Source organism: Salarias fasciatus, chromosome 19, assembly GCF_902148845.1.
Source record: "Salarias fasciatus chromosome 19, fSalaFa1.1, whole genome shotgun sequence".
NCBI lineage: Eukaryota > Metazoa > Chordata > Actinopteri > Blenniiformes > Blenniidae > Salarias > Salarias fasciatus.
Window position 1 is genome coordinate 23,660,638 of NC_043763.1, and position 286,317 is coordinate 23,946,954.

Consider the following 286,317-nt stretch of genomic DNA (forward strand, 5'->3'; position numbering starts at 1 on the left):
AGTTCCGAAATGAATAAATTTACAATGTTAAACACAAACTATTTATTTAAAAATACACAAAGTCTGTACAAATGTATTTTTATTTTTTAAATAAAAGGAAAACTACGTTTAAATGAATAGATAAATAAATTCTAACTTTATTCTCAGAAGATTTTTTTCTTCTCATGATTCCTTGGAAGCAGATTAGAGGCACCATTTACAAAAAAAAAAAAAAAAAAAAAAAAACATATTTACAGTAACCATAGATAATATTTACTGTTTTTCTTCAAAGTCGTGGTTGAATATATTTACTAATGTTTCTATTAAGATTGAATAATGTATATATCATTCTAATAAGTTGTTTATTTCTGTTTGCATGAAAATACATAATTTTCAGATGGAAGATTTCTGACTTTTCATCTTGCATCTTTAAAAATAATGCATGAGCATATATTGTTCATTGATTCATTGCCTTGTCCCATTTGGTCCTTCTCAGGGTCGCAGGGGCTGGAGCCAATCCCAGCTGCTGTGCGAGAGGGCAGGTTACATGGATAGACAAACAACCATTCACACCTCAGGGAACCTCATGCACACAGGGGGAGAACATGCAAACTCCACACAGAAAGGCCCCAGCCAGTTTTTGAACCCACGATATTCTTGCTGTGAGGCAAGAGCACTAATCACTATGCCACAAGTTTATATCATACACCTGTAATATCACGTTAATCAACTTAAAATGCATTTCTGGAAAAACTTAAAAGTCAGTAAAAATATTTTTCATAAAAATGCACACTTCCATCCAACCATCCATCCATCCATTTTCTACTGCTTATCCGGGACCGGGTTGCGGGGGTAGCAGTCTCAGCAGGGATGCCCAGACTTCCCTGTCCACAGACACTTCCTCCAGCTCCTCTGGGAGGATCCCAAGGCGTTCCCAGGCCAGCCGCGAGACATAGTCTCTCCAGCGTGTCCTGGGTCTTCCCCGGGGTCTCCTCCTGGTGGGTAATGCCCGGAACACCTCCCTAGGGAGGCGTCCAGGAGGCATCCTGAATAGATGCCCAAGCCACCTCAGCTGGCTCCTCTCAATGTGAAGGAGTAGCGGCTCTACTCGGAGCTCCTCCCTGGTGACTGAGCTCCTCACCCTATCTCTAAGGGAGCGCCCAGCCACCCTACGAAGGAAACTCATTTCGGCCACTTGTATCCGGGATCTTGTCCTTTCTGTCATGACCCAAAGCTCATGACCATAGATGAGGGTGGGAACATAGACTGACCGGTAAACCGAGAGCTTCGCCTTTCAGCTCAGCTCCTTCTTCACCACAACAGACCGATACAACGACTGCATCACTGCAGCTGCTGCAGCGATCCGCCTGTCAATCTCAAGCTCCATTTTTCCCCCACTTGTGAACAAGATCCCAACATACTTAAACTCCTCCATTTGAGCCAGAGTCTCTCCACCGACCTGGAGGGGCCAAGCCACCTTCCTCCGGTCGAGGACCATGGCCTCGGATTTGGAGGTGCTGATCATCATCCCTGTCGCTTCACACTCGGCTGCGAACCGCCCCAGTGTATGCTATAGGTCCCGGTTCGATGAAGCCAACAGGACAACATCATCTGCAAAAAGCAGAGATGAAATCCTGTGGTTCCCGAACCGGACCCCCTCCGGCCCCTGGCTGCACCTAGAATTTCTGTCCATGCCTGGAGATCACAGCTCCGAGCAGCTGCTTCGACAATGGAGGTGGAGAACATGGTCCAATCGGACTCAATGTCCCCAGCCTCCCTCGGGACATGAGTGAAGCTCTCCTGGAGGTGGGAGTTGAAAACCACGCTGACAGAGGGTTCAATCAATCAATCAATTTATTTTTGTATAGCCCAGTATCACAACAACAGTTGCCTCAGAGGGCTTCAAGATGTTACATTTGTCGGTAAAAGTAGAAACAGTGAAAACAGTTCCACCAGACATTCCCAGCAGACCCTCACAACGCATTTGGGTCTGCAAAGTCTGTCCGGTTTCCTCCTCCGCCAGCGAATCCAACTCACCACCAGTTGGTGATCGGTCGACAGCTCTGCTCCTCTCTTCACCCGAGTGTCCAAGACACGTGGCCGGAGGTCAGATGACACGACAACAAAGTCGATCATCGACCTCCGACCTAGTGTGTCCTGGTGCCAAGTGCACTTAAGGACACCCCTGTGCTCGAACATGGTGTTTGTTATGGACAAACTGTGACTAGCACAGAAGTTCAAAAACAAAGCACCACTCGGGTTCAGATCAGGGAGGCCGTGCGATCCAATCACCCCCTCCAGGTCTCACTGTCACTGCCCACCTGAGCGTTGAAGTCCCCCAGCAGAAGGTCAGGCCCACGTCGCCCCTTCGGGCTGAGCCCGGCCGGGGCCCGTGGGCAAAGGCCCGGCCACCAGGCGCTCGCTTACGAGCCCCAACCCCAGGCCTGGCTCCAGGGTGGGGCCCCGGCTGCGCCATACCGGGCGACGCAACTACCTTTGTTTTTTTCGATTCATAGGGGCCATTGAACTGCTCTCAGTCTGGCCCGTCACCCAGGACCTGTTTGCCATGGGAGACCCTACTAGGGGGCATAAAGTCCCCTGGCAACATAGCTCCTGGGATCATGCGGGCTCTCAAACTCCCCCACCATGTTAAGGTGGCAGTTCTGGAGGGAGCACATGTACACAAAAATAGTAAAATATTTGCTTTGCTTCACCTTTTTTTTTATTAAGAATACAAACAATCATAATGAAATTTGCTTAATCGGAAATATGTATGTTTTTTTAAATGTTTATGTATGAATTCAAAAGTCGTGTTGTTTTATACACTGGATGTAGAAAATATAATTAACTCACTTAAAATGTTCTCAATTTTATGTTTTTTTTGTAAAAAAAAAAATCGTAAAATATATTTTACATTGTTTTTAATTTCACACTATATCAATGTAATTACATAACTGAAATAATTTTTGAAACTTTTGACAAGATTTTTCTAAATTTTGAAAGAAAGAAGGCATTTTCCCCCTCAAAAGACAGAAGGGTAAAAATATATTTTCAGATTAATAAAGAGGCTGAATTATGTCTCACTTCCGGCTGTCTCTGGAAGCTTCTGCTTTTCTGTTTTGGAGGCTTAAATAAAAATCCAGCAGTTTGCTGCGGCATACAGTACTACAACAACTCTTTAACTCGTCTCTACTCTGCTCTGCTCTGAACTGTGAAACTCAAGGAGTTAGTTCAACTCATACTTTTGAGGACACTGAATCCCTCGAATGATTTAAGTCAACAAACTCAAACAATTGAAGCGAACATGACATTCATTTGGACAGAACATCTGTCCTTCCACAGAGCATGTGTAGAACAACTGTTTATTACGGCCGTGGTGAACATGTGCAGCATTTCAGGAAAGTTGTGTTTTCACATGTTTACACAGGTTTCAAAAAGTTCCAGCTTGGAAGCTGTTTTCAAAACATGATGTGTTTTCATTGCCTCTGAGCACCGTTGTCCTATGAATGGATCCACAAAACACGAAGACATTTCACACGGTTGTGGTGTCAACAGGTCTGACATGAGTTCACGTAACTCCAGGAGAACCACAGTACAGGTGGTTTAGGTTCACCAACAGAGTCGATTGAGTGATACCACACTCAAAACTGGACTTTTTGGCTTAATAATGCATTTTCAGTTTTCTGTAAATTGCTAAATTGATCAAGAAACAACCAGCGTGGTCTGGAAAATGGGTTTATGACTGTACCTGACCACCTTAAGCCTTTAACAGTCAGAAAAATCTTAGTATATCCTCTTTAACTGAACCTAAACGTCTGGACTTCCCACAAAATGTTCTCCCACTTATGAAATATCTTCTGCAGCGGTTCTGATGAACACAAACATCAGTGAACAAAGTCAGACGGGGAAGTTAAATCCGGCTCCGACGGGGAAAAACATCGACGATCCGCAGTGTTTCTGTGACCCACATGCAGCGGCGCCGCTTCATTCATTATATGTACCGTCATATATTTTACATCACAGAGACATAACCTGAAAGCGGCTTGTTTTTTTTTTTGTTTTTTTTTGTTGTGTAACATTTATCCGGTGTGTGTGTGTGTGTGTGTGTGTGTGTGTGTGTGTGTGTGTGTGTTTCCTCTGCGGTGCTTTACAATAATCCTCTTTATTGGCATGAATGTTGGATGAACGGCGTCGCCAAAGCATCAGAGCACAAATTAAAATTTCTCCCTCTCTGATGTAATTACAGATTTTTTTTTTTTTTTTTTTTTGGTTTAATTATGTATGATACGCCTGCAAATTTACCCAACAGGGAATTTGTTCTGTTGGAAGGTGGAGAGGCGTAACCTGAGTCCTGGTGAGACAATCAGTTTGTTTTTTGGTTAAGTTCCTCTTCAGAAAGACTAGCTGCACGTGGATAGTAATGAAACGAAGCGGAGCAGACGTGGCGAGATAATGGCGGGCGCACAAAGGCGTCCGCACAGAGAAAATCCTTCATTTATATTTCAGTTGTTGGGAGCCGGGATCAATACGGGCTGCTGGTTCCACTGTGTTCCCTCGAGTGTAATGTTGTGTTAATGAGCCTCAGAGCTCAGAAATAGTGAACACAGGAGCAGAGGCGGGTCGGAAGATCCTCAGCCAGGAGACATATAGCTACACCTCACACACATCCAGACAAAGACAAATAACAGGAGGAAATGTGTTTTCTTACAACAAAGAAAGTGAGTTATTTCAGTGTTATTTAATTTTGAAACTTCAATCAAACATTGTTGCTTCAAACGTGCAGTAATATTCTGAATTGCTGCAAATAAAAAGTAACTAGTGATCCTTTGTTAATAACGGTCACATATTATTGATGTGTTAGCATTAGCATTAGGAGAGCTGTAAGCATTGTGTGGGTACATCTAATGATTGATTCAGTCATTAATCTGAAATCACATCAGTTGGAGGAGGAAGATGCTCCATAATCTGGATGTCAGCTGAAGCTACATCAGTCAATGGGATGAAGATGTTCTATCATTTATGTTTGAGTGATGTTCACTCTTTTAAAAAAATGAGATAATTCCTTGTGACAGTCTTACAAACAATTCCTATATTGTACAATTTGCATGTGATTTTGTGAACAAAGGATGACCAGATGGACTGTTGAAACTGTAAAATTAGAAAAGAAAGAAAGGAAAATTCATAAAGAACAATTTCACACCAAAAATTTACCAAGTTTTCAATATTTTTCACTCTTCCTCCCACAAAACGTTTCAGTGATCTAAAAGCGTTGCTGCTTTCTGCTCTGGGATTAAAATGAGAGAGCCTTTCGTCTCTGTTCCCCCTCGAGCTGCCATTTTCCTCGGTGATGTAACAATTCCACAGGGACGAATCCGTCAGAGCAGAAACCAATCCAGGAAGCCCCCCCGAGGCTCCACCAGAGGTCAGAGGTCAGCGCAGCTGCCCAGGAACGGACCTGTGCCGAGCGTCCGCCGCTATGATTTCTCCTCTCGAATCATCATGCGGCCGTTATCTGACCCTGGTCACCACGAACGTTGCTGCTTTCCAGGAGAATCAAACCAAAGAACTGCAGCTAGGAGGCGCTGCAGGGACGATGTCCAGGAAACAAACAGCCACGAGATCAGAGACCCGGTTCAGATGAAGACTGATGGGTGTTAAAAACGTCTGAGAAAGAACTGAAAATGCTGACTGGCATCTTCAGTGTGTGTGTGTGTTTGTGTGTGTTACACAGTCACAATTCTTTGGTAGTTTGTATTTGTTCGTTTAGATGACTGAGCTAAGAGTTTATCGTACTAAAGTACATTCAGCTCGTTAGCTAGTTGGCTAGTTAATAAGCTAGTAAGCTATTTAAATCTGTTAATAAGCTAGCTAGTTAATTTAGTAACCATATTTGCATCGCCAAATCTGACATGTGGATTAAATATTGAAAACATACAGTACACAGTACAATATACAGTTATTATCTTTGCTTAAATGTATTATAAATATTTAAAGTCACACTCAGTTAGTTAGCCAGACAGCTAAACAGCTAAACTGAAGGCGGATCAAAACTCATCGATTTTTATTTTTGCTGATCAAGTCGGGGATGAAGAATCCCCGTGAAAGAACAATCCTCTCAACATGAACACGAAGCGTTGGATTCAGTTTGTGCTTTGAATTGAGCAGCAACGCCTCGTTAGAATGCAGATGCAGCCGTTAAAATGCGTTCACAGCAACGTTAACGGGTCGGGGTTGGAGGGGAAACTGGGAAATGTAGTTAATCATTAAGCAAAGCTGGAGCGCCAGCGTGTGTGTGTGTGTGTGTGTGTGTGTGTGTGTGTGTGTGTGTGTGTGTGTGTGTGTGTGTGTGTGCCATGCAGTGGATGACAGGTCCTCCTGCAGGCGCTGCTCCATCAGCACCTCCGACACTCACTCTTTCAGATTTTCCACTCCCTGACAGTCTTTCATGTTCTCACCTTTTGTGAAAACCTGACGGGGCGTTTTCTTTTCCCCTTCTTTAAAATATTTTCTTCTCCCAGCGTGCATCTCTTCCCCGCGAGCTGCCGCCGGAACACGACACACACAGCGTGAGGCGGCGGCTGCCGCAGCACAGGCCCCGATTATCTGAGCCGGCGAAGCGGGAGAGGAAGAGGTGGAGTGTTTCTTCCACCCCTGCTGACGGCGTTCCTCTGAGCAAGGCAGCGTGGAGCGGCATGCAGCGAGCCGCTGGAAGCATCAGAGGAAGGAAGACGCGGAACAACAGGAAACGGATCAGGTTCATGTGAAGTTGAGCGAGCGGAGAACAGCGTGTGCGCTCGTCTGTTTACTGCATCACATCTGAATGTTTGTTTCCAGTCAGGAGCAGAGTTACTCCACATCACCGTTACTATTTCAAAACCAAGTGAAGTTCATCCTGCTCTCATGCCCGATTTATCGAAAATAGGAGAGCAGGAAACTGGAGGCCTGAAGATGCTCTATAATCTGGATGTTAGAGGGGGAAGATGCTCTATAATCTGGATGGTAGTGGGATGAAGTCCTCCAAATAAACTGTAAATGTTTGATCTAATAAATATGTTTTCTCTGACCTTTAAACTCTGAATTTTTCACTTTTGAATGTAAATGTGTAACAATCTGAAGTCATCCAAAGTATTTCACTAGTTTTATATGTTAATGTTTTATATTGAGTGCAGCTGAATAAATTTCCATGTTTTCTGAGTGAGTCAGGCGTCTGAGCGGTGTGTGTTCCGCAGGACGGCCTGCTCCTGTCTCCAGGTAACAGACAGTCTGAGGCAGTCTCTGACTCCATCATCCTGCTATAATTGAGAAGTCGGCGGCGGAGCGGAGCCTCTGCTGACACCAGCTGCTCCTTCAGAAGTGGAGATCCGTCCCCCGAGTGGCTCGGCGAGGCTGAGAGGCGGATTGTTTTGTCCTGGCGTCGGGCGTGGAGCGTCGGCCCTTCATCCGACTGTGACTCAGCCTTGTTAGCGAAGAGCTCCGCCGTGTTGCCGGAGCAGCTTTAATACCACCGAGGCTCTGATGAGCTGCATCCGGGGTCAGCGGGGGGGGGGGGGGGGGGGGGGGGGGGGGGGGTGCACAGTCCTGGGCTCTGTGGGGAGCTCTCAGGTCAGCAAGGTGTGTGGAAGAGCCACTAATCAGTTGTTTTGTCGGCGCTATCCTGCGGTCTTTGGCCTCGTCTCCGGTTGTTTCCTGCATCCTGAAGCTGCACGTCCACCTGAAGCTGGTCTGAGCTCGGAGGTAAATAACAGTGCGATTCGCAGGTGACCTGCAGGAGATGTTTCCACACAGCATCTCAAAACCTCTGAGCTTCTTAATGAGGAATTCTGAAAGTTTATAAACCCGTAAACAAAGAAAAAACTTTATCAAAAACTTGAAACAGATGTAATGTGACTAGTTTTAAATCTTGATCATTATAACTCTTTAAAAAAAAATTCAAACAACAAACAAGAATCCCCCTGGACGAGCAGTCCAACTTTATTATCTTTCTACACAAATGTCCATGTTCTAGCATTATTAATATTTGCTGGTTATTGTTGCCTGTGCACGTGTGCATAGTATTAACAACCAACAGCGCCAACTCATGGCCTTTCATGATAACTGCATCGTTGTTAGCTTTTCTGCTCTTTCTGTGTGAACGATTTCTGTTCCAGTGACTCTCAACATTAAAAACTAGCAGGACCAGGAGAATCTGGACTGGGATGAGGACCAGGACCAGTGGAATATGGACTGGGAGCCATGAAACTCTGGAGGAAGACATTGTTCTTATTGTGCGTCTGCTGTGCAGGTGGTGATGGATTTCAGAAGAGCCAGGCCGCACCCAGAGCCGTGGCTGTCAGAGGGGAGTGTGTGGAGGTGGTACACACCTACAAATATCTGGGAGTGCAGCTGGATGATACACTGGACGGGACTGCCAGCACAGATGCTATCTGTGCAGGAAAGGACAGCGCCATATGTTCTTTCTCAGAAAGCTGGCGTCCTTCAACATCTGCAGGAAGCTGTAAAGATCTTCCACCAGTCTGCGGTAGCGAGTGCTGGAGTGCCTGTTGCACATCTGTATGGTACACACCGTCATCTGAACAACTGCATCCAAGTATCTTATTGTATTGTATTGACTTTATTTTACTAACGTTAAATTTATATTTTATATAGTAGTCTGTTGATCTATGTATAGTTTATAAAGTTTAGCATTAAGTTGCAACTTAGGTATATACTTTAACTTCTTTTTATTATTTTTCTTTGCATGTCTCTTATGTTTCTACTTGATAAAGCTGTTGGAATTTCTCTTGGAGATCAATAAAGTATTTATCATTATCATCATCATCATCATCATCATCATCATCAGAGCAACTATTTAGTCTGACTGTGGCTTGCAGGACCTGTAACAGTGCATCTCCACATGGAATTGAATGCCGAGCATTCTCAAAAAGTTTCCCCACCTCCTGCCCATAGATGAACTTGCAGTGTTTTTAAAAAGTTGCATCTTCTTCAAGTTTTCACATGATCAGACTTTGCAAATTGTCAAAAAGTTGCGTTTTCCCTCATTTCCACGTAGATGGACTTGGAGTGTTTCCAAAAAGTTGCATTTTCTCCTGTGCCCACATAGATCTACTCGGAGCTTTTTCAAAAAGTTGTGTTTTCTCCCATTTCCAAGTAGTCAAACTGAGGAGTGTTTTCAAAAAGTTCCACCTCGGACGCCATTTTCAAAAAGTTGTGCTTTCAGTGACTCTGAGCACCACTGTTGTTAAAACCCACAAAGTTTTACCTTGTCATGTAAAACCATGCCAAGTAAACAGAGTGTGCTGCTAACGGCTAATGGCTAGCAGCTAACAGCGAGCCGCTCTGCTCGGTGTCTTTCTGAGTTAATTAACCAGACGTGGAAAATTACATCATTGATGATTAAAGTTTTCTGCCAGCGAGACAGAAATGATGTTCAAAGCAGCGACAGGAGCAGTGTTGACTGTCAATAAAAGCTGAGTAATAAGTGGAGAAAAAAACCATGTTTGCATCAACTTGATCTTCCTCACATGACTTCCTGCGGACCTGTGTGTGGTGCATGTGTGTGTGTGTGTGTGTGTGTGTGTGTGTGTGTGTGTGTGTGTGTGTGTAACTCTGTCACGCTCTGAATCGGGCTCTGAAAGGCGCTGCCTTGCTAATCCCGCCGCAGCATTGTGTCTGGCTGTGTGCTCAGCTGGGACGCCGCCGCTCTGAAAGCCAGCAGGAGAGGCAGGAAGCCGTCTGAGTATTTATATCGGCCTCCTCTGCAACAATACGGAGCCGCCGAGGAGCGGCGGTCCGGCAGGACTTCACCCCGACTCGCCCGCAGACGCCCCGACGTCTTCGCTTTTCCACTTTATCATGTAACAACGATTCCCATGAAGAAACAGTTCTGAATATAACTTTTGAATTCCTTCAGAGGCAAAAAATCAAAGAATTCGAGCCTTGTCCTTTTTTTTTTTTTTTTTTTTTTTTTTAAATCTGTGTCTATTTTTATTAAAGAAATGTAATTTCTTGTTATATCCCCCAGAAAATGTGGGAGAAATTGTCTTGAAGTCTGAAATTCAGGTCTGGATTAGAGAATATTAGAGAAGTCCTGGTCCTGGTGTGGTCTGAAAAAAACCTTCATTGTACTCGGAGCTCATTTACACAACAATGAGCCACTGAAAACTGCATCTTTGCAGTTTTGTTTGAAAAAAGTTTTTCATTTAGACGGCAACACTTTTTAAAAGCTACAGCTGTGCAACATTCAAACTGTCGCTCTTCACCGATTCGGCCCTCTCAGGATCTGTTTGGAGGAAATGCAGATGATCGTGTAGTAAACACTCAACGTCCTCCACTGCTGAACTATTCACATTTGCACAAGTATTTACTGCTGCCGCAGTGCTCATGTGCAGAACCCGGCGTTTTTGAAAAGTTGTGTTTTCACTGTGTACATGGAGACAGCTTGTTTTAGAAAAAAAAAAACCTTTGAATTTAGCTCATCTGATATAAATTTAGGCTCACAAGGAGAAGCAAGCAGCCATGTTGGGGTCAAGGATTGTGCACAAGTACCTGCTGGGAGTGGGATTCAATCCCCATCAGTAGATCAAAACACAGGCTTTTGACTGATAGGAGTTGATGCTGGTTACTGCAGTGACAACAGTGGACAAACAAAGGAATCGAACCCAAGTGAGAGCGCCGAATCCTCTCCACTACACCACCAGAGCAAGGCCCCCCAAGTCTGGACTCGACCTGGAGATACACTCTCTGTCTTGTGCAAACCAGAGACGTTTCGGGCTCTACACGGGCAGGCACCGGACTACATCAGGGGCCTGATCCAGCCCTATGTTTCCACTCGCTGCTTGAGGTCCTCCAACCAAAACTTGTTAATGGTTCCCCGCACATGTTTCAAAACTCGAGGGGATAGATCATTTAAGGCAGTGGCACCGCGTCTTTGGAATGAGCTTCCCTGCTCGCTCAGGTCTCTGGACAATGTTGATTCTTTTAAAAAGCAGCTAAAGACCTTTTTCTTTGAACAAGCCTTTTAGCCTGTATGGTACTGCTTTTATCTTGTATATCTATTTGTTTTCTGGCCTGCATGGTACTGTTTTACCTTGCATATTTGTTATTTTAGTGATTGTATTTTGTATTTTCTATTTTGTACAGATTATTTTTATGCGAAGCACTTTGTGACCCTGGTCTGGGAAAAGTGCTATACAAATAAAGCTTACTTACTTACTTACTTACTAACCACTGCTCCACCCAATCAAGGTTCTGGGTCATTTAAATCCCAAAAACCTTCCTTTCTTATCCACCTGATTTTAGCGCTATGATTGAAATCCCGAAGTCACCGCTGGTTTGAGGAGTTCGGGTCGGAATCTTTGTCCTTCGGTGTTTGTCTCGTTTGTTTGTTCATTGAGAAAACAGCAGAAACAGAAACAGGGAGACCTGCAGGAACCACAGCTCAGCCACGTCTTCTGTCGTTTCAACACGCTTTCATGGCTTTAAAGAGCCGTTCCTGGAGCTGAAAGGTCACCGGTTGGAGACCCCCCGCCCCACCCCGCCCCGCCCCTCCACCCACTGCTGCACCGAGCCACCGCAGCAGCCGCTGATGCTAGCGCTGCAGGCTGAACGGTGGAAGCTCTCCAGCAGCAGCGTTTCATCAGATGTGGAGTCTCCTTCTCACACGGTGACTTCTCCTCGCTTTGATCCCGAACCCTGCAGTCATATGCAAAGCAGGCTGGGAAGCCGCCGCCGGGTGGGAGGCGGCGGCGGCGAGGCGCGTAGCGGCAGAGTAAAGAGTGGAGTGTTCTGCGTCTCAGCCTCAGAGGCCAAAGTCTGCCGGGAAGCTTCGCTGTGAATTATACAGAAAGAACACCTCCGAAGCGTCTGCTCCGTCCTCCGGCTTCCCTCGTTCACCCGCGGATCGGCGCACAGCGAGACGTCTTCATACGCGCCACGTCTGGAGTCTGGAGGGTTCTGGTCTTTTGTTTTCGCACAGTTCAGCCCGAAACAGAAACAGAGAGTCAGCAGGCGAGAGGAACAGGCACCAACAGCTGATATTAGCCAATTTACCTCAAGAATGAGTCACTTTTTTCACTGGAACTTGACTTCATCGCATTAACTTGTTCCAAAATGTTTGATCCTGCCCAGAATTTCTGCTTAATTTTACTTTTTATGAGTTGAAAATAAAAAAAAAAAAAACATCTCAAAATAAAGCTGGAGAAACAATTTTTTTTTTACTGCAACATACATCACTTTATTAGAATCCACTTTGCTCTGTGCTCACACACACGCGCGCACACACACACACACACACACACACACACACACACCACAAATGGGGGTAAGAAAAAGACATTCTTGGTGACCTATTTGCTTATTTCCATCAGGATATGATGACTTTATCTTCTTAGTGTGAGGGCGGATTCAGCACACACACACACATACACACACGCCACACACAGCGGTTTAATAAGCCTCCACAGGGGGTCTGCAGCAGCTGAGAGCAGCTGGTTGGCCCGGATACCGTGAGCAGAAATGTGTGTGTTTGTATTGTATTTCTGGCGACGACGTTCAGATGTGTTCTTGTGAGTTTGGAGCAGAATGAATCTGAGTTTATGTGACGACGAAGACAGGAGCTAACGGCTGCTCAGTTTATTTCCTCAGTAAATCCTTTCACATTTCAAATATAGCCTGAAATAAATATGCAGTTTGTCTATTTTAGAGTCTAAACTCAAGCGACTGTAAAGTAGCTGTTTAATAAATTAATCAAAAGAAAAAACTGTCACAAATGACAATTTTTAAACAAGAAAGGAACTAGAAAATCCAAAAACAATTCAAAACTTTTGTTCTTAGTTTATGCTTCTCAGATTCCCAGATGAGTGTTTGAATGCCACCAGGTTCCAGATGACTAATTCCAAAGCAGGGAGATTTATCACAGCTCCCATCAGAGCTGGGATGAATCGTCCTCATGCTAAATATTTGCCCTGCAGCGTTTTTCCTGTTTGTGTTGTTTGTTCAGAGATGAAACGCTGAGCGCAAACAGACACGTTAAAAAAGACGCCGAAGGAGCTGAACCTTTCTCACTTCTGCCCCATAAATCATCCAGCTTTTATTCACTAAACTGAGTCAAACCCAACGAAAAAGCAAGAGGGCGGAGAGAGAAGAGAAGCTGAAGGTGAGGAGGAGGAGGAGGAGGCGTGAGGAGGCATAAAGAGGGGGGGTGGGGGGTGACATTTGAAAATGGAGGACGGAGAAGAAGAAGAACGAAGGACGAAGAGAAACAGCAACCGCTTTACTGAATATTAAAGACCCGTGTGTGTGTGTGTGTGTGTGTGCTGACAGACCGATACCTGCTGTGGATGATCAGGTCAATCTGCAGGAGCGAAGCCTCAGAACCATAAAGCGGAGGAACGATCGCTCTGACAGAAACATTAAGAGACTCAAAGTGAGACGAACAGGAGCTCAGTGACACGAAGCAGATGGAAAAAAACAACCATAAACACACACAACCTGATCATAAAACACACTTAACGACCACACAGAGATTTAAATCCATCCCAGAAATGCACCACATTCCTGTGAAGTCACACTAATATCAGCAAAGAGACACAAAACCAGATTAAAAATAAGATAAATATCCACATACATTACAAACTGGTACTGAATGTGCTCAATTACCACAAATACATGTTCTAAAGAGAAGCAAAAAAAAACACTAAAAAATGAACAAAGCTCCAAAAAACAGAAGTAACATTATTAAAGAGACACAAAATGAGCTCAAAATATGCAAAGTTTTCCCAATCAGATGTCAGGGTACTGATAACCGTCATGAAACAGACTTGAAAATTCTACAAACAGTAAAAAGTGACCTTAAGGAAACACAACAGTCTGAAAAACACATAATGTGGCCATAAGGATTTAAAACAACACAAAGATATTTTTAACAAATGACCACAAAGTCATATAAAACCACCTGAGACAGGATAAATAACATACCCGAAGGAAAATCAATGAAACAAAGACACAAAATGACATAAAAAAAAAAAAAAAAAAAAAAAATATATATATATATATATATATATATATATATATATATATATGTATATAAACACAGTAAAATGACAAAAACACAACGACCAAAAGATCTCAAAATCAACTTGATTTCATCAAAAATGTGACTGAGTTTTAGCTTTTTAGTGGGCAAGGAGAGTTTCAAGAAGAATTTACAAGGACAACATGAGTTATTGTGTGTGTGTGTGTTTCCTGTAAAGTCTGACAAACAGACACACGCACACACACACACACACACACACACACACACACACACACACACACACGCACACAGTGAGAAGCAAAGGTGATTCATTACAGGTCTTTGTTTACATTGTAAACCTGTTTCCTCCTCACGCTTCACACTTCACACACTGTGTGTGTGTGTGTGTGTGTGTGTGTGTGTGTGTGTGTGTGTGTGTGTGTGTGTGTGTGTCAGTAAAAGGCGTCTTTATCAGTGTTTCCGGGTGATCTGAGTCTGATCGGACTCATCAGGCTGACTTCACTCCGTCTTTTAAAAGAAACAAAGATTGAATCTGTTCTCATTGAAACAGCCTCTGATGAAAACACCCGGTGTTCCTGATGGGTCTGAAGTCAAACCAGCAACTCATTTATTTCTTTTTTTCCCAGATTTACTTTTTTTTCTCATTTCTGTGCTGTGATTGGTTCAGGTGGATAGATTAATCGATGTTATTTTACACCCTGTTGACAATCTTTCAAAGCGAAAACAGGAATGTTACGTGTTGTACTGGCCGTTCATTTAGAACGACGGCGGCGTTTGGTGTCACTGAAAATGAAAAACCTCCATAGAAATGGGAGGAAACGCAACTTTTCGAAAACGTTCTGACTTTCTTTCCATGGAAACGGGGGAAATGTAACTTTTCGAAAACACTCTGTCACCGTAGAAATGGAGGAAACGCCACTCTGAGTCCGTCTCCATGGAAAGGAAGTGAAATGCTACATTTTTTAAAGACTCTGGCTCCGTCGCCGTGGAAACAGGGGGTAAAGCAACTTTTTGAAAACACTCTGTCGCTGTCTCCATAGTAACGGGGGAAAGGCTACAAACAGACATTGTTGTCAAACCATTGCAGTATAGACGGCAAACTGTGAAACGAAACGAAAACAGAAAAACGACATGTTTTCACTGAAACATTGTGGAAACTGATGGATTCTCCCTTATTATCATTACCGTTGGGTTTTTTTTAGGGATGTCCTGAAAACAGATTAAAGTCACAGTCTTTTTCCTGCATAACTGAATGTGATGTTCTGCCTGTCACCGTTGCTGCTGTCATTGTTATGTTGACCACCAGAGGGCGCCATAGAAACTGACTGTACACTGAGTGCGGTTGTGATGCATTTTCCAGTATCTACTGACCGGAAAACCAACAGTTACCCTCAATTTAACCACAGGAGTGTTGATGCTGCAAATGTGACTTCAGAATAACCCAAAAAACTAGCTGAGAGACAGATTTTTCTCGTGAGGGTCATCTGGTTGTGCCGACTGCATATCCACGTTTTTAATAATACATTGAAGGATTCCTGTTTCTCAGCTGTGAATCCAGGTTTCTTCCAGGAACATTCAGTTTGGGGATTAAATTTATTTTTTTAAAGAACAGAAGCAGATTCAACGAAACAAAAGAGTTTTGGGTAGATCAGGGAAGTGAAAGCAGAAGAGATCAGATGGAAAAAGAAAACAATGAGTGAGTCCAACTTTTCATCTCTGATCGAGAGAAAACCAAGAGAGACAGAAAATCTGAAAAGTGAAGCTTCTCCTGCAGAGAGAAAAGCTAACAAAAACATGTAATGCAGTTCCAGATTCTACAAACTACAAATGTTTTCTGGTGAATTGTAAATGAATTTAATTCTTCATTTAAATTAAAAGCTATAGTGTGATAATAATTCACTGTATTTCACTTAATTTGAATTTAAAAAAAATACTATTTTATTTAACAAATATTTGACATTTAATCAACATTATTTTAATGATCACATACTTTTAAAATATTCTGGTTTGATTTTAAGACATTGAATTTAATTTTAAATGTAATAATATCAAGTCTTTATTGTGTAAATATATAAATTAGATTTTAAAGATAGAACTAACACTTTCCTTAAAAACGTTCTTAAGAAAAAAAAACTGAAAATCTCAAATTATTCTTCTTTGCTTTCAGACTTTATTCCTCTCATATCAAATCAACATATTCATTTTAATTGTGGGATTTGTTTTTAAATGCTGTGATCTAAAGATCAGAATTCTACACAAACAGACATTTGAATAAAATAACTGCAATACTTGATAAACTGTGTGTGTATGTGTCTGTGTATGTGCATGTGTGTTTGTACGTGTGTGTGTGTGTGTGTGTGTGTGTGTGTGTTTCATGTTTGTTCTCTGCAGGAAGTGTCAAACAATCGCTAATATTTCATCACATCCTCCGCTTCACCTGTGCGTCGCCATGGCAACCTGCCTGTATTTAATTGCAGCTCGAGGCCAGACTGTATCTCTTTCATCTTATACACACGTGCACGCATATGTAGGCTTACATGCACAGATTTGCACGTATGCATGAGCACATGCGCGCTTATGTGTGCATGTGAGTATATGTGTGCACATGTTTGTGTGTGTGCGGTGCATTTGTGGTAGTGTGTGTCACTCGTGAGTGACACACACTAGCACAAATGCACACACACACACACACACACACACACACACACACACACACACACACACACACACAAGGATTTTTTCAGCAGGATTTCTTCTTCTCTGGTTGTGACGTTGCAGCAACTCGCTGCTCCACCTTGTGGCAGAGAGCGGTAACACCACTGAGCAGGAAGGACGAACTCTTTGAGCTGTTTCACAGAACAATCCTACATGTTGTACCTTTGAAGAACAATGTGACGAGGAAGAACAACCCGCCGGGGTGAGAGCCCTGGAGGATTTGCCCCCCTCTGAGCCGCTTTGGGGTGGAGGAGGTAGTCGAGGAGGGAAAGAAAAAAAAAAACGGGGTGAAGGAGTTTGTTTTTTTTTACCTTCTCGTAGAAGAAGACAGATGAGTGGAGGAGTGTGGGGGTGCTGCCTTAATGAGAGATCACACACACACACACACACACACACACACACACACACACACACACACACAAGGTGACACAGCACAATTGGAACCAGCTGCTGCTGTTTATCTTCTGACCACAAGCGAGTCATGCAGCTGCAGCGCCACGCTCAGAGGGGGGAGGAGGGGAGGGAGGAGAGGGGCGAAGCGAGTGATGGAGAGGTCAACCGGGGGCGCGTCCACGGAGAGCGAGGGGGAGAGGCCCGACGGAGAAAAGGAGGAGACCTTGACCTCCCTCGCGACACGCCCAATCAGGGAAAGTCCGGTTTTAAAACGCACCGAGTCACTGAAGGCATCACAACATGGACGAGGAAGAGGAGGAAGAGGAGGAGGAGAAGGAGGAGAAGATGGGTGTGGATTTGGAAGAGAAGGTGGAGGTTGAAATGGATGTCAAGAAGCAGGAGGGCATTGAGGTGGAGGAGAAGGAGGAGGAGTTGGAGGAAGATGAGGAGGGGGAGGAGGAGGTGGTTGTGGAGCCTCTTTAAGTCCAGAGCAGCCGAAAACCACAGGGGTCGTTGAAGCTGGTCTCTAAATTCAGCAGGAAAACTAGTGGAGTCATAAAAAACCTGTCAGGGTGAGATTTTATAATATCTGTGTTCTTAAAGATTCACAGTCGACTCTGAGCTGATAAAATTATGAGAAGACAGACTGAAAGGACGTCAGTCAGAGGGAGGAAGATGCTCTATAGTTTGTTTTCTTTATAGATTATTATTGGGGAGAGTTCTGAACCTTTTCATACCGTGAACTGAGTGGAATTATTTTAATGTTTCTAAATCATGAGAAACTCTGAGAATCTCAGTCTTTGGTTTTATGATGAAACTTTCTCCTCATTCAGACGAGAAACACTTTGAACAGATTAAGAGGAGGAGAAGATGGCGGATGTTATTCGGGGTTATTTTGTTGCTGCGTGGTGAGAAGTTGGGAAAGTTGCAGCAACCTGAATCAATAAGTCATTTGTGTGTGTTGTATAATTGATGCCAGTCGCACGCTGGAGGAATAAATAAATCAACACTCTTTAAGCAGCTTTCAGTTTTGTTTTTTGGGACAACGTGACATTTCCATTTTTAAGTGGATTTAAAGTCTGTCGGTAGAAATCTCACTTCTCATCTTCCTCCCCTCCTCTGTCCTTCCCCCTCTCCTCCTCCTCCTCCCGGTGTGTCTGCTTCATTTCCTGAGCTGAAATAGAATTGACTCCTTGATTGGAGGTTAAATGAGTTTGATGTCAATCCTCAGTCGAGGCTCTCAGAGAGCAGACAGACGGAGGGATGGATGGATGGCTGGATGGAGGGATGGATGCTTCACCAGTGAGCAGCTGAAATAAACATGTTGTCTGTCAGGTGGACTTCATGAGTGTGTTCAGCATCCCAGATTTCTGTCTCCAGAACTTCCTCCAGAAGAGCATTTAGCTGCTTCTAGATCCAGACAGCTGCTGATAATAATGGATCCTAAAGAGAAAAACCATCAGGATGTTTGACAGTGAATCACTGCTCAGAGTGAGACGAAGTATGAGAGAGAGTTTAGTGGGCCGATGTGGTTCCAGAGATCTAAACCAGACGAAAACCACAATAACAAAGCAACCGCAGCGACACAAAACAAGGTCAGACTGCTGGAGGAAGGAGGAAAAAACTAATAGAAAGACACAATAAAGGCAAACTCTCACAAATAAACTACAGAGGGAAACCCGAACTCACTGAAAATACAGATGATACAACCGTAGAGGCAGACAAGTCAGCCAGAAGCAGGGAAAATGGTACAAAACAGACACAAAGTCAAGAGAAATGCAGACGAAATGGCTAAAAATAGACACAAAACTGAAAAATAGACTATGAAAATCTGCCTGACAAAGGGAAAAAAAAGATTAAAATGGGAAAAACAACATAATATTGTGGGAAAAAGACACAAACTAACCACAAAGCGACTCGTAAAAGTGTCTACATACATAAAAAAATGAGCAGGAACAGGAAAAAGATCCAGAAAAAAAACCCCAAACTATACGAATCGGCCACAAACATGGTCAAAAAACGAAGAGGACTGAGGAACAGACACAAAATAACCAGACACACAAAAATGAACTGAAAGAGACACAAAAAGGCCAAAAATAGGGAAAACAACCAAAATGTCAGGAAAATGGAAAATAGCTTAAAAGGCACATTTAGTAGAAACAGATACAAAATATCTATAAAAAAACACTGACACACAATAACCACAAAGACACACAAAATGAGCAGAAACACTCAGAAATACAGACGAACTGAGCAGAAGCAGAATAAAAAAAGTCACTAATAAACCAGAGAAAAACTAAAAATGACCACCATTAAAAATGGTTAATTCTTGTGTTTTTCTTGTAAATTTTAAAAACACACAAACTTTTCACACAGAAACACACCAAGCATCAGTTGAAGCCGTGACTTTATTCAACAGGAACTCAGCGCCCCCTGCTGGACGTTCACTGAACTGCCTCAGTCACACTTAAAACATTCAGCTTCTTCACTTCAGTTTTAAATAAGAGGCTCCTAGGCTTAAAAAAAATCATCACACACACACACACACACACACACACACGCACACACACTAAACTATACACTGTACAGGTAGAAGCTCTGCATCCTTTAAAACTGGATTTTGAAGACAGAGCAGGAGGAGAAACTCCACCAAACCAAATCTCTCGATGCTCAGTCTTTTAACGCGTTGTGCGTTTTTCACAGCAGTGACGTTTGTGCGTTTCTCTTCATTCCGCTGAACCCCGGTGGGGGTTGGGGGGGTATTGGGGGGGTTAACGGCTTTCTGTGCCGTCGGCCTGCGAGGAGTCCACTTCCTGTAACCTCTGAACCACGGCGGACGCCACACGTCTGTACGCAGCCGCCTGCAGGAGAAAATCAACCAGTCAGCTGATCGATGGTAAAGTAGCGATCAGGAAGAGATATTCTCGGTCCGATTCATGCATTCTGAAGCACTCTGACCTCGGGGCTGTCTGGAGAGGACACCACCACCGGCTGTCCTCTGTCCGACGTCTCCCTGATGTTCAGGTGCAGCGGGACGTCGCCTGGACGGAAACACAGAAAACAGAAACCATTAAAACTCCAGCTGAGTGTTTTTAGCCAGTCAGCAGCCGGGAAGCCGCCCGTACCAAGGAAGGAGACGCCCAGCGTGTCGGCGAGCTGCCGGGCGCCGTCCGAGCCGAAGATGTGCGTCTGGTGGTTGCAGTTGGGACAGTGGAAGACGCTCATGTTCTGCACCAGGCCGAGGACCTGCAGCGCCGCCAGAAAACCAGAGTTTAAGAACGAGAAGAAGAAGAAGAAGAAGAAGAAGCAGTAGCAGGTCGGGTCCGACGAGGAAGTTTGGTTTTACCGGCACGTTGACTTTCTTGAACATCTCGGCTCCTCGGCGAGCGTCCAGCAGAGCGATGTCCTGCGGCGTGGACACGATGACCGCACCTGGAGTCACATATATTACAAATACAAATTTAAAATACTAATTAAAATGCTTTTTAGAGAGCCCTGGAGTACAAGGACCCTACTGTAACTGTATTCTTTGTTTCTGAATTTATTGACGCCCAAATAAACCCAAATTTGACCCCTAAATATGGAGCAAAACTTGCCAAATGTGGCACGCACTGTATGACTGGCAAAAGATTTCATAAAATGGAAATATCAACCCCATCACTGCCAAAATGAGCTCTCTAGCGCCACCTAGATACACTAAAATTGCAGCCAGGGTCAGTAGGAATGTCGTAGAGAGATCAAACCAACGCTCACTCATTCCTCTCATCAAGACCTGAAAATCACATGCTGGCGCCCCTGGCCGTGGATTTTATTACTTGTCAAAGTTTGAAGTCTGAAATCCAGAATGTTTCACATGAAGTGAAAAAAATCTTTTTTTTTTTTCTTTTTTTTGAAGGAAGATTTTGAGTTGAGGACATCTTTCTTTAAGGCAGAGATATTTCACATGAAGTAAAGACCCTTCAAAGGTGCATTAAGGAGTTTTTGCAAGTTTCATGCAAAACAACGGCCCCTGCAGGCCTTGGGCGTAACTGCAGCTTAGTGAAACGCTCGTGCCTGTGGCTTGCGTCCATGTACGTGCACGGAAGAGGGGATCTCCTTCCTCGGTTCTTTAGTAGCACTCGAGTAACCTTTAAGTTTCTTTTGCGTGGTGGAGTCTGTGCTGGAGTTGTGGCAGCGCTAGAAGCCAGTCTTTTCTTACTTTCTGGAAGCTCCATCCTCAATACTGCTCAGCTGTTGCTCGCTAAGCATCTGGCGAAGTAATGGCGGACAAAACAAAAACTAAGGAAGTCAGGCCAGCGGGAGCGTGCATTACATCACATCCGCTCAAATTCTACCCAAGAAATACAAATTGCCAGACCGGCACTGCAACTTTCAAGTGACAATTTAGCGCTGTTAGCGGTACGTACAATGAATATGTAGATATGCGCATTCTACACATCATGAAAGGCTCCTTAGGGTCGCTTTAAAGAGATGGTAATGAGAACGTCTTCCTGAGTGACTACATGAAGGGAAGACAGTGTTGTGGACAGTTTGGCATCATGTGAGATCAGTTTTATGTACAGTTAGAACTTTTAGTGGTAAAAACTGAGGACAGGATCAAGAGATCAGCAGTCGGTGAAGCGGGGCGTCAGACCTGCGATGGGGATGTTCTGGGTGATGGACAGCTGGACGTCTCCGGTGCCTGGAGGCATGTCCACCACCAGGTAGTCCAGCCCCCTCCACTCCACCTGCAAACACACGGCCTCTGCTTCACCTGCTGCAGCTCATCCAGACAGGTTCAGAGCGGTGTGTGTGTGTGTGTGTCCTCCCCCCACCTGCCTGAGCAGCTTCTCGATGGCCGACATCACCATGAGCCCCCGCCACACGATGGGCGCCACGTCCTCCACCAGGAAGCCGATGGACATGCTGAGGGAGAGAGACGGAGCAGTGAGGGGGCGGGGCGTCTCACACAGCTGGGATCAGACAGGAGGAGTGTGATTGGTCTCACCAGGGAACGCCGTAGTTCATCAGCGGGATCATCAGGTTATCTGTGGGACAAAGCGACAGGAGTCAGCTGAGCGTCAACGCACAAGGTTTAAATAAAGTCTGATACAAAGAGGCGCTACTGTGGCTGAGCTCCGGGTTTCCCCTCAGGTTCATCATTTTAGGGATGGACGGGCCGAAGACGTCGGCGTCCAGCAGCCCCACCGACTTCGACTGAGCACAAAATCAGACAAACAAAACACGGCTTTAAATGACTGGAACACTTCTCTCATCTCTTTATTCATATTGCATTTGAAATTTTCTGGAATGAAATTTGAAGAAATCTGAGTTTTAGTTTCTGGATATTCAGATTCATTTTGGACTCCTGGCTGATTTCAGATCAGTTGTCCTCAGACGTATTTCAAGCTAATCAGAGAGCATCATGGGAAACACCTGATGATCAGTGCTTTATAAAATAATAAAAGATGTGTTCATCATCAAATCAGTGCAGTTAGATATGAGATTTATATCTATATTTATATGACTAAATAATAAAAAAGACAAGCAGAAGTTTCCTCACCGGGTCGTTGGCCATCAGTCCAAGAGCCAAATTCACTGCAGACACGAGACAAGAAGAGATTAATCAACCTCACGTCTCATTCTTTTAAAGACAGATTAATACAACAAGAACAAACTTGTTCGATAATGAGACATTCGATCTAGAGGTTGTTTTTTTCAGGCAACATTTTAAATGAAAATGCTCTGTCTTTGAGTTTTGTTTCAGAAAAGTCACATGTACATTGTAGTTTCGAAAACTGTCGTTTTCATACAGAGACACTAGTGGGTGCTGTTGTTTGTTGTTTTCTAGAAACCACAGAGCATGAAAGGATGTAAACAAGAAAATAGTCTTCTCACTATCATGAAGCTGTAATAAAGACATTCCCTCTGCATTTCAGTTCAGAAAATGGCACTTTTAAACTTCCAACATAAGAATGTTTATTTCAATTCTGAAATTTCGGAAATTTTATATCATTTCTATGCACGAATGCAAAAGTCACACTTTTTAGGACATTTTTTAAATGACATTTTTATTCTAAGTGGCATAATAATCCTTAATAGAAGAGTTAATACTCAATGAAATCTCCAACTCCATCAAACACAGTTTAAAAGAACAAATTTCAGAGGAAATCCTTCAGGAATTCCAGGATTGTGTGAACCGTGTGTGTTTACCTGCGGTGGTGGATTTGCCCACGCCGCCTTTCCCAGAAGCCACCACGATGACCTGCTTGACCCCGGCGATGGGCTTCTGTTTGGGGAGACCCCGAGCCATGTGCTGCTTCTGCCGCTCCTTCAACGCTTTACTGTCCACCGACTTCACAGACGGCGAGGACAGAAGCACAGACTCAGGAAATGTTTCAACACCAGGAAGAACACTCCCAATGAATATTGAGTAGCTCTCTCAACACGAATGAGGAAGACTCAAGCTTAGAAGGACAAAAGCTGCCTTCAAAATCAGATTTTTAATTCACTTTTTCAAAAATTAATTCAAAAATGTTTTCTTATTAGGTCAACATTCTGGATTATTCCAGTTACATAAATAAAACCTCTCAGGACAGACTGAAAATGAAATGCTGAGAAAAATCTTTAAACATTGTCTGGAAAATATTATTTGTTCATATTAAACACCATATCTTCTCCTGAAACCAAGATGTATATTTCTATTTATTTTGTGCATCTGTAAACAAAGAAGTTTGTTTATAACTGAAATATCATTTGTCAGATTTTTGTATAAGCTGAACCTAAACACAACGCTTCAAATCGGGCATTATGAGTGAACTCACATCGTTTTCAATGAGTTCTTTCAATTTAAAAGAACTTTAGATTTGTAATCTAATTTAGATTTTTTTTATTATTATTATTTTTTTGATATACCTTATGTCTTGTTTCCTGGTAGTTTTTTTTCCTGGCAATAGTGAATATTTCTACAAACTTACCTTAATATTTGCTCGGAGGCTGCTACAGACATGATCCATACAATAATTTTAATACAATTTTGCTTCAGTGAACTGAACATGTTGTGGAGTAAATAATCAAAGAATTGATCAAAGGGGCTCACAAATCTACACATTGAAACAACCATTTTGTCAGAGGGTCTAAATTGTTGGTAACAAATCCAATATTTTCGCAGTGTAACGCTTTAGTTTAGACGTTTAGACAAAATCACAAATAAATTTAGGCTGTGGAAAGGAGTTCCGCTTACACGCTTCAAAATAAAATTTAATTCACGTAAACATGTTTCCCGTTAAGAGAAAAAGTAGTACTACATCGTAACGAATTGCTTTAAACCAAACAAACACTATCAATTTTAAGTAATTTAACTTCAATCCTGTTCCAGAATACATTTTTGCTTTCAATTATGAGTTAATTAAGCACTTGCAAAATTCATTCTGAAGGGACTACGTTCACTTCCGGAGTTGATCTCTGTATTTAGGAGCAAACATGGAGCTATTTTAAACGACTGGCTAGAATTCTGGAGGTAAATCTCACCTGGCAGCGTTTTGACAGCAGACAACAGGCCGCTCCTTGTCTCAGCTCCGCGCCAGCTCGTAAAAACAAGGCTTTATTCGCTGATATTCCCGTGAAACGGGACAGAGAGAAAGTGAACTGCGCCATGTTTGGGTGAGCGTCAGAGCGCGTCAAAGCTGCGCAAACTGCGCATGCGTATAGGCGGCTCTACGGTATGGTTTTAAAAATACACATGAAAATATCGACAATCACTTAGTGCTGCCCGTTTTACTCACGCAAATAATAAACATCAATTTAATGCATTTTACTGTGTTATGTACAAATGTTAGCCATAAAGAACATTTTTTTCTGTTTTCACAAAATAATTTGGGGAAAGTAAACAACAGCTGAAATGTTTAAACAGACTGAGTTGCAAGACTTTCCAATACATCAGCAGCGGGTAACTAATTTTACCAAATAGCGACATGAAAAATGTTGGGACTTGAGTTTTGCTCACTAAGAATTATCTGTTGACAAAAGCTCATAAAAGAAGTTTTTTTTTTCCACTGTAAAATATCAAATTTGTGAGATAACAGACGTTTGCAGGCTAAATAGGGTGTCTTCATAGAGAAAGCAATGTACTAAATGGATCTGTGATCATATTATTCTTATCATTATCATAATCATTATTATTGTTGTCATTGGGCTGGCAGAGCTTTAAAAGAAACTTTCATTTCCAACTCTGTGTCCCCAAAAAGTTTAGAAGTTTATTGCATACCTCTTACCTCTAAGTCGAGCCGTTGCGGTTTCCATTGATACGTGCTTTTATTTTTGAAAGTGTGGATAGAACTTCTGGATGATCGTAAATAGCAGTAAGAGGCAAATCAAAGAGAAATTATCACAAAGAGCAATTAAAACAACGTGTGAGCATGGTATGAAGAGAGATGGAGCAGTACTACTGATTCTTTGGCACATAATTGTCATATGGCGCTACACAGTGTGATAAAGGACAACAGTAGAAAAACTAGGCATTTCAAACAATGGACTTGTTTATTTTGTTATATTAGTTATGTACAACAAAATCAAACAGCACAGGAAAACGGTAACAATCACTACAGCCACAGCTGTGGAGCTGAAGGACTACAAATGGCCCCCAGGCCATGTCTGTATGCAGTGCATGTTCTGCAACTTGACGAGCAAAATTAAGAAAAAAATTGTCAGAACAATTTATGTGAACATTATTAAAAATAATATAATATTTGTAATTTATTTTTCCTCCCCCCGAAATTTGGAGAAATATTAGACTTTTTGAGCAAAAAGCATGAAAAAATGATCATATTGACGCAAGTGTGTTGAAAACCTATCTATCTATCTATCTATCTATCTATCTATCTATCTATCTATCTATCTATCTATCTATCTATCATAATCACTCAGTGCGGCAATGAGATGCGCACTTCTTGCGCAGTGTTGATCCTCTCGGAGCGGATCGCCGTGCGGAAGCGCTCCAGGAGTTTCGTCCGTGTTCCTCTTCGTTCCAGCAGGTTTTTCTTTTGGTGTTTTCCTCTCCGAGCCGCCGGCCTGTCCCCGGTGGATCAGCAGCAGCCGGATGTCGGAGGGAAGCGGCGCTCCGGCGGCTCGGGTCGTCCTGCAGCAGTGCCTCCGGGCCCGGCTGCAGGTTCGACCCCCGGGCCCGGAGGAAGAGGAGGGGCAGTTTGTCCAGGTGAGCCCTTCATCACATCATCCCGCTGACAATAACAGAGCTTTGCTGACCATAACTACACATTTCTGACTGTATTTTTAAAAAAAAACTTTTATAGTGACAAACACCTGCTAACATCTGCAGTGCTGCAGAATGATGAGAAACTGGAGTAAATGTTCTTCGTGCTGGATCAGAGTCCAGGGGCCTCACCTATAAAACCCTGCGGGAAAATCTGACAATAATGGTGCGTGGGAACGCAACGCAAACTTCTGTCCGCAAAAAAAATTCGGGAGCCAAAAAAAAGTGCGCCGCACAGCTGTTCGCAATTTCCAAGTCAAGGTTTCAAATCCTGCGGAGAACGTGTCGGTGGCCGATCACACCCACAATCCTGCCCCAACTCCACCCCTTGGCACCATATATGGGTATGCAAATTAACTCATGAATGAAATTTGGGTATATTAGACGGTGAGGCGCACGCGCGGAGCCTGCAGATAACCGCGGATCAGGCGGATGAAGTGTCGAAAAATTAAGATTTTAATGACATTCGGGCGGGTTGTGTTGAAGCATTCAAATAAAAAAAAAGCAACATTTTAAATCTTATTCCAAACATAAAAAAACGAACGAAAACGATAGAAAACACTTTATGATCAGCCAAATGAGCAAAAGTGTGCATAATCATGGCATTTACAATTTAATCGCACATTCAGCAGAGGACACCGCAGCTTTTCCTTTTCAAGGTGATCAGCGTCTCGCTGCAGAACACAAGTGTCGGCCGGCAGGTGAGGCGCGCCGCATGCAGGCGGTGGATCTGCTGCTGTGGAGGGCTGAGGTGATGCTGCTGCCGTTATTGGTGAGGTGGAGAGCCGGTCTGCTGTCCTCTCTGGAGGACACAGCAGTGGAGGGACAGAGTGGGAGCAGGTGACCACAACGTGGTCAGAGCCATCGGGCCACTACTGCTGAAGTGAAAGAAGTGGTCCGACTTGAAGGTGAGTTGTCATAATTCAGAGTCTCAACATTGCGGAAACACCTTTAAAAAAAGGAAAAAAAAAAAACTTAACATAAAAATGTAGTGGAAATGGTTGCACAATATGATTGTGCGTCCAGGCATTATCTAGATTGTTTTGCCTCTGGAGTCAGCAGGATTTAATGCGCTGCAGCATAGAGGCTGTGAACCCGGGATGATTCGGGGTTCGGACGTCAGATATGGCCATGGCAAAATAGCAAACATTTTTTGTGTCAATTTGCCATTTAATTGTGAACACTTTGAAGTGTGTATCATGAGAAAAATTGTCATACAAGGGACAGTCGGTATTTGTAAGTGCAGAGACAAAGACATTGTACATGTTTATATGTGATGTGTCTGATTGCTCCCTGTGAACTATTTATTTTGTGTTTATTTTAGAAGATGCAGAAAGGAGATGGAACAGGATGGAAACATTCCAAAGCCACTGAACATGACTTCCTCAAAGTGTCTCCCCTCATGTGCTCATCACCACTCACTGTCTGTCTTAAATGTATATTTAAATTATATCGAACTTATGTCTGTTATTTATTTCGTTATATCTGTCTTGGATCTTGGTGTAAATTATGTTTGATTTATATCTGTCGGCTTCTATCTATTATTTAATTAAATGTGTCTTCCGATTTATTTCCGTTATATTTAATTCAACTTAAATAATTAGTTGTGTCGGTCAGTATATTCCTGTTATGCAATTATATCTAGTTTTACATACAAACTAGATTTAACTTTTCCTTGTATGGTTGGGCTTTGTATTTTTCTACTTTTCTTTCTACGTCTCTTGCCGCTGCAGCCCTGCAGTTTCCCCATGCGGGACAAATAAAGGCTTTTCAATTCCGTTTCCTTCTGCTTAGTCGTCTCCACGTAGTTTTTCTGAATTGTGCGGTCCCGTACGGCACCTATTTTGTTGGCGGTGAGGACCGCAAAGTCACGCGCATTTTTTCCCTTCGCAAAATGTATATAGGTACCTGCTTTGGCGCAGAGGGGTGGCACCGCAAGGTTTGGGGCTCGTTTTGTGCGCCGCAAGCTTTATAGGTAAGGCCCCAGGTGATGAGAGGAAGTGTTTCTGTCTGTGACTCTCAGATCGACAGAGGAATGGTGATCTACGTCTGTTTCTTCAAAGGAGCCACAGAGGACATCCTGCCAAAGATGGGTCAGTGACCTTTTTTAACCTCTGACCTCCTTTCTTTAACCCCTTCCCAGGTTCTGGTGTGGTTTGCAGGCTGTGTGTGTATATCTATGATTAATTACGATTCTTTGTGTATATATCTATATTTAATCCGGGCTCTGGGTTTATCTAAAGTCAATGAAGATTCTGTGAGCACAAACAAGGTCGCAGAAGAAATCTCAAAATTATGAATGAACTGGGAGCGAGGAGAAACTTAAGAAATGGATTAAGTTCTGGAGACTCTGATTTGACTCCGTCACCCAGTCAGAATGAGACAAACTGACAACTTGACTGTGGCTGGTGAACCGGAGCAGGAGCTGAAGGCCGTGTTTTGTCGACACATCCCAGCCGCTTCAACAGGCTCCTCCAGCAGGCTGCTGGGACATGGAGATATTGAAGGACATTCCAGCAGTAGGATGAAGTTCACTGACAACTTCAACATGTTTTGGAACCTTGAGAACAGCTTCAAACTAGATGGAGACTGCTTGGTGCCAGCATCGTGTCCTCGGAATAACTCACTCATGCAGGCGCCAAGGACGACGGAGCACAGAGGGAAAATTCATTTAAACATAGCTCCTCATAGAATAGAACACACAGATTAAATAGAAAATCAAGTAAAATATCATCTAAGACAGGATGAAAGTTAAATCATTTGAAATGTGTGTGTGTGTGTGTGTGTGTGTGTGTGTGTGTCCAGTGTCATCCCTGCTGAGCGTGCGGCTGTGTGAGGCCGACTCGGGGAAGCTGCAGTCCGTGACGGAGCTGCCGGGCAGCGTGCTGATCGTCCCTCAGGCCACGCTGGGCGGGAAGGTCAAAGGTCGCTCTATGCAGTACCACAACAACATCGGGAAGGAGGACGGGCTGCGGCTGTACTCCGCCTTCGTGTCTCTGTGCGAGGAGCAGCTGGCGACGGCCGGGGCGGCGGTGACGGTGAAACACGGCACGTACGGGAACCGGCAGGTTCTGAAACTCGACACCAATGGACCGTACACACACCTGATGGAGTTCTGATTTCCTGTGATTCATCCGTCTTTGGTACAAACAAGAACACACACATCAATAAGTTCCATCATCACCATGAAATGTTGACCAGACTACTAAAAACACATTTTCTGCAAGTCTAATTCCAGAAAATGTCAGTTTTCATGCAAAATGTTAATGAAACTTAAATTCCATGATCTCCAAAGCCTTGAATCCAGTGGATTCTAACATTTCCAGCTCTGTAGCATCTCTTTTTTGCCTCTAAAAAGGCTGTGGACCCTCTCTGACAATGTCCACTCTTACTGTACCTTCAAAATAAAGCATTAGGCAGTTTCCAGGTCTGTTCAGGGTTCTACAAACGAACATATTCTGATTTTTTGTTCCAATTCATCCACTCAGTTGTTCTACATTTTTAGGTGTTCCTTCTTTTCTTTCATTCGCAGGCGGTTTATTTGGCCTCCTTTCCCACTCATAAACAGTTGTTGTTCCTCACTGCCGGTTTATTGTGTTTTTATTTGTTGATTTTTTTTGTGTTGTGAAATTGTGCATCATCTCTAGAAGATATAGTCTACAGCATATGATTGCCTTTGCTACATGTGAGAATTGTCACTGGTCAAATTTAGATTTGCACATGACAAAGAAAAATGGCTTTGTGAATTGTTGTACAATTTTACTGCACAAGTACTGCATTCCGGATGCATAAACGAAAGAAATATGACACATCTGCACCTTATTGGACCTTTGAAAAACGTTAATGTCCTGAAATTGTTTACATTCCTTACAATTTACTTGGAAACACTGTCGCAGCTGATGGCCATGTCACTGAATGTTTCCATGTGTCCTCCCCGCCTCCAGGAGGCGCTGTGGGTGACGAGCGCAACTTCCGTTTACAGACTTCCTGAGAAAAATAAAAGTACAGAAAAAAAACTTGTCAAAATGATTTATGTCATTTTAAATATTCTTCTTTAATAAGTTTTATGTATGTTTAATTAATTACACTGTTCATAATTATATATTTTCGAAAAAACAAACACTACATTTGCTATCAAAGACAAAACAAAACTTCTTTTAATGCAAATAACTATAAATTACCGCAACACTTTTTTCTATTAAAAATCAAAGCATTTTGCCTCTTGAAAGGACATTTAATGCAAACCTAAAATATTTTATTATAATATGATGCAGATTATGTGTGTGCAAATTTGATGTAGATTGTCTGTATATTGCAATAGTTTTTTCAACTACTGTGTGTATATAAAATCTACATTTAATGTAGATTCAGTGCTTATTTTAAAATAATGCATCTTGTGTGAGTGTGTATAGTATCTATAGTTAATGTCGAATTCATGTCTCTGTAGTGTGTATCTTCTGGAATGTAAATATTGTGTATATCTGAATCAGAAACATAATGTATTCACAATTTATTTGTAGCAATACATTGTTCTTTATTGTAACTTTGTTTATTGCGCAACTAATTTGCATTAATTTGGGCTATTTTGAATTTTATTTCACTTCATGCCAACCAAATGTCCCCTTTAATTCTGAAAGTCCGCCCACCGGAAATCATCCGGTTGCTATTGCTAACGTAAATCTGCAGCGAACCAAACGCCACATTTAGCTTCAAATTCGACCCGAAACGTGTAATTTTTGGAGAAAAGCCGCCTGGATTCGTGTGGATCGAGCGGGTCGGCTTCGTGTTTGCGGTCGGTGTTTTTAAAAATCGACGCAGCGAGGCCGCGGTTGGACTTGGAAGTTGTTGGCGGTGTAACGAGGATTTGTGTTGACCCGTGGAAAGATGTGCTAAAAGGAGGGAGAGGTTTGTACCAAGTCCAGCTCACTTACACACATTTTAGTGCCTATTTTACTACTAAACACGTTTTATAACGTGTTTGTGGGATTAAATGTGTAGATGTGTGCTTTGCACAACCCAGTAAGGCAACAAAATATTTCTGTAATAATTCCATAGTTTATAACCATTATCAACCAACATATTTGATTTAATATGACCACGTGACGAGTTCAAATTGACTGAATTTGTCCAAGGTCACATTTAGTCAGTAAATAATTAAATATTTTTCTGCTTTTTGGGGATTAGAAAAACATTTGACATTTTCCTTGTTCTGTCATTTTCATATCCTATTTTAATGACAAAGGTTGAAAAGTTTTTTCCACCCACAGAACCATCTGCAGATTTTATTGCATTATTATTAATTGGGTAAGAACGTGGCAGAGTGTATTATAGAATGGAATATATTTTTGTACATATAATAGTTGAAGCAGAGCCAAGCAGTTGCCACTTGTTTCATTCAGTGGATTCACTGTTTTCTTCATTTTCATCCGTGTTGGAGGAATACGTGCCCCACACGAGCTGAGGAGTGAGTTTGTAATGAAGTTGATTTTTCATGAGAAACAGCTGTGCTTTATCTGTTCAAAGTTAATCCCAGAGGGAAATTCGTTTAAGATGCTAACAAATATAATGAAAATATAATGATATAATAAATGAAAATATAATGAAATTATGTAATTTATAGTGCTGTCAATTTTAGTCGCGATTAATCCATTGAGGTCTGCCAATTGGGTCAAAGAAAAGAACTAGAGGATAATAGTGTTTTTTCCTGACATTGGGACTGATTTATGAGGATTAGATTCTTCATTGCAATTAATCTCAACTTTAAAAAAGTTAATTGTTGGCAGTTCTCCATGAATTAATCACGATTAATTGCGATCAATGTGATTAAAACTGACAGCACTAGTAATTTATTAATAATCTAATTTATGTTTATGTTGGCTTCAAACTCATTTCAAAGTAAATCATGATTTTTTTTGTTATTGCTTTGACAGCAAAATAAGATGTTCTATCAAAACAAAACTTAAGAAATGTGGTGGCATGATGTCATAAATACTTTTAAGTGATAATTTGTGTAGCTGATATGATAGTGATCATGGTTATAATGTACATGTAACGTACACCATTATACATGCCTTAACGTTAACATCCTTACAGATTTCATGTACGATTTTACCGGAATCCCAACGTCTGTAATGTATATTCATTCGTACCACATTGATGAATTATGTGTATTTAATGCTAGATGCTTGTATAACTTTCTGTACTGTTCTTGAATCCTCTCCAGTCTGTCTGATCCTGTTTTCCCCTCTTTTCCAGATGCCGTCTTTTAACTTTCTGGATAATTTGGAGAATTATCTGCTGACAGGAAAATATCCTCCAAATGCTACTAAAAGTGTGAGAAAGGTTACCCGAGCTGCCAGTAAGAACTTCATCCACAAAGGTGATTTTACAACAAACAGCCAAACTGCACTAAAGAAACAGAAAATCAAATCTTGTCATCGTCTTATCTTATCATTTTTTATTGAAATTATATAAACCTGATTGATTCTGTTGATTAGGATACAACAGTTAAATCAGGAAGAAACCTGAAAACTGATGTAACTTCAGCCAACATCCAGTTTATTGAGCATCTTCCTAGTAAACATATAGTAAACACATTATATGCAACTCTAAAAAAGTATTTACTTAGTTTTTAATTGTTGTACCTAGTAAAACAAATTCACTGTCTAATCTCTTTAATCTGTCACAAATGTTCAGAATTCCGCAGCACAAGCTGTAGATGAGAATATATAACTAGTAACTGTGTCGCGCCACACTGCTGGTCCCTGACTGTGCTTCCCACTGGGTCCTCCAGGAGGCGTCCTCTGGCGGAGCTATCGAGGGCGTCTCCTCCGTGTCGTCAGGAGCGATGAAGAAATCCGCGAGGTCCTGACGCGTTACCATGACGAAAACAACCATGCCGGCCGGGTTCGGGCGGTGAAGGAGATCATGGTGAGTCCGACGGCCATCACCCGATTGGCCGATGGGTTTGTTGGCACCAGAAACGAACACCCTTCTCTTTGCGTTCCCCCTGCAGCTCATGTATTACTGGGTGGGAGTGACGGAGGCTGTGAAGAACTGGATCCAGGCCTGCGAGGTATGTCGGAACCGGGCGCCCATGGAGCCGCCCGCCCAGCCCGTCCTGTACTGCCTGGTTTACGGCTGCGACGCGTCCAGCTACTCCTGCCCCGAGCTCACCTTCCACAGGTAATCACTTCGACGAGAGTGACATCATTACAACAAATAAACTTCTCGTCTTCATAAGGTTTCCTCCTGTTGTAGTCTTCAGGAATGAAAATAACTTCAAAAAAATTCAGATTGGATCTTTCATGTTGTCACAATATGCAAATGAGTGCTTGTTATCTTGTCTTCAATTTTTTTTTACATTCTAAGTAAATGTGTTTGAGCTAAAATAGTCATGAAACTTGATAAATAAGAACATTAGTTTTTGTATGTAGTATTAAAAATCATATGTGACCAATTACGATATCTCAATACGCTGATGACGATGTCTTTGTTCGTCTAATATTTCACAGCAATTGCAGTTAAGTAACTGAATTGTTAATGAATTATCAGTATTTTTTTTTCCATTGTAAACTGAAAAAAATCCCATTTTTAAAGAAGGAACGAACAAATTGTCCAGATATTCCGAAAACGAAGTAAACTGACCGGACCTGTTTTAAAGGTTTCCAAGCCGCCGTCCCAACGGGCTCCTTCTTCTCGGCAGGTTTCCCAAGGACCTGGAGCGGCGTGCAAAGTGGTTGGCTCTGGCTCAGAGGGACGAGGGCTCGCTGCGCCTCAACTCCTACATCTGCTCCCGACACTTCGAGCCGTACTGCTTCACGCTGGGCGACGGCGACCGGCTGGTGCTGACCAAGGATGCAGTGCCGACCGTGCTGCCCGTCACCGTGAGGGACGAGGAGGTGACGGAAACACCACTGACTTTAGATGCAGAAGTTAGACTCAAATCGTGTCGCCTTGCCTGGGAATTGGAATTGTTTTATTTCAGTGTGAATGCTCTGAAGAGTTTGGGGCTTCGTGTTCAGTGTTGCCGGATTGGGCGAGTTTCTGCCCAGTAGGGCTTCTTTTGAGCCCCTTGGGCTGGAAAAATAGCTTTGGGTGGGTTGATAAAATTTGGGCTGGTTTTCACAAGATGTGGCGGGTTTTTAGAAACTATTCACACCCATTTCCAAACCCTCGATGTGCTACTCAGCGTGATATGTGAGCCATATTGACCATATGATAACTCCATGAGCCGCCCTCCTCTGTCTCTGATTGGCTAGAATTCACAACATGCAGTGATTTGACTGGTTAGTGTCTGTGTGTGTGCGTGCGTGCGTGCGTGCGTGCGTGTGGGCCAGCGAGAAAGAAAAGTTCTTACCAAGCAGCCTACATAGTTTTAATTATTAATTTAACTACTGTAAGTTGGATTTAAGTGTTTGGTTGCTCATGTTTCGTGTTAGTATTCGATCACTTTTTTGCACTGTTATCTGATTGCACTGTTTTTTGGGGAGCCTGTTTTACTGCCTGTGGTTTTCTTTATTCACTGCAGCCATGTGCTGAGGATGTGGTCTTCATTATGCAAATAAGAATATTACGGTTTTAAAGGTGCTGTAGGCAAGATTTTGCTAGTCAATGCTAATTTCTCTGTGTTTTCTTTGGATTAAATGTTAGATAATCCTTTAGGAGTGTAGCATAATTGCACTACCGCGAGGGCGCAGCGTTTCCATCTGTCTCTGTTCTGAGCTGAAAAGGAATCTCGACAGCTCCAGGTATCTTTGACCAATCAGAAGAGCCCATGAGGCTCTAACCGTGATTGGTCGAGGGGCGTTCATCGCACGTTCTTGTGGGAGGGGCTTAACTTGCGTAAGGGCGTGATGTCAGAGAAAACAGGACAGGATTGGCTGTGCTGGGTTTCAAATCGCCATCTTAGATGGGTCAAATCGCCATCTTGCTTAGGTTACCCTAAGCAAGATGGCGGAGATGCTGAATCCTGCCTACAGCACCTTTAACGTGAGTTTCTACAGCAATTGAGATTTGGGCTGGTTTTTGTTGCGTTGGCCGGGTTTCACCTCATGTTTGGGCTGAGAACAGTGAGTCCGATCTGGCAACCCGGTTCATGTCGTGATTCTGAGGGTTCTCGGTTCCTTCCGGGACCTTTCCCCGGTTCCAGCTGCCCGTCCCGTCAGAGGAGGACTTCCTGCAGTCCACCACTCTGGACGACCTCCTCTCCACGGCTGCCGCCGCCGCGGAAACCATCAGCTCGTCCGACCTGCCCTTCGATTCCACCGACGCCCCCGCGGGGCTGCACGAGCACCAGTACTCCCTCCCCGAGTCCGGCGAGGTGGAGGACGTGAGCCTGAGGAAGAGGAAGACCACCATCGAGCCCACCTTCACTGTCTACAACCAAATCGCCAGGTACACACCCCCCCCACACACACACACACACACACACACACACACACACACACACACACACACACACACACACACCTGGTCTGTGGAGGGTTGTTTCAGGGTTCCTTCAGCCTGTGGCGTTTCCACCTGTGCAGGTACCTGAGCCACAGAGTTTTACCTGTCCACGGCAAGAAGAGCAGCGGCGCCTTCAAGAGGATGGCCAAACGCTTCGGCCTTGTCGGTGAGTTCACGCCGACTGGTGGCAGGCTGAAGCGTAGCAGTTAAATTAGATGGATTTTCAACACTCCCGGTGGCCGTGCATGTCCAAACAGCAGGTTCATAAAGTCCTCTACGTTGTGTTTCAGATGGAGTCCTGATGTACACTCGAGTCACTCCTGCACTCAGAGTGCCGCGCAGCAAAGAGGAGGTAAGCAGAGGCTAAAACAGAATTCACCATCACATATTCCTCATTTTAAAGAGTTGTGGGAACGAATCAGCGATGCTGGAAGTTTCTCTGATCTAAACCTGTAGCAGCTTCAATTTAAAAATGGTCCAGGGCAAACAGAACCAGCTCCAACTGTAGCCGTCTGAAGTCTGTCCTTAGATGTAGAGAAACTCCTCATGTTTGGTGAAACTGAAGCGTCCAGATCTAACGTGACTCCCCAGGTGAACTCGATCCTGCAGCAGTTCCACAACAACCAGGGCCACAACGGGCAGAGCATGTGCCAGAGGGAGATCAGCAAGCACTTCTACTGGGGCAGCATGACCCGCGACCTGTCCCGCTGGATCTCCAGCTGCCACACCTGCGTCCACCGCACCAAGAGGAAGTGGCTGCGCTGCAGCGTCTACAACTGCACCAACTGCTGCGGCCCGGTGGAGCGAGGCCTCGGCCTCACCTTCCACAAGTGAGTCTCCGTCAGGTTCCACACTGTTAACGTTGCAAACACCCTCTTTATTTTAAAAATCTGAACCTCCCCGCTTCCAGTTTCCCGCTGAACAACACCGCCCTGCTGGCCCAGTGGCTGAAGGCCGTCGGCCGCTCCCACTGGCACCCCCGCCTCCGCTCGTCCATCTGCTCCACCCACTTCACCGATGACTGCTTCGACCGCAGCGGGGACAAGGTGGTGCTCCGCCCGGACGCCGTGCCCACGCTGGTCGTCCACACCGAGTCGTCCACGGTGAGCCGCAGCACCGAGCCCGGTTCCCTGGTTCGAGCCTCCAGAAGCCGCTTTTCCCACTCTCTGTCTCTCCTCCGCAGGTGCAGTCGGTCCAGCCTCCACCCGGGGAAGAGGTGAGCGATCAGGAAACGGCTCAGAGCTCTCAGAAAGCCTCAAAAACACTGTGTTTGGACGATTTTGTCTTGTTTTAACAGGTTTATTTTGCCAAGTACGACGCGGTGGAGCTTTACCTGACCAGCCGAACGTATCCTCCAGGCCTGAGCTACGTGGAGAAAAACACCTTCAGGAGGTTCTGCAAGAAATTTGCCATCAAAGGTGCCAATTTTCATCAAATTACACTTATTTTATGTATAAAAAAAACATCAACACATCATATTTCTCGTACTTTTTTGTTCCAAAAGTCTCCCCGCCGTTTGAAACGAACCCAGCTTTAGCAACAGTCCTTAAGATCCGGTGTTCTTGCGTGTGCCGGCCTGCAGACGGCGTGCTCCACATGGTGAGGGGCGACCGGCTGCGTCTGGTGCTGAGGAGCCGGCAGCAGGTGGAGTCGGCGCTGACGGATTACCACGACGAGCTCAACCACCTCGACGTCAACAAGTGCCTGCGGCTGCTCAACGAGAGGTTCTCCCTCCTCCCCGCTCCGCCCCCGTCCCTCACCGCCCGCCGGGTTTCAGACCGGCGACCCTGTGACCTCCCGCCGCTCTCGCAGGTACTTCTGGAAGACCATGAGGCCCGACGTGGCGCAGTGGATCAACAACTGCTCGCACTGCAGCATGAAGAAGGGCAAGAAGCCGGAGAAGCGGGCGGAGGCGGGCGAGTGCGAGGCGGCGCTGCAGACGCTGATGTCTCCGCTCCACGACTCCGACAGGTGATCCAGCAGATCCCTTCTCACCTGGTGGCAGTCTGGAGGTGCTCGCCTCGCGTGAAGGGAATGAAAGAAGCTCATACTGTGTGAAGATTGTTTTTAACTAATTAATCGCAGCTCTGACCACGATTCATCGCATCATTTGTGAACTTTTAATCAACACTCAAAATCACCAATTTAATGCGCAAATAATCACTTTATCTGAATCTTTTAACTTCAGTGGAGCAGTTTCACATCACAAAACACTCAAAAATGTGAAATTTGAAACGTCCAACATTTTAAAGTTGAGATGCTCGAGGGAAGGCCAGTCCCAGTTTCTCTTTCGGTGTTGAACAGTCGAAAACAGAGACGCTACAGGAGGCTGTTTGGAACATTTTCAAACTTCAAATGAAGAATCTAATCCTCAGGATTCACTTGGACTGAACAGGGATAAAAAAAAAAATGAAGTCCCAATGACAGTAAAATGAGTTTTCTCTCCTATTTCTTTGAGCCTCACCCTCGCCCTAATTCTGTGATTAATCGCAACTTAATAACAAATTAATCATTGCCTGCCTTCCATTAATTAATCGCAATTAATGTGATTATAACCTGACAACCCAAGCTGAATTGTCATTATTGCAAGTGAAGCAAACTGGGAAACATTAAAATTGATCTCAAATTTCACTTTACGGGCTAAGTTAAGACATAAACGTACAAAATGACAACTTTGAGATGATTAATGATCTAAAAAAAAACAACAACAACAAAGTTGTTAGTTTTCAAATTAATTCCTGCAACCCATTTTTAAATATTAACCATGCAGGAGATAACACAATCAACCCTCATAGGAATACTTAAAAATTACTTCATAGTGTCAGAGATATAAAAATGTACTTACAGTAGTTTAAAACTAAGTATTTGATAAATTTTTCCTTCTTAATAATAATAAATGGAGAGGTCTGTATTTTTTTAACGTCGACCCTGAAAATGACATGATTTTCTTCTTCTTTATTTAATCTTCCATGTGTAAAGGAAGGTCTGATCTGGTCTGGTCTTCTCTGTTTCTGCTCCGCAGCCTCCAGGACGACTCTGACGACTGTTACGCCGACGACGGAGACGCTGCCGAGCGCCCGGCTGCCAACCTGTTCAAAACGGTGGTGAGTTTGTGTCTCGGTGTGTTTCACACAGAGCGAAGCGCGAAACACTCCGAGCTGACGGGTCTCTTGCCGTCTCCGTCTCAGGTCAAACACTCGACGCCGTTTCCTTCCAAGGCGGCCTCCTCCCACGCGGCGCGGCCTCCGTTCCCCATCGTCCTGCGCCTGACGGCGCCCGTCGTCGCTCAGCCCAACGCCTCCGTGGTTCTCCAGCAGCAGCCCTCCAACAGCCCGCCCGCCGCCAGGGCCCGGGCCAACAGGACCAGGCCCGGGACCGGGACCAGGACGGCCACGCCTCAGCAGACCGGCGGTGGACCGGCGGAGGAGGCGGAGCCTCAGCTGGAGGAGGGGCCGGCGCCGCCCGCCAGTCAGACTGAGTCGAGCGGCTGTGAGAGCAGCGCCGGAACCGACGGTGGGAAAACCCCTCCGACGGAGCCGCCGCCGTCTCAGCCCGCCAGTCCCAGCGGCGAGCCGAGGAGCCAGAGGACCAAAGTCTGTCCGGCCAAGAGGACGAAGGATCCAGACGCCGGTCCTGCCGCCAAGAGGAGCGCCAGCGGCGGTCTGGAGCCCGTGGTGGCCCCCAGCACCAAACCCTGGCCCGTCTTCACCATCGCCGGCCCCGCACAGGTGCAGATCGTCAAACAGTCTCCTGAGGCCGACAGGTGAGGAAGAAGGGTTTCAGAGAAGTTTTGCATTTGCAAGATTTGAAAACGGTTTCCAATAGCAACAGAAACGCTGAAGATGATGTAGTGAGCAGGTCAGGCCACGAGTTGGTGCTGTTGGTTGGGGAGTTGGTTGTTGGGCCTCATCCTGGTCCTGGGACAACAGGCCCCGCCTAGCCCATACGTGATCGACTCACTGCTGCCACCTGGTGTGTGGACATTGCATTACATGAATCTCACACATTGTCCCGTGTGTGTGTGTGCGCGTGTGTGTGCGTGTGCGCCAGCAGCCTGGCTGTGTCCCGGAGGTCCAGGAAGCTCCAGGCCCGGGTCGTGGTCCAGCAGTGCAGTCAAGCCAAGGTGAAGACCAGACCGGGTCTGGACGGAGCCGAGGCCCAGTGGGCCCAGGTGGGCGGGGCTTCTTCTCTCCTGACAGCTAATTGATCGAGAACTCGGTAAATGATGAATGTTTGTTTGTTCTTTTTCTCTGAATCGTCCTGATGGCGTCCAGATCGAGGACGGGATGGTCGTCTACGTTTGCTTCTTTCACGGAGCTGCTGAAAACGTTGTTTATGAAATCGGTGAGTTACTCTGTTTCTCATTTCTGTCTTTTAAATCTTCATTTTTTATAGCCGTTGTAGAGAAGATCAAACCAGTTGTTTATGTTATCGAGCTGCACCAATTATTTTGACAGTAAATAAAGGTTTGGTTAATCAGGTCAATAACTGTCAGTTTTAGTGTATTTTTGTGTTTCTTGAAGCGGTAGTGACAAAGAAAAGCTGATTTTCCCCCTGATTCATGAAAACGGCCATTTTTATTGAGTAAAATGTAAAAAACCAATTGAAACTATAACAGAAAAAAAGTGACGGAGGTTTGACATGAAAGAGGATCGTTTCCTTTTAAGTTTTCATGTTTCTGTTTTACATTATTATTCTTTATTTCATTTTTTTGGCTCAATTTTTCTACATCTTTTTACGATACTACCACTAGTATCTTTAATATGGATTACTATTACTACTTATTTTTTCCTCCTTAACATTATGTGAATTTAACTGAATTTATTTTGTTCTGTTATTCTCTTTTCTGATTAAATCAGTGTTGTCTTTGTTCTCTGTTTTCTGGTTCCTTTTGATCGTGTTCTTTATCATCATTAGTTTTACTCTCTCCTCCCACAGCCAACAGTCTGATGACCACCAAGCTGTTCCGTCGAGACTCGCGCCACCTGGTGTCGGTTCTGGACCGGCCCGGCAGCGTCCTGCTGGTCCCCCAGGACTCTCTGATCGGGGAGGCGCTGCCGGGCCGCCGGCTGCGCTTCAGGGACAGCTGCGAGCTGTGGTGGGGCGCCCAGCTCTTCTCCGGCCTGGCGTCCGCCTGCAGGGAGCTCATGGCCGGGTCGGCCCGGTGCGCCAAGGGCGGCGTGAGGGTGGAGCAGGGCGTGTACGGCCAGAAGCAGGAGATCGTCCTGAGCTCCGCCGAGCCACAGACGCTGCTGCTGGAGTTCTGAGATTCTCTGGGCTTCGGACTCAGATTTCACCACAGATTCTAGCAGGTATATTAAAGATAACCGATAGACACACACCGAAGACCAGGAAATGTAGACACAGATCGGGGCTGCAGGTTTTATGTTCCTTTAATCACTTCTGCCAAACGTCTTTATTATGGCTGCAATACCATCACTGACCACCAGGGGGACGGGACTCCTTATCGGCTGAGGTGAATTTGGAGATGGTGTTGAGATTTTACTTACACTCGATCACTGGAAGACTGTTCAGTCCCTTTGTTTATTTTTTCGCGGACGTTCTGGGTAATGCCACTCTTGTGCTCTAGGTGGCAGCAGTGAGTCGGTGCAGTTTGTGTTTCTTTGTCTTGAAGTTCCTCTCTCTGGTCGGTTGGTAGAGCTGCAGCCTCGGTTGTGTTAACGATTCAGTCTGCAGGTCAGATGAGGCGCTGCGGTTAAACACACACGGCGGGCTGTGGCTAGCTGTTAGCACTCTAGCTGTTAGCACTTTCGCTTTCACACAGTTACAGGACAACGCAAAGAAACCAACACAATCAGAATGTGAATGTTGTTTCCTCCAACTTAGTTTTGAAAGTATAAAATAAAAAAACTACAAACTGCACCTTTCAAAAGAATTCTGTTTCTCTATTTAAAGTTGGAAATGTTCCTTCATGGAAATAATTTGGCGTCAGCACAGAGAATGTCTTCATGGAACAGCTTCGTTTTAATGTCTGAACTTCTCTTTAAAATCTCTTCTTGTTTGCAAGGTTGTACAGCTGTCCTGCAGGTGAGAGGAGTGTAACAAGAGACAAAACACGTTCAATCCCAAAAGAGAAAACGCAGAACAACGATGAGACATGATGGATTTTAATCAGGATTCATTTCACCTTCCAATTTCTTACTTCAACTCCAGAAACACCATGTAAATTTGTCTCTGATAAAGGAATCAGATCCAGCCGTGACCTTCCTGATAAAATTCACAGGACTTCATTGATTTCATTGATAAAGTTCATGAGAACAGTGACGACACGTCGGCGGAAAACTGAAGACTTTAAAAGGTTTGATTCATTAAAAACACTTTCCTGGAGTTTCTCTACTTCTGAGGACTTTAGCCTCTCAGCCAATCAGGACCATATGGGGGCGGGACTAAGGCTGCTGTGGAGAAGCACATTTACAAGGCTAATAATGAGAAACGTTTTTTTCTGACCAAATCTTTTTTTTTTCTTCCTTTTAATGAAGACACTGATCAGTTATTCTAAAAACAGCTGTTGACGTTTAGAAAAACATGAATCCAAACATGCTGGATTCTCAGATTTTCCCTCAATCGGCTGGTTAAAGACCCACAGCTTCCCGCCTCCCTGATATGAAGTCATGACTGATGGACATTACAACATTTTAAAAGTCAGACCGCCACATCTTTACAGACCTTTTCTGAAAAATGTCCGGTCTTAAGTCTGAAGCAGGGATGATGGCAGTATTTATGACGGCGGTTCAATAAGATAAACCATTTTTAAAATTCTTTAAAACGTTAACTGCCAAAGCATAATTGAACATTGCTGTTTCAAACATATTTTTTTCCTTTTGCTTTAATTGTAACATAACATCCTTAGTTATTAACAGAGCATCGAGTCGAGCAGTTCATTCATTGCTCAGTGCAGAACCCAACACCCTGTAATCCACATTATTTTTCAACAGTTTCCTCTTTTTCCTCAAAAACCAGTGAGCCATGTGGCTTTTCAATATAATACAATCTGCTTCGCTGCCTGATAAAGGATGAAAATCAGACAAATATCATGATCGAAATGTAAAACTATCCTAATTTTACAGATCAATTCATCCTAAATAAACTGTACCTGCATTTACTTTATTATTGTCAGACGTAAACAAGAGGAGCGCTCGGACAGTGAAGGGTTAAAAGGTCATTTTGTACTTGAGTATTTTCCCAATAAAGTACCTAAACAAAAGTTAATTGTTGTATTTCTACTTCAGTCAGAAATGTTGACCGTTTGGCACCGCCATTGATCAAGACAAACAGATCAGCCAATACATTATGACCACTGATCACTGCAGTGTTTTCTTGATTTTTTTTTCAAACTTGTAGAATGAATATAACTTGATGAGAATCATCCAGAACTCGGCGATAAACGTGAGGTAGGCGCTGCTGCTTTTTCCTTCCAGTCACCCGACTGATCGACGGCGACGTGAAAATAGTCAAACTACCAAGTCGGCTCGGGGGAAACGTTAGGCCTACGTCTGGATTTCAGCGCCTCCAGCAAGTTATTTAAAAGACATTTTGTTGCAAATCATACAATAGAGAACAGGACAGAGGTGCTCTGCTATGGAAGCAAATATGGAGCAAAAATCTTATTTCTGTTTACAGCAGAAATGCTTTTTTATTTTAGGGTTGTAGTCATTTTAATGAAGTCAGAATATGCAGTCTAGATGATTCATTTTATTTATGAGTCAAAAGAATGCAGCTTCATCCTGAAAATTTAAAAAAAGCATTTAATACATCTAAATTTGATTTTTGTTCCATATTGACTTCTATACTCTAGAACTTGTGTCCAGTCCAGGAAAAAATAGTGAAATATATACAGATTTTTTCCCACATGTTTCATTCTCACATAACACTCTTGGTAATTCAATAAACACCCTTTAAAGGGTTGAATTAAACTCTGCCCTCTCACACCAGAACTTCTCAAAACGCTAAGTTCATCAACAAAACGGAGGATTTCCCAATCGACGCTCTTCGTTGAAAATAAAGACGGAGGATTCGAACAGAGCCCCGTTGACTTTCTCAGTGAAGACGCAGTTCAGAAAAGTTTCGTGTTCATGAGGGTTTTACCCAAACATCCTGTCGCTACAGTGACTCTGGATGTTAATTTCAAGATATTAAGATTTGTGCCCCTCCCACCGCCGCCGCGATGCAACGCCGTTCACTTGTGGCTCTGTTCTCTCATATCAATTGCTCCCATATTCTTGTTCACATTTGTTTTATAGAAGTGTCCATCACTGTAAACACGGCATTTACACGTTTTGAAATCCATTTCCATGGAAACAGGAGAAACGTAGTAGTTTTCATATTGAAAATCAGGTGTCCGCAGAGAGCAATACACTCTAAACATTAACAATGGGAGAACACAGACATTCATGTAGACAGAACAGCAAGTTGGAGTGTTGTTACGGTGACTGTGAACTCGCAAACTGCCAGGACCAGGAGAATCTGGACTGGGAGTCCTGACACTCTGGAGGAAAACATGGTTCTTGTTGTCGTCTACTGAGAATGTGCAGAACTGCTGTACATGCGCAGTAGCAGATTCTGCCGTCGACACGAGCGTTTTCCGTCTTTCGCATTTTCACTTGGAAACGTCAAACGGGGCCTTCCATGTGTCAAGTTTCCATTCTTATAGAAATGAGTCACACAGAGCACGCACGCCATCGTTTCTCACTTGGATGTAAGAAACGATATGAAGCAGAAAAGCTTTCGTTCTTTCTGATCTGAAATGTCGGTTTTGAACCAAGTGAGATGCCAGGTGTGCTTCACCTCCGCTCGCCTCTCTCCACTCTCTCCCTGGCGCTCCACCCCTCAGTCGCCCTCCCACATGCAGTCGCAGTCCCTCAGCGGGTTCCTCTGCCGCATGGCGGTGATGACGTTGATCCTGTTGTCGGACAGCTGGCGCACCTCGTCGATCAGCGCCTGCACGCTGGGGCTGGGCCACGGGTGTCCGTTGAGGTAATCTCTGAGGATGTAGGAGCGCTCCACCAGCAGCTCCAGCTGCACCAGGTGCCGCAGCCGGTGGAGGCTCAGCAGGTCCTTCTCCGGTTCCCGCCGGAAAAACCTGAAACAGAAAAGAGAAGCTGTTTAACTGGAACGGCTCCATCTGACTGTGAAACCTGTGGACCTACTGCCAAGCTTCAGAAGTGTGCTGTCTTTTTTTGACACATGATCTTCCGGTGGAGGTGCGGTGGAGGTGCGGTGGAGGTGCGGCGGCGATGCTCACCGGATCCTGAGCGTCCTGAGTTTGGGGAACAGCATGGGGATGCGTCGGCAGAGGCTGCCGCTGGAGCGGTTCTGCTCGATGTCCAGGTGCTTCAGGCCCGGCACCTTGGGCGCGATGGAGTCCATGTCCTTCAGGGTGATGGCCACCCGCAGCGTCAGGCGGGACACGCTGCGCGGGATGGTCGTGGTGTAGGTGGCCAGGGAGTTCCCACCTGGACAGAAAGAGACGGAGACGTGTTCGTTTTGAAGGTTCCGTTCCGCTCGGCGTGTGAAAATGTGGCGTTAGAACAATGTGGCGCCTTACCGATGATGGTGAGAGTTTTGAGCTGCTGCAGAGGACTCAGCCAGGACCGCAGGCGGCACTCGATGCCCTCCTTGATGTACCGGTACCGGACGGTGAGCGACGTCAGCGAGGTCAGGCTCCGCAGGGCGTTCTCGGGCAAGATGGTTTCTGGGTAATCCACCAGCTCCAGACTGCTCAGCTCGGGGCCGCCGTAGCGAAACGCACCTTTGAGACACAAATGGGACATTTTTATTATTATTTTATATTAAAAAAAAAAAAAAAAAAAACTCAAGAAAACAATCTCTAATGTTTGTGAAATGACTATGAAAATAAAAAACTAATCGAATGTGTTTATTTTGTGAGGATGTTTTGGGCTGCAGTGTAAGCTGAGTCGCGGGGGGCTCGCCTGGATGGTTGGGGTCGGCCGGGCTGAAGTAGTCGTCGGGCAGCGGCTCGGGCGGCTCGCCCTTCATCCCCCACGAGAGGTGCTTGAGCTTCTTGAGGCTCAGCAGCAGGTTGTGGAAGACGGCGCAGGGCACCGGCCTCACCGTGTCCAGCCCGTAACCCTCTCCCTGCTGGTGGAAGAGCAGGTACCGCAGGTTGCCCATGCGGGACACGCCGTTGATGAAGTCCTCGGTGCACGGCAGCCGCACGTTGCACACGCTCAGGTGCGTGAGGCGCTCCCGCAGCTGCACGCTCACGCTCTCGCCGAGCATGGGCTCCTCGAACGTGGCGTTGCGCACCACCAGGTCCCGCAGGTCGGGGAACTGGGACAGGTTCTCCAGGTACTTCTCCTTGTAGATCCGGCCTCCGTCCACCAACACGATGGCGGTGAGCGACGGCAGCAGCTTGACGAGGCGCCGCCACTCTTTGCGCCGCAGATGACGCACCGCGATGCGGGTGAGCCTGCGGCGCCTCAGGGTGTCCCAGAAGCCGCAGCTGTAGCGGCGGAGGTCGGACAGGGTGGCGGTGTAGTCCCTCCAGAGGGACGGGTGGTCGACGAGCCTCCTCAGGTAGTGGCTGCAGAGGCGGACGGTGTGTTTCTCCTCCGTGCTCAGGAAGCTGAACACGTAGACCCAGAGCTCCGGAGGCAGCTGCAGACACTGGTCCTCCATCCTCACAGCACCGCGAGCGGGCAGAGAACCGGCAGGGCGCCGCTGTAGGGGCGGAAACTTTAAAATTAATAACCAGAACCTGCAGTTGTTTTTCTTCTGCGTCTTACTGTAAGCTCTTATTGACCCCGGAAGCGCTTTACCGTCGCATGGTTGTGACGTCATCCAAACTTTCTCTTCCTGCCGCCATATCAGTACTGTAATCAAATCTACTAAAACAACAACAAAAAAACAATTCTTTATCATAAATCTCATTATATATTTAGTCAAAAGGCATGTCCACAAATATCGATATACGAAATCAAAACCACTCTTTTCCACCTTTGATAATGAGGTCAACCAATATATTTAAACCATTAAACTTTCCATGAACATGAAAGCCATTAAAACTTTTATCTTTTGTACTCTTTTCAATGTATTTATGTAATGTGATAGTTTTATATGCTGCTTATGAATGTTGTAGCCCCCTGGCCAAATTCATTGTTTTGTAATGTATTGCACTGTTTTGCATCATATGTTGCCTGCTATATATTTATATATATATATTTCCTGCTCTTTTTCGTGTGTTTTAATTGTTTATTTTTTCAGATTGTAATTCATACAATTTTCAGGAACTGCCTTTTCTAGTAGATATATTTATATCACTTTACTGCGTTGTAAACACTTGTTCATTTCCCCCAAAAAAGATCTTTGTGAAGAATGGATTTCAGAATGCTTTGTAATTAAAGTTAAAAAAAAAAAAAAAGCATGTGTGAAGGAAAGCACGGGGCCTGCAAAACGTAACTAATAAAGGTGAAGTGATACCAGGAGTGTAAAGATGGTCTGGATAATTTCAACATCTGCAGTTTATTCTGTACCCGAGACAGAATCTCCAGGTGTGTGTAAAGATCGAGAACCAATGATTTCATTGGAGAGAATGACATCAAGGCATTCTGGGAATCTGTTCATCTGGACGTGATCAGCCCAGGATTTTTTGAGGGTGAGTGTTTAAAGTCACACACTCTAATATTTCGTTGGACTATAGCTTTGATTACGGCAAACATTCGCTGTGGCGTTGTTTTGAGAAGCTTCTGCAGTGTTGTCACAAGAATTATTTCCATCCAGTGTTGAGATAATTTTTCACCAAGATCTTGCTTGCACTGATGATGGTAGAGTAGAACCACTGCAAGAACCACTGTCTTCTCCAGCAGATTTACTACGGGGTTAAGGTCTGGATTCTGTGGTGGCCAATCCATGTGTGAAAATGATGTCTCATGCTCCCTGAACCACTGTTTGTCTCTGGCATTGTCTGCTTGGAATATGGCCATGCCATCAGGGAAGAAAAAAAATCTATCGATGGACGAACCTGGTCATTTAGTATATTCAGGTAGTCAGCTGACCTCATTCTTTGAGCACAGACCATTGCTGAATCGAGACCTGCCCAACTTTTTTGTATTCTGTGATTCGCTTCATGGTCCCGCACCATGAGGGCCAAACTTTTGGAGTTTGTTTTGGTCCATCTTTTACTTTTTTCATTGTTTTTCACCACGTCGAGTCTGTGCAGAGCTCTATTGTTTAACATCGGGATCAGCTGATGGCGCGCCATAACACAGCGGTGATCAACCTGGATAGACCCAATGTCCTCCGCAAGCTTCGGGGGGGGGGGGGGGGGGGGGGGGGGTTGACTTGCCAAAAACTGATTCATGCATGCCTCTGGTACTGTATGTAGATGGATATTTTGCCCCAAAATTACTTAAAATAACCCAGCAGAGTGAGCTTTACAACATTTGAACCCAACCACTGCTTTATATCACTTATAAAATGAGTAATGGGGCATTACAATGTAAAATCAGGTTTTTTGCTTGCTGGTATTGTATGGAGATGGATATTTTGCCCCAAAATAACTTTGGTCTGATCTAAACCTTTTGTTCAACAGGGTTGATCAGGCTCCTGTCCCTCCCCCAATGCAGCCAACCCGACTGCAACCTGCACTGTATGCACTGCTTGGTTACTGCCCCCCTCCCCCATCAACACCTCTCCTTTCTCTACCTCCAGCACACAAAAAGACTCCCCACTGCTTCTCCTGACAAATGTCCACCTCCCCGACTCAGTCCCCCGTTCACACCACTCATCCTCAACATGAGGCTGAAGCTGGGAAGAGTATAGCTGATGCCGTCGTCTTCCCCCTGGACAGAGCTCTGTCCCACCTGGAGCAGCCTGAAAGCACTGTGAGGATCATGTTCTTGGATTTCTCCAGCGCTTTCATCACAATCCGACCGGCTCTCCTGAGGGATAAGCTGGAACTCACAGGGGTGGGTCACCACCTCTCGCTGGATCCTGGACTACCCACGAACGCTTGGCCGCCACAAGCCAGTCATCCCTGTGGTGACTTTTCTGACACCTCCTGCTTAAAACCCAAAAAGTCAGAAGGATCAACTAACCGGCTTGGTCCTTCTCTGGGTCACGGAGGGCTGGAGCCAATCAGCTGCTGCGGCCGAGGGCAGGCCGGACCAGTGCTGTTAAATGAGTATCTGTATGTATTCCAGTCACTAGTGATCCACGCTCCTTCAACCTTCTTCTCTTCCCTTAACAAGTTAACTAGACAGTTTATTCGGCATAATAAGACCACACACACAAAACTATATGGATTTAGTCAAAAAAAAACAAACAAAAAAAACATTCCAAATGAAGAACTGCGGAGACTTCAGAAGAGCCACCCTGTCAGGACCGGAGTGAGGCGGCTTCTAAAGCTGCTTCATAAATACAAACATTGTATAATGTTTTTTTTTTTTTTTTTGAGAAGTGACAAAAGGAATGTTATTGTCAGATTTGAGAACAGACTGTGTGTTTTATGCAGAGGCTTTGTCCAACATGTGAACAGTGTGTCTGAGCTGTTCGCTGCTTGTTTTAACTTCTTATCAGGATACAAGCTGTCAACAGGTAACAGAGAACACCTGGCCAGTAAAACAAGATTCTTCTTCTCTCCTCATTCATTCAAATTAACCTATATTTTGTCTGTCTTTTTATTTTATGTTTTTAGAAATTAAATAAGAAGGAAAAAAATGAAGACGTCATATGTGTTGTGGTGGAAGCGGTGTCTGAAGATCACTACATCCCCAAAAAGGACTCATCACGTAGAACATCACGGCTGTTCGACGATCAGTGTCACAACAAAATGTCAGCTGACTCTTCATCTTGCTGGGTGATTCCAGGTCGTCAGTTTGGACATGAACCAAAGTCTTCTTTTCACAACTCATTTTAATCTGTTGAGGGAGCACATCAAGACGAATGAAACTGAAACTGTCATAGGAGTTCACTGCTCTCCTGCTGAAGAAAATACGGCTCTCTGCTTTAGTCAGATGTTTTTGCTTTGAGCACACACACACACACACACTGAACATCTTGATCAGCTGAACTCATGAGGCTCACTTAGCTTGTCTTATTTTTTTGATCTGTCATCTTCTGTTTGTACTTTAGTCTTTTCACCTTGTTTTTCCTTTTCTATGTGTATGTATTGTTATGCTTTTTTTTCCATTTGAAGAGAATTGTTCTTCTTATCTTTGTGTCTTATTGGCCTCTTTGTATGATTTTCTGTCTGCTTTTTATAAAGGATGCACAACATATTGGTGCTTGTCAGTGTTGGTCCAATAAGTAAAACTTGTCTGAGATTAAAAGCCGATGTTTATTTCCGTCTAGTTGCCGTTGCGTTCGTGGGTTATGGTTGCTTTAAGTTGGGGAATATCCACAAACAAGTTGTAGTTCATATTTCTGATATTTTTAATTTAGCAACTTCACAGATGTGAGTTGACATGACTTGTACTGGTTTGCACTTCGTATAAAAAAAAAGTTAATTTTTTTTAAATAGTTGGTTTGGTTCTTCAAAACATTTTTTCAGTGTTTGGACATTTATTGTACACTGACAACTGTCTCTGTGGTCAAAATGTTCATGTCAGAGCATCCCTAGTTTTTGTGTGGTTCTGTTTCCACCTCTTTCTGTTGTTATCAACCTAGGTGTGTGTCTTTGTTCCTTTTTGTGCTCGAAACGTGTGCTGTGATTGTTCCCGTCTCTCTGTGTGAATCTGACGCAGGCTGTGAAACGTTTCACCCTCAGTGCCGTGAAGACAGTTCGAGACTTTATTTGCACCCAAAAGAGATCAGGAGGGAGAAAAATCACAGTATCCCGCCAGCTCACACACTCATCCAGTATCCCTCTGCACGAGCTTATAGACCGTAAACATAAAAAATTAGAACATCAGCATCCATCATGTCCACATCTGAATCCTGAAAACTCTGGAAAGTCTGAATACTTTTCCCCCGGCGACCCGGAGAGCTCGTCGCCGCCTCAGTAGTCGCCCACCCAAAAGGCAGATTTCGGTGTCCGTTTCCCGAGCTCTTCCCGTTTCACTGCGGCAGCGAGAAGGTCAAGACCATCCAGCCGATGACGAAGTAGAAGAGGAACACCGGGTACACCACCAGCGCCTTGCGGTTGGGCGGCTGGCTGTCGGCGAGGAAGGCGGTGGAGGCGAAGGTGGACCAGCCGAAGGACGCCGTCACCAGCGCCAGCCGCACGGCGAAACTGACGGTGCCCGAGATGCTCAGCAGCACCAGGCGGCACACGGCCATGGCCACCGTCAGCGGCATGATGCAGTAGCCCAGCACGCACAGGCTCTGGAAGAAGGAGATGGTTCCGCCCAGCAGCTTGGAGTTCAGCGTGATGATGATGGAGCCGAACCACACGATGACGAACACCTGCAGGGGGCGACGCAAACACACGCACAAATCAGACCTTTAAAGAGACAGTGGTCAGATTTGTGTAATGCAACGTCTGCACACTGGGTGGCAGCAGTGAGTCAGTGCTCTGATTTTTTTTATATCCATTTTTTTTTAAATAAAATAATTGAAGTTTGACAATTATTTTAACATTTGTTGTGCTAAGATTAAGAGTCCATTCTACAGCACATCTCTCTTCACCATTATGTTAATATGATGCATTTCTCTGATGTCTTTTTTTTGCCATTTTTAAGATGAGGATGTGAATTGATGGCTCGTTTTAGTAAAATATTTGTATCCATTGAGTCACTTGTATTTAACTGTGTCTTTTGTGATGTTAGGCATCTGTCTGTAATTGTATTTTGGCCTAATTTATTGAGTCTATTAGTTGCAGTTTGTCTTCCACACAGCTGTAACTGTATTCATCACCATAATTTGAATAAATGTGCTAATATTTACTTCAGAGAAGTCCCGGGTTGTTGTTTTACTCACATGTGTGTGTTCACAGGTTATTTAAATCCACATTTCCACACTCAGCCCTACGTGTAATGTTTTAGTACGCATCATGTCATCAGGGGGGGGGGGGGGGGGGGGGGGGGGGGGTTTGAGCGTGTCTGTGTGGTGTTTCGGATTAACTGGTTCCCTTTATAACTGATGACAGACTTCCACGAGGGTCCTTCCGCTGTTACTCGCAATAAACCGACATAAATCCACAGCCGTCCTGGTGAATACCGTTTATTCGCATTCATAATAAAATCTCAGCGTGTGGGACCTTTTATGAGTCTATTTTAATGTTTTCTGTAACTATTAACAGCGACGCTTGCTGGAGGTACTCTGTCACTAGTTAACATGGAAACCAGCTAATCCGAAACACCAGAAGGGTGGTCGGGGGTCCGTACCTCTGCGAACTGCGGGCCCCCCTGATCGTCTTTGTCGGCCGCGCCGCCCTGCAGCAACAGAGCCAGGGTAACGCAGAGCAGCAGCGGGCCCCACAGGTCCCAGTCCCGGAGCAGGGCGGAGCTCCGCTTCGGGTACAGGACGTGCACGAACTTTGTGCCCACCGCCCGCAGGTCCCGCAGGATGGTCTCCTTCACCGGCTCGTCCAGCGTGGAGAAGTGGTCGTCGTCGCTCCGAGAGGAGCCCATTGGCACGGAGATGTCCCCCTCCACCGGGATGTCCTCGGAGATGGAGACGTCGGACAGGCCGGCGAACGGCCTGCTGGCCTCATCCGCCGCCGCCGCCATGATCCTGTTTGGGAGGTTGAAGGGAGCTCGCTCTGCGAGTTTCACTCTTTAAGATCGCAAACTGTCCTGGAAGCTCCGAGATGTCCCTCTGATGTGGGGTTTAGTCCGGATTTAACAGACAGGTTAACTGTAACCCAGGAGCAGCTCCACGTCAGCCGGGGATTGTTTACTTCCGGACCACGTCTCTGACGCAACAAAAATCCTTCTGGTGCGTTCAGGCGTGACTAGGAAATCTTAAAGATACTCGTCTCCACCAGTGAGAACGTTTCACTTCAGCACCAGCTAAAAAGTTTATCTTTTTTTTTCAATATTTTCAGTGTCCTGCATTGAAAAGTCTGTAAAACTTTGCAGTATCGTAGAGGACTTTGACCTCATAAGGAAACCTGAACCTTTTTGCACATAACGTATTCATTTGCCTGATAGCCTCTTCCTTGTCTATCTTTTTATCTTAGACTTATTGTATGCATATTATCTTCTATCATGTGACGCTTGTCAGGCAGTAAATCAAAGACCACTTTACGTTGCTCTACATATTTTGTATTTTGCAATTTCAATTTAAAAAAAAGTGATGAGAGATATTGTCCTACGGTGATGAACGCATCATCACTGTCGCGTATTGTTGACGTCTTGCTCTCGCGTTTGTGTCGTCTACGACAAGAGAAGCCTTTTCCTCATGAACACGCCGCCTGTTTGTTTGTGTGTTTGTTTTTTTGTTTGTTAGTTTTAAAAGCCGTGGATGGAGGACCTCCAGGCCCAGGCGAAGGCGGACTGTGAGGAGCTGCTGAGGCGTTTCCAGGAGACTCAGTCTGTTCGCTACGAGATTTTCAGCAAAATCTGGAGGGAGATGAAGTTCTCGGACATCTTCAGGTAGGTTTACTCCATATGAAGTTCTCACACACCTTATTTCACTCCTCAACCTCTCTGTTATTAACGCATTATTAACCAGTCTTTTGTGGTGCTTTATTCTGTTCTCAACTGTGTGTCTTTTAAGATGTTTCGGTTGTGTAATTCTTGTGTTTTGAGTAATCACTTTCTCCGTCTTTGTGCTGATGTTATATGTGAGTGATTGTGGTTTATGTTTCAGCTTTTCTGTTGTCTTGTGGTACAATCATGTTAGATTTATGTTATGTCTGTTTGTGAGGGATCTGTACTGCAATGGGGCAGTTTGAATCATCTCTCACCTCTATGATCAGTTTTTAGGTTCCAGTTGGTGTTTTGTGTCTCTCGTTGTCATTTTGCAACTTGTTTTAATGGTTTTTATCTATTAGGTTTGGTGTTTTGTTTCCTTTGTGTCACTTTCTCTCTTTTGTTCCCCTTTTTCAATGAATGAACTAAATTTACGCTCCTTTTATGTTTATTTGTGTGTTATTTCTGTTCTTATTTCTGCCTTTGTGAAGTCAAAGACACAAGTGTTTCTAGTGTTCCTGTTGTGTTCTGAGTGATGAGCACATCTAATGTGTCCTGTGTTTGATTCCCGGCACAGCGGCATCACCGCCCGTCACGAAAAGCGAGCGTTCAGCCGTACGATTCTGGATTCGGCCTACCCCTTCTTCCTGCCCCCGTTCAGCTTCCAGATCCGAGTGGGCGGCCTGTACCTGCTGTTCGGCCTGTACCAGACCCAGAGGGTCTCGCCTCCGGAGCAGGTGGGGACCACCGGCGCCCGGTCCCGGTGGTACCGGACGTCCGGCTGGAATGTCACGAGGCTCCAGCCTGACTCCGCCCCTCTGGTTGCAGGTCCGCTTGGCGCTGAAGGACTGGGACGAGGTGAAGAAGCTGGAGAAGGACGCCGTGGACGCGCAGCACTACGATGTCGTCTACGTCCTCCGGAAGCTGGAGGCCTGCGGCGCCTTCAGCTACACCGCCATGCCCCAGCTGGTCAGCCGCCGCCGGCAGCACCGCTCACTGAGCACAGAGCCGCTTTAAACCGCTTCAGATGGTTCTTTAAGGTCCATGAGATGGAGGGAGGAATCCCTTTTCAGTGTGGAAAAACAGTCCGGAACTTTTCACACCAGCTGGACCGATGAGCGTAAATTAAATGCTAAAAGTGCCAAAAGCGCCAAAAGCTCCAATAACATGATATTTTGAAAAAAGTGGGAACAAAAGCCATTAAAAAAAATAGTAAAAATTGAACAAAGTAAATATTCTGAATATAGAACTGCATTTGAATATTTAAAACTAAATGTGAGGGTTTGAAAGTTTTTACTGTTGAAAGAAAATATTTTTTTTAAACATTTAAAGGTGTGTATATGTAGTTTAAAAAAGAGTCTGAAATTCTTTAATTTCTTAAAAAAAAACATTTGCACTGATTGAAATCATGAACGGATTCTCTCCTCCTCCTCCCTCTCCTCTTCCTCCTCTTCCTCCTCCTCCTCTCAGCTTGCATTCCGGAAGAAGAGGAAGGCCGAGCCGTTAAGTTCAAGTTTGCGTGAGGAGTTCATGGAGCGAACGTCTCGTCCTCAGGAGCTGATCAACATCGAGCTGCTGGAGGTGAGCAGAGGGGAACTCCTCTTCCTCCTCCTCCTCCTCTTCCTCCTCCTCAAACTTCAACTGCAGCTGATCTTTGGTCTTTGACAGGAGTTGTCCAACGTTCACAAGCTGTACGATAATTTGAAGAAGTCGGTGTTTTCTCCAGCCTTGCGGGCCGGCGGGGCTCCGGGGGCTCCGGGGGATCGGGGGGATCGGGGTGTAGACCTGGTCCGAGCAGACCTGGTCCCTCAGCTCCGCGGCACCGTGTTGGATTTCTACAAGTGGCAGCTGACGCAGGTAACGTCAGAAACCATTTCTCTCTTCGAGTTCAGTCCTGATCAGGTGTAGATTAAAATCAGCACAGATCTATGAAGTCTTTGAGATATAAAGTTACAGTAGATACATAAAGAACAGATCAATCATCAGAATTGAAACTGATCGTCTCACTTCAGGACAGGTCTCTGAAAGATGAAGACAGCGGTGAAGGAACGTCTTCGTCTCAGCAGGTGCAGATTCCTTCTGCTTTAAAGTTGCAGTGCTAAGTGTGACCAGCGTGTGGCGCTGTTTCAGACTCCCTCTGCTCCTCTGCTTCTGTCCTCAGTCCTCCAGAAGAGCCGAGCTTCTGGCCGCCATCAAATCCAAGGCGTACGGAGAAGCAGCCGAGGTCTGGCTCTTTGGACTTATTTTATTTACAATGTACTTTTTTATTTTGCTGATTAAATCATTTTATTGATTCTATTCACTTTTCCTATACTTTTTTCTAATTATTTTTGGTTTCTAGATTACAAAAAGTGTCATATTGGTTATATTGAGTTAAAAAAGTAATTCTTGTATATTTGATACATTTTTAATGTATTTCCAAAAAATTTTTTTAAATCAGATCATTTGAATGAAATGTTAATTTGTTGATGAATCAATTATATTAAGTTGAAATTTAACTTTTTAATTTCAAAATAAGTGTCTCCTATTTGATATATTCTGTTATAAATATTATCTTAGATTTCTGTTGCTGTTTTGATTTTTTTATACATTTTTTGATAGTTTAAATGATATTTTCTCAATCAAAATTAATTGAAAATCTGATCATTTCTCTCACATTTTGAGCAGTCATTTGAATAAAGTGTTAAATTGCTCAAATCTTTTTTTTTAACTAAAAATATATTTAATTTTTTGGTGATTTTGTTTTCAAGAGATTTTTAATTTTGAAAATAATTATGTATATTATGTCATTATTGAATTATAACTACTTTTTAAATTTGTCCAATTTTTTTATTTTCCTTTTTAAAAGTCACATTTTGTCTCTCGTGTGTCTTTGAATTCATGTTTTAACTGTAGATCTGTCTCCCAACAGGCCACTAAGTCCCGGCGCCACCGTCAGGTAGAGCTGGACACCAAGAGTCCAGAGTCCAGACCGTCCTCTTCCTCCCGGAAACCGTCACTCAAAGCCAGAACCAGGGAGAGTCTCCACAGGCCGGGTGAGTCCCGGGGACTCAAACCAGGGATCCTCCTTCGGTGAGGCCACAGCTGGACTGAAATGGTCTTTCAGTCTTTTTTTAAAGTGATGTGGTGTTTTTCAGGAAGCGTCTGGGCAGAAGATTCCTCCACGACTCACATCAGCCGCCTGACTTCACTCCAGCCTGAAAGTAAACGTCTTCAATCTCGACTTTGATCAGAAATAAGTCCAGTTTTTACTCTGTTACCTGAGAAATGTTCCTGCTGCTCTAGGAAAGTTCCTATGATGGTTCCTGGTACTTGGAAAGTTGTTGTTGTGGCTCCTGGTACTTGAAGAAAGTTGGCATGGTTCCTGGTTCTTGATATTTGAAGGAAATTCTTGTGATGGCTCCTGGTGCTTGAGGAAAGTTTTTGTTTATGGTTCCTGATACTTGGAGAAAATTGCTCTGATGGTTCCGGGTACTTTGGAAGGTGCCAGGAGGTACCGTATTGGCCCGAATATAAGACGACTCCGATTATAACACGACCCCTATTTTTCAAAGATCATTTTGTGAAAAAAAAAAAAAAAAATGCTGAAGACAATATGGTCACTCATAAAACAACTTTTTACAATACAATTATTATAAACTCAAAAACTCACAACTGAGATAACATTTCACGAGATATAAAATGAAAAATTATTACTACAGTATTGAATAAAAAATATATTCTCTTTCTCAAAATAATAAGCAACAAATAAGGTGGCTCAAGGGGTCCAAACTGCATAAATGATGTAAATAACTTTCCAGTGCCTTTAGCTGAATCAGGCTCTGGTGGTGTGCATTCCGTCTTTCTGTTTTTCAGAGACGTATTCACTCACCCTTCTATCAGTCTCTCTGAAGCGTCACTCTTGGGACCACGGAAAGCTTTTCTCATAGTGTTCTCACATCTGTAGGTGTTTTTTCTCTGCTCTCCAATATCGGACGAGGCACTCTGCTGCACCACATCTCTTAGCAGCTTGGCAGTAGTTTGATTACTCTGCTGCGTTGATCACCATCAGTTTAAAGTTGGTATCATAACTTCGCCTTTGTTGTTTGCTCAGTTGTCCAGCATTCGAGCCCCTTTGTTCCAGATGATCCGCCATTTTTCCTCAGATCATTTGATCTCGTTTCATCGCTCCACTCGCTCTCTGGTCAGTGATACTTTGGCTCCATCTAGCGGCGCGGATGCGTATTGACCATCTACCGTAAGTCCGCGATTATAACACGACCCCACTTTTTAGGATGCAATCTCTGGAAAAAAACATCGTCTTATATTCGGGCCAATACGGTACTTGGGAATAATCAGTGTGATGGCTCTTGGTACTTGGAGAAAGTTGTTATGGTTCCTGGTACTTTGCGAAAGTTCCTGTGATGATTCCTGGTACTTGAAGCATTCTTTGAATGGTTCCTGGTACTTGAGGAAAGTTTTTTTTTTTTTTAATGCTTCCTGGTATTTAGAGAAAATTGACGTGGTGGTTCCAGGTACTTTGGAAGGTTTCAGGTATTTGGAGATATTAATATAATGGTTCCAGGTACTAGGTGAAAGTTCTCATGGTTCCTGGTTCTTTGTGAAAGCTCCTGTGACGTTTCCTGGTACTTGAGGATATGTTTTTTAATGGTTCCTGGTAGTTGGAGAACACTTCTGTGATGGTTCCAGGTACTTTGGAAGGTGCCAGCTACTTGGGGATGATCAATGAAATGGTTCCAGGAGGTTCTTCTGGTCCAAATGAAGCTGAAAGAGCAGAGTACAGACTGACTGACTGTTCTGTGTGAACCTCAGCATAAATGTTTTTATTCACCAGATTCTGTTTTTCATTCCAGAACACTGAAGAACCGGGCAGAACATCGTCTGGCTTCTCATTCCACTTTATTTTAATGCGATCCTGTGAATGTTTTAAAGATGTTAACTTAGATTTTAAATTTTATTGTTCATTCTGTGAATATGACGTCTTGCTCTGACTGAATTCATGTAAATATCAGTGAAGGAAGCATTTTTTTAAATCTACCTCCTGTTTGTTCTGCAGCTGTTCCAGCTGCTGTGTCTGAAGATTTAATGTAGTTTTCTATAAAAACTCATTTCTGAATCATTTTCTGTGTGATTTTAAATGTTTGAAAATGTGCATTTACAGTGTTTGGACACTCATCATTCAAGGTTTTTCTATTTTCTAACTATTTACATTGTAGATTCTCACTGAATGCATCAAAACTATGAATGAACACATGGAATTATGTTGGGAAAAATGCGTGAAATAGCAGAAAACATGTTTCACGTTTTAGATTCCTCAAGCTTTTGCTTTGCTTCGATTACGGCTTTTCACGCTGTTGGCTTCTCTCCATGAGCTTCATGAGGTCGTCGCCTGAAAAGACGCTTCGAATGTTCCATGTTTGAGTTAAACGGCTGTTCCTGTTCAAGCCTCAGACACAGCTGGTTCACTCAGAACCTGCAGTGTTTTACTGAAAGTCCTTCAGATTGCTCAACAACAAACACTCTAGGTGAAAATTACAGCTTGAAAAACAGAACCCTACGGGGATGGAAGGTGACGAGACGAAGGGAGACGAGGACTGTTTGTACATGAGGCGGAGGAGAACAGGTGAAAACAATCAGGGGTGGAGGTGAGGGGAGGAAGTCAGAGGGAAAAGGTGAGGACAAGGGACTGCAAAACAATATAAGACCTGAGTGAGTTTACCTCATCATAAAGCGATGCCAAAAGACTGAACATGACCAAAAATAACACAGCTTACGAGACAAAATGATTAAGCTAACCAATTCTTCATGAGTTTTACTTGATTGAAATATTTTGGAAAACATGAATGTTGCTATAAAAATGATTGGTGTTGGGATTTAGAGGCATTTTTAAGGTTTAACAATAATCAATATATACAGTCATAGTTGGAAATACTACACACGTGTAATATAAAATGCAGGAGACATCACTGAGAAGAATGATCCCTGAAATTCGTGCATGGTGGCAACGACGCGTTGGTGGGTGCTGGAAGCTCCGAGCGGTCCGTGAAGGCGTCGCGGCGCTCCGCGGTGAGGATGCGGCTCTGCGGCTCCGGAGGATGAAGCGCGGCGGGGATGCTGCTGCCTCCTCTCCGCCCGTCACACACTCGCTCCTGCGCTCAGCGTGAAGGGAACCGGCCGCCGCCATGGCCTCGGACAGTAAGTCGACCCTCCTGCTCTCCTCTAAACGCCGCGTCTCCTCCCTGCGTGGAGCGGATTGTTGAATCTGGCTGTCTGGGCTGAGGAGGACCAGTAGGCCACTTCTCCCCCTCATCATCCAATCCTCATGTTTTACTCATGTTCACACACCATTCCCACTCCGGACTCCTCCGTACGCTCCGAATTAGGATTAATTTTGATATTTCGGGAAGGTTTTCTGGGATTATCGGTGGAGTTAATAGTTGCCTCATCATGGCTACTTCAGGGACGCAGTTTTTTTTTTCCTTTATTCTCCTACACAACATCACTCCTTAGGAGTCCAACTGCAACTGTGGTTAACATGCACTGCAATTATTATATGTAGGTGCGTTTATTATGCTGCAGGTTTGTGAGTCTATTTTCAACTAACTGGACATTATTTTCTTTGTAGTCATTATTCCAAGGCTATTTTTGGCATATTCTACTACTGTATCATATATCATCATATATCATATCATATATCTATCTATCTATCTATCTATCTATCTATCTATCTAGTTCATAGTGTGACTTTCATGCATTAATTGGCCTTATAAAGACAGAAATGAACAACTTAAGCATAAATAAACTGTTGTAATTTGAAATAAAATATTGAACAGTGTAATGTTATGTAATAATATAGATGCAATTAATGGAGTGTAAGAATATAGATAAGTCTTGTATATATAATGTCGGATGAGGTTTGAAGTGTGGTTTCTTTGACGTTTACTAATTTTATGCAGCAGCATTTGCCTCTTTTGACTCGAAGTATGTTTTTTTTTCAAAGTCTTGAGTTTGTCAACCATGTTTCATTTATTATGCATACAGTAAAAACAGTGGAGACAAGATCCAACAGGATACGTGCAGCAGCGTGACGTCAGGCTGCTCCAGATAATGTTTAACAAACCTGTTAATCCTCATCAGACTCTGAAGCTTGAGGTGGTTTCTGTCTTCGTTCATCTGCAGCTTCTCAGATGTTTTCTTGCTCCTTTTGGTACTTTTCATTATTTCATAGATCTGGTTCTTTCAAGAAGAGTTGGCGTCCAACCATAGAGCATCTTCCTCCTCTCACATCCAGATTATAGAGCATCTTCCTCCACTAACACCCAGATTACAGAGCATATTTCTTGCTTTTTATCTTTTGGAGATGTTAGTATTCATTATTACGAGGACCTGAAAGTTGTCATTTGCTAGTTGTTGCCTTATATTTTGACTGGAATTACATAAATTCTGCAATACTACTGCTTAATACTGCTTGTGTGTATGCCATATACATCAGCGTCACGTTTCCACACAAGCCGTTAAAAAGTAAACACGAGGATGTTTGAATAGTCAGAGAAGTGCCAGCAGGCAGAGTGCGGGTCAAAGGTCACATCGGGTCCTGTTTGTGTCACACTGAGCTTCGGCAGTGTTTCATAATCCTCCCACAACCGGCTCAGAGGGAGGGAAGCACACCAGAGAGACGTGGTGCGTTATCTGACAGGCATGAGCTGAGAGCTCACGGAAAAATGGCTTTTCTGTTTGGTTGATCCAGAATAATGAAGTAGAACTGAATAATCAGGAGAAAATATCAGTCATCTCTTATGAAATTGTGGCATTAAAATATTGACATATTGATTTAAATGACGTCATGATTATGAGGGAAATACTATTTTAATATATTATTATTATTATTATTATCCAAAGTTACTTCTCAATTTGTTCGAAATCCATCCTAAATCTGCCCAGACCTCAACCTAGAAACAGTCAAAAACCAAACAACAAAGACAACATAAAAAAAGACCCAACCCATGACCAACATAGACCCAAACCGGGCCCATTTTAGGCCCAAACCAGACTCATCTTAGTCCCAACATAAACCAAGACCAGGTCCACCATAGGCCCAAACCAAGCCCCACATAGATCCCAACCAGACCCAACATAGACCCAAACCAGGCCCAACATCAACCAAAAACAGATCTTACACAGACCAAAACCAGGCCTGCAAAAGTAAAACTCCAGTCCCAAAAACCCGAATCAGTCCTTCATTAATGAAGCCTGTTTTGTCACCCTTCACTCTCTGAACGTCGTCTTATTGGCTTCAAACTGGGAGGCGTGGAGTTTGCTTCTGTGGCATTTAGCTTTCGCTCCAGACGCTCTCCATCTTGACAGAACTTGTTATTCCCTCAAACATCTTGTGACAAACCTTGTTTGACAGAGCACGTGTTTACAAAGCATCCCAGCCCGCCTCTGAGTCCGGGACGCGACGAGTGATGTACGAGACGTAGAACAACATCAAACGGCTTCGCTCGTCAACGCCAAGCTTGCAGCCGCCTGCCAGTTCTGGTTATTGTGGCCTACTTACAGCTCACTCCGATGTCTAATTCATGGCTCTGTCTGCCATGAGGGAAGCTCACTGAGAGCACGTTTTAGAGTGTGTGTGTGTGTGTGTGTGTGTGTGTGTGTGTGTGTGTGTGTGTGTGTGTGTGTGTGTGTGTGTGTGTGTGAGTATAGTTCTATCAGGAAATTGAAACCGCCTTGAAATCTGTGTTTGTTCCTGTTCATTTGAGCTCTTCATCCTAACGAGTTTAACAGTCTAAAACTGGGCTTGAAAGAGTCTAAAAGTAGTTGTACAGTGATTCAAAACCAGAGATGAAAAAGTGAAAAAAAAAAAAATATATATATATACACACACACACACACACACATATATATGTATGTATATATATATATATATATATATATATATATATATATATATATATATATATATATATATATATATATATATATATATATATATATATATATGTGTGTGTGTATGTATGTATATCTTGGATCCTCTAAACCAGGCACTAAACAAGACTCTTTGAAAACTAGACCTGAATTCATTTGACACGGGTCTTAAAATGATCTGAATACAGTTATAAAGTGAAACCAAATCTAAAGGGAAAATAATCCTAAACCAGATTCAAAGAAGTTCAAAATAAGACGCAAAGAAATCCAAAACTGGACCAAAAGAAGTCTAAAGCCAGGCCTAAAGTAGTCTAAAACCGGGCCTAGTGAAGCCTGATATTGGACTGAAAGCGTTCCAGAACCATATATAACAACATCTAAACCAGGTCTAACGTAGTTCAGTACTGGACTGAACAGTTGAGAACCAGGCGAAGAGAAGTCGAAAACCAGACTGAAAGAAGTTCCAAAGTAGATCACAAAATGTTAACAGCCCTAAAACAGTTAGCCAAGTCTCGGTCCAGGTAACCAGACCAGTAGTCCATGAAAAGACTTGGAGAAGTAAAAAAGTATATTAAAACCAGACTTAAGAGAGCCTAAAAGGACGGAGGGTAACTCAAACTTGACCTTTGATTGTAATTTACATGACTTAATCTCAGTCAGATCACATTCAAACCAAAGAGCTCCATGTCCTGAACCGTCAGACCAGCAGAAGTCACGGTGGACGGTGTGAGTCCTGAACCGTCATTGTATGGTGGACTGTGTGAGTCCTCCAGAGTGCCGGATGTCGAGTCTTGGTTCAGGAAGAGGTCCGCCTGCCTCGCCCTCTGCAGAAGGAAACCTCTGCTGAGTGATGACTCACAGACGACGGGAAGCTGAGAAACAAGGAGGCGTCTCAGGAGGAGAGTTCACAGAATTTTCCCTCTGGAGTTTAGTAAAGTGGACAGGAGAAGAAGGAAGGCCAGTGGACTGGGATTACGCTGATTTCGTAAAAATGCTCAGCTATTCTGAATTACCGGCACAAGTTTTTAATGAAAAGCTGTTTTTCTGAACAGAGAAACTTTTTCTTTTTTTTGCGTCAGAGGCTCAGTCTAACTTGGAGACGTTCCTGCTGCTGATCCTGTTCAGGTGACTTATGGGATTTCACACAGTCAGTTGTTATCTAAAAAAATGTTTTCGTTTTGCATATTTGTGAAAGGTGATATGATTTGTTAAAATGAATTTTGGAAAACAGCATTGTGAGATCGAAATGTAAAATGAATGTATAAATAAATATCACAAAGGCAATTGTCTCAATTGAGGGGGTGACAAAAAAATGTGAAATTGAGAAAAAAATAATTGAATCTTTTTTCTGTAAATTCTTCTGCTAAGTTAAAAAATAGACCAACTTTCATTAAAATATTTATTTTGTTTAGTAAAACACATCTTTTTCATTAAAATGCATGTTATTATTTAAGAGACTAAAATGGTATTAATCATAACAATGAATATCTGTGATAATTCTACTAATCTCAAGATAAAATGTTTCATTATTTTGGATTTATGTGTTTTTTAATGACATTTAATTGTGTTAATTGTGGAGACAAATTGGGAAAAAAACGGAAAAACCTTCTCTGTATTTGAGAAAAACAACAGAAGGTTTTTAGATGGTTCAAATTCATCTTGTTATTTCAGAAAAACTGAGCAAAATAGTTAATTTTCCTCCATAAACAGGGCTGAGGAAGAAAAGGAGCATGGCCAGTGAAGCCGGACATCATCAGGCTCGGCCAGCAGACGCAGAAAGTAGGTGGAGGGATGGAAACGTTTGCATTTTACTCCTTAAACATAGGAAACAAATTCTGACCATGTTTTTTTATGTGAAAATTTATTTTCCTGCAATGCTGAGTTAATTCTGTGACGTTTTAAAATAACTTTTCCTTCAGAAACATTAATTTTGAGCCATTATATCAAAATTTCTGTCAGATTTCTGTAACTGTCAATTCAGTGACAACTTATCTGGGGCATAAAGAATAAAATCATCCGCATAGAAAGTAAACGATAGAATTCACAAGTAACTGTGATACAGAAACCTTCCAGCAGGGGGCAAGAGAGGCAACATGAGAGGAAAGAAGAAGAAAACAGAACAGTAGACATTTTATTTTGTGGGAAATTAATACATTTAATTGAAGTTTTTGTCATTTTCACAGTTTTTCATCGGTTTGAGGGAATACTGCAGCTTTCTGTGGTGATTTCGCTCATTTTGCACCACCTCGGGCTATTTCAGAGTTTATTGTCATTTTTCTGTCGTGGTCATTTTCTCTCTTCAGTCTCAGTTTGTGCTCACTGTGTAACTTCATGGTCATTTTGAGCCTCGTTCTGGTGTTTTATGTCTGTCTTTCTTCTAACTTTCTCTTAATGTTGCAACACTTTCTGGTCTTTTTCCACAGTTTTCTGCCTCTTCGTGATCTTTTTTGTCACTGACTATTTTCAAATTTTGGTGTTTTGTGTTCCTATCAGGTCTTTTCCTTCTTCTGTTAATTTTGTATCCTTTTCATTTGTGTTGATTTTCAGCCCATTTAATGTGCAGCTTAGATCTGATTATTTTCTGTACTTTTCTGTCTCTGTTTGTTCATTTTGTCATTTTGTCATTTTCATGACTTGATTTTTTTTCTTGCTTCTTGTTCCATGCTGTGGTAATTTTCCTGTCACTTTGTGGATATGCTGCACTCACTGTCTGGATATTTTGTGTCTCTCTGTATTCTTAGTTACGTTTTGGTCATTTTTGTCCCTTTTTTCTGTTTTTCCTCAATTTTTTTTTTTTTTACCCTTTTTGCCTTGTCATGCAGTCGTTCCATTTCTGCGTTGTCATTTTATGACGCTTGCTGATCATTTTTCGTGTTTGTGGTCCCAGTTTGTCACCTCGTTGTTGTTGGTTTTTTTCACTCTACTTTTATATTTGCTGTTTTTCCTTTTTTTTATTTCACATAAATCAATCCTCACAGTCATTCAGCCTCATTGATTTGATTTCAGCTGCATTCTTGTACCTTCATGTTGTTGTAATACTACTGTTGACCAGCAGGCGGCGACTCGACACCAGCTTTGTAAACCTGCTCGTTTGGACTTGGTTTAATTCATAAAGTTTCTTTCAGCTGCTTCAGACTTCTCACCTGTCTGTGGTTAATTTAAGTGAACAGCAGCTCATTTTAGGAGAATGTCTGGTTGATTTCTGACAGTTAAATTCATACATTTTCTGAGATTAAAAAAGTTTTCTTTATTCTATAACAAAAATTCACTGAACATTTATCAATAGCAGTTAAATAATCTGACACGAGAAATGTATTTGCATTATTTCATCTTTTCCTCTGTCTTTGTGTGAATTCAGCATTGTTTGGGTCGTTTTGTTCATTTTTGTGAATATTTTCTGGCAGTTTTTTTTTGTGGTGATGTTGTGTCATTTTGTGGTTATTGTACATCTCTTCAGTGGCTTTTTCCAGCTTTGTGATCACTTTGCAGCTTTACAGCATAGAATAGAGATACTTTATTAATCCCAGATGTTGACACTTTGCATATCTGTTTAATTTGCAGCTTTGTTTCAATTCCATGTCTATTTTTTGCTTCTCTGTGGTAATTTAAAGTAGCTTTTAAGCACTTTTATCCTGCTTTGCATCTTTCCCCCCACATTTTCTTGTAATATATGTCCTGTCATTAGTGTGTTCATGGTAATTTTTCAGCTGTTTGTCGAAAATGTGTTTAATCTTATCTTCATTTTCAGTCTCTTTGTGGCTCTTCTTGTCTCTCAGTGCTCATTTTGCATCTGTTTGCATTTTTTGGATGTGCTTGAACATATTCTTTGCATATATTCTCGTTTCTCTGCTGTTTGTGCAGAGATTGACCGTAGTTATTATTGATTGGTGGGCTCTGGCTCGTGCAGCGCTCCCTTCTGAGCTCTCACAGCTCGTGTTCGAGGCCTCGGGGGTTAAAAGTTGCAGTGTTGAGCGGCGCTGCGTCCTCGGTCAGCTGTTAGATTCGGTTTACATGCTTTTCCTGGAGCTTCTCTGGCGAATGGAACTAATTCAGTATTCAATTTATTTCTCATTCATGATCTCTTCATCTCTAACCCTGAGATGCTCTCCTCCTCCTCCTCCTCCTCCTCTTCCTCCTCCTCCTCCCGGCCAATCGGGACAAACTGACAGGCGGCGCCATGGTAACACGAGACCTTCTCATATGTGGGCGGTGGTAAAAAAGCGGCACTTTTATTAGAGCTTAATGGAGCCGCTGGACTGTTTCCAGGGAGACTCTGGTTTTCAGGTGTGTCTGAAGACTCGGCGAGCTGATGTGTGTGTGTTCAGGGCAGAGCGGGCAGCGAACGCCACACGTGGGGTTTTTCACAGAAACCGTAGGGGAGGAAGCAGGTGTTCACCCTCCCACCATGTTTTTTATTCAGTCTACTGTAATCTGATTACACGACACGACGCAGGACGTCGTTAGTAAAAACAGGGCCTTAGTGAAACAACGTGATGAAGACAATCATCCAGATGTTCTGTCGATGGGACTGATGATCATGTGGAAGATAGTTTTCAAGAAGACCTTGACGAGGATAAACATTTTCTCTTTTTTTTCAGTTGTTTGGCTCCTCATGAAGCTTTTATTGAAGACACATTCGATGATTCTTCGCCTATTTCGTACAACATGGCCGATTTGCCATTTTGGAGCACTGCGCATGCGCGGCTCCCTCCGCATGAGGACTGTGGGAGCGTGCACATCAGCCGCATGTCAGTTTGTTTACATCCGCACAGCTGGAGCATCGTCTTTCCGCATAGGATTAAAACACATTTGTAATCATTTCGAACTCTTCTTCCAATCATACATAAGAATACGATCCGTAAAGTCGTGTCTTACGTGTTCATGCAACGGAAACACATTTGAATGGGATAATCAGCAGGTTACCTGTCCAGCAGAAACTTCGCCACGTCGTGATCAGTCGTCAATCCCTTTTGTGCTTTGAATGTCCGCCACCTCGTAAAGGAATTTCCGAGTAAAACACGCGTTTTGCTCTTCTTTTCTATGGCCTTTCTTCTATCCTCTGCCATCTCGAACAATGTTCTTTTTTTGTGGCTAGCCATCTTTGGAGGCGTTCGCGGGAGGAGCAAGCCGCTTCTCAATGAGGTGCGATGGTCGCTCCCACTGCATGTCACTTCCTGAACAATGCTCTGCGCATGCGCAGCTCGAAACCAGAGCGCGCACAGAGGCGGCGACTCGACATGAGATGTCATCACGCAAACGCGTTCCCACATTGATTGGCGTTATGACTGACCAATTACGATTTGGAACCATACAACACTGATTGGTTCTGAGGATCCTCCAGTATGTCTTTAAGAAATGACTTCTATAGAAAAACCGGTCGTTACCACCTGTGGCCACGAGATGCCACTGATTGACAGAAGAAAGCTGCTGCGGCACCACAGAAAGTTCTCCGTTCCTCTTTTATTTCACTGACTGGTGATTATCTTTCCATCTGCGATATCAGCGGTGACTGATATTGATCACAACACTCCTGGCGATATTGATGAAGATTTTGACGACGGCGGCAATATTACAGAAAAACGATATTGACGATGACATTGAAGTTGATATTTACAATATGATGTCGATGACAGTCACGATATTGGAAAAGATTATATCGACAGCGCTGATGTTCTTACAAAGTTCAGACTGATGGCAACGATATTGACAATCTGAACAATAAATTTATTGATGATGATTTTCCAAAGCTATGTTGATTACAAAAAAACCAAAAAACAAAAAACAGGGCCAAAAAAATTCAACAGCTTTCAATAAAATGCCAGAATAAAGAATCAGATCAATAGAAACAGGACATGAAATTAAAGGTAACACAGGTTCACACTCAGGGCGAAACTCTGAGCTAAGTTTCTGTCTTTGCTTCAATGAGACCGAGGAGGAGGCAGACAGATGTGTGTGAGAGCAATAATCTTTAGACACGCACACACACACACACACACACACACACACACACACACACACACACACACACACACACACACACACACACACACACACACACACACACACACAAGCCGGCGGAGCTGAAACTAATTAGCCACATTAATGAGTGACCTTACACTGAACTGAGATAAGCAGCAGACGGCCCTTTTTATTCAGTAGAAGAAGAAAGGGAAGGGGCACAAAGCGGCGTGTTGCTGCTCTTCAGGACCACTCGTATCTGCCTTTAATGAACCCTAACAACATGGCCGCCGCCTCGCCGTGACTTCCTCCCCTTCTCCTGGTCTTTTCTTCCTTAAGCCCTGATCTAACACTCACATCAAAGCCTCGCCTCTCGTCCTCTGGAGCTCCGCACTTCAAAGGCTGCGCTGCTAAAAGTCTGCAGCTGCATCATAATGAGGGGATGAAGGGTTTTTAGTATTCACACACAAACAAGCCTCTCACCAGCGGCTCGCACACATTACTCATTGTTACGAGGGTTTTTTCCTCCAATCAGCATCTCATTAGTCTGATCTGTTGCCTCCTCATTGACTTGTGAGCCGTGTCGCCTCCCTGATCCCCGTCTGTACAATAATTCATCAGCTTCCTCCTGTTTCCACGCGTCTGTGTTTCATCTGCTTCCTTCTGTGCAGCTGCAGGTGTCCGCTCTGTCCTCGACCAGCTGATCACAACCGATCATTACTGATCATCACTGATCACAACTGATCATTACAGATCACAACTGATCATTTCAGATCATTCCAGATCACAAATGATCATTACAGACCAAAACCGTTCATTACAGATCATCAGTGATCATTACAGACCCTAACCGATCGTTACAGATCATCCCCCATCGTTACAGATCACAACTGATCATTACAGATCACAGCCAATCATTACAGACCATAGCCGATCATTACAGATCATCACCGATCACAACCGATCATAGCTGATCATTGCAGATCATCACCAATCACAACCGATCATTACAAATCATAACTAATCATAACTAATCATTACAGATCACAATTGATCATTGCAGATCGTCACCGATCATCACAGATCGTCACACACCCTCCTCTGACCAGGCTTTCGTCCTGTCCATCTGTCTGCAGACAGTCGGAATCTCAGTGTCGCCTCTCAGCAGCTCCGCTTTACAGCAGCACCTGAACGCACCACGCGGATATCGGCAGGGGAATTGATCAGCTGGAAATCAATTTAATTGACACCCATTGATCATTAAGGAAAGTTTTCCAGGCTGAAGTGGAGCCTCGTGTGGGCCGATTTTGGCCCACGGGCCTCATGTTTGACAGCATCTGTGTGCATTAATGGCACATTTTGGAACAGAGAGGAGAACACGCGAAAACAGGAAGCAGTGAATCGTAAACGTCCTCCTGACATGTGTTCATGGAGGTTTGAACTCATCCTCTGAGTCCTGCACAGCAGAGAGAATCATCTTGTCCAAAGTGTCGGCGAGGCGGCAGCTTCCACTCCGTCACACCATCACCAGTGTGTAGGTGGTGACGGTGGTGTGTGTGTGTGTGTGTGTGTGTTTGTGTGTGTGTGCGGATGGGGCTATAAGAAGTGCATCTGTTCTGTGGTTGGCTTGTGCCGCGCTGCTCTCTGGCTCTGGGAGCGAACAGCAGCCCAGCAGGCAGGAAGTGGGTCGCCTGGCAGAGGGAAGAGATGGCGGCGGCGGCGGCGGCGTTTGACGTTTTAATACGAGAATAGAATCAATTATTGTTGTTGTCTGTTCAGCAGACAGAGGCACAACTTCATCTGGTGCAAAATTCACACAGACAACGAGTAAAAACATGATCTATTGGTGAAAAAGTCTGACAGTTTGAATTATCCTTTTTAATATGTTGAAAAAATCTTCTCCTCGTAAAATTTAGTTTTAAAAGATGTTTTTAAGTCCAGGTGTTTCCATTGTTCCTAACCTAATTAACTACATTATCTATGAACTTGTAAAAAACACAAAAAGTCACCAATTTAATGCTGAAAACGGGTTTATTCTGGATGTGTTAACTCAAGTCGAGCAAGTTTTTTAAGTGCAAACAGTTAAATGTGGAATTTGATCCATCCCATGGTGTCAAAAGTTGAGATGGTCGAGGAGAGGCCCGGCTGTTCGTCTGTTATGGTCAAAAAACAAAAATAAAATATCTTAAATAACTTTAAAGCAACAAAAGGGAAACAGCAACACCTCTGTCTGAGTTCTAAGATTTCCGTATTTGTTTTCTTTGAGCCAGTTGTGAACCCTTATCCTATTTCTGCGATTAATTGCAATTGAAAAAATTAATCTTTTGACAACTATACACTAGGTAATCATGATAAATGCGATTAAAACTGACAGCCCTATAAATAACTGATCTAAATATTCAGTTTCTCAACATCTCTCAGGTTCAGCTTTCGCTCCGTTTCTTTCTTTCAGTGTCTGTTTTGTTTGTCTGGTTTCTGTTTCCTGAGTCCGTTATTTGGCAGAGAGACACGTTTGACACATATTGTGTTAAAAATCCATATTTTTCCTGATGTGTTCAGTCTCACTTCCTGTCTCTGGGCCCAGTTGGATCTTTCTCTTCTTCGTCTCTGTCTGTTCGTCTCTCTTCTCACTTCTTCAAGTCTTGCCGTCTCTTGTCGTTCTCGGCTGGCAGCTCTGACTCTCTAAAGCGTTTGAATCCTGATGCTCTTGGCGTTATTTTTTGCCGCCGCCGAGCGACGTGACGATGTTTCCGCAGCAGATTAACGAGCGCACATCTGTCAGCATCTGCAAGGCGTGGGAGCTGCCGTTCTCCAGAGAGACGGCGAACAAAAAGCAGAGCAGTCACAGAAATAAAGACGAGGACGCCGTACATCCTCACAAGCCCACGCTGCTCTGCGCGCGTTTGTGTGTGTGTGTGTTTGCTCTCTGCTGCCTGAAACGTTACCATGGTAACAGGAAGAAGCATCACTCTCTCATCCCCTCTTCACATCCACTCACCTCTCCCATCCATTTGTTCTTTATTTTGCTCTCATTGTCACATTAGTGCGATTTTCTGACTTTCTGATAAAACAGATATGAACGTGTTGACTGATGCTGATAGCCGATGTCAGTGTTGCGGTTAACGCCGATATTTGCCGATATTGGTGTGAAAAGAAGTTTCTGAAAACCATGTGAACACTGAATACAAGAAAGTAATAAATGTCTTTATTTTCCAAATCTTCGAACACAAAATACATGGGGAAGTTTTCTGTTTTCACTTGAAGATGCTGTGATGTGAACAGGGCCTGATGCAGTGTCTGGGTTTCGAACCGTCCACCGGACGCCTTCCGACACCCAGCAGCCAGCGGAGCCGAAGCTCTGAATGTCTCTTTATGATGATCTGATGTGATGCATGCACGACAATCTGGACACTGTGTGTTTAGACAGAGAAGAGAAGCTGAGTGCTCTTGAGCCAGGCAGACCAGGATGTGTGTTTGTGCACTGACTCTGCTCTTGAGCAAGGCACTGAGGGTGACTCACATACTAAAGTCTCACTCGTTCTGTCTGTGTGTATCACTCGTGCCATGCGTACCGTGTGTGTGTGTGTGTGTGTGTGTGTGTGTGTGTGTGTGTGTGTGTGTGTGTGTGTGTGTGCGTGCAGGCTGCCTGTTGGTGTGGGCTGATCAGTGTGTCATTGTGTGTCCCCTCTCCCTCTCCCTCCTCCTGCCAGTCACCCCGGAGGCCATCGGCTTCCTGTCGGCGGTGGGGGTCTTCATCGTGGCGTTGGCCGTCCTCTTCCTCTTCATCAACAAGAAGCTGTGCTTCTCGCGCGTCGGCGGCCTGCCCTGCCTGGAGCAACATGGCCGCCGCAAGAAGGGACGCGTGGGGATTCGCCAGGGGCTCGGTGAGTGACCGCAGAGGGAATTATACCAGCAACCATCCAGAAGAGGGGGGGCCACTGGAGACGAGCGTGTTGAGGGAACCCATAGATGAACTGTTTAATCCAGATTATAGAGCATCTTCCTCCTACCAACGTCCAGATTATAGAGCATCTTCCTCTCAAGAACATCCAGATTATAGAGCATCTCCCTCCTACCAACGTCCAGATTATAGAGCATCTTCCTCTCAAGAACATCCAGATTATAGAGCATCTCCCTCCTACCAACGTCCAGATTATAGAGCATCTTCCTCTCAAGAACATCCAGATTATAGGGCATCTCCCTCCTACCAACGTCCAGATTATAGAGCATCTTCCTCTCAAGAACATCCAGATTATAGAGCATCTCCCTCCTACCAACGTCCAGATTATAGAGCATCTTCCTCTCAAGAACATCCAGATTATAGAGCATCTCCCTCCTACCAACGTCCAGATTATAGAGCATCTTCCTCTCAAGAACATCCAGATTATAGAGCATCTCCCTCCTACCAACGTCCAGATTATAGAGCATCTTCCTCTCAAGAACATCCAGATTATAGAGCATCTTCCTCCTACTAACATCGAGGTTATAGGGCATCTTCCTCTCAAGAACATCCAGAGCATCTTCCTCTACTAACATCCAGATTATAGAGCATCTTCCTCCCACTAATATCCAGATGATAGAGTATCTTCCTCTCAACAACATCCAGAGCATCTTTCTCCTACAAACGTCCAGATTATAGAGCGTCTTCCTCAGTAGAATATGATTATACAACCAATGTAATTCTCACACTCCAATAACACAGTTGCAGTGTTAATTGCAGTATCTAGTAAAATGACTCCTCTCTGAAGAGCCTGAATCAGAGGAATTTGATTGTTTTTTACCGTTTTACCATGTGAGCCATGTCATCTGCTCAACAAGCCGAAGCCTCTCAGAGGGCGCTGCAGGCATTACCACTCCAATTAAACTGTTGAGTAACACGGGAGGAGTGAGCAAGTGTGTGTGTGTGTGTGTGTGTGTCTGTCTGTGTGTGTGGGTGGGTGGCTTGTGTTTGTATGAGTGAAAGAGTTCGGTGAGTCAGCCACACACTGCCACAAAGCTGCGAGCAGGAGTCTTCTCGCCCGGAGACCTTGAAGGAGAAGGAAGGCCCAGCGAGCGGCGGGGGAAGGCGGGACTCAGAAACGCTTTCTTTACACTTTACGTCATTCAGAGCAACTTTTTCTTTCCTCCCACTTGTCAAATAAAACAAGTTTGCCAAAAGGTCAAAAAAATATTTCACACTGTGAACTTTACACTCATGAAAACATTGGATACTATTGATTACTGGCTCACATGTAAGAAAAATTACCTCGAGTTCCGAACTGAAAAAAACAAAAACAAAAACAAAAAACCCCCCAGCAGATTAATATTCTGCAAATACATGAAAGATACTGTTTTTCTTTTGATAAACACAATTTTAAACTCACTGAAAACACTGGAAACTGTTTACGCGACATAGTTTTTCAAGTGAAAATGTGTCGTTTTTGTAAAGTTTCCCATCTACACAGCAACATTTTGAAAATGGTGTAGCTAGCATGTCGGGCCACGAGATGGTGTTGTGGGTTGTTTTTATATTGAAACCACAGACACGCTGCAGAGGACATGCTGCACCAACAGCAGCGTTTAGAAAACACTGTGTTTTCTCCTGTTTCCATGGAGACGGACTCGGAGCATTTTCAAAAAATTGCATTTTCTCCTGTTTCCATGGAGACGGAGTGGGAGCATTTTAAAAAAGTTGCATTTTCTCCTGTTTCCACAGAAATGGAGTTGAAGCATTTACAAAAAGTTGCATTTTCTCCAGATTCCATGCAGACCGAGTGGGAACGTTTTTTTTAAAACCTTGCGTTTTCTCCTGTTTTCCATGTAGACTCAGTCAGAACATTTTCAGAAAGTTGCATTTTCTCCTGTTTCCACAGACAGAAGTCAAAGCGTTTTCAGAAGGTTGAGTGACTCCGAGCTCCGTTGTCATGGAAACAGATTCCCAAAATGCCACACAGTGTTTTGTTTTTACTTGAAAATATCGTCGTCTAAACCAGACCTCGGTCACAGCTGGAATCAGCTCAGTGTGACTCTGGAGCCTCCAGATGTCTCAAGGAACAAATACGTTTTTGAAATTTATTGAGTTTTTCTTTAACATCCCCAATTTAACATCAAACATTTTTTAAAAAACTCTCCGACTCCATCTCCATAGAAACGGGGAAAAAGACGTAATTTTTCTGAAACGCTGCTCTTGCTCATGGGCACTTTGGTCGTAGTGGCTGGTTCGTCTGCTTATGCTCAGTAGATGGACAGGAAGAACAGCTGCTGGAGGATCTGAGGTGTTTTCAGCTGGAAGCTGCGCGTCAAACAGAGCAAACAGTGATCCGGCTGGTCTGGGCCTCCTGGCCTGCAGCAGGCGGAGCCTCAGCTCAGGTATTTCCAGGTGTGTTTCCTGAACAAACGGCACATCCAGTCGGGAGTTTCTCCTTCACAGTGCTGCGGAGCTCCGCCGGGTGAGGTGGGAGGTTCAGGCGAGAAGGGGGCAGAAAATGTGGATTTAAACCTGGAAACAGCTGGAGACTTGGAGTGAAAACTAAAAATAACCTTCAGCTTCAATCTTTCATCTATTTTGGACATTAAACTCCATAATTTCACGTTCAGAGGTGAACTTTGCTCTTTTTTTTTCCCCTTTCTGACTCATTGTTTTGTAGGTTTGCATGAATTGTTCGGTATTGTCTGGCTTTCTGCTGAATTTAGCATCTTTCTGCTCACATTGTGTAACATTCTGTCTCTGTTTCATCGGTTTTTGGTCTTCTTATGTTTTACTTTTGTGTTGTTTTTTGCATCAATATTGCGTACTGGTTATCTTCTGTTCCTGTTTGCAATCTTCACATTTTGTAGTTGTTTGTATTAAATGATCATTAATGATCCTATGAATCCAAACGTCATGCAGCTTTTTGTATTAAAGGTGCGTTAAGGAGTTTTTCAACTTTAAAAATATTTATTTTCCACCATAAATATGTTACAAATATTCAATGATGTGTAGAATGTGCCCTGACATATTAATTGCAAGTACCTCTAACAGCGCTAAATTGTCACCTGAAAGTTGCAGTGCCGGTCCGGCACCAGAATTTTTTGGGGGGAGAATTTGAGATGATGTGACGTAATGCACGCTGCGGCTGGCCTGATTTAGTTAGCTTTCGTTTTTTCCGCCATTACTCCGCCAGATGCTTAGCGAGCAACAACTGAAAAGTACTGAGGATGGATCTTCCAGAAAGTAAGAAAAGACCGGCTTCGAGCACTGCCACAACTCCAACACAGACCCCACAGGCAAAAGAAACTTAAATGTTACTCGAGCGCTACTAAAAGAGCGAGGAAGGAGTTCCCTTCTTCCGTGCACGTACATGGACGCAAGCCACAGGCACGAGTGTTTCACTAAGCTGCAGTTACGCCCAAGGCCTGCAGGGGGCGCTGTTTCACATAAAATGTTTAAACTCCCTAATGCACCTTCAAAATGAGGATAATGTCATCCTCGGAGGTGACATACTTTTCTTTTCAAGAGTTTTTCTGTTTCTGTTCTAACATTCTTTACACATTGAAAACAAACATGATATTTTTTCACCAGTTGGATCGTTTTTTTTCCCTTTAATTTTTGCTCCTACTTTCGCCACTGTAGCAATTTTTTCTACCTTTGTGATAATTTTGTTCAAATTTCTCAACATTTTATCCCTGAATTAATTTTTTTTCTACTTTTTGCATTTTTGTAATTTTTTTTTTTTTTTTTTTGTGTTATTTCCTTCTTTTTGTTTGTGTATCCATTTGTGTTTCGGCTCATTCTTGCTTCTTAAAGTTGTAGAAAAAAATAACTGATGCATGTTTTATGCCTCCACACTGATCTGTAGTATTTTTTTTAGATTCTCAGGGTTCTTTTATTTATTTATTTATTTGACAGTTTTTGGGACATTTCTTCATTATTGGATGTTCGATTTACACTGTTTTCTTTTTTGGATGAATTTGTGGTTATTTTGAATCTCTCCCTCTTTTTTATTTCTTTCGCAACAAATTCGATTTTTTTCTGACTCATTTTGAGAATTTTCCTTTGATCTGTTGCTATTTTGAATCTTTGACGCCGTCTTGGTTTGCATTTTCATTTTTTCATCCACATTCAGTCATTTTATGCTCTAACATCAATTGCATCTATAGTTTTTAGTGCATCTGTGCTCTTTTTGGTCTGCCACAGTTTTTTTGTGGCTTTTTTTGTGTTATTAATGTTTGAGTGTTGTCTTTGTTTTATTGTGTTATAGTTGTGCATGTCTGTGTGTGTCACATTTTCAGTCATTTCGTGTTCTTTGCAACTGTTTTGTTTTCAGATTTTTTTTGTCACTTTAATTTTTCATCTTTTCATCTCATTTTTCAGTCGGGTTCTAGTTTTGGGTTCTGTTTGTGTAACTCTGATGTCTCATGTTTTTGCCTCTTTGCGGCAGTCTTGCTGTAATGGGATTGGTTGTGGTTGTTGGAGAGTTTGAGGCTGTTGTTTGCTTCGTCGGGGAGCCGTGCACGCTGATGAGTTGCTGAGCGGGTTGTTGGTTGTTGTGTCAACATTCAGTATCGTTGTGTTGACTCTGGGCTTCATCCTGCAGCCGCCTCGCCTCTTTAACAAATCAGCACCACTAGTCTTTATTTCACCTCCAAATCCACCAAAGATGCCATCAGATGTTAGGATAGAAATATGGATAGTAAAAATGCAATCATGCTCCTGATGACTAAAAATTACATAAATAAATGTTTTTTTTGTTTATTTTTACTTTTTCAAACATCATAAATTAATTAATGAAGTAGAAAAATCAATTTAAAAAACAAATAAGTACAAAAAAATTGGAAAATTGGAAAAAAAATGTGCTCAATTGTAAAATTTCTAAGTAGAACATAAGAAATGGAAACAACAGATAAAAATACATTCTTAAATGTATTTCAATCTCAGATCAGTTAAATAATTAAATTCTGTTATGTCAAAAAAAGTGGCTGAATAAATGACAGAAAAATAAACATCAATACGAAATAAATGTCATAAATTCATATTTAACATTTGATAAATGAAAGAAAAAAACATTAAAACATGATTATTCTTGAATTGAAGTCCAATGCATGTCAATTCTGAAATATGTATAAATATAAATTACATATGCAGACATGAATAAATATGGATTAAATGAAAACAGAAAAATGTTATTAAAAGCTGATATAAATAACAAAATATTTCTTCATTTGTATAGCTATTATTTTTGCAGGCTTGTATTATTTTTTTTGTGATATTTCGATTGAAGTTATTTTTGAAACTCTCCCCCAATAAAAATGGTCACGATAAATCAAGGAAGCAAACTTCAATTCTCAGTAATTCTGACATGCACTCTGTATATAAAACCTTTTAGGGATTGTTTTACTGAAAATCTTTCACAAAGCTCAAAGATTGATTTGAACATATTGTGAGTCACTGGACTGAAACAGAACATTACATTTTATTCTGGAAGAGATGGGTTGAAGAATAAGAGCAGATTGGCAGTGAATGCGTGATGCCAGCAGGTCAATGTTGGATTAAATCTCTGAGGAGTGTTTTCAACACCGTGTTGAATTTTTGACACACAGACTGAGGCGGATCTGGTGATAAAAGAAGAACCGACCTGCCTTTAATAGGGCGTACTTAATGTTTTGGCCGGTGTGTATCGATGTGTGTGACTCAGCAGCTCGCTGGTGCCCCCACACACTCTGAGTCCCGTTCATCTGCTGTGAAAATCCTTGAAAACATGCGAGTTAATGGACCAATCGGCCGCCGCCGCTTGCTCGCTCGCCCACTCAGCCCTCTTCCTGCTCTCCAGGTAACCATGGCGACAGCTCATACAGGTACGCTGACCTGCACTTTGCTGGAGAGCCGGCGCCGCGTCACTTATTCAGCTGTTGCTATCCAATTATGTGGAAGTGATGAAGCGACCCTCCGGCCCAAAGCTCTCCAGCAGGAGAGCAGCTCTGGAGGGTCCAACATGGCCGCAGACAGTCTCCTCTGACTCTGGTTCTGCAGAAAGTCTCTTCATCCGAGTCTGGTTCTGCACAAAGTTTCCTCTTCTGAGTCTGGTTCTGCAGGTTTCCTCCTGTTAACAGAGAGTTTTTCATTTCTGTCTTGGCCTCTGATGACTAATATGAAATTATTGAGCGTTTCTGAAAGTATTTGGCTTTCAGAAAAAAAACCCCAGAATAGATTGATGCTTTTAAAGAGTTTCAGAAATGAAGTTGCTTTTCAATCGAATTGAACTGAGTAGTTTGCAATAAGTCATTTGTATTTGATGCATTCTTTTTAATACATAGTTCGCCCTGAAGCGAGTGATAGCGATCAAAGTACAGCAGTGTGTCGTCTGCATAGTGATGATTTTACTTTGGTTTTACAGTAAATTTCAGCGTTTTCTTTTAGTTTTGGAGGAATTTTGTTTCAATCTCATCCTGATGCAGATTAAGTGATGACCCTGATCAAATTTGATCCAGAAGAGATGAAGTTCTCCACATTTAAACACCTGATGAAGGATTCTCCTCCTCCTCCTCCTCTTCCTCCTGAACTCTCCCAGCTCTTCCCGCTTGTCACTCCCTCTTCTTCCCTGTGTTTCCCTCTTTTCAGTGAACAGTTACGGCGACGAGGACGACGACCCCACGAGCTCGTCTGACAGCGAAGACGAGGTCCTGAAGCAGTTCGAGATCTCCGTGTCGCGTTCGCAGAGCTTCCGCATGGCGGCGGCAGCGGCGCCGTCGGTGGCGGGCTCCGGCGGCGAGCAGCACTCTCTGCACAGCCAGCTGTCGTTGGGCCGACGCCACAAATTCACCCGCCTGTCGGACCAGGAGGAAGGCAGCACGGAGCCGTCGGACTGCGAAGGTACAGAACCCAGATGACGTTGACATGAGTGATTCCACGCTGATATAAATCGTGGTCATGTCCCGTCTGAGTCGTGCTGCGTTCCCTAAGGAACATGCATTTGCGGGATGAGCAGCAGAGCTGAGTATGTGGGTCACAATGAGCAAGTTTTTCTATTCACGACACTTATTTTCTTAACGTTTCTCATCCACACACACTCACACACACACACACAGGCAGAAGCGGGTGACTCACCCCGTTGCTATGGCTAAGCCGCCTCCATTGATATGAGAGTCGGAGCGACCTTAATGACGGAGGATTGGAGATAATTGCCATTGATTGGTCTGAGGTACGGCCTGTTCTCAGAAAAACGGATGAGCTTTGACAGATTACACAACCTCACGTCTGCGAACACGCGGCGCTGCCGAACGAGGCCCACAGACGCTGCTTTTAGATCCCCGAGACTAAATTAAACGTTTCACCCGGGAAATCATGGAGCAGACAACCTTAGTAAGCATCACGTTTAATGGCTTTGTTTACATCTGCAGATCTGTGGTGCACTACTAACTGTTTAGAACATCCACATTGCAGAGCATCTTCCTCCCACTAACATGCAGATTACAGAGCATCTTCCTTCAACTAATTGATGTAACTTAGACAACATTCAGATCTCTCCAAGAACTAATTCATAATGAAGATGTGACGTTGTGAGTGAAAGGATTTTAATGAATCAACGAATTGCATCAATGCAGAGGAAGCGACTTCTCAGAGACCTTCTGTCTCTTGTTCTTCTTCTCTGCAGCAGAGATGGAGGCTCCCAGTCGGACAGGTTTCCAGGACCCCCTGTCGGCAGCGGTGGAGGAGATCGAGCGGGCGTCTGTCAGTCTCTCCATGGACAAACCGATCGGAGCAGAGGCGTTGGCCTCCAGAGACACGCCCACCCCGAGCATGAGCCGACAGGCCGCCGACGGCAGCGAAGACACGGAGAAAACTGCAGATCAGGACAAAAATGAAGCCACGGACAGCTCCTCCACCTTCACCCCCGAGGTACCTCAGCAGTGGTGTTGGAGTCTGAGATGAAAAACTGAGCACACTCCCGTCAGGATCAAACTCAGCCCTTCTCATCCTAGATCCCAGTCTAAATTTGTTGTTAACCAAGTCTAATATCCAGTCTTAGCCCAACCTAAAATCCAGACCTCAACCAGTGTAAATCCAGTCTGTCCATTCTACCAATAAGTTTACATCCATCCTAAAATCCAGCCAAAAGACAGTCCAAAACTAGTCTACAATCCAGTTTAAAATCGCCAACTCTTCCACTGCCTCACAGTCGCAAGGATACGTTCAGGTACTGAACCATGGGACTGTTTGATTTGACGTAAATTGGTACTCGGTTGTACTGACAGAATTCAGTCAGTACCTATAAAAAGTACAGAATTTAGTCCCCATGCTTACCTTCAACCGTTCTAATACAAGTGTAAAACCCACTTCATAATCCGGTTTACCCCTCAGTCTAAAATGCAGTTGAACCCAGTCTATAATCCATTCTATAATCCAGTAAAACCATCGTCTGAAATGCATTCTAAACCATCTAAAATGAAGTTGACAGTCTGTAATTCTGTTTAAAATCATTACAGAAATCTGAAACAACACAGAAAAACCTAGTCTGAGATTTTTTTTCACTGAAAGGTGCATTTATCAGATTTGACACAACGGTTCCTTCAGAAGCGCTGAATTCATGTGTGTAAAAACGAGTGAGTTTTAAATGTCTGCACACTCAGACAAATTTAACAACATTTCACGGAACCAAGAATAAGACATCTGTCAATAAAAACATGTGTGTGACTGACTGCAGTCCTGCTGTTTGTTACCCATCATGCTTTGCAAAGGTGCATCTGTCGCTGGGCTGTTAGCATTAGCGCTCAGCTGCTGTGAATCAAATCAAACAGTTCCGTTCTCCACAGCGAACAAACAGCAGCTCATGAATAATAGTCAGTGTGTGTGTGTGTGTGTGTGTGTGTGTGCGCGTGTGTGCGTGTGCGCGCGCGTGTGGGAACATCTACTTGAGGTGCATTTGTGTGTTTTCATGTGTTTGTGCTCGTAGGAGAGTCGATGATGTCGAATTTAACAACCTCTCAGTCACCGAATCACACTTTGAAATTGGGCGCAATCTGTGCAGTAAACACCTCCCACACACACACACACACACACACACACACACGCACACACACACACACACACACACACACACACTCACACACACCTACACACACACGCACACGAGCCAAGCGAGGTGGCTGGATCAGCGGAGTCGTGTTTATTTATACGGTTATATAACAGAGCTGTGGTTGCTCCCGTTAATTCTACTACTGCAGCTAATAATAAAACCACCCGGTTCCTCCATAATTACTGCAATTGAATTGAATTGAACATAAATCATAATGAATATGCAGAGCTCGACACGACAATCATGGAAAACAAGTTCACGTCATGACAACTCGAAGCTAATTGTGTTAAAAAAAAAAAGGTTTATCTGATAACTGTAAGCCAAGTAATTTTTGGTTTACATCCAATTTTCTCTGAAATGAGAATGAAAATTGGGTTTTCTGTTGTTGATTTCGAGGAATTGTGGAAAGTGAAACAGACTTAAATGACATCTTTCAGTTCTTTTCACCCAGCCAGACTCAAACCAGGACTTTTTTTCTGTTCTGCACAGTGCGAACCACTTCACCAGACTTACAGGTGTCAGGCATGGGAAGAACATACAAACAAGCCTCACAAAGACTCAAACAAGGGCTTCATTTATTGTGAGAAAATTAGCTTAATATGGCTGCAACTAATGGTTATTTTAGTTGTTGACTTAACTATTTATTATTTTTTTCAATTAGTCGATTAGGTACATTTATTGTCATTATTTTTAAGCACCTGTTCTGGACTCCTGTTTAACCTTGCTTCAATCTTCACACCTGTGAAGGTTCCCCCACAGGCAAGAAAGGCTACGTCATTTCTCAATGCATTGTGGGCCGCAAACGCCATTTTTACAGGCATCGGCTTTTGTTTGCATTGTGTAGCTAAACACGCTGTGCGACCAGAGACGCTCAAACGTTACGGAAAAATGGATGGCAGAGAAGAAAAAAATGGCTGCTTCCATGGAATGACAGCTGAGCTGCACGCAGTTTAACATTTTACGCGTTTTACTGGTTTATTTTCAGTGAAATGTTCCCAGACTATGGAAACTTTGGGTTTTAGAGCTTCTTCGTCTCTTCCACCATAATTAAAGTGTTCTTCACTTCGTTCTTCTTCTGTGTTTCTGCCTGGAATGTGGACGGATCAGCAGGAAGCGGCCAGTGTGTGATTTCATCATACAGCAACTTACAACAACATGACGTGTTGACGTGAAAATGTGCGCCGATTTTTGTCCGGATGTAATTGATTACTAATCGTTGCAGCCCTAACGCTGAACCACTTCACCAAATACGGCCCCATGTTCAAGTTACGCCTAACTTCAGAAAAGTGCAGAATAGTTGGTCATTTCGTAACCCGACCACTCCGCAGAGAGATAACAGAAGTCAGACTCCAGCTGGATCTATTTCTCTGACCCAACACAGCCTGATGCTGCTGCTGCTTTGTCCCCGTTTCCATGGAGACGGAGTCCTAGCATTTCTGGAAAATTGTATCTCCAGTGGCTCCAAGCACCGCTGTCATTTAAACGCCCAACAGAACTCTTCCTTCTTTCTGCTGAATTTGACTCCGCTTCCTGACTTCTCTCCACGCTTCCAGCAGGAGCAGCCGCCGGCAGACGAGGCCTCCTCCCAGCAGGCCGTGTGCTCCTCCCCCCGGACCCCCATCTCCCGGTGCGGGGACCTGGTCCTGAGCCTGGAGTACCAGCCGCACGCCGAGAAGCTGCAGGTGTCGGTGGTGGCGGCGCGCGACGTGCCGGACAAGGCGCGCAGCGGCATGGACTCGTGGCAGGTGCACATGGTCCTGCTGCCCGCCAAGAAGCAGCGGCACAAGACGTCGGTGCAGCGCGGCTCGCTGCCCAGCTTCAACGAGACCTTCCGCTTCTCGCGCCTGGAGCCCGCCGACCTGCACGTGTCGGCCGTGCGCTTCCGGCTCTACGCGCTGGGGGGCCGCATGTCCCGCGAGCGCATGATGGGGGAGAAGGTGCTGCGCCTGGGGGGGCTGGACCCGGACGGGGGAACCATGGAGACCACGCTGGTCCTGGAGCCCAGGAGTAATCTCAAGGTCAGTGTGAAGGTCATTCAGGCAATGGAAAAAGGGAGAAAGTGTAACAGTCGTAAGGAAGTATTCAACGCATTTAGTGATATTTCAGTTAAGAAACAAAGAAAACATAAATAACTCAATCAGTAGATGTAATTAAAGGTGCTGTAGGCAGGATTCAGCATCTCCGCCATCTTGCTTAGGTTTACCTAAGCAAGATGGCCCATCTAAGATGGCGATTTGAAACCCAGCACAGCCAATCTTGTCCTGTTTTCTCTGAAATCACGCCCTTATGCAAGTTAAGCCCCTCCCACAAGAACGTGTGACGAATGCCCCTCGACCAATCATGGTTAGAGCCTCATGGGCTCTTCTGATTGGTCAAAGATACCTGGAGCTGTCGAGATTCCTTTTCAGCTCAGAACAGAGACAGATGGAAACGCTGCGCCCTCGCGGTAGTGCAATTATGCTACACTCCTAAAGGATTATCAATGCATACTCTAACATTTAATCCAAAGAAAACACAGAAAAATTAGCACTGACTAGCAAAATCCTGCCTACAGCACCTTTAACTAAGTATGTCATAAGTGGAAAAAGTAAATAATAATGATTTGGGAATAAATGAGTTGACTAAATTTTAAAAGATAACAAAGAAATAACAGAGTAACGAATGAGAAAAACTGCGTGAATAAATGAGCAAAAAGTAGATCACAGTGAGCAAAATATAGAAAGTACTATTTGATTAACTCCATAACTATGAAAGTGTTACATTAAGTCATTAGATCAGTGAAAAACTTGCGTAAATGGAAAAATAAAAAGTCATGAACTAATTTGGTGAATATGTAGATAAGTAATGAGGAAGCAATTAAGAGAGTCAGTTAAGTATATGGTAATAAAATAATATAATAAGCATAGATGTTCATATTTATTTGAGATTATAAAACTAGTTAAAATATTTTAGGATGAAATAATGAGACAAGCAGAAATGTTTTAAATAAAATGAATGCATACATGAAAACTGAAAATAAAAATGACACTTTTGTTAAATTTCAGATTCTATTTCATTCTTTCAGCAGTTTTTGTGTTTCTCTTCTGAAATCCGTTTTATCTGATATTCAGCCCCCTTTACTTTTTTGTCTTCATTCTGATGTGATTTAATCTTTTATTCATGAATTTTTATTTGGTCTTCTGAAAAGTGTGAGGATTGTGTGGAGGCGGAATTTTCAGGACTTTCACAGAGTTAGTAGAAACTACTGCTAAAAGATAAACAAGGTTTTTTTATGCAAATTCTCAAGATGTTAGAAAGTTTGCAGATATAGTGTGTCAAACATTTTTATTAAAATGAGTCAGCCCAATCAAATAGAATAAAAAGAAATAATGCAAGAAAAATACAATAAACTCTACTTAAAAATCCCCAAATTGGCAAATAACTAAAATGCCCTTTTCATAAGGAAAACAGAACGAGGACTTATGTGCATTCAGATGTTTTAAAATTCTGAAGCGTTTTTGTTTCCTTTGCTAGTTATTTTCTGGTTCACCTGCTCCCAGCAGGTTTGTTTTAAAGACATCTCCTCCCCGTTCAGAGCCTGGACTCCCAGCTGAGCCTGTCGGCCGTCTCCCAGAGCGACAGCGCCTCGTCCACGCAGTCTCTGACCCACGGCGGCGTCCCCGAGCTGCTGGTGGGCCTCACCTACAACGCCACCACGGGACGCATGTCGGTGGAGCTGATCAAGGGGAGCCACTTCAGGAACCTGGCTCTCAACCGGCCTCCAGGTACATCAGGACACTCACTGTCACTGCAGACACACCAGACAAACCTCCAGGAAAAATGACTGTTTTATATGTATTAGGAACAAACAAAACTCTTTTTTTATGACACCTTTTCAACTAAGATTTTCAATTTTTTCACAATTTACTCATTAATTTCCTCAAAAATAGAATTTACTTCGCTAGTTGCTTCAAGTAAGGACTTTTTGCTCTGAGCTTTGGCTGAGCTGTCAGGACTGGGCGAGATTAATATTTCCAATGGTCAGTAAAACAGATTGCAGCACACGTGAATAAGTGAGTGTCATCAGCATAGAGGAGTATTTGTGCTTTATTGTTTCCTGCCTAATTTATTAGATGGGAAATATGAGACTGACACGACAAAACTCTTCTTCTCATCTTCTTCTTCTCATCTTCATCCCCTCTGCCGTAGACACCTATGGGCGTCTGAGCCTGCTGAATTCGGTGGGTCAGGAGATCTCCCGGTGCAAGACGTCGGTGCGCCGCGGCCAGCCCAACCCCGTCTACAAGGAGACCTTCGTCTTCCAGGTGGCGCTGTTCCAGCTGTCGGACGTCACGCTGCTGGTGTCCATCTACAACCGGCGCAGCATGAAGCGCAAAGAGATGGTGGGATGGATCGCTCTGGGCCAGAACAGCAGCGGCGAGGAGGAGCAGCTCCACTGGCAGGACATGAAGGAGAGCCGAGGGCAGCAGGTGTGCCGCTGGCACGTCCTGTTGGAGGCGTAATCTCCACGCCCTTTCACTGAGAAATCCAGACCAGACGTGAGCCTCCAAGAGTCCAGGACTCTCCTGGAAGAAAACATGCCGCTGGTCAGAACAAACTCATCAACACCTCGAGGCCGAAAGAGTCGGAAGGAAAACTACAAATTTAGAGTTTTCAGTGTTTCTCAAAAACTGTAGAGAAGTTTCTGAAGTTTTTCTTCCCCCAAAAAAGTCTCGATAGTCATGGCAGGTGTTGCAGATGTGTCTGGAGCATGTCAGCTTGCTCTTCGTCCTGCAATTCCTGACTGAAGGTCAAAGAAACGTCTAACTTTAGACACTCAACAAATCTCAGTCATGTCGTGTAACCGTTACATAATATTTTCACATCTGTTGCAAGACAATTGCAAGAGTCAGAAATGTGCGATTTTTATCCGACAAGTGAAGTCTTGAGCCAAGATCGAGTGAAAATCAAGTGAAAATCTTGTGAATGTTGAGTGAAGAGCGAATGACATGAGTGTCACACAGATATGCAAATGTTGAACAATCATCTCGTAGACTTTGACCCCGCATCGGCCAATCGTTAAGGCGAATGTCTGGTAAATTCATATCCACATGAGAGAAACCCATCTGAGAAGTGTTCCAAGAAATCCCCGGAGGTCTCCAGAGCTTTAAATGTCAAAAGAAAACCCCGAAAAGACACCTTCAACCCGAACTCGACCCAAACATCACGGTGAAGCTAAACTCTGATCAAGTTCTGATTGACTCCAGCGTCCGGGCTTCTCAATTCACATGAAAGAAGGAATGAAAGATGAATGGATGGAATCAAAAATACTTGAACGGACCCCAAAAAAAGACTCCTTGCATCTTTGTCAGGGGCTCATGATGAATAGAAAAGGCTTTTCAGTCGTTCCTGTGTTTAATTTCAAGAGGATAAAAACGTCTCTCGGCCTCGAGGACAAACTGAGTTTGTTCTTCCTGCTGATGGTTTGTTTTTCCAGTGAAATTTGGTTTTAGAAGTTCACAAATTAGAGATGTGTGTGTGTGAGCGTATGTGTGTGTGTGTGTGTGTATGGCTTGTTATTTCTAACTCTTGATGTTAGTTTACTGGTGAAGGAAGTCAGTGGGAATGCTACAGAGGAGGAGACGAGGCAGGACGAAGCAACAGCTTTTTCTCCAGATGAAGATGTTCGGATGTTTGCTACGAGGTGAAACGAACGGAGACGTTTCTTCAATCTGTTTACAAAAGACTCAAGAGAACACGGGAAGGTGGCAGTGGCGCTGGAACTGTTTTCTTCATGCGACATGTTACCCAAGAGAGGGAATGGAAACTCTTCCTCTCCAGTTTACAGCCTGCAGGAGATCCACAGGCGACGGCCCAAACGTGAATCAGTGGAGTCGTCGGTCTTCCTCCGGGGTTAAAGTGATCTGTCAGGAGGTAAAAAGTGCACATCCGCAGGCACAGACACAGTCGTTTCTTACTTTTCCACATTTTGATGTTTACCATGGAGTGCTGGAGGGGCGACGTCACAGTAGGCTGGCCAATATAAACACAATGTCAGAGTATTTACCTGAGACTCCAATATCAGTGACTACTCGTCTACAGAAGTTGAAAGCAAAGATTAATTTGATCTTTTCTTTCAAATTTATTGAGATCTGTTAGGAACAACTTTTCCATGATCGTTTAACTAATTTCAAGACTATTAGACTGATGAATCTGACTAAATTAATGTTAATGCTAATGCTGCTTAATTAACACAAACAGGTGCATCGTGATAAATTCAACCAAACAGTTTCTTGTACCTCTAAGAGCTAACAGCAATCCGTCCTGTTCTGAAAAATTAGATATCAGAAAAGAAAATATGCACACATAATTTTTGCAGCGATTGAAATTACACCCGCAGATGCTCTGAGGACTGGGTTTAATGCCACTTTCCGACTAAAGTCGGGGGTTCAAAACACTGAAAAACAGCTGGTTGCTGTCACTGCAGTATGCTTTAGAGGGCGGGAGTGGAGCTGAGGAAGAGTGAAAAGCAACTGCAGCTCCGATCTGGTTAAGCCGCTTCGTGCCACCAGGTGGTGTCGTGAGTCACATAGAAGCTCACTGTAAATCCAACAAAAAAAGAAGAAACGTGTTTTCAACACGGGACGTCGCACTTCATTGTTAGACATGTTTCATAAAGCATAACATATCTGTTCAAGACACTTTACAAAGATTTCTTAATAACCGCCAAAAAATAGATCTTTACGCAAAACAGCATCTGTTCGAAAAAGTTTCCTACTTGGTGTAAAATTTAGTTTAACTTCTGCTGCTTAGCTTTTGGTTACTCTTTCATTAAAACGCAGTATTAACATAAAGCGACATCTAGTGGTGAAAGGAAAGTATGCTTTGATGTACAGGCGATATCCTATAATGATCGGTCAAACAACTGGAAAGCCGACTCATCATCTGGATAATACGATGCATGTTTTTACACATCTGCGCTGTGAGTTTTACTCTTTAGAAAACAGTTAAAACTGTTTAACATAATAGCTCAGTGCGTTCACATGTTACTTCAAACAACTCAAAAAAACGCAGTGTGACTCATAGCGTAGAAAATACGGTAGTTGGTAGTTTTCTGTCAGATAAACACAAAATGACGAGTAAACTGCTCAAAGCTCCGAGATCTGGGCAGACAAGTGGCGTTATTGACTTTCTACAACTCTTCCACTCAGACATGGAATCAGTAATTAGCAGCGAAGATGTGAATGACAGCAGAAAGGCTGAGAGGAAGTGGTTTCATTCACATTCAGCGCTCATTCAGCTCCTGACGCTGGAGCAGCTGGAGCCTCTTCACCTCGCAGGGACGAGCCTCCTCGTCGACACTTTGGCCCGCTCCGTCGAGCTCAGAAGAGCCGTTAAATATCGTTAATGACGCACAGCCAAGTGCTTCTTCTGTCTCCCGGTGGCAATTGGCGCTTCCAGCTGCAGGAGGGTACAGTGTGCCGACGCTTCCTGTCTGAGGGCCTCTGAGATACTGTAGCTTGAAACACACACGCGAGTGGCGGATTCTCTTTTTCTCTGGCAGATGACGAGAAAAAAGCCAGAAATGACTCAGAATGCTCAGTTAGAATTTTATTAGATCAACAAAAATGGACACTAATGTTCAGATGACTCTGAAACTAAAACTTTTGGATTTTGGACTAAAAGCAAATAAGATTTTTGAAGAAATTAATTTCAGCTTGTTGCTCTGCTAAAGCGAAATATCATTTCTTTTAAACCATATACAATTTTCAGAAATAAAATGCTAATACTATAATGTCACTGTGGCTGAATTCTCAACTTGTAATGTATTTTTTTATTGAAATTTAACCTCGTTTGAAGTTCTTTGTTGGGTCGCTCCTGCAGCACTCTGTCTCCTTTCCAAAAGCATTCAAGTGGTTGCAAAGCGACATAAAGACGACTTCTGACTGGGAAAATGTACAATTATACTGAGCTGATGGCAAGATCGGAGTCGATCGAACTCCTATGTGAATCCAATTCCAAATCCTCACACCAAGCGCACTAAATTTCGACCAAATAGGTCGAGTTGGATGATTTTTATCGAAGCTGTGGGTGTAAAGACGTCTCCTCTGCAGCCCTGCAGTGTGGCTGTCTGGAGATAAATGTGTGTGTGGAGAGGTGTGTTTGTGTGTATGTGTGTGTACACAGTTTGTGCACGTGTTTTATTATTGCACAAGGATTTTTTCTCACCTCTACCTTTCCTCAGTTTAGAGAAAAATGTTTGTTTTGTCCTCGGTGTGGACTTGCAGGCTCACCCTCATTGGACAAGATCATGTCCAGTTCCTTTCACATCATGACTGAAATCTCAACACAGGAAAACACACTCATGAAGTCTCACGAAGGCCGCATTTCTATCTGAAGAATTGTGTAAGGAACATGAGCCTGCCAGTCATTACTGAGGGCACAACATCAACAACACAGGTTGACTTTACCCATCAGGAGCGCAAAATCCACAGAGGTGGAGATAAAAAAAGACATTTACAAGTCCTTGTGTACGTACGCATACACACACAAACACACACACACACACACACACACACACACACTTGCCCCACATGCAGCGCTTATGGCCCTGTGGGACACTCCTTTGTAATCTAAAACATTTGTTTTTCACCAGCCTGGTTGAAAGTTTGAAGGTTAAAAAGCTTTTGTGTTTGGCTTCCAGCTGTTACAAAAACATTTCTCTTTTGTTTGAAAATGAAAGAAAACGCACACACAAAAGACTTTTACATTTTTTTTTTAAATTGGAGTTGTGGAACTGGATATACCATAATTCCTGGACTATCAGTTGAAACTTTTGTTGTTTTGCTGCTCATGTAACTTATGACAAGAAGCGACTATGAAAGACACTGTAGATACCATCACTGACCACTAGATGTCACTGTATGACAACAGAAGACTGCTACAGTACCACAGAGAAAAAACATCAATCATGATGGAATGTTCAATTCAATTCAAATATGGATCAGGAAATGGAACGAGAGCGGCAGAAAGAGTTCAGAGTGTGTGAGAAGCATAAGGGAGAAAAACCGTTACCGTGATGAAGAAAACAAAGCAGGGGGTTGAAAACAAGGTGGAACAAATTCACACAATGTTCTGGAAGACTGGGACAATCAGTGCTACAGACACACCTGGACATGGAAACTCAAATGTGACATTTATAATTTTTTATTTTTTTTTTAACGATTCTTTTTTTCCCTTCTAGTCCAGAAAATACGGTAATGTGAGCTCGACTCTAATCTCACAGATGGTAAAACCAGTTTAAATCAGGTTAAATCATCCAAAAGCTCCAGATGTTTACAGGTGTTGAAAATACGTGACTTCTTGCTTCTGTATGCACCACAACTATAAATTCCATCACACGTGATTCAGGGAAGCAGAAAGTTGAGTTTCCTATTTTTTCATATAAAGTTGAATCTATATCTGGAAGGCACAACTTGAAGGACTTGTTTTGTATGTGTTCGAGGCAGAAAGCAGTGTGTGAAAAGCTGTTTAACCTGCAGATTTCAGGAGAGGGTGAAGCATGCAGGAGGAAGAGGAGTGCTGCAGGGAGCACCAGTGGGCCCACAGGAGTTTTCACTCAACGCTTTATGAAATGTGATTTAGGAGAAAAATGATGACTAAAAAGATAAAAAGATATGAGCAGACGCCAGAGCTTAAGCTTCTTTTTAATAATTTCATTTAATAAGATTTTTATTAGTTTGGAGGAAATGTTTTTTTGGAATTAAAAAGTTTAGGTATAACTAAAACCAAATAACAATTCTGAAAAATTTTCAGGGATTCTGTTACATGCTGTAATATCTATTTTAGATTTTACTGAGACTAGTTGTTGTCATAAGTGCACTAACCAATGTTAGCCTCATGACTCGGTTGAATAAAACTGTTTTTTAACATGAGTAAAGATGAAGAATCTGCAGCGTCTTCACAGGAAGTGAAAATATTGACTGTTTACATGACGGAACGAGATCTGATGCGAACACCGATAAATGATTTAAGTTTATTTGAAAGCGGTAAAAAGCGTTTCAATTAGCTTGTTTGCTGAGATGTATTAGAAAACATCAAAAACGTTAAATATTTAACGTCAACTGAATTTATTGTCCCTAATCTTTTTTTAAACGCTATAAAGAATTCTTTGTTGAGACTGCTAACAGTATGACTGAGCTAGTTTGGCTATCATCAAATCTAAAAATAATCTGAAATTGGAATTGTTAAAACCCTTCAAAATCACTGAACGTTTTTAATATAATTATGTGACTTTTTAATTCCCTGTTTTACCCAACAATTAGTTTGAACATCGATCTGATTTGTGTTGGCGTCATGATGTGACTTCATGATCAGTTTTTAAATTTAAGAGTGAAAAACTGAATTTCAGCAGCTCTGTTCGCAGCACTCCTCTTCTCCTGGCTTCACACTTGGAGGACGTGTTAATAATGACATGAAGTATATTTCCTGCACAGACTGATATATTTTATGCATGTTGTACATAATCTATCACATCTATTCTATTTTTGAAGATAGTAAATGTTTAATGTTGATGACTATTTCCATGCCTGCATGCCTGGTCCAGGTTGTGTTACACATCCAGATGTGATTCTGACAAAGTGCCTGTAACATTTGAAACATATCCATCGCCACAGAGAGGTGATTACAAATTTGCATGAAGCCTTTTATTGTTGTTCCCTGTGAATGCTGCTGTAAGGACTGCATGTGTGGAGGGTTCATTTGTCACGGCCGCGATCGGAGCTGCTCCTAAAGTTCACAAAAAAAGAAACAATTAAATACAAATGAATACAGCTGGTACCGTGCGCTAATTTCAGCCATGACAGTTTTGTTCCTTCAGATTCCATAAGGCTGTTGGCTCAGTAGGGTTTTCTCAAAATCCGTATTTAGAAATGCTGTCTGAATTCACTCAGGTTTGGAAAATAATCAACATTTGGCTTAATGTATGAGCGTTAAATACTTGTTGCCTTGATGTTCAACCTTCTGTCTTCATTATGTCCTTGTTCCTTTGTCACCATCAAATCGATGATTATTGGTTGATTTTTAGTCACTAAACGGATATAAGTTTTCCAGCCATTAGAAGTCACTTTAAAGCAGCAATATGGAACTTTAAGTTTTCGTTGATTGTGGTGGCGCCAGTGGACAAAAGCGGTAGTGTTTTGCCTGAACGAATACTACAGTTCCCATGAGGACTAGCGCGTGGCGTCTTAAGATTCTGCTCCTGGTGGCGTGCTGTCGGACTGAACTCGCCTACATTTGTTTCCAGTGGCTGTGTGAAGGACGGATAGCGACGAGGTAATGAATCTAATCATGGCTAAACAATGTTCTATCATGATGTGACGCATGCCATAAAGCAGTTCGCACATGTGGAGTTTTTTAGTGTGCAGGGTTCCTACCACCCTCCTCACAGCTGCTTAGTCCAAGTGAAAGCAATACTGACGCCTTCAAGACGTGACAGAGGGGTCATCCAACTAGTTGTAAGTCGATGTATCATCACAAAAGATATTAAAATGTTTTATTAAGGTTGAAAAGTTCCTTAGTGTCGCTTTAAGTCTTCATTCAGTTCAGTTGGGCCGATTCGATGGACTCAAAACCTCATTGAACCCATTTGTCTTCCTTCTGCTTTCCTGCTGTGCTGCTGTCATGATTTCTACGGCCACTAGAGGTCACTCTAAATCCAAATTTTAAGGCTGTTTTGAAGCGAATGCAGACTTCTCTGTGGCCGTCCTCACTTATTCCCCGTTAAATTAAATGTGGAGCTCCTGACCCTGCAGCTACGGTCCGAGCCGTGCACGCTGAGCCCCCCCGCCGCACCCAGAGAGCACTTTTTGTACCAAGTTCTGTGGTTGCCAATAAAGAGCCGAAGCCCCCCGTGGTGGTCACGTCTGCCCGCCATCTGCTTCTTCTTCTTTGGGCCGTCGGATGACTTCATCCTGAAAACGAGGATTTCACGGCTAAAAACAAAAACACAGGGAGGAAAATCCCTCCGAGTGGGTCAGAGATCAGAGTGAGTTCAGTTTAATCTTTGGTAGCAGATGTCTTTGATTTAACCTACAAACACAGTTCTCATCTATTAGCTTTTATCCTCTTGTTTACTGCAAATTCTGAATTTAAAATAATGTGTAATGACATCCCCCACACTCAATTATTCATTAATATTGACATTATTTGAGCTTTACCTTGTTTTAATTAAAATATCGTATTTTGCACTTCAAATCTAACCATTTTTCCAACAACCTTAAAGTGATACTTCAACATTTTGGCAAATTGGCCCGTTTAGCGCAATTCATTAGTCATTTCGAACAGTATACTTACTTTTTTGTGAGGGCGAGCTGTTGTTTATTCAGAGTTGAGTCGGGGAAGGTTTTCAGGACGGACACAATGGAAGTGGATGGTATTTTGGTTCCCCCTCGTCAAACTCATCAAATACACAATATAACAACCCCAAAACACTTTGGTGGGCAAATTATAATCCGCACATTCACTACGCTGTGAAGTATTAATGCAAAATTACGAGATTGAGTTGTTTATGCGAAGATTGCTAAGACGGAACTACTTGTCTGGGCGTAGTGATCTCAAAAGAAAAAGTAGTTCCCAGTATTTGCTTCAGTGTCGTAACGCTACAATAGTATTTGTTGGTGTTCCACAGCGTAGTGAATGTGCGGATTATAATTTGCCCACCAAAGTGTTTTGGGGTTGTTGGATTGTGTATTTGATGAGTTTGACGAGGGGGAACCAAAATACCATCCACTTCCATTGTGTCCGTCCCGAAAACCTTCCCCGACTCACCTCTGAATAAACAACAGCTCGCCCTCACAAAAAAAGTAAGTATACTGTTTGAAATGACTAAATAATTGCGCTAAATGGGCCAATTTGCCAAAATGTTGAAGTATCGCTTTAACTATTTAAGATTAGACCTTCAAGAAATGTGGACAAATTGCTCATTTATGGGTGGACATTTGAATTCAGACACACTTTCATTTTACAATTCAGTTCAGTTCGGCATCATTTCTATAGCTTCAATTACGACACTCATTTCAAGACATTTGTATACATTTCTTATGCAATATTCTTTTAACATAAATATCCTCAGATGTCCAAACTGAAACAAAAACAAAATACAAAAATGGCAAGCAAACGTAAAAAAACGAGCACAAAGACAGTAATTAATCACAAGAAACTGGATATAATACACAAGAAAGGGATTATAGAAACTATAAAATCTGCAAGGTGACAAAAAGATTCTGAAAAAGAGACAAAAACGTTAAAAATGTGAATAATATCTCACTATTTTCACATTTTCTGACGCTCCGACGTCACCGTCGCGCGCTCTCTGTCTCCTAGCAACACGTAACATCTGCCTTCGCGAGGACCGATGAGCGTGCGCGTGTGCGCGCGGTTCTGTGCACGCGGAGGTTTCCTCATCAGGTCTCGCGCTCAGAGCAGCACGAGCCGCATCGCGCAGGGAGCCACCGACACTTCCGCCCACCCCAGGCCGAGCGGCAGCGTCTCCGGGACGGCGTGAGGGCGCTGCATGAGCCGCTGCGGAGGAGAGGAGCTCCGGGGAGGAGTCGCGGCAGTTTATCCACCGGTAAGAAGCTTCACGGGGGGTTTCCATTGATAACAACTGGTGCTCGTTTCACACCGAGTATTGGAACCATTTAAAAACAGGGCTTTGTTATTCGATACAAATATATATATAAAAAAAACAGAATTTGTGTAAGTAATAAATGTGAAGCAGCACAGTAATGATGTAGACTGTAAAAAAAGCTCTTATGAGTAAATTTCCAAAATGTTGTGAGCTGTTTCAACCTTAAAATGATTTAATTCCATATTATGACTGTATTTGATTGAAGACCAGTATAAATTTGCTTGTACGTTCATTGATGCTGCTTCCTTTGGGGAATTTAAATTACTATCTGATTGCATATCAAGTTATTTTGGGCTTTTTTTTTTAAATCAGCGTTTTCATCTACTTAGTTCAATGACAACTGCTGCTTGTATCATTTTAAAATAAAACTCAAACTGAGCTGTTAAAAAACAGATTGAAATGTTGTTCAAAGTTAATTGAAGTTTATTTTATGTATTTGAATGCAAAGCCATGCAATATTTGATACCTGTAGTCTCATTATTGCTGTTTCCACATAGTTTTATACATTGATCTGTGTTAAAACTGAAATTCGAATGCAGGTATATACAATTATTTTGATTTGAACACATTTTTACTCCCTTTTATCATTCAGTGCTTTTTGCTGGCTTTGTTTCCTCAAAATATAACTTAAGGTAGGCTGTTTCTGATAGTTTTAGTAGAAAATGTACATTAAAATCAGCTTCCTGAATTTTTATTTGAGTCATATTGGACATAAGTGTGTTGTTTTTGATCACATCAAGTGATTTTTGTCATTTTTAGTGGAATTCCCAACCTTTCTAAGTGGATTTGACGTGCTGATATTGGATTCCTGTGCTGTTGTTGATTCATAGAAGTGATTACAGCAGTTGTTTTAACCTTCACATCCTTATTTTCTAGCTTGTATTTGAATGCAAAGCAATGCTGTGCTGTGGAGGAGAAGCCATCCTCTTCCTGTTATACTGCCACCTGTCTGTGTTCAGCATGCAAATTGTTGACTATAATTAGATATTAAGAGGTCACATTCACTGGGATTTATGTAAGTCTCCTTGTTTTGATGCAAACTAAAACAAGTAGCTCAGTGGAGAGGATACATTTCTCTTTATCTCTGCACTTTTATCTGGAAATAACCACAGAGAATTGTGAGCTTTTAAACCCACGACCTCTTGTGTTTGCTCCGAGTTAATATATTTGCTGCAAAATGAAATATAGGATGCACACACACACACACACACACACACACACACACACACACACACACACACACACACACACACACACACACACTTCCCACGCAGCCTCTCATGCATCCTTGGCCCTACGTTGTCGTTCTGCTGGATGTTAAACACAGTGTGAGTCAACCAGCCAGCTTCCCACTCTGTGTTTGTGATGGATTTATGGCACTTTTAAATAACAACACACACACACACACACACACACACACACACACACACACACACACACACACACACACACACACACACACACACACACACAGAGCTCCTCCTCCTCCTCCTCCTACGGTCTCTTACATTCATGTCTGTAAATACAAAGCATCATGTAACAGTTGGGATCAAACGAGGACGTGAGGCGTTTACAGAGCGAAACACACATTTTCACACATTATTCATTATTTATGGTTCCATTAGTCTTTAATGTCATCTTCACCTTTTCACTCACTCATCAATTTAATAGTTTTTGTTTTACATTAAAACACATTTTTATTACATAATTTTAACACCCCCTCATATCAGCTTTAATTAGTTTTATTGCTCATTTTTTAATATATTTGCCTCAAAATGAGCCATTTTTTTTAAAATAGTTTGTTTTTTTCCCATTTCTTTATGTATTTAATTAGATATTGCTGTTTGTTTTATGTGATTTTTTTTAATTTTTCAAATGATTGAAGTTTTTTTTTCCATTTGAATTTTTGATCATATTTTGAAATAAATATTTACATTCAAACTTTTTTTTTAATTTCTATGACATTTTTGCATTTTTTTCTCGGTTTTGGATTCTTTGAATATTACTTTGTCTTTTGTTAAAATGCCAAGTCTGCATTGTACGTTATTAATAAGTATATTTTCATGATCGTCATATAATGACAGAGAATTAAAACAAAATACATTTTCACATATTTTCTTTTTTTCCCCCAAGATATTCTCTTATTTTGTATGTTCTTTTGTTTATTCCAGTGCCATTTAAGCCTTGTCAAAACATTTTTTCCAGCATATTTTTATTTGTGTGTGTTTTCTGGTCATTTGGCGTCCAGATGCAGACGTCCTGCTGTGTTTGTCCCTCTGAAGCCTTCCTCCTCCTCCTCCTCCTCCTCCTCACAGCTCTGTTCCACTCCTCTTCAGGACTCTGAGTGCCATGTGGACCTCCAGGTGGGTTCTGGTTTAAACTCAGAGGCTCTGAGAGTCCCACAGCTCCATCGGGGGACCGCCAGCGTTAACGGCAGGTGACTCAAACCGAATCAAGCTCTCACTCTTATTCATGTTTTCACACCTGGCGAAGCTCAATTTAACTCCAACAACACCAAGCTGAAGAAAAAAACCAAAAAAACATCGTGTTGACGTTTATATGAGGAAGCCCTCTAGTGGCCGCACAGAGCATCACGCCTCACCTGTCTGTGTTTTTTAGATTATTTTTAGATGTCAAGCACTGAATATAGAGCGTAAAAACTCAAATAATGTATAATAAGTAATAAGTATAATAAAATAATAAGTAAATAATTAGATTTTTATATTTTCACTTTTTCATCTTCCTCCCCACATACATCCAGATGATAGAGCATCTTCCTCCCACTAGCTGCTGTGGATGTGTTGAACTATTGATGAGTGATTGCCGCTGTGTTGCCTCCCGCAGCCTCGTTCCCTCCGAGAGAGACCAAACCATCCAACGACGTCGAAAGTTGCCTACTTCAAGAGGAAATATGCGGAGGAGGAGGATTTACACGCAGGCCTACGTGGATATTTTCAAAAAGTATGAACCGCTTCTCCTCCTCTCCCTTTCTCCTGGATGAACTGAGGAGGATGGAGGCTGAAGCCTTGCTATTCTTCTTCTTCTTTCTCTCCGTTCTGCTCTCCACCTCCTCTCACGATTCTCACTCTATCAGGTCTCGTCCTTCAGCTCCTCGCTCTTTCTCTGCATGTTGACTCTCAGTTAAAGGTTCAGTCGCATGGTTTTTTTCATCAGTTTTTCCACTGAAATGCTTGAAAATACCTTTGAAAGCTTTTAGTTTTAATGATTATTAAAGGTCTGGTTGCATTTGGTAGTTTGATGGCAGCAGAGGGAATAATCTCTGATTTTCTAGACTCTTGGAAGAGCACATGGTGGCCATGAAAAATCTTTAAAAAGCTAGTTTAACATGATTATCTCAATTTTTATAGAACTCTAATGACAAATTAATTACAGTTAGAGTCATTTTTAGGTCATACATACTAGAATTTGTCTGGATTTGGTCTGTTTCATATATGAAATTGATTAAAATGTATTTTCAAATTTAAAAAAATTCATCCCCAATATTTTATTGGAAGGTTAAATGTTTTGGTAAAGTACTATAAAAGCCCCTTCACAAAGATGAAGACTGGAAGTTTATAGAATAGTGAAGCCTGGCTTCATTAGTTTCCTCCAGCTTCCCGAACGTCGCAGATCAGATCCGACGCTCTTTAGAGCAACGTCAGCTCAAAGCGAGCGTCTGTCCTTGTTTCCCTGCAGCACCTGAGACTGCAGGAGGACCGCAGCTGCATCCTGAAGCTGTCTCTGGAGAAGCTGCGCTTCCTGGAGGACCCCGAGGCGTACCTGCGGCGCTCCGTCCTCATCAACAACCTGCTGAGGAAGATCCACCATGAGGAGGAGGAGGAGGAGGAGGAGGAGGATGTAGAGGAGGAGGAAGAGGAGGAGGAGGAGGAGGAGGAGGAGGCGGCTGTCGAAGAGGCGGGGCAGCAGGCGCTGGCGTACCCGGACAGGAAGCGGCTGAAGGTGCTGGTGACGGACTGCAGCCTGCAGGAGCTGCAGCGGTACCGCCTGGCGCCCTGCTGCCCCGCCCCCTCCTGCCTGTACGGGCTGGGCGGCGCCGCCCTCCAGCCCCGCCTGCTCCTCTACGACCTGGACGATCACGGGTGATCCCTCGGACCTCGCCGCCTCTTTGGGACGTCCGGCAGAACGTGAGCGAGCGCTCGCGCAGGGAGGAGGAGGTGGGAGGGGGAATCTAACCCTCAACCTTCTGAAGAACCATCAAGAGGACGACGCCTCCTGGTGGCGGATCCACGACCCTGACGGCTTCTCCTTCTTCTCCTTCCCTCTCAGGACCGACAGAGTCTGAGCTGGTGGAGTGATCCTGGGGGTGCGTTTGTTTTCTGTACGTCAGCAGGAAGTCTCCCCCTCCTGGAGGACTGGAGGTGCTGAGCGCATCCACTTCTTCTTTCTTCTTCTTCTTCTTCTTGCTCAGGATCAGTCTGTTGATGTCAAACTTCTGGAGCGTCTCAGCTTTTTACAGTTTGTGCAGATGTGAGCGAGTTTGTGCTTCTTTGTTTTGACTGTGTTGTTCTTTTTCCGTGCTCCTGTGAGCGTCTTCAGGGATTTTGGAACTGCACCTTTTGACTCCTGTTGGCTTTTCTTCTTCTTCTTCTTTTCTTTTTTCTTGGTGCTCCCGTGGCCGCTCTGATGTGTTCGATGTGAACTCTCCCTGGAAAGTGTGAATTTGTCCAGTTCCAGCCCCCCCCCCCCCCACCCCCCAGACCAAAAGCTTGTGGGAAAATCCATTCTCCAGCTCTTTGCTTCCCCCTGCTGGTGAATCAGTTCCGTTATTTAAACAGGAAGTTTAAAAAAAAGTACCTGAAAGAGAAATTAACTTTAAACCTTATTGATACCAATGAATTCACTGACGCATACTGAACCTTACTTTTGGTTTCGCTGGCGGGGTTTTATTTTTGTGTGTGTGTGTGTGTGTGTGTGTGTGTGTGTGTGTGTGTGGGGGGGGGGGGGTTACTGAAGAATGTACACACACATTACAACTATTGTTATTGTGATACTCTACGGTGGATACGGCAGCTTCATCATCAGGAGGATTTAATTTATTTTTTGAATCTGAAACTTAATTATTTTTCAAAAAATGTATTATTTTTGTGTTTGTTGCTAAAATCAGTCTTTCTTTCCCAGTGTAAAAAAATAAGTTAGATGTTCATCATTTAAATCTAATTTTTGCAGCTTTTTATAACTTCTGTAAGTTTTTTATCTAAATTATGAAAAAAAAACATGTTTAACCTCATTTCATATACAGCATCAAGCATTGTAATTTGACACCAGCCTCATCTATTTGACCATGAATAACTCTCATAATAAGGTGAAATTAACATTCAATTACACAGCATAATTTTAAATCGAGTAGAAAAAATGATCAGTCTTTAATTTGATTTGAGATTCTAAAAAAAGAGATTGTGGAGGTTTAATCATTCACAGCATGAAAATTTAAATTCTTTTCCAGACGTGCGGTCTGAAACATTTTAGCTCCACTCATGCAGTGTCAAGCATTGTGATTTGACACCAGCCTCACCGTGACAGATGACGTGACGAGCTGCACGGGCGTTGTAACATGAGATCTTTTTGGGTGAAAACAATGAAAAAACACCATAATGATCCGTTTTTTTTTTTTCCTTTGCAAAGTAAAAGAGGCGTCACATTTCAGTCGTTCAGACCATTTCACTCGTTACCTGGCCTGTTCTGTTATTTTCCTTCTCTGGTCTTTCATGCGGCCTCAGTTCATGAGTTTGAGCTCTGTCTCCACCCGCTTGAGGACTGACATATGCAGCATCAAGTGCTGTAATTTGACTGTGAGGTGACTTTTAAATTTAAACTGGAATTTGACACCAGCCATATGACTTGAGCCACAGTGAACCTGATCAGGTTTATTCATTGCCAGTGATGTACCGCTAGATATGTTACTAAAACTTAAAAAAAAACAAACCCTGATGCTTTTCAGTCTTGAGGAGACATATTAATCTGATTTTCTGCAATTGTTTAAACAAAACAAAGTTTTTTTAATCATTGATTGCTTGAAAATATTACAATTTCCTCGTCCTGGTCATTTTTGCTAAATTAACTCGAGCTTTGTTTTCATCCATTTTCACTCATTTTCTCATGCTCATGTCATTTGACACCAGCCTCATCTCTGAGGTCATAATGAATTCGGAGGTTCTATCTGTGCAAATATTGCAACGTTACCCACATGGCTGATATTTCTGTGTTAACAAATTAAACAGTGTTAATAAGTCCTGTTTTTCTGCTAATCCCTGGAGAGAAATAAGAGCTTTTGTCAGTCAGTTTCAGCTTCTTGGTCTTTCGAAGCTGAATTTCAGGCAGCTGAAAGCCTTTGAACTGAGTCCTGGTCTGGTTTAACGTGGTTTTCTTATAGTGATGAACCTGCTGTATGCTGACAGTGAACTCTGGTATTGATGATTTGTCCTTTCCCTCGTCTCCGTCTGTGTTTGGAGTGATCCATCTCTGTTCATCTGATAACAATCACGACAATGGAAAACAGCAACCAACATCTATAAAGGGAATCTTGATATTTTAAACCAAGAATTTATATTTTGATGAAAATGAATATTCCATATTTAAGATAAAGTATTTTGAAAAAGAGCCATCAAACTTTTTTCAGGTGATTGATTATCAAATAAACGATGTAATGTGACAGTGTGTCATCTCATCTATCTATTGATCTATCTATCTATAAATTTAACATAGATCCTCATTCAGAGCTGCTTTTCAGTTAAACATGCAGTATGTTCAATAGAGCCAAATGGAAACTGAGGTGATGTTAATGCATGAAATACACTACAAAGCAGGATTAACAGCAACTGGAAATACCAAAAACAGAATATAATCAACGCACCAAACAACATTAGTGTTAAAGGTATACTGGAGGATCCTTGGAACCAATCAGAATTGTGTGGTTTCAACTCGTGATTGGGCAGTCATAATGCCAATCAATGTGGGAACGCGTTTGCGCGATGACATATCATGTCGAGTCGCCGCCTCTGTGTGCGCGCTTGTTTCGAGCCGCGCGTGCGCAGAGCATTGTTTAGGAAGTGACATGCAGTGGGAGCGACCATCGCAGAAGCAGAAGCCGCAGGAGCGGCTTGTTCCTCCCGCGAACACCTCCGAACAGGGGCGGGGTGCTTTGGGAGGTTTGGGAGGTTTCCCGAACGGCCGGTGTGTTCCGGGCCAGTGGGCTCTATTCCGGGCCGGCGGCCACAAGACCCCCCTTGAAACAGAGGAAATGAAGTTTAGCTGTTTGAAATAGAATTTCACACAATCTCTGAATTCAACTGCAATTATGAACAACTTCATGGTTTCATTTTAAGGTCATGGGTCCAGTTATTGGCCAGGCCTTTCTGTGTGCAGTTTGCATGTTCTCTCTCGTTGTGTGTGATTTTCTCAGGGTAATCTGATTTCCTCCCACAGCCCAAAAACATGCAGCTGAGGTTAACTGGTGGTTCTAAACTAATCCTGGGTGTGAGTGTGAGGTTGTCTCTCTGTGATGGACTGGAGATCTCGTCAGGCTGGAGTTTGCCTTTGCCCATAGTGAGCTGGGATTGGATTTGGCTCCAGCACCTGCGACCCTGCACAGGATTAAACAGTTTAGAGGAGGGATGGAATTGATAAATAAAATCTGTTGATTGTTTTTAAAGCCTGAGCAGATGATGTTTTAAGACCAGATTTAAGAGAAGTGTGTCAGCAGTCCTCAGGCGATGAAGGGATTTTATTTGATTTATATCGATTGATTATTTTAAGGCTCTTTCAATTTTCAAAGGAATAAAGGAATATAACGTATATTTTTGAGGTAATCAGAACCACGATATGTGACATAATTTCCGACAGCACGTGAATGCGTCGGGAGAGGCGCGCTCCCGTGACCTGTCAGCGGCAGATAGCGGGACCGCGAACGCGCCCGGACTCCGACGACAGGGAGCCCTCCTCCTCCGCCCCGCTTCACGCGCAAACCTGACACCGAGCAACGGCCGCGCCACTTCCCCAGCTCCGCGCCGACCTCCCGGGCAAGTTACGGGGACTTTCCGAACGGTTTTCGGAGTTTCGGAGTGGCGCCATGGCGCCACGTTAGCCGGGTGGAAGCTAGCAGCGGCAGCGGCGTCCGCCAGCCTCCGGGCGGCTGCGTGGGAGACGTTAACCCGGGAGCAAACATGGAGAAAGTTCGGGAGCTGCTCCGCCACCTGCAGGACCCGCACCTCGTGGCCCGCTTCCAGCACGTCTGCGGGGTCCGGTCCGGCGCAGCGGACCGGGCTCACTCGCTCAACAACGGGGCATGCATGCAGCGAGTCTCCGACAGCGGCGATAGCGACGCTCCAGCCGTTACCGGATCCGGGGAGGGGCAGAAAGTGCCGGCGGGGGTCCGGAGGAAGGTCGCGGAGCCGAGGGGGGCGAGCGAAGACCCGAGGCAGAACGGGGCAGCCGTGTCAGAGGTGATCTCCGCGGGGGAGCCGCTCCACGGAGCTCCGGCGGCGGGGCGCAGCAGCACGGTGAAGCCGCTCCGCAAGAACTCTCTGACGGGGGACGCCGGCCAGGAGTTCCTCATCCAGAACCGGTTCCTGTACTACCTGTTCACGTTCGGCACCGAGCTGGGAAACGAGTCCTTCTACATCACCTTCTTCCCGTTCATCATGTGGAACGTGGACGCCTTCGTGAGCCGCCGGCTCATCATGGTCTGGGTGTGGGTCATGTTTCTGGGCCAGTGCACCAAGGACCTGCTCGGCTGGTCCCGGCCCGCCTCGCCCCCGGTGGTCAAGGTCGAGATGTTTTACAACTCCGAGTACAGCATGCCGTCCACACACGCCATGTCCGGCACCGCCATCCCCTTCTCGCTCTTCTTCATGACCTACGGCCGCTGGGAGGTAAGAATCTTCACCTGAACTGATCAATATCTGGATCAGACCGGGTTGTGCTTGAACCACAGTCTCAAAACGTGCACCATGGCATCCACCAACCCAACCAAGCTGGTGGAATTAAGGATAATAAGCAAATAAGCAAATAGAGCAATTCTTGCACGATTGGCCAATGTGTGCACAAAATAAAGATCGAAAGAGCAGAGTCCATCATCCAACAGTTTCCCCGCGAGAAGTTCCTCTTTTTTCACCACGTGAAGAAGTTCCTCTACTTCCCAGCCAGAAAACTGAGGAACTTCCCCCTTTTCTCAACTTTCTCACGAAAGTGCAATTTCCCGTTTTTTCACGGGATCACTTAAGAAGAAAATGTCTTCATTTAAACTAGGAAGTCATTACCATTACAGTTTGCATTAAAAAAAAATTAAGGTTATGAATGTGGGACAAAAAAATAACCGGACAAAATCAACAACTACTTGATAAAATTACATCAAGAGAGCTCAATCCATCAACTTTTTGATTGGGAAATTCTCAAAAAAATGCCCTTAATCAAACTTATTTAACCAAACTTCTAATCCGGTAACATTTTAGATCAGCAGTGTAATTAAGCAAGGGATGATCCGTTTTTATAAGTGCATCATTGTCTTGCTTGTTATAAAAAATAGTCTTATTGATCTCATATCAGTTTTATTGTAGTATTACAACACTGTAGTGTGACGCTTTACCTGAGCTGTCAGCAGTAAGATAAGACAGACTTCAGTTGTCCCATGATGGGAAAATGCCAGTGCTGCAGCACTGATAGACAGTAGACCGATAACGGATAAGGAGGTGGAAAGGAGGAACAGGAGCAGTAATATGTAATACTGCACATATGAGGCGCTATCTACACAACACTGTGGGTCAATCCAATGACAGGTTCACTGATTAAATTCAGCTGAAGTTGATGGGAGGAAGTTGCTCTATAATCTGGATGTTAGAGGGAGGAAGTTGCTCTATAATCTGGATGTTAGAGGGAGGAAGATGCTCTATAATCTGGATGTTAGAGGGAGGAAGATGCTGTATAATCTGGATGTTAACTGAGATTTCTTGGGTTTCCTCAACACTCATGCTAACGACACCGTCTTCAGCGATTCTGCTGTTTGGTCTAAAGAGACATCGTTCAAACACAAAACTTTTCTGAAACGACACAAAAACGATGAGTTTTCAGTTGGGGTGTAAATGGGGCCAGACCAGCGGTCTGGACTCTGGCCCCGGTGGCGGCCTGGTTAACTGTTAATGAGCCGAGTGGATCCGATGACGGCTCCTCAGCTGTGTGAGCACGCCAGGCCCCTCCTCACCACTCAGGTGTTGTTCAGGGACACCGAGCCAAAAGGCTCCGCTCCGTCAACGATTGATCCAGAAGCTTTCAAAGCTTCACGGTGATGTGGTTTAAACTGCTCTCTGGGAATGCTGGTATTTGAGATGTGATGGTATCAGCAGGGGAAACGCCAGACCACCCTGGGACCCGGATCTTTCACAGCGCTGCTAAAAGCCAGACTGACCAACAGAAACACAGAGTACAGACTGACTGCTCTCTCTCTTCACCCATAAATCCATTTTCATAATCCAGGTAGTGACGGCCTGAACCTTTAATCCCTGTCTAGTCGAATGTGAACAGAAGATAACTTGTGTAATCTCAGACAGACGAATTATTTGAGCGATTCGGCAGCAGTTGGCGTAAGGCTGGGACGACTTTACGAACATCGCTTGTGCTTGAATTCAGCGGCGGCTGAAGCTTCTCTCCATGTGTCCCTCGATCGAAGCTCTTTTCCAGCTTTCCTCCTGCTTCCCCTCAGCTCAACTCCATGAAAAGTTTGGAAGTGTCTCAATTCACCGTGTGATAACATTCATGCAGGAATCTGGTCTGAACAAACCGCTCTGTGTTTTTTCTCGTCTTCATCTCCTTCCATTCACTCGGCATTAACAACACCGCATTGTGTTCATTCAGCACAAAGCCTCAGAGTCTGTCGTTCTCTCTGCTCCATTGTTTCCATGCGAGTCCTCGCAGTCAGAGAGGCGCTCGACACGCTGCAGGATGTCCTCTGGATCCGTGAAAACACCCCTGCATCCACTGCCGGCAGCTCGTTGGTCTGTGGCGCCGGGCTGCTCTCCTCTCCCGGGGGACGGTGCGGCAGGGTTTGAAATGCCGGGTTCTCCAGTCCGGAGGTCTGAATCACAGCGGACGTGGGATTGATTTACGACACTGTGTCTCCCCGTGTATCCGAGCCAGAGCCGGAGATAAAGGGACCTCTGACCTCTGAGTGTGGGGCGCTGAGATAAGTTTCCCAGCCTCAGCCCTGTTTCTGTGGGTCGTCCTGAATCTGAAGTGGAACAGTCACACATTCAACGCTCTTCAGAGGCTAAAAATACAGCCGGATCACACGCTAACCTCTGCCTCACTTTCTCATCCCGCTTATTTGTTTATTCAGCGTTTAAATGTCACCCTTCAACTTTGCCTTTAAAAAAAAAAAAAAAGAAAACTGATGGAACATTAACACCTGATTTTCTGCAGACCTGAATCCAGATTTTAACAAAACACATTAAAAAAAAAAAAAATCAAATTTTTACTGAACTGTTATACGGATGGACATTTCAAAAAGGTTCTTTGGATATTGTATAATAAAAATTCAATTGTATCGTGTAAAGTACCCCAAATCTAATCAACATATTTGAAATATAGAACAGATTTACAAGTTCTTGTTCCAACTGAAAGATTCATTCAGGTCTATTTGTTCTTTTAAGAATCCTCTAGTTCAGCAGTTAATGTAAATAATGTATTACAAATGTTAGGTTCAAGTTTTCCTTTTTTAAAAGTTTGGGAGTGAAAATATGAGTTCAGAAATGGTTTTGGGAGATCATTTTCCAAAAATTAGTACTTTATAATTCCCAAAGTTTAGTTTGTGACTTCTAGTTTGATGCGACTCCAAACGAAACACCAACAGGATCTGAACAAAAGTTTCATACTGCATTTAATTTACAGGCAACTTAAATATATAACGATGCCACAAGAAATCTCTTGATATCCCTGAAAAGACGTGAAAGATGATGAGAAAGTTGAATGTGAGCCTGATGAGTGGCAAGTCTTTTTCTCCTTTCCCTCGCCCTGTATGGTGCTGAGAGAGACCAGTCAGGCCCACTAATCTGAGCAGGGCAGGGATGTGTCTCCTCCTCCTCCTCCTCCTCCTCCTCCTCCTCCTGTCACTGCTCCTCTCAGCTCAGACAGTAACTGTAACCAGATGTCGCTCAGTGGAGGCCGAGGGAGGAGAGCGAGCGGCACGAGGAGGGGAGCAGGAAAGACTAGACCCCAGATTAGATGAGATAAGATGGAAAAGTGAGGAAGAAAACTGGAAACTTTTGTTGTTGTTGTTGTTGTTGTTGACGTGACTTCTGGCCATGCAGTTCATCCAGAACAGAAAAATAAGCCAGGATCCGCTTTGTGTGAGACTTCCTCCTTCCAGCAGGAACTTCCTGAAGGCATAAATGAGTGTAACAGTGTTCACTTCCAGCCCTCACACAGCTGCAGCTGATCCGGGTTCCCTCTGCAGAGACGGACTTCAAGCAGAGAACAGGGACCCAGTTATTTAGATTCCTGAGCGCCGAGGAAGTGTCTGCAGACTGCAGCAGCATCACAGTTCGTAGTAATTAGTTGTTCTGCACGTGCTCAGTGGATGGACAGTAAGAACTCCCAGTCTGGACAGTCACCATGGCAACAATCCAACTTGTCCATCTGTCTGCACGACTGTCCGTGTTCCCACCATCGTGAGTGTTCAGAGTGTATCGTGTGGTTACATCATAGAACGACCAGCCCCCTCTAGTGGCCCTACATGGAAACTACATTGTTTTCAGCGTTTCTGCCGTTAGCATTTAAAAGGACTTCATTTTCAGAACGTTTCCATGTAAACACAATTTTTTTCTGAAATGAAAACACATAAATGTTGCATTCTGCCTGGAATGTTGTCACATGACCGAATCCTTGTTCTGGTTAGTAGTTGAGCTTCTTCTTGTTATTTAGTTATTCACATTCGTTTAGTTTTCTGTCGATAAATAATGCAAAAAACAGCTTAAGATTTTCTCCAAAGACCTATGACATAATTTTATGACTCAACTTTATTTGCTTTGATTTGGTTTTGGTAATATTTGCTGTCTGGAGACATGAGTTTCTTCTGTCACTGCAGGTATGGGAGGTACAAAAGGAAGTGTTTTTTTAAAAAGAGGAAAAACATGAGGAACCATCATCTCCACACACACACTACACACACATATCATCAGTATTTTAGATGAAGTGTTTTTTTTTTCTTTTTTAAATCAAATCCCTCACCGAAATCATTGAGTCGTTGCATAATACGATTATACATGAAGTATTACCTGAAGTGTCTGTAAAACTATCATTTGAATGTGTTTAAATGATGATTCTAGGTTTTGTTGATAGGGTCAATTTGTGCCTTTTATTCAGTTTCATTTAATTTGAAGAACTATAACTCGAATTTACTCAAAATTGGCAATTGACAGAAACAAAAGTGGTTAATGAGATGAAGTCTTAAACCAAATTCAGCCAAAACTTGTCTTTTGTGCAGTTTCAGGTTTCGTAGGCCATATTTTAAATCCCTTTCTGTGTTTTAACTGAGAAAAAAATAAATAAAACTGACCAGTGACAGAAACAGATTTGAAGGTAATTTTCTCACAGTGATTTTTTTTTGGTGGGATTATGGACAAACTTTCACAACTTAGGTTTTTTCAGAGCCTGAGAGCCATCCGGCCTCCAGCTTGGCAGCGCTGCAAGTCAAACACAGCGCAGTCCAGGCTCTCTGTGGTTTGGGTGTGTATGTGTGTGTGTGTGAGGATGTATGTAGCGAGAGTACATGCTAAGCACAGGCTGAGGCTAACGTTCGACGGTCGGCGAGCTGAGAACCACAAACCACACCAAAAACACAACATGTATGTGAAGCCGTGCACGAGGCGGCGGGCTGCGGCGCCGCCGCGGTCGAGCGGCTGAACACGGCCTGATGACTGACGGAGGACGGTGTCCAGATGACGTCTCAGCTCCTCCATCACAATCTGAGAGGTCTCTCCAGATGCAGTGCTGAGCTCGTCTGTATGGCCTGGCCTCACTAAAACACACACACACACCCCTCCATTAATCATGTGGATGCACACATTGAATTTTCCAGCTTCCAAATATTTCTCATAAAAAGTCAATTTTCAGTGATGTCTTTTTGGCTGGATTGTCAAGTACTGAAGTCCATCATGTGAATGTATCATCTGCATAAAGTGATATACTTTACAAGTGTGACTTTTATTTTAAGTGCTTGATGCACATGATCAAATTTAACCATTTTTAGAGCAAGTCAGAAATGTGCAGTTTATAGCAGAAGAGCTTTAATTTGTCATCATTTCCATGTGTTTTTTTTTTAAACCCCGGTTTAGAAGAGCTGTGAAGGAAATGCATTGGGTTAAGTCACCAAACATGGTTAACAAGTCACAAAAGAGGGAAATACATTAAATTCTCCCCTCAGAAAGTTCTTGTAACTGTTCCTACAAAGGGTTAATGTCATGCTAGGATTACAACTGAGCAGCTGTGCCACTTTTCTCAGTTCATAGAATAATCTGAGTCACATGTTTTGTGCCCTTTTTCACAAGGTTTTAGTGACTTTCTTTGTCTGACTATTCAGATCTCCCCGACTGTTTTTGTCCTTTAATTTCCCAAAACCCATTGCATCCCGGCCTTGCTTCGTGCCTCCCGCTCGTCCGTTCTGTCTTTGTGTGGCCTTGTTGTAGCCCAGATGGAGCCGCCTCGCTCGCTCACGTCTTTGTTACCGGCAGAGTTCATCTGATAAGCAAATGTCGGCTTGGCTGAAAGTTTTATGAGCTCGTCTGAGCTCCGAGCAGATAATCGTATCCAACACATCTCATCGATCTTTGCAGCGGTGCCAGCGCACACACACACACACACAGACACACACACACACAGACACACACACACACACACACACACACACACACACACACACACACACTTTGTTGTCTCTGTAATCTGCCGTGCAGCCGGAAACGTGCAGTGATCTGACAGGTCGACTGTGACGGAGCGTAAAGTATGGGTCACTGAGTGCAGGGAAAACTGATACCTGCACTCATATGGATGGAAAGATGTCGCCGATTCAGATCAAATTTTTCTCCTGAAAACACAACGGAAACTAATCAGTCAATGTAGTTTCACTCATGATCTCTTCGATCAGACTGTAGCTTTCCACAGTTTCACATGTTTGAGCAGTGAACTTGAAACTTTTTTCTCGAGCGCTCAGGCCGTGACGGTTGAGGCTGTACTTGTTTTCTCAGAAAGAGTTTTTCCTGGTTTCTGGCTCTTTGACGTCTCTACTGAGGAGAGTTTAATGTTGATCCCAGATTCCAGATCTGCGTCCTGTTTTTATTCACCTTGTTAGCACAGGAGCTGTTCCTTCCTGTGATCCCATTACGCTACACGCTGGCGGGTTTGTTTTTGTGCCCGGCATTAAAATTGGGACCGGCGTGTTCTGCTGTGTGTGTTTATGGCGCTGAGAGCGTGAGCTGATGACTTTCTCCTTCCTCCTCCACAGTACCCGTCCACGCTGGGCTTCTGCCTGGCGCTGTGCTGGTGTCTGCTGGTCTGCTCCAGCCGCATCTACATGGGAATGCACTCAGTGCTGGTGAGTGGGACACACACACACACACACACACACACACACACACACACACACACACTCGCTGGCGTGTAAACTCTTGAGAACATTGGTAGTGAAATGTTTGAGCGTGTTTTTTCCTCCCGTGCGGTGGAGAGTGGTGCGGTGCAGTGGATCTCCGGGCGTGGCACCGTGCACCCAGCTGCACGGTGATGTTCTGGTGCCACGCTCAGATTTCACCTCATTCTGCCTCAGCTTCTGAAAACAGACTCGGCTCTGACGTCAGACGCGCCACAATAACCAAAAACATGTTTTCCCGACGCACGGCAGAGCGTCCAGGCCAGGTGTGTAACCAGAAACCTGCTTTAAGGCGGAGGTATAATCTGAACTCCAGCCTGTGTTTGAACCACTGTGGGGAACAACACTCCATGTCTGAGCTCCTCTTCATTCCACTTTCCAGCTGTTTCCACATTTTTGGCCTCTTCTGTTCATCTGGGCTGATCTGACTTGGCATGTCACCGGTGTGCTGGGGCCTGTGTCCCTCTGATCCGGGGCCTGTGTCCCTCTGATCCGGGGCCTGTTTCCCTCTGATCCGGGGCCTGTTTCCCTCTGATCCGGGGCCTGTTTCTCTCTGATCCGGGGCCTGTTTCCCTCTGATCCGGGGCCTTTTTCCCTGGCAGGAGCTTACGGAGCTGACATTCAGTGGAAACTATCGAGTCAAAATCATACCTGCAGAAACTTGCCTCTTTAATCTGCTGCTCTCACGTCATCATGAGTGTTTCAGAGTCCTCTGGGAACTCAGCTGCCACACACGCATTTTTCTAACTCCATGTTCATCCATCTTTGTTTAATTTTTTTTTCATTTGTCTGTCTATTACTGATCTGTCTTGACCAATCTCTCTCTCTCTATCCGCTCCATCTTGATTGTTGTCCCTCTAACTTGAGTCGTGCTGTGGTTTCTTCTGCTGCACGTCGGCCATATTTACCCCACGGTGGGGGCAGTTAGTCTCAGTGGAACATGATGTAAGACCTGGTGGTTCAGGCGGGGCGGCAAAACCTCAGGATGTCATCACGGACCTTCATTAAGGGCTTTCCACACACACGTGCGCGCGCCTGCTCGCCGTGCTTCATGTCTCATTACGGCACTAATTCGTCTTTCCAGGCCTGACCTACAAACACATGTCAGATGATTAATTTACCGTCTGCAGCTAATCAGGTTTGCAGCTCATTGAGTCATCCTGATCCGTCCTGATTTCTAATCGGTTGTAACAGTTTCCACCAGACCGTGGATCTAAATGGAAGCTGTTCCTGTGTGCAGAGCACAGATGTTCCTGATCACCTGCGACTCTTTGGCCCCGTTGACACGAATCATATTTAGGTGAAGTCCTGTCTTCAGACTGGCTGATGTGAGACGCTGGACTCTGAGGAGGAGCCCCGGCCGGTGCAGTCATGTGAGGTTAATGATGTGTTGGTGTTCGGCTCCTCTCCTCCTGCTGTGCTTCTCCTGTTGTGTTTGAGGGAGTGGATTCTGCACACACACACACTGAGAACCTCCCAACATGTTCTGGAAGTCATCACGTCCAATCAGACGGCTTCCTCAGGCTTTGTTCTGCAGGAACAACTCCCAGCCTGAAATCTGATTTCACTGTTTTCACATCGTTTACGTCCAGATCGCACTCCTTCCACAGCTTCAGCTTCCTCTTTCCAGGCTTGATGGATCAGCTCAACGCCTGCTGGGTGATTACATAACCCTGAGGAGAATTTATAGTTGTGACTGCGGCCAAAGGAAATCAGCGTTTCAACATTCAATTCATAATTTGTCGTCTCTGAGAAATCATGAAAGTGAAAATTTAAGTAAATATTATTTGGAAAATGCTTCTAAACTCTTCGGTCTCATTTTGTCAGATGAGAGGGTGAACTGGTTTTCTGCTCCACTCGCTGCCTGAGTGAAGTCGGCTTGAAGGGAAGTTAGAGTGTCATTTAAATGTGTTTGTTTATCTGTGTCTGTCCTCTACCCTCCAACCAGATGTTTCTCTTTCCACAGTCCTCTGGGCTTCCTCATGTGGAATATTTGGGCTTTTCTCTGTGAAACTGCCTCAAGTTGACTCTGTGGCTCTTGGCACTGCAGATATAATGTTATTGAAAAGCTCCCTTGGATAACAGTATGTATGGGAGCAGCAGGAATGCAGCATAACAGTGAACTATAACAACACGAGTTAATGCAGGATATCAGCAGTTACCATGATGCAACTTAACCTCATGTAAACTAGCTAGTTTAGGACTTTGAAATTTTAGTTTCTATTATTACTAACTGAAAAATGTAAAGTGCTAAGATTTTCCCCTTGTTTCATTCTGGATTTAAAGAAAATGTGGAAATCAGGGAAATGTGGAAAATATGAAATACTTGTAAGTGTGAAAGTTCCTTTCAGTTCCTGAGAAAACGGAACCTTCCATAATTACATGTTAATATTATATTTATTTAAATGTGATCCAGCGTGACATGACAGGACACAGTGGTCTTTACATGATGTAATTCTGTGTTTCAACATAACAGATATGTCAACAGATTGTGTTCTATATAAATATAAGTAGCCAAACTTCAGTAAACCTTGATTCGATTCTGCTGCATATTGGAAATGAAGCGTCAATTTAGCCGCCATCTTGGATGGGGACCCATCTTTGTTATCAGCGCATCAACTTGATTTGAGGTTTTTTAGACAGTAGAAATTCTCGTCAGTCACTGAATTTTCAACCCGTTTTCTCATGTTTGAAGTTGAGGGAAGCTGAGACGGCTGCAGCAGTGACTGAGGCGTTTCACCGGTACGACTGAACCTCATGGAGTTGCTCTGAGCGACTCTTCACAGCAGTTTGCAGCTCGCTGACTCATTACAGCCTCTGAAAATCTTCCCGTCTCTTATCTTCCTGCTGACTGAACTTGTCCTGCGGGGACGGTGAAACGTGGACGAGCCGCCGTCTGGGCGGGTTAATGACTGACGGGAGGCTGCGGCGCTCCGTCTGCCTCCGTGTTTAAAGTCAAACAGATGCCGGCCGCTCTGCACTCACTGCAGCCTGCATCGATTAATGACGGGGGAGAGCAGACGGCGATTACACAAGTCAACACACACACACACACACACACACACACACACACACACACACACACACACACACACACACACACACACACACACACACACACACACACACACACACACACACACACACACGAGGGGCCATTACGTGTTGGATGAGAGCTTCATTTGCTCTGCACACACACTTAGAGACCACAGAAACACACACCAGGCAGTTCACCCTCTGAGAAAACAAACAGAAGTTCTGGAAATGTGTCACGTCTTCCTCACAAATCTGAACCTGAAGCACATTGTTAATCAAGTTCAAGAAATTGTTAGTTTTACTACACACCATGTTATTTAAGAGCAGATTTCAGATAACATGCATAAAAACTATCAAAATACTTCCACTACATGAACATTTTTTAAGTGGAAATAGAAAACGCTTGCTTCCCTTTGGGGCTTCGTTTACAGAACAGCGCATCACGGAACTAAAATTAAGCTTTTTGAAAACGCTCCGACTCTGCAGAAACACTGAACGCCATAGCACCATGGAAATGCGATATTTTTAATGACCTGTAGGTTTTCATTATTTTAGTTAGTTTGTTTTTTCTTGTTTGCAGCTTTTCTAGAGAAAAGCCCAACTCGGGACGGGAGTTGTAAATTAGCTTTGGCTATAAACTCTTATGCACCACATCAGCTGCAAACATTGCTTTGCAACTATGTCTGTCTGCAGTTGTCCCTATCAAATAAATAAATAAATAAATAAATAAATGTGAAGATGTGAAGTGTGCCTTGAGGCTCATCCTGAGAGCTTTTCCACACAGTGCTCTTCCTTAGCGTTGTTCCTCTTAGCATTGCGGTTTTCCGTAACGCACAGACTCGTCTTTCTCAGCAGGAGTTCACTCGTCTGGAGTTAAAAAAAAATTGCATTTCACCCATTTTCAAATCCACAGGAAACCTGTGTGGTCAGTGAATGACCTCTGGGTTCAAGGTCACGTGGCGTTCGCTGCTTCCTGCTTCCGCTGCCTTCACAAGAAAAGACTTTATTCAGGGCATTTGCGAAAAACAAAAACAAAAAAAAAAGATTTGAACTCACACAGTCTGCTGGTGGTGTGTTCAGGGTCCACCATTTCGTGGAATTTCTGTCTTTATTGTGGCTGAGGTGAAAGTTTGATTCAGAATCTGATCATGGTGAGTATTATCTTATCACAGCGATCAATCAAAAGACACAGACTTTATTACAAACGACATAAACCAGCGAGTGACTGAGCAGATGTGTTATCAGGTTAGAACTCAAGACTGTTCATCATCTGCTCATTTATCGAAGCCTCCATCACATTTTAACAACAGTGTTACAACAAAGGCAAGGTCAACTCTGTTCTAACACCAAAACATGCACAGCTGGCGTGATGGAGCCCCCTGGTGGACAGGCAGGCGTCAATGCGTCATGTGCACAAACTGGGAATAAAAGCCGTCTCGCAGTACGACTTAAAACCAGCTCAGATTAAATCTGTAAGCAATTAAAAAATGTCTCCTCCCTCCAGGACGTGATCGCCGGCTTCCTGTACAGCGTCCTCATCCTGCTGCTCTTCCTGCCGGCGCTGGACACGCTGGACGGCTTCAACCTGACGTCCCGCCTGGCGCCGCCGGTCATCGTGGCGCTGCACCTGGGCCTGGGCGCCTTCTCCTTCACCCTGGACGCCTGGAGCACCTCGCGGGGCGACACGGCCCAGATCCTGGGCTCCGGCGCCGGCGTGGCGCTGGCCTCGCACGTCAACCACCGCCTGGGCCTGATGGCCGACCACCCGGCGGAGCGGCTGCCGCTGGCCGTGCCCGCCCTGAGCGCCGGCCTGGTGGGCGGCGCCCTGCTGCGCCTGGCGCTGGGCGTGCTGGTGCTGGTGGCCACGCGGGCGCTCATGAAGGCCGTCACCATCCCGCTGGCGTGCCGCGCCTTCGGCGTGCCGGGCGGCGACGTGAGGAAGGCCCGGCAGCACGTGGAGGTGGAGCTGCCGTACCGGTACCTGGTCTACGGCACGATGGGCTTCAACGTGCTCTTCCTGGTGCCGCTGCTCTTCAGGTACCTGCAGCTGTCCTGAGCCCGCCGGGGTCAGAGGTCAGCCGCTCCTCCGCTCAGGGCAGCGACCGGCGGCGGAGAGACGGTTCTCCCTCTTCTCTTCCTCCAGATGTGTTTGAAGCGAGAGTCTCGCGCCGTAAAGCAGGAAAACAAAACAAACTGCTGAGCGCGCCGCGAGCGACGCCGGAGAAAACACCTGCGATCAGTCCTCTGCTTCCAGTCAGGAGTCCAGACACAGAACCAGCCAGCGCCTTCACGAGGAGCTTCTCCCACTTTCAGCAAGACGTTACCACTTCAGAGGGGGCGGGGCTTCAAATTCAAGTCTTTCTCAGGATCAGGACGCACCTAGTCCCCCCCCCCAAAAAAAAACAACAAAAAAAGCATGAGTCATCAGATATTTTTGTTGTTTCACAGAAAAAGGAGAGAAAAATAATTTATTTTACTTCTTCAATATAATTCCTAAAAGTGGTTAAGTAATTTTTTTTTTTTTTTTTGTCCCTGGACTCTTTCATGGAACAACGACCCTTGTGTGCATCTTTACGTCTTCGGCTCAAAAAAATTGAAGCAGGTTTTATTGTGTTCAGTTTGCCACAGGTTTCTGTGTATTTAGGTGGAAACAAACTTTCACCTGTCAGCGCTGGACCAAACACATGACCACTGATTTGCGTTTGCACTCCTACATGAAAAACAATTTGATGAAATAGACTATTCAACAACAACAACAAAAAAAACAACCAACAAAACAATTTTTTGAAATTTTGGGGAAAATGCAATAATTTTTTCCAGTATTGGAGAAAAACAACAGAACGTGTCTGAAAAAGTCGATTTTATATGTCTACCGACAGAGTTTAAATATATAATCTGAAGACTTGAATTAGAGAATCAGACTCCTCTGAACAATTCAAGAAATTAGCATTTGGTTGTATTTGGTCGAACTTGACTAAATTGTTTTAATTTTAACTTGGAAATTTGAATAATTTAAAAGTCATAAAGTTGTAAATTGATGGATGAAACCCCTGAGACTCTGCTGGATCTCAGCTCTTCAACCAGTAAAGCTTAAAGTTTGAAAGTTTCAACAGCCATAATGTGGAAGTGAGGATTCCAGGCCGCTAGCAGCTCTCATGCTAGCGCGCGGAAGTGAAGCTAGCCGCTCCAACGCTAACCCTGGAATTTCAAGAGCACATTTAGCGATCTAATAAACAGAAGCTTAGCTTTGAAGCTGCTAACTCATTAAAGTGAGTCTGGAGCTTGTCATGCTAACTTATCACAGTAAGTTAGCTCCTGTGATGCTAACTCATTTTAAAACTAAAAGTTACATTTTCCATTTAAATTTTTGAAACCTGACACACCTGATGAGCTGTCAGGTGTGTCTTTTACATTTTGAAGCGTCCTGCTCGGATTTGTTGGCGAAAGTGGGCGTGTTCACCAGCTTCCCTTGGAGTTCCTCAGGGATCAATTTGTGGCTCCAAACATGAGGTCCGGGACCCCTTCAGGGACCTCCAGCGCTCACAGGACAGGTCCAGAGGTCAGACGGAGGACCTGAGAAGGGCTGTGAACCTTGGGTTTCGTGATCTCCGTTGCTCCTCTGCGGTTCTTTGTCTGGACTGATCGTCGACGCCTCCTGAACCTTCACAGCAATAAGATTCGTCTCATTCCTCTGATTCCTGTTTTGTTTTTCCTGTGTTGGAGTCCCTGTGGAACTCGCCTCTCGCTCTCTCCTGTCTGCTCTGACATCGACTCTTCTTCCTGCGAGTCGTGGGAGGAGTGGGGGCGGGGCAGCACTGTGTTCAGGAGTTCAACAGTTTGAACTCTTTCTATTCCACTTCTTTCTCTGAGCACTTTAAGAACCACTCTGGCTTCACTTCCTGCTCAGAAACATTTCACAGACCTGTGATGCCTTCACTGTCTGCTCCGGATCTTCCGGCGCCGCCACCTGTCTGCAGGTAAAAACCTTCTTTTCCTCTGAGCCTTAAGGATCACAGATCCATGATGCCTTCACTTCCTGCTGGAGTTTTCAGCTCCTGAACAGAGAAGGGGTTTTTCACGGTTGTTAAAAGTTTAAATTCTAAGTTTCTGTTCAGAATCTGTTGGTGGGAAACCGTCTTCACTGTGAGATGTATTCACTGTCCTCTTTCATCCAGGAAATTCTGCCGCTTTTATTGTGAATTCTTTTTGTCATTGGTTTCGTCATTAAAGACACTTCTCAGTTCAGTTTCTGTTCTCAGATCTCAAATCAAATTCACATTATTGAGACTGAAATCAGAAGTTTAAGATGCCTTCACTGCCTCCTCTGGAGTTTTCAGCGACTCCGTCTGGTTAAAGTTTATGATCTTCATTAATTCTCGTGAATTTCATGACTTTTGTTAACGTTCAGAGTATTCAGTTCCTGTTTCACGGGGACCACACCGTGTCCCATTTCTGCAGGGACAATTTGTTCAGAGAAATGGAAAATTTCAGATTTTTATTTTGAATCTTTCAGTGGAAGCACGCACTTACTTCTTAAAACAGAAGTTGAGATTAAGAGACTGTTTTTGGAAATGGAAACAGAGACTCCTCCTGTCTGTCCTTTAGTTTGAAACATTCCACTGATAGTTAACTTTTTGAGGAATTCAGATGTGATTCTGAAGCTGAAACATTAAACACAAGTGATTACTTAAAATCTTTTCTTTCAGTAATTTTTGCAATCCAAATATCCAAGCGGTCAAATTTTCTACAATTTTTAGCTGAAATATGAATTTTTCTTCTGTTTTTGTTTGGTGAATTTTTAATAGAAATGTTGTTAAAATTGGCTACTATTTCAAATGTAGTGATTATATGTTCGTATAAAATTACAAAACATTCTTCTTGTGCCTCTTCTGGAACTTTTTATGACACTCTTGGATTTCTTTCTATCAGGGTTTGTTTGTTTTTTTTTTAACTTTAACCTGAAGTTGATTTAATTTGGGGTTTTTTTCTTTGTTTTCTTGAACTCAACATGAATCAAAACTCTTTTTTTTTTCCTGAATCTGAATGAAACTCTTAGATTATTTTTTTTTCTGTGTTTTCACTATAAAAACTCATTTTTGTCTTGAAATGGACGAAAAAGCGAAGTTCAGATTTCCCACTGTGACGGGTGTCAGTGAAGGCCACTCAGTGTTTGATTCCTGCCCGGTGTGCAGTGGAACAGCCTCCACATGTTGGTGCGTTCAGGTTCCTCTCTCGTCTTAATTGGTTTATCGGTACTGTCCTGATAGAAATGCACTGTTCCCAGAATGCACTGCTTCCCCTCCCGAAATTAACATCTATTTTCAGAATTTTACTTGGAAAAAAAAAACTTGTAAGTTCTCAAATTAAATTGAAATTGACTGAAACGTTTGAAGCATTTAGCGAGTATGGAAGGTGAATCATTTATATTTATGAGTTTATGGCACATATACGGTTTGTAATTCACTTTACAGTGTTTAGTTTCTTTTCCTTGTTAGCCTGATCGTATTGATTCATTAGTTCGATATTCTCCGTTTATGAAATTAATCACCAAGAAAATGAGTGAATTTTCACGAGAGTTCGAGAGAGATTCCTGTTTTTGATGTTGAATAGTTTTTTTTTTTAAATGTGGTTCTATGTTTCTGTTGGAGCTTCTTTATTTTACTTTTTTAAATGTCTTTTTCTGTTTTTCTTTGTTTTCTCAGAGAAAAATTAGTTTTTTGACCAAATCTGCAGCCTGTCAGTGCCTTTGTGTTTGTGTGTGTGTGTGTGTGTGTGTGTGTGTGTGTGTGTGTGTGTGTGGCCTTTTGCACTTTGTAGCTGCTTTCTGTTTTCACGGGTTTTAGCTTCACTTCTTTCATTTTTTCCACTTTTATAATCAAATTTTTCTTAAAGTTTCCTCAGTATTTTTTTTTCAAATATTCAGATTTTATTAGTTTTGATTTAAAATGAAACTCTGATTTGTTTGTGTGAAATAAAAACTGATGATTGAACTCAACATTTTGTTTTTATTCACTTAGAAGTCATTCAACTGTTTCAGGAAACGAAACATTTTTTTTAAAAGATGAACAATTGATAAAAATGTTTCAATAATGAAATTTAATTGAAATGTTTCAAAGCTAAAACAATGACTATATTCTAAAAGTATGATTTGAAACATGAAAAAGAAAAGGTACAAAATGGAAACATCAGAGAAAATTGAGACTACGATATAAAATAATGTTGGATCCCTGAAACTGACTGTAACGGTAAAACCTGAAAGTAATGAAACTTTACCACACAAAGGACAAAAAGTATAGTGGTCTGAAAAATATAAATAAAACACAATGTGAAATCAGTTGTTCACAAAATCATGTGGACAACAAGAAAAATTATGTTCACAAGCCACAAGATGACAGAAAATATTTTTAAAAATGCAGGAAAATTGAAAAAAATCTGAAAAAAAGGTATAATAAATTATGATTTAGTTTGAACATTATCCACGGAAGAAGAAAAATCACAAAAAGTATCCACATAGGATTAATTTGGTGAAAAAAATGTGTTAAAATGATGTAAAAGACAATAAAAGCTGACATTAAAACCTTCAGTCGACTGTTTCTCAGCCTCACGGCTGCTGCCATCTGCTGGACAAACGAGGAATTACATGTGAACAACAGCAATACCACTGGAGGATTTTTACTGGTTTAACTCCAATAAAAACTGAAGGAAAACAGTTTGATCTGCAGTTTTCAGGCCTGGAAGAGATTAATCTTACTTCCTGTCACACAACAGAGGCCACAACATGAAGTAAAAACCAAAGATAAATCCACACACAGGCTTGAAATTCAGACACTTTCAGTTTTTTTACAGAAACTACATCAAATAATCAGAAAATGAGCACAAACAAACAAACAAAAACAGTGTAAAATGCAGGGAACAGAATAAAAAAAAAAACAATTTAATCCTGAGGAGACATAAAGGAATTCCTGAGAGACAGGGAAATAAAATAAAGATATTCATACAAGTGAATATAAATAATCAAAAAGGACACAAAAGGATCAAAGAGGAAATGAGAACAGATTTATCAGAAATCAAAGAAAAAAGGCAGAAAATATGACAAAAACTTCAAGATTTTAAACAATTCCCAAAAAATAAAGTGACAATAAAACTCACAAGAAAGAAATGGTTGCAAATCAAGCTTTTAAACTAAATACTGAACAAAATGTGGAGCGAAAGGAAAAACAAACAAAAAAAAACCTACAGTCGACAGAAACTGAGCAGCGGGATGAGATCAACTCAAGATATCAACAGCATGATTAAATTTCTTTGAAAAATAATTATGAAAGAGAAAACGACCAAACTTACCCTGAATGAACAGAAACTGACACAAAATATATCACAATGTGACATATTAAAAGAAATAGAATTAAATACTAGACAAAAGTACAGTGAACACAAAAGTTGATTTGTTTCATAGTCTTAAAAAAAAAGCATATAAAACGTTTAAAAAGTATGATTAACAGAAAAAAAAAAAAAACCTTCCACTTTCACTGTATCCAAGGTTGAGCGGAACTATGTGAAGAATCAAAGGTTCCGTACGGACTATACACAAAGTGACACAGGTCCGTCCTCCATGTGTAGGTGAGTGAAAATGTGATCACGTTACTGTTTTTCTCGGGATATTTAGACATTTGTTGTGAATAAATGAAATAAATTTGATCGGACTGGGTTTACGACACGTTTACAGACACAGGAGACGTTCAGGAGCTTAAAAAACAACGGAAAAGCTGATTTTTGCTCGTGAATCAAACTCAACAGACTCCTTTAAAAAAACCTGATAATGTTCATGTATTTCGATGAGCTGCGGATGTTGTCATAAACGTCATTTGCGCAAACAACGATCCATTATTTGCCCGGCGCAATCGGAAGATATTGCGAACGGAACCACCGACAAGCGGTAGTACTTATTTTGTTTAGATATCTCACACGCCGAACTGTCTCCAATGGATCAGTAAAGTATGATTAGTGTTGTTTAGAAAATATTATTTGTACATCCAAATTAGATGCTGATATTTCTTTAAAATAAGACGTTTTATGAAGTTGTGGCGCTATTATTCTCAGCAGGAACAAGTCAGTCACTGGAATTAGTAACATTATACGGTTATTATATTATATTGTGTTGTATTATTACTTTACGTATATTTAAGGTTATGTCTGCCTGAAAATGACAGTATTGTTACAGGTGCTTTATAAATAAAGTTGAATTGAATTGAAATGATTGATTACTCATTATGGTCAGATATTAAAATATTAAACACTGACCTTTTGTTAATTTCGCATGTTACTACTTACATTTCATTTGCAGTAATTATTTTATTACTTAAAGTTGATTGCAGTAATTAGTTTCATTTCTTTTTTTGAAGAAGTAACAAGGGAGAAGTAAAATAGTAATGAGTTTCAGCAACTTGCACCACAACTTCAATTATATTACAAGTAAACATTTGTCTTGATGGTGTTAATGTAATAGTTTTTCTTACATATATACTGATGTAAAGAGTAGAATTAATATAGAATTTGAATAATATATAATTATTCCAAGATTACTTTGATGTCTCCTTCAGACGTGGAGAAAAATCCCCTCTCTGTCTTTCACTGTAGGCTGTTTTTTTTTAAGATGTAAACATGAAGCAGGGCTTTTCCAGACTTTTCCAGACTTTTCCATTTGAGAACGGAAAAGTCTGATAAAGTCAAACTTCACGACAGAAAACCGGCTGTAAAAATATCCAAACTTCTTCTAAATGCAGGTTGGAGAGGACAAACTCTTCACCATCTCAAAGGAAACATAAAAAAGTGTTTCGGGGTTGAAATGTTTCTGTTTGAATGTGAAACTATCTTGAATGTCCACCTCTGACCTGGTTCAGCAGTTTTTCCTCTCCAGTCTCTGACACTTGCTCGTGTAAAAGTGGCTCAAAAAGGCTGTGTTGTTCCCGACGCTGTATAAATAAAGCTGAATTATATTGAATTAAAAGGAGACATTTCCCATTGAGAGATCTTCCCTCCAGTGGCGGCGGCAGATCACATGTCTACTGGTGTGACAGACGCAGGTTGAGTGTTGTGCTGTTTGTGATGTTTGTGTTTGTGGTCGCCACATCAGATTTCTGCCTCTTGGCTTCACTCAGCTTCTATTTGCCTCCTTTGCGTCTCCCCAGGCGCGGCGTCCATGGAGGGCCTGGAGAAGAAGCTGGCCGGTCTGTCTCTCGCCCGCCGCTCCCGCCCGGAGGACCCCACCTACCTGCTGGACGCGGCGCTGCAGCCGGACGCCGGCGGCCTGCTGGCGGTGTCCTGCTCTGACTTCACCCTCCGCCTGCACGACAAGGACACGCTGGGCCGGGTGGGGGAGTTCAAAGGTCACCGGAAGCCGCTGTGCGGGCTCACCTTCGCCCGCGGCTCGCCGGACCTCCTGTTCTCCGGCTCGGCGGACGGCACGGTGCGGGCGTGGGACGTGCGGCGCCCCGGCTCGGCGGCGGCGCAGACGTTCAGCAGCGACCCGGCGCACGCCTACTGCAGCTTCGACGTGAGCTGCGGCGACGCGCTGCTGACCGCCGGCACGGAGCAGCTGCAGGACGACAGCTTCCTGGTGTTCTGGGACCGCAGGAAGCCCGGCACCGTGCTGCTGGGCGCCTACTCCGAGTCGCACTCTGATGACATCACCCAGGTGCGCTTCCACCCGCGGGACAAGGACCGCCTGGCGTCCGGCTCCACGGACGGCCTGGTGAACGTGTTCGACCTGAGCCGCGGCGCCGAGGACGAGGCGCTGCTCGCCACCTGTAACAGCGGCTCGTCGGCGGGCGCCGTGTGCTGGTCCGGCCCCGCCTACCAGCAGCTGCTCTGCCTGAGCCACGACGAGGGGCTGCACCTGTGGGACCTGAGCCGGCTGCACACCGACCAGCCGCTCGCCGTCTTCGCCGCCGCCGACGCCCGCGGCCTGGCGCCGCTGCCCGGCGGCAGGGGCGTGGACTACCTGGTGGGGGGGCGGTGGCTGGAGGGCGCCGGCCGGCTGCTGGTGGTGGGCGGGACGGGCGGGGGCGACCTCCACCTGATGGAGTGCGACGGCGACGGCCTTCGGCTGCTGCGCAGCCTGGAGGGCGGGCACGCCGCCACCGTGCGCTGCTTCGTGTGGGACGAGGCGACCGACGCCCTCATCACCGGGGGTGAGGACGCCCAGCTGTTGCTATGGAAACCGGGAGGGGAGGAGCTGACTGCGGGGAGCAGGGAGTCCATGAAGAGCCAATCAGCTCTGAGAGTCAAATCAAGACCGCATAAGAAGGTCAGTTATCAGAGAGAGAAGAAGACGACGACGTGAAGAGGAAGCCAGACTGCTTTCTGTTTCTTTAGCTTCATTCTATTTTATTAGGGACCGAGCCCGAGGGCGAGGTGGCCTCAACTGAGGCCACCTTGCCCGGAGGGCAAGGACTCTATTGTTCTTCGTTCGTTTCTTATTATTATTATTATTATTATTATTATTCCTACGCCACTTCGACGCCAAATTTGACCCCCTAAACATGCATGAAAACTCAGCAAATTTGGCAGGCACATCCGGACCGGCGAAACATTTGATAAAATAAAAAAAACCTCCCAATTTGCTCTCTAGCGCCACCTACAGACCAAAAAAACCTAAAAACAGTAAAATCTACGCCACGGCTCGCCACGAGTGTTGTAGACAAATAAAAAATACATTGCTGCGTTCGTCTGCTCGAGATCTACATATCACCACAGATAAACCTTGCTCTAAAACCAACAGGAAGTCCGTCATTTCCCGTTCCACGTGATAGCCGAAAGTTGCTCTTTTAAACACCAAATATGACCCCTTAAACATGCACAAAAACTCACCAAATTTGACAGGCACATGCGCAAAGGAGAAAAATTTTATAAAGTGGAAAAATTAACACTATAACCCCATCTGCTCTCTAGCGCCACCTAGAAACAGTAAAATAGCCGCCACGGCCCGTAGGAATGTTGTACAGAGATCAAACCAATGCTCAGGCGTTCGTCTCACCGAGATCCAAAAATGCCCAAGAGGAATACCTATACCTAAATCTAACAGGAAGTCCGCTATTTCCCTTTCAAGATAAACATTTTCAGAAAATCACTCCTCATTTAAAAATTATCTGCTCTGAGACCACTTGTCGTAAAGATGTCAGAGTGGCCTGAAATCGTAGAGGACAAGTTCCTCTTCCAAAGTTGTTAAAAACTTTGTCAAAAGTCTCAGGGTGTGGATTTTATTAACCCTTAAAGTTTGAGTCTGAAAACCCACTTGAAGCACTAAAATGGACGTTGCTACCCGCACGAATGTCGTAGAGAGATCAAATTGACGTGGATGCATTCGTCTCATCGTGATCTAAAAATCTCTCATTGACAAAAATGTCCTAAATTGCACAGGAAGTCTGATATTTTCCTTTCAGTGCAAAATTTGGTAAAAAAAAAAAAATCCTATGCAACGGCCCGTGGGAATGTCGTAGACAGATCAAACCAATTGCTCACGCGCTCGTCTCATCGAGGTCTAAAAATCTCTCATTGACAATAATAACCTAAATCCAACAGGAAGTCCGCTATTTCCCTTTCAAAGTAAAAATCACTCCTCATTTAAAAATTATCTTGTCCAAGACCGTTTGTCGTACAGACATCAAAGTAATGCGGCCTGAAAGAGGAGAAGCTTCTCTACAAACGATGTTTCAAACTTTGTCAAAAGTCACACGGTGTGGATTTTATCAGCCCTTCAAAATAAAACTCACATTTTTGGAAAAAATGGCCACTGCAGTCCCTAGGAATGTCGTAGAGAGATAAAACCAATTGCTCATGTGTTCATCTAATCGAGATCTAAAAATCACCCATTGACACCAATAACCTAAATCCAACAGGAAGTCCACTACTGACCATATATGGGCATGCAGTGCAGTCGACAGCAGCTGTCATTAAAGGGTGCATATGATGCTATTTTTCAGTCATGTCATATAGGTCTCTGAAGGCCAAAAACATAGTATTCAACCTTCTTTACAACAAATTCATCCTTCTTTCAGAGTTTCAGTGATGTAAAAAGTCACTCTTTGAGTCCTTCAGAAGTTATTCAGATCCAACCGATTCAGTGGGGGCCACGGCAATGGAGCTGCAGTGCGGGAAGCTCCATTGCCGTGGCCCCTGCTGAATCGGTTGGATCTAAATAACTTCTGAAGGACTCCGAGCTGCACGATGTCTGTCTGAGTGAATAAATGAGCATGTACACACCTATAAATAATGTCCAGGTCTCCAAAAATCGGAGTTGCATGTACTATCTTTCCAAAATAAAAGCAAAGAATTCATTCAAAACAAAGGCCCGTTCACAACAGAAAATGAGGTAGAGTCATGAAAATGTATGTTTATGGAGTACCAAGGAGTTAGCCGGTGATTATGACAGCGTGTACTGCCTTTCCAAAATAAAAGCCTAAAATTCCTTCAAATTAAAAGCCCAATTACAACAGAAAATGAGGTCAAGTCATGAAAATGAATGTTTATGTACTGGCAACATTCCCAATGACTGAGACATCAGTGCTAACAGCTAAATGTTAGTGTATGAGAGATGCTAACAGCTACATGTCAGCGGATGAGAGATGCTAACACCTTCATGTTAGTGTATGACAGATGCTAATATCTACATGTTAATGGATTGGAGATGCTAATAACTCCATGTTAGTGGATGACAGATGCTAACAGCTACATGTTAGTGGATGGGACATGCTAACAACTCCATGTTAGTGGATATGAGATGTTAACTGCTGCATGTTAGTGAAAAAGTCATGCTAACAGCTACATGTTAGTGGATGGGAGATGCTAACAACTCCATGTTCGGTGACAGGGTGCTGGAAGTCTATGGAGGAGCAAGGTTCCCAGTGACCTGGACTTCGGTCATCAATGTACAAGGACGACCTCAGTCAGGCCACCTTGCCAGAGGGCGAGGTCCCGTCCAATGCCGCTTGCGGCTTTAATTTAGTTTTTTATTTTACTTTTATTAATTTTAACAGAATGTTACTTTCTGTTAACTTCATTTTTTGTTTTTATTTGATTCTATTTTTATTTTATTTTCATGTCACTTTTGTTTAGTTTTATTGAATGTTTTTAGTGGATTTTTTGTTGATTTATTTTCCATATTTTCACATTTCTTTTCCATTTTATCCTATTTCAGCTTTCATACCGTATTCTGCATAACGCCACGTTTTGATTTTTTTTCTTTTCCATTAGTTTAAATAGGTTTAGTTTTGTTTCTTCCTTGCCTTTCTAATTTTATTTGATCCCATTTGATTTTTTTTCCCATCATTTGAAGCTCGACTGTCAGGCTGTAAAACTTTCACTGCTTGGACTCATTTCATGCTATTTATATCACATATGAACATTTTAACATCAGTAATATGAATTATCTGATTCGACTGTAAAATATTAAAGAAGTGAAAATGCATTGAGAAACTGCAATTAAATGTTTTGTTTTTTTTTTACTTATTTGAGAAATTTCAGTCTAAAATGTGAAGTTGACATGTTTCCTCACACTTTCACGATAATAAAGTCTGCAATGAAATCTCCTTGGAGTTGTTTCTTTCCTCACATCCAGCTCAGTTTGTTTCTTGTGTTTGTATTTATCAATGGTCATTTCGGTTCAAATGCATCACACTCAACAACAGCACAAACGGCTGCAAAATAATCCCGAACCTCTTCAAAATAAAAGCCCGTGGAGACTGAAGAATTCCAAATGATCATGAATATTGTCAGAGACACGTGATGCACTCATCTGAGGGATGCAAAGTGAGTCTGGGATGCAAAACTGCTCCAAGCCAACGAAACATGCAAATTTAACTGAGGCCCGTTGATACATTTCAGGTGAAAACAAAACTATTTAAATCCATTTGTGTGACAATGGGGCTCAGAGAGACTGAAAACAACTTTGTGAAGATGCTCCAAATTCTGTTATCGTGTGAAAGCAAGAAAATGCAACTTTTCTGAAATACATGCACACTGTACAGTGTCAAGAGTTGTGCGCTGCTCAGTAGATGCATGATAACAGTGTTTTCCTCCAGTGTCACGACTCCCGGGTTCTCCTGGGCTGTTCTCAGCCTTTCGTTCCTTGTGAACTAGTTTTGGTTGTTGTTATTGTCCATGTGCAGAACAACGTTCTTACTACAGTGGAGGTGTGCATGTGGATTTGCAGGGTTTCAGGAAAGTTTTCCGCTGTTCCCATGGAGATGGAATTAGAAGTTAATTCCATTTTTGGAGCAGTTTTCAAAAAAGTTGTTTTCAGTGAACCATTGTTGGGTAAATGAGAGTTTTACGTTTTCACAACAAAATGTTAAAACGGCGTCTCAGTCTTGAGTTGTGCTGACTATTCCTAAGGTATTTTTAAAATTTTCTTTTGCGTTTTTTAACCATTTGCTTGGTGGTTTGGCAGTCCCATTGGAGCCTGACAAGGGCCAGTTTTGGCCCACGGGTTTTATGTTTTGACCGCCTGTTCTAGTCTGAAACTAAAAGATGAGTAGAATCACTCCACGTGCGGAGTGTAAAGGGTGTAAAGAACAGATCTTTTCGACGCGAACTTGTTGGATTCCAGTTGCGTTTCGCTGTAAGATGTAGCAGTTATGTAACTCCGGCCGCTGTTTTCCGCCCTCCTCTCCGCTCCGCTCCCCCCGGTCGTCCCGCCGCGGACCGTCTCTCTGCGGGGCCGCCTCCCCTCGGCTCGGCGTGCGCAGCCCGGTCGGCGGGGAGCGTCTCGGACAGGTTTATCCTCATTCCTGCGTGCTGTGTGGCGGAGGAGACGTGCACTGTGCCGCGACGCGCACGCCGCTTTCCGCCCGGACCGACATACACACACGCAGCACGCGCGCTGATAGACAGCGCGCCCCGTCCAATCAGAAGCGCGGACTCCGCTCCCGGCAGCCAATCCGGTGTCCGCTCTGGCTGTCTGTGTTATGTGTGCCGTGGTCTCTCCCAGCAGTGTTGACAATAGAAGAGAAACAGCCCCGACCCAACGACGAACCGCGGAAAGCAGCCCAATCCAGCGGTCCGGGGAGGACGAGCCACTCGATCCGCCACAGGAATGACCAGAGCCGCGATCTGCGCTTAATGGAAGTCTGAGGATTATTCCTTTTGGAAGGAGAAGGCACTCGTGGGTTTGGCTGTTTTCAGGCCGAGATTTTCCTGCCGCTCCGCCGCCGCTGTGGGGAGAAAAAAAAAGGCTGGAGGTAGCCTCACGCTTAGCCCCGTAGCTTCCCGAACATAGGATAACTCCTCCTCCGCCGCCGTCTCCGTCGCGAACCGCAGAGGATCCAGGTAAAGTACCACGCTCGGAGAGCTCAGAGCCAGCGGGTCGGCTGCGGCTCTGGTCGGGACTCGGGACGGTTTCTCCCCCCCGGTCTGTGAGCGCTAGGCTAACGGTAGCAGCATTAGCACTGCCCCTGTATTTACATCTGGGACGATGGGTGACCGCCCAAACCCGCCCAGGTAAAGTCCTCTCACCGAGCACACATGAAAACCATCTTTTAGATTCTCTGCTTTTTCAATCGGCTTCTGATTTGATTTGCACAGAAAGCTAGCTGGTGTCGGCTGCTAAGCTAAGCTAAAGGCTACATGTTCAACTTGAGCTAACCCGCGATAGCCGGGGCGCTAATGCTAACAAGCTAGCACAAATAATACCTTTTATTGAAGCGGAGCTCCACAGCTTTGGTCAAACTACTGGATTGTCTTGACATTCATAATATTTACGGCCTCTGTGTAGCATGAGGGCATAACTAGCTACCCATATATGTTGATTTCTGACGTTAAATCGTGGAGCTAACATTGCGAGTTGTTGCTAGTTTTGAATCTTCCTGCCAGGCCCGACATGGCCAAGCTAACACCAGCTCCCCTCAACCTGTCATTTATCACTTTTTACAACTCCCAATCAGCCGCTTTACCCCACCCTAAAAGATCAGATCAATCATACATGATTCTCTGCTGTTTAATATCATATTTCTCATTGTGATGTTTGAGTTGAGCCCAGTGGATGATGATACAAGAGCATTCAGTCTTCTTAGATACATTTTATTTACTTCTATAGATTTTGACACAGTAGTGGGCATTTTTATTCATTAATATGACCTCAGACCAGTGTACCTTTTACTGTAAATTGAAGCCAAAATATCTCTTTTGATCTAACATTATTTATTCTGAAAGTTTGTGTATTCTGTCATATTGCAAAAGTTTTGTGTGTTTATAGGTTGTCAGACGAAAATCCCAATAATGATCACATGTAGACAGTGGGAACTTTAATTAATACATTTTTTGGTTTTATGATTGAAGTCGGTCTAGTATGTGGTGACCATAGAACAATCAGACATGGGAAGCCTTCTTCAGCACATATTGCTCACTTTATTTGTGTCTTGGGAAAAAAAGGTGCAACTCATTTTTATTGTTGTATATTCTGGTATAATGTTAGATAGTTTGAACATTTTAGTGTGTATACAGGTTATCAGGAAGGATTCAATCTCTATTTTCATTCATATACACATTTGCGACTCGAATTGATATGATTTTGGGTGTGTTGTTGAAGTTAACCTTAGTATGTGGTGATCGGAGAATAATAACACCTTTAAAAACAGATGGTGTGGTTTTACTGTATGGGAGTAATCATTAACAAAGAAACCTGTGTCTGATCACATTCCACCGGCTGACAAGTGAAGCGATATGTCATTCGTGTGGTCATTCATGTGATGTGGCACTCTGACAATGTCAAAAATGTTTTGTGGTCCGAGCCAACATATTGTGAACATATCTGGGTGTATACAGAGAGAAGGCGTCTCCAATAATGAAAGTAGAATATAATAAAGGTGGTTATGAATGAGATTATTCTGTGGGTTTTTCAGAGTTTTTTTTTTTTTTTCGGTGTGGTCATTACAGAAACTTTAAATCTGTCAGTCTGATCCCAGAATAGTGGAGTTTTCTGATAATTTTGTGTTTGAACATGGACTTTTGACTGGTTTTTATGAGAGTCGAACTGAAACATGCCTCGTGTTTGATGTGATTATCGGCCTCAGCTAAAGTAACTAAAATGTGTGTCCAACATTTTTTGATCAATTATGGGACCGTAGAAGCACCTATATTTTCCAGTCGTATAATTTTGAAGTGTCGTTTGGATTAACTTCAGTAGCTTGGATCAGTGAAATGTTGAATTAGTGACATACAGGTGTTTAATTTTAGGACTATTTGTAAACATTGGTGACACATTTTATGATGCATGTAAGTAGTCTGAGACCCTTCTCCACCAAGAAAATCCATGTGTGAGAGCTGGGTGCTTGTTTTTTTCTTTTATTTCCCCCCGCCTAACTCCATGATCTTTTCCTCTCTGGTCTTTTTTGAACGTGTTAATTTAGTGGAGGAGCTGGTGGAGGCTCCACTGCTGTCCTGCTGCATCCACCCCCTGCTGGTTTCCTCCAGCTCATGCTGGGTCATGGAGGCTCCTCCAGAGCCAGGAAGACCTGGGTCTCCGCCTCACTCCACTGCACTCGTTGCAAATTTAAAAAAAAAAAAATGAAGTTGCTCGACTGTAGTTTTGGCTGCTGTTCGTTTCCAAACGGTCTCCATAGCCTCGCCCCCAGCTGACCAGTTACCTGTGCATGGCTGTGGACCAGCAAGAGTTGGTGCTCGATAAGCCCGTGTTGAGATCCTGGAGGTGGAAATACAAAGAAATGGTGCGATGCCTACATCTGGAACCAGCTGGGTGGAAAAGACCTGAGAGAAATTCTGACCTGTAGTTAAACTGGACAGATGATAACACTGCAATACTGATTGTAATCTCAGTCACTGTCATCAGAAGTTTCTCGAGGAACAGAGTTTAAAGTTTGATTCTCCCTAAACTCCTCATCTGAAATTGGCCTCTGGTTTGTGGTAGAAGTTGAATTAGTTTGAACATTTCCGTCTCCAAATAGTGATTCTGAAAACCTGGCTGCTCAATGAAACTACAGCTCGGGGGTGTTAAAATACATTTTAGCTGGGCCAGATGGTAAAATAAAGGTGAAATTTAAACTTTCAAGTTTTGCTTTGTTGTCACATGGAGTATAAGTTTAGAAAAATAATGTTTTTCCAAAAAATGTTTTGAAATTAGGCCAGACATTCCTACAAGCTCAACATTAAAGCTGCAAGGATTGCTCGAAGGAATCCAGTTATTTTTTTTGCAAAAAATAGTGGAAGTAATTTCTTTTTCTTCGAGTATTCCTTTCAGTAATCATTTGTGTTCTGCCTTGGGGTTCGTGTTCTACACGGACTGTAAAAAGCGATGCATGCTGGCGCTATGGCTGAGAGCAGAGGGACAGTCTGCAAAAAGCATTAAAATGTTTAAAAGTTTGTTACTTCCAACTGAAAAGAGAGAGAATGTGGTGCTTTATGTATTAACTGATGACTGGATTAATCACTGAAATGTTCAGTACTAGAATACTGAATTTAATGAGCAATTCAACGGCTGCAGCTCCACTCAACATGATGCCAATATTAATTACTTACTGGTGAATATTTTTGCAGAAAATCCAAAAAAAACCCTCGTATAACTGATTGAGCATGGTAATTTTTGCCAGTGCTTAGCGTGCTAGCAGAGACGGAGGCAGCTGGTGATGTGTTCACTACTGCTGAGAAATCAGTTCAAGTCTATGGAGTTTTTGCAGTTCTTACCATGTGCTTGGTGGTTTGTTGGTCCAAATTAGAGCCTGTTGTGGGCCCGTTTTGGCCCATGGGCCTTATGTTTGACACCCATAGAGACGTGAATGAATGAGATTTTACTGCGATTCACAGTTAACTTCAGTCTTTCTCTGTTGTGTTGTCATTTCTAATAGGGACTGTTGTTTTGTGAATTATTTAAATTGAGGTGTTTGGATGAATCTTCATGTCTGGTGCCAAGAAAACATGGGTCTTGATAGTGAGATTGTTGAAAGGAGCACGTTGGAAATAAATATTTGAAGGAATAGTACCCTTTTTAAAGTTTTCTGCTGTAAGACAGCAGCATTTGAACATGTGTGTGTTTGGAATAATCCATGGAAATCACTTTGTAGAGACACCTGTGTTCATTTGAGCTCGAGTTGCCTGAGTTGATCGGTTTTATTGGAACGTGTAACGTAAATGAACTTTTTAACTTCTCTTTATTTTATTTACACACCAGTCATTTTCAAAATGACTTTAAAAACAAGCAAATTTGCTCTGCAAAGGAATAAAATGGCTTTAATGTTCTTCCTTCCTGCGGCCATTAGACTCTGGTGTTTTCTGTGTTTTGGTTCGTTTCATCCTTTCTGTACTGATATTAGTTAAAGTTAAGACTTGTATCTATTGATATTTGAGCGGATGCTGAGTAGTAAACACACTATAATGATTCTGTTTGGTTCTAAAATGTCCAAATTGTCTGAAATATGCTGGAAAAGAAGAATGAAGCTGCCAAAAACAGCTGGAATGCCATGAAAGGTTAAGTAATTGAACCTTGATAAATGCACATGGGATCCAGCTTTTGTTTGTCTTTCTAAAGCTGCTGTATTAAAGTTTCACAGTTCTCTCAGCCTCATTTTAAAGGTAAAACATGGATTTGATTTGGTGGAAAATAGTGAAAACGGCAGTTTTGGTCAAGAAGACCTGTGTCAAAGGCGAGTCAGGAGTTCGTCCATCCCAGCGGTCTTTATTTGGATTTAACGTCACTGTTGATTGGATTTACACCAGTTAATGAAGTCTGTCTCCACTGAGACGCTCCGGCATTGTCCGGCTCCGTCTGATCGCCGCAGATATGGAGCATAAATCAAAGACACGGCTTGTCTTCCAGCTTCCCGTCTCGTCCTGGGTAGAGACGGAACCAGAGCCTGGCATGGCGGCCTTCACCGCGAGCAGGCATGCGTGTGTGTGAGAGGGGTTGTAGTAAATACATCTGACAGATGTTAAATCTATTCAGACAATAGAAACACACCAATCACGAGTTTTTTCCCCAGTTTTGTTCTTGAAGATTCAAGTATTTCTTGATAGATTTTGTTAAAAAAAAAAAAAAAAAGTTGATCAAATGTCAGCAGTTTGAGAAAATTCTCATTTCATGTTAAGATTGAGGTCAAAAAAATGTATAACGGGTGTCTGCAACCTTTATGACTAGAAAAGCTATTTTATTAAGGATGAACCAATTATCAGCCTGGCCGATAATATCGGCCGATATTGGGCATTTTTCTAATCATCGGTATCAACCTTTTTTTCCCACCAATAGCTGATAAATAAATTTATTTTAAAACGTGCTCTTTGGATCACATATACAGCCGTCTCTCTCTCTGCCTGAAGTCACTACTCTGGGCTGTGTAACGATGTTCCACCCACGGCTACATTTTGACGCCAAAATGTTCATTTTTACTGCAAATGAATATCGGTTCGACATATTGGTTCCATAAGTTCCAATAAGCCCTGAAAAAGCCGTATCGGTCGATCCTTAATTTTTATCACTTTGAACCAAATAAAGTTCTTCTGAACCACAAAACACATTTAAAACCCACAGCTGTAAAACTTACTCATGTACTTTACATATTCATGATATTTGCTTTTTCATCTTTTGGAGCAGTTTCAACCTTTTTAGCCTCGTTGACTTGAACCCATTTTTTTAAAATTCACATTTGACATTGCCACTTTAACCATTTGACCAGTTTTTTCTCCATTCTTGACAGTTTCAAACATTTTTAAAAGGGATATTGTCATTTGACCGTCGCATCAAAATATATCTTTGGTGCAGTGACTCAGTACAGCAGGGATACTGCCAGAAACGGTCAATGGAGAAGTAGAATAATATACATCGTTTAGCACCAGTTTGGCATTTTTTCCTCCAGACACCTTTTTTTTCTGGAATTTAGCAGTTTCAGCCTTTTTAACTGTCATTTTGAAAATCATCCAGGTGTGGCAATAAATAATACAAAGAAGAAATAGAATGGAAATTGTTGGACATGCAATTTCGATAAAGCTTCAACAACCAATCCAGAGGACCTTTGGGGCCTGATGTGGGTCTGGAGCCGCAGTTTGAGCAGCCCTGATCGGCAGGTTGGCGTGTTGTCATTCCATCCCAGCTGAGCTCAGGTGTGTGTGAACGAACGCCTCCGCCGCGGTGATGTTTGTGACGAGAGCTGGAAACATTGGGATGAATAAGTGTTGGAGTGAGTGGCGGCCGGGGAGGGGCGGGGCCTGTTGCGTCACCCGGGGCGTTTCTGTCCGCCACCTGCCCGGGAACGACGGCAGCATGCCGCAGTCCAGGCGTGGCATCACGTCTCACAGGCGTTGGAATGCGAGCGGCCCGTGAGCGTGAGCGCTCCTGCCTCCAGGTGTTTGAGGTGAAGGCTGCTGGACGAGCCGCTTCCTCCTCCTGCCTCATCGTGTCGTTTAGAAGCCGTCCGTCACACTTGGCTTTGTTCTGTGCATCTTCCTGGATGTACGGAGAGGTAATGACTCGTGATTGTAGCTGTTGGCCGTCAGGTGAGGCGGGTTCACTGGAGCAACACGGCTGAACAGACGGTTTACAGGAGCTGCTGTCTCTCTCCTGCTGCTTCAGCTCATTCTTCACGTTCACCTGAGCTTTTCTTCTAACTAGTAAGAATTAGCATTAGAGCCGCAGTAGCTGTGTGTTTTTAACGTTATTAGCTATTAGCTTTGACGTGCTTGAATAGTCAGCTTCTGCTTGTCGGGAGTTTAAAATGGCTTTATTTTTTTTTGCTGCGTCTCATTGTCAGTAGTTCATAAGACGAGCCAACGTCAGGATCATAGAACATCTTCCTCTCACTGTCACTTTCCCACAGTAACCGTTCAGCTTTTATCATTGCTATCGAGTAAACTAAGGCCCCATTTAAACTGCATTCTATAACAGGAATGTTTGGTTGCCTTTTCATGGTCCGTTCACGTGACAGCGTTTCTTAGAGACACTGAAAATTGAATTTTTTGAAAACTGCCTCTAAGGTGCAGATTTTCCAAAATACAATATCTTCATGCAAACAAGGGAAAAATGCAACTTTTCGAAAATGCCGCGACTCTGGAAATGCAGTAAACAGAACTTTTCTGAAACGTTGCTTTAGGTCCTGTGCACCATAGTGGTAGTAAATATTTCTTCTGCTCAGCAGATTTAAACAGTGGTGGCCTGTTTTCTCCCGTGGTTGTTGATGGTTTATTATGTGTGTCTGGTTTTTTGTTTTTTTTTTTAACAAAATTTTAACAGCAACACTTCGACTCCTGTCATGTTCACTACAGTATTTTACGTGTTGCTGCTGTCTTCATGGAAACAAGCATCGTTTTCAAAATGCTGGCGTATGAACTTGAGAATTCCTGGAACTCAGAAACGATGCATTTTGAGTGGAGATGTTTGTGTAAACGGGGCCAAAGAAAACGTTCAGTGACTGTTGTTGAGTTTTATTTCATTGTAACTCGCATGACTCCAGGAAATTATGCTAATTTGTTTCACGGCGTAATATAATTTGTTTATTCCCTTTTATTGTCGTCATGTATTTCTCCTGTTATATCTTCACATAGACTTTATTTGTTTTAGAATACTGTACTGGAGAATAAAAAAAAAATGTCATTTTTAAAAACCCATGCTACTTGTTCTTTTTAATGTTTTTTTTTATCACATTTATTATTCAGAAATGCTGAAAGTTCAAATATCTGAACAAAAACAGTCATTTATATGCACACAGAAAGGAAACCAACTGGTCTACACTTTAATCTGTTAATGGAGAGAATCTCCCTCTTTCCCCTGAGTTCAGGACATGTGTTTGACTCTTGTGTGCTAAGTCACGGCGAGCGCCGCGCCGCACTCTGCCTCTGTAAAGACAAAAGGCAAACTGCATGATGTGAGCGCAGATGTTGGAGATAAATCTGTAAACACAGAAATAACGGCGTGCGGCGCAGAACTGGAGCAGCCATTCAACGAGGAAAACAAATTAACTGCAGCCCAAATAAAAAGGAACACAAAGGTCTGGTTGTTGATATGAATGAAGGCCTTTCAACAGGACAATTGGTTTATTCCCCGGCTTTGATAATAAAAGTTACATTCCTCCGAAAGTCAATAGATAACATCTTTTACCCACAAGTGACTCCTGCTGTCCTGGACCAGTTAGAGATGTGGTGTTGTTGAGTTCAGAAACTTCCTTTAACAAGACTTGATATTCAGATTATAGAGCATCTTCCTCCACCAACATCCAGATTGTAGAGCATCTCCTCCCACTTGCTATGTTCCTTTTCTATTATATTCATTGTTAGAAAGTTTTCCTTCTAGCTCCATTTTCTTTCAGATTGATCTATTTTAATTTGTTTCAACAGCAGCTTCAAATTACATTAGAGTCTTCAGAGATTAAAATGTGTTTTTGGATCATTTCTGACTTTAAATAAGCAGATTTCTTCTCTTCAGTAGAGTTTTTATCGGCGGGCCATCATCCCAGAGTTTTCCTCCTTTGTGTCTGCTCCCTGTGTTCCTGAACATGTTTGTATTTTCCTCCTCCTCCTCGCCGGCCTTGCATATTTGCCGACTTCCCGTTGAACGGCGGCTCTCTCCCCTCCTCTTCCTCCCTTTCTGCTGCTCCCCCCTCCCTCGTCCTTCCTCCTTGTTCTTTAATCCCCCCTCCTCCTCCTCCTCCTCCTCCTCTCCGAGGCTGTTTGGATGTCATCTGCTCTGTTATGTAAGAGGCATGGGGAGGGGATCGGCTCCGGTGCCTGGCTGTACGTCCTCCCCGGCCGGCCGCCACACTCCCGCTCTGCCTGCTGTGCGGCGCCGGCTCCGCAGCAGCATCGTCGTCGTCCTCGTCGCCATTAGCCGCGTTAGCCGCAGAGATTGAAAGCGAGGCACTGATGGTGGTACACGGGGACTCCAGTGCCCCTTTGCACAGGTAGGAGAAGCTCATCGGAGGCGGCGGCTGCAGCCGCTGGTCATGTTGTTGTAGCCGCTGGTCGGCTCGTTATGCAGCAGATGGCAGGTTAGATGGAAGCTAAGTGAAGCTCGATTTTATCACAGGGAGTAGAACTGGCTCTGATAGATCAAAGCTCCAAGCTGATGGGCTTTGTCGTCTGTAAAGCTTCAGAATCGATCAGTTATTCACTTGAACAGATTTGCACTACTTTGGTGTGTTTGTGAGAGTGAGGTTTTCTGCCAGTGTTTGTCTTCACTGAATATCTGCAACAATCCCAAAATACAGCCTGAGGGCTTCAAGGAAACGATGGCTGAGAAACCTTCTCCTGGGAAAAGTCATCCTCCACTAACCGAACCCTTTCATGCTTCAAATTTGTTTTGTATTTATGTTTTAATTCAGGTTTAGCTGTTTGTGGATCAAACATGAGAAATGCAGTCTGCAGAATAATCTTCTCTTCACCTGCTGAACTCTTCTGACTTTAAATATCAGAATATCTGTGATGTTGAACGATTGAAGACTTCAGGATGTTGAAAGTTGACCTGAATGTCTGCATCGGAGACTTCTCCACACGGACGACGGCGGTCTTCGCGGTTGCAGTGTGGATGGTTTTTGCCCGGCCGTGAGAAAAGGTGTCGGTTTGTACGTCAGAGCTGCTCCTCTGTAAGCCGCTCGTTGCAGATAATCTGAGGGTGGAGTGATCCCGGGGGATTGCGGCCTCTGCAGCTGAGGACCGCTGCTCAGGTGTCGCGCTGCACTGCTGTGTCTCGTTTGAATAGTTTGAATTTCCAAACCTTCATCCCTGTTGTTGTTTTACATTTCAGGAAGTGTTGCAAAAAACCTGTGTGCTTGGATCAGGCTTGTTTTTCTTTTGACATGTTGCTCCATGCAGTTGTGGCACGAGCAGCAGAGCTCAGTATTTGGGTCACACTCATGAGAATTGTGCCAAATCTGTTTCCACAATACTAAACAAACTTCCTCTGCTGTTGACTCTTACGCAGTGAGGTTTCCTTAGCTGCAGCCCAGATTCTTACTGCGACTTCTCATCCCACAAATGCAGGGTGTCACCATTTAAAGTGCAGTAAAGATGAATTAAAAAATTAGGAGTTGAGGGTTTTAAGCCTGGTAAAGTTTTCCAGAGTTTGTTGCTAGAAGTTTAAAACCCTCGCCAGCTTGAAATTCAGTTCTAACTTTTCCAAATGTCTTCAGCAGCAGAGTGAAATGTTGTTTTGCTGCTCGTCCCTCAAATGCAGCATCATTTGTAAAGGAACCCGACAGACCTTCCAGCAATTTTCAGCCAAGAATCTTTGTTCCAAACACAGAAGTGGTTGTTTCTCTGTGCTCGGCGGATGTATTTGCTCTATTAGCTTCCACGCCGGCTGCAGTGGAGCTGAAACCCAGCGGCCGGCTGACAGCTCACACACATCTCTCGGGGTATTTTCCCACCGCGGTGCCAAACAGAAGGCTTTCACACAGCTGGATCATTAACCGGCGGGTGGTTATAAAACAGCAGTCAGTGACGGATGGAGCTATTGTCATGTAGCTGGTCTGTCGTGTGTGTGTGTGTGTGTGTGTGTGTGTTCATGATAATCTCAATTCACATGGTTGACTTGGAGACGATTGTATGTATCAAATAATTTCATTTGGTTTGAACTCTGTGTTAATAGAGGATTAGATATTGGCTGTCATGAGGCATTCTTGCATTTTTTGTTTCCTTGGCCCAAGTTTGGAGGATTTGAAATAGGAAGATGACGAGTGTCTCAGCTGTTCGTTTCTCTTTCTCCTGTTTTGAATTCGCACCAAGAATTAACACTGAGGAACTTTTAGATCTCCTGCTCGTTACTGTTTAAAAAAAAAAAAAAAAAAAAACTCTGAAGAGTCTTCTGTCGGTTTTTGCTGGAGCCTGATTCAGATTATCTTCATCGTTGACCTTTACTTGTGATGAAATAAATGTTTTTGTCAAGAGATGAACACGCCACAGTTGGCCGTTATTGACGGAGAAGAAAATCATCCTGGGTTTTTCCATGCAGCGTTTACTGCATTTATATTGTGACAGTTTTCTCTTTTTGATCTGGTGACTTGCAATGAAATTAAATCCAAAACAGTACGACGATTGATCCCTCCGGAGGAAGTTCTTCCTCTTAGCGTTCCTTCTTAGTAAAAAAATAAATAAATAACTGGCTCAGCATTTGATTTGCAAGAATATCGTAACTTTTCCAATGTTCACCAGCGTGTTACCTCCTGATGGGTTGAAGCTCTGAATTGGGGGAACTGGTTAACTGGTTCGTATCTGCTGGTAACAAGCTGTCCGGGGTTGGACATAAGACTCCGCTTATCGGATGATCAGTCAACTCCAAAACAGTTTATATCGCATAAACATCACAACCTCCATCAATTACGCTCCATTACCCATCATGCATTGTCATTTTAAAGCGACAGGCCAAGCCTGTGGGACTTGTAGCGCTTCTGCCTCACCGCATGAAAATCTTCTGGACTCCCTCTCCCAATGTGCAAAGGAGTTGAGAGTTTGGAGATCGTTTTGAACCGGCCTCGTCTTTAGCGGCCCCTGAAGGGCCCAGACGGCTCCAGGTTAACTGCTGAGCAGCGCGTCGCACTAGAAACTCAAAATAGGTGTGAAACACTGTTTATGCCAACGCAGGACCTCGTGCATGTCTGTCGTGAAATATAAACTCCAAATTGTCGATCTTGCATTGAGTTTTAAAGCTTCAGCGGACGGAGTGTGACGGTGGAGCACGAGCTGCGATGGACTCTGAGCTTGTAAACTTCTTTGATAGTGCTGCTGTTGATGCCCTGCGGCTGCAGACTCGCGCGCGTGCGTGCGTGTGTGTGTTTTGTATCTGCAGCCTGGTGGACATACTGCACGGTGGCTGCCTGTGTGACTCTGACAGAGCATTAGGGATGCAGCCAGCACACAGCACAGCCTGCAGCGGCTCATTCACATCTCATTACGTAAGCGCCTGAGCCGGCCGAGGCTCTAATTCATTTCTTCTCTGGCCGTCTTGTCCAGGACGCCTGTGCTCCTCGTGTCATGCTGAATGTTACACATGGATGAAAAGAAAATGGGCAAATGTTTAAAAATGACTTCTGAGTCACTGAAACATCACATCAGCTTTTTCTCTACAAGTCATTTTTTCTGTTTAAGGAGTATTAGTGAGTAGAAAATAACAACGGAGCCTTCTTCTGATCAGTGAAGATCCCAGAGGAGTTTATTCTAAAGGACGGAAGTGTGAGGCTCATCCTGCTTTTAATCACACTCAGGATATGTTTTCATATAAAAGCCGTCACAGGTTTATCAGCTCACTGCTTCCCATGTTTGCGTGTGTGAAAAACAACGGGATGCTTCAAGGCTGCTGGCAGACGGTCCGCTGCAAATGTACATTCATGTTCCCTGCTAATGCTGAAGGCCCGTTGTTTTCAACACACACACACTTCAGGAGCTTCTCACGGCGCAAATTAAATCTTCCCTCAAGGCTGTGTATCAGAAAAGTTGAAATTCTTGTGTGTCTGTGTGAGTGAATGACGTAACGGCCCATAAAAGCACATTCGTTGAGGCTTTTTTTTTTTCTCCCTCTTTCTTTAAGTGGTGTGTAATCAGTAGCGAACACACAGCTGTGGACGTTTCCTCCGTTTCCTCCCACTGTTTCGGCTCCAGAACCATTGTTGTGGGCGATGCTGGGTTTTGGTGTGTGTGTGTATGTGGCAGACACATTGTGACGGTGCATCTGCAGGTAGGCAGGCCTCGGCTGAGGATTAAATTGTGTCCCATGCTGGGAAGCGGCCGGTCTTGGTTTGTTGTGAGGCCAGTAAAACACCAGAGGACCTCCGAGTGATAGAAATAAACAGAAGATGTTTTTTTTTTTTTTTCCCCTTTTTGGTTTTCATCAGCTGCATGCGCTCCCTCACAAATAAACCAGAAATAATGTGCTGCATGACTTTCTAATTATGCTGCTTTCTGTGCTTTAAATCTGGCATATTACCAATCAAAACCAAATGTTGAATCAAACACGTGGTTTTTCTGATAGAAGCTTTTAATTATCTGCAAATGTGCATTCATCCTGAGTGAACCTGAACCTCCTTAACCTCCTGCCCCTCTCCCTCCCCCCCAGCAGGGCTATGTCCTCGGCAGCCACCACGTCTCCATCTGTGGACAAAGTGGACGGATTTTCCCGGAAGTCTGTCAGGAAGGCCAAGCAGAAGCGGTCGCAGAGTTCGTCCCAGTTCCGCTCTCAGGGCAAACCCATCGAGCTCACGCCCTTGCCACTGCTCAAGGGTAAGAAGGAAGTGTGTGTGTGTGTGAGGGTGTGAGGGTGTGTGTGGACGGCTGATTACGGCCTAATGCAAACACGAAGTCCCCCTGCAGCGCCGGCTCTCATTGTGTCGGCGTCACAATGAGCAGAGGTCTCCTTATCCAGGGAAGATAAACAGGAGCCGAGCCGCGGCTCGTAAATTTGGAGTCCAATGTGTGTCGTGGTCATTTATTAATGATATGTTGTAAAGTGTCAAATACCACAAGGCACCTTTTAAAGCAGGGGTGTTAAACATAAGGCCTGTGGGCCAAAACCGACCTGCAGGAGGCTCCAATCCGGTCCATCAAACCACCAGGCAAACTCTAAAAATTCAAGGAAATCAAGCAGCAGCAGATTTCTTCAGAGTAGCAAACACATGCTGCCATGGGCTAGCATTACCCTCAAACCCATGCTCTCAAGGGGAGTCTGATAAAACACCCACAATGCAACAGTTTTTTTTTTTTTTTTTGACAATTCACTGTATTTTGCACCAGAAAATTTAATTAAATTTGGCTTCATGTTGGGATTGTAGTCACTTTCAGTCCCAGTTGTTTGGTTTTGTGAAAATATTGACATTTTCATCGCCTCTGCTAACATTAAAAGTTGAAATTTAAAGCTTATGGAGTATTTTACCGGCCTGACCCGTTCCAGATGAAATTGAGCTGTATGAGGCCTCTTCAGTGGTTTCTTTCAGTACCGTCTCTCTCATGATGTCGTGGCGCTACAGTGGTTGCTATAAAGTGATCATGATAACAAGTTATGGCTGAAAATGGCTTACATACATGTTCTTCATTGACAGTTTGCAGTTTTCTCTTGTGCTTAAATCATTAAAAAAATAAAGATTGCAAAAGTTCTCTTTCAAAATCGAAACTGAATGTATGCCTTCCACATTGATGGAAACTCAAATAGGTTTTTTATTGCTGAAAATTATCAAAAAAAACATACCGAAATTTCAATTTTGCCTAAATGTAAGGAGAAGCTTGAGTTACTGCTGGTCCAAGTTTTCAAGATTAGAAAGACATTAAAACCCAACAAGAAAATTTCATTTTTTTAGTTTTCAGCCTTCAGGTGAGTTTGAAGCCTTGTTGAGTGTAAAGTTGAGCGTGGTAATCCTTCGCGAGGCGGCGCTTCACGCTTCACCTGCATCAATGCTGCTGTGGTTCGATGGTGGCTGCAGGAATGCTGCCAGACAGAAACCTGGAGAACTCCTCCTCCTCCTCCTCCTCCACCTGTCTGCCACAACAAAACAACCCCGAACGACACCTGTGCCCCCCCCCCCCCCCCCCCCCCAGCCCTCAGCCCAGAGGTTCCAGTCACGAATATCCAACGGTCAGAGGAGTTCGGTCCATCCTGCACGGTTCAGCATGTCCATGAGGGCAGCGCTGCAGAAACACTGATCCGTGAAACATGTAGAGCAGCAGCAGCACTCGGGGTCCCTGTCTGAAACAAAAATATTGATTTATTTTTTAAATATTTGTGATGCTGCCATAGAAGCCACGTGTCGATGCTCTCAAACGAGACTCGAAGCCATGCTGTCAGGGGGAGGTTTTAAAAACATGCAGAGTGCAACAGTTACAGAGGGTTTTTTTACATTTCACTCTATTTTGCGCCAAAGGTTTCATGAAAATTAGCCTGATGTGGAGACATTTATAGTAATAGTTATTGTGTTTTTTGAAACATCGTTTTTGTCACACATGCTCTGCACCACATCAAAGAAAATGTTTAAATTTAAATGTTACTGCTGTACAATTCTAAACACATGATCAAATCTAATTTAGTGATCTAAGCAAAAAAAAATACTGATGCAAATCAATGTACTGCGTTCTCCTTTAATACCTGGAGAAAAACTGCGAACGCTCAGATTCCTGAGCTTGTGGACTCTCAGTGTTTACTAAACTGAGTGAGGAACTTTTATATTTTCATTGTTCGGTCAAAATACATTACAAATACAATGCAGTGACAAGGTTCATGACTGGCAGGTATCGGGAGGAAGGATGGAGGGGGACAGTGGCTTCATGGTGTAGAGAGGAAACGTTAAACTGCATCTGCACTTTGTTCTTCTTTGTGATGAAACAAACCCAGATCCTACGTATCTCTCCTGGCCTCATTCTTTCCTTTGTGATGAAAACAATGAGAGAAATGTACATAACGCTGGAGCCAGGCTCATCCAGTCCCTCCCTCTTCCTTCAAACTCAGCTGATTTCCTTCTGACTGAAAGTTTCATTGTAGCCTTTTTTTGTGTTTTTCCTTCATTGATTTCAAGTTTTGTAACAGATCTCAGGAGAGAAAGTGTCTTCGCTGTGTGAAAGAGTCGATCAACAGCTGCTTTTGTACAGATTTGCATGGAAACACACTAGAATGAGACTGTTGTGGAACATTTAGCCTTTTTGGTAGATTTGTACACTGTAGCTTAAACTCACTTTCTTTTCCATGTCTTGCGTCTCACTTTGGTCTTCGCTGATCCGTCGCTGCTCCTCACACTGCAGCAGCTGCTCACTCACCTGATCTTCTGTCTCAGGACCCAGTCCCACAACGTTTCACGCAAAGGGGGTTGTTTCAGGGAAGTTTTGCATTTACACGGTGAGATTGTAGAGAACGATGTCCGTTTCCATGGAGATGGCAGAAACGCTGAAAAACCACCAAGTCCCAGAAGAATGTGGAGCGGCAGTCATGACATTGGAGGAAAACGTTCTTATTGTCCGTCTACTGAGCATGTGCAAGAACGGCTGTTTAGTGAAGTGGCTCGCAGTATTTCTCGCTGTGTGTGGTCCATGTTTATTTCGGTGTATCTTTCACACCCGTCACTTGTGGCTCGGAGACGGGAGCCGTGTCGGTGCTTCACGTTGGCACGTCTCCTCGCTCGCTCGCAGTCTGCGGCTCGGCCGGGGCTCCGGCTCTCGGCGGGGGCCGTCCGCTCCTCAATTAGAAGCTCGCTCGGCGAGAACAGACTTCACCGCCAGCTGCTACCTGCTGCCGTCTGCGCCGTGATTCAACAGGGACACGCCGCGGCGCTGCTTTACCCCGGACCCCCGGATCAGCCCCCAGAGGGGCTGAACAGACACTCTGACTGTCTCAGAGCTGATCAGGCCCCGTCTACACCGCAGCCCTTTCAAGTGAAAACAGAGATGCTTAGTTTTGGGAAAGGATGCAACCTTATGAACACTTAAACCGATACAGCATTCCTGAAGTTTCCTGACTACAGTTTAGAATTAATTCAGCTGTTTCACCTCTTGTAGCCAACCTTAACTGATTCTGCTGATTTTGTTTCTGACATTTTGGGAGCTTAGTTTTTTCTTTTTGCCTTTATTTATTCGAAGTTTTTAGCTTTTTTTTTAAACCATTTTATCCAGGAGTGTCTTATTGAGAATAAAGCCGGTACGCTTGTTTGTTTGTTTGTTTTTTTAGATGATAATAAAAGGGTGAAAATTGTTCTGTATATAATTTTCAGAAACCTTCAGAGAGCTGAGGAAGTAAAGAGCCCTCATCTGGTCTGTCTTCCAGATTAAATTGTCAACATAACAAAGGCTGGAGATCTTGGTATTTCATCTCCAGAGAAATGTAAACTGGCCTGAATTGAACAGCTGGATTTCTATTGGGATGGCGTTGCTTAAATGCTGCGAACGGCGTGAAGTGTTTTGATCAACTTCTGCATTAATGGAAGTGAACATACCATTCATTTGATTGAAAACAAAATGCTTCAGTTTGTGTTTTTCACATTTCTTTGGGACGAGGTGAATTCGAGGATTCCAGCTCTGAGACGTGGGATTCACCATGACGAGCTGAAAGGTTGCAGAGGTCACTGAAGGTCACGTGTGTATGATTCTCCATGAGCTGTGTGTGTGTTTGTGTGTAGCGCTGTAGTAAAAACTAGTGTGTAAGAAGGGAACGAAGCGCCGCCCCGCCTGGAGAGCCTCGTTCATTTCCCAGGATTTGGACCGAGCGGCGCTTACGGCCGGTCACAAGACTCCCAGACTCCCCGCGCTCCCATATATGTCCACACAAACGGCGCCGCAGAAAGTGAAGGATCACGCCGCGCTCTTGCACTGGTTTGCTGTGAACTTTAAGCCGGGGGCTCGGCGTGGAGCGCGTGCTGAACCACACACACACACACACACACACCGCCTCTCCGGGTGGAAGAAGAGAAAACAGAAACCCCGAGAGAGGCATGTGTGGCCTTCAGCTCGGCTGCACAATCGCAGCCTTCAGCCGACAGGCGTCTCCCTCTGACCTGGCCGTTACGTAACGGCGATGTGGCGGTCTCTGAGGAGACCCCGGGGCCCGGGCCTTCTGGGAGGGCTTTTCACACAGCGTTCACAGAACCAGGTCAGAGATTTGTGCGCTGTGTGTTTACGGGATTAAGACTCCGCAGCGACTGTAGTTGACCGTTCTTGCTTTGTTTTGATGCTCATTCTGCGAGTTTATCAGATGTTTCCTGTGGAGGTCTTTACAGGCAGGATTCTGTCTTTCTCCACACAATCCAGGTCCTTTCAGTACAGTTATTCTAGATTTTTGCATTGTTCGGGGATGGTATTTGTCCTTGGGCATGCCTGCGTTTGATTTGGAATTATATTTCCTGTTATCCTGCTGTGCATAATGCACTATGTGTTGTTTTTAAAAGGATTATGTAACAGACAGAGACAGAGAGGAAAACCTCCAGTGCCTTTTTTCTTTTATAGAAATAGTTTAGACACAGCCACAAGGTTTCGTTTTCTCTTTCCTGTTCTGTTTATTAGTGTTTAATTGTTGAATCTATTTTTTTCTCATTATTTTTAACTGAGCAATGTTTTGTCTTGGATTTCCATAACTTCGTGCCCCGAGGTGCACAGCAGCGGCAGCAGCAGGGGAGGTGGGCGTTCATCTGGACGGCTGTATTCTTTGGCAGGCTGCAAAAGCACATCATTAGGATGCACAAATCGCCTCTTCCTCCTCCTCCTCCTCGCGGGTTAGTCACAGTCGCAGGTCAGACCTCAGCCGCAGATGACGAGCAGGGCCTGTCGCTAAGGCGCGCTGGATTACATAAATCCAGAGGCTGCTGTGCAGCTCCCTCCTCGACGTTTAGAGGAAGACGAGGAAACAGGTGGCACATGCTGCGAGGAGTTCCCACGATCAACCTGCTCGGATAAAAACCAGGCTCCTGCTGTCATCAGATCCGAACACATCTACGGGGGATACACCAGCATGAGGGGCTGGGGTTAAAGGTGACTCAATGTGGGCAGTTTGATCCTGCCTGCTGCGACGACCACGCGGGAGATCTGCTTCCACTTGTTGAAGCTCTGAGCTTCAGGAATTCAAAGGAAGAGTCTGAACACTGTTGTTCCACAGATTGACAGAACTTTGACTTTTTCCTGAGAATAATCAACCAGTTGCTTCAGGCGTCACTGTGCTTGATACACTCATTCAGTTCAGCTTTGATCCATTGACAACCAAAGAGCTGCATGCTGTGTGCAAACTGCAATTTCCATATCGAGCTGGGAGCTGTTGGTGAAGGAAGATGCTCCATATCTGGATGTTAGCTGATTTGTTGCAGCTTCTTGTCTAAATTTTTCATAAATCCATTTCTTAGTGTTAATCTTGTGATGATTTTAATGTAATTCCTGTTTGATATTTTCTGGCAGGACTTCTTTCATGTTTTTTCAGACTGATCTCGATAAACTGTAACTGTGTTCCTCATTTAAAGATTAATTGGCCCCGAGAGTCACGGTGTTCCAGTAATGTGTGAGGTTGAAGGTTTGAATCCTGCAGCTGTCAGGTGTGGCTCCTGCAGATGCAGCCCGATGCTGAATGAACATGTTTGATTGTCAGGAGGACTGAGTTGATTCAGGATCAATAGTGAAACTTCAGCAGGTAAGACTACAGCTTTGGGTGGTGCTAATGCTAACAGGGTGAGCAGGAGGAGGGTGTGTGGAGGTGTTCTCTTCAGGCAGCCCCCTCCTGCTGCACAAGCTGGAGCAGAAATGTAGACAAACGCGTGGACAGGCTCGTGTGCGTGGAAGAAGCGGCGTCCCGGGCTCTGTGGCGGCTGTCTGACCTCCCCGGGCAGCCGCTCGCTTTAAAAAGAGAGTGACGGGAGCAGAAAATAGAAAGAAAGAAGGTACAATGCTGCGCGGCCCGCCCCTGGCTCCCTGTGCGGCTTCCTCCGCTCCGTTTGGCCAATGAAGCCCCCCCGACACGCCGCCTCGTCTTCCCTCCCCTCAGGAGAAACCCGATCCTCGAGGTGTCTCTTTACATGTTTCCAGCCTCACTCGCTAGAAACAGGCCACGAGACGAGCGTGGGTCCGCCGAGCCGCTCCGTCCGCGTCCACATGTCCGTCCCATCGGCCCGCACGGCCACCGCGTCCAGCTCCCCCGCTCCTGCTGTCGGGCCCACAGGCACAGGAAACCCCATTAAGTGAGTGACTGCCTGTGTGTGTGTGTGTGTGTGTGAACTGCTGTGTGGTAGTGAGGAGGAGGAGCGTGGTGTGTTAAAGTTAGCCCGTGCTGTCAGGGCCCGTGGCTGCCGCCAGCTCGTGTGTATGTGTGTGGGTGTGTGTGTGTATGTGGCAGGCAGATGCGGCGGTGGACCTAAAATGGACTGGGAACGGTAACAGAAGACGAGTGTTTTCACGGGTCGACGGGAGAATGGAAAGTTCTCCGCCGGGTGAAGGAGAACATTTTCTTCTCATGATTCCTGCCGGACGGGCGCGTCGCTTCATAGCACAACAGGTGTGAGCGGCGAATAGTTTGGACCTTCTCAGCTTCCATTTACTCCTGTTGTGTGGTCTGCAAACAAACGCACTCCGAATACAGCGTTTTGATTTTCCATTAGCGGCTCAGCGATATTTTCCTGTGGTTGTTGAGTTTAATCTTGGATCCTGTCATCCAGGAGTGGGATTATCATGAAAACAGTTCATGACTGTAGCTGCCTCTGGGCTGGAAGAGGTTGAGACAGATCTGATGGTTTTACGCAGTAATGAGTTACTCAAAATTCACTGGTCTTGTTTTAATGGCATTCTGAATTTAGTAACTCAGTTGACTGTTGACTTTTCTTGTAGACTGGACGGTTTTGGTCTCTTTCCTGCTCACTGTTAGCATTTCACTGTTAATCCTGAGTATTAGCAGTAGCTGCGATGAGGTTTAGCATGCTTGAATAGTGGTAGTTTGTGTTGTTTTTCTTGTCACGGGTTTATCAATCTGTTTGTTTTTTTTTTTTTTGTTTTTAAAGCGCCATCACAGAGCATCTTCCTCCTGCGCTGTTGGGATGAAACTGCAGGGGCTGCTGGGTAAAGCGGCAGCACAGGACAGGTCGCGGCTGTGTTTTGTTGGTCCGACAGCTGCAGGAATTCCTGCTATGCGTCCCGGGACGCTCACCTGTGCTGCTGAACGCCGTCTTTGTGTGGAATCGTCCCCTCTGAGAGGTCTGAACCTCTCCGAGCCGATCGCCCCGTCTCTAACCGACACCTGTTTAGCGCGACGAAACACAAGAGTCTGCAGGATCAACAGTCATGATAACGAAATTAGAGTCTCTTAGTTTAATTTCATGTCTGAATAATCAGTCAGTGGAAGCTACTGCTCCTGTTTTCAAGATAATCATTGAAGCAACGACATTGATTAGTTTCCCAGCTCTCGTAATAACAGCACTGATAAATATTATGATTGTTTTTTCAGTGTTCTTTTGCACTATTGTAAAAATTACCATTTGAGCCGCAAAATTTGTAGAGACAAGGACTTAGCACAAAAACCGAGTGTCTTATGCATTAAATAATGCCTAACCAGTCCGTGATGATCATCCATTTCATTTCCTCCTTGAAGAAGTCGCCTGTTGTTGCCGTCCAGGCCGAGGTGAGGCTTCACAGAGCAGCGCTGACGTGTGTTTGTTGTAGATTAACTCGCACTCGGTGCTGTATTTACTATCGCTGCAGCGTCTATTTCCTCCCTTCATGTCACGCTCTGTTGTGCAGTTATAAATAAAAGTGGTTTATGTTGCTCGGGTGCAGAGTTAGCGGCTGTTGTCTGTTCATCGCTCACCTAAAGCAGAACTATCAGGATTAGGAACCTTGTCTTTCAGCGTCTTTCTGTTTGCATGTACACCAGAAACGAGTCGATCCTGAGCCGCTGATCAGAGGAAGTATTGAATTGAATGCGAGAAACGAGCTTGTGGAGGGGAATCCCTCCGTGTCTGAGCTGCTGCTGGGACGCCTTGCTTGCTGAACAGCGGAGTGAAAGTGTGGAGGCCTCCGGAGCAAAGTTTACCCAGAACCGCTGCCGCTGGGTGTGAATGATTGACAGCAGCCTGGCGCCTTGCAGGGACGCTTACATGAGACCCGAGAACACGGAGGTCGTATCTGGGTCATGAATATATTTATATGTTGGAGTTTTTCCGTTGCACAACTGCTGCTGGGCGCTACCTGCGCCGGGAGGATATCGCCGCGTACGGCGAGCGTTGATCCCGGACCCAGTGTCCACGTGACGGCGTCAGTCTGCAGGAGCGTCCAGTCCCGACGCACAGACATGTTCATGTGCAGCGAGGCACAAATGCACTAAATGAAATGTACTGAACAAACTAAATGCAGCTGTTTGTGAACGACTGAGCAGTAAGCAGCTCGAAGGAGAATTAAACAAGTTTCAGGCATAACCCAATTTTCATTTAGTTATTTCTGTTTTTAATAAAGTAGGTTGGAAGTAACTGTTCCTGTAAATAGTCTGTTACTGAGTACAGTAATGAGTAACTTGGCTATAGTTACCAAAATGATTAGTCATTGTTTATTTTTCTGCCAAGAAGAGGTAAGATCTATATTATCGAGCATGTTCCTCCTCTGAAATCCAGGCTGTAGAGCATCTTCCTCCACTCCCTGCTGTGGCGCTACGGTAATCCAGCCATGTGACCATGATTAACACAGGACACACCGAGGGGAAAAGATCACAGTGAATTTTACCAACTAGTTCGTTTTACCTTTATACCTCATGAAAATATCGATCCTACTTTATAAAGAAGTCATTGGTCGTGTAAACAAAGCCGGGAACCAGTCAGGATCTATACGTAGTGGCGACGGGAAGTCCTATTGTGGAATGTGGGTGTTCTGTTTGTTCTGCACAGCCTGATTTCCTGACCTCTGTGCCTTTGTAATCTCACAGTAATACCAGAACACCACAGCAGAATGTGTGCATTAAAGTAAGAGAACAGTTGATTTTATAATCTGTGCTGATCGATATGAAACCGTCATTCCGTGTTGCCCGTGAGCCTGTGTCGCTGGCCGTTCAGCCGGCAGATCAACACGTGTCCGGCTGAGGACGGCCGCCGCCTCCCGGTCCGAGGGCCGAGCGCAGAGCGGCAGATGTTCCAACAGTCAGCGTTTATCATCTGCCCCGTCACTGTAATCCTTTACGTAACCTCTGCCCCGACGGGGCCCGCCGTTTACAGCAGGGGCTGCTGGGTAACTCACGGCCCACAGGAAGCTTCCAGGCGCTGCGTTTAAACCTTCTCAGCCGCCCGTCTGTCTGACGCAGAAGTCGGGTCCAGTGAGGAACTGAATCCTCAAAGCAGTCTGGAACTTGACTGCAGGTGAAGCTGTGCTTCGTTTGAGAGTCTGAACGTTCTCCTGTCTGCTTAAGTTCATGCTGTAGTATCCAGTACCTGGTGATGGTAATCTGAAGGCGACATGCAGCGTCTTCTCTCACTGATTGGTTCTCCAGTGTGGCTCAAACAGGAAGTGGAGCCTTGATCAACCTGAACAGTGTTAATGTAGAGATCAAAGGTCGCAGGTCACATCGATCACCCGTCTGTACATCCACCTGACTGCTCTGTGCAACACACACACACACACAACACACACACACACACGGTATCCTCCAAATTAACCTTCAGTCACCTGCTGATTCCATCTGTCCAACCTGCTCCCTCTCCTGCTGTAATTGAAGCTCTCTCGCCCCGTCACACACATTCACACGCATTTCAAGGCTGAGGGGCTTTCCCCTTCTGACTGAGTGTGTGTGTGTGTGTTTTGGCCTCTTCTTAAAGAGTGTGTCGCCTGCTCTTCTTACACCTTCCTCGAGCTGTGTTCCCACTTTAACCTGCGCTTCACTCAAGACGACTCGGTTTAAGAATAGTGAGACACGCCGGGGAACAAAACCGGTTTTCAATTAAACTGGCAGCTTTCATTCACACTCTGGGATACTATTGCTACAGTTCTTTAAGGAAGTTCAGATTTTTGTGAGCTGCGGCTCTTTTTTTGCATTATTGTAGATTTAGTTAGCCCAAAACCCCAGAATAAGCTGTGATCGTTGTGTGAATGTATCTCTGTTTCCCGATGATTCCTCTGCAGGAGGCTTTAAACTCCTTCACTCCCGCTCCGGTTCTCAGTATCCAAAGCCGCGGCTGTTCTGAAATAACAGTTTTTTCCCATATAAATTCATGTCACGCCTCGGCGCCCTACTTTGTCGGTCCGCAGCGTGGACGCGGGGAGCCGCTGGGTTCATCCACAGGCCATGCCGGAGCTGTTTGGCCTCCACTGGGCTCACTGCAAGGACACACTCACATATTCAGGGCTGTGAGCCTGGAACAGTCACTCCCCTTTGGTTTCATTAAGCTCCAGTTTCTCTCATGTTATCGATCAGTGCGAAAAGCAAGCGCTTCGCTCTGAAAGAACCTTTTGTTTTGCCCGTAAATTCAACCAGCGTGTGTCCCGCGGTGACTGTTTACTCTGAGTTTGGATTCGTCTTAATGAGCTTAAACCTGATTTAGCTGTTTTCCTCTTTTTGCATTGAGCGCACTGGAAAAAAAAAAATATTCACATGAATGATTAAAGATCCAGATCTTGCAAGCTGCTCTCTGAAATGTGTTGTGGACGTACATAATCTGCTTGATTTTGACCCGATGGGCTGATGCCGTTATGTAATTAGCTTAACTTATAGGAGCTCCTGCGGTGAGACATCCGACCGTGCGGGCTCTCGTGCTGCGAATCGTTAAGCTATTTTCCACCATTAATTAAGCAGCCGTGGCTTCTCTCTTCCTCTGCCAAGGGAGTCCAGATCAGGCTCCTCCAAATCTGAGAAGCAGGACAGGAGGAGGAGGAGGAGGAGGGGGTGAAAATCAGGGTGAGGCTGCCGAAGCATCAGTGTTTCCACCGATCGGAGCTGCACTCGTAAAGGGTCTCAGAATAGTCACGTTGATATGAAGAGAGTTTGTAAACAGCAGTGCTTTTATAGTGCCGCCGCCCGGTCTGCCTCCGCTGCTCTCATTCATTCATTCATTCATTTATTTATTTACCAGAAGACAGGTCAAAGGCCGCCGTGGGTTTTAAAACAGGAGCAGACAAGTTTCTCCACTACTGTGGAGGATTGTAACTGTCAAGTAAGGATGAGAATTGCAAAAAATATCAGTGGAAACCCTGCTTAACGAATAAAAAATAGAAGCTTTTACAGATGTGTTGAGGTTTTTACAGGCTGTTGGGGCTTCTGCTGTCATATTGTACCTTTTCCTGGTGTGTAGCAGCTGCGGTCGTGTTGCTGTGTTGTTCATTTTGCAGTTTCTCGATTCACATTGTAGTTTTCAAAACCAGTAAAAAGTTAACAATGATCATAGTGACTAATTGATTCACAGAGCCGTCTTCCACCTTCCTGTAAGCCCGTCGGTTTCCCTCTCCGTCACCCTTTCATGCCTCCATCATGCAAAGTGTCATTTGCTGGTTAATCCGGATAACAACAAAAGAGCAGACCTGCCTGCCGCTGTTTTCCCGGTGAACTCTGCGTTTCCCCCGGCTGCTGCCGCTGTCATATCGTCGCCATAATCCTCCAAATCGAGGCCGACTGAGTGGATCAGCGAGCAGCGAACCGCTCCTGAATTTCACCCAGCGTCCGCAGAGGCTGGCGGATTAAAGAAAGATCACATTAGCAGCAGCTAAATGGATTTCTGCATAAAGATGGATGGTGGGAGTCAGAAAAGCCCTCAGTGATACGGCTACTAAGAGAGACGGCGTCGACTTTCAAAAGAGATTCAGCTTTTCTGGACGCTTTCTGTTTACATTGAGAGCTTTGAAATGTCCTCTGCAGTTGGACAGAGGAACTGTTTCTCATGATTTGGATGACACTGTTGCCTGTGAAACTTTTAAATCTTTCAGTTTTCACCCCCGAAGTGGTTTTCAATCATTTTTATTCGGGTCAAACTGTTGATGATTGTCAGGCATCCATTTTTAAAATGCTAATTAGTAGGGGTGGGACGAGACACAAATTTCACGGGACGAGATGTCTCGCGAGATTGAGTCCACGAGATCGAGACGACACGAGACAAGGGGGGGGGGGGGGGGGGGGGGGGGGGGGGGTGGGGGGGGGGGGGGGGGGGGGGGGGGGGGGGGGGGGGGGTGGGGTTCGGGGTGCGGTGTCGGGGGCAGCGCGGTACTCACATGCAGCGTCGGAGCATGGAGTGTCGGTCGGAGTGCCCCTTGTCGGCCACGGCGCCCTCCTCTACACTGCGCCCTCGGCAGCCGCCTCGTTTCCCCTATTCCCATTCAAACCGCGGCGTACAGACGACGCCATGACTGCATTTGCACTTCATGCCACCAGGTGTGCTGTTTGCATGTTCAACCTTATTTTACACAGACACCACAGAGGAAGAAGGGCTGCAGCCGCTGCAGGCTCTCTCTGCATGTTGTTAGAAAAAGAGTGTGAGCCGGTAAGACGAGTAAAATGTGTATTGATGCGATGCACCGTTTTTTCAATAAAGAGAAGAATTGAACGACCGTTTCCGCACATTTTCTTTACGTCGTATCAATTAAACTGTATCACAAGTAGTTTTGTGTACTCAAAGACCAAGATTCCTTGCAGATAGAACATGCGCAGAACATATTTCATGTCCTTTTCGCCGGATTTTTAAATATGAATATGAGCATATTCAGGGTTTTGCACGTGTTTATGTGGCTGTGCGCCATGTAATGTATCCGTCAATATTCCAGTTAATAAAGAGTTTTTGCCTTATATAACGTACTTAATCTCGCGGCATTCGATCTCGCGAGATCTCGCGGCATTGCGATCTCGCGAGATCTCGTGACACGAGATCTCTCCCTCCCTACTAATTAGAAAATATTACAAATGTGGTTCAAGAAAGGTCCCCAGAAACTTGGAGCCTGTTTTTTTCTGTCTTAAAAAGCTTTTATGTCCTTTTTCTTATTTTGAATTTGTGGGCCTAAATTAACTTAAATTGTTGTTGAAATGTTGTGAAATCTTTTCCCAACCAGAGATCATCAGATGATCAGAACTGGCTATAAGCTGATCTTTAAATGCTCATTGTCCATAAACACCTGTTAAATCAGGTATTACCAATGCTGAGAACGCCAGTGAACGCCTCGCCAATTACCAATAAACCAAACTAAAACAGACTCGCCGACTCTTAGAAATCAGCTTTGACTGACACTCTCACCTGTCCTTGAACGCCTCTTGAAATCATGCTGCATTCAGAGGTTCCTCACACCTGTCTGTAAACTGGAACATCGGTGAAAATGTGGACTATTTCCTCTCTTTCATTGTCATTTTGTATCAGGATTATTGATTGGTTGATTTGCCTGCATGTCTTAAGCACTTTAAGGTAGTTTTCTCGAGGTTTTTTCCTGTGGTGGTTTAATATTCACTTTACTAAAGATCAAAAAGTGCTCCCTTAGTGTCATCATATACATTTTATTGGATACAAGCAAAACTCTTTCTCCAGCTTGAGTTCTTCCTGTGAGGATGGCCTCCTCTGGGAGTCTCTACGACTGATGTTTGGGTCAAATTCAGGACGTTTGTGGGATTTTTCAGCGATTCTTGGGTTGTTCGCGGTCGTCTCTGAGAGACACTCATTCACAGTCTGGTTAACTCTCTCTTTCTCTGGAGGGATTACTGTGTCCTGTGTGATTACCTGTCTATTAATAGCTTCCTTTAAGGCTGCTCACATGCTCCTATAGACACTGGAGCTGGGACGATATGCTCCTTTCTCAGTCCAAGTTTTTTTTTTTTTTTTTTAATAGGTTTAATTCGATTTAATTGCGATTCTTCAATTCTGATGATTTTGTGTTTTTGTTTTTCGATCAATCAGTTTAATTTCTTCTTGATTTAACTTCCCTCCCTTAAAACATGTGTTTTCTGTATTTATTACAGGTGATAAATTGGTTGTCAGCCACAAAAATGGAAAAAGTACAATAAAATCTTTATTGCATATTTCCTGTGGGTTTCTCTGAACCTCTACAAGATTTTACTTCTCAATAATGACAGAATGACCAGCGATGAGAATAATCATCATAATGATGATTGATTAATAATTGACAATTAAAGGAGCAATAAGATGAAATTGACCAGGTAAAAAAAAATTAAATTTAAATACAGATTTCCAGACAACTGTGGCTGAAATCATTAGAAATTAAGTGAAGAATGTTTTCTTCTTCCTGCCTGATGTTGTCTTATTCATTTGTTTTGTTTTTTTTTTTTTTGTTTTTTTTTTTTGCAGCTTTGGGTTTGATCTCTGACACTTTCTGTTGTTTATCAATGCGGGCCGGTGTTAGAGGGTTATAGCTTTAAACTGAATTCTGCAGCAAATCAGGAGTTTGTGAAGTTGTCTGAAGTGGTGGTTGCAAATTGGTGTGTGTAGGTTTGTGCATGTTTCACCACACACTGCTGTACCTGTGGCAAATAAAACCTCTGTCTTCATAAAGCCACACCTTTTTTTTTTTTAATGCCCCTTATAAGACCAGCATGCCTGTTCAAGGAGTGTCTCCACACCCACCCACACACCACACACCCACACACACACACAACACACACACACCTTGTACTTCATGCGGTCAGAATAAGACATTTAATTAATCTTTAACAGAAACGAAATCCATTCTGGAGCATTTCTCCAGCTGAACCTGGTGAAATCATTTCTCCTGGCCGGAGATTTGATCGTATGATTGGTGTTTAATCGGAAAACTGGCTTTAAAGTCTTGACTCAGTCACATGGACAGAGAGTCACACTTTAGTGTTGTTAGTTAAGAGGGTTATAATTGATGATTTTTGTGATTCAAGCAGCAAAAAGAAGTAAATTCAAAGAGCAGAAAGACTTCAGTGTTTGATCATTGTCTGAATATCCAGTGAAAACGGATGAAGGTCATTCGTGTGCAAATATCCCAAGATGCTCGTTCTGTTTCAGAACATTATTTTTTTTCTGCCTCATGCTGGTTAGTTAGTGTGAAATAGAGAATGAATTGAAAAGTCTCTTCACTCTCCATCCAGAAAGTTCCTTCCTGGTTCTGGTGGAGTCAGTTTAACCGGATGAGGATTGAAAATCTGACCCATTGAGACGATGGAGCTCGACCCGCAGCGGCTTATCTGTTAGGTAATGGCGGCGGCGCGGCGAGCGGGACCATCAGGAGGTCGCTCTCTCTCTATTTCAAGAGCTGCGGTTCACACTCCACTCATACCCCGGAGTTTAACATCACGTAGCATCGTCGAACAGCGGCGTTTTATAGTTTGACTTTTAATTCCAGCAGTGAAAAAGTTCAACTTCGTGCGAAGAAAAATTGTTTAAAGTTTTTTTGGATGCAGATTGACTTCTGCACTTTCCTTCCGAATCCTTAACTCGACGTTTACATTAAATTCTTTGTAGCTCAGGAGCTAAATTTGAGATCGACTGGTGAATTGAGCCATAATGACCTTTAATTTGAAGCTTTCAAGCTTATGTCTGTCGTGGTTCGGTGAAGTGTCCTTGAGGAAATTCTATTTTCACAAAACCAAACATTTCTGACTGAAAATGACGACATTTCAAAAGAGTCAATTTAAATGAAACATCGTGGTGGAAAAAAACAAAAAAAAAAAAAACACCTCCTGTTGCATTATGGGTGTTTTTCAGAACTCCTTGTACAGATATCCTGATAAAACGTGATGGTTTGATCCGGTCCTTGTTGACGCTAACGTTTCTGTGTGCGCTTGTTTCTCCCGCCCAGACGTGCCGGCGCCGGAGCAGCCGGAGCTGTTTCCTGAAGAAGCTGCAGCAGTGCTGTACTGTCTTTGACTTCATGGACACTCTGTCGGACCTCAAGATGAAGGAGTACAAGCGCTCCACGCTCAACGAGCTGGTGGACTACGTGACGGTCAGCCGGGGCTACCTGACGGAGCAGGCCTACCCCGAGGTCGTCAAAATGGTGAGCACGGGCTTCTGAAATCCTCCCCGTGACTTCTGTCACAGGCAGAAAGCTGAATAACAGAAAAGTTCCAGGTCAATGCAGCTTTTCCAAAGCTCAGTGAGACGTGTCATTGAATGTCTCTCAGCTGCTGATGCTGATAAACTCAAGTTTAGTCCAATAATCATTATTAATAAAACAAATCAGGGTATTTAAATATCCCAACAAACGCACAACACTTTTCATATTGCATATTGTGCCTTTTTAGTCTAAATTTGACCTTGAGCTTTACATTTTTCAAGGTTCTTTAAATAAGCGTTGGTGTTCTTCACTGTTTACTTGCAGAATTGAAATGCATGTGCACTGACCTGGAGCTTTTCTTCAAACGTCTTCATGAGTTTATCTGCGTTGTTTTGTCTTTGTTTTAACCTTCCAGGTTCTCACAACATATTCCGGACCCTTCCGCCCAGCGACAGTAATGAGTTTGACCCCCGAGGAAGACGAGCCTACGCTGGAGGCCTCCTGGCCGCACCTACAGTAAACACAGTAAACACAGTGATCGCAGGTAAACGCTGCATCACAGGTAAACAAAGTAAACACAGCGATCGCAGGTAACGCAGCGATCGCAGGTAAACGCAGCGATCGCAGGTAAACGCAGCGATCGCCACAGCGATTGCAGGTAAACAGCGATCGCAGTTAAACACAATAAACAACAATTGCAGGTAACACAGTGATCACATTTAAAACACAGCCATCGCAGGTAAACACAGTAAACGGCGATCGCAGGGTAACACAGCGATCACAGATAAACAGTAAATTGATTAATTGAGGAAACCTGGACCCAGTGGGTGTAAGCGTTTACTTAACCCCGGGCTCCTGCCATGTGGAACCGGCTCCAGTTCTGGTCCCTTCTCTCGTTTCATGTAATTTCATTCTGTTACTACATGTCATTGATGAGTGTTCCTCTTGTAGCCTATGTACTCTGTTTATGTATGAAATGTATGGACGTAGATACAAGAAACTGTCCTATCTCCTTCTCTTTGTCCCCTCACCCCAACCGGAATAGCAGAAAGCCGCCACCTCTGAGCCTGGTTCTGCAAAGGCTTCTTCCTGTTAAAAGGAGTTTTTCCTTTCCACGGTCCGCTTCCACTTGCTCATGTGGATCTGTTTGGGTCTGCTCTGTAAAAGTGTCCCAGAAACGACAATGTTGTAATTGGCACTTGATAAATAAAGCTGAATTGAATTGAATTGAACACAGCGATCTCAGACAAGCAAACAGGAAATCTTTTCAGTTGGATCATTTAGGTGTGAGTCTGTTTTGGCAGTAGCTGATAAGACTTTGTTATAAGACGGACATCCGTCCTTCTCTGCAGGCGAGCTGCTTGTAGCGAGATGGTCTGTTTCTAGAACTTAACGAGTCAAACATTGTTGTTGTCGTCCATCTACTGAGCATGTGCAGAGCAGCCACTTCTCCAGCAGTGTTGTGCACGTGCAGAAACAGTTTCAGGGAAGTTGCACTTTCTCCCGTGGCTCTATACAGTCAGAACAGCCACCTTAAATAAGACCAAGGTATCCATTTAATATCGGTGTGAATCAGAAACTGTTTGAGGGAATTAAAGCAGTTTAAGTGTCACGAGGTCATGATGTGTGAAGTTCAGTTTCACCCCCAGCTGACAGTAGATTTCACCCTTGCCTGCTGCCAGGACTCCTTTAGAAATGAGATGCAAATCTCAAGGAGAAGCTTCCTGGTAAAACCCTTTTCTTTTTTTTATTTAACCTGAATCAATTGAACCGGGTTCCACCCCTCCTACCCCACCCCCTGCTGTGTCTGCCTTGTGTGACCTTTGACCCTCCGCCCAGCCCAGTTCCAGTGTCCTCAGGGTTAACCATCTCTTTTTTTCTTTATTTTTGATCAGCTTGTTGTCTTGCATTCAAATGAACTGTGTGTTTAAGTGAGTGGTGTCCAACCTGAGGTGTAGGGCCCTGTTGGAGTCCTGCCAGAGACCGCTTGAGGTCCAGAACTTTTCCTTCTCTGATGTTTTTAAAATTGGACGTTAAAAACCGCATTAAATACTTTCTGGGTTCTGGAAAATAAATGAGAAGTACGTTTGAAAAAGCTGTATTTTTTCCATTCTGAGAATGAATTCATGAATATCTTTAGACTGAATTCAGTTTTTGTAAATGGCGCCCCCTGGATGTCACAGAGAGGAATTTCAGGCATAATTCAGATTGACAGACCAAATGAATGTGTTGTGGCCGCTGGTTCAAATCACCTCCTCAGGACTGGGCTGATCAAAGAAGCTCCTGTTGAATCGTGGCTCGGCGGCGTCTCCTGTTTCTCACCGGGCGTCCGTCCCTCTTCTGCTTCCCCCCCTCTGCAGTTGGTATACGAGTTCTTCATTCGCTTCCTGGAGAGCCAGGAATTCCAGCCCAGCATTGCCAAAAAGTACATAGACCAGAAGTTTGTGCTACAGGTGAGTGTGTGTCGGCGGGTGTGAGGGAGACCGTGGACTCTGTCCCCCCCCCCCCCGACCTGACCCCCCTGTTCTCCCCCTGCAGCTCCTGGAGTTGTTCGACAGCGAGGACCCTCGGGAGAGAGACTACCTGAAGACAGTCTTGCATAGAATCTACGGCAAATTCCTGGGGCTGAGGGCTTTTATACGAAAACAGATCAATAATATTTTCTACGGTGAGTCTGTGTGTGAGTGTGTGTGTGTGTGTGTGTGTGTGTGTGGCTGGTTTTAGCCAGAGCTTTCTACTCTGATCCAAGCAGACTCACGTCGTACGAAAACTTTAGATCAAAAACAAACATCAGCTGAAGGGGGGGACGTGACTGAAGACGAACAGAAAGGCTCTGCTGCACCCAGACTGGACCACAGGTTAAACTGGACTGAACCTCAACTTAGACTGGACTGAAACATTAAATCAGATCAGATCACGGCAGATTCAGAATCAGTGAAGCCCAGATTAAACTCTGTTCTGCTTTCTTCTTGGCGCAGTTTGCTCACTTATTCTTCTGTCTCAGAAGAAAAGCAGTTTTCCTTTTCCTCGTCTCATTTTGAGCTTGATCAGATCAATAGAATAGTGTGTTGTGTGTGTGAGTGGATCCAGGTTCCCAGCTCCAGCAGTGTGTGTGACTCCTGCTCGCTTCTCTTCTCTCCTCGCTGCAGTTTTGTTTATGAGACGGAGCACTTCAACGGGGTGGCTGAGTTGCTGGAGATCCTGGGGAGGTATGTGGACCTTCACTCTCTCTGTAGAGACGCTTTTAATCCCGGACTGAGCAGGAATTCATCCAGAAGTGAGAGCCTCAGGGTCGTTTGGGAGGCGGCGGACCAGGAGCAGACATTTCTACTCACTTTAATTCACTTGAGTGAAACTCCTTGAACATGCGATATTCAGTGAAACCAGCCAGACGTCCTGAGACCCTCCTGATTGGACGTCGCCTCCGTTCTCTCTGCCGTGTCTGATCTGTGCCCGTCTCTCGTCTCTCCTGCAGTATAATCAATGGTTTCGCTCTGCCCCTGAAAGCGGAGCATAAACAGTTTCTGGTCAAAGTGTTGATCCCCCTCCACACCGTCAGGAGTCTGTCCCTCTTCCATGCACAGGTGACGCTCGCTCTGCTCAATGGCACGTTTCCCGCTCCCGCCTTCAGCTGCTTGATCACTGCTGTCCTGCTCTCTCCTCACAGTTGGCGTATTGCATTGTACAGTTCTTAGAGAAAGACCCAACATTAACAGAACCAGTGAGTATCAGCTGGAGCTCGTCTCTCTCGTCCTGAGGAGAAGCTTTCAGCGACTGAAACTGAAGGTTTCCTCTTCCTTCCTCCTCAGGTCATCAGAGGCTTACTGAAGTTCTGGCCAAAAACCTGCAGTCAAAAAGAGGTGAGGCTTCCGTCTGGGTCTGCGGGCTGTGTGCGTGGCGGAGGCGTGCTCTGACCTCTGACCCCTGGCTGCTCTGCAGGTGATGTTTCTGGGCGAGCTGGAGGAGATCCTGGACGTGATCGAACCCACGCAGTTCGTGAAGATCCAGGAGCCGCTCTTCAAACAGATCTCCAGATGCGTCTCCAGCCCGCATTTCCAGGTGAGAGCCTCACTTCCTGTTTGCAGCCCCAGGAGTCTGGAGGCAGCACCGACCACAACTCTGTGTGCGTGCGTGTGTGTGTGTTAGGTGGCAGAGCGAGCTCTGTACTACTGGAACAACGAGTACATCATGAGTCTGATCGAGGAGAACTCCAGCGTCATCCTGCCCATCATGTTCGCCAACCTCTACAGAATTTCTAAGGAGCACTGGAACCCGTGAGTCACTCCACAAACACTCCTCCTCCTCCATTTCCTCCTGTTCTTCCTCTCCCTCCTCCTCTTCCTCTTTCCTCAATCCTCCTGATGCTTCGAAGACCCACAGATTGATAAAAGTATGATCAAAACTGAAAAGTCGGCAAAAAAAATAAATAACCGAGCCAGCAGACAGATGTAGTGTGTCATCTGGATTTGTGTGTTTTTGTTCAAACGTATTGATAACGTGTTAAAATAGAGAGTGAGGGAGGAGTCATGGATGGAAAGAATACAAAGTGAACCAAGTGAAGCCTCTTTGGGATGAATGGAAACTCGAGTGTGTTCGTATCAGTGAGACCCTGAGAGAGTGGAGCGCTCCCGTCGGAGTGTGTGCAGATGTTTTCCAGCTGTGTGAGCCACTCCTCTCCTCCTGTCAGGGCCATCGTGGCGCTGGTGTACAACGTGCTGAAGGCCTTCATGGAGATGAACAGTACCTTATTCGACGAGCTCACAGCCACCTACAAGTCAGACCGCCAGCGGTGAGAGAGACACACACACACACACACACACACACACACACACACACACACACACACACACACACACAAGTCTGTTTTAGCCTCATGAAAAGCTGTGCGGTGACCTCAGACTGTGGAAGATGCTAACAGGTGAAGCTAGCTTGGGTGCTCACTGTTCTGGGTGCGTTTGTTTTGTGTGTCAGTGAGAAGAAGAAGGAGAAGGAGCGGGAGGAGCTGTGGAAGAAGCTGGAGGACCTGGAGCTGAAGCGGGGCCTTAGGAGCGACGGGATCATTCCCACTTAACGAAGACAGCGCCGCGCTCCCCTCCCGACCCCGCCCCCTCCTCCACCCGCCCCCGCCCCCTCCTGACCCCGCCCACATCAGCCATGTCTGCCCGGAGCTCCTGAAGCAGGCCGTCGTCTGTGGATGGACTCGGAGCGCCCGCTGGTTTCTTCACTGTTTTTCTTTTTGTTTCTTTCTTATGTTTCTTTTTCTTTTTTTTTTCTCCTGTGTTTGTGCGACTTACTTTACAGTAGATTCATCACGTCTGTTTTCATTATTTCAACAGCACTGTAAATAATAATTTTTTTCTTTTTTTTCCCCTTAAACTGATATTATTGCAAACAGAAAAAAAAACAACAAAATGATGATAATAATAAAAAAAAAGGAAGAAAAAAATAGAAAATGAGAAAATGACTTGCGTGGGAGGGGGATTTAAACAAAAAAAAGTTTGGACTGTAGGACATGAAATGAACTCTCAGAAAAGAAAAAAAAATACAAAAAAAAAAAGAGGATAGATTGATTTTAACTCTTCATCCCACTCAGTACAGCCCCACGTGTAATTTTAAGTTTTCTGGTTCTCCTCTTTGCTTTTCGTCTCGCTGCCTCCATCTTTCCTGCCAGGACGGATTATAATCCCCCCTCCCTCCCCGTGGTCACCTCCAGGACGCCCCGCCTCCACCCGCCCTCCCCCGCCTCGCCATCACCCTTCTCTTCCTCCTCCTCCTCCGTGTTTACATGCGTCTTCATAGAGAGGAGCTCAAACTAGCATGTTAGCTTCAGGCGTCTTTCGTTTCCCGCCATTTTTTTTTTTTTTTTTTTTTTAATGCTAAAGAAATGAACAAACAGCTGCATGAATTACTCATGGGTTGTTTGAATTAAAAAAAAAATAAGGTTTTAAAGATTTAACCCTCACTGAACTCAAACAATTAATGTTAGCAACAGCTAAGCTAGTTAGCTAACTAACTCTAGAAAAGGGATTCCAATTAACCTCCAAGTATTGCATTGGTGAGTAGGAAAGACTTGAGTTTTAGGAATTATAATTAGCATCAGCAGCTGGCTGAAAGTCAGCATTGACTGCTAAGCTAGCCGAGAAGGCTAATTGTAAGTTCGTATGTCCACATGGTGAAGTTTGAGTAATATAAGACTAAAGAGTTTTCCCTGAAACATGCTTCATGCGCTGAAGGCGGCGCTGTAGCTGCTAGCTTTAATCCTCGTCAGTCTGTCGGTTCATGTTTGAGTTTACAGACATGTTTTGGGGTTTTTTTGGACCTTGTGAGCTGGAGTGAGGTTTCAAGCACTAAATGTCACCAACGCGTCACACTTTGCTGTAAGTTTTTTGAGGCTGTTCCGCAGTGAAATCCAAGTGTTGAATCGTTTTTCTCACCTTTTTAAAGTCTCTGTTTGTGACTGCATTGAAGCCTCGAATATATTCTGAATCTGAAATCTTCTACGAAGTATTAATTATTTAATTCACAATTGAATAAAAGTTCAAGCCTACCAGCATCTGGAAAAATTCTTGTTAGCATGCACATGCCGAGCTAGTTGTTGCTGCGTCTGTCCTGCAATCCTGCACTGCTCCACTAGGGGGAGTCATGGCGTCTGGCCTGCAGTCCCATTCTGCTCCACTAGAGGGAGTTGTGGTGACTGGCCTGCAGTCCCACGCTTCACCACGAGAGGGAGTCGTGAGCTCCAATCCAGCCTTCATCAGTTGATTCTCCGACTGTTGTCAGGGTGGATGAGGTTCTGGAAGCTTCTGGTTTTGAATCCGCATGTAGACACGGGCCTCCCCACCCCACCCCAACCCCCCCACACCCCGCCCCGCCCCACCCAGCAGACCCGTGGTATCTGTGGTACCAGTCTGGTACTGGTACCGTCCGGCGGACTCACACACATACACAGAATTAAAAAAAGAAATGGATTGAGAGGAGCAACACGACTCGTCCTGTCGTGGAAAGACGAGCGCCCCCTCCTGCTGCTGCTCCTCCTCCTCTCCAGCCGGGGGCGCTGTGTGGACTTCACAGTGTTACCACGGCGACAGAGAGACAGACCTGTACATTGTTGAATGCAGTACACTGATGATAATCTTGTATCTCGTAGTAATTTAGCCTTTGTTTTGATGCTTAGGAAGCCGTGGAGGAGTATCCAGTATATAAAGAGGTGTTATGGAACAAGACTTCCTGGTATTTATGATAGTGTTCCTCTTGAACCCCCCTGCCCCCCCCCACCCCTTCCTCCTCCTCCTCCTCCTCCTCTTCTCTTGGTTTTTATCTCATTTTGGATATTTTTGATGAGGTTTTTTTTTTTTGACCATTGGATATATATTTTTGTTTTTTTTTAGTCGGGGGAGGGGGTGAGGGTGGAGGGGCGCGGGGTTGGGGGGGTGGAGGTGAAGGCATGATGGAGCAGACCACTCGGGAGTCGTCTTTTTTTCTTTTTCTTTTTTTTTTTTTTTTTTTTTTCATCTAGTTTTGGTTCAGGACAGCGAACCTCCCCCCTCCTCCCTCGCAGAATTAATGTGTGCTTTAGAACGGCCCGGATATAATATGATTTAAAAGCTGAGAAAAAAAAAAGATGAAAAAAAGGGTTGGAGAAATACAAATGTTTAATTATTTTAAAAAATAAAGAGATATTAAATTAAACCTGTTTTGTGATAAAGCCCAGATGCTGAATTTGATTTATTTTAATTTTTTTTATTTTATATTTTATTATAGACCGAATGAATGAGTGGAATTCACGTTTTGGAAGATCCGTAACCCGCTTTATCCCACCATGAAAATTTAGAAAAAATTTCAAATGACAGAGTTACTAAACTTTTAACTTCTACTGAGTTTTGACTGTATAATGTATTTCATCAGCAATTTTTTAATTGACATTTTTCTAGTTTCATAATTATAGCTTCTTTGTTTTTAAGAATGAAGATACATTTTGAGTTTTTTCTGTACTAAAAATGCACATAGGTTAAGATCTGCATTAAAAGTATTTCACCACTTTTTCAAATTTTAGATTATATTCTTAATTTTTTTTTTTTATTTAGCACAAAAAAAACACGAGTATTAGGAAATATATAAAAACACAAATCGTGCCACTGAAAGTGGCTTAGGGCGGTATTACAAATGGGGTGATTAAGGTGGTATTACAGTTGGGGTCGTGTTAAGGTGGTATTGCAGCCTCTTGAGCTGCGGTAAAGTTCAGGAAATGCTCGTCGTGCTGCTGCGACGCTTCTCGTCCTCCATCGCCTTCTGTCTGGCATCGAACCGTGAACCTCTGGACTGGAAGACGACCCGACGCGCCTGTTATTCCACTGTTGGCCGGAGCTGCGCGTCGGGACAAGTTTTACTTTCTGCACTGTGAAGTCCTCACCTGGAGATTACCCACAATGCACTGGGGTGGCATCCTTCGCACCAAACCTGAGAATACAGCGTCCAAACAATTCAGTTTTCGTGGACGAAAACTTCAGTTTCTATTTTTCTGAATTGTGTGACTATTTTCTTTTAGAATTTATTCTTTAATGTGGAATAAAAGATAAAACAAGGCGATGAACCATCAAGACTAACTTTGACCTAAAAACAATTTTGTTGTACGAAATAATTTCTGTGGATAAAATCTGACTTCAGGAAGAGACAATAATTACTCTTAATTTATCTGAAAAAAATCATTTACATTTCACAAGAAATCTAAATTGGACACATTTTAACAATCTTCTTTTGAATTAAGGGAAATTTCAATGTCTGAAAATATTTTAATTTAGTATTTTGTTTGTTCATGTTGAAATATTTGAAAAAAATCTAGAAAGATTCTAATAACCCTTTTCCTCGAAAATAAAAGCATCAATCTTTTATGTAAAAAAAACTTGGTTTAAAAGTCCCTTCATTTGAATATTTCCCTCTATTTGTTTCATATATTTTGAATTTGGTGCATTTCCACATTTCAGTTTCTGAATTTTTCATGTGAATTTTATTTTAATTTTCCAAATTTTTCAAACATCTCAAACATGCAATTGAGAAAGTAACCAAAAAAGACACATTTGAAGAAATAAGCAAAATATTCTTTTTTAAAGATTAATTTTCAGCCTCCAAAAAAAAATTCACGAAAAAATGTTTTATTTCTTCTTCTAATCTTTTAATTTATTGAAATATTAAAATTTGATTTCACAAAAATCTTTGAGCCTGAATTTATAAAAAAAAAAATCTCCTAAATTATCACTTTGAACATTTGTATTTATTATGATCTCCATTGGATTTGAGGAAAAATCTTTTAATCTTAGAAAAGTAATTGTTTAACCTCTTATCTTAAGTCAGTCTTAAATCAGAGCTCTAAACTCTATTTTCTTTTTCTTTGGTTTAAAACGTTTTCACCTTAATATATCTTCAGCTTTTTTACTTGTTAATACAACAAACTCAGAAACCTGTCAAATTTCTTCAAGTTCCGAATAAACAGAAAGAAGATTCTGGTTTTACATTGAGCTGGATGGAAAGATGAAAGTAAGTAAACTTCTTCGCAAACTTTTTAAACATTTATTATGGAACTTTGTTTTTTGTCATTCATTGTAAAACGTGTAGAAACGTGATCTGAGGAAGAAGAATCTAAAAAGTACAGAAACGTTTCCTGAGCAGTTTCACTGCAGAGAAAGACATTTTTAATTTAAAAAGTCGCTTTTGTCAGCCAGTTCAAAAACAAAACGACGTCTTAGTCCGATTCAAGCTAATCCATAAACCATAAACCATAAAAACAAATCAAAAATTTCAAACCTCAAAGAGCGAAGTGAACAACTGAGCGCCACCGGGTGCAGTTCTACCTGCTGCCACTAGAGGGCAGCACACGCCCTCAGTTAAAAAAAACTGAACGCTGAAATCACCTTCATTGATTCTCTGGGGCCAGCTGTTCAGAGGTAATATGAGCGGATTGGTTTTCAGATCGGATCAAATCTACCAATTAATCCTTTCAATAAAATAAAATAAAAATGATCTCTCTGGATGAAATAAACCCCAAACAGCAAACCCTCTAAGGAGGGTGAAAAGACGGGCGTGGTTGTGGACATGACTGGAGGAGAGAACTCTGCAGCTCTGGGTTCCAGGTGTTGTTGGGGACCGAGAGGAAAGTGATCCAGTTCCTCCTGATGCAGAGGAAACCCTGACTCTGGATCTCAGGCTGGAAGCAGAAATAATGAAGCCTCTGAATGACTCCTTAAAGGAGAAACTGGAAGAAGAGAAGCTCAGATCTTCCTAGAGGAACAAATCCAGCTGGACAAACTGGATCAAACCAGAGAGAACGTCACGCCTGCCTCCTGAAGCAGAGTGGAACATCCTGAAGAACCCTGAACATTCTGTACTGGGCTAACTGTTGGACATTCAGTCTGTTTTTGTTTTAATTCAAGCTTTTTTCAAAATATCCACAATTAATTTGTTTATTCATCAGGGTGATCCAATCCAACTGGCATAAAAGATAGACGGATTACCTGGATTTCTAAATCCAGATCATTTTGATCTAGATTTTTTTTTTTTAAACTGGCCCTTCTCAGTGCCTCTTGGAGATTTTCAGGAACTTCTTTATATTGAGAGAGAAAAAACAAGATTTTCATTGATTAAACTAACACAGTGAATGTTTTTTTTATTCCTACGACAAAGTTTTAAATTTACATTCAAATCAGAAAGTAAATAAACACTTCTCAGGCACATTTAGCGATTCAATGTGAAATGGAATCTTATTATTTAAAAGTTATCACGTCACATAACGTACTGAAATAATTACAGGAAACGAATAAAAACAGTAAGGTGGCAGTGAAAGTGAAAGTTACGAAATATCTGGAAACAAGCAAATTCGTTCAAAGAAAAACTGGAAAAAAATGGACTTTAATGATACTCTGGTTCAAATCTCCTGAATTCCCACCAGCTGTGAATTCAGGAACCATGGGAGCCTTACTTCATGACCACCACACTGAAGAAACTTACTTCAGGACGACGACGACACTGGAGAACCTTACTTCATGACCAACACACAGAAGAACCTTACTTCATCACGATGACTTCACAGGAGAACAGCTCAGAGCGACACAGAGGAACCTAACATCACGAACACTGGCGAGGACTACACAGCAGAACGTGACTTCATGAGGACTACACAGGAAAACACGACTTCATGAGGAAAATGGAGGAGAATTTTGCTCCATGAAGCCAATAGGACTACACAGAAGAACCGTACTTCATGGGGACAGGTGATAATGATCCTGAAGAACGTCACTTCACTCTGACCACAGAGTTCCCGCTCTGAGTTCTGTTTGTTTCATTTCCCTCCTGTGAAAATCCAGAGTTTCAAATCCTCCCTTCAACTTTTAAAGGCTTCATCATATCTGGGAACGGGGTCAGAGGTCGGAGGTCGGCTGGAGGCGGTTGACGTGTGGACGTCCTTTCTGTTTGAAGCTGGATTAATGAGTCTTGCGGTCGATGTGGAGGCGTGCGGCTCGGCTGCAGCTCCACATCGACCGCCCGGTTCGATCCCCCCGTCCCCGGTTTCCCGCGCCCCCGTCTCCTCCTGGCTTCACCTCGTGCGGCGTCACTGACGCTCGTGTTCCAGCCCTCCTCTCCGGCCCGCTGACCCCCCTCCCTCCGCCGGGGTCAGTCCACCCTCCACTGATCGGAGTGATCAGATCCCTGCAGAGTCGCTTCACACTCTGAGATGTGTGCAGCGTGTCGCTGAGCGCCCCGATGCAATGGACCCTGCTCATGAACTCTGATGGCACTTCACAGTCAAGACTGTGTGTGTGTGTGTGTGTGTGTGTGTGTGGTGTGTGTGTGTGTGTGTGTGTGTCCCGCCTGCAGTCCTCAGTCTGTCTCAGCAGCTGTCCGACCTGCACTGTCACATATGTTTGAGTCCTCGTGATGCAAGTGGGCCAATTAAAGGGCGTCTCATGGGAGCATTTGGCAACACACACACACACACACACACACACACACACACACACACACTCACGCTGTAACACCAGAGGAAGTGTTACGGAGTCGGTGATTGACAGTTCAGGTTTGTGTGTCACTGACTGAGACTCCATGAAAGGGAAATAAACGCTTCCGTTCAGACCATGAAAAGTATTTATTTATTTAGAAATTTAACTAGTTACTTAGAAAAGTAACTAGTTACTTTACTTTGTAATATTTTGATGTTGTGGCTCAGAAGTAGAACTTGAACTTAGATGCCGTTAAACTTTGATTTTCAGACCTTCAGAAGAAGTCAGAGGCTGCTGGACCCAAACAGCTGTTGGATCTGGATCTGTTTCCATGACGACGTTTCAAGACAAAATATGTATTTTATAACAGAAACCGAGTTGGATTTATGAAGGTAACTGTTAACCACCAAGTCCAGGAGAATATGGACCAGGACCAGGACAATCTGGACTGGGAGTCATGACACTCTTGAGGAAAACACTGTTCTTATTTTCCAACTGCTGAACATGTGCAGAATTACTAGAGCCATGGAGCACAGGGCCAGGACCAAGACCAGATCCAGGACCAAGGTCAGGGCCAGGACCAGGGCCACCACCAGAACCAGGATCAGAACCTGTGTTTCAGAAAAGTTGTGTTTTCTGGATCAGGTCCCAATTAACCCCTTGGAGACAGATCAGGCCTTGATTAACTCCTCTGAGGAGGTCTTGATCGAGTCTTTATTGGGTCCTGATCCGGTCCTGACTAACCCTTGAGGGAGTCCTGATCAGGTCTTGATTGGCACTGAATAATCCCTCTGAGTTGGTCTTGATCAGGTCCTGTTCGGATAATGATCGGGTCTTGATTGGGTACTGATTAATCACTCCAAGTGGTTCCTGATCAGATCCTGACTCACCCTATGAGGGGGTCCAGATCAGGACCTGAACAGGTCAGATCACCAGGTCAGATCAGGACCTGAGCAGGACCTGAACAAGTTCTGATCTGGTCAGTGTTTTCACTGCTGTTCTTCGTCTTTGGTCTCTTCATTGAACTTTGACCTCAGTTGATCAGCAGCTCTCTGATTTTTGACGTTTAAAGCTCATTTACATTCTGAGGGTCAAACAGCTGCAGATCAGATGAGTTTAAATTCCATTTAAAGACAGAAACTCGAGCTTCCCCATCAAAAACAGCAATTTACAATAAATCCCATTGAGAGGAATCGTCACACTTTGTCTTCATGTTTCACTTTTCCTGATTTTCACAGTGATAAAAGTGGAGCTGCCTCATAAGGGGGCTTCATAGAAATAAAATTAATGACTTTAAAAGCTTTATTTTCAATCATCAGTTGTTTTTCTTCTTCTTTTTTTTTTTTTTTTGCACGTGTTAAAAATGCACTTTTTTCAGAATAATGTCTTTTGAAGTCAAACAAAAGGGAACACTTTTGTGTTTCCATGATCCATCCATCAGGGTCACATGGACACTGACACAAACCGGATGCTCAGGAAGAACATGCAGCTCCAGGTCCTCGAACCGGGGATTCCATCCTGCGAGGTGAGAAGGCAGCCCGCTGCTCCACAGCTTCCCGTGAAGACTTTATGCAGAATAAAAAACAGTTCGAGGATTAAAACCATGAACACCCAGCTCGCCACAGCGGGAAGGGGCGAGGTGCGCATGCGCGGCGCGGCGGCGGCGGCACGCGGCTCCGCGTCCCTCCGCTCTCGAGGCTTTCAGTGCGCCGCGAGCAGCCAGAGCGCGCGGTTACCATGAGCTGCTCCACCGGGCCGACTGAGAGCCAGAGCCAGCGTCCGAGCCAGCAGCAGGATGCCCGGGGGAAAGAGAGGGCTGGTGGCACCGCAGAACACCTTCCTGGAGAACATCGTCCGCCGCTCGAGTGGTGAGTCCGAGTCCCGGTCCGGGTCCGGGTCCGGGTTCGGGTTCGAGTCCGAGGAGGGAGCCGCTCACACCGGGTCCGGAATCTGCTGGAATACTCCGCTTTTTAACACTCTGGAGCTCTAAAAAACTCATTTATCTGGAGTTTTCTCTGCTTTTTCTCTTTCTGCTCGACGGTTTATTCCTTTATCCATCATAAGAAGTTGGCGTGAGTCACTAAAACAAGGGACCGCTTCCTCCAGGAGAAATGGGAATTATTTTATTTATTTTGTTTTAGCCTTTTTATTCACGGAGATGCTGCGTTGACGCACCTTTTGCCTGCGTTTTCACGTTTTTCTCCAAGGAATTGAGCAAATTAACTCCCTTTTAAAACACCACACATATAGCAGAGCTTAAAAGTTAATTTTCATTATTAACTCACTGTTTTTTTGTTGTTGTTGTATTTGTTTTTGTTTCTGAAATACCTTACAATGCGCACGAAATCGAATTAATTCCCCACCTCCCTTCCCGAGCCTCCGAGTCTGAAATAATCGTCGTTTTTTCCACGAGAGGCTTGTTTTCTTGGGTTAAAGGTGATGAGTCTTGTAGCAGTTGCTTTAATTGTCTTGTCATTGTGTAACACTGATGTTTGGCAGAGGAGGAGGTGAAGGAACCCTCCAACCCTATAATAAGCTCAATTATAAAATATCTGCTTTTGGCTTCACGAGGAGGTCTTCAGTCACGTGACTCAGCTGGATTATTGACTGCTTCATTTAATTCAATCAGGCTTTGCTGCGTTTTCTCTCCAGTCTGTCCTCAAACTGCGCTCGACTTGGCAGGACCGTGAACGCACCCCCCCCCCATCTCTCTCTCTCTCTCTCTCTCTCTCTCTCTCTCTCTCTCTCTCTCTCTCTCTCTCTCTCTCTCTCTCACTCTCTCTCTCTCTCATTAGATTGATTAGTTTTCTTTATCTTCCCAGAAAAGTGCAGCTATTGGCCGGAATGAAGGTCAGAGTTGTGTCTGACCGGAGGACAGAGGAATCACTTTCACCAGGGGTGTCAAACATGAGGCCCGTGGACCAAAACTGGCCCACTAGAGGCTCCAATCTAACCAAACAACCAAGAAAATGTTCAAAAATGTCAAAGATTTGTTTTTAATAAGTTATTGAAGAGCTGCAGACACGACACTGAGACCTGAGCTGAGTTTCAAACTTTCCTCAAAGCCTTGCTGCCAGTGACAGTTTATAAAATACCCATAATGCAACAGCTGCGGGAGAGGTGTTTTATACATCACTGTATTTTGTACCAGAAGGTTTCCTAAAAATGGGCTTTGTGCTGAAATTGTAATTTTTAGTGGAAACTGTTTGGTTTTGGGGAAACAGACTTGTTTTAATCATGAGTACTCGGCAACAAAACAAAGAAAAACTTTAAAGGAAGTTGAAAATTCTCAAAAAATAGTGTCTATTTTAACGTTGTCAGTTTTAATGATGCCTCCTGCTGCAAAAATACAAGAAAACCCTCCAAAACAATTTAAATGATCTGTGGCTGTCATATTTTTCAATACAAAAAATCATCAGATGACTGAAATTCAAGATTTATTTGTCTTTTAGAAGAAAACATGTTAACTCAGTCTCAGTCGCTTTCTCTCGGCCCTGGTTCACATCATCTGCAGGCATCAGGCGCTGATAGATGTGTTGCGTTTCAGAACATGAACAGATGTTCTACAACAGCATCTGGGAATGGTGTGTAATATCTGCTGCAGCTCCAATATAAATCTGCCTGAAGACGGACCAGAACCGGCCCGCAGACCTTATGCTTGACACCTGGGAGAAATCACCCTCTCTGAGCTCCGTGTAGCTTTTCAGTGAAAACTGAAAACTTTTGTTTCATTTTAGGGATTTGTTTACACGACAACGGTGCTCAGAGGCACTGGAAACAATACTCAGTCCAGATTCTCCTGGTCCTGGTCTGGGCCCAGGTTCTCCTGGTCCAGATTCTCCTGGACTTGGTTTTCTGGTGGTCTGTCCAATTGAATGTTTTCCCATCGTTAACGTAAACAAATACTAAATTATTTTTAGTGTTTCCATGGAAACGAACATCATTTCTCTTGAAATGTGTAGAGTTCACCTTTTGCACCTTTTTTCTTTTTTAACTTTAGATGAGATTTTTGGGCAGAATGAATCTTATTTTGACACAAAAGTGTGATTTCTAGTGTTTAAATAACTCTCACGGTGGTGTGTTTGAACCGATGTGTTAAAACCTGTTTTCTTCAAATAGAATTGAATAAAAGAGAAAATCTTCAGGTGAAGCTGTTTCCTCAGACGGGCTCAGATTCACTGGCAGGCGGGCTGCTTTGACGTCTCCATTTAATTCTCTTCTCTGGTGATTCAGTCCCAACAAATGTGCAATTAATGGCGTTTCGGTGAAGCGGCTGGGAGCAGAATGAAGTCGGGGCCTCTGCGACCTCTGAGTTAAACACCGAGGGCGAGTTCAGCCGCCGTCACCGGGAACAAGAGCCAGGAGACTCGACGGGGGATAAAAATAGCCGTGACGCGAGACGACGCTCGCGCGCAGGGATCGTTTTAAAAAAAGCTGAATATCGGGAGAGTCGGCGTTGCTTCAGGCTGAATGTTAGCACCGTTCAGCTAACGAGGTGAAGTGAGCTGGTGGAGCTCCGGGAGGAGTCGGAGGCTCCTCCGCCCTACAAAACCCCAATTAAAAAACTTCACACCAGATTGAAAAGTTTTTTTTTTTTTTTTTTTCTCATGAAAATGTTTCAGGTCAGTAGATGTTGATTTGGGCTTGATGGGAGCAAAATTCCCAGTGCTGCTAGAGTTGCTCTGAAATCACGTTTCCCCTCTTCACTGCATTAACAGGGACCTTCGTACGGGCGGTGCAGGAGCAGCGTTTACAGAAGTTTTAGTCCCCCGTTTCCATGGAGATTTCAGATTATCAGTGACTCCGAGCTCGATTGTTGGAAACGATTTTTCATTTTCACCTGAAAACAGAAAAAGCCTCGATGTTGGAATCAGACCTGGTGTTTTCCGCTGCACCACCACTAAAATGCTGATTCCTTTGAACGAGTTTGTTCGGGTGTGGTGACCAGACGGCCCCTGCAGGGGGCGCTCACCTCGCTCCCTGCATCAGCATGTGTTGATTTTCCTGATGAGGCTTTAATCTGTTTGCTTTAACAGAGTCTTCCAGCGAGTTTCTGCCCTGAACCGGCTCTTGACTCTGGGTGAAAATCCATCGCGTGGGCCTCTGCTGACCCTCGGAATAATGCAGTAATTTTTTTTTTTTTCTTTCTTTTCAATCATTGCCCCCGGGGCCACAGAAGCCGAGCAGAGACTCCGGAGCTGAAACTGTTCGTCATCAGAAAATAAATTGAACGGTCTCGGTTCCTCGCCGCGGCTCCTCAAAACGTGATCTGAGATCTGAACCTCGGCGTCTCGGGCTCTCTGAGGCACGCGGAGCTCCTGGACTCTGATCCGACTGGAGTTTCCAGCACTTTGATCTGATTCTACAAAACTTCACAACAAATCGCTGCTTCATGAATAAAACAGATCTGAGAGTTCAGCCAGAGGTTCGAGACTCCACTTTGTTTGACCCGGTTGGAGTTGGGGAGGGGGGGAGACCTGTTTTGCCTGGTTTGTGGTAAGTGTCTGTTTTGCCCGGTCGGGCCGGTAGGGGGTCTGTTTTGCCCGGTTGGGCCGGTAGGGGGTCTGTTTTGCCCGGTTGATAATCCATCACTGCCCTCGTAGCTCTGATGGTTTTCTCACCCTGATTAGTGTTTTTGCAGCAGCAGTTCTCAGCCTGCGGGGAGTCTTTCTTTTCCTGCTTCCTCTCCTCATTCGCCTCGTTTGTTGAAGCCGTAAATTAGACGGGAAGGTAAAAGGTCTCCGGCAGCCCATCGCAGAATTCCCTGACAGTGGAATCGGAGCTGTTAACGCTGGAATAATCTCATTAGCGGCTCCGAGTGGAGACCTGCGAGGCCCCACAACGGCTTTACAGCGTCTCTTCTGGCAGCTTCCTGCAGGTATCTGCCCTCTGACGGCCATCTTGGTCCAACCCGGGTTCGGCTAAGTAATTGGCTTCCATGAAAGACGAGGGGGGAAAAGGTCTAGAATGATTCCGGGCTTTTCTTCCCCTTTTCTGTGTTTGCATTACATCTTCGTCAGCTCTTTAATTTCAAAGGGCAAGCCGGTGCAAGACAGAGATGAATCCTCGCCTCTTCAGTGAAAGAGAAACCGAGAACAGATGAAGCTCACTCTGGACTGTTCTGCACTGCCGCCTTACCCACAATGCCCTTCTGTTCTTTTGGTGTTCACAATGTAAACCATTGAGTCTTTATTTCCCGTCATGAGGTTTGCTTTTGTTTGTACCGTCATCTCTCCAACAGTTCATGTAAAAGGAAAAGATTTTTTCCACCATCAGTATCTCAGATACCAACAGAAATCCTTTTACCAAAAAACAAAAAAAAAACACTTAAATACATCCTCAACTAAGGTTTTTTTTTAAAATCTTTCAGTAATTGAAACAAATTTGAGAACTTCTTTTTAGTAACAGTACAAGGAATCATTACAAAAATTGTGGTGTCTCAGCAGACACCACAAATTATTTGTAAATTAATTTTTTTTATTGATATGTTGTTTTCTTGCAACACCTGTAGTTCTCCACAGCACCAGTAGGGGTGCTAGCAAACATTCGTTTGGATATTTTCACTGTGGAATTCAAAATCGATACATTTTCTCATAGTTTGATTGCTGGATTTGTCTGTTTAGGTAAATGTTTTCTGATTTACTGCTCTTTAGTTTTGTGCTAATTCTGTTGGCATGTTTCGGCTAGGCGTCTCACCTCGCTAACATTGTCTCTGTAAGACAAGCTGAAGATCTCACAGATTATTAGTCAGACATGGATGTCATTTTTTGAACGTAAAGTGCTTTGAAAACTGAACTTTGTCCAGTCTTCGTGCAGCTTTTAGCAAACCACCATATTTTACTGTGCTACTTTAGTAAATAATCATAAAATACAGTGTCTAATACTGATATAGTTTCTCGTCTGTAACATAAAACAAGACTGTAATTGGTGTTTATGCTATTTTCTTCTCTGCCTTGCAATACTTTTACTGCCTTTCAGGTACAATGTGGAAAATAGTCATTATGTAGCATAGAAATGCTTAAAGAGCGGCACTACTGGCCTTGTAGGATCACCGTTGACCACAAGATGGAGTCGTGAGTCACTAGGATGTTTTTCGTAACCTTTAGGACTGACTCATTAAATTCTACATGATGTCTATAAATCCCTTCTCCTTCACTCAAACAGAAACTGGACTGAAAGTTGACCTAAAACTCAAAAAACGGGGCTAAGGCGCTGATTTGCCAGGTTTGGTTGGACTCTGGGAAGAACTCTGGTTTTCTCTCCTTGTGATCCGCCGTGAAGCCTCAAGTGTTACTTTTCTGTGAAAAGCTTGTGCACCTGTTACTCCTCCGCAGATGCCACTTTAATTGGCTTCTCCACTGTGTGGAGGAAAGGTTGAGTGAAGCCCGTGGTTTAACCTGTGCTTTAAGCGTGTTGAGCTTTTTAAATGTCACCGTCCTGCTTCCACCACAAACAGCATTCTTACTAAGCAGCTCGTCTTTTTTTCTTTTTTTTTCCCCCCCTTTTTAGTTCTCTGGTTTTTCCTGCACTTGAAGTACTTTGTGAGGCCTGGTGAAATAACCCGTCAGCCTGATGTTACACCTCCGTACAGATAATTAACACTGCAGAAAGGTCAGCGTGCGCATGCCGCTACCGACTTGCTTGCAGTAAAATGCCATCTGTGTCTTTTTCTTCTTCTGATTATTGGACAACTTTCCACTGACGCATAGTGTTTTATTAATAATCACAGATCGCCGCTCGCTCTGTTCTTATCATGCAGGTTTTCCCCTGACTGCAGCAAGAACGTTTTTATTACGGTTACTACTTACTTTCTTCTTTCTTTTCCTTGCGTGTGCGTCATTGGCTTGCTGACTGGTGGAGTCAATCGAGGATGAAGCTGCTGACTTATCTCCAACTGCTGAAGCCACTGAGGGAGTTTAAGTCTCTTTAAACATTGAATGCTGCATGGTTGTAATGTTTTGGAGTGTTTTTGATGGAATGATTTCATTTGTTTTCATCTCATTTGCTAAGTAATTATCTGCCAGATTTAAACCCGGGACTGTTTCTGGCTGCTGATGAAGGTTTTCTCAACAGTTTTGTTCATTTCAGCTCATTAAAAGTGACATAGAGGCCAAATGAAACAGAAATATCAGCTTGTCTGTAGCAGTTTCTGGGCATTGCAGTCAAAAGTAGTGGCAGTGTAGCAGCATTGTGTTGTCATACAGTGACATCTGCTGGTCATTGATTCTCTGCTATATTTCGACAGAAATGAGCCGCTTCTTAGTGGGACAGACTGGTAAAATAGTGCTGTGAAAACCTTGAAGTTTAAACTTTAAAGGATTTTTTTGGTTTTGGAGCAGAATGATGAAAATACCTGCATTTTAAAAAAACAAATAATGACAAAGAATGACTCCAAAATGTCAACCTAAAGCCAATTTTAATGGAAACTTCTTGTGCAAAATATAGTGAAATGTCCCTGAAACCTCTCCTATTGCTGTTGGATTCTGGGTGTTAATCCTGACAGCATGACATGAGGCTAATACTAGTTAGCTAGCGCTCATGACAGCAGCACCAATATCTTGGTTTTGGGCTGCTTGTTAGAAATTTACTAAAAAAACAACATATCTTCTTGAAATTGTAGCTGTTAGCTTGGTGTTTTGTGGGGTCGCATTGCAGCCTTTTGCGGGCCGATTTCGACACATGGGCCTTATGTTTGACACCCTTGCTCTGCAGCATCATCTTCACTTTAATGAAGATCGGAGATCGGCGAGAACATCGTTCATGCTCTTTCGAGGAAGAACCTTGGAACGAGTTGGGATTCAGTGAACCATTTTCAGATGCTTAGATAAAGAAATAAGTGTGAATTTTGTGCCGTTTCACATCAGAACTGCCAGTTTTCCCCCCTGGGAATCTTCCTCGTGTCTTGTTTTCATCTCTAGTCAGGTGATCACGTGTTTTCAGGTGGAGTAATCTCCCGTCCGCAGCTCTGAAGCTAATAGCTCAGCTGATAATTAACCGTCAGCGGCTGGAAAAACAAACCCGGGTGATGAAGTCCTCCCCGTCTCCGTCTGTACGGCGAAACTTGAAGTGCCTGTCGGCTGATTTCCATTTGAAGTAAGACTGCTGTTGTTCGGCGGCTGGCTGACAGTGCCGTGACGTCCAAGAGACTCGCAGCTAATTGTTAAACTGTCGAAACCTCCAGCAGCGTTCTCCCTGGCGACCGAGCTATCAGCGTGCAGAATATATCAACTGAATAATTAATAAGTGTGGTTATGACGAGCACGAAGCTGCTGGTGCTTTTTCCTCCTCCTGTGAGGAAGCCTTCTGTATCTGCTGGGAAACTAATGCAGACTTAACAATTCAGGTAAAGCAGGAAGATTGTCCCTCTGGTTTCTGACACTGATCCTTTTCTTTTCACTAACACTGTGATGTCCGCTGTCCGCCCGATCCACTCACAAACGAGCTGCTGGGCCGACGCCTGCAGGTCTTTCCTGTTCCGTTTGGTCGGCTTCGCTCGGTTTGTTGATTTATTCAATCAACTACAGGTCGGATCAGTGCCGATCAAACGGCCCAATTTCGGGGCCGAAAAGTTAATTGAAATATGTTTATACAAAGTTTGGCATTTATGAAATTTCAATTTAAAAGTTGTATAAATAACAGTTTTTATCTGACTGATATTTGACCATGTTTTTTTTCCCTCTTAAAGTTGGTTTTCCATTGGGAGGTTTTCTGGCTTCACCTTGTACCAATGTGAAACCAAGTTTAAACTCTTTGAACATTCAGCTGTGATGAACAGAATAATGATTATATTCAATAATATTCAAAATACTGTTTTGTGCTTCTGTTAATCTGCACATTTTTGCAAATGGAACTTTGAATTATTCTTCTTAATATTGTATGTTCTTTCCAGTAAATTTCAGGCTTTTCATGGTGCTGATGAGTTTTAGTGGGTTCTGGAATCTTTCCAGTAAATTTCAGGCTTTTCATGGTGCTGATGAGTTTTAGTGGGTTCTGGAATTTTTTTGCTTCACAGAATCTTTACATTGTTCTTGATATTGTTTGATTTTAATGAAAAGTAAAAGAAATCAATTTTCAAATATTGATTCAATTATAGTAAAAGTAGAAGCCATCAGCCAGTGCACATCTGGTACATTTGTTTTATTTACTATTGATCCAGGAAGTTCAGCGGTTCTCCATCAACCTGTAGTTTTTTTTTCTTCTCCAATCAGCATTCATTTGGTTTTTGTCCTATGGAAACGTGTGCATCATCTGCATAGAGATAAATATAAAAACGTTTGAACTGCGGATCACTTCCTGGATGGAAGCAGAACCGCCGGAGTGTGTGTCGGCCGAGCAGAGCGTCTCGTACCGACCCGGTCCGGCGGAGCGTGTCGTGATTCATTCATCTCCAGAGGCCGGGGAGCTTTGCAGGCTTTTATGCACTTTTCATATTTGATGCGGCGACTTGTCCTGACGCTGCGTCTCCTCTGTCTGCCAGAGACCAGCTTCCTCCTGGGGAACGCCCAGATCGTGGAGTGGCCCGTGGTTTACAGCAATGACGGATTCTGCAAGCTGTCTGGCTTCCACAGAGCCGAAGTCATGCAGAAGAGCAGCACCTGCAGGTGAGAGCTTATCTCCGAGAGCGCGCACGTCGCTAGGCCCAATAATAAACATCTGCCATTTGCATCCCGGTTCCACCGCCGCCGTGTGTCTTTATCTCCTGCAGCCATGCATTTTTAAAAGTTTAAAAGCTCCAGTGAAAGCTCATAAACCTGAACACTTCAGTCAAGTCACCATTACTCAAACCTCCATTTATGACAAACCGCTTTGTTTATCTCGGGGAATTCACAGAATCTGTCTTTTTATTGGTCGGTTTCATTCAAGATTTAGACACAGTGAGCGAAGCGAGGGAGGATTTATGAAATAAAGTCAGTCAGACACCTGAATGTGCCGCTGCTGCTCACACATATGTCCGAGCGGCTTTATTTTCTGCCAGAAATAAGAAAATGTGCTGGTACTTCCAGAGCTGGCAGGTAATAAAGTGTTGAATCCTTCAGGCACTTCAGTGTTTTTGAAATGTCCTCGTTCCTCGTTTTACCCTCTATAAAGATGAAAACATCACCGAAGCTACATCAGTAACATCTCAATCCCATCACTTCCTGTTTCATGCATAAATCTTCCCAAAAATTTTAAATTAAGTTTTTTTTCCACCTTTAATGAATAATAAATGACATAATGGTGCTAGTTTTTTTACATTGGCGACTTCAAAAGGTTTTGAGCAGCGACTCTGTTCATGTGCGTCCCTGAGGTGGAGATTTTCCACTTTCATGTGTTTTAGAGTCTGTGAAGGGTTAAGTGTATAATGTCAATGCTTTTGGCAACTTTGGGTATTTCCACTTACTTTGAATGAGGAGGAGGAGGAGGAGGACGAGGGGCGACAGCCACAGTCTGAAATGAATCCAATTTGGAGCTGGCAGGGGAGCCGGGCGCCGTCCGGCTGCAGGCCGCCGCTGTCTCTGCTCGCCTGCCACTCAAGATATTTAAAAATGTGACTCAGAAGGAGGATTTCTCTCCTGCAGCAGCTCAGATCAGACCGGAGGGAGAAGGACTCGCCGGCCAGCAGCTAAAAAAGGCTGAGAGAGAGAGAGAGAGAGACGGAGAGAGTCGTCTCCTCCCTCCTCGCTGCTCTGAAACTCAGCGAACTCTGGATACACGGTCAGACGAGAACCTGAGAGGAACAACCAGCAGAGAGTAACTGGGTCAGTTAACCTGCTGGATAACCTGCTGGTTAGGGCCTTCAACACAGCACAACCACCTTCCTCTGTGTGTGTGTGTGTGTGTGTGTGTGTGTTTTGTGCTTTGTGTGTGTTCTTGTGTATCTGTCCATTTGGTTGTGTGTGTGTTGTACTTTGTGTGTTTCTTTGTCACCTTTTCGTGTGTGTGTGTTGCGCAGCACCATGTTCATCCGTCCTGAGAGACGGTGTTGTCGGGGAGAGCGTTCACTCTGTTTAAAATGTGACTACAGTCGCTTCAGGAAACTCTCTAAATGCTTCAGCTGCTGACCGAGGACAGCGGATCCACCGCACCTGTGATGTACTGTGACGGGGGGGGGGTCAAAGGTCAAAGAGGCCTCTCACTCCCGTTTCTCTGAATTCTTGCAGTTTCATGTACGGAGAGCTGACGGACAAGAAGACCATCGACAAGGTCAGACAGACGTTCGACAACTATGAGTCCAACTGCTTTGAGATCCTCCTCTACAGGAAGAACAGTGAGTGGCGACTCAGAGCCGTTCAGCACGGCGCCATCATGAATGGCATTCGCACCATCGACACCATCATCAACAAGATCAACACCTTCATCATCAACATCATCAACACCTTCACCATCAAGATCAACCACACCTTCATCAACAACATCCACACCTTCATCATACATCAATACCTTCATCCTCAACTTTATCATCATCACCATCAACACATTGTCAGCATAATTTGATCTTTCTCTGATCATTCTTTCATTCATTCCTCATGGTTCTCATGTCCTCCCTCCAGGTCTTCCTGAATCCTGCATCATTACATGATTAATGTCTGTGTTTGTGTCGGTATTGTTGAATTAAGGTTTGAAGGTACAGTAAGTGACACTGCATCACATGACGTAGCCCCCCCCCCCCCCCCCCATGCACGCACATGCACGCTAAGGGTGTGAAAAATAATCGATATTAATAGATGCATCGATGCGCACGTGCGCGACGCGAGTGCATCGGCTCATTCACTGAGTATCGATGCAATTGACGGGCGAAATCTAGATTCATCTTGATGCGTTGGCGGGTATCGGTAAAATCCGATGCAAGCGCCGTTTTGTTCATTGTAAACTTCACCCAATCTGGTGTTCCCCAGGTGCAGTGAATGCACCATCATTATATACGACGGAAGCCGTGAGGCACATACAATGGATGTTCGCTCGAGCAGCAGCGAGGAAGATTTTGTATTTAATGCACCCGCAACGTTTAAATCATATGTTTGGAAACACTACGGATTCACAAAGAAAGACGGAAAGCTTAACAAAACATCTGTCATTTGCAAAGAATGCCGCGTTAAGAAGCCGCACGACAAACATGCAGACCAATTAACCACATCGCCAACAAGTGTACCGCCGCCTCCCCGTCTAGTTCCTCGTCGAACACCGGAGATCTTCAACTAATCACCAACTGATCTTCCTGAAGAAAAAACCTGAAGCAGCGCCATCTGAAATGCATCACAAAGTGAGGTGTGGTATTTGCAGAAAGATCTGTTTTCTTGTTCTTTTCTTTTTTAATTACGGATATTTCACACTCGGTGAGGGTCGTCTGTGTTTACACTACAGCAGCAGCTGTGAGTCTCAGATGCCAAATTGTTTACATTTTCTTTGCACAAAACCCAAGTTGGTTTACACTTTCTGCTCCTCACTACTGTATTAGCCTCCCTCCTAGTGAGTTCATATTAGCAGTACGTTTTGGAGACAGGAATATGAACAAACATTGATTGCACTGCTAAAAGTGTCATTTTAAGTGATTAATTGAGTGTTTTTTAAGATGGCCAAAACCCCACTTTTGTTGAATTTACTGCCAAGTGTCTATGAGGAATAAAGCCAAGCCAAATCCTTTTTGCAATACCATACTGAATTCCATCTTTTTTTAAACTTTTTTTTTCTCTTTGCTTATTTGCATTATGTTGAATCGCATCATATCGCAACAAATTGCATCATATCATATCGGATCACATTGATTTCAACTAAATGATTATCGCATCGCATTGTGAAGAGGGTGAATCGTATCGCACCATATCGCCAGAAAATTCCATGTATCGTTAAAGTATTGTATCGCTGGCAGTGAATCCAGACGCGTATCGAATAGTCCTCAGTGCTGAGATTCACACCCCTAATGCACGCATGTGCGCAGCCGACAGCATGCTGCTTATTTGACAACCTTGGGAACTCACATTTGATTGGCTCTGGAACCAGGAAGTGTGACAGTCTAGCCCCGCCCACCAAAGTTGTTTTGTCCCAGAACAACTTTTGAAAGAAAAAGAACTTGACCAAGAGATTGTTGATGGAGAGGACAGGTTGTTTAAAGGGAATATTTCCTCAATGAAAGGTGAACAATGGGGATGATTTTAACCCTCTTAAAAGTAAATTTCTGAATTATTGCACCTTTGAAATGTCAGCTATGACAATTCATAAACATCAATATGCAATAATCGAAGCCATAAAACATGTTGACAGAAATAATTTAAGGTATTAAACATTACTTTCACACATTTTGTGCCTTACATTTCTGAATTTATTGTGATGTTAGAATAAGTTGTAACGTTTATATCTATTTTTTGTATTACTTGGTTTCTCATGAAAAACTCATTCTCATTAGATTCATATAAATTTGACATATTTCATAGAATATATGTTCAATATAATGTGATCTTTATGTTATTTATAACTGTTTTAATGTTAATTGTAGTATTATTTTACCTTTCCTCCTTTTCCACCTACAGCAAGAACTTTGTTTCCCACGTTCATATTATTATTGCATTGGGATTTAAGCCTGTTTTCTTATGAGTGTCAAAGAAAAATTGTTTTACTTTAACAAATAAATTGAACAAATTTTTGACAAATTTCATCATTTCAGTTTTCTGATAATTTTTGGAATTATTCATCAAACACTTCCTGTATTTTCAAGAATTTATTCATGACATAATTTGAAAATATCCTCTTATTGGAACTGTTCTTGTATTTATCAGCAAGAGCTTTATTACTGAAATTAAAATTACTCCTAAAATATGTCGGATTTAAAGGTGGAACTCTAAATCAATATTAAATGTCAACTTGCTGGAAAATCCTTCTTTTATTTTCACAACAGAATATTTGTAATGATATGTTCTTAAATTTAGATTTGTAATTAAATTCAGTTCATTTAATTTAATTCTCTGTTCCTCCTTGTTCGTCCTCCAGCAAGGACTTTCTGTCCCATGTTTTTATGATCGTTATTGGATTGGAGATTAAAAGCACTTCTGTTATTTACCAGATCATGAATGCTAATGACGCCTCGGAGGGAAAATTATTCAACGTAAGACGACAAAGTCAAACAAGTGGAGTTCATCTGCTTTGTGATCCCACCGTTCGGAAATGTGATTTCATTCGGTTGTATTTCTAAAAATAACTTTGTTTTAATCTAAAACATAAATGACACAAGAAAAAAAATTGACAGTAAAACCATCACAGGGAGGAAGAGAAATCAAAGTACAATTATTTTTCTATATTTTAAGTGGTGCAATAACAATAATTTGAAATGAGGAATCCATTAAAATAGCAGTTTATATTGATCAGAACTAACCCCTCTTCTCTCACACACACTCACAATAATTACCGTTTCTAATACTAATATTTATGCATAAAAAATGTACTATTCTGATTTTCTTCTCACATTTTTCAAAAAGGACTTTGTATAATTTATTGTTCGTTTTTCTTCTTATAATTTAACATTTTATTATTCAGGTCTTTTTCTTCTCATGTTTTTCAGCCAGGACTCTGTGTACTTTTCTTTTTTTAGTTTTATCACGGCACAAGAGATGAAATCCACTCCTAATTAATCTGAAATAAAAGATGAAGGTCAATCAACCCTTGAAGGAAAACTCATTACATGTATTAAATTATGTGAACTGAAGCAAATAAGTGTGTGTGGTGTGTGTGTGTGTGTGTGTGTCCGTCCACTTGCACTCCAAGATGCTTTGAGTGTTGCTAAGATTCAATAATATATGAATTATCTGCATGTTAATCTCAATGGACGTCAAAAACTGACAACTTCTGTGTGCATCACAGCGAGACGGTGTTCTGCTCTGAAATGTCACAGAGTGGAGGAAAGAAAGCAAAACAAGGGTTTGATTCCCATCCAGCTGGAAGAAATGAACGTTGACATGCTAACAGGAAGTCCAGTCCAGGAGCATCTGTACCAATCAGTCACCAGTTAGACTGAAACCAGAGACACATGGAGAACATGCAATCTCCAGCTCAGATTGACTGGATGTTTAATGTTTGAGCCGTGCGGCGGCAGAGCAAACCACTGTGTGACCGTGCCAGCAGCAGTGCTGTGAGCAGATCAGGGTAATCGCCACCGGCAGCAGTTTCCAAAGTTTTTTCTTGGCAGGTTTGTGGTTTGCTCCCCGCTGCTGCTGAGTGGATCGAGTCTGTCTCTGCATGTCGTCGCACTGAGCTGGATTCAGACCATCTGGTGCTGGACTCGCTGTCAGGAAGCGCTCAGCGACTCCGGCTGAACGTCCGGACCGCCTGCAGAACCAGTCAGAGCCTCGTTCACAGCTGTCAACCAGCCGCTGACAAGATTACAGCCAAAAGACACGAGACAGTTTGAAGCGACTGTAGATTCTGATAAATGAAGTTTCTTTGAAGCATTAAAAGTCATGAATGAAGTCTCCACCAACTGTGACAACATAGAGTTACTGAAAATAAAAAAAAAACAAATGTACTGATTAATTTCATCTGATTTATCAGTTAGTTGGAGGAAGATGCTCTATAATCTGTTTTGTTGAAAAGCACAAATTTCTGAACGAACGACGAGAAGAATCGGCAGAAGAAACAAACGCAGCAGAGCTGAACTACCAACATGCAGACAGCCCAGAGAGGCTAACAGCATGCTAATGCTAATCACAGCTGCTGTAAATAATGACGATATCTTTACAGTGGAATATGTTTAATGTTCTGTCTGTTCAGCATTAATGAGTCTTCTCCTCCCTGAACATTGAAAACAAATGCTTCAGAAAACATCTGAGGATCAATAAATCGGCAGTGAGGAAGATGGAGACGGGTGATCGTTCTGCAGCTTTTCGGTAGTTTCTTCCCAACACGCAGACCGAAGCAGACGTTTTTCTTTTATGATCATGTAGAACTGCTGATGCTACTCAGAGCTCCTGTGGACCGATGCTGATGTTCCGACAGCGGGACTCGAGCTGTCCAGACCCCTTCAAGTTCGCCCTGCGTTCCATTTCATTCTGGGTTGATGTGTTTGGGCTGAACTCGGTTCTCCTCCTGGTTCCTTGCAGGAAGTCCCGTCTGGTTCTACATGCAAGTGGCTCCCATCAGGAACGAGAACGACAAAGTGGTTCTGTTCCTCTGCACCTTTAAGGACATCACCCTCTTCAAGCAGCCCATCGAGGACGAGACCACCAAAGGTGAGTCGCGCCGCCGGGGGTCAGCTCCACTGAAGGTCACCCGGTTCGATACCTTCACTTAGTGAAGGGTTTAAATCTGTGTGTCTTCTGCATCGTGGTGATGACTAAAAAGTTTTATCAGAGCCAGTAGTTTTCTGGATGGCCAACAGAAGCGGGCCCAGGATAGAGCCTTGAGGAACTCCACATGGAATCACCACGTCACACAGAGGGATTTAAACCGCTTGAGAGTTGCTTCAGAGATCTCCACCTCATATTTTAGTTTTCCTCGCCTCATCAACAGTTTGAAAGCAGCTCTACAATGAAATAAACCAAACCTGAGACTCTCCTCGACTGAAATGCACCGAAAAAGCTGTAAAAGGCAAAAAAAAAAAAACACGTACAGACAGTTTTTTCAACAATCTCAGAGTTAAAAGCCAGAAACTGTGGTCGTCTTCACTTGTTTGCAACGTCACAGTGGAGTTTTATTCTGCACTTACAGCAGGAAGGCCCTGATACAGGATCTGACATGTGACGAAAATCTGCGAGCTGGAACCAAATTAAAAGATGAACTGGACGCCCCGGAGTGTAGCCGGATGGCAGGACGCTCTGATTGGATGTATAATTACATTTCTTCACCCTCCTCCTCACTCGACGTTTTTTTTTTCTTTCTCTTGTCATCTTCTTAGATACCTTCATCTTTTCATCTCTGGCTTTCATATTCACCTAATTTATCATGTTCTTTTAAGACCCAGTTTTATCTCCTCGTTTACTTATCAATATAATGATGCAGTTTTTGTCTTTTTGCGCTTCTTTGTTCTTCGCTCTTATTTGCAATACTTCTCCGTTCATCAGTCAGTCCGTCCGTCCGTCCGTCCGTCTTCTGAAGTGATCCCGTCTGACTCTTTGAAGGCGGCTTCTAACCTGGACAAGTCATCTGTCCATCACAGAGCAGACACACACACACCGACCTACGAGTTAGACTGAAGGAAGAAAAAAAATCTGTTCTGTCGTGGAGAGGAACCCCACAGAGCTGATTGGTGGCTGTGACGTCATTACTTGTAAAAATGATTTCTGCATGTGGACGTGTGGAAGCTGATCCACTGAAAGGTCACACTCTGTATGGACTAATTTTATGGAATTAGTCAGATCAGGACTGGGACCGGGACCAGGAGAATCTGGACTGGGAGTCATGACACTTTGTGTGAAAACATTGATCTGATTGTCGTCTACTGAGCGTGTGCAGAACGACTGCGGCTGTTTCCAGTCACTCTGAGCGCCGCTGTCATGTAAGCGACCGCCCAAATCGCGGTGAAGGTTTTCTGTTTTCTGTTGAAAACATGGTGCGAATGAGGAATGATCACATTAGCATTTATTAATATCAACATCAGGAGTTCATGCTTCTTTCATTTCTAGCACACACTGAGTGTGGTCACAGGATGTTTTTAGTTCAGAACTGGTTTATTCTGAGTTAAATAATTCTGAATTCTGTTCCTGAGGTTGGTGTTGACATGGGAAAAATGAAGGATTAAATCCTCTTTAACGCCAGGGGCTGTGAAGCGTTCTGGTTGGACAGGCAGCGTCCATGACGCAGTGACGTCTGCCGGAAGTAAACAAAGTGTTTCGGCGGCGAATTTTCTCTTTTTCTTTCTCAATTAACTTTGATGCTGCAGCGTCGAAAATGTCTGCCCTGTTCTGCTCCCGTCCATCTGCTCTATTCAGAAAATCCATTTCTTCTGAGGCTCCCGTTAAATAAATCATCTCCGTACAAGTCAAACCGCCGGCTTCCATCTGGGAATATCACGCCATGGCGACGGACGAGCAGAACAGAGCCACCGGAATAAAGTCGCCTAATTTCCATATAATTCTCTGAAGGAGAATAAACCGATCGATTTATTTGGATTTAAATTACATTCTGAACGTTTTCAGCTGCTTTCATGGTCATTTTAGAGCAGAATTAAACTGGAATAGAAAGTCCCACGAAAACACACCAGCTGTGATTCATAACAACGGAACTCTTGATCTGGCTCCCCACAGCTGTTACACCGTCTCTCTATTCCTAATCTCTGAATCTCTTGTGTTGCTCTTTTTTTTTTTTTTTTTTTTTTTTTTTGCTGAGCTTTGACTTTGTGACAGATCATCTCGGACGTTGTACCTTTCTTTTTTTCCTGTCCTCTTGTCTTTTAACGCCGTGCTCTGGGTGTGAAAAGGCAGAACTTTGCTTGCTGGGTGCGAAGCGGTGAGTGGAGTTGGGTTTTCCCGCTCTGTGGGAGCGTCTCCGGCTGTCGGCTCGTGTTGGAGGAAGTGGTGATGCTGTCGGGAGACGTGGGCGGCGGCAGTGGCGGCGGCGTCCTCTGCTCGCTGACTGATGCACAGTGTCAGCTGGTTTCCTCGGGAGTCGATCCCGGCGCCGCTCAGCGGGTGTGTTTGCCCTTTTGACAAGGATGGAGCCCGCTCCACCTTCCTCCCCCTTTAATGTACACGCTCATGTAAACACGTGCCGCCATGTTTCCCCGTCTGCTCCGAGCTGTCGTGTGATGGGTGTGTGTTGGTTGCGTGTTGCGCCGCACGTGAACGACACGGCTCGGCTCCAGAACCCTCCTGAAGCGACGCGCTCCGCAGCCTCGCCTGCACTTCGGGTTTGGCTGTTCACTGGATCGTCACGAGGGCTCGTCTCCATGGTGACAAGAGGTCCAGGTCAGAGGTCACAGAGAGAAAAGACTGACCCTGCAGAGACCTGTTCATGTTCTGATTGATCTGAGGGTCAAACATCTCACACTTCTCCTTCCTTCCTCCCATTCAGTCTCATTTCTTCTTTTACTGCTTCCTCACTTTGTTTCTTCATCCTTGTTTTATTTTGTTCATTCCTCTAGGGCTGGGCGATATGGCCTAAAATTTATATCACGTTATAATTTGAAACTTACACGGTAGACGGTATATGTCACTGTATAATTTGATATATAAATTTCAGCATACCAGTCTTTTAATGGTTACCATAGCACATGGTGAAAGCATGGGAGCAGGAAGTAGTTTTTAAACTATTAAATGACATAAGTCAAGGTACTTTGAATCCAAACCAAGGCACGATTATAGATCAGGGGTCGGCAACTTGATTTGGCATCGTGCCAATTTCTTTTTTTGAGTGATCCCCGTTTGTCGGTGGCTAACAGCTAAGCTAACAGCTGACTGAGGCACCACTATCAGCAGCTACTCTTACGAAGTGTCCCTGAAGGCAGCAGGAGCTGCAGGGCTCAGGTTGTTCACTGACGCAGAGGATTTCAGGTGTTTCACAGGTAAAGAGGGCGGTTCAGGAGGAGCTGGATGCTGACAGGTTGATGGACGGTGTTACTGCCTGAGCGAAGCAGCGATCGCTGTTGTTGTTGTGTACTTCTTCTTCAGGGAACCGGGCATGTAAAAAGTTGCATTACTGCCACCCAGACGACGTAATGTGCTATCGCGGTTGGGCGGTATGACCAAAATCCCTACCTTGGGCCAAATTTATATCACATACGGTTTATATCGCCCACCCCTACATTCCTCCCTTTGCTGCTTCGATCGTTCATCCACTGCTTAATTTTTTTCCTTCCTTTTTTCTGTTTTCTTTCCATCCTTATTTCTTATCTTTGACTGCTCCCTTCCTCTCTTCACCCTTCCATCCATCCATCCTTCTGTCCGTCTTTTCTTCCTTCCTTTCTGAAAGTTTCTGTCTGAATCAGGTCTGATTGTTTTGCACTCAGCAGTTTTCTGGTCTGCCGGAGGAGACGATTAAAAAAACAAACAAAAAAAAAAAAATCCAGCATGGAGAATAAATCATTGAAGTGTTAAAACTCGATCAGTGAACAGATTCTTTCCACTGTGTTATAAGCTGACGACGAGCCTCTGTGAGGAACCGCGCCACAAACAAACCGTCCATTAGCCGGATGGCGTTCAAATCAGTGCTCAGTGAGTCACAGATGCCCTGAAGCAGAATCCTGCTGGAAACCAGCCTCAGCTGGATGCTTGAGAGACTGACGGTCCGGGTCGGTCCGGCCCGGTCAGGTCCGGGTCGGCTGCAGCCCGGATCGAACCCGCTCTGTGGCGAGGCCCAGCGGGAGAGGCGGTTGGTCGTGAAGGGAGACCGGCCGCCGCCGGCGTTCGTGCTGCGGAGCGGAGCTGGCTCCGGGCTCGGTCTGGAGCCGCTCCCACGGCTCGCCACGCCACAGCTCGTCAGCGTCAGACCCGGTCTGCTCCCCGTGCCCACCCTGCACCAGCAAGCAGTACAGTACATCTAAAATGCATTATCTGTCCTCCTCCTGCCTCAGAACACGCTCCAGTTCCTCTGGTTCCATTCAGCGTTTCTCCAAACCAGACGCAGCACAATGTTCATGGGACGAGCAGCTCCAGGTTTAATCAGAAGACAAAAAATGAAAGAAACAGCCTTCATGAAAAGAATACGGCACTGTGCGAATGATGAGAGCATCACAGGTTGAACATGAAAAAAATCAAATCCATCTGTCATGATTCTGCAGCAAACAGGAGTTTAGAGAGATCATAACTGAAGACAAAGCTTGTGAATTGTGTGAATAAATCTTAATATCCTGGAAAGTAAAAATCTGTCTCCTCTGCTTCACCTCTTTCCATCTCATAACACAGGGATTAGAGCAACAACATATCTGTGAGCCTGAAAAGTTCTGCAGGGTTAGAGACTGACCTGAACACCTTGTCTCAACATTATCCAACTTCAACTCAGTCACAGTTGGCAAATAACTCGTACACTATTGGATCATTTTTCAGCTGATGATATTCCCTATAGGAAGCATGTTTAATGTGAAAAGTATAGGTCCTAAATCAGAACTCTGTGGAACTCCATGTTTAATAGTAACCTGAGCTGAAGATCCATTGTTAACATTAACGTGGTGGAACCTGTCTGCTAAATATGATTGAAATGAGTTTAATGCTGAACCTTTAATCCCAGTAATATATTCTAGTCTCTGTAGTAGGACGTCATGATCTACAGTATCAAATGAGGCACTGAGATCTAACAGGACCAGAACAGTGACGATCATGAGTAACTTTTACCAGAGCTGTCTCTGTGCTGTGTTGAGCTCTGGAACCTGACTGACAAGACTCCCATACGTCGTGATATAAATGGTCACAAAGCTGACTTGCAACAACTTTCTCTGGGATTTTAGAAATTAAAGGAAGATTGGACATTGGCCTGTAGCTTGTCAGAACACCTGGATCAAGGGTGGGCTTTTCGAGGAGAGGTTTAATAACGGCAACCTTAAAGGCCTGTGGAACATAACCTAATGATACGTTGATCTGATCTAGTATTGATGTACTGATCAGGGGGGAAATGTGTTTTAACAGTCTAGTTGGGATTGGATCCAATGTAGAAGAAGATGTTTGCAGTTCAGAGATCTTCTTCTTCTTCTTTGGAGCAGTTGGCGATCAACAACTTAGGTGCACAGCGCCACCTACTGTGTCTCTTGGTGAATGTACTTCAGTTTACATCCTAATCACCGTATTCACTTCAGAGATCTGTAAAACCGCAACAGCATGCATTTTGCGACACCGGGCTGTGGTGGAGGAGTGGCGTGAGCGGACCATGAGGAAATATTGGTGAAACGAATGAGTTTTTGGACGATTAAAGCCGTTTTGGGAACCGGCGCCACACATGCCCCATTAGCTAACAGTAAACGGATGTCTGCAGCTCGATTTTGGATCTGAATTTCTCCCGGACCTCTTTAGTTTTTGCACCAATTATTTTAATGTTTGCAGTTGTTTGTGATACCATGCAGCTATCCACCATTTCAAGGAACTTTAACAAGCAACTAGTTATTTATTTATTTTATTTTTTTCAGTTTCATATTAAAACTGCATCTCTAAAGAATGTTTGGTACAAAATTTCAGTAACTTCTACCTGAAGGTCGTCAACCCTAACCTGACTTTTCCTCTAGTCATCTAAAAACAGGCTCGTTAAATTAAGTGGTGAAATTTTGCGTCTCACTCCGTTCACCCTGTTTTTTTCCCTGCTCTGCTGATCGACTCCACCGGCTTTGTGTGAATGATTGTGGACGCCCCACGAGGCGTGCATGTGAAAGGAAGAGAGATTAGCGTTCGCTCTGTCCTCGTCGCACTGGAGCGGCGTGCGGCGTTTTGTTCACTGGAGCATTTCGGATTGAATGCTGCGTGCACGACTGATTGTTATCAAACTGAGAGCAGCGACAGTAGATCGGGCTCGGTTTGTCCGTGACGTGGAATAAAACCAAGGGAAGTGAAGCATGTGGTGGAGACGAAGTAGTGGAGTGTGGATGTTGTTGTTTGGCAGAGTGGCTGTGTGGAGTTTTTGCTTCATCAGCACCTGTTAAGGCTTCACAGATGGCTGCTGCCTCCAGCCGCAGGCGAGACAGCGTTCCGGGTGGAGATCAGATCAGAATGAGTGACGAGTACACGACTGCCCGGGGCGCTAAACTCAACTTTTAGGATTGGATCGTTTCATTCGGCACAGTTTGAGCTGGTGCCGTCGCTGTTAATCTCACCGTCATCCAGAGTGTTTTTAACACTTCTCTTTCCATTGTCATTCGTCTTTTTGGAGAAACTAATGAGCTTCTGTTGGATTTGGATGCTTTTTTTCAGTCCAGAAATAAAACCCAGCATTCGAGCAGGAGGCTTGATTAACTGTCTGTGTTGGGAAACTCTACATGTAAAACAAAGTCGTGCTTTAGTGTGTTTGTGCAGCTTTGAGCCAAGACGTCTTCAAATCATTCCGTCCACTAATGAGACGGGAGGGTTTTTAACATTCGCTGCAGCACTTCTAAGTAATGTTCTATTTAAGGACATGGAGCCATCTGTGAGGAAGTTTTTCTTTCCATTATCATAAACATACGGTCTTCCAGGGTACTGTGTTTGGCACCGACGCCTCACTGCTATTATAGTATTGAAAAGAGTATTTTATGTTCTGGAAACAGCTTTTGTTGATGATTTGCTTTCATTTATCTCGGAGTGACTGGATGGAGGGCTGAGTGTCTCACTCGGTACCGAGTGAGACACTCAGCCCTCCATCCAGTCACACTCGTTCAGTGCTGGTTGCTTAAAGAATGTTTAGCTCGTTGTTGTAAGACTGTCTGTGATGTTGTGGTTCCTGCGAGAGCGGCCGGCTGAGTGCCAGAAGAGCGTCTCGTAGCTGCTGTGACAGCGTTTTCAACAAGGGTGTTTAAACATGAGGCACATGGACCGAAACCAGCCTACAAGAGCCTCCAATCCGGCCAAACCACCAAGAAAATGGTAAAAATTTACCACAGAACATTGATTTAAAAACAATAAATTTCTAAAGCGTAGCAGCCTCAATACAACACTGAGACTCGAGGTGAGATATCAGAAGAGATGCTGCCATTAAAGCTAGCAAACTAGCATTAGCCTCAAAGCCATGCTTTTAAAGTAAAAAAACACCCATAATGCAAGGTGAGGTTCCTCAGGAGTGTGTGTGTTGGGCTTGGTGCATAGTGCAGCTCTTCAGGAGTGCGCGTCCTGGTGTGTGATGCTGTTCTTCAGGAGTGTGCTGCAGTGTTCTGACACTGTCTTCCTTCATGCTTCCAGTGTTTTCCTGCTGATGGCAGGATGTGGAGCTGCAGCGTTGGGAACTCTCACAGGATAAACTCTCGTTTGCCCCCGACTGCGTGCGTCTCCGTGGCGATGCCAGACGTCCGGCGTGGCCTTTCTCTGACGATATGAAAAGCTGTTTTTAAGAGCGTTTGAGGTGTTTCCAGCTGGCTTCGTGAGTACACATCCAATCAGGAGTGCGTGACGGGGGTGGGGGGGGGGGGTTCCTCTGCGACGCGGTGCGTCTGCCGGGAGATAAATGGCTGACTCGGCTATAAATGGGCTGCGTTTCATGAGCTGCAGTTAGTTTTGAAGCCGTCCTCTGTGTGGAGCTGATCAGAATCGCGTGCCACTTCTGCCGCCGTGTTATTTTTATCCACCGCCGTTTACTTCCTCCCGTTTTTATCCCACTTCCTTTGTGCTCCGGTCTGATAAACGTGTTGCGTCTCTGAGGCGAACAGGAGCTGGAGCTCGACAATTAGCGGAGGAGAGGAGCGTTTATTTAGGTGTCCTGCAGAGGTTGGCGTTGCAAGGCCCTTTGTCCCGCTGTGGCAGGAGGTGCAGAGGACGTCTGCAGCTTGTCAGTGTTTACATTAATGCCGCCCGGACAAACTCCTCCGGCTGGCTCTGTGATGAAAGTCGGCCCGCTCGTGAAAGGAGCGTGTCGGCTTCTTTCTCTGCCGACGGTCGGCTTTTATTCTGCAACACTTTAATGTGAGGCTCCGCTCTGCGGAGCGGCACGCCGTGAATTATGTAGCCGCTGTACGACGAGCAGCAGAAGCACTTAAGACATTCACTGAAAAGAAGTAAACAAGGCTGCTGCATCCATCCATCCATCCATCTTTGTCTTTTGTTCTTCATCTTAATTCCTCCCTGTCACTCTGGATCTCTTGTTCTGTATCCTTCTCTCTGTTTCATGTCAGGCAAACTCGGGCCTTGCACACCATAGTAGATGGTTCTTCTGCACATGCTCAGTAGATGGGGACAGTGTTAAGGTTTGGAGTGTGTTGTTCTCTTCAGCCGGTATGTGTGTGTGTGGTTTCGTTACAGAACAAACAGCACCAACTCATAGCCTGTCATGCTAACTCACTGACACCTGAACGTTGTGCAAACCAGGCCACAGCTTCATTCTGGGTTCCAGATCCTTTTCAACAGCCAACAATTTGCTGAAGCATCGTCTGCATGGTCGCTCCTGTGACGAAGTCGCCTCGGAAAAATGTGTCCATCGAGCTCTGTCATCAGTGCAGACCTCAGAAGTATCGGCTTGTAGAAAGTCACATGAAAGAATCCAGTGAAGCTCCAGAGCAGCGGTTTTCCCTCCAGGGAGAAGTGATTGGCTTTCAGTGCTGAGAATAAACCGGCCGCTGCCTTGTTCTCCGTCCCGTTATGGGCTGTTTTCACAGGGCTGCGCCGGGAAATGAGGGCTGAATTATCATTCATTCAAACAGCGGGGATGTGAGGGGGGGGGGGGCAGGATCACATGGCTGCGGGCCGCCGGGTTAAAAGCTCTTTCAAAGTCCACTTTTTATTGGTAATGGTCCCCCTCAAAGGGCCGGGTCGATGGCGATGAGCGCCGTGCCTCTGCTGCGCCGCTCGCCGCTCTTTGAAGCATTTGATTTTATTTTTAGAGCCGTGCGGCCGGAGCTCCCGGCCCCCCCAGACCGGGGACGGGCCGGCGTTATCGACCTCAGGAGGCCGCCACGAGAACACCAGCAGGAATTCTGTAGATGTGATCAGTAACAGGACACGACGGCGTTTCAGTGAGTTTCACAACGAAGCATTAGTCTTCAGAGACACACGTCAAACATTTATTCTTAATTCCAATTAGCTTATTTAAGTGTCATGGTAAAGACTTGCTCTCACTTTTTACAGTTAATTATAATACTTTTTCAAAAAAGCTCCACATTTGGACCTCAGTCATATTTAAATTTTTTACCTTCATTTTGCTTTTTTGCCCTTCTCTCTTTTCCATTCCTCTTTCCTACGTTTTTTCCCCCACATTGTTTCTGTTTGATAAAACACAAAACTTTTAACTTTACTGCTGTGTTGCAGTTTTACTCGCGTCCGTTTCATATTTTATGGAACTTTTTAATTTAGTTTCGCCTTTTTATGTGTTTTGATACAGAAATCCTAACTCTGCTCTATAATTAAACTTATAATTACCTCATTATTATTTTGGTTTTTGACCTTTTGAAAGCATTCGTGCATGTGTGCACGCGCGTGTGTGTAAATGTCTTCTATGTTTTTGTGTTGGATGTTCTCCTGTTTTATTATGTGCTGCTCATGAGCCGTTCAGATCTCCAACAGTTTGCACTCATTACAAAGTAACCCAGTGCTACAGGAGGCGTAAGAGCGATGAACGTCCAGGGAGAACATGCAGACTGCGCACAGAGCTGTGTGAAGGCGGGACGCTCCGAGGCCTTTGTGGCTCCGGGTTCCGGTTTCGGCGCCTCCTGACGGCGGGCACGTGCAGCATGTTGCGCTCTGCTGCTCTGTTTGGAGGTCACAGGACACTGGACACCCTCAGAGGGAGAAACCCTGCAGCCGCACGCATTCAGGCACATTCAAGGACACCTTCTGCAGAGCGGCTCTGGAAGCTCTCCGGCCCACCAGCGCCTCGCACTCCTCCTTCCTCCTGGATTGTTTTTCACTCCTCGGCTTGGAGGAATCCGGAGGAAATGTGGATTGTCACGCTTTGAAGCACCTAAATTAAGATAAATGTGAAATAAAATAAAATAGTAATAATGTTCGTCTCTTCTTTGCAGGTTGGACGAAGTTTGCGCGGCTCACTCGAGCGCTCACCAACAACCGCAACACACTCCAGCAGCTGGCACCCATCGGAAAGCATGAAGTCAGCCACAAGCAGTCCAGACTGGCAGAGGTGAGCGCGCGCGCACACACACACACACACACACACAGTGAACTCTTCGTTGGTGAATGAGCAAACAGCAGTGATATCTCTATCATACCTGGAAGGTGTATCTGGAAGCTGCTGCTGCTGCTGCTGCAGGCTCACACTCCTCCAAACACTCCTGGAAGCCGCTGCAGGCTCACACTCCTCCAAACGCTCCACCACAGCAGCTCTTTGCATTATTTCTGCACAAATAAACCCTCGTATGAAATATTAACGGCCACATTCAGACCATTTTCCTAAAGTGGAAGCCACTCTCCTGTGCCTGCAGTAGCGCACAGGACCACGCCCTGAGCCTGAGCATCGGGCTCCTCCTCCTCCTCCTCCTCCTCCTCCTCCTCCATCCCTCGCCTCCTTCCACTTCCACTCACATGCCAGCTTCCTCTCCCCCTGGCTGTGCTTGCTGGGCACGGCGAGCTGCGTTGCTGCTGCTGTCATTAATATTTCATGCCCGGTGCAGAGACAGGAGCCGGGCGGCGTGGCCACTCTCCATGATTGTGATTTGCTGCTAGAAAATTTAGAAAATGGATTTTGGGATGGAGGAAGGAGGGAAAAACAAGGTTGCTCGTGTCTTATTTTGTCGAAGTTCACCCGCCTCTTTTATTCTTTGGGGGTTGGCGTAATCAGAGTTTGTTTGAGATTCCTGCCTGCTTTTAGTGCACGAGGAGAGAAGATGTGGAGGGTTTTGGTTTTAGTGTTTCCTCCGGGGTGCCTCAGAGGTGAAGGACGGTGAGCAGGGGGCAAACGGGGGACGAAAGGAGCAGTGAACGCATGAAAGTGAAGTATGATCAAGATCAGCAGTTGGAGGAAACATTCAGAAGGAGTGTGAGAGGCGAGTGCTCCTCCTTCCTATTTTCTGGGCACGCGCCCCCATAAAGTCCTGAGCTCTATAGAAACTGCAGGTGAAGCATCTGCAGCGCAGCCTGGAAGACACGGCTGGTGTGTTGGGCTCGCAGGAACACGTGTTTTTAGCTTTCTGAACAGGTTTGATTTGCAGCTCGGATGGAAAAGGACTCGTGAATGTGGCTGATCGCCGCCTCGAGCTGCTGGAACGATGCTGAAGGCTCCTCGTATCTCCGCCTCACTGTTTGTAGCGTCAGCTGGTGCAGTTGTAGCTTCCGCGGGGGTGCAGATTGTCTTCCAGTCCCACTCCTGGTGATTCCGTCTCCCTGTCAGTGTGCTGAAGTGTCGTCTGGTCAAGAAGCTGAACCACGAGCTGCAGCCGCTTGCTTTGGTGTGCATCAGTGAGTGCTTCACCACTGCACGACTGAGTGAATATGACTATCAGTCAGTTAGAAATGGTGGTGATGTAAACATGGTGGTGGTACAGTGAGGGAAATTCCACATGCATGGGTAGAACATGCAGCTATGAAGAAAGAAAGCCTACACACCTGTGTTCAGCTGTGAAAGGGAAACTAGCCGCTAATGCTAATCATAGTTACAGTGGATATAAGCTAATGCTACTAACAGTGTGCTGCTGTTCAGGACTAATGAGGCGCTCGTCGTCCAGTAAACAGGAGTTCAGTTCGATAGTAACCTTATGAACGCTCTTGCCATGGCTAACAGGAGGCTTGTGAGAGAGACAGCAGCTCTGCAGTGCGACAGCTGTTTTAAAAAGTTACAGATTTCTAAGCGGTAATCACTGACTAGCACACAGTGCTAGTTCAAGCTTCATGTTTCTTAACAGTCCAGGTGAAAAATCAGATTTTATTTATGCTTTCGGTTCAGTAAAGTTTTGCATTTCCTCATTAATGTTTTGACAGTGACAAAGATCGTTCAGCAGCTTTCCGATTATCTGTAAATCTTACCATTTATTACAGTTATCAGCGCCGTAGCGTCAGTATTCATGCATGCATTAATGCATTATGAGCGTTAGCATAAACAGAACGAGTCACATTTACAACAGCAGTCATACTAACAGAAGCATTAGCAGCGGACGTGTGTGTGTGTGTGTGTTTGTTGAGGGGTGTATGTGTATTTATTTGGCGTTTTTTTTTTTTTGAAGATGAATAATTATTCACGCATTATGTCTGCGGCTGTCGAGCGTATTACAGTTTATCGCTGCGGCAGATACAAACAGAATAATGTGTTGTATAAATAATGGGTTGAATGGTTAATGTGTGATCTGTGTGTGGCCTGCAGAGGAAATCAAACCGCTGCCTGCTGGATTTAATGCAGCGTCTGTTCTGCAGAGGAGGCTCGGCTCAGCGGGGGGGGGGGTGAACATTATCACTCCGCTCAATATGCTGATGCTTTTTTTCTTCTTCTTTGCCTTTATTTGGTCTCTTTCTCCCTCTCTCCCTCTCTTCTGAAGATTTTCTCATTTTGGATGCTTTTTGTCTCATTTCAGGCTAAATGTATTTATAATGTGATTTGGCTTTACAGAGGAGGTGAACACAGATGGGAAACTTCCCTTCATATCACATAGCACCACGTTGTGAATAAATGTAATCTAAAACTAATTCAAACCAAGTCGAAAAGTAGCTTTAAACTGTAGTGACGGCAAGAAACTGCAAAGGAAAGAAGTACTAATGAAGCACTTGGTTTAAAACTTTCCCAGAACAAGCCAGAAAGCATCAAAAACTGTATCCAAACAATGAAAAATGAGTCCAAAAAACATCTAAAATCAATTTTAAACTCATCCAGAACAAGGCTTATGGGTATTTAAGCCTAAACTCAGGCTAAAACCAGTTCAAGGCAAGTCCAGAACTTCTCTAAATTGTCTTGGTAACCAAGTCCTGACCGTATTCATCTAAAACCAGTTCACAAAGAAGTCTAAAACCAGTTTGACCCAATCTGAACATAGTGTTAGTGTAGTAGAACAAACCGTTCAAACCAAGTGTTGACCAAGTCTTTGAATCTGCTCCAAAACCAAATCCAAAAGTGAATCGAATCCAAAGCCATGTTAAACCAAGCGAAGTCCAGACCGAATCCCAAACTGCTCTCACTTTAGTCTGAAAGCATCTTAAACTCCATCCAGATCAGGTTTTAATGTCCTCTAAACCTGCTCCAGAACAAATGTTTCCTTCTTGAGCTTTGGTTCAAACATGAGCGATCATCTTAAGTTGAACTCAGAGATTGACTCAAATTTCCCTCATTTCATCAGCAAGTAGGTTTTTAGTTGGAATCAGAACTAGGATGGAACATTTTCCTGCTCAACATGTCAGCATAACATGCAGATCTATCTGCAGGGAATCTGAATGCATGCAGAAAATTAGCATTTAAAAGTAAAAAGTGAGCACATATATACACATAATTCAGGTTTTCAACTGATTACAGTGAGATACTCATGGGGCTGGAATATTCCCAGGAGACATGGAGATTTGATGCATTTCTTTTGAAAAATCTCTTTCTTTGCTTTGTTTGGTCTCCAGGTTCTGCAGCTCAACTCCGACATCCTCCCACAGTACAAGCAGGAGGCGCCCAAGACCCCCCCTCACATAATCCTTCACTACTGCACCTTCAAGACCACCTGGGACTGGGTCATCCTCATCCTCACCTTCTACACGGCCATCATGGTGCCCTACAACGTCTCCTTCAAGACCAAGCAGAACAACATCGTGTGGCTGGTGCTGGACAGCGTGGTGGACGTCATCTTCCTGGTGGACATCGTGCTCAACTTCCACACCACCTTCGTGGGGCCGGGCGGAGAGGTGATCTCCGACCCCAAGCTCATCCGCATGAACTACCTGAAGACGTGGTTCGTCATCGACCTGCTGTCCTGTCTGCCCTACGACATCATCAACGCCTTCGAGAACGTGGACGAGGTACGAGCGCCGGCTTTTCGAGTCTTTCTTGGTCGTGTGGAGAGTTTGTTGTTGGAGCAGAGATAAAGGCTGCTCATGAGGTCTCAACTTGTCTAGTAAGAATGAACATTTTCAAAATCTTGGTGTTGTCATTGACTCTCTCTGACTCTTCAGGTCTTGGTTTTGCCTTGGGCTTGGGATGCTGTGGTCTTGGACTTGACTTGGTCTCGGCCCATCAATATTTGGGTGTTGCCTTGGCCTCAGCCCCTTAATGTCTTTGTCTTGGTCTAGACTTGGTTTCAGCTCATTGAACTCTTGGTCTTGGGATACTCTGGTCATTGTCTTGTCTTGGCCTCAACCTTTTAATGTCTTGTCTTGGTCTTTGGAACCTCTGGTCTTTGTCTAGACTTGGCCTTGGCTCTTTCAAGTCTTGATCTTTTCCTGGTCTTGGGATAATCTGGTCTTTGTATTTACTGGGCCTCTTAAAATCTTGATCTTGGGATGCTCTGATCTTGGTCTAGACTTGGTTTTGGGTTCACCGTCTTTGAGTACACCACCTTTAGAATTAGCTGAATCATCAACACTTCAGTGGACTTGTTACCTCGAACGAGCTAAACTGCATATCCGAATATTTGGTCGCCATGATGGCATTCGGTGAATAATTTTGCGATCCGGATCCCCCCCCCCCCCCCCCCCCCCCCCCCCCCCACACACACACACACACACGCACACGGTGCGCGTTCCATACATGCACCGAATCATGCACGAAGCATTTCCGTTGCTCCAGACAGTTTATCTACCCCTTCATTACAAATTATTTACAGCAAGTGTGCCACATGCATTATTAGTCTGTTATCGTTTAGTATCAAAGTTTATTTAGCCTTTTCTTTTCTGTTTTCTGAATCGTGGGGCGGCGCCCGAGCGACTAGTTACTTTTGCTTAGTGCTGCGCGGTTATCGCAATCGCAATGTCAGCATGTGCAATTACGAATTACGTAATCGCAAAAGGGGTGCGATTGTGCAATTTTTAAAAAAAGTGTAAAAAAAAAAAACCCCTAACCCTGAGAGAGAGCAGATGTCTGCACTCGCTAACAGGGCAGCTGGAGCACAATTGTTTGGGTGTGTTTGTGCATTTTCACAGCGTGTCCCGACGTCGTGCGGGGTTTGTTCGCTGCGTTTCATTGGTCAGGTCGGCACAGGGTGCGCTCGCGAACAACACCAGCGTATTCAGGAGAGGTGGGAGCCGTAATGGCGGACGCAGAGCCTAGCGGCTCCGGGAGTGACGCTAAAAACTCAGGAGCTTTTTTTCTTTCATGTTGTGATTTTTTTTTAATAATTGAAGTTATATAAACCGGAGTTTAAAAAATAAAACGGGACAATGAGCAAATTTGACAGTTTGGTTATTTTTAAGCAATTATTTGAATTTACAGGGGAAAAATACATACCATGATATATACCGTTACCGTGATATGAAATTTCTGATACCGTGATATAAGATTTTGTTCATAGCGCCCAACCCTCTCTGTGGTAAAGTTTTGTGTTGTCATTCCAGTGTATGTATCACACAGAAGATACTTCACACTGTTTTCAGTTTATAGAGATGTGCCTTTTTAGTTTGTACAATGCATAATTGTGCTATTTTGAATAAAAAAAAAGGAAACAGTACTGTTGTGCTGGACACTGTTGTTTGTATACAGTAAGTTTGGATGTTTTGAGAATTATTTCACAATTAAAATCCTCAGTAATCCATCCCTGCTTTCTCTTTGATTTGTTCCCCGTGATAACCAAGCGAGTCTTGTAGACTCATGATGAACCAACTTGTTTTATTTAATCGCAAGCACAATCGCAATCGCAATATTGTCCACCTTTTCCCCAAATCGTGCAGCACTGCTTTCACTTCTGTCGGAAGACCTTGTCATCCCTCCAGACAGAGTCTGCTCTCTCTGTTCACCAGTTTTTCACTCTCTGGAAGTCTTTGTAGACGGAGTTTCAGCCTGGTAGCTTCACAGACTCATTTTTCAAAGTAGCGTCTGTTGTGTTTTGTTTGCTGCGGCACTCTGGCGCATGCACATACCGGTGACTCCCCGGCGCGGCTCGCATGCCGAATATTTGGATAATCGTCATTACTTGGGCCCAAATATTCAGAGGGCAAAAACAGCTATTCGGACCAGCCCTAGAGCAAACATTTAGCTTTCATAGCCAAAGCTGTCCCTTTGTTTACTATTTCACTCAACTGCTGTTGACTGGATTAGAAATGAAGAGACTACTCTGGACTGACTCGGTCCTCCTGCTGTGGTTCTATAACTCCACAGTGAACATTATGAACAGAGACTCGGTTCAAAGGGAACCAGCAGTTACTTTCCACATTCATTTGCATTTCTGTTCAGCTGCTGTCACAGGAACAAATGCTCTGTCACTTTCAGCGACGTTTCTTATGACTGTCGTCTTTTGAGCACATTTCAGAGCCCGTGCCTTTTTCTTTTACAGCAATAAAAAAAGTCAAATCAATGCCTCTGGTTCTTTAGCTTTTCCACTGCTCTGTTCACTTCTGCTGAAGTGAAGTGTTTGTGACTGTGGCCACCTCTCACTGTCGCTGGGCCTGAAGGAAGCGTCTCGTCGCAGTCATTAGGACACCTCGTCTGACAGCTGGGACTGTCTCAGTGTCTGACTTGATAGAGTGTAGAGACGTCTGCCTCTGGAATGACAGACACAGAAAAACTGTGTCTGAGTGACACAACACGTCCAATTCAAACGCTGTCGCTCCACTTAGATTAGACTTACTCCGTTTTTGCAATCTGACACAATCTCTGTTTTCCTGTCAACTAAAATAAGTTTATTTTCTTTATTTCTTGAGGTCTCAGGCGTCGGATTTGCTTCATGCGTGTCTCAGACAGTTCCCGAACTGACCTGATCAGGAGATCTTCTTTTGCTAATGACTTTCAGACTTTATATCAGAAACTGTTTATCCGTCTCGTCTCGGTGACTTTTCAGGAAGTTGACTTGACATTTTTCCTGGTTTTAAAGAGTCGCCCCACTGGGTGGAAGTCATTTCCATCTCCGGCAGCCTCCAGATGAGCTCCGGCCAATCTCATCTCATTCTGCAGGCAGCCACGCTTACATTTCACTCATTTGCTCTTATCTGAGTGAGACATCCTGATGGAGGCTGCATGTTGATAACGGCTGTAAATCATGTCAGGCGAGTCGTGCTGTTTTGGGCATGCCTCATTTTTTGGCCTGTTTTTTTTTTTTTTTTTTTTCCTCATCTCTTCGAAGTGTTTTAATTTTTCTCTTTTGAGTTTTCCTCAACATTAAAGTCCTCCGTGACTAAATCTTCAGGGCTTCTAAGTTTCTAACTGTGAGTTTTTGCTGCACAAAGTCACAAAAGTTACGTCTGGAACAGTGTAAAAATAACAGTAATTTAAGAAACTAAACTAATTTCGAATAAAAAAAAATACGCGAAGGAAAAGAACACCCAAATACGTGATGAGTATTCTTGTTAAACTCGTCTGAAAGTGAGTAGTAAGAAGGCAAAAGCTTATTGAATCCTCCCCCATTCCATCTTTGTCAGTTCGATAATTTTGGTGGCTCAATGAGCGGAAAGTCTCCAGTTAAACCACACCCATCACTCAGTGACACGCCATAAACTAAACTAAACACCCCTCTCATCACAGAATCCTGGATCTGGCCAAGATCAGTTCCTTTGAATTCAGTTGCGTTTGAGATTTGTTTGGTCTCCGCAGATAATTTGTTCCATAATTTTACTCCACTTATTGTGACACAGAAACCCCTCAGGGTGGTTCGGACTTCATGAACTTTAAACTGGAGCTCTCCACTCTGATGATAACTTTTTTTCTTTCACAGAACGTTTTTTGAATATTTATGTGGTAATAAATGATTCTTTGCTTCGTTTATTATTTGAATTGTTTTATACTCAACAAGATCCATCACTTTCACAGATTTTGAATGTAGGGGTAATGGATTAGTGTGTTCATGGAAGCCGACCTTGTGAACAATTCTTATTACGTTTTTCTGCAGGATAACAAGTCTTTAATGAATTCACATAATGCTTTTCCCAAATTTCCTCACAGTTTTTTAAATATGGCAAAGTCAGCGCGTTTTATAGAATAAAGAGAGATTTATGGTCCAGTATATCACAAGCTTCGTCCAAGACTGAGATGCTTCTTGATAGTTTGCTCTGAATTTGTTTTATGTGAGATTTCCAGCAAATTTTGTCATCGGTTATTACTCCCAGAAATTTTGTTTTGATTCACGCTCTCTGTTTACTCCCTCTATCTGCAATTTTAAAGGATTATTTATGATATTTTCCAAAAATCATAAATTGTGTTTTTACTTAGATTTAAAGGTAAATTGTTTTTATCAAACCATAATTTAATTTTTTTGAATCTCCACATGAAGCTAACAAAGAATAGAAACTGTGGAATTTTACAGAGAAACCTTGATAAGAACCAACAATTTAAAGCTCCCTTATTATGCTATTTTTCAGTCACGTCATATAGGTCACAGAAGCCCAAAAACATAGTATATAAGTTTGTTTTCCCCAAATTCATCCTCTGTTCGGAGTTTGAGCGGTCTAAAAAGTGGCTCTGAGGAGCCCTGATCAGAACAGCCTGTTTTTCACAGCCTACTTTCCGGGATGCACTTGAACGCATCTGGCCACGCCCACTCTCTCACACACGGTGGGGGCACAGTCAGAGGCACATCCCCTCGACCGTTTCAGTTTCATTTTCAAAAATGTGGTGTAGCAAGACAAGGAGGAAAAAGACAGTTTTCAAATTTGAACGTCTTACTGAGGCTACGGCAACACATACTACTATCAGAAACTCAAGGCATCATATGTCCCTTAATCAGAGCAGCGTTTGTCAATCAGAAACACACAGGGCATTAAAGGACTTTTCCGGGGGCTGAACAAACACTTGTCTGGGGCGGTGTCACCAAGCCGGAGGAGGAGTGATTTTGGTTAATGACGTCAAAAACCAGAGAATTTGCAAACCGCCCGTTTGAGCACAAATTTGCTGAAAGGTGGAGAAAGCAAGAGAAGGAGAGAATAGACTTTTCTTATTTTGGCGGGGTTTGTGGACAGGCTCAGGACGCATATTATTGTTACTAAACCATTGTAAAGTGAATTTTGCATAATATGGGACCTTTAACTAGTTGAGATTCCCCTGGTGGTGTAAGGAGGTATTGCAGGTTGGCCATGTTCAGTTACCTACAGTAATTATTATACAAAAAGTTTTTGAGGTTATTTTAGTATCCATCCATCCATCCATCCATTTTCTACCGCTTATCCGGGGCCGGGTCGCGGGGGCAGCAGTCTCAGCAGGGATGCCCAGACTTCCCTGTCCCCAGACACTTCCTCCAGCTCCTCTGGGAGGATCCCGAGGCGTTCCCAGGCCAGCCGAGAGACATAGTCTCTCCAGCGTGTCCTGGGTCTTCCCCGGGGTCTCCTCCCAGTGGGACATGCCCGGAACACCTCCCGAGGGAGGCGTCCAGGAGGCATCCTAAACAGATGTCCGAGCCACCTCAGCTGGTTCCTCTCGATGTGGAGGAGTAGCGGCTCTACTCCGAGCTCCTCCCTGGTGACTGAGCTCCTCACCCTATCTCTAAGGGAGCGCCCAGCCACCCTACGGAGGAAGCTCATTTCGGCCGCTTGTATCCGGGATCTTGTCCTTTCGGTCATGACCCAAAGCTCATGACCATAGGTGAGGGTGGGAACGTAGATTGACCGGTAAATCGAGAGCTTCGCCTTTCGGCTCAGCTCCTTCTTCACCACGACGGACCGATACAACGACCGCATCACTGCAGCCGCTGCACCGATCCGCCTGTCAATCTCACGCTCCATCCGTCCCCCACTCGTGAACAAGACCCCAAGATACTTGAACTCCTCCACTTGGGCTAGGGTCTCTCCACCAACCTGGAGGGGGCAAGCCACCTTCCTCCGGTCGAGGACCATGGCCTCGGATTTGGAGGTGCTAATCCTCATCCCTGCCGCTTCACACTCGGCTGCGAACCGCCCCAGTGCATGCTGTAGGTCCGGGTTCGATGAAGCCAACAGGACAACATCATCTGCAAAAAGCAGAGATGAAATCCTGTGGTTCCCGAACCGGAACCCCTCCGGCCCCTGGCTGCACCTAGAAATTCTGTCCATGAAGATTATGAACAGAACCGGTGACAAAGGGCAGCCCTGCCGGAGTCCAACATGCACCGGGAACAGGTCCGACTTACTGCCGGCAATGCGGACCAGACTCCTACTCCGGTCATACAAAGACCGGACGGCCCTTAACAAGGGGCCCCGGACTCCGTATTCCCGGAGCACCCCCCACAAGACACCACGAGGGACACGGTCGAATGCCTTCTCCAAATCCACAAAACACATGTGGACTGGTTGGGCAAACTCCCACGAACCCTCGAGCACCCTATGGAGGGTATAGAGCTGGTCCACTGTTCCACGGCCAGGACGAAAACCGCATTGTTCCTCCTGGATCCGAGGTTCGACTATCGGTCGGATCCTCCTCTCCAGTACCCTGGAATAGACTTTCCCGGGGAGGCTGAGGAGTGTAATCCCCCTATAGTTGGAGCACACCCTCCGGTCCCCCTTTTTAAACAGGGGGACCACCACCCCGGTCTGCCAATCCAGAGGCACCGTCCCCGACAGCCACGCGATGTTGCAGAGACGTGTCAACCAAGACAGTCCCTGCACATCCAGAGACTTAAGGTACTCAGGCCGAATCTCGTCCACCCCCGGTGCCTTGCCACCGAGGAGCTTGCCAACCACCTCAGTGACTTCAGCTTGGGTGATGGACGAGTCCACCTCTGAGACCTCAGCCTCTGCTTCCTCCACGGAAGACGTGGCGACGGGATTGAGGAGGTCCTCGAAGTATTCCTTCCACCGTCCAACAATATCCCCAGTTGAGGTCAGCAGCTCCCCACCTCCACTGTAAACAGTGTTGGCGGAGACCTGCTTTCCCCTCCTGAGGCGCCGGACGGTTTGCCAGAATTTCTTCGAGGCCGACCGATAGTCCTCCTCCATGGCCTCCCCGAACTCCTCCCAGACCCGAGTTTTTGCCTCCACAACTGCTCGGGCTGCAGTTCGCTTGGCCTGCCGGTACCCGTCAGCTGCTTCGGGAGTCCCATGAGCCAGCAAGGCTCGATAGGACTCCTTCTTCAGCTTGACGGCAGCCCTTACTTCCGGTGTCCACCACCGGGTTCGGGGGTTGCCGCCACGACAGGCACCGGAGACCTTACGACCACAGCTCCGAGCAGCTGCTTCGACAATGGAGGTGGAGAACATGGTCCACTCGGACTCAATGTCCCCAGCCTCCCTCGGGACATGAGAGAAGCTCTCCCGGAGGTGGGAGTTGAAAGCCATGCTGACAGAGGGTTCCGCCAGACGTTCCCAGCAGACCCTCACAACACGTTTGGGTCTGCCAAGTCTGTCCGGTTTCCTCTTCCGCCAGCGAATCCAACTCACCACCAGGTGGTGATCGGTCGACAGCTCTGCCCCTCTCTTCACCCGAGTGTCCAAAACACGCGGCCGGAGGTCAGATGACACGACAACAAAGTCGATCATCGACCTCCGACCTAGGGTGTCCTGGTGCCAAGTGCACTTATGGACACCCCTGTGCTCGAACATGGTGTTCGTTATGGACAAACTGTGACTAGCACAGAAGTCCAATAACAGAACACCACTCGGGTTCAGATCGGGGAGGCCGTGCGATCCAATCACCCCCTTCCAGGTCTCACTGTCGCTGCCCACGTGGGCGTTGAAGTCCCCCAGTAGAACAATGGAGTCCCCAGTCGGAGCACTGTCCAGCACCCCTCCCAGGGACTCCAAGAAGGCCGGGTACTCTGCACTGCTGTTCGGCCCGTAAGCCGAGACAACAGTGAGGCACCTATCCCCGACCCGAAGGCGCAGGGATGCAACCCTCTCGTTCACTGGGGTGAACTCCAACACATGGCGGCTGAGCTGTGGGGCTACAAGCAAACCCACACCAGCCCGCCGCCTCTCACTGCGGGCAACGCCAGAGAAGTGGAGAGTCCAGCCCTTCTCGAGAGGTTGGGTTCCAGAGCCCAGGCTATGTGTGGAGGTGAGCCCGACTATATCTAGCCGGTACCTCTCAACCTCCCTCACAAGCTCGGGCTCCTTCCCCGCCAACGAGGTGACATTCCATGTCCCTAGAGCCAGTCTCTGTGTCCGGGGATCGGGTCGCCGGGCACCCTGCCGTCGGCTGCCACCCAATCCACACTGCACCCGGCCCCTACGGTTCCCTCGGTGGGTGGTGAGCCCACCGGAGGTCAGGCCCACGTCGTCCCTTCGGGCTGAGCCCGGCCGGGCCCCGTGGGCAAAGACCCGGCCACCAGGCGCTCGCTTACGAGCCCCAACCCCAGGCCTGGCTCCAGGGTGGGGCCCCGGCTGCGCCATACCGGGCGACGTAACGACCTTTGTTCTTTTTCTTCTCATAGGGGGTTTTGAACTGCTCTCAGTCTGGCCCGTCACCCAGGACCTGTTTGCCATGGGAGACCCTACTAGGGGGCATAAAGCCCCCCGGCAACATAGCTCCTGGGATCATGCGGGCTCTCAAACTCCCCCACCACGTTAAGGTGGCAGTTCTAGGGGGAGGGTTATTTTAGTATTGACACAGAAATATATACAGATGCATATTTTGATCGAAAGTTCTTTGTTTATCTGACTGATATTCACAACGGTTTGGTCCTAAAGTTGAGTTTATCATATGCTGCCTTGAGTGTAGAAGATGTTGACGACCTTGGAAGATTTTTAGGATTTTTAAGTGGGCTGAGGCATTCCTGAGTTTCTGAATGTCTGTGCTCGCTGTTGTTCAGGTGCAGTGTTGTCTCTTTCCTCGCGTTGATCTGTTTTTTGTTTTTTTTTTGTTTGTTTTTTTGTTTTTCATTGATTGCAAGCAAAACACACAAATAGCCTTTACATGAGCGTGGAGTTCAGCAGCTTCTCACAGTAGAAGACTGTCTCGGCAGAGTGAGGACGTCCGCTGACCTGCCGTCGATCTGGAGCGTCTTCATCTGGACGTTATGTGACAAACTCCGCGGCGTTGCAGCTCGGCCTCGGGACTCCATGGCTTCCACCTCCTTGTGTGTGTTGGTTTGACTTCTGGGTGACGTTTTCTAATAAGATCAGCATTTTTTTCACGGCCGTTTACCCTTCATCACTTATCGTGACGTTATATCGATATGGCCGTGAGTCCATTTAAAGAGATTTTCCACTTGATTTCCCACTGAATTAAACCTCAGCCTGAGTGGAAGCTGTAATCAATTGGATGTTCAATGAGAAAAAGATCTTCTGGTGCGTGTTTACACGCAGCCTTCTTAACATTGAGCTGCCGTTAAGTGTGTGCATGTGCTCAGCAGCCATTTAGCAGGTGCACGGATGCAATAATAAAGCTATGAACAGATGAAGCTCTTTAAATATTTATGCCAAGAACTTAATTCGCACCTCCTCAGTCAGCAGTTAATTCTTGTCAGTGTTTTGGGCCAACTGGACTCACTGAAACTCTTTTACACAATCTGATGACTGTTTTTCTTCTGGAAATAGATCTTCACAGCTTTTAAACGTCCAATAAGTAAAGTTTTCTGAAAGGACATGATGGAACTGGTTTGTCGGTTAAAGAAGCCTCACTGCTCAAACGTGGAGGCACTCGTTAGATTTTTATCTAGAAACAGAGGATCACCTCGGATATTAGGTTCTGTATCTCTGTGGTTTAATGAAATAAATGTTATTGGTCATGATATCTGTAATATAGATTTGAGAAAAGTGTCGGGTTGAGGGAGAACAGCGGTTCTCACGCTGCACTGAGGCTGTTTCTGCTCTGAGTTTGTTGGATTATTTTCATACACATCAGTTAAACGGATTAAGATCCTTTCTGAACTCCAGAGCAGACCAGGGATCTGCCCAGTGTGTTTATTTTGAAGACTCTTTGATGTTTGTTTATTTATTTATTTATTTATTTATATCAGGGACAGCGCATATTGATCAACACTTATTTTCCAATAAGAGTGTAACTATGCCAGAATTAGCCATAGGCTATGTAACCATAGGCTATGTGTTGGTGACATTGGGTGTGACTATTCAGCTTCCTCTGGAGTCCCTCAGGGATCATCTGTTTTTTTTTTTTGTTTTTTTTTTTTGTGTATAATTTCCATAATTCAAGGTTATTGGGGCAGAAATGCCCCTTACAAAGTTGACGTTGTGATCATAATTCCTCTTCGGGGTGCAACAGCTCAAGAAGCTCAACAGTTTGGATCGAATCACGGTTTTAAGTCACGGGTTGGATTATTTTTCGGATCAGCAAAAAAATACAGATATATCTTTATCCTCCATTTGTTTTTCCCATTAAATCAATGAAAAATTCAACTGAAAATGTCCAATGGGGGGGGGGGTGTTTGTCTGCAGCACAGAGCTTCTCGTCTCCAGTCTGCTGTGATGTTCTAAGCTGTTCTGGTTCCACGGCTTTCACTGGAAGTTCTCCTTCTGTAGTCAGAGCAGCACAGGGTACCTGGGAGAATTCAGTCAGTTTTTGCCTGAAGTCTCGGTACGATGGCGTCACTGCAGTGGGTGCTCAGCGGGACTTCATAGCGAGGCTCAGTCTCAATCAGCAGGTGTTCAAGCCCTGTTTTTTACACAGTGGAGTCCGGCATCATGCCTGCAGCAATAAACACCCCGATGGCTTTGGAACAGATTTATCCGGGCCGGATTATAAAGTGAAGTGCTGCTTAAACGCCGCGGTAATAAGCAGCTGTTGAACAACACCGTGGTGACGTGGTTGTAAGTAGGTGACCATGTTAGTTATATTTCCTTTCTCGTGCCACAATGCCGACACACCGTAATGATTTTTTCCATAAACCTTCTTCTGTCGTCTCTGTATTTCACAGGAAACCCACAGTGCTCCCATACATGCGATTTAAATGATGTTGGAGTTTTTTCATATGCCTCTGCTCTTCCGCCAGCCACACCCGCTGCGCTTGATTGTTGATTGAACACGCCGCCGTCACATGAACTGGCAGAACTTTATTTCGTTCATCAATCAGCGGACCACGTTCGTGCCGATTTGTGGAGAGGAATCCGGATGGATCCTTTGCACCACTAATTCCTCTTATAGCGATCTGAGTAATTGTGTGTCGGGTTGGAACTCTGGATCCTTTGTGTGCCGAGGCTTTGTTTCCTCTGAAGCCGTCTGAGTTATTTTCATATGTCAAAGAAAAACCAGAATGAGATCCTTCCTGAACTCCAGATCAGACCTGGAAAACTGCCCGTTTTGAACCCTCCTGGGTTTTCTGCTGGGTTGTGAGAGCGTGTGCCGGAATCCATTTCAGTTCCTCGTGTTTTCAACAAAATTAAACATCAGTAAACCCTCCAAAGAACATTCCTTTCACTGTAATAAGAGGTAGCAGAGCCCAGCTGTGCCCACAGCCTCCAGTAAACACTTCTGATCTGCGAAGGCGTCACTTTATACTGTCGCCCAATATTTCGGTAAAATATGAGATTTGTAGCTTCAGTAACCTGCTTTTAACTCACCTTGTTCAAAGATACAGAGCAGCAGTTAAACTGTCTCGTCCTTTTATGTGTCCTCGTGTACTTTCAAACAGCCTCCCAGACACTCAAACAAATATTCCCCTCGGCTCACGAGTCGAGTTAAATCCCAGTAAACTGTGTCCTGGAACGGCGTGGAGGGCTGGGAGGCGTAGCGGGTCTCCGGGGACTCGGGACTTCGTTTAAGTTACAGAGAACATCACACAGCGAATAAACAGGAGAGCTGGTTTGCGCTGCAGTCCTGAGGTTTAAATCACAGGAGCTGTTCACTGATCAGCCGTAACATTATTACCGCTGTCGGATGAAGTGAAGAGATTCATCAGGCAGGTAAAAACGGATCCTTTAAGGTCGATGTTAGAAACATGAAGTGTGGATGAGCTGATGCTTATGAACGGCTCAGCTGGGAAACACTCAGGGTAGTAGTGGGATGTTCGGACTGGTTTTGCTCAGGTTTTTTTTTTTTTTTTTTTTTTTTTTTTTTAAATGGTTTGAGGTGAATTTTAAATGAGTTCTATATTTATGAAATCTTTTGGGCTGGTTTTGAGTATATATCACATTCATTTTTTTTGCCATTTTTAAGGCTTGACCTCCAAATTTCCCCATTTATTTGAAGTTTCTGATTCACTCCTAGGGTAATTTGACTACTGTTAAAATGTTTGTTACAGATTGTCGTTATGGACGTCCTGTATTTGACAGTATTTTGGAAGATTGTTGGGACTCATTCTGAGACCAGTTGTGGATGGATTTAAGACCAGTGTTTGCAGAACTGAGACTCATTTTTGGCCATATTTAATATGAACAATTTAGGAGACCAGTTTGGTTGTAAGTGAGGGTTTTTATTGGCACATTACAGACTATTGAAGTAGGTACTTTTGAAGTATGTGGGAATATATTGTGGTGTATTTCAGTGTTTTCAGTTTCTGGTGTATTTAAAGGTGCATTTAGGAGTTTTTCAACTTCAAAAATACTTATTTTCCACCATAAATATGTTACAGATGTTCAATGGTGTGTACAATGTGCCCTGATATATTCATTACAAGTAACTCTAACAGCGCTAAATTGTCACTTGAAAGTTGCAGTGCCGGTCCGGCACCAGAGTTTTTTTGCTGAAAATTTGAGATGATGTGACGTAATGCGCGCTCCCGCTGGCCTGATATCCTTAAGTTTCGTTTTGTCCGCCATTACTCCTCCAGATGCTTAACGAGCAGCAACCGAGCAGTATGAGGATGGAGCTTCCAGAAAGTAAGAAAGGACCGGCTTCTAGCTCTGCCACAGCTCCAGCACAGACCCCACCAGGCAAAAGAAACTGAAATTTTACTTGAGCGCTACTAAAAGAGCGAGAAAGGAGATCCCCTCTTCCGTGGACGCAAGCTACAGACACGAGCGTTTCTTTAAGCTGCAGTTACGCCCAAGGCCTGCAGGGGGCGCTGTTTCGTATAAAACGTGCAAACTCCTTAATGCACCTTTATTGTAGTTTTTGTCATATGTGAAACGAATGAAAAGGCAAAATAAAGGAATAGATTGAACCCAAGAACCAATCTGAAGTGTCAACTTGGCCTTCAAGTTCCCCAGATTTGGGTTTATTTCTGACAGATGTTGAAATATATTTGGACGTGTATTGGAGCATATTTGATACTAGTTAACTGGATATTTAAGGCAAGATTTGGACAAATTTGAAATTAGACTTGGATTGATTTCAGACAGGTTTCGAACATTTTCATGTAATTTGTAGCTGAGCTTGGATTAGTTTCAGGTGTGTGAAGTAGGAAGATATCCACAAAGCACTTTGCATCATGAGGCAGGCAGTTCTAACATCATGGCGTTTTTCTCTGAGAGTTAAAGTACTGAACGTCTTTGGCTGTGACAGTCTGAAACCTGTGTTTTGTGTATCTGTCTCCCGCTGCTGGCCTGCTGGGTCTGAATGGTCTGTGGCGTTCGGGATCGTTCAGCGGGCGCCTGAAGCCACGTGGAGATTGGGTTCAGGTGTGTGTCGGACTCCAGCCTCTCTCCGCCGGTCGCCGATGGGCTGGATGAGCTCCCGCTGGGTGGAGTTTTCCTGTCGCTGTCTTTTAAACAGCGGAGAGCGGCAAGCTGAGGGGAAATCGATGGCACGTAAATCCGCAGCCTCTGAGGACGACGCAGCCGGAGTCTGTTTGCCCCTCTTTGCTAAATTGACGTTTTTGTTGCCGCTTTCCCGTCTGAGCAGCCGGGAAGAATGGATGGATGCTGACTGAGGACAGTGTGTGGGCGGCTCGGAGGTGCAGCCTGATAGAAAATAGCAGAGATTATTATAGGCTGGTTGCAGACTGAATTCCCCTGTTGATGCGTCTGATGGCTGAAACCGGCAGCGCATATTTTTAGTTGTTTTAATGCAGGTTTTCGAGAGGCTGCCGAGACGTGCCAAGCTGGTGACACATGGACGCTGCCAAACAGCACACCCACACAAACATACCCACAAACACACATGCTTTCCTGACTGGTGATGCCCTTGGAAGACATCATTACCGGGTGGGAACTAAAACCTTCTTTTGTTTGCGTAAGACCCTCTGAAGACATTCAGGACTCAATATTTATTATTTTTACCTCAGAGTGTCGCAACCTCAAACAAGTTCCTGTCTTTTTTTGTAGTCTTTAGGTCACTGACTGTGTTCTGCACCCTTCTACACCCAATTTATTCACGTTATGGCCGTGAGGAGCTTGAGCTAATCCCTGCTACCAATAAGCAGCTACGTTCTGGGAAAGTTGCTCTCAAGGGAAATTTCCTTTTCTCTACATTATTTTCATAATCTCCTCTTATAAGCTTCATTTTTTTAAGTCACTTTTATTTTTTACCATTTCAGTCTTTTCCCTTTTTTGGCACTTGACATTGAAAACGAGACTTTCTGCTCACACTGGATTGTATTCAGGGGTTGTTAAGAGGCAAAGGGTTTGAAAAGAGATACAGGATACAAAGTGGTGACTGGATCCTGGGTCTAGTGGTGGCTTCAGTGGAGCAAGACTCTACTTGGATGTTTTGGTAATAGCAAGATTTGACTACATCCCCACTGTGGGGGCGGTTGCTTGGAGATAAAGATTGGTTGGTGTTGTTGCAGACGGCTTGGTAGCTAGGAGTTGGCAAAATCTTACTACGTCGTCACCCTGGTTGTAGTTGGGGATAACTTGAAGGTACTGATTGTTTGGTTTTGTCCTGGATGGTTTGGTGGTTGGTTGGTGAGGAGTTACTGAATCCTTCACATTGTGGGGTTCAGCTTGGCAACTTTAAGAAGCTCCTGCATCCTGGACCCAGTGGAGGCAGAGTTTGGTGTTTACAGAGTTCAAGATGCAACAAGTAATCAGTCATTTATTAAAACAGAAAGACAAATGATAAATGACACAGCCTGGAGGTTCTGAGACCAGCCGGATTAGCTGACCACCGTCTCTCGTTGGGTAGTTTCTTAGCGGTGGGATGATGCTACACAAAAAATGAATAAGTTGTTTAATTTGTTGCTTGGACACCTGGAGCTCTTTTAATTTCATGTCTGTAGAATTGTCAAAAAGGCCACTAAAATGGCCAATAAAAAGTTAAAACAAATATTTTGTCAAATGTTTCCAACACTTTAAGACAAGGTTGCATATGGAACAAGTTAAGAGTGAAGCGTTGAAATGTACATAATGTCACCAAAGTTGCACCGAGAAGTAAACCTATCAAGAAAACCCAATAAAAACTTGCCTACTGAACATTTTTTGTCAAAAACAAGTCAGCATGCCAAACCCTGTGTTTGGAAGTACAACAGGGAGATGAGAGTTAAATGACAGAAATGATATAATGAGCTGTGGTGGCAAATTCTCTTGGTGAAGAGTTTCTATTCCCACAGTGAAGAGAATGCTCGCCATCCTTTATGTAATTTTGACCCTGGCGTTTGTTTTGTGGTTCCTCTGTTTCGCTGACACATCTCCACATCAGAGCAGTGCTCAAGTACAACAACACTCAAAGTTGTACAAGAAAAGCAACTTCTCTTCCCTTTGAAGCGTTTCAACTCTCCACTCTGCATACTCCTGTTGAGATTTTGGAGGATCAAGGTTCAGGATATCTTGGGAACGTCGACGCCTACGTGGAGACCCGAGCAGGTCAGCTGCAGCTCCGGCAAGAAGAAACAGTCAGGAGGCGTCGGGCCGGCGTGCTGCTGCTCTCACGCTCCCTCAGGTTGCGTCAGGGAAGATGTGTGTGCGTGCACGTGTGTTTTCACCCGGGTGTTGGAGCCGTGGGGGGAGTCGAAGGCCCCCATGAGGCCCTGTGGCCACCTGCCGTCACCAGGGGAGGCAGGGGGAGGAGCCTGGACAGAGGCTGGAGGAGGTAGGAGGCGGCAGGGGGGGGTTTACTCTGTCAGATGATTTAGATCGAAGGAAGCAGGAAGATGCAGCCACACTGCTGTGAAACAGGAGGAATAATTCTCATGTAGGCATGTTTGTTTTTTAAAACGTCATGATGGAAAAAGTTACCCTGTCCTTTATGCTGAATCGTCTCTCTCTGACCTGTCTGTATCTCTGCGGTTCGCTGTATTCGCCGTGGTGCTCAGTAGCTGCGTCACATGGTCACTTTTTTCAATCCTTTCTGAATAGAGGATGAAACTCTCCCGTTTACATGAACACTGAATGAAGTAATCTAAGTATTGTGCCAGTTTATATGTGACCTGAATCATTTCAGTGGATCAGTCCCACAATGCTTTGCACTGTGACGTTTATGCTTTGTACCGTGCTCAGAAACCCACAACCGCCTTTACTTGGAAGCTCGCCAATATCAAAAATGTAATTGTTACGAGTCATTAAGAGTTACTACGTTTTATGGTTCTTTTTTCATCCTAAAAAATCTTCTTTTGATGCAAAGTAGAATCAGGAAGTGCCCAATCTTGGTCCATGTAACCCAAGTAACACGTTTAACTGGATGGGCGTGGTTTCCCTGGCAAGACATGATGCATGATGGGAAGAAGGTGTTTGAAGTTTGACAGACACTTTGATGGAAACTTTTCACCATTGGACTCTTTCAGCAGCACAAAGCAGATGGATCGACTAATTTAGGGCCCGTTTGCACGATATTTCTGGTGAAAAATGAATCATTTTTGCATTTTCTTTGCAGTACAGTTTGGCGTTTACACGACAACGGCAGAAATGCTGAAAGGCCACGAGCTGGCGCCATTGGCTGTTTTTCCAATTAAACCATTAGACAAACTTCAGACTATTTTCGTCACATTTCAGACTAGTTTTGGCTATTTTTGGCCCGTTTTTAGATGAATTTTGTTTATATTCTCAGCTGCTCACTTTTTTTTTTCTTTTTTTTTGTGGGGCACATTTTGAATCTTTGAACTAATTTTCAACACGTTTTGGGTATAGCTATCTGTGTGTTTTTGTGGATTTTTCTGTACTTTCTTTGCCTCAATTCACATGAATTTTGTATATATTCTGGGATCATATTCTGAATGTGGAAGTAGTTTTTGAGGCTTTTGGTCTGTTCTTTCCAGCAGATCTTGGATGACTTTGGGACGTATATATCTCGGTAAAATCTGTCAAAAGTCAGATAAAATCCGGTTCTATATATTGACACATTTTGGACTAGCTTCAACATAGGTGTATAGGTGTATTTAAAGCTATGGGACACTCAGTGACCAGTTAATTGCACATGAATGCTTTTGGACTGTGGAGGAGCTTTAAATCTGGACTTGAAGCCTCAGCCTTCCACCCAATGTGCCAGATTCACTCATTTGAACTGTTTTTGATCTTTTCAGTCTAGTTTCAGTTTTCAGAAATCGTTGATTATTTTTGAGAGAGCGTTTTGGACAAGAGCTGGCCCTCGTGCTGTGATAGATGGGTGCACGATATGACCTATACAGAATAAATTGGTGCTTTCTTGTTTGCTGCCCCAGCATAGATTATAAATGCAACATAAACTGCAGTTTGTTTTGTCTTTTAAATATACACCAGCGTTTATGAGGTGTAGCCGTGATTTAGTTGAATAAACATGTTCCAGACTTCACACAGATTTACTGAGTGAAAGAGGGCAGAGATGTTTGTTTTGAATGTGAATGTCGCAGACGCCTGCTTCACACCAACACGAGCTAAATATTCCCCCAGCCACATAAAACATAATGTTTTTAATCCTCTCAGCATCTGAAGCAGGAGGATAAATGCCACATTTAAATATTTCAGCAGCTTTAATAGCTGTCAGGAAGGCAACACATAAAATATAAACTATCTGAAGGGATGAGAAGCAGCTGAACCAGATCAAATGGGGCAGTTTTTGTCAGGAGCCGTGAGACATCTGTGGCTGGAGGTTTCCTCTGGCTTCCTCGGGCTTCTTCTCCTGTTTCTCCTGGTTTCTGCTTCGTCCGCAGCAGGAGAAATGAAGGTGGAGCGAACAGCTTTAACCGTGGCTCTGTTCCCTCAGGAGCTTCCCAACTAAACCTTCACTGTGTGTGGAAGATCACAGGACTCAAACACAGCAACCCTCATTTGGACGTTTCATCAGCAGGATGTCTGCAGACATTCAGTCTCTCGGGAATCAAGTTAATTATTTAAATTGTTGTGCAGTTTCTTCATAATTGCTCATATGTTGTCCCACAAATTAAGTGACAGTCAGCATTTTTTTTTAGATCAAATAAATCAAATAATGTAATATCATAAAAATGCAGACAGACCTTTTCAAATGCAATAAAGTTTGATTTGTCATGTTTTACCTTGTAATTGGAATTTCAGGAACATTTAACAGTTTGGAGGGGAAATATTTCCGCTCTGGGGCTGATATTTGGCTCTGCAATCACTTTCTTCTCCAAATTTCTACATGTCTTTACCTCAAGTTGCTCCTCACTCGCTGCACTGTGTATGCTCGTGACCACCCCCCCACCTTCCTCCACTGAGATAAAGATCCTACATGACAAGAGCGTTCACTCCATTATGAAACAGTGTGCCCAGGTTCTGAGACCAATGCAGAGTGAATCCTCTTCTCATCCAGCCTGCTTGGAGGTGAGAGATGTAGAAAATAAACACGGTGCTTGTTTGTTTCTCCTGAATTGCCATTGCAAAAACACATCATCAATAGGGTGAAACTAACCTGTGTCATGACGGTCTAAACCAGTTCACGTTTTATGTTAGTGGAGAACAATCCACTGTTTTAATTCTGCTTCACAATGAAAGGAAGAGCCCACATCAAAGGATGGGCTCAAGTCCATTTTATCGTGCAATTAACTGATTTACTGATCATCGTCCCAGACCGAGTATACTCAAATGAAAAGTCATTAGTTATGAGTTAGTGGAAGGAAGATGCTCTATAATCTGGATGTTCATGGGAAGAAGATGCTCTACAATCTGTCAGTTAGTGGAGGAAGATGCTCTATAATGTGGGTTCTAGTTCTTGAAAGAACAAAAGTAATTTATCACTCCGAGACCGCGACAGGAATGCATTTAAAATCTTGCTAAAGCTGCTTCCAGTGGAGAATCTCTTGTTGTTCCTATCAGAGGACTGAGTGAGTTCAGTTTTGGCTCCGGAGCTTTTCGTCCGGCGTAGCGAAACAGAAAGCGACTCTGGCTCGGAGGGACACGTGTTGCAGCCTGGTCGGCTTTGAAAACAAGCAGACAGAGTGTTTTCCCCAGTGCAATCCGTGTGGGAGCGCCGCCTCCGTCCGCCGGCGCTCCTCTGATAAACAGGTGCTCGTCCCACATGCGCCACGCTCTCTTGACTCATGCGCTTTTCATCTGCGCTGCTTTGTCCTGCGGCTGCTTAATTTAGAGGCGTTTTACATGCGCGCTGGGAAGCGTCCAGATCCCAGAGGACGCCTTTGAAGCTGCGGCGAGGATCGTGGCGTCGGAGAGGAGACGAGAGCCAGCGCTCCGGCCTGCGTTTGTTCTGTGGGGCTTGATCACTGGTCGGGTCGGGGCTAATGTCCTTTTCACAGAGCCTGACTGCAGATCGAGAGCAGATAAGTCAGAAATCGTATCTGTTCGGCTGTCAGGAGGACGAAGGAACGCAGTCAGATCCATTTCAGGCATTTCTCCTGCTTTGAGAAGGCGTTTCTGTGGCCGTCACGGTGACAGCAGCACATCGCCGATGGCAGGAAGTGAGTCTGAGAGGAGACGACAGACTGAAGCTGCGGCTTCGGGTTGACGCTCACAGATTACAACCGACAGATTACACATGACAGATTACCTCCTGTTTTTACATTCTGTTTGGCAGTGATCAGTAACTGATTACAGGAAAGGATATTTCTTCTTCTCTTTCACTGAACTCCTGTCTACTGGTGGGGAATCAGTATTATCTATCAGAAGCTGCCATCTCCTCTCTGTCCAGTTAGTTTGGCACATTCTTAGCATTAGCATAGTCTGAAGCTGTCCTTGCACTGTCAGGCTCACTGATGTTGCCTCTCGGTGTTATCCTAATTGATCTGTTAGCTTTAGCATTAGCAATTGAAGTGTCAGTGATCCCGATGTGATTCAGCCCTTCTGACCGCGGCATGAAAGATGACATTAGCACGAGCGTTAACCACCAATTGGTGTGATTAGCATCGGCGTACTGACAGTGTTGGCATTCCTGCTGCTGCTGTCTGAGCCCTGTTACTTTAAATAAATTCATCCCCCTGAAGGAGCAGCCTCGTCCCCTCTCTCACCGGCTATTTCAACACACCAGACCTGACACTTGCTCTTTATCACCCCTGAGTGACTTGAGCTGCACTTTCTTTGCCCCTTACTGAGAACTTGCTTTGCTCTGCTACGAAAACGTTGCCAAATACAGTTTTCCGAGTATGAAGTTCTTACTTTTTAAACACTGCAGCGGCTGTGAGGAACCCGAGCCGTTTGCAGGAGAACTTCAACATCTTTCTGCAGACGGTCTACAGCAGCGAGCATCCAGCACAGCTGGGCGCAACGACGCAACCTGCAGCTTGAAATCTGTTAGACGATGGTGATTCAGTTGTCAGTAGGATCATTTTCTCCATCCAAGATCCAGTGTTTCATTGTGAAGCACTTTAGGAAACTGCTTCATCTAATGAATCATTGAATAAATGAGTACATTTTCTTTTGTGGGCCGCAGATGGAAACTGGTGAACTTTAAAGGAGCTATTGTTTTCTTGTAAACTGCTGAGCTTTTACTTTGGTCTTTGCAGACTGCAGCTGGGTTCTACGTTTGTTTCAGCCTCGTGAAGTTGGTTCAGCACTTTATCGAGCAGCGATCGTGTCTGTTAACTGACTGACGATGACTGACAGTCACAGAATACAGGAGAACGGTGAGCCAGACACCGAGAAGGGAGGAGTTCCAGAACGAGTTGTGGAATGATTGACACTTCAACAATGTGAGAGAGTTCTGAAGTTACTCTCACTTCCATTTTTATTTTGTATCCATTTCTTCTTCTACTTCACTTCTTGATGCAACACACACACACACACACACACACACACACACACATCTGATTTGAGTAAGTTTATTTTGATTCTTTAAAACTCCCACTGTTGAATTCGGTATGTGTTTGAAGTGCCAGATTTTCTTCCACCCCAGGATGGAAGTTTGCATCTAAATGAGACCTCATAGGATGGTAAAAAGTCAAAACCAGTGAGGTAAACGATGTGAGTTTGAATGGTGACAGAAGTGTGGTGTGAATACTCAGAGTGGCGACACCTCAGAAACAACAACAACAGGTTTTTTTTTTTTTCATTTTAACGAGTCTTTTTTCTTGTGTCCACATGGATGCATGTGAGTTTTATTGTGAAGGAAGAGCCTGCAGCCATGCTCCTGCTCTCTGATGGACCTTTGTCCTCCTGGCACCTTGGCGCCGAAGTGCTGGAGAGACGACTGGTGTTATTTATTCACATTGCACTGTTTGTCTGCTCTGACGTGGGAAATATGGCGTGATGTTGACGCTCCGGGTCTTCCTGACGCTCAACATCATCGTCATCGGTAGCAAGTCTTAATATCATCGCAGTTTTGTTTGGCTGGACTTTTGAAGTAAAATAAAGATTCTAGTAAACTAAGATTAGATGGTATGAAATCTGCAAAGGTGCTTTTTCTTTAGTTGTTGCTACTTTGGAAACGTCTGTAAGTGCTTTACGCTGATGACACTCAACTCTTAGTCTGTTTAAAAAAACATTCTCTTTTTACACTCAAAATTGAGTCGTGGCTGCAGACGAATTCACACTTAACTGTCATAAGTCTCTAAAGTTAAATTTCAAAATAATAATCCCTCAATGGGATAAATAACTTCATCCTCATTTCTTTTCATACTTCATAGACTAGGATTTCTCCTTATTGAATTACCACATATGCTATTTATACAAATGAATCTATATCTTAAAGCCAGTTGCTGACCCCGCTCAGTAAGAAGTAATAAAACTTTAATAATTCCTGAATTGCCCCGTCTGTCTTCTACACTCACTTTATCTGAGTTGTTCGAGTCATCTAGCTCATCCACACAGAGACGGAAACAGTTCTGTTCAGTTTTCAATACAAAAAAAAAAAAAACAACACATCAGGAAAACCTTTATTTGTGGTCTGTTTACATGGAAACGGTGCTCAGAGCCACTGGAAATACATATTTTTAACTCCAGTTCCGTGAAAACGAGCATTATAAACCCAAAACGTTTCTGAAACAGCATAAAACTCTATTTTTCATTTGAAACACTGTTGCCTAAAAGATATCTCAGTATCCAGCAAATGGAGGAACAAAATATATTGTTGTAAAATACAGAAAAAGTTCAGTAACTTCTCTAGTGTGCACCCCGTCGTCCTCCATCGTTACGACAGAGGCTCAATTAACAAAAAAATTAAATAAAAAAAGTTCAACTTTGCTTTCTGATAAAAAGCATCTTTATCTATTCTTCGTCTAAGAATGTCTGTTTTTATCTAAAATCCTCCTGAACGCTTCTCTTTTTTGGACTCCGGATAAATTTCATGTTTCTTGTCGTTGCTCGTGTCAGGTTGCAGCAAGAGATCTTCAGATTAAAACTAGCTGGAACTGTTGAGCTGTGATTAAATAAATATGATATAATGAATAGATCCAGCATGTGGATTTATTTTGACATGAACTTCTGGTATTGGTATTCAGAGGTGGAAAAAAAAGTGACTCCGCAAAGGGAAGGAGTATTGACATATCGATAGCGTTGGTGGTGCAGAGTGTCGTCCTCTCTGAGGACGTCTGAGGAGCAGAAACGTCCCCGATGTTCCCCTGGCTTCAGACATCTCGGCTGTAGACTGGATGATGTGTTTAGCCGAGGTTCCTAATTAGGTTTTAGGAGATAATGATGGATTATGAAGGTACATAAGTGTGTTTTCTGGTCTCTGTAAGCAGCTTAGTGCTAAATAACTTAAATCTCAATGCTGAAATTTAATTCCCGAGTAATTTTGATAGATGCTGAAGTGTCACTTCCGATATAACAGGAACTTTATAGTATTGCTTCAAACTGCCAACGCTGGGTCTCTCTGAGCATTTCTTAATCTGTGAAATACATTATAAGACTGAAACAACTTTTTAACTTTATGTGGTTTAAAGAAAGTCTTTGTTCTCAATTCTGGACCTTGTTTGTGCGTTTTCACTGTTATGTGGTTTTTGGATAAATGGAAAAATAATCCATAATTGATGTTCTTCTTGAACTTTTAAATAACAAACGCAAGAAGTTAAGAAGGTAAGAAGTTTTAATTGCTGCGCCATGTAATTGTCACTGTTTACAGACTGTCCATGCTTCCCATGTTGAGTCGTAGTTTTCATCTGTTTCCAAACTCTGAGATCTTTTTACAGCTGTTGGGATCAGATGGAAATTAAAATGACTGTAGGAATCCTGCTGGAAACTTAGACAGATCTGTCCTCATGTGAAGTCAGGAACTGTTGAACCGCTCCTGAGAAACTGCACAGTGCTTTTTTTTTTTTTTTTTTTTTTTTAGCCTTCTGCTTTTGAGTGTTGAGTGCGTGTGCGTGTGCGTGTGCGTGTGCATGTGTGTGTGTGTGTGTGTGCGCGCATGCGTGTCCGCACCGGGGACATCCTGTTTCTTTTACTTTTGAATCTGAACTGAATATGTTGCTGCTTGTGCTTTATAACATGTTTGAGGTTTGCTTAATAATAATGAGGCTCTGCTTTGCTGCTCTGTAAATCCACAGGGACTCAGACTTGCTCCTCGATGTCAGGCCTGTGGTGAGGTTTGATCGTCCCGTACTCTCAGGTCCTCATTGATAAATGCCGATCCTCGGGTGGAAATGGCCGTACGGCCAGTGTTCTGCCGTTTATCATTTGATAAATCAGGTCCAGGGTGTGTTGTTCATATTAGCATGTTATTAGCATAAGCTCCCGGCAGTATTCCGTGCAGTCAGGAACATGCTAACATGCTAACGCGATCATTTCTTGTTTTGCAGCACCCTGTTCAGCCTCAGCGTTTGGTTCTTGCCTGTTTGATGACCTGGCGGCGCCCGGCTTGTGTCTCCTCAGGGCATCAGCAGTCTGTTCAGCTCCCTGAAGGTGGTCCGCCTGCTGCGTCTGGGCCGGGTGGCCCGGAAGCTGGACCACTACCTGGAGTACGGCGCGGCCGTCCTGGTCCTGCTGGTGTGCGTCTTCGGCCTGGTGGCCCACTGGCTCGCCTGCATCTGGTATTTCATTCCTTTACACTTGCTTTACGTCTGGAGGCCCCGCTTTCTGCTGGGAAATCACCTGTTCTCCTCACCGCCTCTAATTGGTTTTATATGCTAAACGTGGCTCCTCTGCTCCCTGGATGTATCTTCCGAAGCATCTGCTTTCTGCTGAACGCTGCCCGGCGATATGCTAATGCCTCCGCATGCAGGAGAATTTCCCGACAAGTTCCCGATGCTCGGAAGCGCTCGCAATCCCCTGCAAATTGTAAATATTCACCAACAGAACGCCTTTTTCTGATTCATTATGACGCAGTTTCCTCCTTTAATGCAGTCTGAGGTCATTTTTGTTGTTATAATCAAATAAATGACTGAACAAAGTGTTGTAAACTTAGAGAAAAATCTGCTGGGAAAACCACAGCGGTGCCCAAAGGCTAATCGGGCTCCTCGGTTTGTTGTTACGGTCATGATTTATTGGTTTAATAAGCATATTTCAGGCTTCCTGAAGTGCCCAATCAAATATTCCCACAAAGAAATGAAAGTAACTTTGGGTCTTAGAGATTTAAAAGACCTGAGTTTAGGTGAAGGTGGAATGATGAAAACATTTAATATATTTTCCACAGAGAGTTTTTTCCTCTGTTAACCAGCATTTATATTTTTTTAATTAGTAATTTCATAGCTAGTTGCTTTTTGTTTTTATTAGATCGTCTTCAAATTACACAAAGTAGATTCAGATGTTTCTCGGTAAAAGCAAACAAATACTTATTTTAACAGAACTAATCACTCGACTGAAGCAGTTTGATGATTTTTAGTTGAAAAAAATCTGATGTGACTGTGATTCACCTCTAATACTCTCGCAGTGCGTGTAATTTGACACCAGCAAAGTTACCATTTTTGCAGTATTTCCAACTTCAGTGAAACATTTTGATAATTTACATTGAGAAAAAAACACCAAAAAAACTATCGCCTGCCTGCAGCAAAGGATGCTTGTAATTTGACATCAACCTCAACATCTTCCTGGTTTTCATTTTTATTCCAGCATTGAAGACTTGGACAAAAACTGTTTTCCATGTTGTAAATGTTTTAGATTGAATCGTTTCACTGAAGAAACTTGATGAGCCTCATTTTGTAAAAAGTAATCCTGTGTCATTGTAATTTGACATCAGCCTCATTCTCTTTCCAGGTTGAACTCGTTCTTAGATTTTTGTCGCTTAATGATTCCAAATCTTTCCTGTTTAAATCTATTTTGCAGCTACATTGTGTCTGCTGTATGAACTGCTTGTAATTTGACCCCAGCTTCATTCTCTTCAGAGCTGTTGTCAAATCGAAACTCAAACATTTCCTCACCGACACTCCACGTCGTCGCCGCCGTCAGGTACAGCATCGGAGACTACGAGGTGATCGACGAGGCCACCAACACCATCAAGATGGACAGCTGGCTGTACCAGCTGGCCATCAGCATCGGCTCGCCGTACCGGTACAACGCCAGCGGCTCGGGCCAGTGGGAGGGCGGCCCCGGGAAGGACTCGCTCTACATCACCTCGCTCTACTTCACCATGACCAGCCTGACCACCATCGGCTTCGGGAACATCGCGCCCACCACGGACGGCGAGAAGATCTTCTCGGTGGCCATGATGATGGTGGGATGTGAGTATGACCTGGTTCTTCTGCCCGGCGCTCCGTCTGCTCCTCCTGCTTCAGGTGGAGTCTGAGTGACCGGTTGATACTTTATGAGCTGCAGTCCAACTTCATCTTCAGTGCGCCGAAACCACTGAAATAGTTCAATTTTGAATTTGAGGTGTCCACTAGTTTGGAGAAATCTGTTGAAAAGGGAAAAAATTCAATGTCTTTTTGAAATTTTCACAATTTCCTTGGTAGATTGGAGCTTCAAGCGGGCCAGTTGTGGTCCATGGGCCTTATGTTTGACCAACCTGATGCAGACTCCCAGTGAGTCTAATTAAGCTGCACCTTTTTATAATGTGCTGCTTTTGTCCTGACGTGTTTTAAAAGTTGATTTTGGTTGATTAAATGTGTTTAAGTGTAATTGGGACAACAAAGGGTCGACGAACAGATATAATGGCCAAACTGCTGTGTGCTTGTCGTAGCTGTGATTGTCTTTCATCATGTGCTTTAATGAGACCGGAGTGTCTTATAATGATGGTCAGATATCTCCTGGACCCAGATGAGCTCTCTGCATGCTGAACTCTCCACTGACCTCCTCAACACCTTTTTGCTTCCATTTCTGCTGATGCTCTCATTTCTGTAATAGTCTGCATGGTTCTTATTACCTGCTCTTGACAGAGTTTCCAGGTTGAGGTGATCGATTGTCTTGGTGATGAATCTGAGGGAAACGACATGCAGACTCAGTCTGAAAGAATCAAGTTCGGGTCTCCAATTGTTTTTTCTTTTTTTTTTCTTTCATTTTTCATCTTGATTTTACTAAATCCTCTTTATCCAGGCAGAGTAATCATTGACACACGTCGCTTCATCTTGAATCTGAATAAATGTTTATATAGTGTGATGAAAACTGATGAACTTCAGTGACGTTAATACTGTGTCAGGAAAGTAGCGTGGCTCAACCTGTGCTCATTGTGTCCGTTCCACACGGATGGATCACAACTCTTTTGTTCTATATTTCACATTAGAAGCATATTTGGTCTGAGAGCAAGAGCTTTAGATATAACTGAACTCGTTCAATTAGTGGGAGGAAGATGCTCTATAATCTGGATGTTAGTGTTGCTGAGATAATTTACATGCAGCTCCCAGAAAGAAGCTCACTGCTATCTAAACACGCTAATGCTAATCACGGCCTTGATAAACACAGGCGACCCACAGTGGGACACGGTTCACGTTGCTGTCAGGATTATTGATTTAGTCCAGGATTAATGAGGCTCCTCCTCCAGTTAACTGCAGATCATTGAACTCTTTATTGTTAGGACATTCTAAAGCCAACAGGTTGTTCAGAGGGACAACGGTATTTCAGTCCCAGCTCTGTTAATAGTCGTGATTCCCAGCCTGCACCACTGAACTGAACTCCTCCTGGTCGTGGGATCAGTATTGATCAGAATCCCCCGCTGAGTGAAGATAATGGTGGATGTTAAAGGGAGAGTTTAGTGGTGATCTGCGTGGCGGGAGGCGGCGGGAGGCGGCGTGGGGCCGATGGAAGCAGCAGATAACCTGTAATGAAATGCGGATGATTAACGGCGAAGCGTGCTCCCCGCAGTTAATCCCAGGAATCATCGCAACCAGGTATTTATGGCCGGCAGCGAGTGGGAAGTGTGACGGTTAATGTGCGTAAAAGACACGGATTTAACGGCTTCTTTTTTTTTTTTTTTCTTTTATAGCAAGGTCTTTCTTCAGTGGGAACAATTCACACAGAAACCCATTTACATCTTGGAGAGAAAACATCTGATCACAGACTGGGTTCAGCGTTACGTGAACGCAGAGAACGTGTTTTTCACTCTGTGGTTTGTTGTGGATTTTAACAGATTATGCTGCTAATCGTGACGGATGTTCTTTGATCTCAGTTTGTGAATAAACGACTGACAGAAGCTTTGCGGAGCATCACTAATCCCATTAAATGGACTCATGTAAACACTTATGCTGGATTAGATTGGTGAAATCTCATTAAGGATGTAATGGAATGAGAAGGTTTATGGTCTGATCAGCGTCCATGTAAACGGGGGTTTGGATTATTTTTCACTGGTAATGCTGGTTTATCTCATGTGACATTTCTTACATGTGTTTAAGGTGATCGAATTTTTAAGACATCAGCCTTGAACTACTATAATGTTGTGAAGTCTGGCTGTCTAAATGGGGCCTAAGTCTGGATTTATATTTTTTTTTTCAGACCAGCACTTTTTTCTGAGTATGAAGGTTTTAATGCTTGTTATGAAACATGGTCAGAAAGAGGAAAGTTTGATTCCAAAAGATCTTTTTTTCATGGTTTTTAGTTGTTGGCTACTTTCTTAGAGCTTTTTCTGATTGACTCGTATCCGCCTGATGAATTGCTGGGACGTTTGTTGAGAAACTGGATTTATTGTCGGTGTTTTGGGAAAACAAAGTCATCCTTCCGCAGCTCTGTGAGGCTTTAAAAGCTTTCCGACTCCAAAGCTCGGCTCGCTGCTTGTGTAACAATGTCTATATCCTGCAGGAAAAGTTACTTTCAGGTCATCAATTATTAAACTGTATGCACAGTCTGCAAAAAAGAAAAAGAATAGTACGAGGTCTTCAGAACACGCTGCAATCCCCAAAGGATTTTCATAAAAATTCTACAGTTTTACTACCAAGATTCAACTCTGGGACCAAGTTTACTGTTCAGAATACAAAGTCACTGTAATCCAGTCAACAATCGTCTAAAGCTGTGACTGTAACTGTAATCGAGTCACATGGAAACTGCAGCTTTCCTGTTCCTGTCTGCAGAAAATCCTGCCTGGAGTTTAACATGCTGCTAATGTGAGAAACACACAGTGTGGTCTACACCCTGTTTTGAAGTGCAAATGGAAAACTTCCGTTAAGTTCTGTCCTTCTGTTGCCACGGCAACAGTAGTGGATTCACTGAAAACAGAACTTTTTGAAAACACTTGGTCTCCATGGAAATGGGCGGGGAAATGCAACTTTCCTGAAACGCCACCGGTGTACATGCTCACCACGGCCATGATGAACAGTCGATCTGCACGTGCTCAGTGAATGGACGATAAGAACAAGGTTTTTCCTTTGGTGTGACACTATAAAAATAATGATAAGTGAAGTCAGGAGTTGGATTAGATGTCTTCCCTTTGCTCGTGGCTCCTGGCTCGTGTCGGCTCTCAGCGGCTCTCCTGCCCCCCTGGATCTCCTCGGTCAGCCCGTTTCGCCGGTTTCACTCCCGCCGCAGTCCGTCCACACGCCTCCTGCAGCCGCGCTCCGTCTGGAAGCCGTCTCCTCTCTGCTTCCCGAGCTTTGGGGCTGAAGCTGCCGTACATTATTCATCACATTTTGTCTGCTCCAGCAGTCGTGACGGCGCTCGCTTCATCTCATGCAAATCGCTAGCGCACATGCGAGCTGGCAGAGAAGAGGCCCACCTGGGACCTGTGGGGTCTCCTGTGTGTGTGTGTGTGTGTGTGTGTGTGTGTGTGTGTGTGTGTGTGTGTGTGTGTGTGTGTGTGTGTGTGTGTGTGTGTGTGTGTGTGTGTGTGTGTGTGTGTGTGTGTGTGTGTGTGTGTGTGTGTGTGTGTGTGTGTGTGTGTGTGTGTGTGTGTGTGTGTGTGCGCGCGGAGGGAAGTCATGTGACCTGAAGCCTGATAAAGCAAATTTAACACGAGTTGTTAATAACGGCAACATCATCAGAATCAACTTAAGCGTGATGCTGAGATCAGAAACCAGCATGAAAATCCCTCTGCTGTGTGTGTGTTGGGGCGGGCGGCGAGCCCCAGGACAGGACTACAACATTTAAATACTGGAGGATCGAAAAGCTCTGATGGTAACGGTTCCGTTAACGTTACTTTATAACAGTGTTCTTCAAACTTTTATGCGCCACGAACTGTTTTTAAATGAGAGGATCTTTCCGCTGACCGGAGTAAAAAATCCCCTAACCAAGGCCTTAATGCATGGAAACAAAACAAAACAAAAAAAAAAAAAGCAGGAAAGAAGTGCTGACAGAAGGGAAGCATTTTTCAAAATAAAGCTCAGTACAGACAAACAGAAATTTAATCATACATTTTCAAAATAAAAGTTTTCGTTCTCTCTTTGCCCCCCGGTATGGAATGATCCACGGACAGTTTGGTCTGAAATGTTCAGTGTAATAATCACTGCGTTAGCGTCAATAAAAGTGATTTGTTCTGAAGATTGCTCAGTTGATCTTTTTTTATATTCCAAAAAAACTTTTGTTATAAAAACAACTAGAAAAGAAGTACCAATAAGAATATAGTTAAAGAAGCAGATTGGCAAGTGGTATTAATGTATTGTAGTACTGATAAATCTTTGATACTCATCTCTGTATGAACAGGTTAATAAATTTAAAAAATAAATCTGTCTCAGTACATTTGAATTTTTTTTTTTGTTGTTTATATTTTATTGATGAATTTCACAAGGTTGAGCCTTGTTCTGATGAGCTACAACACATTATTACTACAGTAATAATCTACATGGGGAAATTTAAATGTCAGCACAAGAAATGAAGACAATGCAGGAAAAAAGTGTCCAAAGATATGAAGAAATTGGTCTTTGGTAGGTGAGTTGTTGGAATAGAACACCATATAATTCCTTTTTTTAATGCCTCTGTTGGCAGAGTTGTGTAGCCAAACTTTCTTTGCTGAATATTTGTTCCTCTTGGAAATTGGAACGCCGCCTCCCAGTCGCTCATAAATTAAGAGTTTATCATCGGAATTAATGTAGTTAAACAGCAACTTCACCAGACTTCAGTTTTATGTTCAGATGGAAACATTTTGAATTTCAGGAATTTCTTGAACATGGAAGCCCCAGCTGTAGATGGCGAAGGTGGATGTCGGGGTGTTTTTGTAATACAGAGATTGACTTTCCTTTATGCTGTCTTTCTTCACGGTCATGATCAACTCAGTATCAGCTAGATGTGAGAAATGTTTCCCTGCATGCAGATGATGTTGTGGTAAATGTTAGTGATCGCTCTCTTCATGTGTCAGTTCTCTTAGGGTGCTTTCACACCTACACCATTTGGTCCGCTTGAACCGGACTAGAGTCCCCAACTCCTGCAGGTTCGGTTCGTATGCGCTGGTGTGAAAGCGGACCAGTTAGTTTTAGTCCAGGACAAAGAACTCGGCGCGGTCCGCTGCTGGTGTGAACGTTGACCAGCCTCGGTCCTGTCCGCTCTGTTGTGGAGAAGGCTTTTTGGTCGGCGGAGGCTTCCGTAGCATCACGTCACACATGCTGGCCAATCAGGGTTCACTTCCGTCTCCCAAAACACATTACTGTGTGAACGGCGCCACCAAGGGGCAGGAGGGTCATAGTGGATAGTTCATCTGCGAAAACAAGTGGTGTGAATGCGAACCGAACTAGTTGACAGCTGCGACATTTATGTCGGAACCGAACCACTCTATCGGACTAGTAGGTGTGGAAGCACCCTTAAATGGGCCTCAACTTTTTGATCCTCAGTCGGTCCAACCAGACTTTTGTTCTGTTCCAAATGATTGAACAGAGAAACGGTTCATCAATAAGTGTGAGATGAAAAGTGGAGTAAGGTGTTTTTTCTCCAGCATGTTTAATATATATTCAGAGAAGCTGTGACCTTCACACTGCTGTTTGATATCAAGCGTGACCTTTAAAATCCTCCGCCGTCCTGACAGTTTGATTAGATGCAGCAGCAGCTTCTCTTTGCTGCGTTTTGTTTTGTTTTGTTTTTCTTCTTGTCATGTCAGTTTATATGAATGTGAGAAATCTTTTGTCTGAAGAAATGAGAAATGAGACTTAAAAAAGCCAAACAAACCCGATTCTTTTCATTGGGAAATGTGTGTTATTGTCTGAGTTTGGTTCCAATTCTGCGGCTTAACGGAGTCTGGAAACAGAAAACATGTCGTCAGTTGTTTTTGAAATCATTTCCTTAAAGTTTTTGGCAGAAGGCAGCCAGTCACGTGGAGCAGGTTTTGCTCCAGAGGATCCCGCCTGTGTGAAGTGACTCTGGCCGTTGAGCAGCACAGTGACGACCGCACGAGTCTCATTGTGAGAGCGGCTGAATCCCAGCCTGGTGTTTTTGTCTGGAACCGATCTGTTCCCGCCCCGGAGCCGGCGGTCGGAGCCAAGTGGGAGCCCCCGCCGGCTGTTTTCCATATTGTTTGTCTCTGGCAGGCTGAGCTCAGGAGTAAACAATGCGGAGACGTGAAGCGCCGCTCGGTATCGGCTCGCTCTGCCGCCGAACCGCCGTCTTCTCGGAGCCCCGGCTGTGTGGGAGGAAGACCTGAATTCCTCCCGAGTCACCGTGAAAATCACTCTTTCTGTGTGCGTGTCAGTGTTCAGTATTCTGACATAAATCCTCTGTTTTCACGTGAAAACTGAAAACTTTCTTTGTTCTTTGGGAATTCGCTTACAGTCCACGGAATGACTTAAAATGCAACTTTCTGGTGCATCGTATCGTTTGTTAGCTCAGCATTAGCGTCGGTGGTGGCTTCTCTGTCCTCCCTGCTCCTTCCTCTTGCGCGATGTTTTCTTGATCCATCAGTGATAACGGGATCTGTGTGGGGTGCAGCGGTTGGCGGCGGAACTCTCTGAGAATGACACCCGGCTCTACAGCCGCCAAACCTCCCAGCTAGCATCAGAAGCTAACGTTGCCCGCGGTGGCTGTTATCAATAATCTAGCTTACAAGCAAGCTAGGTACTTTATAAATCTACACTTTATAAGCAGTGTTAGCCGTTTTGAAAGGTTGAACATGTTTTGAGGCTCCAGTTGAACTTCATCTGGTGGAAAGTCTCAAAAGTGTCTCTTTTGGTCATGAAGGTCGTCGACTGCTGGTTCATACGGATGTCGGTGTACTCGCCATTGTTAATCTTTACAGCATATTGTGTGTGTGTGTACGTGTGCATGTGCGTGTAATTTCCATTCCAAAAACATCAACACCACCCCCTAGTGGCAAAGTCAAAAAGTCAAAGTCTCCCGTGCTAAGTGCGTAGGGCGGCGCCTATCTCCGAGTCGTAACCCCAGGCCACACCAGCTACTGTGAGTAGTAGTGGAAGCTACAGTGGGGGGGTTAGTCCTCTGGTAGCTCTGTGTGTTCGACTCCCTACCCCATTCTAGATATGCCGAGCACCTGGCTAGAAGGCAGTAGGTACCATTTTTAAGGTCTTTGGTATGACCCGGCCAGGGCGCGAACCCGTGACCTCCCGGTTGTGAGGCGGAGGCCCAACATGGAAATGACATTATTTTCACTGTTTATAGCATTATCATGGAAATTTTTAAAATGCTGCCGCTTACACAGAGAACGTTTCTGAAATTAAAAAAGAAAAAATTATGCGTTTTCACTTGAAATGGGGTTTTAGATTCCCCAGTCTTCTTGACGGTGTCAAATAGCTGCTCTGTCTCTTGCTCAATAACTGACTTCATGGAGAACAATCGTACTGAATCAGTTTGTCACTCTGGAAATCCTGCTGAATCATTAATGCACAGAAATGTGATTTATGTTTTTTATTTATATTTTTCTGTGAAATACTTCATCTATTTATGAGCCGGCAGTAAAACAACAGAATCAAAGTTACATAATACCTTGCCTTTGCTTGGAAAATTTCAAATGGGTAAAATTTCATGCTGGATGTCTCTGGGAAACAGAATCCTGCATGCCGATAAACACAAATCCTGAAATATTCGAGAAGCAAATCGTATCATCTCCCACGATCTCTTAATGTTGAAGAAACAGGAAGTGACTGAGTTCTCTGGCCATGTGGCTAACCAAAAAAAAAAAAAAACTGATGTTGCATAACGTTAAATAATGAATGTGTCTTGTGTTTCTCCTCCTCCGTCATGATATTACTTTGTGCTCATTGATGTGGAAATCCCTCTGCTGCTCCCACTGTACAATGCCTCCTCAGGAAAGCAATCAGGCTAATGTAAACAGCCTCGGCGCCGTCATACCCGATGAGATGCAGATATATGAATATAAGAAGAAGCTACTGAACTGCTTTTGTCTCATCAGAGAGGCGACGGAGCAGCTGAGCTCTTTATTTTCTTTATTTTTCAGTGGAAAGCAAAGATCTGTTGCTGACATTCCCACCAGTGTGGCACTTGTAGGTTGCCTTGCTTCCAAACCAGCTCGATTTGGTTTAAGACCACGTTGTTGCACGATGTTTCAAGTGAAAACGCGTAGTTTTTGTGTTTCCATTTCATAAATGTTTCACGTTTACACACTAACGATCTGAAAATGAGGTTTGTTTCCATTCCAACGGCAAAAAACGCTGAAGACAATGTCAGTCATGTCAGGCCAGGTGCCATTTCCTGCTTCTCCACGACAACAGAGCCCGAAGTGTTTTCATACAGTTGCATCTTGGGAGCGGTTTTGAAAACAAACTTTTCAGAACAGGTGTTGATTTAATAGATGAAAACTTTGGTGAAAAATATTTGTCAATTCACCTTTTTCATTGATAAAACTAAACATGAAGCCGACAACTGTGACGAAATGTAACTGACACTTAAGTCAACAAAACAAGACCGAAACGTCAGGATGTTAGTACCAGGATGCTAAAGCCGTTAGCCCAGCAGCTAGCAAGGCGTCCAGAGTGCCTCTGATGGAAAAGTGTCCTCACACTGACGCAGCTCTTTTTAAAAAAGTCTCAAACTAAACAGACCTTCACCTTCAGCCGGCGTCTGTCAGATCCGGCAGATAACAGTGATTGATCGATCAGACTCAGATACTAAACATTCACTTTAATTAACGGCAGCAGCAGCAGCAGCAGAGAGACAGAGCCAAATAAGAAAAACACCGAACAATCTGCCAAAACCTGCACATTCCCCTCAGAAGCTGCTTACATTATTCATCTTCATGAAAATTCAGGTTTTTGGGAGATTTCAGTCATTGATTTAAAAATGTTTGCGTCAACAAAGACAGATTAGATTAGATGAGAGAGACGGGGAGGATAGCGAGGATCGTGAGACGTCGTTTGAGTTCTCCACTTCCCTTCTGCTGATTCCAGTTTAATCCCTCGTGACAAACGGTCTCTGCTGGCGACAGGAGGCCGAGCCCCACGCAGACGTCCGACCCCCCCCCCCCCCCGGGGGTCAGATGGCGGATCGCTGCGTCCTGGTGAGCCCTGATTGGCTCCCGCGGTGGCCTGTGGCCAAGCAGCCAGTTCGGTGGCGGTGACGTCGAGGAGCTGAAGATGTTCACTGATCGCAGCTCAGACAAAAATGGAATCAGCACATAACATTTCTGCACAAAAGGGATGATTTTCAATCAATAGTCAACCAGATTTTGTTTATACTGCATCTTTCATGCCCGTTCCACAATCCATAGAGCTTTACAGACGAGATTAAAAAAACAGTCAAAGTAACGAAAGTTTCATGAGATGAACTGAAAAGTCTAGATAAATAGATAAGAACTGGAGTTTTAAAACTAAGCAGATGAAAACATAAAAGAAATACAAAGTTTCAAACCCTAACCCTAATAATGAAATTAATTAAAAAGACAAAAAATAAAGAACATCTTAATAAGAAAAAGAGGCGTGGCCACAGGTGGCGTGATGGTGCATGTTTGTCATGTTCACTCCCCGAAATGCAAAAAATACTCAGTTCAGATATTTACAAGCAAAATTACTTTACAAACATTTCCATTAATTCCGTCCCATTGATAGAGTTGATTCTATTTAATGATTTCTCCATTTCCTCAATTTTAGATTCCTTTCTTTGCCTTTTTTCCTCCTATTTTTTTTTTTTTTTTCATTTTCCTCAAACAAAAAGCTGCTGAGCTGTTTCAGTCATTTTAATTCTGCCATACGTTACTTGGTTCGGTAGTTTCAGCTGTTTTTTTTCGTTTTTGGGATTCCAGCTCTTGTGCCTGTTTGATTTCTCTGGTTTGAAGTCTGGAAATCGAAACTTATGGATTAAACATAAAATGGAAAAGAAAATGTTGATTAATTTGATATACAGAGAAGCTTCCTGGAGCCGCAGCAGAAGCGCCACAAAGCCGAAGGGCCATATGTGGCTTTAGAGCCACAGGTTGAACACCGCTGAATGAGCAGTTTTCTTGTTCTCAGGCTGCGGTGGTGTCTTCACGCTGTCTGATTCGAGGGCGTTTTTTTTGTTTCTGCACCAGTTGTTCAGAGAACGAAAGACTGAAACACTGACGTCCAAACATGGAAATTCAAAGTAAATTAGTCAAGGAGAAGAAAGATATGGAAGAGTGAAGCTGCTACTCTCAGCCCTGGCTTAAAATCAATAATGAAGAGATGCAGAACTCTTGTGTTTGACCTTAAATCCCCACCGTTCCAACATCCTGTTCAAACGAGCTGCTTTGTAGCTTCTACCAGAGAGAACAGCAGTCCAGGAAAACATGCAATCTGAGAGCGGGAAGATTTAATTAGGAGGAGAAGAGTTTGAAGTCTTTCACTTCAAACGACTGAGAGAAACCATGAGAGCAGAGGAGACGGACGGACGTTGCTCTTTAAGCGTTATCTGCTCTGACGGAGGGACGACTGGAAATATCAGCCCACATTCGTGAGTTTGAGGAAAACCCAGAGGAGCCGAAATGGCACAACACCGGCGAAAACACGCCGTTATGGAATTACAAGGAGCCCTGATGCTGTTACGCTAATTGATCTTTAATGTGGCTGATCAGAGTTTCATGGTGTGTTTGTGTGTGTGTGTGTGTGGGCTCGTCACCTCGTGGATTTCTTATTGTGCGCGCTGATGGTCGCAGATATCCTTAAGTGTCCCATTAATCCTCAAACATCTGGAGGAGGAGGAGGAGGAGGAGGACTCTTCCTCCTCCTCTGATCCACTGACAGTCACTCGGGTGTCGGCACCGTCCCGTGTTTTGGCTGTTTTTCAGTCGGGTCGATGGTTTTCAGACTGACTTTCGGGGCCGAAGGGAAAGCCGACGACTCGGGTTCGGTCCATTACTGCTGCCTGGGAATCGATACAAAGTTGATAAATGATGCAGGTGAACAGTTTTTTTTTTTTTTTATCAGTCTCAGTAAATTGTCCTTCAGCCGTCTGAAGCTGCGGGGAAATAAAACACATCCAGTGTTACGCCGGGCTGCTTTTAGAGGAGGATTTCAGGCAACAAGCAAAACGCTAATTTAATTTAGACAAAGAGAGCAGCTATATAGAGATCAGAGGAAGAGGTGTGTGTGTGTGTTGTGTCAAGGGCCAACAATGTCGGTGTTCACAGCTGTTCTAGAAATTTAAACAATAGATGAAAATGAATGTCAAAGCTCAGGCTGTATGACTCGACAGTGAAAAGTGGAGTTTATTGAAACCCGACGAGTGCAGAGAGCAACACTATAAACATTAACAGTAGAAATACACTGACGTCCGAATGGTTGGACGTCAGTTTGATCATGTTTCCTCCAGGTTTTTGCAAAGTTTGAACGTCCGCATGTTTAAGACGAGTTCATAGGCAGCGACCGTGTTCCGGTGTGAAACATAATGAAAGTGACTGAAACAGCAGCAGAGGATGAGTGACGTCTGGTCAAAGCCGGTTCCTCTCGTGTAGTTCCAGCCAGGCGGGAACGCCGCAGATCCTGAGTGGCGGGTCGGATTTTTCCCTTCGCTCCCTTTCAGGAAGCTGTCAGCTGGGGGGATGTGGAGTCGCTACCTGGCAGCTGTCCGTCACCGTTTGGTTTCACAGCCTGACACCGGGCTTTTTGTGTTTCTCAGCCCAGTCGAGCAGTGATGATCCTCTTTCTGACACGGTGACAATCTCAGAAAGGAAATCCTCCGACAGGAGACACAGTCAGCCGGAGAGAAGTTTGCAGGACGGCTCAGTTAATTGTCGGAGAAGAACTTGAATGTTCCCGGAGAAGGAAGTCAGTCTGCGATCGGGTCCACTCAATTATGACAGATATAGATTTTTATGACAGCGAAAAGTTTCTTCTCTGAGAAGTATTGCAGTTTCCAACCAACCTGGTAAAGTAGTCTACATCTTACCTTCTCTCTGCGGCCTGTTATGGTAGTGTAGCATGAGAGGAGCCGTCAGCATTTGACTCTATATTCTGACTGTTAAGAGGAGGAAGATGCTCTATAATCTTTTCCATCATGTTGCATGAGCAAATCACTGAGTGTCGTCGTACTTGTAGCTCTTTTTCATTCGAGTGAACCATGAAGAGGAATTCAAACACCACTTCTGTGTTAACAAGTCCAAAAAATGGAGCGCTGACACTTTTCTCAAATAATAAAAAACTGCCTGAGATTTTCATAACTCAAGCAAAACCGCCTGGATTTGATCCTGACAGCCAATTATTTGTCTTCTGTTCTGCTGAGTTATATGTCCTCCTCCTCCTCCTCCTCCTTTTTGTATTAAATTGAAATTATCCAGTGACAAGGTTATGGTTTAAGAGTTAAAGCTGCTCTGAAGTGTCTGTTTGAATGTCTGAGTGCAGAGGAGGTGCCACTTGCTTCTCTTTCAAGCTCATAACATGTACTTAAAGGATAAGAGAGATTTGTGGGTGCAGGCAGTGATTACAGCCTGAAAAGAGCAGGAACAGCTTTGTGTCAGACTTTTCTATTAAAGCCGAGTCTATGTGGCTCCGGTCGTCGGTCCTGCTGGAGCGGCTGAGGCCGCTTTTTCTTCTCGACTCCAACGACGGCAGGATTCAAAACGGGCACAACTGAAGCTGCAGTTACCTTAAAACTGCCGCTACTCTCTCAGCTACAACTTGGTTTACTTCAAATCATTTGCTAAAACCATAACTCGACCGCTTCTACTGCAAGTACAACTGAACCGACTGTAACAAACTGCAACAACTCTCACTACTGCAGCAGTATTACAACTATTACATCGGATCCAACCACTGCTGCTAACTGTAACCACGCCAAATACAACAAAACACCTTCAAAATAAAAGCTGCAGCCCAAACTGCTTAATCAACTTCAACTTTAGCTATTTCAACAAGTACTACTGACAGCAACAACTTCAAAAGATACAACTACAGCTTCAGACGCTGCAGCAGCTACAACAAATACAAAAGCTAGATTAATTTTAAAAGTTACAGCAACAGCTACAACCTCAAATGCTGTAATTACAACTTCAAAAGCTGCAACAGCAAAAACTGCAACATAGCCATGACAACAGCCGCAACAATTTTAAAGGCTCTAAAAGTTTCAACAATTTCAGCTTTGACCACTAAAAGTGTAACTAAAACAACCACTGCTACAATAAACACAACAACCACAACAACTCCAACAACTACTACTCTTTCTTTTCTTTGAGCCAGTTGCTAACCCTAGCCTTATTTTTGTCATTACTTGTGATTTAAAAAAAAAAAGTAAATTTGACAGTCCGACATTAATTAACCGTGATTAATGTGATTAACACTGTCGGCCCATGGAATTGGTTTTAGAATTTTGAATATGGATAATGATTGAAATTGTAGACGGAATATAAGTGGCTGGATAAAGAAGCGGTAGATACAGAAAAAAATGGTAATAGGTGTGTTTAGCTACTGTAAAATCAGGTGAAAACGATGGTGTTTGTAAATACTGTTAAAAAATATGTAAAAATATGAACTGATGAAAGAAGGGCAGACAGTACAAGTTCTTCTTCTTTCTGCTCCTTTTTCATTCATTCTAGCTTGTATGTATTATTTTCTTTTATGTATATTTTTTGTGTCATCTTTTGAATGAAAAAAAACAAAAAAAAACCCAAAAAAACTACAAATGCTGCACATCCAACCACAAACAACTGCAACTATTTAAATACTTCTACAAATACAACAGCTACAACAAAATAACTGCAGCTACACCATTCTTTAGCTAAAGCTAGCCTAATGACGACCACAGCAGTTAGACTATCAGCTAAATAATGGTGTGTAGTAGGATTTCCCTGACTGCTGCCTTCAGTACAGCAGTGACGTCGACTGGGATGACTCATTTGAAAACGGAGTGAATCTGAGTGACTGAAGGTTTTCTGAATGTAGACGTCCTGACCTGAGAGGAGATCGGAGATCAGAGGAGGAAGCTGCTCTTGGTCCCCTGCAGACGGCTCCGCTCGGCTCTGGTTCATGATGGGGAACAGACCAGTGGAAGTGGTTTGATGGGACGGGAGGATCAGAGGTGAAGCTGCTGCTGCTCTAATCCCAGCTGCAGCTGAACAGAGATGTCGGCAGTCATCTGGTCTGGACAGTCTTACCGGCACTTCTTCGTGAAATCCAGCGCCGACACCTAACTCCACTGCAGTTCACCGTCTGCAGCATCCACAAAGAGCAACATCTGCTCTGTTAAAGACACGTTAAAGCTGGCAGAGCAAAGTCCGTCACTTCACTGAAACTGCAGGTTGAAACAAGATGGTCCGACAGCAGGAAGTGATGAAACTCAGACAGGAAGTGGTCTTGGAGCTGGCTGAGCTACGAGCTTTGTTAACTGATTACAGTGATGAAAGTAGTGAGTTAGAGGAGCTGCACAGCTGCTGTCTCACCTTTCTTAACTGAAGCTGTTTTCTTCAGTGAAGAGCAGCTTTATCGGTATTTCACTGAACTCCTGTTTACCGGAGCTGACCAGTTCACTGATCCTGAACTAACCCGTCCTCCTCCTCCTGTGAGTTGCATTAGCATGTGGCTATATCAGTCTTTGCTCAGGGTTAGGATTAATAACCTTACATAAGGGTTAGATACCTTTAGTAACAGCTGTAAACAACTGTATTTAGTTGATTAAGCTAGAAGTCTAGTACCGTGGAACTAGCAAATGGTACCTTCAGATCAGTGGCGGCTGCTGGTCTTCCAAAGAGGGGAAGCTCATTTTTAACATACATTGTAATATTTTTGTATGTAAATTCTATTAACTTTCATGTCTTTTGTACGCCCTGTCAAAGTTAGACAGATCCCCAAAGCCCACTGTGACCAGACAACACCTCCCTGAGATGGTTTCATCCAGAGGCATGGCCAGCAGTACATTTTATTGGTGACAGCTCTTCCAGTCAGCAGCTCACCTTGTCATATCAGGACAGCTGAAGAGACCTGTTACTTTTCCCCAACTTTTTGCACCAGCTCAGCTTTAGGAGTTGATCTGTCCTGCAGTTTAACACCAATTTTCTCTTCGTAAGGAAGGCTATCAAATGGCTTCGCCAAAGTCCGGTCCACAACATTCACACTGTCTGCCGTTGTGTGCAGCTGGCGAGCTGCTGGAGCTGCTGGAGGCTGGAGCGCTGTGTGACGCCCGAGTGTGAGAGTGAGAGACGGGGAGAAGCTCCAGCTGCTGGTTGAGGACAGAAACCACAGAGTGACCTAAACCAGTCTCCAAACACAACGCTAGTCGTTTTTCACAAACACAAAGTCTCCAGGGATCAGTAAAGCCTCCGAATCAACTCAGAACAACAGAAAGAAAAACTTCAGAAGCGCTTGGGTACATTTTTTTTACTTCATGATCACCGATTTGCTCATTTCGCTGTCAATCAAGCTTCACACAGATCATCCAATCAGCACGCAGAAGCTCAGCGTCCAGGCCAGCCCACTGCCCCATAGACCCCCAGAGACGCTGAGCGTCCGATGGGCGGGACCAGCCCAGCATTTTATCCAATGAGCGTCTAGTTTCACTGCAGCAGAACAACCCACTCTCGCTTCCGCATTGACGTCCAGCGTCCGGCTGTTTAAAGAGCCGTGCTGCTGCGAGGAGGAGTGAGAAAAAGCCGAGTCAACTACCTGAGATAAGTAGCTGATTCTGAACAAAAGATGAATGTGTTGTAGCGCATATTGAGTCAATGAAATGTTCACACAACAGTAAATATTGGACCACTTATTTTTTGACATTTTAGGGGAAGTTGAGCTTCCCTTGCAGTCTTAGAGCAATCGCCACTGCTTCAGATGTGGTGTTTCATAGTGGGGGAAAAACAAAGCTCTTTATTTACTTATTTACTGATGTTGTCATGTAGAAAATTTAAATCATGAATTCCAGATGAAAAGCTCTGAAGTGTCACCGTTTTGACACGTAATGCTGTGAACGGAGCCTCAGAAGTTGATGGAAAGGAAGCAGAGATGAAGCCAAAGTGATGGAAGGAAGGAAGGAAGGAGAATGACAAGAAAAGACAGAAGACTGGGTGAAGGGGTGGAGGAGAGGCAGCTCTCCCCTCTGGCCTCTCAGACGAGACGTGCTGATTGGTTTGGAGAGCAGGAGGAGGAGGGGAAGCGGTGTGTGGCCTCCTTCACCATTAGTCCTCTAATCCATAAGAGCCTCCTCGCCGGCGCTTCCTCTCCTCTCTGATTGTCTCCCGTTCTGCCGAGGCATTCCCTCATTATGTCTGCTGCTCTCGCTCTTCCTCTCCTTATCCTTGGGTGGGATTAATCTGCAAACATCAAGTGGCCCATTTCTGGACACAGTCTGGAACCAAAATCAGATCATTACCTCGTCCAAAGAGGTCAAGTTTCCTCTTCACGCCTCGTTAGTTCGCTGGAGGAACAATCGACCAGATTCCTGCTTAATGTGGTGGAAAGTTCAGTAATAGACTGAAGCAGAACGTCACCACAGGGAGGTTTCCTCAAACATCGGAGTATCAGCATGTACCGTTTCCTACTGTGTCCTTCAGTTTTGTCTTTTAAACACTAATGAGCTTATAAATACTAATAAAATCTGAACAGATCATCCCATTAAGAGGAAGAAGATACTGAGTCAACTGAAAAAATTGCAATGTTCCATAGCTTTACTACAAGAGACACATCTAACAGACACTGAACATATGAAACTAAAAAGGGAATGGGTGAACCAAGTTTTTTATGCTTCATACGGCAAAAGGAGAGGGGTTGCTATTTTAGTTGGTAAGGGTTCGTTAATTAAGGTTGAAAAAGAGATCAAAGATGATACTGGACGATATGTAATGATTGTGGGATCTATAGGAGATATGACTATTTCAGTGCTAAACGTATATGCCCCAAATGAGGAGAAAGAGACTTTTTTTAAGCAGATAGCTAAAATAATAACCAGTGAAGCCAAGGGGATGTTGCTGATGGGGGGTGATTTTAATACAATACAAAATGGCAGATTAGATCGATTTCCTCCAGATCAAGGACCGAGCACAAAAAAATCTACAGTACTGAATAACATGATTAAAGAGCTTGGTCTCATTGATCCATGGAGAGATAATAATCCAAAGAGGAGAGATTATACATTTTATTCAAATCCGCATGGAAGCTACTCAAGAATAGATTTCTTTTACATCTCACAACAACATCTACACAAAGTATTGAAATGTGGAATTGAAAGTATTACTATAAGTGATCATGCACCTGTTACCCTAACCATAGATCTAAGCAATGAACACTCTTTCAGATATTGGAGGATGAATGTTTCTATTCTGGCAAATGAAAATATAGTAAAAGAAATAAAGCAAAATGTAACAGAATACTTCCAAATAAATGATAATGGTGAGGTAACACCATCGATATTATGGGAAGCAGGGAAAGCAGTGATACGAGGGAAAATAATAGAAATTTCATCCCGACTGAAGAAAGCTCGACTACAAAAACAAACAGAATTGGAAAACAAGATTAAAGAGTTGGAGAGAGAACATAAAAAAACATCAGATGAATCCATATTTAGTGATCTAAAAACACTCAGAGGCAAACTAGATGAACTCTTAACATTTAAGGCAGAAGGTTCCCTACGTTTTACAAGCCAGAAATACTACGAAATGGGTAATAGAGCTAGTCGCTTATTAGCATTTCAAATTAGAAAGGCCCAAACAAATAGGATAGTATCAAAAATACGACATCCCACATCTAAGCAAACTGTCATGCATCCTAAAGAAATTGCAGAATCCTTTGCGGAGTATTATAAAAGCCTGTATGATGACTCTGACTCTGACTACAAGGATAATGACACAAAAGCTTTTCTTAAAAAATTAAACCTGCCAAATTTATCAACAGAAGAAGCATCTGAAATAATTCGGCCAGTTTCTACACAGGAAATAGTGGATATTATAAAAACTCTTAAAAACAATAAATCACCTGGGACCGATGGAATCCCGGGAGAGTTTTATAAAAGTCTGAGAGAGGAGATATTACCTGTGCTAAACAAAGTATTCAATTATGTTCTAACATCTGGGGACCCACCTAAGTCATGGTCAGAGGCTATTATTTCGGTCCTACATAAAGAAGGAAAAGATCCTACTCTGTGTGAAGGGTATAGACCTGTGAGTTTACTTTGCAATGATTTAAAGATTCTTACAAGCATGATGGCAAAACGAATGCAAAAATACATAACTAAATTGATTAAAACAGACCAAACTGGATTTATTCCAGGGAGACAGGGTGCAAACAATATTAGGAGACTATTAAACATTATTTCAGTTACAAAACAAAAATCTCAGGATTCTATGATGCTTAGTCTCGACGCTCAAAAAGCCTTCGATAGGGTGAAATGGAGTTTCTTGTACCAGACTTTATTAGCTTTTGGATTTCCCCAGAATTTTATAGAATGGATACAAATAATCTACAAAGACCCCATATCACGAATCAGAGTTAACGGATGTTGCTCAGAGTTCTTCCCCCTCAAAAGAGGAGTTAGACAAGGTGACTGTTTGAGTCCACTACTGTTTGCTGCAAGTATTGAACCACTCGCCGAATCAATAAGACAAAACAATCAAATACTGGGTATAAGGGATGAAGGTGGAGTTGAACATAAAATATCTTTGTTTGCAGATGATTTATTAATACTCTTAACTGACCCATCCCGATCGATACCAGCCCTGTTGGAGAATCTTAAAAACTATGGGAAAATTTCAGGATATTTGACTAATGAAAACAAATCAATTGCTATGATGACCTCAGGTAGCTGCCCAGAAGAGTTAAAAGAAAAGGTTGGATTTAAATGGACTAACAAGGGGTTTAGATATCTGGGTGTTATCATTACTCCAAATGTCTCACAATTATATGATGCAAATTATGGAAAACTGATAAAAGAAATTAAAAGAGATTTGGATAGATGGGCAATTTTACCCCTGACTCTCACTGGGAGGGTAGAAATAATTAGAATGAATATCCTGCCAAGATTGTTGTTTCTGTTTCAGTCAATTCCAGTCATGATTGCTGGCTCCACCTTTAAAATGTTAGACAAAGTTATATCAAGATTTCTCTGGCAAAACAAAAAAGCAAGAATTAAATTCAAAACACTTTTAGCCCCCAAACATAAGGGAGGGCTGAATTTACCAAATCTAAGGAACTACTATTGGGCTGCTCAACTGCGAGCTATGGTATTATGGATAACTAAAGATAAGGATGCAATATGGGTGGAGATGGAGCAAAAGGCCTGCCCTAATGTGTTTTTGGAATCACTGCCATTTGTATCCAGGTCGGAGCAAAAGAAACTTAAAATTAAAAATGATTTGATTCTAGAAACAATGAAAATTTGGTCGACAATACAAAAGTTCTTAAACATGTCTAGCTCTGTAAGTAAAGCTACAAAAATAGCCAAAAACCCAGACTTTGTACCGGGGACCATGGACGCAGGATTTATGAAATGGACTGATAAGGGGCTAGTCTTTATAGCACAAATGTTTACAGGGCCAATATTGAAATCATTTGAACAACTTAAAAGGGAGTTTAACCTACCAAGTAATGATTTTTACAAATATTTACAAGTAAGACACTATCTCCAGAAACACAGTGATGGGAAAGAATAAGTAAAGATGCAAACAAGGTTGAAGAACTGTTCATGTCATTTTCAGAAGAAGATTCTAAAAAAGGGCTGATCTCAAAAATATATAAAGCACTACAATATGAATCTAATGACAATAACATGGAAGTTAAAGAAAGATGGGAATTGGAAGCAAACGTAATAATAACAGATGATGAATGGGAGGAAACATTCAAATGTGGACACAAATTAACCAACAGCCCGACATGGAGGGAGTTTGAATGGAAAGTGAAGATGCGTTACTTTAATACCCCATCTGTCACTGCAAAATATAGTAAAACTTCAAATTTGTGTTGGAGGAACTGTGGCATGATAGGTGATTTCACTCATATATTTTGGGATTGCCCAAGGATCATAGACTTTTGGAAGGGTATGAAAACAGAAATAAAAAGAATTCTGGGTGTTGATTTAGACTTTGACCCAACCCAGTATATACTTGGGATATTACCTGAAGATTTGATAGACAGAGATAGCAAATACCTGTTGAGAGTTTTGCTTTTGATAGCAAAGAAAATGATCACAATCAACTGGTTGAAGCCACATCCCCCCACCATATCGCAATGGACAGACAGAGTAAGAAAGGTCATTATGATGGAAAAAATTACAGCTAGACTACAACTAAATCTTGAAAAATTCAAAAGAAAATGGAAAAACATTATACAAGCAATTCCTGAGCTCCAAACACCTCTTTAATTTAATTTAATTTTAATTTTTTACTTTTATTTATTTATTTTTTAACTTTTATGTATTTTTCTGTATAAGTTGATTCGCGTTTGCTTACCTATCAGTGCCTGCAAATATAATTAGTCCGAATTTAACTTCATTGTTAGTATCTAGTTAAATGCATAATTTTGATTTGTGTACTACTTGTATGGAAAAGAGACACTATGTGTGCTTAGGTCTGAAGGTCATATTGTGTGATTGTGTTTTTGGTAAATTGTGATTATATGATTTTTGTACATCTTCGTCTGTTTTACCTGTGTGGAGTAAATAAAAAGTTCTAAAAAAAAAAAAAAATCTGAACAGATTTAAGAGGAATTATATTCAAATTTATTGCATGACTGCGAGAAAACAAAGAAAAGCTGGACTCCTGGACTCCTGGACCACTTAGACTGCACAAATAACACGAAAGCAGCAGAAATTACAGCAACAGTTAAACTGAGGAACTCCAGAGGCGGGGCAGCAGATCCTGGTTTTGATGTCGTCCATCGCGCTTCGAACGCCTCCGATAAAACTTTGTAACAGAAAGTCTGCTTTTCCGTCTTGCTGGTTGAAAGTGTTTTTTCCTGGTTGCTTGTACTAAAACAAATTAAAACACTAGTTTTACCATTTAAACTTTGCTTTTAAGACCAGAGCCATGTAACCTTTGACTTTCACAGTATTTAATGAGTAATCCGTCGTTCAAGCCTCGTCTGATTCTGTCATTCTCTGGTCCGACACGAAATCATGACGACGCTGTGATTCTGATCAGGCCTCGTGGCGTCATGAGTCAGTCCAGTGCTTCAGGTTTGGGGCGATTGGTTCATCTTCGGGTTACCTTTAACCTTAACTCTCTACAGAGATTATTTGTGAAAAATACCTTTCAAAATAAAAGCTAATTTCTTCCATTTGTTTGCTTTATTCACCAAATTAGTGAACTGAAAGCTGCAGAAATGTCAGTATTTACCCTAAAATCAGTAATTTCATCACCAAAAGACACTAAAGCAAAGTCTGAACATCATAATGACCAAAACCTTGATCTGTTCTGGTCTGGAAATGAGCAAAATGGACTTTCCACAAGGAACAACGTGTGTGTTACATTGTGTAATGTAGACATTGTGCAGGAAGCTAGCTCGCCGCTACAGTCTGCCGGCTCGTTCCGGAAGCTAAAATTCAGCCACTGTGGATGTTTGTGCCAAGTTGAAAATAAGCACCACCACTGAGACCGATCCGTTTCGAACGTTATGGCGGTGAACTAACCTCGCCACAGGACCTCCAGGGCTGAAGGGCCTGTGTAGATGATGAAGAAAGCCATGAACGCACAGGGAGAACATGCAACTCTCTGCACTGAAAAGCCTCAAACTGAGGGTTTCCCCACTGCGAGGCTCCACCGTGCCTCCTGGATTCACTGACAACTGATTGTGGCTTGATGTAGATGTCTTTTCCCTGCGCTTCAGTCACGCTCCTCGGCCTTTTTACCTTCACGTCCAGCTCCTCCGGATTGTCTCTGGATCTGCTGTACATTCATCCCTCTGCCCTCTGGAGGTTGCCGCTCATCATCGGGCGGTCTTATTCTCTTTCATGGCAATGCCGTCCTCTCCTCTCCTCTCCTCGCCCCGTAACAGAATGCTAAGCGTGGCAGAGCGAGCGCACCGGGCGCACTGAATAATAAATGGAACCAGCAGGATGATTTTCATGCTTTCCTTGCATTGTTTTCACCCCAAGGTCTTCCAGGGAAGTGGCTCACACACAAAGGTGTTGTCACCGTGAGGCGGCAGAGCAAAACACCGGGACGTTTGGATGTTTGTGCCCTCCTCCCTGGACCTGATGAGCTCCCGATGAGCTGCTGGCAGCCGTGAAGCGAGTTCAGCAAGGAGCCCGTTTGTTTAAAGAACGCCTGAGTCCCGGAGGCTCTGGGTCTGTGAGGGAATCACCGCAAGCCGTGAGCCGATTGAACAAACTGCTCCAGCACAGTAAAAACAAATAGGAGTTTTTTTTAGGTGGATTTGTTGTCTTTTACAGAAAATGAGCAAAACTCCTGCATCAGGTGTTTTCAACCTTTTTCCCTTTGCCTCTAAAAAAAACCCAAAAAAACAAAATAAAACGGAACCCACAGTAAAACATCTCATGCTGAAGTAAAGCCAAGCCGCTTTAAGCAGGTGATGATTCCCATCCGAGGAGCAAAGAGTCACGATTCTATGAAAATGTCTTACAGATGAGTCAGCATTTAATCAATTACGTTGTTAAAGTAATATGTGTGAGCACTTATGTTAAAGGAGTAAGGTGTGTGTGTGTGTGTGTGTGTGTGTGTTCCTTTATTTAATCAATAGAATACGTACAAGTTCACAAATCAAATCCATTCCTTTTCACTGGAGAAGCATTGTGAAGAAGAAAACTGATTTAATCCTTCCCCATTTCACCTCATTGGTAACGTAACATGAGATTTTAAAGGTAAGGTACTTTATTTGTCATTATACAGTGATCGTACAACGAAATTCTTCCCCTGCATTTAACCCAATCAAATTAATTCGATCAACTGACTGGAGGATTGATCATGCATGTTATCAGTTGATATGTTAAACCGATGATCCCAGAGGAAACCCATCCAGACACGGGGAGGAACATGCAAACTCCACACAGAAAGGCCCGCCCGGTCTGGGGATCGAACCCAACCCTTCTTGTTGTGAGGCAAGAACGCTAACCACTCAACCACCGTAAATACTCCTAAATACTCCTAAATGCTCACTCATTTCTGTTAAGCTTCAATTTGACCTGTTGGAGCCTTGGACTTCTGTCCAGCCGACTCCACCCGGTTCTTTTATTCTATGCTTGGTATGAAAAATGCCAGAACGACTGACTTCAGATTATTACCATTTATTTAAGTATAGCCAGATGTAATGCTCAGCGCTGGACCTTTACAGGGAAAGATACGCAGTATTTCGCCCCGAAAGGATCCTGATCGTTGATGAGACAGAGCTTTTATTCCATGTTCTTCTGGGCTGGGCCTGCCCCGACAGATAGGCTGGACTTTGTTCGCAATTGGACAATTTGGTGTTGATGTCAGCTGCCAACCAAGAGCTGACATCCTTATTGAGGATGTTTGGAACACTAGTGTGTGAGTGCTGATATCTCCGGAACATGTGGGTATGTTTACACTTTAGCAGAACATCTTATAAACCTGCTGCAGTTGTTCTCAGGAACAAGTGTCACAATGGCCTGATATGCAGTTAATATAGCTGTCCCCTTTACTTCATTATGGCAGTAGTGATAATTTAAAGTATATAGCCAACAGACCTAATGCCACATTACAATGAAGTCGTTCAGCAGTAATTTACATTCTGAAACCAAAATGAATATAAAAAAAATTCAAAACAAGATACATTCATGGTGACGTTACTGCAGGCAACAGTCAACTGTAACTCACTGTAATGTTGAAAAATTTGATGGAAAAAGATGTTTTTTTTTTTTTTTTGTTTTTTTTTTTCTTAATTCTTCCATCTTGCTTGCTGGTTGGGCAGATTGGTAGCCTCGTAAACCAGCCCCGCCCACTCCACATCCACATTTGGACTTTGGAGCAGGGGTGGGTCTGGGGACAACCCAATACAAACTTCGTGCAGCGGGCGTCAGTAACTCCTTTGACGGACAGCGCACTTCAGTTAATCAGCGCTTCAAAACAAAATACGTCCTCAAAATGCGTTAGCTTTAGCTCTTTAGCTCTAGCTTCTCGACACGCGAAAACGTCTTTTCCTGTTAGAAACTCACCAGGCGCAGGCTCTTGCTCTTGCTTGATTGTTGCAATACTTGGCATTTTGGCTCTAACTTTACTTATTGCAGCTTTCAGACGATGGTTAAAGTTTAGCTCCGTAATCTCCGCTATGCGCAGCGATGGTGTCACTTCCGGTTTAGCCGCCGGAATTGGCGAAAAAAAATTGAAAACAAAAAGCGGCAACGCTGATTGGCTCGGCCGTTTCACAGCCGAATCACATTCTCTTTCTATTGCCTTTTTCCCAGACCCGCCCCAGCTCCAAAATCCAAATGTGGATTTGGAGTGGGCGGGGCTGGTTTATGAGGCTAGCTGATTGAAACCTCTTGAGGACTGGTTTTAAGTTGGACACTGCTGCTATAAACCATGCAATGACTGATTTCCAGTCGTCCTGTTTTTGTCTGAAGTCACTCATCTTGTCATTTTTCATGAATCTCATGCAAGTTGCAACACATTCGCATAAATGTGGAATTGAACATCCTTCATGCAGGATCGTAGTCAATCAGTTCATTGTTGTGGATTTTAAGGACTGTGACAGTTTTGAGGTTCGTGAGCTTGTGTGAGATTTTGAGGTGTGATCGAAGCTGATGAGGGTCAGAAGGATTCAGAACAGGATGAAGACAGAAGTTCCTCCCTTGAAGGGAAACAGCACTTCATTAGCTTTACTGTCTCGACTGCTGCTGAACGGTCTGCTGTGTTCTGGTCCAAGAAGAATAAATCAACAGCAGGAAGTTCTCGTCCTAATCTGAGGACTTCTCTGAAACTCGAGTCCTTTATGCAGGTCTTTCCCTTCATGTTGTTGTTTGTGAAGCGTCCAGAGTCCTGCAGGATTTAAGCTTTTTTGGTCTTCATATTTTTTACGCACAACCCATTAAGAGTGAGGAGACTCGGTGTCGGTACTTATTTATGTCTGTTTAAGCCAGCTTTTATTAGAGTTTGTAAATTGTGACTTGATAATGTCCGAGGATATTGGACATTATCAAGTCATGTCCAGACTTCTCTGAAGTCTGGACATCCCTGCTGAGACTGCTGCCCCCACGACCTGGTCCCAGATAATGGATGGATAGATAGATGGATGGACTTGATAGTGATGAACTGTGTGGTTATTTTCATTGTTACTAGTACTGATATTGCAATGACATGTTTTAGTTCAATTGTGGTACTATAACAATTCACTTTTTACATCGAATGCATCTGCTTCTTTAGCTGCTAATAAATTAATCTGGTATTTGTGCTGGTTTTATGCTAACACCCTGGCTATAGCTAATTGCTGGGAGACTAGCAAACATGAATAACAGCCATTTTCAATGATCACTCAATCAATCAATCAAACTTTATTTGTAGAGCACTTTTCATATAAATAAAACAACGCAAAGTGCTGAACAGTAAAATCAATCATAAAAACAAAAAAAACAAAAACTGCGCCACTGATGATTATGTACACACACACACACACACACAAACGCAAGCACATTCAGAGACAGCCACAATCAGAGACAGACACAGACAGCCAGGTGCATGATAGATGGTGCTGAAATACCGAACACTCCGTTCAGTACTCTGGAGGTTAACATATAGCATTTAGCATTGCTGCATTGTTAATTATCTTCCTTATTTTCCTGAAGCCTTGATTCCTTCACTTGGTTAAGAAGAAGCAGATCTTGTTACCTTCGAGGAGGAATTAAGCAGTCTTTTGGCAAACAATGTCAAATTTACCACAGTGAGGCTAGCTAGCAGCTAATACGGTGAATACAGGAATATTTGGTTGGCCTCGACTAAACAATGCTCCATTATAGCTACTTTTGTCAGGACACAGCCTCTCTGCTGCCTAGTTTTCTGTTTCTCAATGAAATTTCCTAAAAACTTTTCAGGTTTTGTGACTCAGAGTTGGGCTGATGTCCGACGGCTCGGTGACTCCGGCCACTGACGGCCGTTTGACTGATATTTGCAGAGCCTTGTACAAGAATGAAACACTGGTCCTCTGATATGGTGCTGACTTGCGAAGTGGCTGGAAATTAACCAACCAGTCACACGCATCGCTAGTTGAACAACCTTAATGTGATTAGAACAGGGAAATAACTTCCTGCCGTCAACTGAGGCTGTGCAAGACAAATGCTGTAATTTATTTTTGTGCAGTGACTGATTAAAGCCCAACAACATTCGATCTTTACATCAGTCAGTTTATTTGCAGTCCAGACTCAGAGGTGGGGAAAAGCTGCTGCACACAGACGAGCTGCCTGAGAGAGGTCTGCGGTTCAGGTGGGAGAAAAATGACTCGCTTTTAACCTCTGACTGTCTTAACAGCACCCAAACGTTTCTCTAGACTACTGGCTCGTTGCTCTATGAAAAAGATTCATGTGAATAGACTGAAAACTATTTTGTACACAAAGCTTGAGTTTGCTCAACCCGGGGTTTTGGAGGAACTGGTTTCAAATCCTAGGAGGAACATCTGATACAAAACTAGCCAAGTGTGATATTGAAGCATAAACCCGACTAGACCCTCAGGACTGTGATGTCTGACGTATCATCAGAGTTCTGTCAATGTAGAGAATCGTGTTGTACTTGAGAGTCATCTCAAGACCACTTTTTCAAGGTCTTGGTCTTGTCTCAGTCTTGGGATTCTCTGGTCTGGGTCTTGACTTGGTCTCAGCTCCTTACAATCTTGGGATTGTCTGGTCTTGATTCAGTCTCAGCTTATTTGGTCTCATGCCACCCATACATCAGACGACTTTAAGAAGATTTGGAAAAGACTCCTGGAAAACTATCAGCTCTCATCTAAAGACACATGTTCACAGTCGTCAGTCACAGCCCAGTCTGGGACTGAGATTTACAAAGACTTGTGATAATATCAAACAGGTTTGATGTTATCACAAACCCAACACTAGGAAAAGGCTGCCATGAAACAGCGCAGTTTACAAGCTTGGACCAAACGAACGAGAGGACGGGAGTGTGCTGCGACTCCAGTTAAAATCCTAGATTTACAAAAGATTTTCAGTTTTTAGTCTGAAACTGTGAAAATCTTTGGTGTAAGCCCAGCTTTAACTGCAACACACGGACGTAGTTTTGCGTAGCGCTGAAAGACAGGAGCTTGATGTCTCTCGTCAGAAGAAGCTCCTCTTTCATAACCTTCATTTCATTGTGATGTTTCTCATTTTTGAACTCAAACATGTGAAAATTGATTTTTGCTTGTTTTAAAAATCCTATCAACCTGCAAGACATTGGCCGGCATGTCCAGTAATGAGCCCAGCCGGCTCTCGCAGCTCTCTGAGACACCAGCAGACCAGCTCTCACCGTACTCTCTTACGTTTCAATCGCGGCGATGCCAGCGATCGTGGAGAGATGGCAGCTTTCAGACGGCGGGACGGTTGAGGCTCAGCAGCCTCCCAACACAGACTGAGACGTGTCAGGAAAGTTCATTATCCAGACGTTGAGGAGCAGGCAGAAAGTGGAAACCTCAGCCCTCCTTCAGCCCGACCTGCCTCACTTAACTTGTTGACATGGCAACCGCAGTGCGAGCAGAGGCTCATGCTGTGTGGGTAGATTGGGAGTCCCATTTCGCTATTACTGCAGTGAAAGGAGCATGTGGCGCTTCACGGCAGTGATCCCTGCTTCCTGGGGTTATGAAACATTTGGATGCATCAAAACCAGGCCGATTTTAAAAGTTACTGGAAAGTTAGGATGACAAACGGAAGCGGAAACTATAGCTGTGAGGAGGAGTGAGGTGAAACTCGGTGTCTTTGTCATTCCACGCGTCAGAAAGTGGCATCCTCAGGCAGACACTGACGCTTTTTAGAGGGGAAATCTCAATCGAAGGTAAGAGAGTTTTTCTTTTTGGAACGTTTCATCATGAAACTCCTCAGGCTGAAGTCAGATTTCCTGTTTTTGGATCGATCTGAGCTTCATATGACTACATTTTCTTTTGCGACTTGCAGCAGTCTCAACACACTCTATAAGACCTGTCACATTGACTCACACACCCGTGGTGGCTGCTGCCATGCCAGGCGCTCACACACCATCAGGTTTGGATCAGGGACACTTGAAGATACATACAGGCTGAGATTAGGTCGCTCTACCAACTGAATCACAGCTGCCAGAGTTTCTATATCCTGTCTTGCAGACCTCGTTAACACGGCGTTTTGAAATTGAAGTTCGTCCACAGCCGGACACCATGGAGTTCTCATGTTTGGCCACTAGTGGGCGCACAGACCACCGAGTTGGATTGTCAATTGTTTTTAAAAAAAAAAGTATTGTTTCCAGTAGCCCTGAGCACCGTTGTCGTGGAAATGGAACACCAAAACATAACGTCAGTTATCAGTTTTAAACCCTGTCAGGTTTAACTTCTTCCACCAAGATGTCGAGCTCCGTGGTGTTATGTTTCATTTAGTGCTTGTGGAACTCAGAGCTCCAGCCCATCGCTCCACAGTGGACTCAAAGAGCCCATATTTCACCAAATGGAAGTATTATTTAGGTTGTTAGGTTTACTAACAGAGTGGTTTGAGTCTCCAAGAAACATCGGACACACCTACTGGGATGCTAGTGACTTGCCAATGAAATACAAAAAACACAAACATGTCGGCCCGATGGAATGGTTTGAAAAAAGACAGTGGCACAAACGGTTTTGTGTGTACAACTTTAACACTGCTTTGTCTATATATAGCTTATTGATCTCATTTCCAGCAGACCGTTTGTTTAAGCAGTTTCTAAAGCAAACAAACTCAATTCATTTTTCATAATGCATCACTAAATTAAGGGTCATCAAAACACTTTGGTGGGCAAATTATAATCCGCACATTCACTACGCTGTGAAGTATTAATGCAGAATTACGAGATTGAGTTGTTTATGCGAAGATTGCTAAGACGGAACTACTTGTCTGGGCGTAGTGATTTCAAAAGAAAAAGTAGTTCCCAGTATTTGCTTCAGTGTCGTAACACTACAATATTATTTGTTGGTGTTCCACAGCGTAGTGAATGTGCGGATTATAATTTGCCCACCAAAGTGTTTTGGGGTTGTTGGATTGTGTATTTGATGAGTTTGACGAGGGGGAACCAAAATACCATCCACTTCCATTGTGTCCGTCCCGAAAACCTTCCCCGACTCACCTCTGGATAAACAACAGCTCGCCCTCACAAAAACAGTAAGTATGCTGTTCGAAATGACTAAATAATTGCGCTAAATGGGCCAATTTGCCAAAATGTTGAAGTATCGCTTTAACTAATCACCTTTGTTGAAGGCAAAATAAGTAACATTGACACCTAGTGTTTCAATTCAGAACTGCAGTCAAAATAAAACAACACAGAGGCAGAAAAAAGGTAAAACTACGACAGGTTGTTTAAAGGGAATGTTCCTTCTATACCTGGTAACAAATGAAAATGCTTTAAATATTTTTTACAGTTCCATTTTTACATTTCCATTTCTTATTTTGCCTTTAAAACATAATGATTTGGAACCAAACCAGATATAAAAAAAAAAAAATCGCCATGAGTGATTTCACGAGCAAACTGGACGAATCAGCCGGTTTTCAGTTTTAAACAAGCTGCATTTTTGAGTTACTGAGTGCTGCTGTCGTGTAAACGGGGCCTATTTGATCCTCCAGGTTATCTAGAAATCATGCTCTGAATATATTTCCATGAAACCCTGAAACTGACTGTTGCAGTTGAGTTTAATAACTACTTTTTCTATCAGCAGCAGGTAATAAATCACCTTTAAAGATCTCTTTAGAACCGTCAGCTCATCTCCTCTCATCTCTGATTGTGTTCTTCCTTTTCTCTACAGCTGGTCTGTAATCTGTCGATGTAGTGATTCATAATAATAAATGCATTATCTGTGTTTATTTTAATGGGTTTCCAGCTCGTGGTGGTTGACGGTCGCAGCGTGTTCCCTTTGTCCGTCTGCTCTCCGCCTCTATTAGTGCTGATCAGGCAACACAAAAAGCTGCAATTAACATTTGTCTGGCAGATCAAGCTGGCGTCGGCTGTGAGGAAGTTGTTCAACCTGTAAGATGATCTCATTAACTAAGTAAGTTGCTCGGTGTTGCTCTGACCTTTTGGGTCCGCAGAGAAACTTCCCGTGTGGGCAGCAGCTCAGACGGCTGAAAACAAGGCTTCAGGAGACGCTTTCAACCCCAGACTTTCACAGCTTTTCAACTCGTCGGCGTCACTCTTGATTGAAACTCTGTCGACTCTTCATCGGTGCCCAGTTTTCGTTTTTCTTTCAACTCCCAGCCGGCTCAATTAAAAGTCAAGGTCACCTGACTGCCGCTGCGTCTCATCGTCTCACAGGAAGGGAAATAATTGTTCAGTCGTTTCATGCAGGATGTGCAGAGAACGGGGAACCGGCCATCTTTGTTCTCCTCACATTTCTGTTCATATCTCTGACATGTTTTAACACGGATCCTCTTCCACAGACGCCACAGACCGTCTTGAAACACGCTGTCTTCGGAAGCAATTTCTCAGTTTCTGAATGAAGGAGGAGAAAAAACTGTTGACATCTTTGTCTTCTTGAGACTTCTTGTTGTTTTTTTACTTTCTATCCTGTCTTTATCTTCAACTTCCCATCCGGACAGCAGAAAGTCTCCATCAGTAGAGGGTCCACTGACGGAATGGACTTCCTCAGGTAGACTGTGGAGTTTCAACCTGCTTTCTTGGCGTTTGTGTCAAAGCAGTTTGACAAATACTCAAACCAACAACCATGAATGTTCAAAGTCACTTCATTCCCCAAGACTCTGTCATCGTCTGTGGAAGTGCTCGGATGGCTTGATCAATCAAAAGTCAACATTATGGAAGCAGATCGCAGCCATTTGTGAAAAATTTGACTAATAGTAGAAAAAGTAGGACGTAATACTTTTGCTGAAAAATAAACTTCATAAAATCTTCAGATTATCTTCGTTTAGTTTGTCTAGAAGTTGTTGGACTGACTCGGAGTTTGTATAGAATCTTCCATCAGATGAACACGTCTGGGCCAAACAGTCATTTAAAGATGTGAAGCTTGACCTGAGCTGTGTGCGAACTGGTCCGTCACACCTCCTGCTGATGTACATTGTGTGTGTGTGTGTGAGACGAATGACGTCTGAAAATGTGTGTTTGAGAAAATAAAAACTCTCAAGACATTAGCATCGATGAATTTCAGCACATTGCACAAAGCCTGGGCATAAATAATGAATATCAGTTTCATCTGCTGAATGTGTGGCGTGCAAACCGCCCGGGGTCTCGCTCCTCGCCATGATTTACGCCCCATTTCCATAATTATCAGCAGTTGTAATCGTCCTCGTGGTGAATCTCGCTGCCGCTCTTTCATTTACGGAGCCAATCTGCCGATCGCTCCCACAGTGAAAAGCTTCTAAAAGAGGCAATCACTTCTATTTTTATTATAATTTTTTAATTTCTGCCGGAGCCAGAAGTGTGAAGCCCGCAGTCTGGCGGGTAGCGCGAGGATAATTGAATCAAGCAGGTGCCAGTCGTGATGGATCGGTCCTCCTCAAGTATAATAGCTGACGTCGGGAAATCTGCTTCCAAACGGCGATTACCTCGATTCTCGCAGTCGCTCTGTACCTGTCTCACCTGCTGGTTTAAAAAGCCACTTTACCGAGCTGGCGGCGGGAATAATGGACTCCCGTGTCGGATCCCCAGACGTCGGCTGTCTGCTAACTGCTGTCAGCGTGACCTCGGGTCCTCCCGGCGCTGCAGAACCCGGACCGTCTGAGCCAAAGTCAGACAAAACCAAGAGCTGGAAGGTCAATCAATGTCTGCAGCAGGCGTCACCTGATGCCAGCGCTGAGCACCGGCTGATCAACCCTCAAGGACTAATCAAAGAGAGACTCTTTACTGTAGCCGCAACTGTTTGCAGAAAGCAGCAGGTCCTGAGCACCGCTCTGTCTGCAGGCTCGTGCACTTACACCCTGCTTTCATTTCAAGTTGTTAACTAACCATTAATGATTTCACTTGCAAATGAGTGTTTAAGTGAATATTTAGTGTGCTGTAGACCCCGTTTACACCAGAACAATCTGCTGGAAATGTGGTCATTTATAGGTTGGTTTGCTTGTGTTCACTAGAGACTGTTGAACTTCAACTTTCAGTCAAAACTACATCATATGTATTGGTGGAGGGAATTCTGACAATTTTAAAAGCATTCCAGTACAGAAATCTTAGATTTCAATGTGACAAAGTCAATATTCTATTTACAAGAGCGAAAATATCTGAAAGTTAATAAGTGAAAGTTGTGGGGAGCCAAGTGAGGAAATGTCTTTCACCCCAATGACTGCAGCAGCTCTGCTGAAGACTGAGGAGTCGGGGTGTTGGGGAGCCCCGGGGCAAAGTCTTTAAGAACCAGAGGATCAGTGAGCTCTGACGGTAGCCGCTCTTTTAATGGTTCTTTGAAACAGTGGTTCCGGACCATTTTCAAACTGAATTGTTCCACGAAACAGCAGGACAGAGTTAAAAAGAATAAGAAAAAAAAACACGTCTTATGCATGGAAAATGCATTAAAAAAAAAACTGATGGAATTGAGTGCAGGAAAGAAAAGCTGTTGAAAGTAAGACAGTTTTCAAAATAAAAGTCAATGAAAATTTTACACTTTGAAAATAAAACACTGAAAATTGCTTTTTTGACCCTTTTAAGTATTTTTTTTAAATGCCAGATCTCTCACATTTTTAAATGTGCAGCCCGTCAAGATGAAATCAGTTGAGTTACGTCACCATCTGAAATGAGAGAGAACGGTGGATGAAGTTTATCCTGCTGAAACAGGGCGAAGGGACTCCATTCATCCATCCATCTGTCTGTCCGTCCATCCGTCCAAACTGTGGGGGACACGCCCACTCTCAGCAACCTCCAAAGAGATAAAGACTTTTACCTTTTACCTTTGATCTGGTTCTCTTTGGAATGTCAGGATGTAACATTGAGAACCCCGGAGCAGGGAAACCCCTCTGGGACCCAGTATTTGATCTCTGCCGCCCTCCCAGGAGGATCGCAGACCGCGGGTCTGGAGAGAACTGATCCAGTGATCAAAGACTCTCCATCTGTCCAGGTTCTCTCCGCGTTTCACACCGAGTACGATTGTGTAGGTAGAAGGTTGTTTACACCGTGAACAGAGACCAGCTGTAGCGGGACTCACTCGGACAGGATCCGGTTCCTGGAACCAGACTCACGGTGTCGGGACAGGTTTTTCAGCAGACTTGTTCCTGGTGACGTCGGTGAAACGAGTCGCAGCTGTTGAGCCAGGTTTCGTTTGCTCTAATGTTACTGCGGTGGAGCGTCTCTCAGCGATGTTTCTGCTGCTTCTCGGCAGTTTGGAACTTTGCGGCCTGTGTAAGCATTTCTGAAGAGGAATTAAAGTTTGTGCTCTTTTCAAAGGGGAGAAGCTTCAGCGGAGCCAGAGGAGGAATCGATAGTGATCGGTGTGGATACTTTCATTAAGCGTTTAGATCATACAGCCGCGCGGCTCTGATCTCGTCACTCTTATTGATTAACAGTCACAGCTGGAAGATGAATCATTTTTATCACTTTAGTTTTCCCCTGCATATTAAGGAAAGCACACTGCACGACTTTGCAGGATATTATCGACTGATGGTGTTTTTTAATTGCATATTTCCAGATAACTCACTCAGACTGTGGCATCAATGGCATCAATGGACCATGTGATTATTACCATTAAAACATAACACGCAATATAATTATCTCTTAATTACTTTTGTTTTAGTTTTTTTTCTTCTTTTTACTCAGAAACAGTGTGTTTTCATTCAGTGAAGTGAGTGAAAAGTGAGAGGACATCCTTCAGAAGGGTTTTAGCTGATTAGAGAGAAGAACTTCACTCTGTTCTGTTTAAATTGATGGTTTTTCTTCTCCAGTCTTTTTGTGAATATTTTTCGGTTTACAGTCTTTCACTGCGATCTCCAGACCAGTCCAAAGACCACATTTTAAAGGTCTCGGTGTGGTCTTGGTCTCAGCCCCTAAAAGTCTTGGTTTTGGGATTCTCTGTTCTTGGTCTTGACTGGTTCATGGCCCTGTAAAGTCTTGATCTTGGGATCGTCTGGTAGTGGTCTTGACAAGATTTCACTGCATTCCGTGACCAGTGAAATCTTGGTCTTGCGATCTTCAGGTCTCGGGATCCTCTGGTCTTAGTCTTGACTCGGTCTCAGCCCTTCACTCTCCGTCTGTACCCTGAAGTCTTGGTTTTATCTTGGGAAATGTGATCTGATCTCGGCCCCTTAAAGTCTTGGTCTTTGGACCCTCTGCTCTTGGTCTGGACTGGGTCATGGCCCTGTGAAGTCCTCGTCTTGGGATCTTCAGGTCTTGAGATGCTCTGATCTTTTTTTCTTCTTTGTCTCCTTGATTTTCTTTTTGGTCTTTTCTTGGATTTACTTCCCATCTTCATCCTCAAATTCTTTTTTGCTTTTTTTCTTTTTAATTATTTTCTCTTCACACCTTCATCTTCATTCTTTTCCCTTCTTTCATCTTCACGGCTGTGCTTTCATCTTCTTTCTCTTGTTCTTTTTGTCTATTTCGCCTTCTTTGGGTTCCTTGAAATCTTCTTTTTCTTTCAAGGAAGAAGAACAGTTTTCTTGTCTTTTGCGATTGTCTACTCCTGTGTTATGTTCTTCTTCTTGATTTTTAGTCTTTGTTTTTGTTTTTCTTGGTTTTTTCACATCTCTGAATGATTGTTTCTTTTTCTTCTTCATCATATTTGCGTCCGTCATGGTGTTATCATTCTCGGTCTGGTTCTTTCTTTGTCTTTTTTTCAAAGTCTTTTGATCATATTTTCCTTCTTTTTGGTCCATTTTGTCATCTTCTTGGTCTTCCCTTGTCTTCATTTCCTCCCTGCTCTTTTCTGGCCTGCAGTGTTTGGATGCTGAGGCTTCGGAAACTGAGCAAACAGTTAAATGACCTGTGTGGATTTGTGCCACTAAAACAAACTGGAGGGGGAAAATGGAGCACTACAATATTAGTTTTTAATAAATTGGGTTAAACAACCTTTTAGACCTTGGCTGCACGCCATCCCTCGCTCATCCGTGTCCGAACGTGACACCGTGACCTGCGTATTGACCGTGTCTGCGCGGCGGGGAGCTTTTAGGCCGCCGCCGCGCCTCGCCGGTCCTCCCTCATAAAAACCATCCCGTTGTTTACTGGTCGGATGCCAGAGGTCCTCCATGGCTTCATTACTGCTGCCCCGGTCCACAGAGAGCCCCCCCGCCCCCCGCCCGCCCCCCGGGGCCTCGTTACCTTCGGCGGTGAAACCTCCGGGCCGGAGTTTTAATTTGGTCCCGTCAGTGAAACTGCAGCACAACATGAGAAGAAAAACAAGTGTGTGAGAACAGGAGCTCCTGGGTGCTTGTTTGGGTTTCAGATGGATCCTCACTCGGAGGGGTTTGCTCTCACAGCGACTCCCCCCCCCCCCACACTTCTCTCCTTGTTATTCCTGATTTGTGTCCTGTCATTTGGCTCAGCTGCAGGACTCAGTTTGTTCTTTTTCCTGGAAATTCTGTTGGCGAACATCTTGTTCGTGTCTGAAAACTCCCCCAAAAAAATCACTGAGAATGTCACAGGTCAAGAGTTTCTCAGTGAGCAAAAACATTTTAATCATTTTTGTTTTCAGTTTCTGTGCACTAAGATTTAAATTATAGAGCAACATCCAGATTGTAGGTTTCATTATGGTTCCATCGAGCGTACTCTCTCTACCTGAACGCTGCAGATGTGAACCTCTGACACTACCGTCCAGTTTAAACGTTCCATTTAGATGTTTTTTTTTCCTTTTTACTCCGGTGATTCTGCTGATTGTACGATCACTTTCTGTCAGACAGACATTTGTCTCACAGCAGCGCCCCACCTGCTGCCTGACCCGTCTGATCGAAGCCTATTACCTTTGTCTGCATGCCAATAAACTCTCTATTAGTCTGCCCTAATGAGGAGTAAACGGCGAGCGCCCAGGGAAGCGCAGCCTCGTGCAGCGGGTGTGTTTCCAGCAGCGACTGCTGCGGGGTTGACGAGGGGGCAGCGCCGCAGCGCTTTCAGTCAATATTTATTTGGAGACGATGGGGCCAAATGTTTTACTGAGCCGCAGAGCGCTGGAATCTGGATGCACAATTACTGCATGTCAAAACACATTTATGCAGTCTGGGGTTTCTTTCAGGGGGTGTGGACTCTGACTGGCTGCGGTGTTGTGATGCAGGCTGGACGCTCGCTCGGCTCACAGCCAATGGTCCGGTCCGGTCCGGTCCGGCCCGGTGTTTCCAACCCCTGCTGTTCTGTTGATCAGGTTTTTTATCCTCCACTGCCACTAAAACCAAACCACCAGTCGTCCTGCTGAATTTAAACACTCAGAGTCACGTGTTTCAGTTCACACACACACACTGGAAAGCTCTCTTCACCTCGGCTGGAGGGTCAGATGGAGGTCAGAGTTCATGCACTGAAAAGAGAAACGCAACATCCATAGGCTTCAGGGAGTCTGGAGAGAATTTAGATTCAGGAGTTTTACTGTGTGTGTGTGTGTGTGTGTGTGTGTGTGTGTGTGTGTGTGTGTGTGTGTGTGTGTGTGTGTGTGCTTGCGTGAGTGCGTGTACTTGTACAGCTATATTTTGTGAGGACCATGGGTTTATAACCTTATGAGTGAGGACAATTTTTGGAAAGTGAGGACATTTTTGCCGGTCCTCACTATTCGACACACCTTTTTTGGCTTTTTTGAGGGTTAAGACTTGATTTTTGGTTTAGGGTTACAATTAGGTTTAGGTTAGGTTTAGGGTATGGGTTAGGGTTAGGCATTTATTTTTGATGGTTAGGGTAAGGGGCTAGGAAATGCATTATGTCAATGAGTGTCCTCACAACATATAGCTGTACAAACGTGTGTGTGAGAACATTTCGTGCGTGTTACATGTGGGTGTTTGTGTGTTTGGATGGGCATCTATGTACAGTATTGTTAGTGTGTGTGACTCTCCTCATCTTCCTGAACTCGTCAATCAGCTGAAAATATAAACACACACACACACCCCCCTTGTCTCTGATCTCTGGGTTCCTGACACCGGCCTGGTTCAGAGACCTGAGCTCCTTCGACTCGCCGGTTTGTTTGTTTGAGTTTTGTGGAGTTTCGTCATCCGGCCGCTCGTCTGCTCCTGAATAACGAGAGGAGAATCGATGTGGATCGGCGTCTGACGCGCTCCTGACGAGGAGAAACGTCGGCTTCGTTCTCTCCACTTCAAACTCGGTTTGTCATTCCGACACGTGAGGAGACGAAAACGACAAAGAGCTCCAGATACTAACACGTTATAACAACAGGCTCTGACAGCCTCATGTTTACACTGTTTTCAGTCAGAATTTCTTATTTGCACCTTTAAATCTTTAAAACAGACTTTATGTCTTTTTTGGGGGTTTACTGCTTAAACATTTAATATTTGTCTTTGTAATCCACTTTCAGTGTATCTGACTGAATATTTTTTTTCTTTTTTGTGGGGATTGACTGTTTCTTTACCAAAACGGTAAATTAGATTTCAGACATTGAGAAAAGTTCCTCAAACTCCAGAACGTTCTGAAGCGTCGTTATGGAAAGTTGTTGTGAGGATTCACAGAAACTGACCAGAAATGAAAGGACTAGACTCTCAGAGTCAAATCAAGTCAATTAGATGCTTCATTGAGTTAATTACAGAATCAAATCAATCAATCAATCAATGACTCGTTGACTTTGTGCCTCAAAGTGTTTTCCACAGTCGGCACAAAGTCAAGAGTCTTTTCTAAAAACACCTGGTTAGCCTCGTAGCATGTAGCCTCAGTTACTTCCTGTCAGACTGTGATGTCTGTCCTCATTTCCCTCCTTCCACTGCTGCCTCACCCTGCTTTAGTGTCACCGTCACAACCAGAATCAGTGTGAGCCTTTTTTTTGGTATTTTTTTGTTTCCATTCCTTTTTTGTTTCAGAACTACACAGTAATGTATTGAAAAGTATGCAGTTATCATGTTGGTCCTCTAGTTGGTGCTGTTTGCTTTTGTAATGGAACAACACACACACACACACACACACACACACACACACACACACACACACACACACACACACACACACACACACACTCTAAACATTAACGATGGGAGAACACGGACATTAATATGAAACAGAAACTAAGTTGGATTGTTGTTATGGTGACTGTCAACTGTGAAACTACCAGGATCAGCAGGATCTGAACTGGGACCAGGACCAGGTCCAGGATCTGGACCGGGAGTCCTGACACTCTGGAGGGAAACATTGTTCTTATTGTTCGTCTACTGAGCATGTGCAGAACTGTCTACCTCAGCTTCGTGTTGCACATGACCGATGGCAGAGTTGCATTTTCTTCCGTTTCCATGGAGACGGAGTTGGAGTGTTTTGGAAAAGTTCCACCTCGGGAGCACTTTTCAAAACGTTGTTTCCAAAATGCTACAAAAGTTTTCATGTCGTGAAAATTACTCTTCAGTTCTGATGCTGATGAAGAACCGGAGGATGAAGAGGAGGAGGAGGAGGAGTCTGTCTCAGCTTCAGTCTGACAGCAGCTCCTCCTCCTCCTCTTCCTCCTCCTCCTCCTCCTCTTCCTCTCCGACCTCCTCCGGCCGGCAGACGACAGGAACAGGAACAGGACCGATCAGAGTCGCTGCAGCCGCCGGGGACTCGTCAGGCTTTAAATATCGAGGAGAGATGACAGCATGAAACTTGGAAACTGCTGCGAGAGAGAGCGGCTCCACGATCCGTGAGGATGAGGAGGATGAAGATGATGAGGTCCTCTCTCGCCTCTCTCTCCTCCAGACCCAAACTCCAGCTCTCACATCCGCACGTTTTCTTCTAAAGCTGCTTTGGGAACAATTGAAATATTCAGGAGGGCTTTCAAAATCCCCACCATAAACACACGTTGTTTTTATATCATCACAGCTTCAGAATCATCAGAACACCGAGGAAAACAAACACAGCAGCAGCAAAAACAACCCTGAACCTTTATATTCCACTTTCTCCAGGAGTCACAGACTGCAGTGAAAATATTATAAACAAAGAGGAAAAATAGCAGTTTGTATTAAGTCCATTAAAAATGCTCAACTACAAACAGTATTTGGTTAACTCCCACTAATATTCAGATTTTATTATATATCCAGCATCTTCATATTGATAATTTTAGATTAATTGAATGAGTGATTCATTCTGACTCATTAAGTGAAAGTTCATGCGACCGTCACATGAACTTTCTCAAGTAACTGTAGTTTATTGTCAGTGAATCTTTTTAAAAGACTGAGTTGTAAATGCGCCGCAGCTCTAACTTTTGCTGTCTTTGTCTCAAGACAGTCATTTGAAGTCATTATCCAGCCATCATCTCCATCTATTTTCTCTGCTCCTTTCAGCCTCTCTCGCATCCGCTCTGCCTCCTCGCCGCCTCCTCCCTCCCCTCCTGCCCCGCCGCTTTCAAGAAATCTTTGGATTTGTCATTTCTTCGTCTGGTTCTTTTGTCATGCGTGTTGGCTGGGAGGGGGAGGGGAAGGATGAGGGGGGGGGCCTAAAACATCGGGACAACTCTTTCAAGTGAGGTCTCTATGGAAACAGAGTGAGCAGCAGGATACAGAGGCGGCTGAGCGCCGGAGCCGTGACGCAGCGCCGCTCCAACTTTGAGAAGGTGGGAGCAGCTCTGGGTCACGAGGATCCGCCAGCTCCTCGCCTGCACCGAACACATCAGCCCGTCCGTGACGGCCACGCCTCGTCTGGACGGGGTCTGACGTCTGCTCGGTGTTCAGACCCGGATCACTGATCACGTTTGAGCTGGTCAGTCGAGATTAGATAAGATGCTCTTTGAGGCTAATGCTAGCTTGCTAGCTTCCATGGCAGCGTCGGTGATATCGAAGACATTTTTTTTGAAAAACTGATTTTGTTCATATTTTTTATTTTTCTTGCTGGTTCAGTTGGTTGGATTGGAACATCTCGCAGAGAGGATCTGGTCCATCCGTGGTCAGTCTATGATGTACAATTATGCGTTCCATCAAGAAAAACGAAATGTTTTGTGTAATTTGGGTTTTTGTAGCTTATGACTTCTGTCTCTCCTCCCAGCCCTGCTCTACGCCACCATCTTCGGAAACGTCACCACCATCTTCCAGCAGATGTACGCCAACACCAACCGCTACCACGAGATGCTCAACAACGTGCGCGACTTCCTGAAGCTCTACCAGGTGCCCAAGGGCCTGAGCGAGCGGGTGATGGACTACATCGTGTCCACGTGGTCCATGTCCAAAGGCATCGACACTGAGAAGGTGGGTGGTGGTGGGGGGGGGGATCAGAGGTCGCGGCGGTTGGAGCAACGCCTCCGCAGTCACTTCCACTTCCACTCACGACCCGATTGAGCTGAACTCACGCCGGGCGCTGAACTCCCGACCCTCTGAGTCAAAGCCAGCGACGCTCTGGCTCCATTCAGACTCTAAAACGATGTTACAGCTGCAGGAATGTCTCAGCAGGAGGCTGCAGTTTCCTCCGTCAGCTCCTCCATCCGGAGTCTGACGTCTGGAGGGAAGGATGCAGCGGTGAGGCTGTGAGAGCGACGCTCCAGACATAAAAACCGAAGAAAACCAGCCCTACATTCTGAATATTTAATATATTCTCTCTGGTGAGAGATCTGAACCTTCTGGAACTTTTAGAATGTAAAGATGTGAAGTTCTGATACTTCTATGACCAATTCACATAACCTCATCAACTTTTGTACAGGTAGATTTGACTGGAAACACAAAATACTCAGGAAAAGAAAAACTTATAAGTAGACAACTAAAACCACGGCGTATGTTGCATTTATGGAACTTAAAAATGAGAGTGAGGAGCTGAAAATGTTATCTCATTCTATTTATTAGTTTAAAGTTGACATGACAGTTAATTTTTACCTATTTGGCAGTTTTAGCTGATTTTTTGTTTTTTTTTAAAACCTCTATTTAACCAGGAAAAGAAAACGCATTGAGATCTCGTCCCAAGACAAGGCTGACGTGTCCAAGAGCAGAAACACATTTACACAGTATTCAGCAGCTCATCGTGATAAAGTGCAGATTTCTGTCACTGTGAGAAAAATACAGATTACAGAATGAATAAGTAAATACGGCTCATCCTGTTGTTTCCATTTCAGAAGTTTCAGCCATTTAAGGGTGTTTTCATACCTACCCACTTTAGCTCGACCTAACAGGGTTTTTGGACCGAGCACGGCGCGACTGTGTTGGTGTGAAAGCGCCACTCGCTCTAGTTGTCTCTCTAACTCGCCCGCCCCGAGAGCGACTGAAAGGGGGGGTCTCGGAGCGGCTTGGGTCGACCTGGGATGCGGAGCGGCAGATGTGTGAAAGCGCACCGGCTTTAGCTTGACCCAAAGTCCAGATACTGCGCCTTTATGAACCACACAGGCTCCCGTAGTCAGCTCGATCCCCGGAAAAGTGATCACGTGTCATAATGGCAGAAAGAAGAAAGTGTCTGCCGCTCACTCTCGAGCAGACTCGTGTGATAATAATGCTTTTTTTCCACCGGTTGTTGCGCGATTGTAGCCCCTCCCCTTTCCTTTTTTGATTGACAGGTAAGTGACAGGGTCGCACACGTGTTTGATTCTTTGCGGTTCCATATCAGCGGCGCACCAGACAAGTTTACCAGTATTTTTTTTTTCAGCGTGAGAAATACAATGTGTGGCGTGAGTGCGTGACAAAAGACCGAAATGCGTGACTGTCACGTGAGACTTGAGAGCCCTGAGCAAGGCTGCTGTTTAGAGCGGCTTCTCATGAAAAGCATTATGTGAAAAGGGACCGTGTTAGTTGAAAATTGAAACATTGTGTCTTTTTTGCTGGTGCGGCGCCTTTGGCTCGACTCAAATACATGTGAAAACAGCCTAAAACTCTTGACCCATTTTAGCTCTTTGTGTTTTTCACTATTTTAGCCTCAAACTGTTTTCAGTTTTAATACTTTTAGCGATTTTAGCAAAGATGAGGTTTTTTTTGCCGTTAAAGTAGATTTAATTGTTTGAAAAAAATGTTTTTTCATCTGCTTATTCTTTTAATTAGTTTTATATAACATAACTCTTCTGCCATTGAGAAAATCCACAATTTTGCTTTTTTCACTTACTTTTTTACCCCAAACTTTGATCCAGTTACCGTTCGGTTTGCCGGCGACACAGCCGGTTTAAACAATGTGAAAAGGAAAAAGTCTTGATGTTTGTCGTCACATGAAAGGAGGAAAAACTCAAGTTAAAAAGCAATACTTGAGTGTAATCATGTCTACTAATACTCTGCACGCTGCAGCTTTAAACTGGTTTATTCTATCTGGAATCTTTTTAAAAGCAGTTTGACTTTTAAAGCAGAGTCGAGTTGTATTTCAGCTGAAGTGGATTCGGTTGATCTTCGTATTCTGAATCGTTTCTGTTGATCTGTGAGCCGTTCATGCTGTCACAGCCACCGTCCTGATCGGCCTCTCATCTCCTCTCCTTCAGTCCCGTTTTCAGCATCAGCGCTCGTCTCGAAGAAGCAGCAGGCTGGCGTTCTTTGATCGGAGAATAAACTGAGCCGCGGCCAATTAGCGGACGCTTTGTGTCACTTTGTTATACAGAAAAAACACAGTCAGCTGTTTATTCAGCTACAAATCCAGAAAGGAAAGAAAAAAAAATCATCTCGGTTGGGCCAATATGCTACAGTTTAACGGGAGAAGACAACACTCGTGTTTCCTAAGACTCAATGTCAGCATCTTCTTCCTCTTACATCCAGATTATAGAGCATCTTCCTCTGACTTTTGAAACAGAGACACACAAGGGTTACTTTTGCATTTAACTAGTTACTTTATATTTGGAGTAACTAGTTCAGTAACTGATCTTTAGACTAGAATATTAACTGTAATCTGACTTTTCCAGTGACTTCAATAACCTGGATTATGACTGACGTCCAGCCTTGTGTTTTCCCAGTAATTCCTTCATTGTGATCTGATTGGCTCAGTATTTCTGACTGAGGAGACTGGTCCAATCAGAGCGGAGGCTCCTCCCCCTTTGGACCGGTCCGCTTGACCTTTCTAGTCCCGGTGTCGCGCCGTTCGTCCTCTTCCCACCGTGCTCTTGAGCTGGCGCCTCTGTGTTCTCTCTTCGGGTGACCGGCTGATCCAGAGCGTATCGTACTACAAACTGAACACACTGACCTGCCTGAGCTGTGAGGAGCTTCCAGAAAGGTCAATTCTCCCAGAATCCTTCAGATTCATCTTTACTGTGATGTTTCGGTCCAGCGGATGTTTTTTTTTTGAGACAATCTGAGGGTCTGGAAAGCAAAATAACGGGGAACCTCTGATTTTCAGATTCCCTCTTTAGCAGCTGAAAAAAGAAAAATGAATGTATGTTTTTATTTATGTATTTATTTAATGAGCTTCTTTTTAATCTCCTCCCATCCTTGATTCTCCTTCAGGTCTTGTCCATCTGTCCAAAGGACATGCGGGCTGATATCTGTGTCCACCTGAACAGGAAGGTAAGTTCTCATAATTTATGGTACTACAACTACAACTACTACTACTGCTACCACTAATAATAATAATAATGCCCTTTTTCAAGTAGTTTCCACAAATCATTTACACTTAATTTCTGGTAAAATTAGAAAACCGATAATGTAAGTGTCCCTGAATGGAGCTGATCAGTGTTTTCCTCCCGTTTGCCTCCATAACTCAGTTTGAGTTGACTTCCATGCTCCAGTCAAGAGGACAGATTGAGGAGGCTCCATCAGGAAACCCTCTGCTGTCTGTCGCCTTTCTTGACGCACTCTGGCATTAGCGTGGCGTCGTCATTCAGCTTTTCCTCTTAGAAAACTCAAAACTGTGTTTACAAGTGATTCTGCAGGAATGTGACAAGTTTATTAAAGGACAAAATGCTGCGTCACATTCAGACGGAGGCAAAAAGACCTTCAGTCAACGATAAAGTGAAATGTATCAGAACATGCCACGGCTCTCCTGTGCTTTGGGTTGCAGCAACATTAAATTTGACACATTTCACAGCCCTGATGGTCACACCAAGACTGTGCTGCAGCTTTCCTGCGATTAGCTGGAGATCAAGTGAAAATTAAACCACGAGACACATCTGGCTCCAATAGGAGCATTTAAATGAAGGCTCTACCAGTTTGACAGGAGTCTGCTGGAATCAGATGTCGTTCTGTGTCTGCTTCAGGTGTCTGTGGAGGGATTCAATGAATCTCCACAAGCAGGAACAAACATCATTGATGTGTTCCAGAAAATCAGACTGAATGTAGAAAAAAAAAAAAAAAAAAAAAAAAAGCCAAAAGGACACAATCCAGAAAAAGATCAATCATGGAGTCCACGTTGTACAGATGTCTTGTCTGGGTGTTAGAATGGATGAAAGAAAAAACGTTTCATTGGCACAGTTATCTGACATCTAGAAGACGTCCTCAAGTGAGCCAGAACAAATAACTTTCAACAAAGTTCTCCCTACTCGAGTGTTGTGGTTATTTACTTTTTTGGTTTAGTCTAGAAAACAGAAGTTCCTCTGCAGATTCTGCCTTGAAGATGCCCGATCCCATCAAATCTCAGTAAATGAACGGGTTCGGGCCTGGTCAGTTCCTTTATGGGAGACCGTGAGGGAACATCAGGAAGCCTGGGTGGATGCAGTGTAAGTCAGTTGTTGGTGGTTGGAGGGGCCGATGGTGCAGATTGGCAGCCGTCAATGAATCATGCAATTATAAGTGACTTTGAGCTCCCTTAACAAAAAAAACAAAAAAATAAAAAAACAAACCTGATATACAACCAACCATTTTTATTATGAAAACCACATCTAAAATGAGAATAATGATAAATTCAAGGTACTGTCCATGGTGCTGAAATAACCAGCTGACTGTTGTGGTGGAGATTATCAGTAGGTCGCTCTTTCAAGGTCCCATATTATGCATTTTTCACTTTGTGAAGACTTTCTTATAGTAGTATGTGTTGCAGCAGCTTCATTATGAGGTTCAAATTCAGAACGGTCTGTTTCCTCCCTGTCTTGCCATTCTGTGAAAATGCCTGCTCAAACGGTCCAGTTTGAGTTGGGTCCGCTTATCCTGAAATAAGCGGATTTAACTCCTCCCCCTGACTGTTTTCCCACCCCTGCCGTCAGCGTCAACTAATTTAGCAACAGTGTAGTAACTGTAACAGTACACAGGAACAAGCTACAAACACATCTAAGACACGATATTGTTGACTAACCATTCCGAAACGTCCTGCTACAGCCGCAGAGTCGGAGCTTCGTTAGGATCCCCTCCTTCTGGGTCAGACTCTGGGTCGCACTGGTACGGCTGAACAACTGCGTCCTGACGAGCCATAGCTTCACAGTCTACATTAGCGCGTAACACTACTAGCGAAAGCCGTGTCCTCTCCCGGAGGGGGAAGGGGGAGTGGGAGCTCATCAGAGCGACTTTTTAGACCGCTGAAACTCCAAAGGATGAATTTGGGGTGAACAAACTTCAATACTATGTTTATGGGCTTGTGAGACCTATATGACGTGACTGAAAAATAGCATAATATGGGACCTTTAATGATAAATCCAAGGCGCTGTCCATGGTGCTGAAATAACCTGTTGACCGTTGTGGTGGAGATTATCAATAAGTCGCTCTTTAAACTTGATGTTGAAAAGACATTAATAATGACCACATCTGGTCTGGCCTACAATTAGCCTTTATGTTGAGTTCCTGTGGACGTCAAATACTAGATGTAAGACGGTGTGTCGGAAAAAGACGTCTGGAGTTACAGTCTGAAGCTTCATGGGACCAAAACTGGACGTGCGACGACGACGTTGAAAGGACGTCTTTGGGACGTGTCTTTGCACAGTGAGTTTGTTCTGGCTCCTTTGAGGACGTCTTCTAGATGTCAGATACTTGCATCAGTGAAACGTTTTTTTCTTTGACATCAATACAAGGTTCTGACAAGACAACTGTACAGCGTCCAAGATCCAACTTTCATTATGGCTTCCCTGAGGACGTCTTGTGGACGTGCAGAGAGAACGCCTTATAGACATATTTTGAAGCAGTTTTTGCTCAGTGGGATTGGAATACTCACTGCAGGAGTGGTTGAAGTCGTGGTGGCAGGAGTTGGTGGAGGAGTTATTGGAACAGTGTTGGCGTCTGCAGCCCAATGACTCTGAACACTGGAGTGAGTGTGAGCTGCAGCTGGAGGCTGAAGCTCACGCTAAAGCGAAGCTAAAGCGAAGCTCGGTAAATGAAAACACGGAGCGCAGTGACAGTGAAGCGTACGGGTCGACATGAGGGATTATTTCCTGATGGAAACGTACATTTCTTCAGGAGGGCTCGGGCTGATTGACAGGGAGCAGATGTGAAAACACTGAGTGAGAACGAGGAAGTCGATAAGAGGAGGCTTCGTCTGTGAGGCTGATGGATTATCTCAGCGCTCTGTTTCACTCTGCACACCTGAAAACAGACCTCAAGCTGATCGGAAAAGAAATTTACGGTTCTCAAATATTGAAATGAGATGTAAATCTGCACTCGTGCACCTCTCGGATGTTTTTATGTAACTGTGGCCAAAAACTAATGCAAATCAAGCAATCTCACCTCTGAAATCATTGAGTTTGTTCCTAATCTCTCACGTCTTTCTGTGTTTGGCTCCATCAGGTGTTCAACGAACACCCGGCGTTCCGGTTAGCGAGCGACGGTTGCCTGCGCTCGCTGGCCGTGGAGTTCCAGACCATCCACTGCGCCCCAGGAGACCTCATTTTCCACGCCGGGGAGAGCGTGGACACCCTCTGCTTCGTGGTGTCGGGGTCACTGGAGGTCATCCAGGACGACGAGGTCATCGCCATCTTAGGTAGGTTGGGTCACGCTCACGGGAGGAAGTGTGTGTTCGTGTGTGTGTGTGTGTAACTCTGTGGGATTCCTGGTACTTCAATGACCCTGTGTTGCCTTCGTGGACCTTTCTGACCAAGCACTGTGTTCACAGACCTCTTTGATCGTGTGCTGCATTCAGGTACCTCTCTGTTAATCACTATGGCATTGTGGTCACATAAACTTCTGACTACATGTTGTATTCAGGCACACTTGTCTCTGGGAATTACATCCAGATACCACTCATTTACTGCGCATTGAGGTGTCCTATTGCGTGGTTGGCATTCAGGGACCTCTCTGATATCATGTTACATTCGTCGACCCATCTGACGCTACAGCATGGTCAGGTATGTTTCTCACTATGTGTTGAGGTATTCCTCGAACCGTTTGTTGCGTTCAGGTTCCTCTCTGAGCATGTTTTTCACTGTGGCCTCCCTCTGCTGATGCCTATGACCGTGCATTGCATTGTGGTATCCCTCTGACTCTGTGTTGTATTCAGGTACTCCTCAATTTGACCTTGCTTTGCATCCAGTCATCTCTCCGACCACTTTCTGCATTGACTTTGACATTGTGATGGATTTACTTCCCCTACTGACCGTGTTTTGCATTTATCTAAAACTCTTTAGCTATTCTGATTCTGATTCTAAAGCTGAGATTACTCACATATTCCTCTGACCTCGTGTTGCATTCAGGTACCCTTCTGAGTATCTGTAGACTTAAGGTACCTCATTGACTCTAAGATGAACTCGGCAGCAGTTGCAATGTAACCATCGGTTTTGTTAAAGTCTCCAATTGATCAAATGTGACGTTCAGGTACACCTCTGATTTTACAATGCACTGTTTTCTGAAGTAATGGAATCATACATTTTGTGTGCGTGTGTGTGTGCTTGCTTAAGGCAGATTGTTTTGGGGGAATATTTAAATTTCTTCTTCTCCAAACTGAACGTAATTTGTTAAATGTGGCTGATTTTCAAACTGTTATTTCAACGATGATTCTGGATTTTCCTGAGCTTTTATGTAGAAAACTGACTCACAGCTCTGGTGTGAATTTAACGCTGTTTGAAGTGGAAATCTAGCATTTTTGTTTGTCACCATTTAAAAGGACGGAGTGGAAAAGTCAAGCCTTAGAAATGGACTGAAAACCTCTAAAAGTGCTTTAACATTTCATGAAAACATGCATTGATGGATTTCATGTAGCCTGAGTGAAGTTCAACAGCCCGACGAGAGAATCCGCTGGAACATTTTGTCATTAATTGGTCATTTTATAAAAATCGGTCGTGTTGTTTTCTGGCTGCTGATGCACTTCTGACCTGTGGTGATGGGATTTTCTCAGTTATTCTGAGTTCAGCAGGTCGGATGAATCCAGCAGCTCCGTCACGCGGCGCGTTTAGCAGATCTGAGTCACTTCAGACGTTACATCCAGAAACGGCCGGACGCTTATCTGCGGCGCACGCCACTCTTCCCCTCACGCTGTAATATTAATGAGAGGAGAAGAAGAATGAGGCATGGGGGACGGAGCTGACACAGATAATGTCTGGGAATCTGCTTTTCATTAAGCAGCGCCGCAGATAGTGTTGATGGTGGAGGCGGCTGGTTGAAGGCTCGGCCTCGGAAACATCAGCTTGTCCCTGATGAGCTTCTCCTCTCAGGAAATAACGAAGCGGAGCACAGGGCTGTTTGGGCTGCAGTTTGGAAGCGAATCACAGAAACACTCAGACTTCACCTGATAAATCACTCTTTGCTTTGGTCCGATTAAAGTGAAATTCATTCATCATGTCCGTCACTCAGTGTGGAATCTGAAAGCATTTGAAATGTTTATGATTTGTTTTTACAATACGGAGGCGTAGAGGCTTATCTTCAGCTGGCCCTCCTCCTCTTTTATTGATATACTTTATTCTGAGGTCTTTTCTGTTTCTGTCAGATTCTGACTTCTCGTAAATCCTTTTACTTCCATACTTGTGGCCGCTCATGATGTTGTTCTTGGTGAATCAACCACACAACGTGCAAAACCTCAAAGCAGAGTCCGTTTCCCTGAGCAGCGTTCTGTTGTTTCTACAAGATCTCAGTAAATCAGAAGGGATGATGGGAATCTGGTTAGAGGAGGATCTGATGATCAGGTTGCTATTTGAACTTGAGCTGTGGTTTTGGGATATCCTTTCTATTTTATCTAAATCACAACATTTATTTCTACACTAGTTTAGATTTTTATATTCAAAACAGGAGATGTTTCATTTTTTAAAATGATCTGATTCTTGAGGCATTTCGTGAGAATTCTCCCCGTCGGAGTGAAGACACATATTGCTCATTTACTGAAGCTGGAAGCGTCTTGGAGAACGACAGGTTTCAGCCGGTCCGTCCCAGGCGAGACATGAGATGAAAATTAGACATTTTTTTACTTTGAATAAGAAACTTTGTGCTTTTACTTGAGTGCTGTTAAGAAACGGCATTAGCAGGAAGAATTGAGTGATGGAGTGAGATCGGTAGTCGTTTTTGATGTTCACCTGTCGGCATGAGCTGCCGTTTGATCAGCAGAAACATTAGAAATGTTGGAGTTTCTCATCACATTACTGAGGACGTGAGAAATCACAGTAAGGACCTTTCAGGGTCCACAGGCCAGGTGTTGGGTAACAGTTAAATACTTTTATCCCAATTGGATGGATTGAAAGTTAAGTTTGTGTTGCTAAGCAACGGACAACATGTTGGAGTTCAGAGTAACGAAGAACGAGGAGGATTAAAAGAGTGAAGGAGTGACCGTGAAGGAGGAGGGAAAGAGAGACGGATGAAGAAGTGAACGGAGCAGAAGGTGACGAACATCAGGAAAAAATGAAACTACTGTAAAATGAAAACTGAAAAGGAAAGGTGATTAAAGCGATGAAGGAAGAGAGCAAATCAGAAAAAGGAAGAAACAGTTATAGAGGGCGAGAGGATTAACAAAAGAAAATCTGGTGGTGTGTGTGTGTGTGTGTGTGTGTGTGTGTGTGTGTGTGTGTGTGTGTGTGTGTGTGTGTGTGTGTGTGTGTGTGTGTGTGTGTGTGTGTGTGTGTGTGTGTGTGTGTGTGTGTGTGTGTGTGTGTGTGTGTGTGTGTGTGTGTGTGTGTGTGTGTGTGTGTGTGTGTGTGTGTGTGTGTGTGTGTGTGTGTGTGTGTGTGTGTGTGTGTGTGTGTCATCCCCGGGCTGAGCAGCCAGCCTGCATCACACACACACACACACACACACGCACAGTCTTGTATTTCTATCCTTGTGGGGACCGTCCATTGACTCCCATTCATGTCTAGCCCCTAACCCTGACCCTTACCCTAACCCACACCACAACAAAGCCTAACCCTAAAGAAATGTTTTTGCACTTTTACTTTTTTCAGTAACAACAACATGGTCAAGAAAACACTGTTTCTCCTACTTAGGACCGGAAAAAGGTCCCCACAAGGCACGTCGTTCCACGTTTTGCTATCCTTGTGGGGACATTTGGCCCCGACAAGGATAGAAATACAAGAACACACACACACACACACACACACACACACACACACACACACACACACACACACACACACACACACCTAAACCTAGTCAAAAATTTATTAGTAAAATATCTTTCAAACATTTCAATGAGAATAGCTTTGTTTCCGATGTATGTAGCATTAACTGGTCAGTGGTGACACAAGAACAGGACCCAAGTAGAGCAGTGGAGGTTTTTAATAAAATGATGTCACAAGTCATGGACAAACATGCTCCGATAAGGAAGCAAGCTGTGAGGAATATTTCCGCCCCATGGTTAGATCCAGAGCTTAAGGAGTATATGACACAGAGAGACAACACCAAAAAGGAAGCACTTAAGACTGATAATGTTGAACAGTGGAACAAATACCGTAAACTAAGAAATTATGTGACCAAATTGAATAAAAAGAAAAAATATTTATATTATCATAAGAAGATTGAACACACAAAATGGGATCCTGCAAAAATTTGGGGAACATTGAATGAAATATTAGGAAGGAGAAAATTAACATCTAAATATTTAGAATCAAACGGGGTTTACCTAACAAAACCAAAGGAAATTGCAAATCATTTGAGCCAGTTTTTTAAAAATAAAATTGAGAAATTAAGAAATTGCATGGAGACAGGACAAGGGCAGAACATTTCCTATGAATTAATAAGTAAGTATATTATGAAAGAGAAGGAATGTAAATTCAAGTTTAATCAAGTAACACAAAATTATATTAAAGAATTAATCAAAACAGGTAAGGATAAACCGGCTGGCATTGATAATCTTGAAAGCAAACTTTTGAAAATGGTGGCTGAGGTTATTGACCTGCCAGCTGCTCACATTATTAATTTATGTCTGACTAAATGTTGTTTTCCCACACAATGGAAAACTGCTAAAACAATTCCTCTGATTAAAAATAGTAAAGAACCGTTGTCAGGTAAAAACAGCAGACCGATTAGCTTATTGCCTGTGTTAAGCAAAATCATGGAAAAGGTGGCATATGATCAAATACAAACATACTTTTCAATGAATGGGTTAAATACAATCTATCAGCATGCATATAAAAAGGGTCATTCCACTTCAACTGCACTCACTCAAATTACTGATTATTGGTTAAATGAAATGGATAACAAAAATCTTATAGGAAGTGTATTTTTAGATCTAAGCGCAGCCTTTGATGTGTTAGATCATAATATATTATTGAATAAATTGTGCTGTTATGGATTTGAATCATCAGCTTTAAAATGGATGGGAAGCTATTTAAATAATCGTATGTACAGCGTTTTCTTTAATGGTAGTTATTCTGTGACTGAGGGAATGAGTTGTGGAGTGCCCCAGGGCAGTTGTTTGGGACCCCTTTTATTTTCTATTTTTACAAATGATTTTCCACTTGTATTAAAACATGCAACCATGGCCATATATGCTGATGACACAACACTATATGCGTCTGCACCTACTGGACAACAACTCAGCAACATCTTAAATGAGGAGTTGGCAACAGTAGCATGCTGGATTCGAAATAATAAGTTAGTAATCAATGCAGAGAAGACTAAATGTATGTTAATTGGATCACAATATATGTTGAAAACAGTTGAAGAAAAATTACACTTAAAATTAGAAGAAACTGAAATTGAACAGATAGAAGAAATGAAGTTATTGGGTGTAATTGTAGATTCCAAATTAACATGGACCAGTCATATAAATTACATGTTGCAGAAAATGGGTAGACGTATGGGCATGATTAGACACTGTAGAAAATGGATTCCACAACATTTGGCCAAACAACTAGTTCAGTCATTAGTACTTTCTCAAATGGATTATGCATCTGTTGTGTGGTCAAACACTAGTGAAAATAATTTGCACAGGTTACAAGTTGCCCAGAATAAAGCAGCACGCATTGTGTTGGGTTGCCCTTACAGAACCAGTGTAACATTAATACACAGTGAGCTTGCCTGGTTGATGGTAAAGAGTCGGCTGAAATATCATTTGTTGACACTAATTAGAAATCTTATTATAACCAAAACACCAGAAATTATTTATGGTAAATTTTCATTCTTTTCTAATGTTCATAATTATGCAACTCGTCAAAGCAGTAATGTGAGAGGCTTGCTCCCTGTGTGTAGAAGCAGTCAAATGCAGCGCACTGTTGTTTATCGGGCCATGGTTGCATGGAATGCATTACCTCTTTTCTTATTGTCGGAAACAAGCAAAATATTATTTCAGAAAAAGTTGAAACTTTTCCTATTTACACAATGATTTGATGAATTTTGTTATTGTATGTATTTTACTTAGCACTACATGTATGTATTTACATTACATATTTAAAATGAGCTGTATTATATTTTGTATTTGATGTTTTATGTTTTATATTGTGTGTCCATAGAGTTGAAAAGAATGGGATCAGGATTGACATTGGGCTTTCATATTCAGTGTGTGTGTGTGTGTGTGTGTGTGTGTGTGTGTGTGTGTGTGTGTTATGTGTGTGTGCGTGTGTGTGTGCCTATATTATAATAAAATTTATGTAATGAATTTGGAAAGACCCCAGGAAGAATAGCTACTGAGATTTGAGTGGCTAATGGGGATCTTAATAAACTAAACTAAACTAAACACACACACACACACAGCAGTAACGAGGCAGTGCAGGGAAACTTCAGGAAGTGCCGTCACAGGGGGCGGAGCTTCAGAAGTAGCTGGGTGGATCCACTTCCTCCCCGGAGCCGGGAGTCTTGTAATCCAATGGTATTAAAGCAGCGGTGAGAGGAGGAGGAGGAGGATGAACCCGAGCCTCGCTGATCAAACTCGTCTTCCAGTCTGGATTAAAGAGCCGTGCTCTCCGCTCACTGTGGAAGAATTCACACCTTCACCCTTCACTCCATGACGAACTGATACTTTCTGAATCCATTATTCAAGGCAGGCTATGAGATCAGGATGTCGGTGTGAACTCCAATTCACACAGCAATGTGTTCCGGTCCAGTGAGCGGCGGCGGCGGCGGCAGCGAAGATTCTAACCACACGGAGCTGCTGCTGTTCTCTGATCAGAATCCTCACAGAGCTCCAGGTTCACTGACTGGAGGAACATCTGGGAACAGCTGCCTGGATCCAGAACCTCTCACTGATTCCTGCTTTTGTCTTACCATCCATCCATCCCTCCCTCTCTCCATCCCTCTGTAGTTGACAGTAGACTCCCTGGAGTCCCTCAGAAGCTTCTTAATATAAATCTGAAGCTGAAATGTTTTTCGTCTTGATGAATCTGTTTCCTTCACAGCTCAGTTAGTTTTAAAATCAGAGTTTCTGCTTTCCCACAGTGTGAGCTGTATTGATCGCTCTGTATTGCAGTGGCAGGTCAGAGCTCTGACAGGTCGAGGATGGGAGTGATTTCCTCACTGAATCTAAAACGGTGCTGCGTGAAGCAGAGAAAAGCAGAGTTACTGAGTTTATCGCTCGTCGCAGTGTTTCTGATTAACATGTTGTCTGAAGCTGTTAGAAAGTCCAAATCTTCCACATCAGTCAGATCTGCACCCACTGCTGCTCCTTAAAATTCATGATTATGAAAATTTAATGCTGTGTTTTTGGGAGGGAACAGATTTCTAAGTGTATATGTGTTGAAGCTCAGAAGTCCGAACGGGCCGCGGCTGCTGGGTTTGAGCGTTCTGCCTCCATTCCCATATTAATCTCCACAGAGGGAATGTTTTTGCGAAGCAGCCCGTCCTCATGAAGCTGGTGTGTTCATAAGCTGTAATTAATACTTCAATTACTTAAATTAATGGTCTCATTAGCATAAGTGGAAGTGATGAAAAGGTGGCGGGACCTGTGGGCTCCTCTTGTTGGGAACAGACGGCGCGTCATTAAACTTCTTTATTACTTTTTCTGCAATGAGCGTTTCGAGGAGGAGTCATTAATCACCGACGGGCGGCCGGAGTTTGAAACGTTTCAGACGATCGAGCCGGAGCCGTTTACCAACAGCAGCCCTGACTGGAGGAGTGTTTTTTTTAAAGCCTCTCTAAGGATCTCTACTGAGCATGCTCAGTGAGGTAAATCCTCCACGTGGCAGGAAGTCGCCTCCCGGAGCACAAAGAGAGCGTTGAGGAGAAAAACTCCCACTTTAAAAAACATAAACCTTCTTTTCTTGTATTTTAACATTTTGTCCTGTAGAAGTCACTTTGAGCTCCAGGCTGGATTAGATGCACTGCAACAAACGGCAGCACAAATAAAAGATATCAACACTAAAGGAAATTCCTCTTAAAAGAAGTGGATTTATCTGTCCATGCAGCAAGTACATTTTACTTAAAAAATCTTGATTTAAGTCTCTGTGTCTTATATGTATCTTAAATCAAGTGGGATGAGACATTTTTTTACTGAAAACAAGACTAATGAACTTGGTAAGATTTTAAATGTTTTCAGTTTTTGCAGTGTGGGACAGGAGTTTGGCTCATAGTCACTATTACACTGCAAAAACTGCAAAAATTCAAAATCTTACCAAGTTCAAAAGTCTTGTTTTCATTCAAAATGTCTCATCTCACTTGATTTAAGATGTATTTAAGATAAAGAGACTTATTTCTTGATTTAATATTCTTATATCAAGATCTCTTTTTAAGTAAAATTCACTTGCTGCATGGACAGTTTCACTAGTTTCAAGAGTAATGTTCTTTAATTTAATGCTGATATCTTGTATTGAGGTTATCGTTTTTTGCAGTGTAGCATTTATTTAACTATTCCAATAAATCTAAACTACCAACAACTGTCCTCTGGGTTAGTTGTGACTGTAGTTTGGTTGATGAAGTGTAGTTCAGTTGGAACTATTGCAGCTAGTGTCTGGGTTAGTTGAGGTCTGGGTTACTGGTTCAGGCTGATATGCGGGCTAGCCAGTCCTTTCACACTGGGCTGTGGACTGCTGTGGATCGGGGAATCGTCTGGTACGTGGTTTTATGAAATATGTTGTGAGATGCTCAGAAATCAATGCTTTAGCGTCCGAAGCTGTCCAGGACCTTCTGAAATGAATTAACCATGCTTCCCTGTGGGGAGCAGCACACATGGAAATTCATCCAAAAACACCTTTTTTAGAAGATCAGTCCTCCCACTGTCCACGACGTGAGATGTCTTTTTGACTTGCATTCCAACAGTGTCACATTTCTTGTTTACACAACAAACACACACACACACACACACACACACACACACACACACACACACACACACTTGTGAAAACTTCAACAGTAGGCTATACGAGGGCGTACCCAAAAGAATCCGGAATTTGACTGTAACTTTTTATTTCTGACATTTCAAAATAAAACATCACCGTCGCCTTCAAAATAATCTCCATCCGCATTAATGCAGCGCTCCAGCCGTGTCTCCCACTTCACCAATGCGTCGTCAGACCCGCGTGTAATTGTGCCATTCTGAGCCAGAGCCACCTCCTCCACATCTGCAAACCGCTGTCCCTTCAGCTCCTTCTTCAACCTGGGGAACAAGAAAAAGTCACTCGAGGCTACATCTGGCGAATCAGGCGGATGGGAGAGGAGATTCATCTCATTCTTTGCCAGAAACTGCGTGAGGCGCAGCGCCGTGTCCGCTGGCGCTCTGTGGTGGTGGATCAACCGGCTCCACTCCGCCACTACGCTCTGCTTCCTCCTCACATCCTCACGTAGCGTCTGAGGACTTCCTGTAGTCGTCCTGATTTATAGTCTGACCTGGAGGGACAGACTCGCTGTGGACGATACCCTGGACAGGGGAAAAGCAGCTCAGCATTGTTTTCACGGCTGAGCGGACCTGACGCGCCGACATCTGGCCCTTTTTAAACCGCCCGAACCACTCATGGACCTGAGTCTTCCCCAGAGCATCATCCTTGTAGGCTTGCTGCCACAAGGTGAGTGTTTCTGCTGCTGTTTTTTCCCAGCAAAAAGCAGAATTTAATGTTTGTGCGCTGCTCTGGCTTCCCAGTTAATGTCGCCATTTTGGAAAAAATCGCAGACCGCTGCTGAACTCTGTTGCTATAAATAGCGCCTGACAGGCGTCAGTGTCACTCTCGGAGCTCAGATTTCTCACAGATGTGCACGAGGCTTACCTGCAGCACATCTGACGGCCAGAAGTCGGAACTCATTATTATTGTTTTCTGACCAAATTCCGGTTTCTTTTGGGTACCCCCTCGTACATGCCGAGTTGTGTACAGAGTTGTGATTGAGAACATTTCGCTGCTCTCTCAGCTCCGTCATTCAGTCAGAGATTCTTTCACTCGTCTCTATCAGATTCTGGAGACTTGAGTTTGTAACCGATACATTGACAGAAATGTCACAAGCGCCGCGGCCGTCCCCCGGTCTGCTCCACTCCCGGTGCGGTGTGGATCATTAATGGCAGCTGTATCGCCGTCTCCACCTCCTCGGTGTGGGATAATAGGCTGACGGGGTGACAGCGCAGCAGCAGCAGCAGCAGATTGCTTCCTGTAATGCCTCCTGGCCTCCTGCTGGACCGAGGTCCGCCGAGCTGCACTGTGAGATAAAGCAGCGCGAGGCCACCAGCCCGCCCACAGGCAATTTCTTTTTCTGCTGATCAGCCTGGCGGGGGCCGGGGGCACCGGCCGTAGCAATACCGCCTGCCATCAACTCATTTGTCAGGATGTTAACTGCGAGAGCTGCTTATGTAGACAAGAAAATCTCCAGAGTGATTCATTTAAAACCCATAAACCTGAGTGAATCATCTCCACCGGGTGGAGGACACTGCATCCGTCTGCACGGCGCTCCGATCCATGAAAACTGTCTTCTTTCTGTTGATAGTCAAGGTCTTTGCGTATTACTGGCTTGTTTAGGTTAACAGGCTGTCAAACAGCTGATAGCAGCCTCATTCACATGAGGACATTTCAGGTGAAAACACTTCCTCTTTTGCGTTTTTGTTTCAGAGAAGTTTTGCGTTTACACAGCAACGTTTCAAAAATGATGTAGTTAGCATGCCAGGCCACAGGATGGGGCTGTTGAATGCTTGATTGCTTTTTAATGAAACCACACACACATGCACTATAAACATTCCATCCCAAACATCCCAGCAGAACATGTACCGGGCCGGGATCTGGACCAGGAGAACCTGGACCAGGACCAGGAGAACCTGGACTGGGAGTCGTGTCATTATGGAGAAAAACCTTGTTCTTCTTGTCGTCTACTGATCATGTCCAGAACATCTGTTGTCTACATATTTGTGCAGCAGCAGTGTTTCAGAAAAATAGCATGTTGTGCAATTTACATGGAGACGTTGTCAAAGCTTTGAGAATGAAGTAAATATTGATCAAATTAATCAAAACGTTTATTCAGAATCTCAGCTGTCATTTTCACTGCTGCTTGACGAGTCAGTTTCCAGTTTTATTCATAAAGCACTTATTACAGCACCGGTTTCACTTCACACGGTTTTAGGTGAAATTAGATTCTTAGTCCTCCTGGAAATTCATCAGAACTAATATGAGAGTCTGTGTTGATAAGGAGTAGTTAATAGTGACAGAACCTCTATCACCAACACATCCTCCTTCATCTATCTCCATCCACTGAAACCTCACAGCCCTTCATTTAAAATCCCACTGCAGATTTTCAGCTGTCACTTTCACTGCTGCTTGACACGTTCAGGTTAGTTTAGGAAGGATCTGTTCTGAAGTCAATCCAGGAAACTAAAAGGGAGATTGAATTTTGATGAGATTATTTGCTTTCTGAATAAATATAGTTGATCACACTGCTTTGAACCACATGCAGGACTTCACACTCCAACTATCTTGCAAAAAACATCCCCTTTATCAGTCAAACAGCTGATAACATGGTCTTCATCCCCCGGAGCTTCCAGGCAGATTAATATGAGTGATGCTTTCTGTTGAGGGGAGTAATCAGGAGCCCCGCATCAATAAATCCAGCCGACTCTCCCTCCGCTCAGCCAGTCCGAACCGTCCCCGCTGTGATTTTTAACCTCGTTGTAAGTGTCAAACTCAGTTCTCACATCCACCATCACCACCTCTTCCTCCTCCTCCTCCTCTCTGGTCCACATCCAGACGTCTAATTGGCGAGGAGCTGCAGCTCTCCTGGGAGCTCATTCCAGACGAGTCCTGCTGCCCGAGCCTCCGTTGGATGTTGAGAGAGGAAGGGGCCCCGGGGGGCCTGGTGGAGCCGAGATTCAGTCCTCGCTGTGTTTCTGTGGATGGACGGGTCTCAGACGCAGTGTGTGTCTGTGGTTCGGTGGGCGGCGAGGCTCGTGGGAAGTCCGGCTGCTCCTCGTCTCATGGCGTCCAGGTCGGCTGTCAGAACCACCAGATCTGAGTCCTGGATCCGTTTGAAGTAATTCTTTTCTTACATTATAACCCCCGTCTGCAGCAAGGCAGCTTGTTTCACGCTGGAAGAGCCGACCAACTGGAGGAAGACGTTCTTAAAAGAAAACTAAAATAGCAGAATGACTAAATTATTTTGCATCCGTTTTAATGTTTTTCAGAGATACAAGGCATTTCAGTTGGTTTTTGTCCTGGTTTTGGTTGTAAATGTTGCAGTATTGGTAAACTTTGATGCCTTCTGGATCCGTTTCTGGATCTTGTGAAATATCAGCCGAAAACAAAAGTTTTTACTATTTTCACAACCAATGAGATCCAGAGACGGCAGACCATGAACTGTAAACCTGTTGGTGAAACAAGGGAGGTCTGATCGGGTTTCCAGTTGGTTGAGATCACCAGATGCATTGTGGGAGGAAGCTGACTCGGTGGAACAGTGTGACGCTGTGGACGACGTTCTGCCGAGCGACACTAGGTCGTCCATGCATGTGGACGCTACTGTGACACAAAGGTCAAACTAAACCGCTTC

General features: G+C 43.9%; 11 protein-coding genes and 2 long non-coding RNA genes across 17 annotated transcripts in view; 9 read left to right on the forward strand and 4 right to left on the reverse strand.

The window, feature by feature from the left end:
- Positions 1 to 19,508: 19,508 nt before the first annotated feature.
- On the reverse strand, positions 19,509 to 24,767 carry nubpl (nucleotide binding protein-like). The gene is made up of 11 exons (XM_030116781.1): positions 24,629 to 24,767; positions 23,312 to 23,453; positions 22,662 to 22,696; positions 22,225 to 22,315; positions 22,107 to 22,146; positions 21,934 to 22,024; positions 21,753 to 21,846; positions 20,466 to 20,551; positions 20,245 to 20,365; positions 20,078 to 20,160; positions 19,509 to 19,980 (listed from the first exon to the last, which is right to left on the reverse strand). The coding sequence occupies exons 1-11, from the start codon at positions 24,752 to 24,754 to the stop codon at positions 19,891 to 19,893; spliced, it is 999 nt and encodes a 332-aa protein (XP_029972641.1). The 5' UTR covers positions 24,755 to 24,767; the 3' UTR covers positions 19,509 to 19,890.
- Positions 24,768 to 26,077: 1,310 nt separating this feature from the next.
- On the forward strand, positions 26,078 to 29,948 carry dtd2 (D-aminoacyl-tRNA deacylase 2). The gene is made up of 3 exons (XM_030116318.1): positions 26,078 to 26,309; positions 28,390 to 28,459; positions 29,172 to 29,948. Exons 1-3 carry the CDS (start codon positions 26,196 to 26,198, stop codon positions 29,483 to 29,485), a joined length of 498 nt encoding a protein of 165 aa, XP_029972178.1. The 5' UTR covers positions 26,078 to 26,195; the 3' UTR covers positions 29,486 to 29,948.
- Positions 29,949 to 30,702: 754 nt separating this feature from the next.
- Positions 30,703 to 43,015, forward strand: LOC115406342 (uncharacterized). 2 transcript variants are annotated; one of them, XM_030116310.1, is made up of 19 exons: positions 30,703 to 31,271; positions 32,622 to 32,745; positions 33,160 to 33,296; positions 33,382 to 33,551; positions 34,072 to 34,267; positions 35,518 to 35,762; positions 35,897 to 35,982; positions 36,107 to 36,168; positions 36,408 to 36,646; positions 36,727 to 36,919; positions 37,000 to 37,032; positions 37,114 to 37,234; positions 37,399 to 37,540; positions 37,629 to 37,787; positions 38,839 to 38,920; positions 39,005 to 39,579; positions 39,867 to 39,987; positions 40,091 to 40,160; positions 40,755 to 43,015. In XM_030116310.1, the coding sequence occupies exons 2-19, from the start codon at positions 32,622 to 32,624 to the stop codon at positions 41,081 to 41,083; spliced, it is 3,084 nt and encodes a 1,027-aa protein (XP_029972170.1). In that variant the 5' UTR covers positions 30,703 to 31,271; the 3' UTR covers positions 41,084 to 43,015. The 2 variants fall into 2 exon arrangements, with proteins under 2 accessions (XP_029972170.1, XP_029972171.1); XM_030116311.1 differs by having other exon boundaries at positions 30,704 to 31,271; positions 39,870 to 39,987.
- LOC115406345 (uncharacterized) lies at positions 41,817 to 46,596 on the reverse strand. The gene is made up of 4 exons (XM_030116314.1): positions 45,767 to 46,596; positions 45,382 to 45,585; positions 45,079 to 45,289; positions 41,817 to 44,916 (listed from the first exon to the last, which is right to left on the reverse strand). The coding sequence occupies exons 1-4, from the start codon at positions 46,473 to 46,475 to the stop codon at positions 44,664 to 44,666; spliced, it is 1,377 nt and encodes a 458-aa protein (XP_029972174.1). The 5' UTR covers positions 46,476 to 46,596; the 3' UTR covers positions 41,817 to 44,663.
- A 3,968-nt stretch (positions 46,597 to 50,564) lies between these two features.
- On the reverse strand, positions 50,565 to 52,648 carry yipf6 (Yip1 domain family, member 6). Its single transcript, XM_030116316.1, has 2 exons — positions 52,121 to 52,648; positions 50,565 to 51,200 (listed from the first exon to the last, which is right to left on the reverse strand). The coding sequence occupies exons 1-2, from the start codon at positions 52,463 to 52,465 to the stop codon at positions 50,853 to 50,855; spliced, it is 693 nt and encodes a 230-aa protein (XP_029972176.1). The 5' UTR covers positions 52,466 to 52,648; the 3' UTR covers positions 50,565 to 50,852.
- snapc1b (small nuclear RNA activating complex, polypeptide 1b) lies at positions 52,496 to 58,480 on the forward strand. The gene is made up of 11 exons (XM_030116315.1): positions 52,496 to 52,673; positions 53,187 to 53,332; positions 53,949 to 54,108; positions 54,200 to 54,340; positions 54,842 to 54,952; positions 55,040 to 55,228; positions 55,384 to 55,437; positions 55,533 to 55,595; positions 56,283 to 56,406; positions 56,509 to 56,574; positions 58,225 to 58,480. The coding sequence occupies exons 2-11, from the start codon at positions 53,202 to 53,204 to the stop codon at positions 58,230 to 58,232; spliced, it is 1,047 nt and encodes a 348-aa protein (XP_029972175.1). The 5' UTR covers positions 52,496 to 52,673; positions 53,187 to 53,201; the 3' UTR covers positions 58,233 to 58,480.
- Positions 58,481 to 59,541: 1,061 nt separating this feature from the next.
- On the forward strand, positions 59,542 to 85,790 carry syt16 (synaptotagmin XVI). 2 transcript variants are annotated; one of them, XM_030116312.1, is made up of 8 exons: positions 63,248 to 63,424; positions 64,010 to 64,078; positions 71,968 to 72,141; positions 78,834 to 79,085; positions 79,867 to 80,111; positions 82,842 to 83,306; positions 84,863 to 85,052; positions 85,477 to 85,790. In XM_030116312.1, exons 2-8 carry the CDS (start codon positions 64,030 to 64,032, stop codon positions 85,788 to 85,790), a joined length of 1,689 nt encoding a protein of 562 aa, XP_029972172.1. In that variant the 5' UTR covers positions 63,248 to 63,424; positions 64,010 to 64,029. The 2 variants fall into 2 exon arrangements, with proteins under 2 accessions (XP_029972173.1, XP_029972172.1); XM_030116313.1 differs by lacking the exons at positions 63,248 to 63,424; positions 64,010 to 64,078 and adding an exon at positions 59,542 to 59,566 and having other exon boundaries at positions 79,864 to 80,111.
- Positions 66,079 to 90,230, reverse strand: LOC115406349 (uncharacterized). Its single transcript, XR_003933527.1, has 3 exons — positions 90,155 to 90,230; positions 81,629 to 81,638; positions 66,079 to 66,089 (listed from the first exon to the last, which is right to left on the reverse strand). It is a non-coding gene; the product is annotated as an uncharacterized LOC115406349 (long non-coding RNA).
- Positions 90,231 to 97,327: 7,097 nt separating this feature from the next.
- LOC115406918 (uncharacterized) lies at positions 97,328 to 98,932 on the forward strand. Its single transcript, XR_003933579.1, has 3 exons — positions 97,328 to 97,394; positions 97,802 to 97,918; positions 98,654 to 98,932. It is a non-coding gene; the product is annotated as an uncharacterized LOC115406918 (long non-coding RNA).
- A 4,021-nt stretch (positions 98,933 to 102,953) lies between these two features.
- sgpp1b (sphingosine-1-phosphate phosphatase 1b) lies at positions 102,954 to 119,026 on the forward strand. The gene is made up of 3 exons (XM_030117352.1): positions 102,954 to 103,845; positions 110,463 to 110,552; positions 115,144 to 119,026. The coding sequence occupies exons 1-3, from the start codon at positions 103,138 to 103,140 to the stop codon at positions 115,693 to 115,695; spliced, it is 1,350 nt and encodes a 449-aa protein (XP_029973212.1). The 5' UTR covers positions 102,954 to 103,137; the 3' UTR covers positions 115,696 to 119,026.
- wdr89 (WD repeat domain 89) lies at positions 116,213 to 127,209 on the forward strand. Of its 3 annotated transcripts, none has more exons than XM_030117354.1 (3): positions 116,213 to 117,616; positions 122,825 to 124,024; positions 126,634 to 127,209. In XM_030117354.1, the coding sequence occupies exon 2, from the start codon at positions 122,836 to 122,838 to the stop codon at positions 123,976 to 123,978; it is 1,143 nt and encodes a 380-aa protein (XP_029973214.1). In that variant the 5' UTR covers positions 116,213 to 117,616; positions 122,825 to 122,835; the 3' UTR covers positions 123,979 to 124,024; positions 126,634 to 127,209. The 3 variants fall into 3 exon arrangements, with proteins under 3 accessions (XP_029973214.1, XP_029973215.1, XP_029973213.1); XM_030117355.1 differs by lacking the exon at positions 116,213 to 117,616 and adding an exon at positions 121,241 to 121,256; XM_030117353.1 differs by lacking the exon at positions 116,213 to 117,616 and adding an exon at positions 122,434 to 122,719.
- A 10,041-nt stretch (positions 127,210 to 137,250) lies between these two features.
- ppp2r5eb (protein phosphatase 2, regulatory subunit B', epsilon isoform b) lies at positions 137,251 to 165,593 on the forward strand. The gene is given in 16 exon segments (XM_030116520.1): positions 137,251 to 137,283; positions 141,655 to 141,833; positions 157,773 to 157,801; positions 157,803 to 157,974; positions 158,386 to 158,438; positions 158,440 to 158,484; positions 160,328 to 160,423; positions 160,509 to 160,654; positions 161,120 to 161,179; positions 161,446 to 161,554; positions 161,638 to 161,691; positions 161,780 to 161,830; positions 161,910 to 162,029; positions 162,117 to 162,244; positions 162,658 to 162,759; positions 162,942 to 165,593. Coding segments are annotated over 15 exon segments (1,422 nt in total). The 5' UTR covers positions 137,251 to 137,283; positions 141,655 to 141,676; the 3' UTR covers positions 163,042 to 165,593.
- A 6,153-nt stretch (positions 165,594 to 171,746) lies between these two features.
- Positions 171,747 to 286,317, forward strand: part of kcnh5b (potassium voltage-gated channel, subfamily H (eag-related), member 5b) — a 146,922-nt gene continuing 32,351 nt past the window's right edge. The window contains 11 exon segments of the mRNA XM_030117128.1: positions 171,747 to 171,825; positions 180,435 to 180,558; positions 182,098 to 182,204; positions 187,021 to 187,149; positions 197,472 to 197,587; positions 200,992 to 201,384; positions 225,373 to 225,530; positions 226,885 to 227,156; positions 267,272 to 267,471; positions 270,616 to 270,675; positions 273,814 to 274,006. Of these exon segments, the coding sequence (XP_029972988.1) occupies positions 171,753 to 171,825; positions 180,435 to 180,558; positions 182,098 to 182,204; positions 187,021 to 187,149; positions 197,472 to 197,587; positions 200,992 to 201,384; positions 225,373 to 225,530; positions 226,885 to 227,156; positions 267,272 to 267,471; positions 270,616 to 270,675; positions 273,814 to 274,006 (1,825 nt within the window). The 5' untranslated portion in view covers positions 171,747 to 171,752.

Coding starts and splice junctions, on each gene's coding strand:
- yipf6 (XM_030116316.1), bottom strand. CDS start 52,465: ATGGCGGCGGCGGCGGATGAGGCCAGCAGGCCGTTCGCCGGCCTGTCC. Junction 51,201..52,120: donor GGGGCCCGCAGTTCGCAGAG/GTACGGACCCCC, acceptor CGCCCCCTGCAG/GTGTTCGTCATCGTGTGGTT.
- LOC115406345 (XM_030116314.1), bottom strand. CDS start 46,475: ATGGAGGACCAGTGTCTGCAGCTGCCTCCGGAGCTCTGGGTCTACGTG. Junction 45,290..45,381: donor CAAAACTCTCACCATCATCG/GTAAGGCGCCAC, acceptor CTTTCTGTCCAG/GTGGGAACTCCCTGGCCACC. Junction 44,917..45,078: donor CTCAGGACGCTCAGGATCCG/GTGAGCATCGCC, acceptor TTTCTGTTTCAG/GTTTTTCCGGCGGGAACCGG.
- nubpl (XM_030116781.1), bottom strand. CDS start 24,754: ATGGCGCAGTTCACTTTCTCTCTGTCCCGTTTCACGGGAATATCAGCG. Junction 22,697..23,311: donor GGGCAAATCCACCACCGCAG/GTAAACACACAC, acceptor TCGTGTCTGCAG/TGAATTTGGCTCTTGGACTG. Junction 20,552..21,752: donor CCAGAACATCCCCATCGCAG/GTCTGACGCCCC, acceptor ATGTGACTCCAG/GTGCGGTCATCGTGTCCACG.
- wdr89 (XM_030117353.1), top strand. CDS start 122,695: ATGTCTACTGGTGTGACAGACGCAG. Junction 122,720..122,824: donor TACTGGTGTGACAGACGCAG/GTTGAGTGTTGT, acceptor GCGTCTCCCCAG/GCGCGGCGTCCATGGAGGGC.
- syt16 (XM_030116312.1), top strand. CDS start 64,030: ATGGCCAGTGAAGCCGGACATCATCAGGCTCGGCCAGCAGACGCAGAA. Junction 72,142..78,833: donor GGGGATTCGCCAGGGGCTCG/GTGAGTGACCGC, acceptor CCCTCTTTTCAG/TGAACAGTTACGGCGACGAG. Junction 79,086..79,866: donor GGAGCCGTCGGACTGCGAAG/GTACAGAACCCA, acceptor TCTTCTCTGCAG/CAGAGATGGAGGCTCCCAGT.
- dtd2 (XM_030116318.1), top strand. CDS start 26,196: ATGTCGGAGGGAAGCGGCGCTCCGGCGGCTCGGGTCGTCCTGCAGCAG. Junction 26,310..28,389: donor AGGAGGGGCAGTTTGTCCAG/GTGAGCCCTTCA, acceptor TGTGACTCTCAG/ATCGACAGAGGAATGGTGAT. Junction 28,460..29,171: donor GGACATCCTGCCAAAGATGG/GTCAGTGACCTT, acceptor GTGTGTGTCCAG/TGTCATCCCTGCTGAGCGTG.
- snapc1b (XM_030116315.1), top strand. CDS start 53,202: ATGGAGGACCTCCAGGCCCAGGCGAAGGCGGACTGTGAGGAGCTGCTG. Junction 54,109..54,199: donor GGGTCTCGCCTCCGGAGCAG/GTGGGGACCACC, acceptor CTCTGGTTGCAG/GTCCGCTTGGCGCTGAAGGA. Junction 55,229..55,383: donor ACAAGTGGCAGCTGACGCAG/GTAACGTCAGAA, acceptor GTCTCACTTCAG/GACAGGTCTCTGAAAGATGA.
- sgpp1b (XM_030117352.1), top strand. CDS start 103,138: ATGGAGAAAGTTCGGGAGCTGCTCCGCCACCTGCAGGACCCGCACCTC. Junction 103,846..110,462: donor TGACCTACGGCCGCTGGGAG/GTAAGAATCTTC, acceptor CCTCCTCCACAG/TACCCGTCCACGCTGGGCTT. Junction 110,553..115,143: donor TGGGAATGCACTCAGTGCTG/GTGAGTGGGACA, acceptor TCCTCCCTCCAG/GACGTGATCGCCGGCTTCCT.
- LOC115406342 (XM_030116310.1), top strand. CDS start 32,622: ATGCCGTCTTTTAACTTTCTGGATAATTTGGAGAATTATCTGCTGACA. Junction 33,552..34,071: donor CCCGAGCTCACCTTCCACAG/GTAATCACTTCG, acceptor TCTTCTCGGCAG/GTTTCCCAAGGACCTGGAGC. Junction 39,988..40,090: donor CCGAGGCCCAGTGGGCCCAG/GTGGGCGGGGCT, acceptor GATGGCGTCCAG/ATCGAGGACGGGATGGTCGT.